Raw genomic sequence first — 268,284 nt, forward strand, 5'->3', positions numbered from 1 at the left:
AGTTCAAATACTCGTACATTCAAATTAATAACGCTTCTTCTGTAACATTATACCAAAAGTAGAGAATTCTGCCTGAAGAAAAAATCAAGTAATTTTTTAAATTGTACTTTGTCAGGACTTAGCAAAAGTTTCTGAGAGTTGGTTTCTGCCATTGTTTTCTGAGATATTTGTTCGACCATGTTTTGGTAATTGCCAAACATGAGTTTCGTAGTCTCAAACAGTACTTCGAGGAGGATTCGGAGTCCATGAGCTGTAGTATATAACTCCCGACTACGTGCATAACGCTTTCCTTTTTGCTTAATGCAAATTTCTGCATTTTTTAGTTGGCTTGCATGGATTCTGTCAATTTTTTTTTGTTTTAATGACATAAAAGAGTATTATTTTCTTATGTGATCGACACTAGGGTGTCCAGGGTTACAAAACCGGAACCGGCTTTCGTCAAAAACGTAATTTTCAGTTAACCGAAAAAACCGGTTATTTGTGTCGGTTAACCGTTTTTTTTTTTAAATAGTAATATTTTAAATATTTCATTACAATTGTATTCTTGAAAGTAAACTAAATTTAACTAACACATGGTATGGCAAAGTTCTAAACGTCAGATACCTTTAAAGTTGAAAAATATGTTGTGTAAAATGTATGAAAAAACTGTGTCACGGTGCTCTTGAAACAATTTTAAATGGAAGGTGCTTACACCTTGGACGTTTTTGCGGATTCTGAAACTGCAATGTTCATAGATGAGAAAAATCAAAAAACAAAAAAAAAATCGCCGGAGCGCTTTTTAAATAAATCGCGATTTAATTTGATATTTTTAGGGGTTGTGTAGCTTTTCACAATTTTTCTTAGAAACCGCAATTCCTATCAAAATGGAACAAAAAACTGTTGTAGCTATGAAAATTCTCTACAAGAATGACATTAATGGTATTCTCGTCGGTTTTACCGTTTTTGAGATATAGAAGTTCAAATTGGGGCAATTCAAATTCAATTCAATTCTGTATCGCCCCCTTTTAAAACAATGTCACGACTGCAAATTCCCAACTTAAACTTATATATCCAAAAAAAATGGTACAACTTAGGACAAGTTACTAAAGCCAGTCTTGTAGAGAATTTTCAGAGCTTTAAGATTTTTTCAGGTCCCATATCGGTAAGACTTACCGTATTCAAGCAAAATCGCGAAACCATAACAAAAAAACCTAAAAATGTAAACTGAGCTTCTTTATCTCAAAAATGGTACAGGCTAGGAACAAATGATAAAAGTCAATCGTGAAATCGTGAAAACCTAAAAAATGCCTAAAACTGTGAAATTTGACCATGATTTATTTAAAAATCCCTACACCGATTTTTTCTTGTTTTTGGATTTTTCTCATCTATGAACATTGCTGTTTCAGAATTCACAAAAACTTCCGCTATGTAAGCGGTTTTCATCAAAAGTTAGTTAAGGGGCACTCTTCATGACATTGTTTTATAAGGGGGCGATACAGTCAATGCATTGTCCCAATTTGAACTTCTATATATAATATGGTAAGACCTACGAAAATATCATAAACGTCTATCTGGTAGAGAATTTTCATAGCTACATTTTCTTTAGTCCTACTTTGATAGGACATGCGGTTTCTAAGCAAAATCGTGAAAACCTAAACAACCCCTAAAAATGTCAACTTAAATCGCGATTTTTTTTGTTTTTTGATTTTTCTCATCTATGAACATTGTAGTTTCAGAATCCGCAAAAACTTCAGAGGTGTAAGCACCTTCCATTTAAAATTGTTTCAAGGGCACCGTGGTGTATAAGTAATATCACACGTTAGTCTGTATGACGTTACTCATACGTTTTACAACTAGTACAAAACTAGGAACTTGATTGCCCAACTCTAGTAAAATGGTCCTAAAATCCCCGTTGTAGCTACAATTTAAAACGAATATTTAGACTAATATATTCATCATTCAACAGAACTCCTAATTTTCCTATGCTGTCTAATATTCACTATGAATGTTAGTATATAAGGGATAACGATAACACTGTGAACACAAATCTTGAGGCAGAGATAATTCCTTTAGGAGATGAAAGCCCTTGGTGAGTATGTTGAGAATCCCAAAGGACAGATCGGCCGTGAGTCGAATTTCCGCGTTATGGCGTGTTGAAATTTTTACTAGAGACCCTGTAAGGCATCAGGAATTAGCGTTATATCTTTGTTCACAGTTGTTTTAGCTTATTTTTGAGATGATATGTCTTCAGTCAAATCGAATGAGGATTATTTTCGTAGAACACTTTGACCTTCTAACTCGCTTCCTTCAATGTCCTTTTCTTCCTTTATTTTAAGAGCCGCTATAAAAGTACCACAAGATGACGTTTTTCAGCTTCGAAATGTTCTGCAAAAATGTCGCTCAGAAAATTTTAGGTATGGCCCTCATTGACAAGTAATCGGTTTTGTCGCAGAAGCGAGTTAGAAGGTCGAAGTGCTCTACGAAAATAATCCCCATTCGATTTGACTGAAGACATATCATCTCAAAAATGAGCTAAAACAACAGTGAACAAAGATATAACGCTAATTAACCCACTTAGCGCCGAGAATTTTGTTTTATTGCGAGAAAACTTAAAATTTTGTATGAAAATTATATTTTTGGGACTTTCTAAGCATTTCTTAAAAAATAACTTTTTTCTCTAAAACGAATAGTTTTCCTGCAATCGGGCCTTCTTTTAAAAGTACCGAACATTTTGAAGGGTAATATAGGTGTATTCTTACATCTCAATCCCTTGGTTTTTTATTGAGAAAATACTTTTACTACATCCCTAACAAATCCCTGAAGTTATATGAATGTAACATTTTAGATTAAATTTTTATCGCATATTTAAAATTTTCATCAAAAGTCGAAAATTGCAAAAAAGTCGATTTTTTGAGTTCCTTGCGTTTTAGGCCGATTGCGTGGAAATGCATGGACCAAATGAAACCTTTTAGGCATGGATTGACAGATAATAGACATTACTATAACCAAATGCAAAAACCCCCACAAAAATATGCGAAAAAATCCGAGTTTTATGTCAATTTTTGCAACCATTTTTGGTGACGTTTAAACGGCCAGTGGCTTTAAGTGGGTTAATGATGGCTTACAGGGTCACTAGCAAAAACTTAATCACGCCATAACGCGGAAGTTTGACTCACGGCAGATCTGTCCTTCGGGGATCTTAATATACTCACCAAGGCCTTTCTTCCCCAAGACTTTCACCTTCATTTTGTTGCACAGTGTAATAAAAGGTATGTTTGTTTCAGGTATTTCACTATAATTTGAGGTTGGTAAAGAAAGACGAAGAATCCAGACTTAATAAAATTTAAATATGATTCTTTGGTACACAATTTTATATTTGTTACGGCTTTACTTTCTTAAAGCACAATTCTGTTTCTGAATGAATGTCAAATAACAAGGATATTATGAGATAATTAAATAATAACGAAGTCGTTATACTTAATTTACCCCTTGTCGCACATTTTTAATCAAATATTTATCAATTATGAGCAATTTTTTACCTATTCAACAAAACCGGTTTAAACCGGTTAACCGATTTTGAAAAACTTCGAAGACCGTTTTGTTTGAAAAAAACCGGTTTTTTGGACACTATAATCGACACAATAGCTGGATTGGAAATATTCGTTACAAGTCCAATCTGCATACGCAGATACGAATTATCCTTCTTTTTGGAGGTATCTAATTCAAAGAAGTCGTTTAGGATGCACTATGGAATTAACGAAAACCATGATTTCATTCAAATAAATATTAAAAAGTCGTTTATAGAGAGGATAAGTAAGAAAGTATCAGTCAGCTGTGCTGACGGAGATATACCCTCAGCAATTGACCAAAAAACAAAACCAAACACAATACAAGTAATTGTGCCGTATATAAAATATATTGATTTTGTATCACGAGTTTGCTTTAAAATCTGTATGTACCGTAATGTGTAATCATTGACATATTCCAAACATGTTTAACCACCAAACTTCTTTATAAAGGACTCGAAATATCAAATTAAGTTAAACTAAGTTCGAAAGAAGTTTTTTAAAAAGTTTAAGAGTTATTTTGCACAATAGCCATTTTAGTATGAGCCGGGAGGGTTTTGGAGCTTGGGCCATTATCTGAGGAAGTATTGACTTACTCCGAAAAAAGATTGTACAGTTGTAACTGAGGCCGCTAGAACAAACTACTGAAAAAAGAATCAGTGCGAGAGGAGCTCTTAAAATTCACTTTTTCGATTTTTGTGTGGGAGGTACCGAAGGAGTGGACCGATATAGCCCATATTCTAACCTGATACATGAATGGATAAAATAATCTGTCGTGCAAAGTCTGTACCAATCTGGAACTGCCTGCGAGAATTATCTTGCGGATTTGCCATTTTAGTTGGTGCCGTCAGGGTTTCTTGGAACTTTTAGGCCAATATCTAGGGAAGTATGGACTTGCGCAAGAGAAAAATTGTACAGTCGTAAAGGGAGCCGCATGGACAACTTACTGAAACAAATTTCGAAAGGATCCAAGATCAGCTCTTAAACTTCACTTTATGCGAATTTTGTGTGGGAGGTACCGGAAGGAGTGGACCAATATAGTCCATATTGGAACCCGATCTATATCTGGAAGGAATAATACGATGTGCAAAGTTTGGACCAAATCGATTGCTCTCTTCGAGTGTTATCGTTCACACCATTTTTTTATATATAAATTTTGAACTTTTAAAATCGACTCCAAAGTGTCTGAAATGAATTTCGTCCAAACATACTTGGGGTCTAAAACCGTTATTTCGATCATGCACATTTTTGGTCTAATCAAAGTGGTCTAGCCTAAAGGCTGGGGTATAAAAATACTGAGTTAATAAAATACCATGACAGGTATACAATAATCTACCATTAAAAGGTTTATAATATGACAATTTATTCAATTGAAAACTTTTTGAAATATGGGACTGAAGTTTGAGTGTGATAACTCGATATGAACTTAAACGAAGAAGAAAAAAACGTTATGTTCCTACCGATCTTTTTATAACCTCCGCGACATTTAACCACTTTGTTTCTCTATTCGACATATTCGCGAATTGAAAAATATGGAGATTGAAAATCCATGTTCTAAAAATATGCAAAGATATTCGAAATACACAAAATCTTGCAATAGTGAAAACAATGACAGTTCTCTGCGGGAATTAGAACTTAAAATGCCTATTCAGGGGGAAAGAGGTTAAAAAATTTAGGGATATACCAAGCCGAAAACCTATATGGTTACAAATAAAAAATACGTAAAACCGGAAGTTCTTATATGGGGATATGGTTCATTTTCATTTGGTACTATGTACCAATTTCCGCAGTTGTATTTAAGACACAATTGTGTACTTTCTCTATTGAATTTATATACCTTGTGTCAAAAATTCATATAAAATCAACTAATAATACCTTAAAGTAGGTTTTCGTAACGCTAAACAACATTTAAAATTTCATGATTTTTGGTCAAGTTGGGTTAGGTTTTAATTTTTGATGAGGAGGTAACCGAAGGAGTGAACCGATGTGCCGCGTCTTTGAACCTGATCAAAGTTTGAAGCAAATATTACAATGTGCTAATTTAGACCAAATCTGTTGATCCTTTCGAAATTTTCGTGCACACTAGCCTGAAAGACTGTCCGACAGATGGAGGACATGGGATAAATCGACTACAAGTTGCCTGAAACGGATTTCGTTCAAACAACTTGGGGAGACACATTTTGGATCGAATATATAACCTCGTTAGCCTACAATAATGGGTATAATAAATTACTGTACTTTTTAGACGTGGTATACTATTACAAGTTTACTACATTTTAGGAAAATCGATATTAAGATACTATTTAATATATTAATTAATTAACAAAACAATAACTACCCACAAAAATAATTAATTTTATTACTTATTTCATCAAATCATGACCATAAAATATATAAAAAAACACATACACACATACGATTTATTAATGAATGCCAACCAAACAAATATCGTTTACCGGCCATTGTAAAATATAATTTGCCAAACCAAAAACTGTTGCCAACAAACGTACTTAGCGGTGGCTTTAACTGGTGGTGGTGTTGGCGGTGTTAGGTGAACATGTGAATAAATTTGTTGTGCACAATAATCAAAATGAATTTATCGTTTCAATATTAATAAACGCTAACCATAATACACACCTTGTTCCGTTAAATATTTAAAATGTGATACCGACCAAAGTCACACATTTATGAAACATATGCTGCGCTCGCTCATTGCTAATTAGCACAAAATTCATTTCGTTTTAATTTCTGCATTGTGGTCGCATGGAAAAAATATTAAATTTATGTAATGCCGATGTGTTACATGTGAATGTTACACCCGTTTATCCTCTTACTGTATGTATGTATGCTGTATTATGCCTCCTTGTACCAAATATGTGCGCCAAACAAATCCACTTCCATTTCCGTTTGCCTGTTGGCGCTGTCGTTGTTGTTCTTGTTGTTATTATATCCGTTTTATGTGCGAAGAGTAGGGCGCTGCCAGCATTGATGCTGGTACGTACCAGTGGCGGTTGTTGTTTCTCTATAATTATGTACTTGTTTTTTAGCTTTTCACGCTTCTACGAGCATAAGAGTGGTTTACAGATAATATGGCCTCACACTCATACCGGTTACTTTTTGGTAATTTTGTCCATTATAGAAGGGATGATGATGATGATGATATTAAAAAGGGCATAAGGGATTGGGGCCTTGAGTACATGTATAATTTGTGCTTTACCATTTCGGGAATTTGTATTGGGCTAAAAAGCTAACTTTGAGATTTGAACTCTTTAAGTATTAGATGAGAAAAAGGAATAGCAAAATCGACTTCATACTCGTAGGCGGATTTTGTGTCTGTCCATTCAAGGGTGAAAATCTTGAATCTCAGCCAAAAACCGATGATTCCTTTTCAAGCTTTAGTTTTTTAAAAAGGATTTTGTTACTACCAAAGTGTGAAATATTTAAGACCCGTCTTCCGTCCCACATTAAATTAGATGTCAACTTAGTTTGTGAGTTATTTCCGTAGGGAGTTATGTCACTTAAACATTTTTTATAGTAGTTTATTTTTCTTCATTTTATATACAATATTTACAATTTATAAATAAACCAAAAAAGTTTTGCTAATAGAAATATTTACAAATATTATATAACCCTTAAAAAGCGAACTCAAATAACATATATAATTTATCTTATTTAAATCTTTTATCGTAATATTTTTATACATTTTAATAACGTTATTTTATATTTGTATGTAATGAAAAAATTGTAATAAAAATATTACATCTTTAATAGTGAGGTCACGTAAACATTACATAACCCAAAAAGAGGCCCATAAAAATCAGTGTCCTTACTGTGTAATGTAGTTTGCCAACATGGTGTAGTGTTGGTTCACGCTGTTTGCATTTTTTCTATATTTTTGGTTAACCAAGTGCACAACATGACTCGAAAACATAAAACCATTACTGCCGCACTTTTCATTCGTATTCAGCCGTTAGCATAAAGTTAACCAATGTCGTATAAATAAATTTAGTATCCATATACCGCCAGCCAACAGCCAATCTATCCGACCCACTGTTGTTCCAAAAAACCATCGGAAGTAGAAACAAACGCATTGCATACAAAATAAGTGCATAACTATTTCACCGGATTGCCACATATTATTATTTTATTTTATTTCAAAATTTACGAGTGTAACTCATTGAAATAATAATCTGCGATCCTTAAAGTATTCTTGATAATCAGAATAAAATTCTGAGCGATTTAGCTATCCGTCTGTAGTAATCACTTTAGCGTCTACAATAATTGAGCACGAACGTTATATTTTTCCATAGACATGTGAAGTTCGTAAATGAGCTATATCAACTCACGTGTTGGTATAGACCCCATATAACGGTATCTCCCGATTTTCGAAGTTTCTCGAATTTTAAATACATTTTTCGACCGAATTACCCGTAATTTGTCATTTCAGATTACCAGTGGTCACAAAAGTTCTCCACCAAAAATTGTCCACATAAGTCCATGTTTTAATATAGCCCCCATATAACACTACCCCCGAAGTACTTCGGTACTTTCAGGATTTTATCTACATTTTTTAACCCAGTGCCAATGACAGGTTTTGGAGGCAAGAAGTCATTTTTTCAAGTCAGTGATTGAAATCAAATAAGAACGGAATTATTATACCCTCAGCATTTATGCTAACTTTCATACGGACAAGTATGTTTGGACGAAATCCGTTTCAGACAATTTGGAGTCGATTAAGCAATGTGCGTTCGTCTGTCTCTCTGTCTGGCTGATGCGCACGATAACTCTCGAACGGATGAACCGATTCGGTCCAAAATTTGGCTTTCGTACTATTTTGTCCAAACTTAGTTTAAGTTCGAAGATGGGTTATATCGGTCCACTCCTTCCGGATCTGCGAATCTGAACCAGGAACGTTCGCACTCATTATAGAGAAGGTGCAGTTTACGCATTGGCAGATGTACTTGAAAAGTACAAGACCGACATTACTGCCATACAGGAAATACGATGGAGTCTCCAGCTTCACCCCACATTGGGCCCAATGACAGTTTTTGAGGCAACAAGTCACTGGAAGCAGCTAGAGCTACCAAATTTCGTTCCAATGTTTATAATGGGCATTAAAGCACTTCTGCAAAATTTGGTAAGAATCGGTTCAGATATAGTTTTCATATATATGTTTCATCTGATTTAATTCGATTTTATATTTAAGCCCCACAAAGGTCACAATTTGCATCCAATCGCCTTAAAATTTGATATGGTAAATCCTGTTCAGTTTAGAATCATGTCCTGAAAATTTGGTTCTGATCGGTTCAGATATATATCTACATATGGCGAAAAACAAAAATCCTTTGCAATTCCATTTGAAAAAAATTAAAAAATTTTTTTGCGAGCACATCTACAATTTTTGGCATAGAGGTTAAGAAAAAAATTCTGGTTTCAAATCTGTTCGCGTTCACAAAATTGGACGATGCGCGCAAAAGTTATGGCGGTTTTTATTCTCATATAAAGAAAAAATATTTAAAAATATCTTATTTGTTGTTATGAGAAAATTTATGCACAAATCGTTAACAGCATTCCATATCTATTCGTAGATGTTTAAATAGTTATTAAATCTATTATTATTTTCGCGGAAAATCAACAAATAGTACAAAAAATTTTAAGAAAATCCAAATTATCCTGTCCCAGAGTCCGTACAAACACTTAAAAATAAATTAAAAAATATATGCGGAATCTAGACAATGCGTATAAAAATATGATACCAAATTTATAGAGATTGGGTACATAAATTGCATATTATAGCAACAACAAAAGAGAAAAACTCATTGTTGAAAAATATTGTTGCAAATATATTTTTTGGTTTGATTCGAAAAATTAAAAAAAAATATTTAGGAGTTCTCCAACTATTTCGCTAAAATCCCATACAATAATTAATGTGTACTACTAAAACTTCATCAAGAAATATGGTTTACCATCGTGAAAGCTTATTTGCTTACTGTGATAACTTATAAGGATAGGAAATTAAGAGTAATATTGAAATTACAATCATTCAAAAAATGTGTAAATTAAAAAGCCTATTATTCGCGAATAAGTTAAAATCAGTTGATGCGCATCCGTTTTTGGATACAGCGAATCAATCTCTTTCAATATTTATGCATATTTCGATGTTTCACTCTGCGGTCAAAGTGTGCCGCCAGTTGCATCACACAATGCAAAAAACATTAAAGTGGGTAAAAATCGCGCAATTTGCATACGATTTTGATGCGCATCCGGTTTCAGTAGAACCCATCAAAAATATGTTTATCTACACATATTTCAATCAGATTCTTCAAGAACCGCGGATGTGCCTCCACTTTCTATTTTTGGTAAAAATCCTATATTACTCGCGAATCTCTGTAATTTATGACACGCGTTTTCGCAAATATTGTAATCGCGTATAAAGGATTCCATTAACGTAAAAAAAATTTAAAGAAAATCGCGGTTTAGTACGCGGATTTGTCAAAATAAATTTTTGCTGATTTTCCTATTTTCAGGGTATCTATATCCGAGGTTTTAGTGGATGGATTCGATCGCGGATAGGCTCATTAGATCCGTCGCGTAAAAAAACTAAATTCATGCGGGGTACAAAGGAAATTGAATGACACTTGTAAATTTTAAACGCTAAAAATAGGTTTTTTAAAAAAAATCACACATCAAATATTGGACTTTAGACTCCAATTACTAGGATTCTGTAAGGAGCACACTCATGAGATAAGTCATAAACGACGTAAAATCACGAGTTTTATAATCCTATTATGAGTTTGGAATATTATCTTGTTGCGCGTCCGGATTATTAAAAAAATTCAAAAAACCCCGAAATTCCGGCTTCAAAATGTCAGCATCAATTTTAGGTGGATGTAGTGGATATATCGAAAAATGATACACTAGTATCATATTGCCCATGAAGTATTCTTTGAGTCTTTCTTTGGGCATATGTCTATAAAATGTAAGGTTAAGCCAGAAATCGGAATGGAGCATAAAAAAACTTGTTGGCTTCAACCCATTTTTACCTATTTTTCTACATTGATGCCAACACAGCTTCCACGTAAATTAATTTTAATGGTCGATATTATGGGATCCCTCCTAAAACACTTCATTTTAAAGAATGTTTATCATACTATATAGAATATGCTAACATTCCGCGAATTCTGAATGGGTGAAACTCAGATTCATCGATTGTAAAACATTTTTGTTTTTCGCCATATATATAGAAACTTTTTCAGGTATACCATTATGTTCGAAATATAAATCATCTGAAATGGCTGGACCGAATTTGATAAATTTTTGTTTGTAGATTCATAAGGTCTGAGAATAGATCGTAAGGTACTTTTTATACCGAAAAATGAAGGGGGTGGGGGACCTCCCCCACAACGTGTTTTAGCCAAACTCAGAGATTATAAGACGCATTGGTATACAAAACAATAGTAATTGTGACCTCTATCATTAATTTATGTTTTGGAAGTAGAAAACCGTGATCGCGTCCGTTATTTGAAAACTTTTTAATTACAGGTTAAGATCTTGGAATTTAGTAGGTGTTTGTAGTACTAGTTATTAAATTTAAAGATCTAGAATATTGAAGATTTCAATGCTTAGATTACTATAAAATTTGGCGACTTGTGTCATATTGAGCATCGTCCCAGTCTAATAAATAAAAATATCCACATTTTTAAGTGTCACGCTATTTGTAACTATTTTTCTATAAGTTGTCGGATCCATACGGACATGAACTTTTCTACACATATAGTACTCACTATTACCTTCTATCACATATATATAGTTTAGACAATATGTCGCAATACCGAGAGTTCTATTCCAAAAACCATATAAACTACAATATATAAACAACACTAAAAATACACCACAAGTCTACATCAAATATTCCTTACCATATCTAACTTCTTTTAATACTTAATCAGAATATTAATTTGCATACCTTTACACGTGTTATGCATTAAAAAAATTGTCCTGTCCATGACATTAAAATTATACTAAGCGATTTTAACGCCAAAATTGGAAAGGAGAATATCTTTGGCCCAACAGTCGGGAAATTCAGTCTCCACAGTGAAACATCTGACAATGGTATGAGGCTGATAGACTTTGTAGCTGCAAGAAACATGGTAGTTGGCAGTACCAGATTTTAGCATCTCGATATTCATAAGAGCACCTGACTGTCGCCAGATCAAAGAACAAGAAATCAAATTGATCACGATGTGATAGATGGAAAACATGCATCAAGCGTGTTGGGTGTACGATCGTTCCGAGGTGCAAACATAGACTCGGACCACCACCTTGTTGCAGCAAAGGTGCGTACCAAATTAAACGTAGGAAATAAGGTACGAAGAGACACAACTCGGAAATTGGACATCGGTAAGCTGCAATCAAAACAGATAACCGCAACATATTCCACTCAACTGGCCCAGTTGCTTAATCAAAGCACTCCTCGTTCCGATAACATATCAGCACAATCGCAAATTATTGCCCACTCCATGCAAACAGCCGCAAAATCCATACTTGGATTCCAGAGACCTCCACCAAGGAACCCATGGTATGACCAGGAGGCTACTCAACAATCAGCTGCAACGCGTAGCGCACTAGATAGGTATCGGGAGAAAAGGTGAGAGGAGAAACGTCTTTTCCGCAGGACAAAAAGAGAGATGGAAAAGTGGGAGTGTGAAGAAATGGAGATGTACAGGAGCCAAAATGAAGTCCGGTTGAAGAATAGTAAGGCAGCTCTAGCCGATGGCCTACCAGCCGAGCTGTTCAAAACCGGAGGCGACACGCTGATAAGGTGTATGCATCAGCTAGTTAGCACCATTTGGCAGAAAAGGAGATAAGATTTTATGCTCCAACTATAGGGGCATAAGTCTTCTCCCTATCGCCTACAAGATAGTGTCAAGGATATTGTCACTATGGTCAACGAAATAATTGGATCGTACCAATGCGGCTTTAGACCTGGAAAGTCCACCATTGATCAGATATTTACCCTGCGGCAAATCCTAGAGAAGATCCAAGAGATGCAGATCGACACCGACCACCTTTTTGTCGATTATAAACAGCCTTCGACAGCCCCCTACGTTCAAAGGTGTTCCAAGCCATGGCTGAATTTAGTATCCCCGCAAAGCTCATACGGCTTTGCAAAATGATTTTAACTGACATGAGATCCTCAGTTAAAATGGGAAATAACCTCTCCAAAGAGTTTTGTACAAAAAGAGGTTTTAGGCAAGGAGACAGCCCTTCGTGTGATCTCTTCAACATCCTGCTGGAAAATGTTATACGAGATGCAAACGTCAAAAGAAGTGGCACAATCTACACCAATAGTAACATGTTACTTGCTTATGCTAATGATACAGACAACATGGGACTATCGGTAAAAGAAGTAACCGATACCTTTATGAAGGTCGAAGGAGAATCTGCTAAAGTGGGTCTGGCGGTAAACGGCTAGAAGACCAAGCTGATGGTGTCGACGAGCAATGCGTCCATTGAGATCGGACCAACTGTTGAAGTCGGTTCCCATAATTTTGAGGCTTCGTATACCTCGGCATCGCCGTAAACACAACAAACGACATCAGTTGTGAAATAAAAAAAAAGAATTGTATTGGCCAACAGATGCTACGTGGGCTTAAGTAAGCACTTTAAAAACAAAGCCACAACTAGTCAAACAAAAATAACGATTTACAAAACACTGATACTACCCGTGCTCATGTATGGTTCCGAAGCCTGGGTACTTGCGCAAGCAGATAAGGCAGTGCTTGGCGTGTTTGAGAGAAAAATTCTTCGAAAGATCTACGGACCGATCTGCGTTGACGGTGAATATCGACGTCGTATGAACCACGAGCTGTATCTGCTATACAACGACATCAATATAGTTAAACGTATCGAGATGCAGCGATTGCGTTGGCTAGGCCATATAAAAAGAATGAACCCGCTAAGAAGGCGTAAAATTCGAGCCACATGGCGGTGCACGCAGAATTGGCAGGCCAAGGAATAGATGGCGCAAACATCCCCCTCAAAAGTCTAACAAAATTCACTAAAATGGTACGCACGCCTATCTTGAAATTATCTTTAAATTTAGTCTACCTTCGAAAATGGCCCATATCGGTCTAAGGAGATGAATACGGTACCACCCATGTTTTTTTAAGTTCTGTTTAGAGTCTGTTCGAAGATCCTTTCCAAATTTATACTGATGCTTCTCCATGTGGTCCTGTTTACAGAGATAATATATTTTTCGTTCAAAATACGTCCAAAAAAGGCCACAAAATTTGAAAACCTCTAACACATGATTATCTGGGAAAAGGATTTTGGCTGCGTATCCGGTATTCGATTCGATATTGTCAATAGGTGAAAGTTCCAGTTCACACAGGCTGATGGTATATCTCTGTCGGCAAAGCCGACTGATACTTCATTACTTGTATTCTTAACACTTTCAAACCTTCAAAACCAACAAATTACAACCTGGCAACGGCCTACGGCGACATGCCAAGCTGTCAAAGATGTGATAATTTTCATTCCGTTTATTTCTGGCATGTTATAGACTGGATTTCTGAAAAAGTAAATAGAGGTGTCAAAGACAACTACATGACGGGAGTTAAACAACAAATTAATAACATTTGTGCACGCCTTAACCAAATAAAAAACATCTGTTGGCAAGAAAAGACCCAAGTCGAAAAAGGGCTGACTAAGTGGTACCCTATCTTATCAACTTAACATTAAATAGGATGAAAATATATAAGGGGGCTATAGTTAACTCTGAACTGAATATAACAAAAATTGACGGACTCTACTCTTGGCAGATTTCGGCCAGAAGTACCGAATTTAATCAGGATCGGATGAAAAATTTATATGGGAGATATATTCAAATCTGAACCGATTTAGATATATGTAACTTGGCAAACTTATTCATTGTCCGAATTCCGCGACATTTCCCAATTTGCATCAAAATTAGACAGAATTTGCGTATTTGGTGCACCGAATACCTCAAATCGGGCGAATAAATATGGGAGCTATATCCAAATCTGCACCGATTTCAGTATAATTTGGCAAATCTTTTCTAGTGCAAATTCCGTCATACATTCCAAATTTCATCAAAATTGGACCGACATAGTGTGATTGGTGCACCGATTTTAAACATCTGCACGAAATTTTTAAGGCCTAGCTTGCCCCTGTGATTTTTGCCTCAAACCCCTGACTTTGGTCCCACAGTACATTCGTAAGCACGAACGCCTCGTACTCAGAAGTTTTCAGTTCAATGCCTGACCACGGTGCTCTTGAACCAAATTTAAATGGAAGATGCTTACACCTGGGAAGTGCGGATTCTGAAACTACAATGTTCATAAATGAGAAAAATCAAAAACCAAAAAAAAAAAGATCGCCTGAGCGCTTTTTTAATAAATCGCGATTCAAGTTGACAGTTTTAAGGTTTTTTTGGTTTTCACGATTTTGCTTGAAAACCGCAAGTCCTATCAAAATGGAACTAATGCAAATGTTGTAGCTATGAAAATACTCTACCAGAATGGCTTCTACGACACCTTCGTGGTTTAACCGTTATTGAGATATAGAAGTTCAAATTAGGACAATGGATTGACTGTATCGCATTCTTCTATTACAATGTTATGCACAGTGCACCTTAACTTACTTTAAATGAAAACCGCTTATACCAGGGAAGTTTTTGCGGATTCTGAAACAGCAATGTTCATAGATGAGAAAAATCCAAAATCAAGAAAAAATCGCGATCAATGTTCACATTTTTAGGTTTACACTATTTTGCTTGGAAACCGCATGTCCTATCAAAATGGGACTAAAGAAAATGTTGTAGCAGTGAAAATTCTGTACAAGAGTGACTGATTGATATTTTCCTAGGTTTTACAATTTTTATACCCTACACCACTATGTGGGGAGGGTATTATAAGTTGGTTTTGGCCAAAAAGTTTGTAGCGCATCGAAATAATGGTCATAGACCCATACTTATATATACCAAAATGAATGTCTCGACGAGCTGAGTCGATCTGGCTATGTGTGTCCGTCCGTCTGTCCATCTAAACCTTTTAATCACGCTACAGGTCGCAATTTTGACCGGATCGTCACCAAATTTTGGGTGTTGATGGGGAACCCTGGGGTTGTCGTAGGTGGTCAAACAACGAAGATATCGCAATAATCGCTAATAAAACCAAACTTTTAATTTTTGCGATTTTAATTATATTGACGAATATCACAGCTTTGGTTGGGGACTTTCTAAAAGCAAAACCTGACTATGAAAGAAGAAAATCCCACCTTTAAAATGATGCAAAGTAGGTTGGCGTAGGTGGCCAAATAACGGAGATATCGCAATAGTCGGTAATATATCCAATTTTCAACTTTTTTGAAAATCAACCTACTGGTCGCAATTTTGATTGGATCGTCACGAAATTTTTGAGGTTGATTGGGGTCTTTGGGAGTAAGAAGCCTGTTGATTTTGGTGATGGTCGGATAATATTTAGGGGTCAGAATGGCCAAAAAACTTATTTGGGGAAAAAGTCAACGTTTTATTCCAAAGCTAGTATAAGGGGTTTACCAAAAGCAAGCAATGGAAGTAGAAAATATTACCTTTCTAACGATGTACAGTAGGTTGTCGTAAGTGGTCAAACAACGAAGATATCGCAATAGTCGCTAATAAAATCCAATTTTTCATTTTTGCGATTTTAATTATAATGACGAATAGCACAGCTTTGGGTGCGGATCTTCCAAGAGCAAAACCTGAATATGCAAATAGAAGATCCTATATTTACAATGATGTAAAATGGGTTGGCGTACGTGACCAAATAACGGAGATATCGCAATAGTCGGTAATACATCCCATTTTTCCATTTTTTGTAATCACGCTAAAGGTCGCAATTTCCATCGGATCGTCACGAAATTGCGGGGGTTAATGGGAGTCCCAGAAGGGAAGAAGCCTACACGCAGAGAAAAAAATATGATTGATCCAACAATATTCGAAGAGCAAAATATGTATTGTAAAGATATTGTTAAATTCCAAATGTAGTATTGTGATTCCAACAATTGGGTTTTGTTAAATCCAAAAATAGTTTTTGTCAACTGGACAATAGTCCTCTCTTTTCTTCGAAAATTTTTTCTCTTCTCTCGCTATTCGATGCCGTGTTGAAAAAAAACAATTATGGTGAGTTTTGTGTGTATGACATTATGCCTTTATCTTTGTTTTTGTGTGTATGTATACCAACAATGAGACTCTTGTTTTTATTTGTTTCTGTTTTGTTTCATTCTTCTATCTTCATTGTGCTTTGAGGTTTGGTGTTATACCGGAGTTTGTTATGGTGTTTAATTATTCCTTATGTTGTGGTGGGTGCTTGTGGCTTTTTGTTTGTCTTTGTTGTCAGCCAATGCAGCAAACCATGTATTGTGTTCATCAATGATTGCAATATTATACGCGACATTTATATCCAAGTTATGTGAAAAGTGTATATGAGAAGTATAAACACTCAAATCAAAAATTTCTGTGCTGGTTTTCTGGGTTGACAATTCTTTTTGTTAACAAAATTAGATTATGATTGTTCCTACAATCAGTATTGTTAAAGATTTTTACAATATTGCGGATATTCGAAAGTTGTTTTAGTTTTCTATGTTTGGAACAAAAGATGGTATTTTTGGATTTGGATTACAATGTTTGAACAAAATAAATACATTTTTGGAACCAAAACAGATATTTTTTTTCTGCGTGTACTGATTTTAGTTACGAACGCTTAATAGTCATGGGTCGGAATTGGCAATAAACGTATGAGGTGAAAATTCACGGTTTTTGTTCTTATGCGAATATCTTCGCTTTTAGCGAGAGTATTTCGAAAGAGATACCGTTAATGGAAGAAGAAAGATTACCTTTACATTGGTGCAAAGTAGGTTGGTGTAGGTGGTCAAAGAATGGAGGTATCACAAAAGTCGGTAATGCATCCCATTTTTACACGAAATTTTTAGTGAGCGTCAAAAAACATTCAGGCGCCGAAATGGGCAAGAGACATATGTGGCGAAAATTCAACGATTTATTCTTATACGAATATCTCCGCTTCTACTAGGGTATTCCAATAGGAAAGCGGAGATATCAAATATTAAAAATATTAAATTTGGTTCAAATTTGGTGATCAGAACATCAACATATTCGGCGGTGGCAATTCCCCTCAGTGCAATGTTGGCTTACATTTCCTAAGTATTTCAGCCATGAAATAACAGACCAACAAGTAGTTTCGCAAGACAAGCCGTTCGGACTCCGCACTAAAAAGCAGGTCCCATATCATTGATCTAATATGAATCGGCGTGTACTCATTGATATGAGAGAAATTTCCTTGTTGGATCATATAAGAATATTTTTTTATACCCTCAGTTCTTAGGCTAGACCTAAAATGTGCATTATCGAAATATCGGTTTTAGACACCAAGTATCTGGCCGGTGCGTGCGCTCCGTTAACTCTCGAACGGATCAACCGATTCCAACCAAATTTTGGGTATGGTAATGTTTTGTTCAAACTTAGTTTAATTTCGAAGACAGGCCATATCGGTCCACTGCTTACGGTACCTCCCCCACAAAAGTTCAAAATTGTCGTGCAATATGGTGTGAACGATAACTCTCGAAGTGAACAATTGATTTTGTCCAAAATTCGCACATCGTATTATTCCTTCCAGATATATATCGGGCTCGATTATGGACTATATCGGTCCACTCCTTCGGGTACCTCCCACACAAAATTCGGGTAAAGTGAAGAGCACCCCTCGGATCGTTATGAAATTTGTTCAGTAGGTTGTTCTTGCGGCTCCCTTTACGATGGTACAATTGTTTTTCTTGCCCACAGTCCATACTTCCTGAAATATTGGCCTAAAAGCTTCAAGAAAACCAGACGTCACCAACCAAAATGTCAAAACCGCAAGATAATGCTCGCAGGGAGTTTCTGATTGGTGCAGATGTGTTACAAACGGAATGACAAATTTAATTATACACTACATATTATGGCGGAGGGTATAACAAAACGATGCGAGAGGAGATCTTAAACTTCACTTTTTCCTATGGAGGTATCCGAAGGAGTGGACCGATATAGTCCTTATTCTAACCTAATACATGACTGGATGAAATACTACGATGTGCAAAGTTTTGGAGGGTATAATTAAATTTGTCATTCCATTGGTTACACATCGAAATATTCATCGGAGACCCTATAAAGTATGTATGTATATTCTTCAAATTGTATGTCGATATAAACATGTCCGTCTGTTAAAATCAAGATACAGCTCGCAATTTTTAAGATAGAGCTTTGTAATTTGCTATAGAAGGTATTTTGAAGTTTGTGACATCAATATTCTACCGAAATTGTTGAAATTTGGTATTTAGTCTTCATTTGGGGTATAAAACATTTCATATAAAATGTGTCGGTATAGGTCTAGGTCTTCATAAAACTCCTTTAGAACAATACCTCCCGATTTTCGGTATTTGAAAGGTTGTGGCCTCAATATTCTTCTGAAATGACTGAAATTTGGTACTCAGTCTTCGTTGGGGGTATAAAACGTTTTCCTAGAATTTTGTCAGTATAGGTCCACGCCTTCATAAGGCCCCCATAGAACGGTCCCTCCGGATTTACGGTATTTTGAAGTTTGTGGCGTCAATATTCCAATTTGGTATTTAGTCTTCATTTGGGGTATAAAACTTTCCATATAAAATTTGTCGGTATCATATAGCCCCCATAGAACAATTCCTCCCGATTTTCGGTATTTTAAAGGTTGGGCCCAAAAATTCCCCCGAAATTGCTGAAATTTGGTATTTAGTCTTCGTTGGGGGTACAAAACTTTCCACCTGAATTTTTTAGGTATGGGTCTACGCCCTCATATTACCCTTAAAGAACGGTACATCCCGATTTTCGGTATTTTGAAGGTTTGTGGCTACAACCTTCAAATACCCAAAATCAGCCACCGAAATTGCTGAAATTTGGTATTTTGGCTAGGATAGAGGTAAAAACCTTTCCGACTGCAATTCGTCGATATAGGTCCACGTTTCGATATAGCCCCCATAGAACGGTACCTTCCGATTTTTTGTAATTTTGAGGGTTGTGACGCCAATATCCCACCGAAATGACTGAAATTTGTTATTTAGTCTTTTATATGGTTATAAATATTGCAGAAGATAATTATTAGTATAGGTCCACGTTTTCCTATATCCCAATAAAAGCGTTCCTCTTGATTTTCGGTATTTTTTAAGTTTTACCCACATTATCTTACCGAAATATCGGAAGTTTGGAATATAGTCTTCTTTGAGTCTAAAAACTTTCCGCCTGAAATTTGTCGCTATAGATCGAATTTTTGATATAGCTAACATAGAACAGTATCTCCCGAATTTCAGTATTTTGAAATTGCTGAAATTTGGAATTTAGTCTTCTTCATAAACGAAAGAAAACTAATTGTTCCATTTTGCTTCAATACAACTCGTGGTGGAGGGTATACCAAGTTCGGCCCGGCTGAACTTAACGCCTTCTTACTTGTTTTTCAGTAGGTTGTTCTAAAGGCCTCATTTACAACGGTACATTTGTTTGGAGTAAGTCAATACTTCCTAAGATAATGGCCCAAAATCTCCAAAACCGAGCAGGCAAATGTGAAAGATAACTCTAAAACTAATTTAGTATTTCGAGTCCTTTATGAAGAAGTTTGTTTACTAAAAATGTTTGGCATATGTACATATGTCAGTAATTTGGTATAGCCCCACATTATGGTACCTACAGATTTTAAAGCAAACTCTAGATTCAAAATCGGTATAATTTATATAAGGCATAATTATTCTGTTTTTTTTTTTTTTTTTTTGTCAGCTGCTGAGGGTATATCTCCGTCAGCACAGTTGACTGATACTTTCATACTTGTTAAAATCTAAATCTTGTGTAATTAATTCACTAATAGCTCTCTTCCACAGAAATATATATAATTTGAAGATATTCTATTTCATTTGAAATTCTCTAGAAATATATTTGTATCTAACAATAATGGCAAGCCTGCTGCTACTTATGTGTGATGAAGGTCGATGGATGTTTGGCTGGTTCGTTGGTTGCTTGGTTGGTTGGTGGTAACAGACGAGTATAAAGCACGTGTTAATATGCAAATGAGGATATTAAAACGGTGGATGTGTTTATATTTTGTGGCAAATTGTATTTATGACAATTTCATTACAATTTCCACCAACATGATTTCATCGTAGAGCCGTCCGTCCCATTCCTCTCCCACATTTGCCAGAACGGATCTTCATATGAAACATATGGTTTTAGTTGTTATATTTTAGGTATCTGATAATGAATTTATGCTAAATGAGTGCACAATATATAACTCTATTTGTAAAAATGTAAGGTTGTTGTCTGTTTGTGTGAGTGTGTTTGGGATTTGTATATGCGTATACAATTGGAGGTTTGTGTTTGTATTTATAGAAACATTCTTGGTATGACTATTTGGTTTACCTGATATTTAAGCCAGTATTTGTTATAAAACATGTGTATACAAACATATGCTGACATTGTTGTATTTCAATTGTATTGTTATAAATTTTGTCATGTAAGATATGAAAATTGGAATATGCATAGTATTTGGGAATATTATAGCACCATAATCGAGTAATATGTAAAATGGATGTATTTTGTGGGTTTAGGGCGGCCAAACTTCGTCTGAATTTACAGATATCACACGACCAACTTAAAAAAAGGAAGGACACTAGGTTACATATGTATATCTATTAATAGTGATACAATATGACATTTATCATCCCGATTACAGGGTATGGAACTTCTTTTGGGCTAAAGGTAAGCATACAGTTTGTCAGAAATGTTTATACCCTCAGCATTTATGTATGCTAACGAGGGTATGTACACTAGGGTTATGACTTTTTTACAACCTCATATTCCTGTATCATAGCGTGATGAGTTTTGCCATAAGATTACATAAAATCTTAATTATAAGGTGATTCGGTGAAAAAACCTCACTCACAAATTGATTTTAAAATTTGAATTTATCAAAATTATGGAAAATTTTTTGAAGTCACTGAAAACAGATATATAATTGAAAATAAACTTTAGAGCCCCATGAGATAATTAAAATGACATAAAATTTATTTCTCACTATTTTTCTTCAATTCTGAGAATCGTAAAAATGTCGTAAACGCTTTTATTCAAAAATATAATTTTTTAACAAAAAACAAAAAATTTAAAATTTTTTCAAAGTGACTTTTTTCGCGACTTTTTTTAATATTTGAATGAAATAAACGTTATTATAGTTATTAGTAGGCTTATATTTATTCATTCGTGCAAAATAAAATAATTTTTTGAAATTTTTTTTTTGTTTTCATTTCATATATTTTTTCAAAAAATTATTTTTTTAAAATCGATTTGTGCGTGAACTTTTTTTATATTTTAATGGAATAAACGATAGCATAGTGATTAATAGGCAAAAGTTCATTCATCCCTGCTACAGGAAATCATTTTTAAGGAAAAATGTCAAAACGTCATAACCCTATGTACACTTTCATACGGGCAAAATGTGCCTCATCAAAATAATGGTTCTAGACCCCAAGTATGTTTGGACGAAATGCGTTTCAGACAATTTGAAGTCGATTTAGCACTGTCCGTCTGTTGTTGTTGTTGTGACAGTGTTTATTATTATGTTTGTATGTTCGTTCATCTGTTCAATCTGGCTCTGGGTCTATCTCCAGTTCCAGGAAAGTGGCTGCTTCGATGAGATGTAACCACAGATCCACTGGAGTTAGATGAGTAGGATTGGCTGGGCAGTTGAAAAGGTGTTTTGTGTCTTGCGGGCACATGCCGCATACTGGGCAGGTGTCTGGCACGGCGCGGTCGGTTTCCGCCCAATAAGAATTTAGGCGACTGCAATATCCCGAGCGCAGTTGAGCCAAAACTACTCTAGTTTGTCGTGGCAGCTGACGCTCCTCAGCTGCGATAGATGGGGATGTATTTCGAGGACTTTATTCACACTATATTTCCTTATGGCCTTAGCAACTACATCCGTGTGAATACTATTTAAAGCTACTTGATATGTCCGTTGATTTAGGGGTTCTCTTCTATATTGTTGGACTTCCCGCTCTAGAGCATGAATATACTTCCTGATATGACTGAATGTGTCGGGCCTAGCCAGCTGACGGTGATTGGGATGGCATCTCATTGTGTTGCTTAACTGGAAGAATCTTTGCCTCCTCATGTAGATGGTCCACTGAAGACTTGAGGAGGCACCCTGTTGCTGTTCTCAGGAAGGCATTCTGGCAGGTTTGAATATTTTTCCCATTCGTATCATATTATCCCGGGGACCAAACTGGCGCCGCATAGCTTACCAGAGACCGACCTATAGTGTTATATGTGGTCATCAATGTTTCTTTATCTGCACCCCAAGTGCTGCCGGCTAGGGACTTGACGACCTTGTTCCTACTTTTCAGTTTGTCGCAGATAGCTTTGGAGTGCGCGCACATCTTGAAAGTAGTGTCGAATGTGACCACTGAAATTATGTGGCAGTTTTTGGTCGGAATTCTGCTACCGTCGACATTCAATTCTCTTCTAAACTGCGCTGTCCATGTGGTGAACAGAGTGGCTGTTGATTTTGTGGCGGAAATCTGCATATTCCTCGAATGGAAAAAGGTGTTAAGATCGGTTAAATAGTTGTTCAGTCTCTCACAGATGTCATCGGAATAGGTACCGGACGCCAGGATCGTGCAATCATCCGCATACCTTACGATCTCGATGCCGTCTGGAGGGGGCGGAATACAGGAGAGGTACAGGTTAAACAGTTCCGGATATATCACCCCACCTTGGGGAACTCGCTGTTTCACCCTAAGGGGTTTGGACTTCTTGTTCCTGAACGTACGACTGGCGTCCACACATATAATTGACTATCCAACGTTTCAAGCTTCGCCGGAGGGTTGTCTGCTCGATGTCCTCAAACAGCGTGGAGTGCCTGACTGTATCAAAGGCTTTTGATAAGTCAAACGCCACCATCACTGTTCTACCGTCCCTGACAAATATATATGGTAAATGCGTGCAGCGCAGTTGTCGTGCTGTGCTGCTTACGGAATCCATGCTGATGATCGGCAACTTGATAGCTATCTCTGATACTGGGGAGGACTAAGGCCTCAAGGGTCTTGGCTACGGGCGACGATTCACTTTCCGTCTGTCTGTCTTGCTGGCTGGATGACTATCGAACGGATCAAGCGATTCAGTTCAAAATTTGGCTTTCGTAATATTTTGTCCTAACTTAGTTTAAGTTCGAAGATGGGTTATATCGGTCCGCTCCTTCCGGTACCTCTCCCACAAAAGTTCAAAAATGTTCGGAAAATTTGTGTGCACGATAACTCTTGAAGGGTGTAACCGATTTGGCCCATACTTTACACGTCGTGAAATTTCTACCAGACTTAGATGAGGTTCCAATATAGACTTAATCGGTCCACTTCTTCGGCTACCTCCCACACAAAAATTCGGAAAAGTTCAGTTTAGGACCTATTCTCGAATCGCTTAGATTACACTGGTCAACAGGACTTTTGTTTCAACCGAAGTTGCAGTTGTTTCTAGATGAAATCGGCGAGTTATTTTCAAATCCGGTCCCCGTTTTTCTCCATCAGTTCTTGTTTTTGAGATATAGCTCAAAATCGGTTTTTACGAGTTTAACCCAGACTTTCGTTATTTTCGGATACAAACAAATATTTTTTGTGGGTTTTTCGACATTAATATATTAAGGATATGTTGCACGCTCGATACAAATCGTTTTTGAAATAGTTTTGGTGAGTATATATCAAAAAAATATATAAAATATACGGCGGACCTTGTATAAATTGCATATTTTGAGTACTTTAAGCTGTAATTACGTCATCGGGGAAAGTCATAGGATCTTCATATGGTACTCCGGATATGCTTAGGATGTTTACTATATAATCCAGTATTCAAATGTATAATATAAAGTTCATAGCCCCCATGATTCGGCCATAACCTAAAAATCGCCATGAAGACTGCCATTGAAAAGTAAATGGTTTATGTGTTAATGATATCACTGGTAAATTAATTTCCCTTTAGCATAAACTTATAGCTAAAAGCACTAGCGACTACGGCTATCGGCTTTAAGTAGATTTAAATTAGGAATTTAATATACAAAATCGTGATATATAAAAAAACTAGATTTTATAATGGAGATTTGAAAGACTGTGCGACATATAAACATTATGCCTGTTCCAGAACCTGCAAGAATCTACACATTTTAACTACAATAACAATTTTTTCTTTATGTTATCGAAAAATAGTAAAAATGTGTAGATTCTTGCATTTCTGCAACATACCAATTAGGTGTATTTATATATAATATAATTGTTCCACAAACATCCCATACGGGACAAGGGAGACTTCTCTCATATCGCCGAGTCCGAACGGCGTGTCTTAAGACACCACTTTTAGAGACGTTATATTTCCTGGAATACTCAGGAAATGTCGCCAACATTTCTGAGGGGTATTTTGCCACCGTTGAAAATTGTTCGATGTTGCTTGGCCGGGGAATCGAACCCACGACCTTCAGCGTGCAAGGCGGGCGTGCATACCATTGCACCACGGTGGCACCCAAATACAAAAAAATAGTTTTCCAAAGGATTGACATTTTATGTCCACAGTTTTTTTTCGTATTAATGGTATTCCTTCATTCAGTCAGCAAGTCAAAATCGCAAATATTAGCATTACATTAATTTCTTTTAATTTGAGTGCATCATATTTTCCTTATGTTGATGCTATAATTTTGATAATAACTGTACATCGATAAAATATTCCGTAGACAGCAGTTTCATGGGAACCATAACCGCATGTTTTGTATACGTTTATGATTATATGTATGGCAACTATTTCAGTTGACGGATTAGTCTTGTATTGTTGTGTAAACATAAATTTCCACCTTTAAGCTTTTGTTAAGTAGTAATCGGCATATAACCATAAAATATAAATATATGTATTACGGTGTTAGCAGATATACATTGAATTATTAAATGCAATTAATTTTCATTAGTGTAAGTTCTAAATCGATCGATTTCCAATAGATTGTGTTGTAGTAATATGGCCTGTAGTGAGATTCTCTAACTGATTTTTTGAGTTACTGACAAAAATCGGTAAAATTAAAACGCAAAGTTATGAATGAAAAGTTCAAATAAAAGTTCACAACTCTCTTGCTATCGGTAGAACTTTACGACTGCTTTTTTTATTCGTTGCTAACTTACCGAAAAACATCGGTAACTACCGAAATTATAAGTATTTTAATTTTACCGACAATTGTCGGTAACTCAAAAAATGAGTTAGAGAATCGCACTTCTTTCTGATGCTGCAATACACTCGAGTGACTACTATTTTCAAAATGTATAGCATACCTTTAGGCCTAAAAGAAAATGCCACATGTTTGTAAGGTGTTGTCAGATAAATCTTATCAAATTTACTCCGTTTTATTCAAAACTAACATGTCAACCAATTCAAGCTTGACCAAAAATCATGAAATTTTAAAATGTTGTGTAGGGTTGTTGGTTGATTTTTTTATTAATAATTATTATACAAAATCAATAGGCAGAGTTCACAATACAATTTTGAAATTTGGTAAAACGTATTAAATATATTTTATGTATTAGTTCTTGGATATTTTGAATTAAAAATGAACCACATCAGACAACGTCCGGTATAGTTTTCGGTATTTTTGAGTTATTAACGTGTAGTTATATTACACAATTTTCCAACTACATTCGCTCTTAAGTGACATTTTGATTTCTAATTTCCGCAGAGACTTGCCCTTGTTTTTGCTATCGCAAGATTTTCAGTATTAGAAGTTCTTATCTTAATTTCTAAGAATATACGGATTCCTTTTATCAACATCTTTTTAGTTGGACAAATATTTAACCCCCATACATTACATAATAACATTTTATAAACCCTTTAATGGTATTTGATATACTGTAATAAATTAAATTAGTTATCGGTATAGACACTATACGACTTCTATGAATTAAATACCTCCAAAACGAAGAATAACTCGCATCAGCGAGAGCATATTGGACTTGTATCGAATAATTACAATCGAAAATTGTCTACTGCTATTGTTTCGATAATATATTTTTATGTCATAAATCCAAAAACGTTACTTCTTTAACCGAAGTGATTGAGTCCGTGTAATCCAACTAAAAAGTACAATAACAAGTAAAAAAGTGTCAGTCGGCTTTGCCGACAGATATATACCCTCAGCCAATGTGAAGCGACACTTTCACCTCCGGACAGATCGAATTGTGTGGCCCTTTTTGGGCATTTGAACTTACCGACAAAAATGTGGATTAGTGCAGTTAATCCTTGGTATCTTGGGCTGTACCGTTCCACGGGGGTTATATCAAAACGTGAACCAATACCATCAATTCTCTGTAAAAATATTTCGCAAGACCTGGCGAAGACTAAATACCAAATATCAGCTACATTGGTTGTTTAATGTGGCTAAAACCTTGAAAATACCGAAAATCGCACGATACCGTTCTATTGGAGCTATATCAAAACGTGGACCTATGTACATAACTTTTATCAGAAAAGTTTTTTGGTCCATTGGGAACCCTCAATGCAAAATTTCGGCGTATTTGGGCGTGAAACGTATGTAAAATCTTCAAAATTTCGAAAATCGGGAGGTGCCGTTATATGGGGTCTATATCAAAACGTGGACCTATGTCCATAATTTTTATTGGAAAAGTTTTTTGTAAAGTGAAAATCCCGCATCTCGAAATTCAACCAATTTGGTTGATAAGTTTAGCTAAAATATTCAAAATACCGAAACATTAAGAAGTACCGTTGCAGGGGGACTATCCCAAAACGTGGACCGACCTTCCCAATTTTTTGCTCTCGACATTGTCAGTGAACTATAAGTATTTATACCAAAATTCATCTGCCAACGCCAACTCCTTTTATATTTGGCCACCGTTTATTTGAACTCGCGACATAGTGCAGCGTTTTTTTGAGGTTAGGCGCCATTATCTCGGGAACTATGAACTTGCCCACGAAAAAAGTACAATGACGTAACGGGGGCCGCACGAGCATCCTGTTACAAAAAATTTCATAACGATTCGTGAGGTGTCACTAATCTCCACTTGTATCAAATTTTGTGTGGGAGGTACCTGAAGGAGTGGACCGATATAATCCATATTCGAACTTGATGTATGCCTAGAGGTAGTATTACCATATGTAATGTTTGGTTCAATTCGGTTACTCCCTTCGAGAGTTATTGTGCGCACAAGTTTTGAGACAATTTTTGAACATTTGTGGGGGAGGTACCTGAAGGAGTGGACCTATATGGCCCATCTTCGAACTTAAATCCAATCTGGACAAAATATTTCGATACCCTAAATTTGAACCGAATCTATTCATCCGTTCGAGAGTTATCGTGCGCACCAGCCAGCCAGACAGACGGACAGACAGACAGACGGACGGACATTGCTAGATCTACTCAAAATTGTCTGAAACGGATATCGTACAAACATACATGGGGTCTAAAACCATTATTTCGATGAGGCACATTTTTGGTCGTATCAAAGTTTAAATACCCTCTTTAGCCTAAAGGCTGAGGGTGTAAAAATATGTAACTACGACTAACAGACTTCAAATCGTACTCGAAAAACATGTTTGGACTTGCCAAAACATGATCAAATAAATATTTCAGAAAACAATATCAGAAAATACTACATATCGAAAAAAACTACAAAATTTTTGTTCCCACTGTATTCTCTATAGTTGATATAATGTTACGGAAGAAGCGTTATTGATTAGATGTAAAAAACTTTACTGGATACTATTTTTATACCCTCAGCATATATGCTAACGAGGGTATATACACTTTCATGCTGACAAAATGTTCCTCATCGAAATAATGGTTTTAGACCCTAAGTATGTTTGGACGAAATGTGTTTCAGACAATTTGGAGTGGATTTAGCAATGTCCGTCCGTCAGTCTCGCTGGCTGTTGCGCACGATAACTCTCGAACGGATGAGCCGATTTGGTCCAAAAATTTGGCTTTCGTAACATCCAAACTTAGTTTAAGTTCGAAGATGGGTCATATCGGTCTACTCCTTCGGGTACCTCCCCCACAAAAGTTCGAAAATGTTCGGAAATTTTGTGCGCACGATAACTCTTGAAGGTCGTAACCGATTTAGTCCATACTTTGCATATCGTGAAATTTCTACCAGACATAGATGAGGTTCCAATATGGACTCTATCGGTCCACTCCTTTGGGTACCTCCCACACAAAATTTCGGAAAAGTTCAGTTTAGGACCTGTCCTAGAACGATTTGATTTTTGTTGTAGCAACTTGTATTCGTACAAGGTACAAGTTTTATCTGGGGCAAGTCCATACTTCCTGAAAAAATAGCGCAAAGTTGTAAAAACCCCCTATGGCACCAAGTGTAGTGGTTGGAGCGCACGATAACTCTCGAACGGATCTGTAGATTGGGGCCAAAATTTGGCCATCGTAATATTTTGTCAGGTACCTCCCTCTCGAATCGCTTTGATTCTTTTTGCAAACACTCGTATTGGATGTCCCAATTATGACGCTACACATTTGTTCAGAAGCAAGTCCATACTTCCTGAGAAAATTTCCCGAAAGCTGTAAAAAGCTCTACGGTGCCATGTGTGGTGTCTGAAACGGACGATAACTCTCGAAAGGATCAGGCGATTCGGTCCAAAATTTAGCCTTCTTAATATTTGTAAAAACTTAGTTTAAGTTCAAAGAAGAGCCGTATCGGTCCACTCCTTCCGGAATCTTCCCCCAAAAGTACATAAAAAGATGAAAGTTTAAATTCACACAGACTGAGGGTATATCTCTGTCGGCCAAGCCGACGGATACTTTTTTACTTGTTTATTTTATTTATTGGAACTAGAATTTCAATTTTTGTAAAAAATCAGCAAATATCACAAATCAAGAAAATCGGCTTCACAGACAAAATATATATTGGTGATCTGGGAGCTTTCAGAATTGTATTGACTTTTTGGGACATATGAAGTTACCGAGAAAAATATCGTTACGTTTTTCTAATTAAAGGGTTTAACTTTTGCAGAAAATGTTTCTGAAGGAATGTGCCGACTTAGTCCATAAAGCAAGTGGGTCTGATTTTAGTTGGTCACCGTAGGATTTAGAGCTTTCATACCATTATGTCAGGAAGCATGTCCAAATTGGATATTTGCGCACAATTTTAGCGAACATGTTTAACTTTTGTGAGGAGTGTACACGAAGGGGTGGACCAATATGACTTCAAGCTAAGCCTGTGTAGGCTATATACTTGTTCCACAAACATCCCAGATGGGACAAGGGAGACTTCTCTCATATCAATTAGTGCACCCCGATTCATGTTAGCTCACTGATATGGGACCTACAGTTTATCGCCGAGTCCGGACGGCGTGTCTTAAGACACCACTTGTAGAGAAGTTTTACACGGATTAAATACTCAGGAAATGTCGCCAACATTACTGAGGGTTATTTTGCCACCGTTGAAAATTCGAACCCAAGACCTTCAGCGTGCAAGGCGGGTGTGCATTGCACTACGGTGGCACCCAAAGTGTAGGCTATATGTTTCTAGATAAACTAAAAATAGTTAAAAGAGGTGTTTATAATAACGTCTAAAAATTTTAAATTAAATTCGCAACGAACGTTATTTTCTTGACGAAAATCGAAAATATGAAGCAATTATGAAATCATACAGTGAGAAATTTCCAATGATGACGGAAATAGAAAGGATAAGTAAGTTCATTAAGAAAGTTCATTGAAATAATTCATCAATCTGTTTTTGAAAATCTGCTGAGAAGAGGGAACGTGTTCCACAATCTAGCAATTCGGGTAGCAAATAATATCTAGAAAATACTTGAGGTAAAGAGATTTATTTGGATCTAAGAGTTTCCAGGGGAGGATGAAAACGGGGAATATGGCAACATATTAAAAGATTGTCTTCATTTGATTAAATTAAAAAAGAAACAGCATCAGATTTCAAGAAACCGATCAAATGAAGAGCCTAAAAACCGAACGGAAAACTATGAATAATAATTTCTGCTTCGTAGTAATTTTTCATAAAAAAACAGTAATGAAAGGATCAAAGTCGGGCGGGGCGGACTATACAATACCCTACACCACTGGGAATATGTAAAATATATAAGGGAGCTAAATACCAAATTCCGTTACATAGTCCAAATTTCATCAAAATTGGATTGCATCAAATACCTTAAATCGGTCGAAATATATATGTGAGCAATATCCAAATATGGACCGATTTCGATATGATTTGGCACAGTTATTTCTAGGCCAAATCCCGGCAAACATTCCAAATTTTATTGAAATCGGAAATATATAGCACGTTTCGTGCATCATGTACCTAAAATCGGCCAAGAATATAGATTGGAGCTATATCCAAATTTGCACCGATTTCTATATAATTTGGCACACTTATTTCTAGACTAAATACCGTCGCACATTCCAAATTTCATTGAAATCGGGCATAAATAGCGTGTTTCGTGCACCAAATGCCTTAAATCGGGCGAAAATGTATAAGGGGTGCTACATCCAAATATGAACCGATTTTTATCAAAATAAATAGCGTTCGTCCTTTGGCCAAAAAACTATCTTTCCCAGTTTTCATGCGAATTAGACAATAAATGCGTCCTGCACTTTGTTTATAAAAATACATGGACAGACGGACATGCGTAAATCGACTCAGAAAGTGATTCTACGTATATTCCTAAAAGGAACTATGAGTATATCTCGTTTCCTTTTGCATGTTAAAACTAATGCACAAAAAATAATATCCCTTTCCACAAGGTGGTCAGTGTATAAAAAAATAATAATAAAGTGGTTTGTGCAGAACCTTTTTTATAATAAAACTAGCTGAACCCGGTGCGCTTTGCTGCCCCGACTACGACAAAATATAATGGAATGCATAATTATATTAACCTGTTTTAATATTTTAGCGCATAAATATATGAGATAGGAAGGCTTTATATACCTATTCAGGCTTGTTACTGAGCTACTATGGTATTTTTGTATGTTTCAGTAGGTAACACTCTTCCGAAAGCCTTCCCGCCTATAAGTATTCCTAATGATTTAGATATATCATAATAAAACATAAATCTTAAGAAGTCTCTCAAAGATATGAGACTTAATAGCTGTAGCTTTGGTCAATTCCTTCCCAACTATAAGTACTTCTGTAAATAATGATGACTTTTACTGACTGCAAAGTCTTCAAAATTTCATTGAAATTGAACATACGTAACAAAAACATGAAATCGACCGAAAATATATATGGGAGCTATATTCCTATATGAACCGATCTCGATATAATTTGTCAAATTAATTTTAGACCAAAATCCGTCTCACATTCCAAATTTTATTTAAATTGAACATACATAGCGTGTTTTGTGCATAAAATACAGAAAATCAATTCAAATCTGAACCGATTGCGACATAATTTGTCCCATTTATTTCTAGAACGAATTCCGCCACGCTTTCCAAATTTCAGTGAAATTGGACATATATAGTGTGTCCAAATCTGAACCGGTCTCGATATAATTTGGCACATTTATTTCTGGAACAAATTCCGTCAGACATCCCAAATTTCAGCGACATTGGGCACATATAGCGTGTTTGGTGCATCAACTACAGAAAATCGGCCGAAAATATATATAGGAGCAATATCCAAATCTGAACCGATTTCGATATAATTTGGTACATTTATGTCAAGACTAAATCCCGTTACGCATTCCAAATTTCAGCGAAATTGGTGTATAAAATACAGGAAATCGGCCGAAAATATATACAGGAGCTATATCCAAATCTGAACCGATTTCGATATAATTTGGCACATTTATTTCTAGACCAAGTTCTGTAACACATTCCAAATTTCAGCGAAATTGGACACATATGGCGTGTTTGATGCATCAAATACAGAAAATCGGCCGAAAATATATATAGAAGCAATATCCAAATCTGAACCGATTTCGATATAATTTGGCATATTTATTTCTAGACCAAGTTTTGTAACACATTCCAAATTTCAGCGAATTTGGACATATATAGCGTGTTTGGTGCATCAAATGCGGAAAATCGGCCGAAAATATAAATATATGGGAGCTACATCCAAATCTGAACCGATTTCGATATAACTCGGCACATTTATGTCTAGACCAAATTCCGTTTCACATTCCAAATTTCAGCGAAATTGGACATATATAGCATCAAATGCGGAAAATCGGCCGAAAATATATATGGGAGCTATATCCAAATCTAAACCGATTTCGATATAATTTGGCACATTTATTTCTAGACCAAGTTCTGTAACACATTCCAAAATTTCAGTGAATTTGGACATATATAGTGTGTTTGGTGCATCAAATACATGAAATCGGCAGAAAATATATATAGGAGCTATATCCAAATCTGAACCGATTTCGATATAATTCGGCACATTTATGTCTAGACCAAATACTGTTACACATTCCAAATTTTAGCGAAATTGGACATATATAGCGTGTTTGGTGCATCAAATGCGGAAAATCGGCCGAAAATATAAATATATGGGAGCTACATCCAAATCTGAACCGATTTCGATATAACTCGGCACATTTATGTCTAGACCAAATTCCGTTACACATTCCAAATTTCAGCGAAATTGGACATATATAGCGTGTTTGGTGCATCAAATGCGGAAAATCTGCCGAAAATATATATGGGAGCTATATCCAAATCTGAACCGATTTCGATATAATTTGGCACATTTATTTCTAGACCAAGTTCTGTAACACATTCCAAAATTTCAGTGAATTTGGACATATATAGTGTGTTTGGTGCATCAAATACATGAAATCGGCAGAAAATATATATAGGAGCTATATCCAAATCTGAACCGATTTCAAAATAAATTGGCACATATATTTCTAGGCCAATATCCATCACACATTCTAAATTTCAGCGAAATTGGACATATATAGCATGCTTGGTGCATAAAATAAGGAAATCGTCCGAAAACATATGTAGATGGGAGCTATATCCAAATGTGAACCAAACTCGATATAATTTGGCACATTTATTTCTAAAACAAATTCCGCCACACATTCCAAATTTCATTGAAATTGGACATAAATAGCATGTTTGGTACATAAAATAAGGAAATCGGCCGAAAATATATGTATGTGGGAGCTATATCCAAATCTGAACCGATTTGAATATAATGTAGTAAATTTATTTCTACATCAAATTCCGTTACACATACAAAATTTGGAGATTGTATCTTTAATAGTTCTAAAGATATTTGCATATAAAATCTAAATTTTTTGGAGGTACCTCCGGTTTTGATGCTATATCTCCAGATCAACGCGAAATTTCAAAAAATTATATAGCCTATTTTCATTCCAGGCCATGTAGCAATGTATCCTAAACATTTCAGTAAGATCTGTTCAGCGGTTTTCGAGTCTATAAGGCACAAACAAACAAACAAACAGACAAACAAATTTCAATTTTATATATATAGAAGAAGATAGATAGAAGGAATATTATTTTAGGCATTAATATGCAAAAATTCTTTCATTCTTAATACAGGAAATCGTTTTTAAAAAACAAATACATTTGAAATTCCTCGGGAATCTGGAGATATAGCATCAGAATCGGTGGTACCTCCTAAAAGTGTTCATTTTATATGCGAATATCTATAGAAAGGTAACCCATAGAGTCTCCAGATTTTATCAACATAACTTAGTAAAATGTGTCAAGAGCAAAAAATAATGTTAAGAATTGGCGGGGAAAGTAACCCCATACGATCAAACTACAAAAATTAACATTTCAGCCTTATTATGGGGAAAGTCAAATGTCAACAGTCTTCATTACGTTACAGTTTATAATGTCACTAATGATAAGGCAAGAGAGTAGTGGTATGGCAGAGGTAACCTTTAATACATCAAGATAACAAATTTAAAATATCAGACTCACTTTATGTTTAAAAATATCAAGTCTTGTTTCTTGGTAAATGGAACTTGTAAATTAATATATATTTGGTATTTATTAGTCGGGTTGCGAAGCGCACCGGCTTCAGCTAATAAAATATAAAGTATAATATATAAAATGAAAAAATATAAAATATATAAAATGGCATGTTAAAAACTTTTTTAAATGATATTAACAATATTTTTACGTTTTCTATTTATCTTCATTTCAGCATCAGGGATCACGTAAAACCTGACGTTCGAGTAAGGTTCCAACTATTAATTGGCGAAGAGATGATATAAATTCATTCAGTGAAGACCAACATGAGGATCACAAAGAGAAAGAGGAGCTTGCAGATGCATTCGCTTATTTCGAGAAGTTGAAAGATACAACTGCGACAAAAATTATAGCTACGACAATGTCAAGCACAATCAAAAAGAACATTAAATCAGTATTATGTTTATATACCAACATATTTTCTGATTTTTATAACAATTTATTTCTATTGTACATTTTAGTATATCCCGAAATATAAAATAAAAAAATACAAAATTATTTTTGTTTTGTTTTTTATTGAAATTAAATAGTTGTGGAATCATGGTTCGTGTTGCTGCAACTTAAAGTACTCCTTAATCAGCAGTTAATTGTAAACCATGTTAATTTTAACTTGGTTCCACTGTAAACAAATTGATGTTTTTCTACAGTAGAAGCTAGTTGGTCATTTAGCTTTTGCGTTATGGGATCATGCGTTTCACTAGATGGCGCTATTTTGATGGGTTTGCAAGTGTTGCCAATTAATCTTCAAACAACAAAAGATGTACTTTTGCTCCTAAAGGTATGCCACAGTCAGGCGTAATTAATATATTTTCAAGGTATATAGTTGGCAACATTGGCAAATACATGAAAATAACGCCATCTATTGAATCACATGATCTATTTTGATAAACATAAAATTACCACCGAGGTTCTACTATAGGAAACTGCGAATTCTTTAACAGTGGAACCTTAATAAAACTCACTATGTTTATTTCTATATATTATTAGGTCTGCAATTTAAAACTGTCGATTTTGAAAACATTTTGCTTAACTTCCACACATGAGTTGTGTCGATAATAACAATAATGGTTTTGGCGATAATTCAATTTTTATTACTAAGATTCCAAAGTTTAAAGCAGGGCTGCGGAGTCGGAGTCGGAGTCTGGAGTCGGAGTCTAGCAAATTTTGCTGGAGTCGGAGTCGGAGTCTGGAGTCGTGAAAAAAAGCTCGACTCCGACTCCGGGCAAAATGTTTTTTTCTACATTTATCAAAAGAGTTTTTATTTTTTTATGATAGAGAGATTAACTTTATTAAAATTTTGATAAATCGTTTATTCATTTTATAGGAAATCTATGAGTAAACTTGTAAGCAAAGGATTTATTATATTTAGTAATGTTGCATGACAATAGAATTATAATTGCATCTTTCAATATGAATCGATTTCTTAATATACCATCACATTTATGACAAAACTTATATACACTCTGGAATACTAGTTTTAGATCTCACATATTTATACTTCTCAATTTAATGTGGAAAAAGTATTATAAGTTTATTTTGTCCACAATTAAGGGGTTATGGTCACTTATTGTGCACGAAAAATGAAATTTTTCATGAATTTTTACAAGTAATCTACCAATTTTTTCCAAAAGATATTGTTTTCATCTGATTTATAATACCTTGAGCTACATTCAGATTTTTTTTTTGTTGAAAAATATTGCACAGTTTCCTGACAAATGGCCACCTACGAAACACTGCTTTTACTAAAGCAGTTTGCGGTGACCACTGAAGCTCGAAAACGAATAAACCGATCAGCATATGTTTTTGTGGGATCATTAAGAATCGTGTATTTAAGCGAAACGAATTAAAAAATATGCATTTAAAAAAAAAGGGAACTGTAGAAGTCAAAATTTCGCCTTCGTAAAATCTGTAAAAAACAAATTACTGTTGGCATACCCATCTTCATATTTCGACAAAATAAAACGAAAAAGATATGTGACCCGTCCCACAGAGGGGAAATTTGTGTTAAAAGTTGATCAAAAGTCCTAGAAAGCTCATTTATACTTCGATTGATATAATATTTTGCACAAAGCATATCTTCTGCACAAGGATTAATCCTATAGAGAATAATGAAAATCGGTCCAGATTTGGATGCAGCTTCCATATATATTCGCATCTGATATGAGATAAAAATGCACCAAAATCACTGAAATTTGACACATGCAACCTTAAAAAACATTGAGCCAATTTTCAAACAAATCAGTACAGATGTATATATAGTCCCATATACATATATTTCATTCCAAATTTTATTTTTTGAAATTTACTTAAATAAAATTTTTCTCAATTAACATGAGAAAAGCCGTGAATGTTTCTGAATAATGCAAACATATTTGATAGGTGTTGGTTTAGTTTGATAAATTAGAGCCCCGGTTATAACGCGGAGCAAAATTTAGTGTGGGTAAACCTTTCAATTCCATATAAAAACATTTCAAATTTTAGTTGAGAAAAATTAGATTTTTTCGGAATGGCGCAAATATGCGCAATTTTTTATGATTGAATCTGATATTTGAGGCTCAATCGCATAAAACATTAAAATAAACTATGGTCGGAAAACGACGGGGAAATAGACTTTTTCACTATTGAAATTGTAGTAATCTTAAAAATGATCATAAACAATTTTCATAAAGAGGATATGTATTACCATTATTAAAGAGCAAAGATGTAAAATCAATCTGAAAATTTTAAATGCTAATCTTGTTCGGAGACTGTACAAAAACAATAAATCTTGAAAAATATTAGTTTTCGACTGCTGCATTGGATTGGTTAATCTTACAAAGTCGAGGATGGTTATAGCAAATGTAGAAAAGAGTCTGGTTGCCGTTTATCAACATTTTTTCATAAAAAAAACGATTTTCATATTTTGAGTTTTGAGCAACTTTATGCCTATGTTTCCCATTTGTGCGTCCGTACAAAAAAAATTTAATCAAACTCGTCAGTTCTACTTGTTTTTGTTTTAAATTGATAATCGGAGGGTATACTCGTACATATATTTCGGCAAAATCTACTGAAACTTTCTAAATTCTTTCTGTTGTTGTTGTTCTTTTTGATATAAGATACAGCAGATTCAATACGGAACATCAATTTTACATCGCATTGCATTACAAATTGTCTTAGAGAAAAGAACACATAAGCATATAGGGTCCTAGTATAGGAAAAGTTGAAAAATTTTGCAAATTTTATTAATTTTTAGTGGTATAGGAAATTACCCTCGGAGTCGACTCCGGAGTCGGAGTCGTGACAAAAAACTGGCCTGGAGTCGGAGTCGAAGGAAAAATGGCTCGACTCCGAAACCCTGGTTTAAAGACATGTTTCTGTCAATCTCTATAAATATCGACTTAACGATGGATTTATGGAGAAGAAAATTATGTCTTCCTAAAGGTAGAAACACAATGACTTTTGTTGCTTGCTTTACGCTCAATTTAATGTAAATGAATAAAGGCAAATTCAGGCTTGGATAAGCATGAATTTCTCATTGTGTTATTGTTATAGGACTACCTTGTTTAACGTGATTAAATTGGGAACCCATTTCGAAACATAATTTAACTGACTCCCTACATTGTTCAATAGTTATCGTTCCCACTAGCCATTTAATCAATAAGAGCTTTTAGCGTCATTATCTCAGGAACTATAAAATTGTCCACGAAAAATACTTAATCGTTGTAACCAAGGCCACAAGAATAAATATTTCAAAGAACCAAAAATGTTTGAACTTTTGTGTTTCTATAGACCCTTTCTTCCGTTCATCCTTTCCGACAGAAAGGGTTCTTCTGTAGACTTTTTCTGAAAGAAATTATGCTTCTACAAACCGTTTCTAAAAGAAATTGTTCTTCTTTAGACTCTTTCTGAAAGAAACTGTGTTTCTATAGACCATTTCTAAAGGAAAGAGTGCTTCTATATACCCCTTCCGAAACAAAATTTTGTTTCTATAGATCCTTTCCAAAAGAAAGGGTGCTTCAATGATCCCCTTCTGATAGAAAGGGTACTTCTATAGACCCTTTGTGAAATAAAGGGTGCTTCTATAAGCCCTTTGTGAAAGAAAGGGTGCTTCTATAGACCCTTTCTAAAAGAAAGGGTGCTTCTATAGACCCTTTCTAAAAGAAAGGGTGCTTCTATAGACCCCTTCAGAAAGAATGGGTGGTTCTATAGACCCTTTCTAAAAGAAAGGGTGATTCTATAGGCCCTTTCTAAAAGAAAGGGTGATTCTATAGACCCATTCTGAAAGAAAGGGTGCTTCTATAGACACATTCTGAAAGAAAGGGTGCTTCTATAGACCCATTCTGAAAGAAAGATTGCTTCTATAGTCCCATTCTGAAAGAAAGGGTGCTTCTATCGTCCCATTCTGAAAGAAAGGGTGCTTCTATAGACCCATTCTGAAACAAAGGGTGCTTCTATAGACCCATTCTGAAAGAAAGGGTGCTTCTATAGACCCATTCTGAAAGAAAGGGTGCTTCTATAGTCCCATTCTGAAAGAAAGGGTGCTTCTATAGTCCCTTTCTGAAAGAAAGGGTGCTTCTATAGTCCCTTTCTGAAAGAAAGGGTGCTTCTATAGACCCATTCTGAAAGAAAGGGTGCTTCTATAGACCCATTCTGAAACAAAGGGTGCTTCTATAGACCCATTCTGAAACAAAGGGTGCTTCTATAGACCCATTCTGAAACAAAGGGTGCTTCTATAGACCCATTCTGAAACAAAGGGTGCTTCTATAGACCCATTCTGAAAGAAAGGGTGCTTCTATAGACCCATTCTGAAACAAAGTGTGCTTCTATAGACCCATTCTGAAAGAAAGGGTGCTTCTATAGACCCATTCTGAAACAAAGGGTGCTTCTATAGACCCATTCTGAAACAAAGGGTGCTTCTATAGACCCATTCTGAAACAAAGGGTGCTTCTATAGACCCATTCTGAAAGAAAGGGTGCTTCTATAGACCCATTCTGAAACAAAGGGTGCTTCTATAAGCCCTTTGTGAAAGAAAGGGTGCTTCTATAGACCCTTTCTAAAAGAAAGGGTGCTTCTATAGACCCTTTCTAAAAGAAAGGGTGCTTCTATAGACCCTTTCTAAAAGAAAGGGTGCTTCTATAGACCCCTTCTGAAAGAATGGGTGATTCTATAGACCATTTCTAAAAGAAAGGGTGATTCTATAGGCCCTTTCTAAAAGAAAGGGTGATTCTATAGACCCATTCTGAAAGAAAGGGTGCTTCTATAGACCCATTCTGAAAGAAAGGGTGCTTCTATAGACCCATTCTGAAAGAAAGGGTGCTTCTATAGACCCATTCTGAAAGAAAGGGTGCTTCTATAGACCCATTCTGCAAGAAAGGGTGCTTCTATAGACCCATTCTGAAAGAAAGGGTGCTTCTATAGACCCATTCTGAAAGAAAGGGTGCTTCTATAGACCCATTCTGAAAGAAAGGGTGCTTCTATAGACCCATTCTGAAAGAAAGGGTGCTTCTATAGACCCATTCTGAAAGAAAGGGTGCTTCTATAGACCCATTCTGAAATAAAGTGTGCTTCTTTAGTCCCTTTCGGAAAGAAAGGGTGCTTCTATAGACCCATTCTGAAAGAAAGGGTGCTTCTATAGACCCATTCTGAAAGAAAGGGTGCTTCTATAGACCCATTCTGAAATAAAGTGTGCTTCTTTAGTCCCTTTCGGAAAGAAAGGGTGCTTCTATAGACCCATTCTGAAAGAAAGGGTGCTTCTATAGACCCATTCTGAAAGAAAGATTGCTTCTATAGTCCCATTCTGAAAGAAAGGGTGCTTGTATCGTCCCATTCTGAAAGAAAGGGTGCTTCTATAGACCCATTCTGAAACAAAGGGTGCTTCTATAAACCCATTCTGAAAGAAAGGGTGCTTCTATAGACCCATTCTGAAATAAAGGGTGCTTCTATAGTCCCATTCTGAAAGAAAGGGTGCTTCTATAGTCCCTTTCTGAAAGAAAGGGTGCTTCTATAGTCCCTTTCTGAAAGAAAGGGTGCTTCTATAGACCCATTCTGAAAGAAAGGGTGCTTCTATAGACCCATTCTGAAACAAAGGGTGCTTCTATAGACCCATTCTGAAACAAAGGGTGCTTCTATAGACCCATTCTGAAACAAAGGGTGCTTCTATAGACCCATTCTGAAACAAAGGGTGCTTCTATAGACCCATTCTGAAAGAAAGGGTGCTTCTATAGACCCATTCTGAAACAAAGTGTGCTTCTATAGACCCATTCTGAAAGAAAGGGTGCTTCTATAGACCCATTCTGAAACAAAGGGTGCTTCTATAGACCCATTCTGAAACAAAGGGTGCTTCTATAGACCCATTCTGAAACAAAGGGTGCTTCTATAGACCCATTCTGAAACAAAGGGTGCTTCTATAGACCCATTCTGAAACAAAGGGTGCTTCTATAGACCCATTCTGAAACAAAGGGTGCTTCTATAGACCCATTCTGAAACAAAGGGTGCTTCTTTAGACCCATTCTGAAACAACGGGTGCTTCTATAGACCCATTCTGTAACAAAGGGTGCTTCTATAGACCCATTCTGAAACAACGGGTGCTTCTATAGACCCATTCTGTAACAAAGGGTGCTTCTATAGACCCATTCTGAAACAAAGGGTGCTTCTATAGACCCATTCTGAAAGAAAGGGTGCTTCTATAGACCCATTCTGAAAGAAAGGGTGCTTCCATAGACCCATTCTGAAAGAAAGGGTGCTTCTATAGACCCATTCTGAAAGAAAGGGTGCTTCTATAGACCCATTCTGAAAGAGAGGGTGCTTCTATAGACCCATTCTGAAAGAAAGAGTGCTTCTTTAGTCCCTTTCTGAAAGAAAGGGTGCTTCTATAGTCCCTTTCTGAAAGAAATGGTGCTTCTATAGTCCCTTTCTGAAAAAAGGGTGCTTCTATAAACCTTTTCTGAGAGAAAGGGTGCTTCTATAGACCCATTTTGAAAGAAAGGGTGCTTCTATAGACCCATTCTGAAAGAAAGGGTGCTTCTATAGACCCATTCTGAAAGAAAGGGTGCTTCTATAGACCCATTCTGAAAGAAAGGGTGCTTCTATAGACCCATTCTGAAAGAAAGGGTGCTTCTATAGACCCATTCTGAAAGAAAGGGTGCTTCTATAGACCCATTCTGAAAGAAAGGGTGCTTCTATACACCCATTCTGAAAGAAAGGGTGCTTCTAAAGACCCATTCTGAAAGAAAGGGTGCTTCTATAGACCCATTCTGAAAGAAAGGGTGCTTCTATAGAACCATTCTGAAAGAAAGGGTGCTTCTATAGACACATTCTGAAAGAAAGGGTGCTTCTATAGACCCATTCTGAAAGAAAGGGTGCTTCTATAGACCCATTCTGAAAGAAAGGGTGCTTCTATAGACCCATTCTGAAAGAAAGGGTGCTTCTATAGACCCATTCTGAAAGAAAGGGTGCTTCTATAGGCCCATTCTGAAAGAAAGGGTGCTTCTATAGACCCATTCTGAAAGAAAGGGTACTTCTATAGACCCATTCTGAAAGAAAGGGTGCTTCTATAGACCCATTCTGAAAGAAAGGGTGCTTCTATAGACACATTCTGAAAGAAAGGGTGCTTCTATAGACCTATTCTGAAAGAAAGGGTTCTTCTATAGACCCATTCTGAAAGAAAGGGTGCTTCTATAGACCCATTCTGGAAGAAAGGGTGCTTCTATAGACCCATTCTGAAAGAAAGGGTGCTTCTATAGACCCATTCTGAAAGAAAGGGTGCTTCTATAGACCCATTCTGAAAGAAAGGGTGCTTCTTTAGACCCTTTCTGAAAGAAAGGGTGCTTCTTTAGACCCATTCTGAAACAAAGGGTGCTTCTATAGACCCATTCTGAAAGAAAGGGTGCTTCTATAGACCCATTCTGAAAGAAAGGGTGCTTCTATAGACCCATTCTGAAAGAAAGGGTGCTTCTATAGACCCATTCTGAAAGAAAGGGTGCTTCTATAGGCCCATTCTGAAAGAAAGGGTGCTTCTATAGACCCATTCTGAAAGAAAGGGTACTTCTATAGACCCATTCTGAAAGAAAGGGTGCTTCTATAGACCCATTCTGAAAGAAAGGGTGCTTCTATAGACACATTCTGAAAGAAAGGGTGCTTCTATAGACCTATTCTGAAAGAAAGGGTTCTTCTATAGACCCATTCTGAAAGAAAGGGTGCTTCTATAGACCCATTCTGGAAGAAAGGGTGCTTCTATAGACCCATTCTGAAAGAAAGGGTGCTTCTATAGACCCATTCTGAAAGAAAGGGTGCTTCTATAGACCCATTCTGAAAGAAAGGGTGCTTCTTTAGACCCTTTCTGAAAGAAATGGTGCTTCTTTAGACCCATTCTGAAACAAAGGGTGCTTCTATAGACCCATTCTGAAAGAAAGGGTGCTTCTATAGACCCATTCTGAAAGAAAGGGTGCTTCTATAGACCCATTCTGAAACAAAGGGTGCTACATTGTTCAATAGTTATCGTTCCCACTAGCCATTTTAGTCAATAAGAGCTTTTAGCGTCATTATCTCAGGAACTATAAAATTGTCCACGAAAAATACTTAATCGTTGTAACCAAGGCCACAAGAATAAATATTTCAAAGAACCAAAAATGTTTGAACTTTTGTGTTTCTATAGACCCTTTCTTCCGTTCATCCTTTCCGAAAGAAAGGGTTCTTCTGTAGACTTTTTCTGAAAGAAATTATGCTTCTATAAACCGTTTCTAAAAGAAATTGTTCTTCTTTAGACTCTTTCTGAAAGAAACTGTGTTTCTATAGACCATTTCTAAAGGAAAGAGTGCTTCTATATACCCCTTCCGAAACAAAATTTTGTTTCTATAGATCCTTTCCAAAAGAAAGGGTGCTTCAATGATCCCCTTCTGATAGAAAGGGTACTTCTATAGACCCTTTGTGAAATAAAGGGTGCTTCTATAAGCCCTTTGTGAAAGAAAGGGTGCTTCTATAGACCCTTTCTAAAAGAAAGGGTGCTTCTATAGACCCTTTCTAAAAGAAAGGGTGCCTCTATAGACCCCTTCTGAAAGAATGGGTGATTCTATAGACCCTTTCTAAAAGAAAGGGTGATTCTATAGGCCCTTTCTAAAAGAAAGGGTGATTCTATAGACCCATTCTGAAAGAAAGGGTGCTTCTATAGACCCATTCTGAAAGAAAGGGTGCTTCTATAGACCCATTCTGAAAGAAAGGGTGCTTCTATAGACCCATTCTGAAAGAAAGGGTGCTTCTATAGACCCATTCTGAAAGAAAGGGTGCTTCTATAGACCCATTCTGAAAGAAAGGGTGCTTCTATAGACCCATTCTGAAAGAAAGGGTGCTTCTATAGACCCATTCTGAAAGAAAGGGTGCTTCTATAGACCCATTCTGAAAGAAAGGGTGCTTCTATAGACCCATTCTGAAATAAAGAGTGCTTCTTTAGTCCCTTTCGGAAAGAAAGGGTGCTTCTATAGACACATTTTGAAAGAAAGGGTGCTTCTATAGACCCATTCTGAAAGAAAGATTGCTTCTAGAGTCCCATTCTGAAAGAAAGGGTGCTTCTATCGTCCCATTCTGAAAGAAAGGGTGCTTCTATAGACCCATTCTGAAACAAAGGGTGCTTCTATAGACCCATTCTGAAAGAAAGGGTGCTTCTATAGACCCATTCTGAAAGAAAGGGTGCTTCTATAGTCCCATTCTGAAAGAAAGGGTGCTTCTATAGTCCCTTTCTGAAAGAAGGATGCTTCTATAGTCCCTTTCTGAAAGAAAGGGTGCTTCTATAGACCCATTCTGAAAGAAAGGGTGCTTCTATAGACCCATTCTGAAACAAAGGGTGCTTCTATAGACCCATTCTGAAACAAAGGGTGCTTCTATAGACCCATTCTGAAACAAAGGGTGCTTCTATAGACCCATTCTGAAACAAAGGGTGCTTCTATAGACCCATTCTGAAAGAAAGGGTGCTTCTATAGACCCATTCTGAAACAAAGGGTGCTTCTATAGACCCATTCTGAAACAAAGGGTGCTTCTATAGACCCATTCTGAAACAAAGGGTGCTTCTATAGACCCATTCTGAAACAAAGGGTGCTTCTATAGACCCATTCTGAAACAAAGGGTGCTTCTATAGACCCATTCTGAAACAAAGGGTGCTTCTATAGACCCATTCTGAAACAAAGGGTGCTTCTATAGACCCATTCTGAAACAAAGGGTGCTTCTATAGACCCATTCTGAAACAAAGGGTGCTTCTTTAGACCCATTCTGAAACAACGGGTGCTTCTATAGACCCATTCTGAAACAAAGGGTGCTTCTATAGACCCATTCTGAAACAAAGGGTGCTTCTATAGACCCATTCTGAAACAAAGGGTGCTTCTATAGACCCATTCTGTAACAAAGGGTGCTTCTATAGACCCATTCTGAAACAAAGGGTGCTTCTATAGACCCATTCTGAAAGAAAGGGTGCTTCCATAGACCCATTCTGAAAGAAAGGGTGCTTCCATAGACCCATTCTGAAAGAAAGGGTGCTTCTATAGACCCATTCTGAAAGAAAGGGTGCTTCTATAGACCCATTCTGAAAGAGAGGGTGCTTCTATAGACCCATTCTGAAAGAAAGAGTGCTTCTTTAGTCCCTTTCTGAAAGAAAGGGTGCTTCTTTAGTCCCTTTCTGAAAGAAATGGTGCTTCTATAGTCCCTTTCTGAAAAAAGGGTGCTTCTATAAACCTTTTCTGAGAGAAAGGGTGCTTCTATAGACCCATTTTGAAAGAAAGGGTGCTTCTATAGACCCATTCTGAAAGAAAGGGTGCTTCTATAGACCCATTCTGAAAGAAAGGGTGCTTCTATAGACCCATTCTGAAAGAAAGGGTGCTTCTATAGACCCATTCTGAAAGAAAGGGTGCTTCTATAGACCCATTCTGAAAGAAAGGGTGCTTCTATACACCCATTCTGAAAGAAAGGGTGCTTCTAAAGACCCATTCTGAAAGAAAGGGTGCTTCTATAGACCCATTCTGAAAGAAAGGGTGCTTCTATAGAACCATTCTGAAAGAAAGGGTGCTTCTATAGACACATTCTGAAAGAAAGGGTGCTTCTATAGACCCATTCTGAGAGAAAGGGTGCTTCTACAGACCCATTCTGAAAGAAAGGGTGCTTCTATAGACCCATTCTGAAAGAAAGGGTGCTTCTATAGACCCATTCTGAAAGAAAGGGTGCTTCTATAGGCCCATTCTGAAAGAAAGGGTGCTTCTATAGACCCATTCTGAAAGAAAGGGTACTTCTACAGACCCATTCTGAAAGAAAGGGTGCTTCTATAGACCCATTCTGAAAGAAAGGGTGCTTCTATAGACACATTCTGAAAGAAAGGGTGCTTCTATAGACCTATTCTGAAAGAAAGAGTGCTTCTTTAGTCCCTTTCTGAAAGAAAGGGTGCTTCTATAGACCCATTCTGGAAGAAAGGGTGCTTCTATAGACCCATTCTGAAAGAAAGGGTGCTTCTATAGACCCATTCTGAAAGAAAGGGTGCTTCTATAGACCCATTCTGAAAGAAAGGGTGCTTCTTTAGACCCTTTCTGAAAGAAATGGTGCTTCTTTAGACGCTTTCTTAAAAAAAAGACACAAACTTCGTTCTTAAGACCATAATAGGTCGAAGTTTTTTAAAGTCAAAGGCCACTAATACTTACTTCCATTAAAAAGTTAGCAAATAACTTCCATAAAAAAGGAGCAGCTTTTTTGTTTAAATAATTATTTCTTTATTTTCTTTTCTTCTTTAATTAAACTATACCTTAAATCTAATTCTTTTTGTTTTTGTTCTTTATTATAATCATGATCTTACATTATTACAATCATTCACTAAGTTGTATATATTTTATATATTTGCATCTGTATATGTATTTATATCTAGTATAATGATAGGGTTAGGCTAACTAATTTACAATACTGTAAATAATTTTGTAAATAATCTTGTAAAAATATATTCTTAAAATAGATAAAAATAAATAGTAGTATATATGTATGCACAAATAAAGTAAACTAGAACAATAATAAAGAACATAAATTAGGCAATATATATTATTTATTGATATAACAAACTACTACATACATAAATACAAATATTTATATGTATATAATTGCACATATAGCAAAGTTTGTAACATTTGCTATGGATTACATATTTAACGCATGGCATGAAATGTAAAGGAACCAACAATTTTAATAAAATGTTCATTCTGTATTAAAGTTTCAATTGAAGTATATTTGCCTCATTTTGATATTTGGTGATAATAAAGAAGTGTTCTCATTCGAAATGAAGTTTGTTTTCTCAAAATAGAATAATAATAAAACCTCAACATTTCAGTCCATGTATTAATTTTTATGGTTTATTTGTGTGTGTATGTATTCGTTATATGCTTATTCGTTTAATTGCAGTTTTCCATTTATCCATCCAATCCAACCAATATTATTATCGATTTTCTTTTTCTAAATTTCGTAATTAAATATTCATTGCTGGTTGGCTGCTGGCAGATGGACAAGAATGACTGACAGACAAGCTGGCTGGCTGGCTAGCTGACTTGACTAACTGACTGCCTGACCAAACCTTTTTCTGTCGCAATCCTAAAAATTTCATAGTTAATTGAAATGCTAAGCGTTTATTACAAACTTATTTTAATTGGAAAATATTTTACAAATACATTTAAGGATTAAATAGATTTTCTCTATAAATATAAATATATTTATATATTTTATGTTTGCATGTGCATATATTATTGTTGTTATATGTATATTTTTAGTATGCACATATCAAATATTTGCTTTTTTGTTTAATCTATACACGCACTCACATTAGTTTACTAAACTTAATGCTCTTAAATGTAAAACATTTTACCTTCTAGGTATGTTGTTGATATTTATGTACAATATTTGTTTATTGTTTTCTTTACATTATTACACATTTATATATAAAATTTACAAAAAAAGTTTATCATAGTTTATAGCAATTACCTATGTTTTACTAATATTGGATTAATAACATTTGAAGCTTAAGCTTTGATATTATTATTATTATTTAATATTAAATACAATTATAGTTTTTTTCTATTGTTGCTTACAATTTATTTTATGTATTAATTTATTTTTTGTTAAAATGTTTTTCTGCTAAACGGTACTTAAATATAATTAATATACAATGTTTTATATTTTGTTTTTTTTTTTTTTTGTAGTTCTCGTATGTTTAGTTTCAATTTACAACATATAGATTACAGTTAATGTACAAAAAAAAAATATTTTTTTTTCTTTATTTTCATATGCATTATAAAAAGTTTATATTTACATGTTTTGTTGTTTTATGTTACTAATAATACAATTAGTTTAAAATATTGGTTTAATAATTTAATATAGATGTAGAAAATAATACTTTTGGTACAAGTTCAAATTCATAAAATGGTTTTTGCATGTTGTCCTTTTTATCTAAACGACATATTAATAACCTCTAATGTTTGTGTTGAAAAAAACAAATTATAATTATCCCATTGCAAGATGTAGAACACCTTACGTTCTCCATGTGACATTTTTAAACGAGATAACAAAAGAGTTCTGTTCAGTGGAATTCAATAATAATAAATCAAAATAAACAACATTTACCGTCGAACGACAATAAATATAATTTCTGAGAGAACGATCAAGGGGTGTGGTTAGTTGTAGAAAATTATAAAACATTTTTTTATAAATGGGAGAAATTCCCAATGCCAAGTTTTGGACGCCGATAGATCTTCATTAAACTCATAATTTTCTCTTTGACAATTTTGTATGTACTTTTCAAGAAAATCGGAGCTGTGTCCCTCGGTCGAGAAATTCACGCTCAAATATCAAAGATATGGCAAATTGCATTGTAATTTGGAATATTTGTAGAGGCTTGTTTTTATTAGGAATATTCCAAAAAATAATGATGCAGCAGAAGGGTCTAAATAATCTCAATTTTCCAATATTAGAATATTTATTGTATGTGTCATAACAATAATATATGCGTACGAAAAAAAATTACATATCAAAATTGCCCGAAGACGAAACTCACACGCAAATCGAAATTCGTTTTTTGATGGGATCTGATACATAAAAACAACGATCCTATTCAAGAGATGGAATTTCGGAAAATGGGATAATATTGCAGATTTTATTGTAATGACGGATCCCAAAACCAAGCGTTTTCGCTGTTTTGGTTTCATTTATTACTCCCATTCGTATAGGATTGATAATACCCGAATACTCGCCCCCATAAGAATTATATTCCATAACAGTTTTTCATTTTATAATGTTTTTTGTTTTTCCTGTTAAGTTTCGATTTTGTGGGTTACGTCTTTGGGCATTTCAGGTGACGATATGTTCATTTCTAATATTAAGCCTTTGAGTTTGGAACTATACTTCAATTTTTCATGGTGCTAACGGGTGATCCAACCAGAGGTACTTTTTTCAACAGCCTTTTTTGACAGATTACGCATGAGTCGTGTCACGTGTTCATGTTATTTTTGTTTAGTACTGTTTGAAATTTTATCATGGAAAAGCTTACGCATCTACAACGTTTACAAATCGTTCAAATTTATTACGAAAATTCGCGGTGTGTGTGGTGTGTGTTTCGAGCCTAATTTTGTTCAGTGATGAGGCAACTTTCCGGCTTTATAGGTATGTAAAGAAGCAAAATTGGCACATTTAGGAAGAAGAGCAAGGGATGCCACTTCATCCAGAAAAAATAACGGTTTGTGGGTCGGTGGAATCGTCGGACCCTATTTCTTCAAAATGATTCCGGTTAGGACTTCATCGTCAATGGCGATAACCGACTATTTGATGTTTGAAATTGAAGCTCGTAATCTTGGCGACATTTGGTTTCAACAAAAACTGCGCCACATCCCACACATCGCATCAATCAATGTATTTATTGAAAGAACTCTTCGGTGAGCACGTTTTACACCATTGGATTAGTCACCAAGATCGTCTCATATCACTCCGTTAGACTTTTTCCTGTTATACCCTAGACAGACGGCAGCGTTAATTTGCATTAACTGCCTTAATTCAAATTAATTCGTGCATTATCCACATTCTTAATGCACAAAATCAAAGGAAATTTAAACTGAATTTAGCAATTTCAATATGGCAATGCTGTTGAAAATCAATTGTCTTTTGTCAAATTTCCATGTTTAAGAAAATAAAAATTGAAAGCAAATCAGCAATTTTCGAGTTTCTTCAAAATAAGTAGTGGTCTTTCGCGAGTAGAATAGCAGCTAATCGTTTTCACGCCTTCTAACAAATCTCTTTTTCAAATTTTTATTTTCACAAAAAATTTCATTACCCACCATACCAATTCTATCGAAAATTATGTCTTCCTCAAATGTTTTTTAAAGTTTTGCATTATTTTTATAATATTAAAAAGACTCAAAAATATCGCGAATAAATTAAATTTATTTTTGCTTCATCGTGGTGAAAATAATTCAAATTAGGAAATTTTTAATGCAAATTAACTCTGCCGTCTGTCTAGGGTATTAGAATATGTAAAAACAAATTTGTATGCGAATAAAGCTGCTTCGATTCCGGTCTTGGGGGAAAACATAAGCCGTGCCATTCGCCAGTAACCAGTCGAAAAGCTTGAACGAGTCATTGAAAATTGGACTCAACGAATGGACCGTCTGAGACATAGCCTTGGCCAATATTTTTTTGGACATGTAAAATATACATGTATGGGAAATATATATAAATCTGAACTGATTTCAATATAATATGTGACATTTATTACTAGACCAAATTCCGTCACACATTCCAAATTTCATCAAAATTGGACAGATATTAGGTGTTTGGTGCAGCAAATACGTGTAATCGGCCGAAAATATATATGGGAGCTATATCCAAATTTGGCACATTTATTTCTAGACCGAATTCAGTCACACACTACAAATTTTATCCAAATCGGACATATATAGCGTGTTTGATGCAGCAAATACGTGAAATCGGCCGCAAAAATATATATGGGAGCTATATCCAAATCTGAACCGATTATCACCAAAAGCAATAGCGTTCTTCCTAAGGCTAAAAATGATATTCCCCAATCTTCAGCTGAATCGGACAATAAATGCGACCTGTACACAGAAAAAAATCCGGCGATAAAAAAAATTATCATATTGACGAAATTCGATAAAATTATTTGATCACAAAGTAAAAATACAACTGATAAAATTTTTCACATATTGACAAAAATATTTATCAATTTTTTATTTTGAACTGATAAAATGGAATATGTGGAATATTTTGATAAATATGTGAAATATTTTATCAGTTGTATTTTTGTCATATGACATTTTTTATCGCCGGAAAATCGATAAATTTTTGATTGAATCTTTGAATTTTTTATCAAATGGCTAAAATTTTTTCTGCGTACGTTGCGAACGGACGGACATGCGTAAATCGAGTAAGAAAGTGATCCTTACCAAAATAGACTACGCTGATATAAATAATTTGAGGGTATTTGAAAAGAGTTCCTACTCGGATCATAGGATGATACTCCTCCAAATCGATATGCTTAGAGTTATATGCAGTCCCCATAGAAATCGCAAGATAACAATACACCGAAGAGGAAGTAAAGGGAGCTATGGATACCGTAACCAATACTCTCCTGACTTGCGGCAACTGTCCAATCACCCATCCGGTGAAGAAATATCAACCGGTTTGGTTAAATATAGTATTAGCTAATAATCGTATCCTATAACACTGTGCAATAAAATGGAGGTGAAAGTCTGTGGCACGGAAAATTCCTCTTGGGATAGGAAGGCCTTGGTGAGTATATTAAGAACCCCGAAGGACAGATCCATCGTGAGTCGAACTTCCGCGTTATTGAGTGATGAAGTTTTTGCTAGAAACCCTGTAAGCCATCGGGAATTAGCGTTATATCTTTGTTCACTGTTGTTTTAGATTATTTTTGAGATGACAATCAAATCGAATGAGGATTATTTTCGTAGAGCATTTCGACATTCTAACTCGCTTCCTTCAATGTCCTTTTCGTCCTTTATTTTAACAGCCGCTATAAAAGTACTACAAGATGACGTTTTTCAGCTTAGAAATGTTCTGCAAAAATGTCGCTTAAAAAATTTTACGTACGGCTCTCATCGACAACTAATTGATTTTGTCGCCTTTTCATAGTCATTTTTGACATTTACCCCTGTTTGCTTAGAAAAAAAAACTGTGTTTGAGGTCTTCAAGAGACAACAGAAGACCAGTCGAGGCATTCTTTATACAACAAGAGACCTCTTAAGGTCTTCTATAGACAACAGAAGACCTCTTGTCTTCTGTATACAACAGGAAAAAATCTGAAGGTCGTATATAGATAACAGAGGACCTTTTATAGACAGTAGAATATCCCTTTATGTCTTCTATAGTCAGCAGAAGACCCCTTTAGGTATTTTATAGACAATAGAAGACCTCTTGAGGTCTTCTATACACAAAAGGAGACTTCTTGAAGTCTTCCATAAACAAAAGAAGATCTCATGAGGTCTCCTATAGACAATATCTTCTATAGACAACGGAAGGCCACTTGAGGACTTCTATAGACCACAGAATACCTCTTAAAGTCTTCTGTATACAGTAGGAAACATCTTGAGGTCGTCTACATACAACAGAAGACCTCTTGAGATCTTCTATATATGACAGAGGCCTTTTAAAGACAACAGAACACATTTTGAGGTCTTCTGAAGACAACAGAAGACCTCTTGAGGTGTTCTATGAAAAACAGAAGACATCTTGAGTTGTTCTATGAACAACAGGAAACGTCTTGTCGTCTCCTATCAACAACAGGAGATCTCTTAAGGTCTCCTATAGACAACAGAGGACTTCTTGAGGTCTGCTGTATACAAAGGTCCTTAAGAAGGTCTTCTAAAGCCAACATAGGACGTTTAGAGGTTGTCTTAGGATCTTCAATAGACAACAGATCACCTTTTCGTGTCTTCTTATATCATTTTCTATACCAAATTGGTTAACGTTCTACGGAAAGGATAGAGAGGTTACGGAGGAAAAGTCTCGGAGAAAATTTTCCAGTTACAATTATCCCTGGTTCGACCATGCTATTTTATGATGTACTGGATTATAACTATTATGAGCTGAGGTCTTTAAGCTAGCCGAAGCCTACATGTCTTTTCCTTGCAATCGAAACAAAAAGCAGCAGTTTGCCTAACTCAACTTACAAAATTGCTTAATCAGGGCCCTCCTTGTCTCCATAAGGCATTGCCGTAATGGGAACATAGTACGAACAGATAAAACCCCAACGCTGGAGCTAAAATAAGGTAAAAACTAAAATCCTCAAAACATCAAATGTCGAAAATCTGTTGGTACCGTTCTATGGAGACTTTAGCAAACCGTGGACCTGTACTGACAAGTTTCCGGGGAAAAGTTTTGTAGACCCATGGGAGACTAAATACCAAAGTTAATCAATTTCGGTGTGAAAATTAAATTCCGAAAATCGAGCGGTACCGTACTATGGAGGTTAGATCAAATCGTTGACCTGTACTGACAAATTACTGAGGTAAAGTTGTGTAACCCTAAGGACGACTATATAGTTAAGTGCAGCCTTTATCAAAAAGTTTACCTGTATTACCAACAATTCTGGTGACAAGTTTTGTAGCCCCAAAGAAATCGAAATACAAAATTTCAGTCATTCCAGTATGATATTGAGGCTGCAACCTTACAAATGCTAAAAAATCGGGAGGTATCCTATCCTGACACATTTCCGGGGAAAAGTTTTGTAGCACCAAAGAATTCTGAATACCAATTTACAGCCATTTCGGTGTGATAATGCGGTTAACACTTTTAAAATAGGGAGGTACCCTTCCATAGCCCTCACGGAAGGGCACCTCTCTAGACCCATATATCCCATTTTCAATCATTGTTGTATTATAAACTTTTGTACCAAATTATAAAGCTCTATCTTAAATATTGCAATCGGTATCTTGATTTCAACATCAAATCTTCAACGGTGGCAAAATATCCCTCAGTAATGTTGGCGAAAATTCCTGAGTATTTCAGCCATGTAAAACTTCTGTACAAATGGTGTCTTAGGACACGCCGTTCGAACTCGGCGATAAACGGTAGTTTCCATATGATTGAGCTAATATGGGTCGGGTGCACTAATTGGTATGAGAGAAGTCTCCTTTGTCCATTCTGGGATGTTTGATGAACAACATTTTTATTAGAGACTGAGGATTTGCTTTCAAATGTTCGCTATCCCGGTTGCGCAGACGTTGATGTTGTCTTGAGGACTGTAGAGGATGAACAGATGATAGACAAATAAAGCGGGTTCCGAAGATAATGTTTCAGGCTGTAGCGGAACAGGTACTATCGACCAATTAGTCTTTCATACTTTCCAATTCATATGATGGAATGGTTAATGGATCTTGGTTCAATTAGGGGACAATTAAAGCTCTTAGCAAAATAGGAATTTCCTCCATCCTATTGGAATGGATCGATGAGATGCTGAAAAGCTGGATTATCAATTCGTCCATAAGTGAGATTTCCGTGAGGAAACTGTCAACACAGGCACACCGCAGGTAACGTCCAGGATTGACGAGCTGCTACCGAATAGCAGAAATAGCAAGTAAATTGTCGTTAAGTTTTACCGCCCAAATTGGATAAAACAATTTTAGGTGGAGAGGGTTTTTGAAAACTGAAAACAACTAATTACAGCCCATTTAGGCCGATCATTTATGAAAAATTTCAATTTACTTAAAAGCGGCCGGTACCGTAATATTACGTGGAGCTATGTTCAGAATTTTAGATGGGGAAGTTTCTTGAACACTGGGAACCCAATGTGTCACTGAACAATAAATTTTGTCGGAAAATTCACTTTCTCACCGAATAATTGAGTATCAAACAAATTTTTAGAGAACTCAAAGAAAGGCCTAGGCTGCGGTGAAGTAAATAAGTGAAAGACGAAATAGAAGAACATGATATTTCAAACTGAGAATAAAAAATATTAAAGAGTTCTGAGTTCGCCTTATATGACAAATGTTCTGTAGAGAGAGTAAAGGTAAGGTCACATTAGGCAAATATTTGCTCCAGCGACCGGCATTGTGCGCTTACTGAGATCAAGTGGTGTTAATAATACATTGAATTTATGCTAACTTGCTCTCAGTAAGCGCACAATGCCGGTCGCTGGAGCAAATATTTGCCTAATGTAACTCTACCTTAAGAAAAGAAGAAAAAATAATAAAGAAATTCTTATAATAAAGAGGTCTTTAACGTCAATTTTTATTCATATGTTTTGCGTTTAATTTTTACTTACTTTTGTGGGTAAGCAAAAAAAAAGTTACTAAATTCCACGACTGATATTTGATATTAAAAATAATTCTTCAGCTAAAATGTCAGTTGATGGCCGAACTTGCAAAATGAGCTTAATTTGGCAGTATATGTTCTTTAACGACTTGCAATGGGTAAATTCTATTTTTTTTTTGTAATTTCAAAAACATATTAATTATGTTTTGTAATTAACATAACATTATTAAAGTCAACAAATTGGTATAAACAGTTTAATGTAATTTTCAAGTTATTTTTGTGAGTAAAAAAAAGAAAAAAATTATAAATGGGATTCCTGTACACTAGTTCTGTGTGTAAAATAATATGGTTCCTGTTTTGAAAAGAGATAAAATATACAAAATTAAATAAAATAATTTATAAATATTTTGAAATTAAAATTAGTTAAAACAATAATCCACAAATAAAAAAGCAACAATAATCAAGGCAATATGTAAATATTAAATGTTTATGTTAAACAGCTGTTTGTTGTTATTACAGTTTAAGGTTGTCATCAACACTTATACACACATACTCCACACATACTATTAATGAAATCATATCATATGGTATGGATAATGATTTCATTAATAATAATTTTTAAAAATTGTTTGTTTACATACTGAAAATAATATACACATTTTTCGCATAATCTCTTTATTATTATAAATGATATAAGAGGAACGACGTCAGTATGTTTTTGTTATTACAACTGATATGGGAGCAATGATATGTTTATATTTGTTTGACTGAGTTAGTTTTTGTTTTGTTAATAGAAATGAAAATATAAATTTTAATTAAATATCAGTAAAATTAATAGGAAAATATATAAATATGGAGGGTTTTAGATTGTAGGAGATTAGAAAAAGAAAATATTTAAGGAAGAAATTGAAAGTCATTTAGAATTGGTGTGACGATGGTGATGGAATTCTCTTGCTGTCAAAATACATTCTTGAAGAGGGTTGGCGGTTCTAACAAATGAATAACAAAAGTATTTGCTCTGGCAAAAATATATATGTACAACATTTATATCATGGTCCAATATCAGATTCCTCAACTTCCATAAATTGAAAGTTGTCAAAATATAAATTTTTTGATTTGAGATTGAACCCTCGGATCTAAAGAAAAGAAGTAAATAATACATCTGACGTCTATAGGTGTTGTTTGAGTTTTTGGGCAAATTTCTTAGAAGTGTGGACTTGCCCCCGAAAAAGTGTACCATCGGCTCTAGAAGACTGCACAACATGTTGCAAAAAATTAAAAAAAAAAAAAAAACATCCCAGACGAGGAGGTACCCGAAAAGTGGTCCGATGTAGTCAATATTCCGACATAATCCAAGTCTGATAGAAATAATACGATGTACAACATTTGGACCAAAATCGATTTCTCCCTTCGATGGTTATCTAACGTACTACCCCGTTCAGTTGGTGCCGGCAGGCTTTTTGGGCTTTTGGGATGTATGGATCTCTCAGGATGAGTGGACTTGTCCCCGAAAACAAAAAATTGTGCCATCATAACAAGACTCGCAAATAAGAAATTGTTGCAAAAAATTTCAAAACGATCTGAGGCGGATTGTTTAACTGCACTTTTTCCAAATTGTGTAATTTTGTGTAGATGGTACACAAAGGAGTATACCGATGTAGTCCATATTTAAACCTGATCAATGCCAGGAAGGAATATTATTATATGCAATGTTATGACCAGTTCGGATACTATCTTCAAGAGCTAACTTGTAAACTATTATAGCCAAAATTTTTGAACTTTTGTGGGAGAGTAGTGGTTCGATAAACTAAGTTTGTAAAAAATATTACGATACCCAAAATTTGAACTCTCCAGCCAGGAAGACATATGGACAGACATGGGTAAGTCAACTAAAAATTATCTGAAACGGATTACGCCTAAACATACTTGGGGCCTAAAGCCATTCTTTCTATGAGACACAATTTTGGTTGTATCAAAGTGAATACACTTTTTAGCCTAAAGACTGAGGGTATAAAAATAAGAAATTGTGATTGATTCATTATAATTCGAACATTTTCTTGCTCACAATTTAAGATGGGGGCTATTTTACAGTGTGGATCTACGTTGACAAATTTTGGAGGAAAAGTTTTATGACCACTTTGAAGCTCAAATGTTAAATTACCTTAAAACACCTTAAATCGTGAGGCAACGTTATACAGGGGCTAAATCAAAACATGGACGCATGTTGACAACTTGTGGTGGAGAACTTTCGTGGCTGCCGGGAACCTCAAACGACAAATTACCGGTAGATCAGTCAAAAACTGTAGGCAATACTCACAAAATATGGAAAACCCGATGGTACTGTTGTATGGTGGCTATACCAACGCATGAAACTATGATGACAATTTTTATTGAAGAAGTTTTGTGACCTCTAAGAACTTCAAAGGATGTACCGTTCCGGATGTACCGTTCCGGATCTATACCAACGCATGGACCTACATTAAACTGGTTTTAACTCATAGGGAAAGTATCGATGTCGGATTTTTTTATGACGCACCCCCCGTAAAGTGTTTAGTTTTGTTCGATTTTAAGATTGCCAAATTTTGAGTACAATCGGAATGTGCCACTGGGGCCTCAAAGTTTCCTTAGTAATTTCTATGAAGCCAATTTTCACGAATCGCTCTACAGACCAAATTTATTGTCCAATCGATGAAAAATTTTTACCAGTTAATTTCTGTGGCTAAATAAGTAGTCCTATAAACATTTTGAAAATCGGTTCAGATTTTGGTATTAGCTATACATAGAGCCCTTGGAAACTTTGAGGCACCAATGGCACGTATTAACATATTCCGATTGTACTCAAACTTTGGCAATCTTAAAAGCTAACAAAACTAAACACTTTAGGGCGGCGCCGCATAAAAAATCCTACGTCGTTTTTTCAAAACCACCCTAACCTACATATTTTTACAATTTTTATTGAAGAAGTTTAGTGACCGGTAAAAACTTCAAAGGTCAAATTACCGCTATTTCGGTAAAAAAAATTTAGATAAAATTCTGAAAATACCGAAATTCGGTAGGTACCGTTATAAGGGACCTATACCAAAACGTGAACCTATGCTGAAAATTTTTGGTGGACAAATATTGTGAGCACTAAGAATTTCAAATGTCAACTTACAGCCAGGTCGGTTAAACATTTTAGCTAAAATGCTCAAGGTAGGTAAACCCGGGAGATACCGTTATATGCGGGTTATACGAAAACATGGACGTATGCTCAACATTTTTTGTGGAGATTGCTCGGAATCTTAAATATCAAATTACAGCTAGTTTGAAAAAAATTCAGCTAACATAATCGAAATACCTAATACCTGTGGAGGAACCTTTACATGGACCGATATAGCCGAAGTTCGTACTTGGCCTGCTTATGACAAAAAAATACTAAATGCAAAAATATAGCATTTTAATTCAATTATTGCGGACTCTAGGGTGATTACAACAGCCGTGCAGACAGGCGGACATGGCTAGATCAACTCAGATCACCCTGACCAAGAATGTATATACTTTACGGGACTTCATACGATTATTTCGATGAGTTACAAGGAGAAAAACAAACTCAGTGTGGCCTCCTGATGGAGGGTATAAAAACAACAAATTAAGGGGTTATCCCTAGTTGTGCAGGCCAAAAATAGTCTTGTGGTAAATGGCTACCTCCGAAAACTTTTTTTGGTAAACGCGTTTTGCGGTGCCAACGATAGCTCGAAAACGGATGGGCCGATCTTGGTTTATTTCTGTGGGCGTTTTAAGAACTTAACGATATTGTCTTTAAGCAAAACAGAATTTAAAAAAAAAATGATTTAAAAAAATTTTGGGCTGGCAAAGTCAAAATTTCGATTTTAACGAAAAAAATTGACCATTTTATGTTTAAAAAAATTTGTCTCGCTTAAAGACAAGCTTTTTATGCATATAATAGGCTCACCAAACCATATGAAGATCGGTCAATTCGCTATCGTTGGCACCGACTTCAAAAATGCCATTTCGAGAAACACGCGTTTAATGTTTCCACGCTACATACAAATCACAATAAATTGTTCCCTTCCAATGTTCATATCTCAGGCAATTTGCTCCGATCAAGTTCAAATTTTTTGCGGCATACTCTATAGTACCTGTACTTCAAAATAAGTCAATAATATTTTTTTTTCGATTTTCTGAAAGTGACAAGAAGAGGTAACACCTTAACGAGTTTCTGTTTCGGAGATATAAGGTACGTTGTATGCCCTAAAACTGTGGAAGAAGCCTATCAACATATTTCCAAATTTAAAACGAATTGTATTTAGTAGATTGTAAATGTTTTGGATTATACAAAATAAAAGAAAAATAAAAAAATTAACTTTCCCTACTTATAATTGCTTCCTACACCTTTTTCAGATGTAATTCGAATTATTTTAATTGTAATTCGAGAATTCCATTTGTAATTCGTAACATTTCATTTGTAATTCGAGAATTCCATTTGTAATTCGAATTATTCCATTTGTAATTCGAATTATTCCACTTGTAATTCGAATTATTCCATTTGTAATTCGAATTATTCCATTTGTAATTCGAATTATTCCATTTGAAATTCGAATTATTCCATTTGTAATTCGAATTATTCTATTTGAAATTCGAATTATTCCATCTGTAATTCGAATTATTCCATTTGTAATTCGAATTATTCCATTTGTAATTCGAATGATTTCCTTTGTAATTTCAAATAAAATAATTCGAATTACAAATGGAATAATTCGAATTACAAATGGAATAATACAAATTTCAAATGGAATAATTCGAATTACAAATGGAATAATTCGAATTTCAAATGGAATAATTCGAATTACAAATGGAATAATTCGAATTACAAATGGAATAATTCGAATTACAAATGGAATAATTCGAATTGCAACTGGAATATTACGAATTACAAATGGAATGTTACGAATTACAAATAGAATTCTCGAATTACAAATGAAATGTTACGAATTACAACTAAAATGTTTCGAATTACATCTGAAAAAGGTGTAGTGTACATCAAGTGTGTATGTGTGTGTATATTTGTATTTCATTGTTCAAATTTGTTCTTATTTTTTTTCCTATATAAAGTCTTTTGGAATTTGTTTAAATCATCGACCTATTTATTACCTAATAACTTAAGAACTATTTAAAATATTTATTTCAACAGACTATTAGATCACTTCATTTTGAACTTGAAGATACATAGATATGAAGCAATAACAAGATTTTTTATACACATACTAGCTGACCCGGTCCGCGTTGCTGGCCCGTTGTTTGGGTTCTCCGTGTAAACTTTAGTTATCTATACAGTACTGATACACCCATAATTAGGCATCCCTCTAGAAACTTCATAATATAAATCAATGTTTTGACATAAATTCCATGTAATGGTATCCCCCAAATTTAAGATATAAAATCTCTTTTATTATACCCTTCACCATAAATCGACAGTTTAAAGCACTTTGTTACCCACATATAATGGTCGGTGCACGTCAATTAACATTGCTATATATTGGATTGTTGGTCTCGGTTGGGGTCGTAATTATTACTGCAGAGAATTGTTAGTATAGGTCCACGTTTTGATATAGCTCCCATAGAACGGTACCGGCTGATTTTCGCTTTTTTTGAGGATTTAACAACATTATCACACCAAAATGGCTGAAATCTGGTTTTAATATATTTTAAAGAGGAGAGCATAAATATTCGGATCGACCGAAAGACACGCCTTTTTATTTGCGCTCGGTATGTAACAGTTATAGGTTCAAGTTTTGATATAGCTCCCATAAAACAGTACCTCCAGATTTTCAATAGTTCAGAGATATAGCCACTGTTGGGGGTCGTAAACAGTCTTGCAGAGAATTTTCAGTATTCGTCCTCGTTTTGATATAGCTCCCATAGAACGGTGGCGCCTGATTTTCGCTATTTTTGGTGGATTTAACCTCATTCAGCCAGAATGAACGTAACGCCTTTTTTCTTCGCGCTCTATATGCAATAGTGGTAAAATACCCCTTAGCGAAATGTATGTTCCTTCGGGATATGTATGGCAACATTTATATAATTCACAAAAAAATTACTTCTATAAATTGTAGTCGTTATTATCGAGATTTTGCTGTATTTAAAAAATGTATCTTTATCTAGCTATTCCAAGGATTGAAATCAATGCTCATGAAGTTCCACTTCCCATATTTTGAGATTTTATCCGTAATTATAATATTTTCAAAAATCGAACACGATCGCGGTATTCTGATTCCAATGATGATATTGTATTGTATATCAATAACTTTGTCTGATTTCCAATCGATCTTTCTGGAATTTCGATCTTGTGACATCTCAAGTTATAGGGATTTTACTGTATTCCAAAATGTGGAGTTGATCGCGCTATCCTACGTATTGTTTAGTGTTCAGCGTTTATAGCGTTTTTTAGGCACGCTTATAAAATTATGTATATTATCTGAAATAATAAATGTTTGCAAATTTTGTGATAACCGCGTTATTTCACTTCCGCGAAGACCATTCAGGGTCAAGACAGTAATTACAGTAGTATTGCAAACAATCTGTAAACAATACGTTCAAAAATATAAATATTAAAAAAAAATTGAAGGAGAACCTCCGGTCACTACACTTAGCCGTATTAAAATAGCTCACGACCGCGCTATCCCACTTGTTCAAGCTAGTGTTTATATCATTTTTGTGTCACGCTTACTAAAATTATGTATATATGTTAATTGAAATAATACATTTTTGAAAACTTTGTGATGACCGCGATCATTCAGGGAAAACAATCTGTAAACAATACGTTCAAAAATATCAAAGATTTCAGATTTTCTTAAAAACATTGTGGGGGAGCACCACCTGTCACTACTCTTAGCCGTATAAAAACAGCTTACGACAGTTCTAATTAATATAAATAATACATTTTTGAAAATTTTGGGATGACCGCGATATTTCACTTCCGCGACGACCATTCAGGGTCAAGACTGTAAGTACCATAGCATTGCAAACAATTTGTAAACAATATATTAAAACGTATCTTGAATTTCGCGGTTTTCTTAAAAAAGTTGTGGGGAGGACCACTACACTTAGCGGTATAAAAAAGTAGATTATGACCTACTCTCAGACCTAAAAACTCCACATACAAAATTTCATAAGATTTCCCAATCGATTTTTCGGAATTTCTATATAGTGACATCTCAAGTTATCGGGATTTTACAGTATTCCAGAATATGGCGTTGACCGCGTTATCCCACATATTGAAGACAGTGTTATAGCGGTCACGCTTACTAAAATTAGGTATGACATAATACATTTTTGAATAATTTGGGATGACCGCGATATTTCAATTCCGCGACGACCATTCAAAAAACTATATAGCCTATTTTCACCACCGGTGTTCCCAGTACATTATCTGAAATTTTCAAGAAAATCTATTCAGCCGTTTTTGAGTCTATTCGGAACATACAAACATACAAACATACAAACATACTAACATACACACATTGCCTTTTATATATTAGATTTCAACAGGCATTTTAAAGAGGGTGATGGAAGTAAGTACATGGACAGTATGCTTAAAATAATGCCCACACTGACCTTCCACCTTTACCATATTTAAAGAGCAGCAACAATAGAAAGTTTAACATTATTATTTACACATTAATAAAGAAGATATTTTAAATGATATTTATATACATTTGTAAATAAGACATATAACATTTACAGCAGCTGTACACATCAAAACAATAAAATTAAATAATAATAATAAACATCAAATAATAGTTATGTTAGACAATTATGGCTTTGTTTTGTTTTCACAAAATTTTTCGTTTTCTTTTTTTTTTTTAATTTTTTGGTAGGTTTTGTTCGTATTGTTGTTATTTAGTTGGTTGGTTAGACGGCAGTCAGGCAGGAAGGTTGTTGGTTCGTGTTCGGTTGACAAGCGCGCAGCACCTTCGTTCGTTCGTTAAATGATAATACATTATATGTATTTCATACATATATATACATGCATACATATACATATGTGCGTATCTGAAATTTATATACAACTTTCCTGGATGCGATTTGAGGTGGTGACCACTTCCGGTCGAAACCGGTATTCACTGATGGATGATGTTACCGATGGATTATTTGGACTTAGCAGACTTACTTCCATTGGCTGAGTGGTGGGATGATAGGATGACAGTGATGATGATGTTGTAGTTGTACTACTAAAGGGCAAACCAACACCCAACGGTGGACTACATGTGGTAATACCTTTTTTGTTCAAAGTGGCATAACTCTGTAATGGAAAAAGAGAGAGAGAGAGGGAAAAGAAAGAAAGAAAACCATGATGAAGAACAATGTGATGTAGAATGTAATTCGAAATGCAGGAAATGATAAAACCAAAGCCACTAGCACAGCAAATGACAATAGTCATGGTGACATTTCTTGATGGCATTGACCATTTTCTTTTGTTTTGTGTGTTAAAGAGAAAATATATAAAATGTAGGTATGTTTGTTTATTTTTAAATAATATATTGTGTCTTAAATCTTTTAAGGGCATTTTAATCAAGAGTATAGTTATTTTGTTCTTGATTTCGGTTTCTGTTTTCTTTTGCACAACAAGGTATTTATGTGTATGTTTGTGTGATTGCGGTTTGTCCTATTTCTGTTCAGTTTTTTTTATTTTTTTATAAAAAAGAAAAAAGTAGAACTCAAAACTTCTAGCAGAAGAAGAAAAATATGTTTCATGTTGTTTTTTAATTCCCTGAAGCTATTATGTGTCACATGAAATGTGACCATGAGTTTTGTTATTTTCTCTTGGATTTTCATTCTCGTTTAAATCATCTTTGTTGCTTTAGCTGTGCCTTGTTGTTATTTAGATTTGTAATATACATACATACACATTTTAAAAGGAAAGTGAAAACAAACAAAACATTAAATGGAATGTGATTTTTTTAATACAAATCTTTAAATATTTTATTTGCCAATTTGGAATTAAACAAGGATGTAAAATGTTTTAAAACTTGACTCAACTACAGTGGGATATAAGGAACAGAATTTAATTAAAACAAGTAAAAAAGTATCAGTCGGCTTTGGCGACAGAGATATACCGTCAGCCTGTGTGGATTGAAATACTTTTTTCCCAAGAAAGTATGTATTTGGAGGGGTCTCAAAATGTATGAGCCGACAAAAATAGATAGGGCTTTTTTTACCATAATAACCTACGAAAAAATGATATCACTGTAAAAATGGTCACTAGGAAAACCCTTGGTAAAAATGTTCAAAGGATCTTCGGACAGACCCTTAACCAAACAAAAATTTTGAACATTTGTGTGGGTGGTACCCCAAGGATTGGACAGATAGGGCCCAATTTGAAAATAAAATAAGTTCGACAGGGACCAGAAGGAGTGGACCTATAAGCATCATCTTCGAATTACATCTTCTTTTCGAAGAAATATTACAATATCCAAAGTGTGGGCGAACGCGGTATTCGGTTCGAGCTCTCCAGCCACTACATATGGTGCCACAGGTTTTTTTTCAACTTTCGGGCTGTTTTCTCAAGAAGTATGGACTTGCACCTGAAAAACTTTTATTGTCGTAATTGAGGCAGCGAATGTAAGATGCTTCAATAAAAATCAAAGTGATTCGAGGGCAGGTCTTAAAGTGAATTTACTCGAAGAAGTGGCCACGTATAGTCCATATTCGAACCTGATCTATATCTGGTAGATATATTAGGATGACTTTACACATCCTGGACCAAATCGGTCAATCCAACAATTTTGAACTTTTGTGGGGGAGGTACCTGAAGGAGTGGACGGATATGGCTTATCTTCGAACTTAAACTAAGTTTGCACAAAATATGACGAAGGCTACATTTTGGTCCGAGTCAGCAGATCCGTTCGAGAGTTTTCTTACGCTCCAACCATTACACACGGCGTCATAGGGGCTTTTTTGCACCTTTCAGTCTATTTTCTCTGGAAGTATGGACTTGGCTCTGATGAAACTTTTAACGTCGTAAGTGGGCAGTGAATATAAGTTGCTACAACAAAAATCAAAGCGATTCAAAAGCAGGCCCTAAACTGAACTTTTGCGAAATTTTGTGTGGGACGGGTACCTCCCACACAAAATTTCGGAAAATGAGTGGAACGATTGAGTCCATATTGGAACCTCATCTAAGTCTGGTAGAAATTTCATGATTTGCAATGTATGGACCAAGTCGGTTACTCCCTTCAAGAGTTATCGTGCGCACAAATTTTTCGAACATTTTCGAATTTTGTGGGGGAGGTACCGGAAGGAATAGACCGATAAAACCCATCTTTGAACTTAAACTAAGTTTGGACAAAATATTACGAAAGCCAAATTTTGGACCGAATCGGTTGATCCGTTCTAGAGTTATCGTGCGCTCCAGCCGGACAGACAGACGGACGGACATGGCTAAATCAACTCCAAATTGTCTGAAACACATTTCGTCCAAACATACGTGGGGTCTAAAACCATTATTTCGATTAAGCACATTTTGCCCGTATGAAAGTGTATATATCCTCGTTAGCATAAATGCTGAGGGTATAAAAATATATATGTATATATGAAGTGGTCCTAAGGTCTTATATAGACAACAGAAGACCTTTTGAGGTCTTCTTCAGACAACAGAAGGCCCCTCGGGATATTCTTTATGCAACAAGAGATCTCTTGAGGTGTTCTATAGACAACAGAAAACCTCTTAAGGTCTTCTGTATCAAGAGAAATAAATCCTAATGTCGTCTATAGACAACAAAAGACCTCTTGAGGTCTTCTATATATAAAAGAAGACTTCTTGAAATCTTCCATAGACAAAAGAAGATCTCATGAGGTCTCCTACAGACGAGATCTTCTATAGACAACAGAAGACCTCTTGAGATCTTCTATATATAACAGAGGCCTTTTAAAGACAACAGAAGACCTCTTGAGGTGTTCTATGAACAACAGGAGACGTCTTGTCCTCTCCTATCAACAACAGGAGATCTCTTAAGGTCTCCTATAGACAACAGAAGACTTCTTGAGGTCTTCTATATACCAAGGTCCTTAAGAAGGTCTTCTAAAGCCAACATAGGACGTTAAGAGGTTGTATTAGGATCTTCAATAGACAACAGACCGCCTCTTCGTGTCTTCTTATATTATTTTCTATACCAAATTGTTTAACGCCCTCCGGGATAGAGAGGTTACGGAGAAAAAGTCTCGGAGAAAAATATCCAGTAACAATTATCCCTGGTTCGACCATGCTATTTTATCATGTAATGGATTATAACTATTATGAGCTGAGGTCATACATGTCTTCTTCGGTTTCGGGAAGCTGAACAACGGAAAGTTTTAATCAAAACAAAAAGCAGCAGTTTGCCTAACTCAACTTACAAAATTACTTGAACAGTGCCCTCCTTGTCTCCATAAGGTATTGCCGTAATGGGAATTTCTTGCCTTCTATACGTAAACTATCCGCTTAAACGTGGTGAACATAGTACGAGCTGATAAAACCCAAACGCTGGAGCTAAAAAAGGTATAAAACTAAAATCCTCAAAACATCAAATGCCGAAAATCGGTTGGTACCGTTCTATGGAGGCTATAGCAAATCAAAGACCTGCACTGACAACTTTGCGGGGAAAAGTTTCGTAGCCCTACCAAAGACTAAATACCAAAGTTCATTCATTTCGGTGTGAAAATTAAATACCGAAAATCGAGTGGTACCGTACTATGGAGGTTAAATCAAATCGTTGCCCTGTACTGACAAATTACTGGGGTAAAGTTGTGTAACCCTAAGGAAGACTATATACTAAACTGCAGCCTATATCAAAACGTTTACCTGTATTAATAAAAATTCTGGTGATAAGTTTTGTAGCCCCAAAGAAATCTAAATACAAAATTTCGGCCATTCCAGGGTGATATTGAGACTGCAAACTTACAAATGCCGAAAATCGGGAGGTACTATAACGTGGACCTGTACTGACAAATTCGCGGGGAAAAGTTTTGTAGCACCAAAGAATCCTGAATACCAATTTACAGCCAGTTCGGTGTGAAATGCGGTTAACACTTTTAAAATAGGGAAGTACCCTTCCATAGCACTCATGGAATGTACTGCCTATGCTAGAGTATGAATACAAGCATGGGTGCTTGTATAAACCTATAGGTATGAGCAAAGTTATAGGGGGCAAAAACTCCAGTGGAAAAATAAGCGATCGATCATATCAAAAGACATGATACTCCAAATTGGTATAACAAAGAATGGGTGGGAAATGTATTCCTTGTTAGGCTTATGTCCAGACAACTGAAATAATCTAAAATCATGATTATTTATCATCATGGCTATTTATATTTTAATTACATCAATGCTGAATCAATTGCTGTCCTTATTTTCTATCATTGAATTCATGGTCTATACCAAATCGGCCAATAATTTCAGCTAATTAATAAATTTGCTGTGAAATGGATTATTGTGGTTTGAAATTCAACAACAAACTGAAATTTTTAATTGAAATTGTTGATTGAATTTTTTCTTTCTTTGTAATTTTTTAATAATTACTTTTAATGACAAATTCAAAACAGTTACTGGGTATTTGTCAAATGTATAAATGGATTGGTGATAAGGGTTTGCATCGTTGCTATTGTCTGCTCAAAATTAGTTTTTTCTAAATGCCAGGTCAAAACAAATTAGTGCAAAAATAATAAATATTTCCATTAATTTATTTAGAGAAATATTTAACTTTCTTTCAAAAGAAATTATTTATAAGGCAAAAAAAAAATGTCAAGATGTCTGAAACATTTTGTTGACATTTCTCCAAATAACAATTTAAAATAGTCCATTTATTTTCAATGTTTTGTTTGTTTTTCACCATCATTCTATTGAACTTCAACAGACAAATTTTTAGCTCATCTATCTTGACAAGCCCAACAACATTACTCTATTTATGTTAACATCATAGCTCATTTATTTTTTATTGTCATTTATTTCATTTCATTTCATTTCATTTCACTTTATTTTTTGTTTTTGTTTTTTTTTTTTTGTTCTATACTTACAATTTGTTTGCTCGGCCTAAATGTGTAATGCAGCACCTCATTGCCAATGCCAAGGCTGCCATTATTACTTTTTAATGAACCTAAACTGGATACACCATCGCCACTACTTAAGGCTGAACCATTTGTAATGCCAATAACACTCCCACTGCCACCCAGTGTGCTGCCGCCACCGGTGCCATCTGTAGCATCTGGTGTGCAATAATCACGTTGCAGTAATCTCGCTGATGGGCTACGGAATATAGGTGAAGCCATCATTGACTTTAGTGGACGTTTTTCTATAATTCCAGCAGCAATGAAAAGAGAGTAAAAGAAAGAAAAAAATGATAGAGAGAAATTATAAGAACAAAGTACAACAATATTAATTAACAGCTTGTTAGATAGTTTGCAGCATATTATGGACACAACACAACTAAAATGTTATAATAATTGTGAAAACACATTTTTAACAAAGTTTTTAATTATACCCTGCCGTTTGTCGGCAATCAAAAGGAGGAGTCAGATAACAAAGGCTTTCCATAAATTGCAGAAAATAGATATTTAATTAAAACACAAATATAATTTTATGTCGAGAGAAAATGTAGGCGAACTAAATGTGTGGGATATTCTATGAAGAAGGATACTAGTGAAAATGGTTCAATTAAAGAGCACCAGAACTAGTTCAGTCAATGTTGTTGTGACAGTTATAACACTTAAAATTGTCATTATTTTTATTAGTCAGGTTGTGTTTCTAACTCCGTGTTAAAAAATTATGCAGAATTTGTCCATATCAAAATGGGAGCTGCGTGAGTTGCTTTGGCTGGACAGTTGAGCAGGTACAGCGTACAGCGGTCCATTATTGCATGTTGGTCGGATGTTCTGTGTTACGCCATCAATCCTAGCCCAATAGGAATTTAGGTGGCAGCAACAACCGCACTGCAATAGCGACTCTCGTTTGTCGAGACAGATGTTGTTCATCCGCCAACACGGATGGAGGATTATCTCCGAGGACGGTATTTATACGATTCGCTCTTGTAGCCCCCAGCCTCAGAATGAATACTATTCCAAATGCATGACATATCTGTTGATCTAAAACTTCTCTTTTATATTTTTGCCCTTGCAGGGTAGGGGGAGGGTATATATCCTCAAAAAATTATTTGAATGGTTTTCCCTAACGCTTCAAACAAAGGTATGCATCTTCAAATTATTGTTGTGCCGACGAACCGGCCTCATTTTTGCCTCCTCATGTAAGTGTTCCACCGAAGGCATGAGGCAATCTCTTGCGGTTCTCAGGGCTGCCATTAATATAGTGGTTGTTATTGATATTTTAAACCCAGCGGATTTTATAAGTCTAAACGTATTTTTGGAATCAGGGACTTACCCACGATCAAATTGTATCGCTGTAATCATAATCACAAGGTCTATCTTCGATGAAAATTTCAAAACAATCCTCGAACAGCCCTTAAACTGAACATATACGAAAAATTTTTAATTTTTGTGTGGGAGGTACCGGTTGGAGTTATCCAAAATAAACTTTTTTTTTGAACTTGTTGTAATTTTGAAAGAAATTTTACAATTTTTAATATTTCAGCCACACCCGATATTCAATTCGTAAATAATTGTGTTCATCAGTTATTTTCTTTTGTTCCGGTGGAGGTTTTTATAAAGATTAAGGCCATTATATGAGGAAGTATGGACTTGCCCACGAAAAGATTTGTAGCGTTTTAAAAAAGTTGCAAGCACAACCTTCTACAAAAAATTTCGAAACGATCCGAGTGCCAGTCTTAAACTGTAGTTTTGTAAAAGGTTGTATGGGAGTTACCCGAAGGTGCCCTCATTCGAGTCTGATTTATGTTTTGATGAAATATTACGAGTAACAAATTGTATACCAAATGGGTTGATCCGCTCAAAAGTTATTGTGCGCACCATTTTAGCGAAAAAGTATGAACTTTTGTGACGGAGGTAGCGGAAAGAGTAAGCTGATATGGTCAATCTTGGAAATTTATTTGGTCAACATATCGACGCCTCCAAACAATAGTATGCTAAGTCGACTTAGCATGTTTTCAAGTTCTTTACATTTTTATATTTAACGTCCTTTAACTTAAATTCTGTCAAATTTTGGTAATGATCGGACAATCCGAACAGAAGTTATAAACAAATATTTCCTTAGCATAGTACTGAAGGTCCAAGAAATGTCCAAACTTTTAGAGCTTGTCCTGCAAAACTCGCTTTTCAGAATTAGCAAACCATTATTTGGAGGTGTCGAATGTCCTTTAGCTTAAATTCTGTATAATTTTGGTAATGATCGGTAAATCCGAACAGAAGTTATAAACAAATATAGGCTAAGCATAGTACTGAAATTCAAAAAAATTTCGAAATTTTGAAAGCTTCTCCTGCAAAACTCACTTTTTAGACTTAGCATACTATTATTTGGAGCTGTCGATATTAGAAGCGCCAAATCTCAGACAAAATCTGGTGATCGGTCCGGGAGTTATCGTTGGCTCCAGCGGGACGAACGGACATGGCTAAATCGACTCCAAATTTACTAAAATGAATATTATCCGACCATACATTACTTAAAGGCTGAGGGTCTAAAAAGGTTATCTGCTCCCCATGTACTTCCGCTTAGGGATTTGAAGACCCTCTTTTACTACTCATATTATCGCAGGTACCTGTTGCATGCGCGTGCGATTTATAGATGCTATCGAGTTCCAAACAACTGGTTCTTTGGGGTAATTATAGGTGAAGATTTCCTTATGTGGTCCCCAAGTGCTGCGACCATTGATTGAAGACCCTGTTTCTACTTCTCATCTTATGGCAGATATCTGTTGTATGTGCGGACGACTTATATAAGCTATCGAATGTCAAAAGTCCTGGGGCTTTGGAGTAACTGGTTGTCGGATTTCTCATTCAGTGGGAACCCGACCTTCGCACTCCATGTGGTGAGCAATAACGCTGTTGACTTTGTGTTTGATGTTTTCATATTCCTCTCCAGACTCAAATGTTATCACCGGTACTTGACACTATGCTGTCGGGAGGGCGTAAAATTGCACAAACATAAAGTTTTAAGAGTCCCGGAGATAAAGCCCCTCCTTGGGGAACTCCCTGCATAACTCTGGGGTTTTTGGTGAAGGTAATGTCGTGAGCAATGAGGTTGTTGACTCTGTGCATGTGGGGGGTTATCGTCTTGTGTATCTGCACTAGTTGTGACAAAAGTGAGATCGGCCAAGTATGATTTACCTTTGCTGGCATCCTCGCCTGGCGTCAGTAGAGCGAACAACCTGTCCATGTCAATCCCACGACGGCCGGTTCTATGTACCGGATTGACCCGAGGAATAATCTTCTCGGCCAAGGGCCGTCACCTCAGCAACTACTTGTTTGCGTTCGTCTTTATTTTTATTTTGGGAGCGGCATGTCCCAGAATGCCCGCTTCGGATTCTTGCATTCCTACTGCACCAGTCTGTCCAGCACAGACCTATCTCGCCTGAGGTAGACTCTAGGACCCATACTTGGAGTGTATGGGGTAGCGGTAAGGTGTGGAACCGCCGAGATAGAAGTGCTGAATGTGTATATCCCGCCGGTCAATAGCTGTGCTCCGCGTTATTTGAATAACATCAGATCAGGGGACTTCAATGCGCATCATGATTTATGGCATTCAGCTCTAGGAAATGACCAGATAGGTACAGATCTGGCTGGGCAAATAGATAGCTCCACATTCTGCACTGCTAACGAGGACGCACCCACCAGGATTAGAGGAGACTGCCACAGTTCGCCTGGCATATCCATCGTGTCACCCGGTCTGACGAATGACGTGACATGGCAACTCGTGATTGGGTCGTACCATCTCCTAATCCTCATCACCATAAACAGACCGCCAGACTTCATAACCTCTGAACGCCGCACTTTCATTAATCATGGGAAAGCGGATTGGCAAGGTTTCAGAGAGTTCACTAATCAACGCTTCAGAGAACTGCCCAATCCCTCTGATGTTCGGGTAGCAGAGAGCAAATTCAAAGATATCATCACTAATGCAACCGCTCGCTTTATTCCTGCTGGTCAAATACCTGAAATAAGAACCAATTTCCCAGAAGTGGCGTCGGGATTAGCTAATGAGCGTGATGAGCTTCGCCGCACGAACCCTAACGACCCCAGAGTCAGGGAACTGACAATGGAAGTCAATAGATTAGTCGGTGAACACAAGCGGAAAAATTGGCTAGAACATCTGAAGTGCCGCAACATTGGAGCCGGCTGTAATAAATTGTGGACTACCGCCCCAATTTACGATGGATGATGTTGCAGATGTTATCCGAGGCGCAAAGTCATCCAAAGCGCTTGGACCTGACGGAATTTCTATGGTGACGCTAAAACAGCTGGATGACCCAGGAGTCGAGTATTTACCAAAGGTCCTCAACTTATCGCTAGCCACCCTAATAGTTCCCGATGCCTGGAAGATGGGCAGGGTGGTACCGCTGCTGAAATCTGGCAAAGATGCCAGTAGAGGTGAGTCATACAGGCCAATTTCACTTCTATCGCCAGTAGCTAAGATACTCGAGGCATTACTCGTCCCCAGCATCAGAACGTGTTATCCAGTTGCGGATCATCAACACGGATTCCGGAAGCAGCATAGTACCACAACAGCACTGCACGCCATTTCCACATATATTAGACGAGGACTCAACCAGGACAAACCGTGTCACAGAACAGAGGCAGAGCCGAATCAATAAAATAAGGATTTACATGAACTTGTAGAAGCTGCTACAACAACAACAACCTGTACATGTTACAGACTTCGAGACCTATTAGAGTGGCTAGCTATAAATCAAGGACTTTCAGGTCCAAGCTCTTTGGTTGAATTTGCACCTCGGATAACGTATTCAACATCACCCATCTAAAATTATGGTGGTTCTTTCTTGGCTGGAAGAAATCGCAAATGACGCAAATACTTTTCTTTGTAAAGAATGTCGGCTTCAAATTTACAACAGTGACAAAATACAGCACACCCTAATTTTAGTGACATTTCCTGAGTATATCAGTCGTGTAAAACAGCGGTGTTATGAGATACGCCGTTCGGCCTCGGCGATAAACAATAGATCCCATATCATTGAGCTTATATGCATCGGGGTGCACTCATTGATATGAGAGATGTCGCCCTTGTTCTTTCAGTAGTGCGATTTTTTAACTCATTTTTTTGAGCTACCCAGAAAAATTGGTAAAATTCAAATGCTATAATTTTGGTAATTAACAATATCTTTCGGCAAGTAAGAAAAAAATGTGTCGTAAATTTCTACCGATTGCAAGAGTGCTGTTAACGTTTATTAAAACTTTTCATTCATTTCAAAAAAACTAGGTTGAAAAGCGCACTACAGGGATGGTTGTGGAACAATTATATAAAACAACCTACGCACCTCTTCGGATCTGTTACAAAAGGCCATTAAACATGACATAAGTTCCTAATTTAATATTATCGGTTCTAAAGCTCCTGCCTTTTTCCCGTTATACCCCGGTTACATCTAACCGGATTTACCCAGTGGTCCGTCAAATAAATCCTCATGAAGTGGGTTAACCTGGCAAAAAACTATAGTGTAACCGTGCTATTAGTTTTATCGATTAACCTATCGACTTTCAATGTCAGCTCTGTGGCTGGGCTCTTACGAGGTAACTAATCACTCTCATTTGTAAAACTCCGTTCCCCTAATCTGGCTAATTAGGTCTTACGCCATTCTATGTAGTCTATAAATGTTATGTCTTTTTTGTTAAATTTTTTATTTCTTTTTCCTTATATATACATACACTCAAACAACGAATTTTCATTGCCTTAAAAAAAGAAAAGCAAATACCACCACTCTACTCTTAATTCATACCATAATTGTCCAATTGCGGTTAATACAAAAGCTTCTTAACTAACTAATACGGCTGGCTAATGGCTGCACTACTGCTAAATACTCACCATATTGATTTGGTATAACATCTGGATCTGTGTCATCGCCTTCAGGCGGTTCGCCCATCATTTGTGGTGATTGGCGATGATGATGATGGTGGGTAGTTGACCTTAATGCCGATGAATCCATAATGCCACCAATAACACCTCCAACACCACCCATACTTAAGGCTGATGGCGATGAAGCACCACCTCCACTGCTTCCAATTGTACCTCCACCACCACCACCACTGCTAATAACAGCCTGAAGTTTGCCATCACCATTCGATTGCAATAGACTGTGATGAGCCTGATGATTGTTTTGTTCGTAATGATTGTGATGATGATTCGGTTGTAATGGATCCAGTTGACAATCGGCGGGTATTGAGAGTTGAGTATGTTTTGTTGGTTTTAAATTGTTGTCATTTTGTCTGGAAAATTGGAAAAAGAGAAACGAAAATGAAAAGCAATCAAAAAAAATCATAAGTTTTTGTTCTGTTTCTATTAGAAGGATAAGCAGTGAAAATATTTAAATATTATTTAGATTTAATGGTAGGCATATAACAATTTATTTGTTTGAGATAGTATTTAGAAATATAACCAAGTTTTGAAACAGCTATTATATCATTGAGGGAACACCTTGATCCCATTTATCTTAGAGGTTTCTAAAATTTGCAGGTTTTGAGAGAGTTTAAAAGAAACGAAGTGTGTTGTATTGTTCTATGTGGATATGAAACCGCTCTTCAGTACATAAATCGTTTCCTTGATATATTAGGCCCTCCTTCACTCTTTTACATTCCAGTACATCATAGACACCCATAGAAACCATCGCATTGGCAATATTTAATAATATTTATATAGTAAAATCCATTTAGCTCAAATTTCATTACATTGGCCCACAAACAAATACACATATAACATGAAAAGATACAATGACTTATATCTCCTTCTTCTCTTGTTTGCTCATTTTTTTGTTACAACACCCTTAACCAATGACTGTCACAACTTAAATCCAACATGACGCCTACACATCAAAGTGTGTAATATTAAATAAATTAACCCAATATATAAGTGTGGGTGGGTGGGTGTATGGTGGTCAAACCCAAACAAGCTAATGTTACAAACCTAGCCCTCCTATACGTAACACAAAAATAAACGTCATGTCGTTGACAGGATATACCAGGCAAATCCACCTCTAGACATTAATACACTGGACAACTAAAGCAGCATTGATCCTTTTTGTTTATCATCAACTAAAAGCAGACATTGAGCTGCTATAGTGGAGCTGACACTTTTTTGTTTTGGGGCGGATGAAGGCTAAAACCATTTATTTCTATTTTTCATTTAATGCGCCCCAACTAGTGACCAAATATTGCTGTTGTTGCTTTTATTCGTGTGGATGACTGTTGGTTAGTTGGTTCGTTGGTTTCAAAAAAAAAAAACACAAACACTGTTTTTGTGTGTTTCTGTCCATCATAAATATTAAAGGTTTCCTTGTCCACAGCACACACACACAAAAACCACTCTCACTCTGTGTGACTATTAGAAATGTTGTTTCCGTGTCCGTTGTTTTGCAACACACACGCATGGGGTCAAATTTAGTGTTACTGCTGAGTATTCGATTACATTTAATTAAATAAAATTACCCTAACAAAATGTTCTTTGTAGGCATTGTTGTGGCTCTTAGATGTTATTATAACCGATATAAGTTTACATGGGGTGTTGATGAAATGTCCATAGAAAATTTTGCTGAAATTTAATTATGAAAGGTTTTGACAGATGCGGTTACATTGACATTTTTTACAATACTTGGTTTCCTTTGGGGGAATATGGATTTCGCATTCATGACGGCAAACGTCAAAGTTAAAAATTAATTTTGTTGTGGTTAATGTTTAGGAAATCTATACTTTTTGCTAAATCAATTATGAAGAGTAGACGGAAAATATATAACTAATTTATGTCATCTGAAATTACACACCTGTTTTGGGAATGTCTAAAATGCAAAATTATTTTCGTTTACTGTATTTTAAACTGAACACCAAGCAAACATTTATAAACATATTTTGAATAGAACGAACATTTCTTCTATCCTTTAAATAAAAAATATTTGAAATATTTAACCATTTAACTTACCGATTAGAAAATCTTCGATATATTGCTGCCAAAATAATGCATGATATGGCAAAGAGTAATGCACAGAATAATGTAAGACCAGCTAGGAAAGGCGACAAAGGAACGGTTAAGCCATTGGAAGCACCTGTAAAGAAAACAAAAATAAAATTTTGATATAAAAATATATAAATTAAGGCAATTAATTTTCTACTTGTTTTGTCAAAAATATTTTGGGGTAGCAGGAATAGAAATAGGACGAAGCACAAAGTACTTTGTATTTTATGACAATTTTTTTTGTCTTTTTTACGAAAAGCCACATCAGCTATGAACAAAATGAGACATTGATCATAGAAATCGATGAACATTTTTCGTTTTTATACCCTCAGTCTTTAGGCTAATGAGGCATATCGTCACCATAAATGCCCAAAGACGTAACCCACAAAACCAAAACTTTACAGGAGAAGCAAAAAACGTTATAATAGGAAAAACTGTTTTATGGAATATTAATCTTCTGAGGGCGAGTATTTGGGATATTATCAATCCTACTCGATTGGTAGTAATTAATGAAACCAAACCCGCGGAAACGCTTGGATGTACACTTTCATACAATAAAAATGTGAGTAGTTTGGAGTCGATTTAGCCATGGCCGTCCGTCCGGTTGGCTGGCTGGAGTGGATGAACCTGTTTGGTCCTCGTAATATTTTTATAAATTTGTCCAAACTTAGTTCAAAAAAGTTCAATTTTTTCGATAAAGTGATGCACATGTTACATCTCGAAGGTAACCGATTTGATCCAAACTTTATACCTTGTATATTTCCATACGACATAGATGAGCTACGAATATGTGATATAAAGGTCCTCTCCTTCAAATTTTAAACATTTTTTGCACAAGTGCAGTTTACGGACTCTTCTCTGATCGGTATGCAATTTTTTGCAGCAGACTGGTCCTGCGGCCTCTTTCATGACGGTTCAATCTTCTTCGGGGGTAAGCCAATTTTTCCTATGATTATCTCCCAAAAGCTCTAAATTACCGTGTCGGCAATAACTAAAATGACTGATGTCCCTTTTCTTCCAGATGGACATCAAATTGCAGGATGGTCTATATTAGAAAACATCGTAGGGTACCTCCCTCACAAAAAACTTTTTTGCGTAAGTCCCGTTTAGAGGCTGTTGGAGGATCCTTATCAAATGTTTACCTGTTTACCTAGCAAATTTTCACCTAATTTACCTTATTGTGGGCCTGTTTACAGCGATATAATGTTTTTTGTGAGCACGGCCATGTCTCCTGACATAATGGTCTAAAAGCGATAAAAAAAGTGCCGATAGAACGATGACTATCGAAAAGACCAATAGACATTGGTCCAACCTTTGCGCATCGTTATGTTTCGGTCCACTTCTTCGGGTACCTCTCATACAAACTTTCAAAATTTTTCGGAAATAAGCAGTTGGGACATGGACAAGGATAGTTTTGAAATTTTTTACAGCATGTTATCTTCACCGCTCGCTACATTTTAATTTTTATCGGAGGTAAGTCCATACAGACTGAGATAATTACACTAAAGCTGTAAAAAAACCCTACGGCCACCAACTATGGTTCTGAAAGGTAGTCCTGGATTTGCTCTATACCTTTCAACTTCTTCAGTAGTGCGATTCTCTAACTCATTTTTTGAGTTACGAACAATTGTCGGTAAAATTAAAATGCTTATAATTTCGGTAATTACCGATGTTTTTCGGTAAGTTAGCGACGAATAAAAAACCCTCGTAAAGTTCTACCGATAGCAAGGGTGTTGTCAACTTTTATTTTAACTTTTCATTCAAAATTTTGCGTTTTAATTTTACCGATTTTTGTCGGTAGCTCAAAAAATGTGTTAGAGAATCGCACTACAGGTATCTCTCCCAGAGAAGTTCAAATATTTAGGCTTAAGAACAGGTTGGTACCTGTTGGCGGATAAATTTTAAACTTTAATTTTAACTTTAATGTTTTGGAAAACTACTCATACAGGGTTTCATTATGTCACAGGCTGAGGACAAATCTCGGTCGGCAAAGCCGACTGATACTTTTTATTTATTTTTTCTTTACAATTAAGCACGGTGCTCTTGAAGCAACTTTAAATGGAAGGTGCTTACACCTGGGATTCTAAAACTACAATGTTTATAGATGAGAAAAATCAAAAAACAAAAAAAAAATCGCCGGAGCGCTTTTTAAATAAATGACGATTCAAGTCGGCATTTTTAGGGGTTTTTTAGATTTTATCGATTTTTAGTGGAAACCGCAAGTCCTACCGAAATGGGACAAAAGATAATGTTGAAGCTTTGAATATGTTCTATAAGATTGACTTTTATGACAATCGTAGGTATTACCGTTATTGAGTTATAGAAGTTCAAATTGGGACAATGCATTGACTGTAATGCCTCCTTATAAAACAATTTCCTCACTTGAAATTATATATCTCGAAAATGTTACAACCTAGGAAAAGGTTGCGAAGGCCAATCTTATAGAGAATTTTTACAGCTAAAAGATTCTTTGTAGTCCCATTTCGATAAGATTTACCGTTTTTAAGCAAATCGTGAAAACCTAACAAAAAAGCTAAAAATGTAACTTGAACATCTATATATCTCAAAAATGGTAAAACCTAGGAACAAATCATAAAGGTCAATTCTCTAGAGAATTTTCACAGCTAGAACATTTTCTTTAGCTCCACTTCGATAGGACTTGCGGTTTCCAAGCAAAATCTAAATTAAACCTAAAAATGTGAATTTTGACTGCGATTTATTTAAAAATTCCTCTAGCGATTTTTTCTTGTTTTTCGATTTTTCTAACCTACGAACATAATTGTTTCAAAATCCGCAAAAATATCCCAGGTGTAAGCGGTTTTCACTAACAGTTAGTTAAGGTGCACCATGTATGACATTGTTTTATAAGGTAGCGATACAATCAATGTATTGTCCCAATTTGAACTTCTATATCTCATGAACGGTAAAACCTACGAAATTATCATAAAGGTCAGTCTTGTAGAGAATTTTCATAGCTACAATATTTCCTTTAGTGTCATTTTGATAGGACTTTCGGTTTAGAAACAAAATCGTGATAATCTAAAAAAACACTAAAAATGTCAACTTCAATCGCGATTTATTTAAAAAGCGCTTCGGCGATTTTTTTTTGTTTTTTGATTTTTCTCATCTATAAACATTGTAGTTTCAGAATCCGAAAAAACTTCCCAGGTGTAAGCATCTTCCTTTCAAAGTTGCTTCAAGAGGACCGTGTAAGTGAAGGTATACCACCAGCTTTCCTCTGAGTGCATTGAAATCCCAATCACATGCCAGTAGGGAATTCACAAGCTATCTACAAGGAAGCTGCTCGGGTGAATCAGAACTGCACTTTGACGACAAACACCTTGAAATATTATATTATAAAACCATGACCTTCAAGAATTAATATATAGAAACTAAGTTGTCTGCGCTCAAATTAAATGATGAAAGAGCTCAAACAATCGCAGTACGACTCCAGAATGTGTTAATGTGTCCAACCTGGGGGGATCAATTATGATGATTGTTGCTATACAACATGATGCCAGCAAAGGTGAATCGTACACACTTCGCTTTTGTGACATGCAGCAAAGACTCTTCATAGTTTTCTGGTTTTTAGGTTTTCACAATTTTGCTTGGAAACCGCAAGTCCTATCGAAATGGGATTAGAGGTAATGTTGCAGCTGTGAAAATTCTCTACAAGATTGACCCTTATGACATTTTGGTATGTTTTACTATTTTTGAGATAAAGAAGTTAAAATTGGGATGCATTAGCTGTATCGCCTCCTTATAAAACAATGTCATGCACGGTGAGCCTTAACTAACTTTAAATGAAAACCGCTTATACCAGGAAAGTTTTTGAATATTCTGGAGTAGGAATGTTCATAGATGAGAAAAATCCAAAAACAAGAAAAATCGCTGAAGAAATTTTTAAATAAATCGCGGTCAAAGTTCACATTTTTAGGTTTCCAGAATTTTGCTTGGATACGCAAGTCCTAACAAACCGGGACTAATGAAAATGTTGTAGAGAATTTTCACTGGTACAACATTTTTTTGCAGTCCCAAGCAAAATCCTGGAAACCTAAAAAGAACCTACAAATGTGAACATTGACCGCGATTTATTTAAAAATCCCTCCAGCGATTTTTTCTTGTTTAACCGAACACACTGTACATATTCACACATATTCACATTTGTTTAAATCTTAATCGTAGGAAATCTATGGTACACCTTAACATATTCATGGCTTGTTGGTCATGAATCTATTTATCTATGTATGTGTGCATACAGAAGCAATAAATGCAGTTTGTGTAATGGTGTTTGAGGTTATGCCATAACTAACCGCCCTTTTAAACTTTTATGAGACACAAAAGCACAATGAAAATAGTGGTTTTAGACAACATCATGTTTATTAGATTATGGGTTATATAAGCAGGGGCGGATAAGGGCATAGGATACAATTTTCTTTCTAAACAATGTGGATGCCATTTTCAAATAGACTTCAACACTTTATGTATTGACAGTTTCTCTTCATTAATAAGAAGACTTAGAATAGTCCTCTTCACCTCTTGCATTTTATTTTTCTCCTATCTACACACGTCTCTGCTAATATTTTTGTTTTGTTTTTCCCATACAAATCCCATTACCTATAGTTTACCGAATTATACTCCAAAAAAACTTTCTCTTGGAAAGAAACACCAAAAGACTTTGGCAAAAAGTTAGCCCCTTTAGCCAACACAAAGAACAACAGCAACAACAGTTTGAAGATGGATATAAATACAAGTTAGAAAACAAAAATCCAACAAAAAATCCCTCCAATGATCCAAAAGAGGAAAAGGCACAAATACAGGAAACTACTTGAAGAATGCACCAAACAAAAGACAATAAACAAAAGTCAATTGCATTTGAGCCAGAAAAAAAAAACGAAAGAAAGCGTATGTGTTGCTTCACTTCGTTCTTTTTCACCTTCTGTTCCAGGTGGATACACATGGATGGAGTGCTTTTAAATGATGGCATTGGAATCTTCCTTTTAACATAGCTATACGTTAAGGAGTATACATTGGATGATGATGATCATAGTAGTTGTCGAGGTGGTGGTCGGTCGGTCGGTCGGTGGTCGTTTGGCAATAATCATGACGTTACAAATGCCGCATGTTTTCATTGCAAGTGAACTACTCACCAGCAGCAACAAATCTAATGGAAAATAAATAGTGTACGAGGAAAATAAGAAAGAAAAACGAAATTCCTAGGAAAAACTTCCGTACAACGCATTCTGTTGGCAGTTGCTTGCAAAGAAAAAAACAAACACATTGTGATGCTAAAGTTTGTTGTTATTTAGAAATATGTAGTGCAAGTTTTATCCTACGAATGGATGAACGAATCGTAGTGTAAATGAAAACAAGCAAACTAAGTCAAGAATGAAAAAAAAACGTGAACTAGAAATCAAACAACAACAATGAATAATGCAGTTGTTATCAATCGTTGTTAGCTGTGGCTGTTAGTCGACATTAACAAAGTTTAGAATGGACAGTTGACTGAATACATTAAATCTTTAAATTTTGGAATTAATTTTGGGTCTATTAAAAAAATATAACTAAATTGATTACTAAAAATAATAAAAAATCTATTTCACTGAACCTCCCAGAGAGGCAGAGAAAGTTAGCGCAGACCGATCATATTTTATGCTCAATGATATGGGATCCACTGTGCAAAGAGGTTGAAATATCCTGAAAAAGTCTTTGTCTGTCTAATATATAATTGTTCCTACTAACATCCCCAAAGGGTCAAGAATGTTGCATTTTCGGAATATTACGAATATTACAAAAGTGCAGTTGTACTATGTTCGACACATGAACGATGAATTATGTAACATATTAGTGATCGGCACTCATTGATACGATGAAGTTGCTCCCCTCTGACATAACTTTGGATTTCTTCTACAAAATCAATAGCGAATCTTTTTTTAACGATTTTACCTTCTCTATTTTTTATTTCCATATTCAGACGTTGCTGGCATACCATAGAATTTTGCTTAGTGCATTCGTGTGAGTCCTGAACTTTATGCCATTCACTTCTTCTTTTCATACGGGTAATCTCTGCGTTAGATGCATTCAAAACTCACATATAAAATTGAAAATTTTTAAATGGATACGTGCTTCAATAACAGAAATCCTTACAAAAGGGACAACAAAAAAAGAGATCATTGCTAAGGTGAAGCGATTTGTATGGGGGTTTTTCTCGATTATTTGTCTACAGAAAATTGGAAAATTGTATATTTTCGTAAAAGGAAAATTTAAAATAAGAAAATGCAAATTTAAAAAAAATTAATATCATTATAGAAAATATAACTAAAAAGAAAAAATTAAAAACAAATACAAATCGCTCAGTTCCACAATAAAGTCCATATTTATATTAGGCTATTTTCCTTGCGGCAAATGGCAGTTTGATGGAGAGAGAGGCGTGGCATATTGTAACCCTTTGCCTCTCAACACCCTCTTTCACCGACAAACTGACAATTGCTGCAAGGAAAATTGCCTAATGTAACTATGGACAAACTATCCTGGGGCTGGATTCTCGTTCTATGAAAATTTGAAATGAAAAATATTTACCTTATAAAATTTTTCATTTGAATTTATGTATTTTCTTTATAAAACTTTTCATTTCAAATTTTCATAGAACAAACCCCTGAACATAAATGGAATAATTAGTTCTCTTTCCAGTCCACAGTTTTGGCTGGATAAGTTTTTCTTCCAATGGTACCTCAAACGCCTAAATTAGGCCAAACAATGCATCCTAAAATGTCTTCAATCGAGCGCTACTTTTATATGGGGGGCTATATCAAAGTGTGGACCTGTGTTGACAATTTTTGGTGTAGAATTTTTGGGACCACTGGGTTGTTTAAAAAATGTAGGTAAAATTTTCAAAATACCGAAAATCGGGAGGTACCGTTACATGGGGGCTATAAAAAACATGGACCTATATTGGCAAAGAGATTTCTTGTGACCACTGGGTACCTCAAATATCAAATTACAGGTAGTTCGGTATAAAAATGTAGCTAAAATTCTCAAAATACAAAAAATCGGGAGGTATCGTCCAATGAGGGCTATACCAAAACTTGTACCTATGTTGACAGGTTTTGGTGGAGAAGGTTTTTAACCACTGGGAACCTCAAATGTCAAATTACAGAAAGTTCGGGCAAGAAATGCAACTAAAAGTCCCAAAATGCCGAAATTCGGGAGGTGCCGTTATATGGGGGCTATACCAAAACATGGACCTATGTTGATAACTTCTGGTGGAGACGTTTTGTGACCACTGGGTACCTCAAATGTCAAATTACAGCTAGTTCGGTTAAAAATTGTATATAAATCCTGAAAATACCAAAAATCGGGAGGTACCATTATATTGGGCGTATACCAAAGCATGGGACTATGTTGACAGTTTTTATTGAAAAGTTTTCTGACCACTGGGAACACCATATGTCAAATTATAGCTAGTTTGTTGAAAAATTTTACCTCAAACCTTCAAAATGTCGAAAATCGGGAGGTACCGTTGTACAGTTTTGTAGAACTGTTTTTCTGTGTAAATGGAGTCAGATAGATTTGTAATCACGTCGGGGTCACCAAATGATGAAACCGACTCCTAATCTCATCACTAAATTTAGCCTAAGAAACCTAAGGAGTCTCTCTTAAACAACGAAGAGAACAATATCGTTCTCGCGCGTTTTCTTTTCTTCGGTTTCCTTAGGTTTCTTAGGCTAAATTTAGTGATGAGATTAGGAGTCGGTTTCATCAAGCGTCATATGAGGGCTATAGCAAACGTGGACCTATGTTGAAATTTTTGGTAGATAAGATATTTTCACCTCTTCGATTCAAATTATTGCTAATTCGGTTTGAGAATGTAGTCGAAAACGTAAAAATACCGGAAATCGGATGGGAGCTATACCAAAACGTGGACCGATATAGCCCATTTTTGAACTTGATCTGCCTGTAAACAGAATACACATCTTTCCAAATGTCATTCAAAATGGATTCTAAAGTGACGGACGGGAATAATGCCCTTCTTATTTATCGCGCCCACCACCCATTTAGTTGGTCACCCTAGGATATAGATATATGTCAGGAAGCATGGAGCTGTCCACCGAAAACATAATATCGCTGAAAACAGTATCACCAGGAGTACATTCGGTATAATTTTTCAGGGGATCTTCGAACAGATCCAAAACTGCACTTAAACAAAATTGTTGAACTTTTGCGGCGGAGGTACCCTAAGGAGAAGATAAACTAAATTTGGACAAAATATTCGTAGATCCAATGTTTGGATCTTTAGCAGCCCTTAAACTGCCGGTAAGCGAAGTGTTGAACATTGTGAGAGAGGTATACGAATATGTACGAAGCTTACGATGTGCAAAGTTTCGGTAAAATCGTAAATTTTGTGTGAGAGGTTCCTGAAATAGTGGACCGATATAGTCCATACTAATATATTTTTTTAAGATATATAGCGATGTGCAAACATTCGTCCAAATCGGAGATTTACGCTAATATTAATTTTTACTTTTGCGGTGAATGTCTCCGTTTGTGTTGGCCGATATGGCCTATTTTCGAAAATATTAGCATGTACAAAATTTGGACCCAATTGTTCCAACCAACAGCAACAACATGGTGGCCGTAGGTGGTTTTTACAGTTTCAGGCCATTTTCTCAGGAAATATAGACTTGCCCCTGAAAATACTTGTATCCTCTTAATGGGGGCAGGGAATACAACTTATACAAAAAAAAAAATCGAAGCAATTCGAAAGCTGCACTTTTCCAAGGAGTGAACCGATATAGTCAATATTCGTACCTGATATAGGTCTAATAGAAATATTACGATGTGCAAGGTATGGACCGATTCGGTTACTGCCTTCGAGAGTAATCATGTGCACCATTTTAGCGAAAAGTTTTGAACTTTTGTGGGGGAGGTACCGTTACATGGGGGCTATAAAAACTTTTTTGGGGGAGGTACCCGAGGGATTGGACCGATGTGGCCCATCTTCGAACTTAAACTAAGTTTGGATGATTCTTTTTTATTTCTCGTGACAACATTTTACTTTTTTAAGATACGAGGTTCAAAAACTAATGCATCTATATTTACCATTTTGGTGTTGTCCCATATGGAGGGTATAATTAAATTTATCATTCCGTTTGTAACATTGAAATATTCATCGGAGACCCTATAAAGTATGCATATTCTTGATCGGGGTAAAATTCTAAGTCGATATAAGCATGTCCGTCTGTCCGTCCGTCTGTTGAAATCAAGATACAGCTCACAATTTTTAAGACGGAGCTTTGTTATTTGGTATATAAATTTATATTACTCCTAGGATGTTTGGTATTATAAATGGGCTATATCGGTCCACGTTTTTATATAGCCCCCATAGAACGGTACTACCTGATTTTCGGTTTTTAAGGTTTTAGCCTCATTATCACACCGAAATGGCTGAAATTTGGTATTTAGTTTTCGTTGGGGGTATAAAAATTTGCTGAAAATTGGTCTGAATAGGTCCACGCCTTCATATAGCCCCCATAGAACGATTTTACGTATTTGAAGGTTGTGGCCACAATAATCCACAGAAATGGTTGAAATTTGGTATTTGGTCTCCATTAGGGGTATTAAACTTTCCACCTTTAATTTGTCGGTATAAGTCCACGCCTTCATATAGCTCCCGTAGAACTGTACCTCCTGATTTTCCGCACCTGAAGGTTGTGGCCACAATAATTCACCGAATTGGCTGAAATTTGGTATTTATTCTACGTTGGTGGTATACAACTTTCCCCCAGAAACTTGTCGGTACAGGTCTATACCTAAGAATAGCCCCCATAGAACGGTACCTCCCTATTTCAGGTATTTTAAAAGTTGTGGACTCAATGGAAATGGCTGGAATTTGGCTGGAAATGGCTGGAATTTGGTATTTGGTCTCCATTTGGGGCATTAAACGTTCCACATGAAATTTGTCGATACATGCCCACGCTTTCATATACCCCCCGTAGAACGGTACCACCTGATTTTTTGTTTTTTGAAGGTTTTAGCCTCATTATCACACCGAAATGGCTGAAATTTGGTACTTAGACTTCGTTGGTGGTATAAAACTTTCCCCCAGAAACTTGTCGGTACAGGTATATGCCTCAGAATAGCCTCCATAAAACGGTACCTCCGTATTTCAGGTATTTTGAAGGTTGTGGCCTCAATATTCCACCGCAATGACTGGAATTTGGGTTTTTAAACGGTACCTACCGATTTTCGGTATTACCCTCCGAAATGGCTGAATTGTGGTATTTGACTTTGTTGGAGGTAAAAGCCCTCCTTACTGAAATTCATCTGTATAGGTCCACGTTTCGATATAGCCCCCATAAAACGGTACCTCCAGATTTTCGTAATTCTGAAGGTTGTGACGCCAATATCCCACCGAAAGACTGAAATGGGGTTATAAAATATTCCAGAAGAGAATTATCAGTATAGTTTCTGGGGGTCTTATATCCCCCATAGAAGCGTATCTCTTGATTTAAAGTATTTTGAAGGTTTTAATGAAATATCGGAAATTTGGTATTTAGCCTTCTTTGGTTATAAAAACTTTCCGCCACAACCAGCTCAAAGGGCGCCCTTCTGATGTCGGTGTGTGTTAATGTGCTTACTCACACAATAAAAAGAGAGAGCTTTTATTTTTGAAATGAAGATTTTCAATACACAATTTTTTCCATTATACAAGACAACCCAACAAACCAACATTACTCGAAAAAACATATTTGAACGAAACTTGATTATGTTGAAAATAATGAATGTTTATGCTAATTATTAGCTTTTTATATGAATTATTATATTTATTATGTTTATATTTATACGAATTATTTTCCGTAAATTTTATAAAGTAAGCCTGAACAGTATTTTGGGAAACTATCAAAATGTTTGTCTTTCAAAACCAACACAATAAAAAAAAAATATGTTTGTAGTTGTATGAGCAGCCCTAGTATAGAGCTATGATTTGATATAGCCCCATGGAACGATACAACCCGAATTTCGGTATTTTATAGGTTAGCCACCTTGTTTTACAGAACTTGCTGAAATTTGGTATTTAGTCTTCTTCATAAACGAAAAGAAACTAATTGTTCCATTTTACCTCAATACAACTCGTGGTGGAGGGTATAACAATTTGCCCTGGCCGAACTAAACGCCATTCTCACTTGTTTTGATTTGATTTATTTTGAAGGTTTTGTAAATCAGTGATATGCAGACTGAAAATTTATTTTCAAAAAATTTTCATTATTGGTCCCTGTTTTTGTATAACCGGCTATATAACCGTATCTAGCAGTTTTAGTTACTAACAGATTTTTAAAAACATATTCCAGCAAAATTACCTTTTATTTGTTACTAGAGTTGTGCCAAAGGAACTATATGGAACTATTTAGTTCACTTCGCAGTTCCAATGGCCCACATTTTTTCTTTGAACAAACTGCGTATACTTACTATCATACGTTATATTTCATCATGTTACTCATACGTTTTGGAACTAGTACAAGGAACTAGGAACTAGATTACCCAACTCTATTTGTTACAGCAAGTTCACAATGGGTGCCACCGTGGTGCAATAGTATGCACACCCGTCTTGCACGCTGAAGGTCGTTGGTTCGATTCCCCGGCCAGTCAACATCAAACACTTTTCAACGGTGGCAAAATACCCATCAGTAATGTTGGCGACATTTTCTGAGTATTTCAGCCTTGTACAACTTCTCTACAAGTGGTGTCTTAGACACGCCGTTCGCACTCGGCGATAAACAGTAGGTCCCATATCATTGAGCTAATATGAATCGGGGTGCACTCATTGATATGAGAGAAGTCTCCCCTGTCCCGCCTGGGATGTTTGTGGAACAATTATATATGTATATAAGTTCACAATGGACAAGAAATATCCATATTAAATTTATTTTTAGATTTTAGAAAAAAACTTAATTTAAATTGTTTTTTGTTCTTTCAGAATTTCTAAAGCACATAACCGGCTATATAACCGTATCTAACGGTTTTAGTTACTAACAGATTTTAAGAACATATTCCAGCAAAATTACCTTTTATTTGTTACAACGAATATAGACAAAATATATCCATATTAAACTTATTTTTAGATTTTAGAAAAAAACTTGATTTAAATTGTTTTGTTTTTTCTTTCAGAATTTCTAAATCACATCGTTGGCAATTACTTAAGAAAATTTGATATACATATGTAACGTCCAGTTCGAAGTAACGATGCACTAGCTTCACTACACAAACATACTGTAATTCAAAATTATGTGAACAAACGTTATAACAAACTAAACAAGAAAATAATAGAAACAACACAATGTTATCAATAATCGATAGAATTTATTTATCAGTGTAAACATAAATTTCCACTGATGTTGTCCTTTTACCAAAAAAAAAAAAAAAATAAATAAATAAAAGGAAGGAAGAACGTATAACCATGAAAAAATGTGCAATTTTTTGCTGCTCTTGGAAATTTTTTGTTGAAGTAAAAATTCATGAGATTTACACAATGTTTTTTCCACTTAACAACGGATAGTTGGTATATTGCAACAGCAGCAATTGTTGGCTGCTTATAGTTCTTTCAGATTTTGGCGTGTGTGTGTGTGTGTTCGTGGGTATGTAAGAAATACCAAAAAAAGTGAGAATATTGCTTTTTATTGCTTCCACAGCTAACGAAACGAAAGCGAAACAAAATAGTGCAAGCAATGTCTGCGTTATAGTAGATATTCGCATACAATGCAGAGGATATATGCATGCAAACATGGTGTTGGAATATGAGAAAATGTTGGATAGATATGCCATTTACTTAACATAAAATATTCAATAGCGTAGAAAAGAAGTGAGAAGTTCCACAAAATGTGGGAAATCGTTCATGATGGGAAAACCTTAAAGTTTAAAGTGTAAATTTTAGTTTTACAGCAGAGGCACTTCTTAATGAAATAATATGATTTTTAAGGAATGGCAAGGAAGTGTAACAGTTAAACATTACCCACGTTTTTTCATGTACATTTTACAAACTAGTTCTTTAAAGTCTCTTGAGAAATAATTGCTCATATGTCATTTTATTCTCTATCTCTCTGATGCTTTTTATACCTCCATCCTCTTTCCATTTGGAATTGCTCTATCCACATTTATACTCTTCTCTCATTCCATATGCTAAATACACAATGATCTTTTACAAATAAGGCCATAAGTGGAAATTTGTGTGTGCATTTATATTGGTTTCAACGGAAGCATTAACAGCAACAAAAACCAAGAATTGATGTTGAAAAAAAAAAAATCTGAAAGTCAATATCCTGTTTTGCATAATGCAATTTTTATTGATAGTTTTTTTGTTGCTGTTTTATTTTAGTTGCATCCGCCCCAAGGTAACATTTACACACAGTCTCTCTCTCACACACGAACACACGCTGTATGCACAACAATTGGAAACGATTTCCTCACATATCCAGGACAAATTGTCTACTAGAAAATGGTAAATAATGGGGGGTAATATTTTTTTGTTTCAATCTTTGCAGACAAATTGTATATTTGAGTAGAGTAAATGTGTGCATGCAAAAAGGCATGTCATATATGTTGAAATATATCGTTCCATAAAAAATATGAATATGCTATATAATTTTTATTTTAAAAGCATTCATATCATTTTAGAGATTAATACCATGTCAATGCAATGAAATTGAACTCTTTTTCTATTTGTAAACTATTTTTGCTCAAAAGAGATATGTCTATTCAATTTGCATAGCTCAACTTCAGGTATAATGTTAAATGAAGAGTAATGTATGTGTGGTCTTTGGGAAAGATTAAAATATGGAATTTTCCTAAAAAATAAAATACTAAACAAAAATTTCCTTTGACCCAGTTAGTTATTGGGAAATTGGAAATTAAGCCTGTTACAATTGAAACAAAAGAATCCTTATAAAATATATACCAACAATGCTATTAACTATTGTTACTGAGAATGAAAGAAAAATTGGGAATCTTTATAAAGTACATACTAACATTGTTATTTAGTATTATTACTGAGAAATAAAAAAGTGGTCAGTTTTTGTCAACATTATTGCAATGTATGTTTTAATACCAATATGTTCAAACGAATCTAAATTTAAATGTAAGTACAATGCTATCGAAGGTATTCCATTAAATTGAAAACATTCCCCTTTTTATACCCTCCAACATACCTTAGCATTTATGCTAACGAGGTTATAATGGTTTTAGACCCCAAGTATGTTTGGATGAAATCCGTGTCAGTTCATATTTTGCACAATGTGGTATTTCTACGAGACATAGGTCAGTTTAGAATATGGACTTTATATGTCAACGCCTTCGGGTACCTCATACACAAAATTTTGGAAAAGTGCAGTTTAGGACCTCCTCTTTTTTTTGGTGGCAAGTTCATACTTCTTGAGAAAATGACCCGAAAGCCCTACGGGCTAGCCAAATATAAGTGCTAAATTTCTGTGCAAGATCAAGCATGATTTAAAGTGTTTTAGTGCTTCAGAAACTTACTTACTTAGCTGGCCCATTACAAAACATTTGTTCCATAGACCAAACTAAGAAAAGATCTCCAATTCTCTCAGTTTAGTGCTTCGCTTTTTGGAATACCGAGCCTTGTCAACCCTTCATACACTTGTTTATGCCATCTATTCTTTGGCCTGCCAATTCTGCGTGCACCGCCATGTGGCTCGAATTTATACGCCTTTTTAGCGGGTTCATCATCGTTAATTCTTATTATATGGCCTAGCCAACACAATAGCTGCATCTCGATACGTTTAACTATATTGATGTCGTTGTATAGCAGATACAGCTCGTGGTTCATACGACGTCGATATTCACCGTCAACGCAGATTGGTCCGTAGATCTTTCGAAGAATTTTTCTCTCAAACACACCAAGCACTGCCATGTCTGCTTGCGCAAGTACCCAGGCTTCGAAGCCATACATCAGCACGGGTAGTATCAGTGTTTTGTAGAGCGTTATTTTTGTTTGACGAGATGTGGCTTTGTTTTTAAACTGCTTACTTAAACCAAAGTAGCATCTGTTGGCCAATACAATTCTTCTTTTTATTTCACAACAGATGTCGTTTGTTGTGTTTACGGCGGTGCTGAGGTATACAAAGTCTTTTACTACCTCAAAATTATAGGAACCAACTTCAACAGTTGGTCCAATCTCAATGGACGCATTGCGCGTCGACACCATCAGCTTGGTCTTCTCGCCGTTTACCGCCAGACCCACTTTAGCAGATTCTCCTTCGACCTTCATAAAGGTATCGGTTACTTCTATTACTGATCGTCCCATGATGTCTATATCATCAGCATATTGCTGTAGATTGTGCCTCTCGTATAACCTTTTCTAGAAGGATGTTGAAAAGATCACACGAAAGGCTGTTTCCTTGCCTGAAACCTCTTTTGGTACAAAACTCTTCGGAGAGGTTCTTTCCTATTTTAACTTAAGAACTTGTGTCAGTTAGAGTCATTTTACAAAGCCGAATGAGCTTTGCGGGGACACCAAATTCAGATATTGCTTGGAATACCTTTGAAAGTAGCGAACTGTCGAAGGCTGCTTTATAATCGACAAAAAGGTGGTAGGTGTCGATCTGCATCTCTTGGGTCTTCTCCAGGATTTGGTGCAGGGTAAATATCTGGTCAATGGTGGACTTGCCAGGTCTAAAGCCGCATTGGTTCGGTCCAGTTATTTCGTTGACCATGGGCACTAGTCGTTCGCACAATATCCCTGACACTATCTTGTAGGCGATAGGGAGAAGACTTATGCCCGAATAGTTGGAGCATAAAGTCTTATCTCCTTTCTTATGGACGGGACACAGGATGCTCAGGTTCCAATCGTCGGGTACGCGTTCTTCCTGCCAGATGGAGCTAAGTAGCTGATGCATACACCTTATCAACGTGTCGCCTCCGGTTTTAAACTGCTCGGCTGGTAGGCCATCAGCTCCTGCTGCGTTATTATTCTTCAGCCGGTTTATTGTTGTCTTTACCTCATCTTGGCTGGGCGGTATATGTACATTCAATACCATCTTCTGGGATTGGATCTGTGGTATCTTCGTCGACTTCGCTACTATTGGATACCAACAGTTTGGAAAAATGCTCTTTCCTTATCCTTAGCACACTATCTGTATTGGTTGCCAGATTACCTTGCTGGTCTCTACAGGAGGATGTGCCAGTTCCAAAGTCATCAGTTTGATGTTTCACTCTTTCGTAGAATTTTCGGACTTCATTCTGTCTCCTATACCTCTCGATTTGTTCACACTTCCGCTTTTCCATCTCTCTCTTTTTGCTGCGGAAAAGACGTTTCTCCTCTCTTCTTTTCTCCCAATACCTCTCTCGTGCGCTACGCGTTGCTACTGATTGTAAAGTAGACCTATATGCCGAATTTTTCTCTTCGGTAACAGCAAGACACTCCTGGTCATACCATAGATTCCATGGTGGAGGTCTCTGGTATCCAAGTACTAATTTTGCGGCTGCTTGCATGGAGTGGGCAATGTTTTGCCATTGTCCTGTTATGTTATCGGGACAAGGAGTGCTTTGATTAAACAGTTGGGCCAGTTGAGTGGAATATGCTGTGGCTATCTGTTGTGATTGCAGCTTAGCGATGTGCAACTTCCGTGTTGTGTCTGTTCGCCCTTTGTTTGCTACGTTTTATCTGTTACGTACCTTTGCTGCAACAAGGTAGTGGTGTTTGCACCTCGGAACGATCGTACATCCAACACGCTTGATGCATGTCTTGCATAAACTAAAACAACTTTTTTTGGTGATTTATGCCGAACTCCCACAAAATAAGCTGTAACTCGTTGAGTTTTAGAGATATCATCTTGAACAGTTGACACAGGATAAAAGAGAAGTTCTAGAAGAAATAAAAATTGCCAACTCCAAAACCCCTTTCTTGAGTTCTGCCACTCTTTCCGTAAATGAGCAAAATGATCAATGTTTTTATTTAAGAGCGGTTAAGGGTCTGTTTAAGGATCCTTTAGAAATTCTTACCGAAGGTATTTTTAGTATCCCTGTTTATAGCGTTAATATGTGTTTCATGGGCAGATCCATGTTTTCTGATATAATGGTCCAAAGGTCTAAATTATATGGTGACTAACTAAAATGACTGGTAGTCCAAAATGGACAATGTCGGACAATTTCTTTAGGTACCTTCCTAGCAAAACTTTTGAGCTTTAATCTATCTCCGACAGCACGATAGCTCTCAAACGGATCAACCGGATCAACGGATCAAGTTCGAAGATGGGCCATATCGGTCCACTCCTTGGCTAAATCTCGAAGGGAGCAATCGATTTGGCCCAAACGTTGCACATCGTATTATTTCTTCCGGTCCACTCTTTCAGGTACCGCCCAGACAAAATTCGGATAAAGTGAAGTTTAAGAGCTCCTCTCGGATTGTTTTGAATTTTGTTCAGTATGTTGTACTGGCGGCTTCCTTTGCGGCGGTATAATTTTTTTCTAGCGCAATTCCATACTCCCTGAGATATTGGCCAAAACGCTCCAAGAAACCTTGACGACACCAATCAAAATTGCAAATCCGCAAGATAATTTCTCAGGATGTTTCTGATTGGTGCAGACTTTGCACATCTTATTTTTTCATCCAGTCATGTATCAGGTTGGAATATGGACTTTATCGGTCCACTCCTTCGGGTTACTCCCACACTAATTTTATTCTGTTTGGTTTGGATTTGTTGTTGTTTTTTTGACAGTAACTGAGGGTATATCTCCGTCAGCACAGCTGACTGATACTTTCATAATTGTTTTTCTTTTTTGTTCGTCATGTAAATATTGTTTTGAATTAGAGTTTTTGGAATTGTCTTGCTGTTAACATTTAATAGATTTTCAATAGGAAGTTTGTCTATGTGTGTGTTGTCTTCCGACCATACCGACTTTTTAATTGTTTTTTTTTTAATTTCTCTCATTTCCATTTAAAAAAAAATCACCTTACTCACCTGTGTATTTAGCAACACCTTTAAAATTTATATCATCAATTATAATTGGCTCCGAACGTCCTTTGGCATTAACAGCAAATATGATCATACGATAGGTGGCCAAGGGATCCAAATTATCAATGAAAAATGTAACCGGACTTGTTGTGTGCTAAAAGAAAATAAAAGAAAAACCAGAAAAAATAGACACAAAAAACATTGTTAACAAAAAATTCAATAATAAAGTTTTATTCTTTAGCTAGAAAATTTATTTATTTATATTTTATGACTTCCATCAAAAAAGAAATGAAAGAAAAATTAAAAAGAAACGACGAGCGCCAGCTGAACAACCTATGTCAAGAAAAGAAAGAAATGGGACACTTTTCTTTTACAAGACATGACTAATAGAGGCACGTTTCTCTAATTTCATTTCATGTTGGAAGGCATGATAGAAACACATCGACACACGCACACACCTACAACACTCAACACAAAGTAACAAAAAGAATGAAACTTTGTTACAGTCATTTTTTCCAGGCAGTTTAAAAGAAATTATAAACAATAAAACTTTACTTTCTTTCTGCCACCCAGTCTTCCTTTTCCTCTTGTTTTTTACTAACTTATTATTACTGCAACAATCTCTTTTCTATATTTTGCAAATTTTTTGCAAGGGATCCTTTTAGAAGAAAATAGAAACAACAATACTAACAACATTAAAGGAAACGAAACCTAAAAACAATGACTACATCATTTCCAGGACATAAAGTTTAAAGTCAATTTCTTTAGGGTAGATAGCTCAAGTTATTATTTTAAATTGAAGATGAGTGCCTTGTCTTGTCTTGAGAAAGGTTTGTTAGTTGTGGCTGTTGTTGTTGTTGCCTTATTCATATGTTACTGGGATCCTGTTGAACAGGAAAAGTTTCTTCAACTTTGTTGACATTGTAACATTTCACGTTTATATACACACATACATACATATATGCAAGATAAGGAACTGGCAGCAGATATGTGTATGAACATAGGAAAGATAGATACATACATATGCACAGCATCTACCCACCCGTATACCTATACACGTACATAGTCATTATTTGAATCTAGTATAACATTATTCATTTGTCTTCCTCGCACATTATACTAGACTACGTGAAGGTTTATAACTGCTGTTAGACTCCATATATCCTGGAATATTTTTAGCATAAAATGACTAAAAGTGTTGCCACTTAATTTGGCACTTCAAGGGTACGAATGTCCCTATCAAGGCTAAGGAAGCTATATCGATTCCGATTTCTTAGATTTTATCTAAAGACCAAGTAATGGAATTTTTAAAAACTCTTTCTAAAAACGTTGAAATTTCGTCTTTAAATTGCAGTTTTTCTTATGATGGTGAAGGGTATAAAAAGCCCTATAAACATTAATTCCTTTTTTTTGAACCACAATTTCTAAGCAAGTAATTTTAGTTCTTCAATTCGATAGGTTCCAAATTTATCGATGACTTGCCATATCTTCGAAATTTTAAGATTTCGTCACGTTAAAATGTTTGATTTCAAAATCTTTATTTTCTTTTGAATTCCTTAAAAATTTCTGCAACATATTTTAATGTTGAATTTCGTTTGGCAACTCTATCTGTGCTAACTTTGTGTTCACTTCTAAACTCAATGTAAATTTGTCACAATAGATAAATATGGATTTTTGAGTGTGTATGTGTGTGTGTGTGCGAGCGAGTTTGTAAGTTAGGAAAACTTATCATGTGTTGACTTTTCCTGTAAGTCTACATGTCAGATTCACGGGATATTTTCCAGGATGTCCTTAGATTCATCATTCACTGAACGCTACTTGAAGATATGACAATTTTGTGTTGACTAGACTTAGTTGTCTCATACGATTTTGCCAAGGAAAACATACAGACAAATGAGTGTGTGTCAATCAAAGCTATGCTAAGTAATTATGGGATAAATTTTAACAATTTTGAAAATTTTTTCCAAATTTGTTTTATTGAAGACAATATTTTGTACTTTCATATATAGTTTTATGGTGATTTCAAGAGCTCAAAATTTCTGAATTAATTTGGAGTTTTGGAGTGGGTTCATTTTAGAGGTTCTTAATTCGAAATCGAATATATTGTGGAGTGAATCACTGAAATCGATTAAGCCATTGTGGTTTTCGATTTGTGAAACATCATCGAAATCAACAATAACATTATCAATCCCACGGCGGCAGGTTCTTCGACACCGCATTTATCCATAACCACACAACATTCGAGTTCCGGCCAGCGGCTGTTGGAGCATCATATCTCGGAATGTCTGCTTCGGATTCGTTTGGTCCCTGCTGAGGCGGAGGACGAACGGACGAAGTTTCGTTGAGATGCTATAGACGACGGGAGTGGATGCATCACAGGGATTGCTATGGACTCATCATGTGAGGGACTTTGACAGGTACTATGCTGCATGCTACGTAAACACAGTCCCTTGTAAGTCGACGTCATCAGAATTCGAAACTCACCCACAGTCCCCCCAACAGCAACTGCACACGCAGCATTTAACGGCAGCAGTTGTGTTACCAATCCCCGAAAAATGCACCCTTTTTAAATTTTATTGAAATGGACTCCGATCTAAGATCAAGGAAATAGTGGATTTCAACGCTCGGAAGAATATTATGGTGGCGGCGGTACAGGAAACCAAGCTCAACAACAACTGCGGCTTACAGCGTTGTGAAGGTTACAATGTACTGAGGTAGTATCGCACCAGAAGTGAAGGTGGGGGTTTGCTTTCCTATTGCACCAGTCTGTTAATTAAAGGCCTATCTTGATTGGGCCCTGCACTTATGATCCGTACATGGATTATATGTAAGTAGCAGTCAGGTGTGGAACTTCCGAGGTAGAGTTACTAAAACTATACATACCGCCGATAAATAGCGGTACTCCAGTTTATAGGTCCGCTTTTGAAAGGCCATAACTATCTGGTCTTGTGCGATTTTAGTGCTCATCATTAGTTGCGGCATTCGTCCTCGAAAATGACCACAGGGGTAAAGTGCTGACCAAGCAGATTCACAGCTCTACGATATGCATGGCCAACGAAGACGCCCTACCAGAATTAGCGGAGTGTGTCACAGTTCGCCAGTTATAACCATCGTGTCACCTGATCTGGCAAATGACGTTACCTGGCAATACGTTTTTTCACTTCGTTCGGAACATCTCCCAATAATTGTCTTCAGAAAGGACGTTCAGAGACATCATTACCGCTTCGGCCACTTGTCATATACCCGCTGATCGAATACCCGTAGTGAGACCAAGTTTTTCAGCAGAGGCGATGAGATTAGCAAATGAGCGTGATGATGTTAAGAAATGCCAGAGCGCAAGTTATTTTAATCGATAGTTCTTCGAGCACCACGAGAGTCACAGGGCAAAGAGAAGAATACTACGTCGCGTTAGATCTACACCTGCCGTGAGGTAACCACCACAATTTATAATGGATGATGTCGTGAATGTAATCAGGAACGCTGAATCATCCAGAGCGTTGGACCCTTTTCGAATCCATATCGTAATGCTGAAAAAGCTGAATGCGCCGGGAGTCGAGTATCTCCCCAAAGTTCTGAACATGTCGCTGGCCAACCACATCGTTCCCGAAGTCTGGAAAATGGGCAGGGTGGTCCCGCTACTGAAGTCAGGCAAGGATACCAGAAAAAGTGAATCCCATAGACCGGTTTCGCTTTTGTTGCCGGTAGCGAAGACTCTTGACGCGTCGGAAATAGCAATCCACTTGCCGATCATCGGTATGGGTTCCTTAAGCAGAACAGCACGACAACAGTGTTGCACGCCATCTCCACACATATTAGTCGAGGACTCACCCAAAGGCAAACCGTGCTATTGAATAGTGATTGTGGCACTCGACTTATCACAATCCTTTGATACTCTCAAGCACTCCACGCTGTTTGAGGACATTGAGCCAAATGAACTATATGGAACTATCTAGTTCACTAGGCAGTTGCAAAAGCCCACATCATTTGCATGAACAAAATGCGTATACGTAATATCACATGTTAGATTTTATGACGTTTGAAACTAGTACAGTGAACTAGGAACTAGGTTTCCAAACTCTAGAGACCACCCCTCGGACTAGTTTGAAACGTTGGATATTGAAACGTGGAATTCAGGAACAAGAAGTCTAAGCCCTTAAGAGTGAAACAGGTAGTTCGTAAAGGTAAGGTGATAACTCTGTTCACCACATGGACTGCAGAGGAGAGTACTGAGTTGAATGTAATGGTCGATGGTAGGAGAATTCCAATCGCCAACTACCCTAAGATTCTGGGTCTTACATGCGACGGCATGCTCACGTCATCCGCTCATGCCGCAGCTATTAGCAATAAACTGAGATACAGAAACAAGGTTCTCAAGAAGCGTATCATGCAGGTTTAAATAGCATTCACACGGATGCAGTCGCACATGCCACAAACAGCTATCGTGTGAATACGGTCTTCGGAGAACATCCCTCATCCATCTCATTGTAGTTGCAGCCCATCGTATTAAAATGCTTGTTATTGAGTAGCTATTCGCCGCTCCTTAATTGCATCGTTATGAAGAAAGTAGAGTTGAGCACACTAGTTCCTGGAGCGGATCGATCTTTCTAGTTCCTTTTACCAAAATGAACTAGTTTCTTAATATAGTCCCATAATTCCAAATAGCTCCGAGAGCGATATAGTTCAATGAATCTACCTGTTTCATCGTTCTTTCTGTTTCCAAATAGTTCCGAGACCGATATATTTCAATGAATCTTTTTCTTCCCTCGTTCTTTTTATTTCTAATTTTTAACGATTTTTTCTTTCTTTTTTTTCATTTTATGGTGGATTAATTTACATACAAATAAATAAATTGCGGCGATGTAACGAGGATGTGCTTTACGTTAATTTTACAATGTGACCGCATCTGAATGATGAACGAACCGAACAAGAAATATGGAAGTGAGTGTGGAATTAAAGGAAGAAAATCAACTATACAAATGAAAGGAATGATAGGAACTATCTGAACCAAAGGAACTGTATAAATGCAAGGATCGGATAAAGTTCCAATAGTTCCTTGTCCTGAATAGTGCATTGGAACTACTTCGTTCTGGAACTACACAACTCTAGAGGAAAGTCATACAGTCGAAGTTAAACCACAATTTACTGTGGCGAGTTATGGACATTTTTCGTAGTACAAAGCCTTTAAGGTGGTAGACAGAGCCACCATCGTGATCAAGGTTATATATAGACAATCGTCTCCAATTTCCGGAAGATTGAAAAAAAATATACTTTAAGTGTATCAAATGTCAAATGCAGCATATCATAACCACTATGTTAGTTCACAACCTTTTCCAACAATGTGGCGCTTAAGTTTAAACTAGATATGTATTTGGGTCTTTTCTAGGTTCAAATTTGACCCTGGAAGCTCTAATAGATACACATTTTTCGTTTCTTTGACAGTGTCGAACAAAATAAAACAATATACCTCCTTATTGCTCAATTTTTAATTACGGACCATCAACACCGATTCCGATTATCAGCCTCTCCCTAAACCCGAATTGTTGTGTCTTTGCCATGCTAGTAAAGATTTTTAATTTTAGGTCATCATTTTGTCTAATTTGTAGAATCTAAGATAAGTCTGCAAAAGAGTTAAGTGATTCAATGGAAATATATAAGTATGGGCAAATTATAAAGGTCATTTTTTACTACTGACACTGAAAAAGAGACAATGGTACCATCCATTCCCTTGCTCCATACTATCAAATTGGTTTTCGTAAGTTGTTGTTGTTGTATTGTCCTCTGTGGAAACCACACACATTTTATATAACTAAAAAATTCCTAGAAGTTTATCTTTTTATGATTTCTTCCAAATATTTGTTGTCTTGAAAAAATTGCAAATATATATATTTTTTAATTTAACTAAAAGTTTATTAAAGCCATTAAACAAAGACTTCATCTTGGACAAATGCATACATCTTGGAAACAAAAAAAGTTTCTGTTGTTCCTTGAAATGGAAAACTTTACCAAAATACAAATTACCACAAAAATCAAGCATTATATGCATTACTCATATACATGCATATGAACATGGGATCTGTTCTCACCTAGATCTTTGTGTGTATGTATGTGTTTGACTTTTCATGTTATTGCAATGGTAACGGAAGAAAGAAAGAAAAAAATCAACAAACTTTTCATAAAAACTTTTTTAATTTCGGCAATTGATATTTTCTCTACTAACCACATATGCAACAAAAACAATGAAAGAAATGAACAGAAGCAGGATATATACCACCCACACCCACCCACAAGGCAGAACTAATGATGTGAAAGTTATTGCAATTGAAAATGAAGAAGAAACAAAACTTCATAGTCAAGGACTAGCATTAATTTCTTTAGAAGTCTTCTTAAACCACATACACATCTTAAACCACATACACCAATGTTTGTACAACAAATAATTATCTAAAACTGTATATAATTGTTGCTTCAAAAAGTTTTTCTTTACATGGTTTTTGTTTTTGTTTTGGTTTCTTTTTTCTTTAATTCAATTGAAAACCATATGTATGCTTGATTTGAACTTTTTCTAAATTTTTATTTAATGCCAACAACTTACCTGCAATGTTATGTTTCGTGCCAAACGCAAATTGTTTAATTCCACCAACTCCAACATGAAACTTTGTGGTAAACCACCATCAAAACCCTCAATGCAATCCACTTGTATTGAATCTGCTGATTGGTTGGTTATCGAACAGTTTTGTAATGGAAATGGACGACCTGATGATGTTTAAACAAAAAAGAAGAAAAAATCCAGAATAAAACATACAAAAATTGCCAAAGTTTTATGTTGTCAACGGTTTTAGTTTGTTGGTCTCAAATGACAGTTAAGTAAATTAAATGAATAGTTCGTACACAGCGTTTCCATATATACCCACCGATACACTATCGTCATCATCATAGTGAGTGAGCCAGTGCAATGTGAGTGAATGACAGGCTCTTACCACACATACATACAAAGAGTGAGTGTATGATGCGTATGTATGGATAAATGTTGTGTGGGAGATTGTACTTACCCGCCGCCACCACTTGAAAAACACATGGAGATTTTTGCACACCAATGGAATTTCGGGCCCAACACGATATTGTACCATAATCCAAATCCGTTGTGGGTGTATAGTTCAAACGTGACATGCCAGTCTAAAATGAAAAATAAACAAAAGCCGAGGGAAACAAACGATGAGTGTGTTATTCAATATTCAAGTGTACCAAAAAATAATATAAAAAACTATTAAATGAAAGATAGCGAGAAAAATATATACCTGACAATTTTTTTTTGGAATTATAGAATTCGTGCATATTTTTTGAATAGGATAACAAATTCAATTGAATTTTTAATATTTCCTTAAAAACTTAATACACATACACACTCAATAAAGGTAGAGTACTTGTTATTGTTTGTTACTTCGGTTTTCTGCTTAATCTGGCTCTGGGAATATCTTCAGTTCTACTACCAATCTGATTTAAGGGATTGTGGAGTTAGTTGTGTAGGTTTAACAGGACAGTTGAAAAGATGCTGTGCAGATGTTTTGCACAGTGTCATCAATCCTTCACCTATACGAATTTGGACGGCTGCAGCATTCCGAGCATAGTTGTGCCGAAATTACTTTGGATTTACATGGAAGCCGACGTGCATCAGCTGCGACAGATGGGGGATGTTCTGCAAGGACCACATTTACACAATAGTTGTTTATCGCAGCTGCGACTGCATCTGTGTGAATGATATTCAAACCTGTTTGATAGGCTTCCGGATCTAGGGGTTCTCTCTCGTAAAGTTGGAACTCTCTTTCTAGATAATGAAGATCTCTCCCGACTTGCCTGGCTCTCACGCTAACACCCGAACAAAAACTGCAACCAAAGCATGTCAATGTGTTGCTGTACTGGAAGAATCTTTGTCTCCTCATGCAGGATGCGCTGGACACATGGGAAGGCACTCTGTTGCAGTTCTCTAGGCGGCAATTTGAAATACAACATTCCTAAAGCGAAAAGGAAGATTTTTCGCACATCAATGCCTACAGGCCGATTTATATTGGCCGAGTTCATACGGCGTGTTTTTCGACACCACTTGTAGAGAAGTACTCAGGAAATTTAAGCCACTGAGGGAATTTGCCACAGTCGAAAATATTGGTGTTCTCATCAGGGATTGAACAGCAGACCTTCTGAGTGCAACCGTACGTGGCTTCCTCCATTGCGTTGACTTATACTTGCGGACCACACTGGCGCCGTAAGCTTACCACAGATAGACTCATCGCATTATATGTGGTTAAAAAGGTTTCTATATCTGTACCCCAAGTGCTGCCGGCTAGGGACTTGAGAACCTTGTTCCAACATCTCTGCTTGTCGCAGAAAGCTGTGGCATGAATGGACAACGTAAAAATACGAAAATCCGCTACCATCGTTTATGGCATTCAGCTCAGTGGTCACCTCTGCAGACCATGTGGTGAACAGAGTGACCTTAGAATTAGTGGAGGATATTTGCATATTCCCCGCGTGAAAAAGGTGTTAAGATCAGTCAAATAGGAGTTCAGAATTTCAGAAATGACATCAGGGACGGTATCTGACTCCATCATCGCTTAATTATCCGCATACTTTACCCATCTCAATGTCGTTTGGAGGGGTGCCAAACAGGAGAGATATCACCCCACCCTGGGGAAATGTTTGTTTCACTCTACGGTACTTGGACTGCTTGTTCCTGAATTCCACGTACGACTGGCGTCCACACATATAATTGATTATCCAACGTTTCAGACTTGGGCAGAGGGTTGTTTGCTGATTGTCCTTAAGCAGCAGAGGGTGCTTCACAGTATCAAATGCTTTTGATAAGTTTAGCGTCACCAACACTGTCCTATCGCATGGTTTGCTCTAGTTGAATCCTTGACCAATATCTGTGGAGATGGTGTGCAGGTCTGTTGAGTTGCTATGCTGCTTATGGAACCCATGCTGATGATCGGCAACTGGATAGCTATTTCTGACGACGAAGGAGTAAAGCCTCAAGAGTCTTTGCTACGAAATCGGTCTTTTCGATTCAGCTTTGGCATCCTTGTCTAGCTTCGGTAGCAGGACCACCCTGCACATATTCCAGATTTCGGTAACGATGTGGGAGGCTAGCGACAGGTTGAGAACTTTGCTGAGGTACTCGTCTCCCGGCTCATCCAGCTGTTTCAGCATTAACATCGAAATTTCATCAGGGCCCAAAGCTTTGGATGATTTGGCGGAGTGACTTAACTGTTGTCCGCAATTCATCTATTCTGGCTCCATTGTTGCAACTCTTCAGAAGATTTAGCCACTTGTTCCGCTTATTTTCACCGTGGCACTGGGGTTGGCGCTACTATGCTTAACACGCTTTTTTTTGCTAATCCCCTCACTCTACTGGCAAATGTAATTTCACTTCGGGTATTTGACCAGTCGGTATATGGCGAGCCGCTGCTGCAGCGTTGACGTCTTAAAACGTATTTCTGCTATCCGAACATCATAATGGTCGAGCCGATCTCTGAAGCGGTGATTAGTGAACTTTATAAAATTAAGCCTTCCCATGATTGATGAAAGTGTGGCGTTCAGAGATGATGAAATCAGGGGAGTCTATTGATGAAGACAATTATGAGGACATGTTCTGACCGAAGAGAAACGACATGTTGCCAGGTGACGTCATTTGCCAGACCAGGTGACACGATGGTTATATCTGGCGAACTGTGACACACTCCGCTAATTCTGGTAGAGCGTCTTAGTTGACCGTGCAAAACGAAGAGATGTGAATCTGCTTGGTGGGCACTTTACCCTTCCGGTCATTTCCGAGGACCGAATGCCACAACTAATGATGGGCATTAAAGTCACCTAAGATCCATCGGTTATGACCTTCCAAAAGCGGGCTAATGGTGGGCCTATAACCTGAAGTACAGCTATATCGGCGGTATGTATACGTTAAGCAACTCTACCTTGGTAGTTACACACCTGACCCCTATACATTCTTCTGGTGCGATCCTTCCTCAGTACGTTGTAACCATCAAAACTCTGTAAGCTGGAGTTGTTGTTGAGATTGATTTCCTGCACCGTCGTGACCATGATATTCTTCAGACTCATAAAATCCGCTATTTCTTCCATCTAACCTCGGAGTCCATTGCAAGCAAATTGCAAAAAAAAACACATATCAGGAAATGGAACAACAACGGCTGGCGTTAAGTGCTGCGGGGAAATCACTGGGGTTGAATTCAAGCAGCACACAGCAGCATAGTCTCTGACGTAGTCCCTCACATGGACCAGTCCAGAGCAACCCCTGAGATACACCCACTCCCGGCATCTATTGCATCTCACCGAAGTTTGAGTGTGGTGGAAACGGGACGGACAAACCGAACACAACTACAATAGACCTGGATTTGGAATCAGTTTTTGTTTTACTGGGATACTCTCTTACATTATCCGGTAAATTGCAATTAAAATTAATTTCCAAAATTTATAAAATATCTAAAAAAACTCTATACATATAACAGAAAATTTACCAACATTACTTATGTGTATGTTTGTTGTTAAATAAATTCCGTAATTGTGTGCTTTGTAAATTGCCCTATTTAGCTAAACCGCAATTTTTTCTAATTTATTCCCAATATGACTATTTGTTGTCAATAAACTTTAGATACGCCCGTTTTTTGTAGTTAGTTTTAATGGTGAATTTTTCATAAATGTTGGTTAACAGTTACGCATATCTCCAGTCTGCTTCATTCGCTTTATATTAATCCACTCTCCAATTGCACTTTGGGGAAATTTCAACACACAAATTTGCCATAGGTACGAGAGTTTTTGTCGATGTTATTTTATTTCAAAAAATTGTAATATGCCATTTTTTGTTCCTTTGCTGTTCCCTTGAATCTATAATCTATGTATCGATATATAGATGAAATGGCATAGATATGTTACATTGTGTATGTTTTTGTAGCTGTATATATTTAACGATAATTTCCATTTGGGTATTGTTGGCCCATTTTGCAAAAAAATATCTATCTATCTATGTGTGTATATTATCAGGGGAAATAATGATGGTTTTGTGTTTTCATTTTTAAGCTTTTATTTGTTGCTGTTGTTGTTTTTGGCTTCGTTAGTTGTTGCCATTAAAACTAAATGCCCCAAAACAATTTCGTGGTATTAGAAATTGGAAAAGTATTTTTTGCAGCTTTTCTTTGTTTATATATCCAGGATTTTAATATCAATATTTGTTGCTGTTGATGTGTCTAATGTTTTGGTTTCCTATGTCGGTGTTGTTGTTGTTGTTGTTGTTGCCTTTTTATGGTTTACCACAAAAACAGGAAGAAATCGATGATGACAAAATATTAGACAAATATTTGTACAAACAAATATCACAAAACCTACCAATATCAATAAAAATATGCCAAAGCATTATGCAATTGTTTTATATAAAATGAAATGCATAGGCAATCGATTAAAAATTTAACTCCCTCAATGTTTAAAAATGAATGTTGTACAATATTAAGCAATATTTTAAGTTCAAATTGAAACATAGATTGAAAGAAATTTAGAGGGTAAAAAATCAGATATACAGCAAATGGTATTGCACTTATGAATGAAAAAATGAATGAAAAAATTTTAGGCTTTTCGAATGCAATTATACCTCAATCAAAAAACTCTTAAATGATCTAAATTGTGGAACAATAATTAATAATTTGCACCTATTTTTTTTTTCTTTTTATACTCTCAACCTTTAAGCTAACACTTGAATACGACAAAAATTTTGTCTCAAAGAAATAATAATTTTGAACCCACGTATAGTTTAATTTCAGAGAATTTGGAGTCGATTTATCACTGTCCTTCCGTCTGGATGAGGTGCTCGATAACTCCCAAACGGGTGAACTCAAAAATGGTTCACATCATAACATTTCTTCTTGACATATCCCTGTATGTTACTTTGATGAGTTTTTATTTATGATTAGATACAATCTTACAAAAAAACCTTAGGCACAAAATGATTTTAAAATGTTTATTTTTGGTAAACATTTTGAAGTACTGTAAGAAGGTGTATATGGGGATTTCTGAGTGAAATCAGACACTTTTTCAAAATGAGGTTTTTGATTTCCTTAATTTTTTCTGTGGTGATGCTGCTCACCAGCAAAACATTTTAGTATATTTTCAGATTTTTTTGACTGAAGGTTCCAGAGCTATCGGGCCTTGAAAAAGTCGAATTCTGTAAAAACTATATGCAAAGAAATACTCATAACTTCTTTAATATTGGTCCAAATACAAAAAATATTTTTTTTTGTATTTTTTATTTTTTATCAGCTATCGATTTTGGTTGGAAACCGCAAGTCCTATCGAAATGGGACTACAGAAAATGTTGTTCCAAGCAAAATCGCGAAAACCTAAAAATGTGAATTTTGACCGCGATTTATTAAAATATCAGTCCAGCGATTTTTTCTTGTTTTTGGATTTTTCTCAACTATGAACATTGCGGTTTCAAAATTCGCAAAAACTTCCCAGGTGTAAGCGGTTTTCATATTTCATTTCATTTATAAGGTAGCGATAAAGTCAATGCATTGTCCCAATTTATATCTCAATAACGGTAAACCCTAAGAAAATGTCATAAAGGCCAATCTTTTCATAGCTACAACATTTTCTATAGTCCCATTCCGATTGGACTTGCGGTTTCTAAGCAGAATCGTGAAAATCTAAAAAACCCCTAAAAATGTCAACTTGAATCAAAAAGCGCTCCGTCGATTTTTTTTTTTTTTTTTTGTATATAGATATTGTTGACCTTTGATCAGTATTTTTTTTTTTTTTTGATTTTTCTCATCTGTGAACATTGCAGTTTCCGAATCCGCAAAAACTTCCCAGGTGTGAGCACCTTCCACTTAAAGTTGCTTCAAGAGCACAGTGAATAGTAAATATTCTAATCCCACTACCACATAGGACTTAAAATTTTTGTAATTATTCGTAGTTTAATAAAAAAAATTCCGGAATACACTCGATACCAATACCTTATATCGACGCCTCCAAACAATAGTATGCTAAGTCGACTTAGCATGTTTTCAAGTTCTTTACATTTTTATATTTAACGTCCTTTAACTTAAATTCTGTCAAATTTTGGTAATGATCGGACAATCCGAACAGAAGTTATAAACAAATATTTACTTAGCATAGTACTGAAGGTCATAGAAATTTCCAAACTTTTAGAGCTTGTCCTGCAAAACTCGCTTTTCAGAATTAGCAAACTATAATTTGGAGGTGTCGATCGTCCTTTAACTTAAATTCTGTCTAATTTTGGTAATGATAGGTCAATCCGAACAGAAGTTATAAACAAATATTGACTTAGCATAGTACCGAAGTTCAAAAAAATGTCCAAACTTTGAGAGCTTCTCCTGCAAAACTCACTTTTTAGACTTAGCATACTATTATTTGGAGGTGTCGATATATAAAATGTATTTCATAAAAACCTTTAAATATCAGGTGTGAATTCGAGTAAAATATTAAAAAAAATTTAGTGTCCTTAATTATTTGATCTTCACTGTATATATAACACTGCACAGGATCTTCAAATCATCAGTTAAATATTAACGTTTTCATTAGAGAGGATAAATCTCAGTGAGAAGTTGTCCTTCTTGCTGCATAAGTCTTGTATAACTTTGATTGCACCCTCACAGCACTGGTTGCTTCGGGCAGTGCTGATTGGAGTTTCATTGGATTTTTATACCCTCAGCAGTTATGATTAACGAGGGTATATACACTTTCATACGGGCAAAATGTGCCTCATCGAAATAATGGTTTTAGAACCCAAGTATGTTTGGACGAAATGTGTTTCAGACAATTTGGAGTTGATTTAGCCATGTTCGTCCGTCCGTCTGTCTGTCTGGCTGGCTGGAGCGCACGATAACTCTCGAATGGATCAACCGATTCGGTCCCAAATTTGTCGTTCGTAATATTTTGCCCAAACTTAGTTTAAGTTCGAAGATGGGTCATATCGGTCCACTTCTTCGTTTACCTCCCCCACAAAAGTTCGAAAATGTTCGGAAAATTTGTGCGCACAATAACTCTTGAAGGGAGTAATCGATTTAGGCCATACTTTACACATCGTAAAATATCTACCAGACTTAGCTGATGTTCCAATATGGACTCAATCAATAAACTTCTTCGGGTACCTCCCACACAAAATTTGGGATAAGTTCATATTAGGACCTGCTTTCGAATCGCTTTGATTTTTGTTGTAGCAACTTGTATTCACTGCCCCCCATACCACGGTACTAGTTTCATCAGGGGCAAGTCCATACTTCCTGACAAATTAGCCTGAAAGTTGCAAAAAGCCCCTATGACACCGTGTGTTGTGGTTGGAGTTCAAGATAACTCCCCAACGGATCTGACAAATCGGTACAAAATTTGGCCTTCGTAATGTTTTGTCCAAACATAGTTTATTCGAAGATACGCCATATCGGTTCACTCCTTCAGGTACAAAAGTTCAACATATTTCGGAAAAATTGTGCGCACGATAACTTTTGAAGGGACTGATATAATCCATACTTTGCACTTCCTAATATATCTACCAGATATAGATCAGGTTCGAATATGGCCTTTATTTGTCTACTCCCTCTGGTGCCTCTCACACAAAATTTCGGATAAGTTCACTTTAAGACCTTCTCTCGAATTACTTTGATTTTTGTTGAAGCGATTTACATTCGCTACCTGCATTACGACGGAAAAATTTTTTCAGGGGCAAGTCCATATTTCTTGGGAAAACAGCCCGAAAGGTGTAAAAAACCGCAATGTCACCATATGTGGCGGACCGAGAGCACGATAACCCTCGAAGTGTTCAACCGATTTGGTCCAACATTTGGTCTTCGTCATATTATATCCAAACTTAATTGCATGAGCAATATAGGTCCACAACTTCCGGTACTTCTCCCCAATATTTAAAAAATTTCACTAAAATGCTAGGAATGGGGCAACCAATTTGGTCCAAACTTTGAATCTCCTAACATTTTGTAAAAATTTAGTTAAAATGGCTCATATCGGTCCTTCCTAAGGGTTACACCACCATGACAACGAGAAGAACGCGATCCAGTACATGACGCTAAAATTCGATTGACCTTTTTCTTCGAACTTTTGATGTATCGGAACAATTAAATTCTGGAGTACTTCTGTGATTGAGCTTTCCTATCTCTCTGTTTGTGCACAGCGAACCTAATTTCTTTAAACTCTTGATTGAAAACAACGATCTGATATTGAAACGATCAGTCTGGTAGTCAAAGTGCGTGCTCCTCTTCTCCAGACAAAGTGTACTTACCTAGTACTCCTTCACCAAAACTGCTTTCTTGGATATAGCCTTGTGTATTTCTGACTGACATGGATTGGGGATTTCATATCCCCATCAGCTGGTTGCACACCGATGCTGCTTTATGGGACAACAGGTTTGTGCTTATAACAAAGCGCCTGCAATGCCTGTTGGGTTATCCCTCCTTTTACTCGTGGATAATGCATTGCCATCCTCCAAAGTACTATCTGTACTGCTGTCGAATGAGTCCATGCTATTTTCGGAACAATCATACATAGCCGAGTTGGTTAGCGTGTATTATTGTCCTCTTTCGGTTGGATGGTATTTGTACCAGCAGTTTTGCGCTGGAATTGGCAATGCCGCATAATTTTAACTGTTGATATTTGTCAGATTGTAATGTTAGCTTGCATCGTATGTATTATTCAGGAATATCATGCACAGACACGGCTAGTTACACATTTGCTCTTACTGGAGTTTTGAAGGCGAAATTATAGATGACGAATAGGTGAGATGTATCGATTTGTTTTTTCGTGGATCTTCTCTAGGATTTTGTGAAAGGCGATGATCCTGCCTATGGTGAATTAGTCGGCGCTAAAACCCCATTGAAGTTATTATTTTGTTATCCCCTTATTAGGACAGTTTAATGTTTTTTTGAGGGCAATTCCTCATTTTCTGAGATAATGGTCCAAAGCTCTAAAAAGCCTGCTAACATCAATTAAATTGACTGATAATTCCCATAAGTACTACTTAAGTATACTTTACATATGATAAAGTTCTTCTAAGCTTACATCAAGTTCCAAAAAGATCTATATTGAACCAGTAGTTTTTACACACCCTCACAAAAGGATGTTTGAGGATCTTTGTGAATTTTTACACAAGGTACTTCTTGTGGTCAGAAAAAAGACTTCAAAATACTACACAACTACAAATTTTCAATAAGCTTCGCATAAATAGGAGTTATCAAACTCAACCTTTGTCTGGCATCGCATCTGATGTGCCTGAATAACTACCAGCGAAACGATCGCAGCATATGGGTTGGATGTATTTGGACTTAGCTAGATATAACTTTTTTAATACAGACTCCTAAGGTCATGATAGCTCAATTAATTCATTTAAAATTATATTAGCCTTAGTTGCTAGTGCTTTTTTATAATTTTTTATTATGATTTTTAATTGTAATAAATGTTTCGAAAATAAAAAAATAAAATCAATAAATATATTTTTAATAGTAATTTTAAAAATTATTTTTATTTGTTACAAAATTGTCCATAATGACTACATTTAGAAATATGGCTTATTTTCTCGTAAGATAAGACGCAGTCATTTCCTTTTTCTTTTCTTTCATAATTAAACATTATTCCCCTAAAATTCCTATGAAATTATGGCAGAAAAGTTTATTTCCTTTATTCACAAACAATACTTGTTGAAACATTCTTTTGAAAACCAATTATCAAAACACATTGACAGAACATTAATATTCTTCAGATAAAATTATTAACAACAGAATACCAACAGACGACATACATAGAATGACAATATTTCGAATTTCATTTCAACATTTGCCAGTAAACAAAACAAAAAGAAAAGTTTAAACAAAATTATGTACGAACAAAAAATATTATTATTAAAAAATTTATGAATAAATTAATTTCTTTTTTTGTTCAAAAAGCTTTCCGGTTTCTTTTTAATTAACAAGAAGAAGAAAAAAGATTTGATTTCAATAGATAAAGAAAAGAAAATGCAAAAAAAATAGGAAATACCAAAAACTCTGTCTCTGTTATGAAAAGAGTGCAAAGGGAAGTTGTAATGAACAGATTATATAATGAAATTAGTATATTCTTAATTAAATTTTCCAATTAATAGCAAAGACAGCAAAGTAAAACTCAGCTGACTTGAAGGTTAAAATATACCACCCACTCACAAAACACCCAAACAACAACTATGAGAAAATTAACAACAAAACAAAATGACAACAGAGAAATAAAAATCTAAAATTAAAACAAATAGAGAAAAAAACGAAATTCAAATAACCATTAATTCTGGGAATTTCCACAACGAAAAGAGTTTTCAGAACTGTCCTTGTTAGCACAACATAGCATTTCCTTTTCCGATTTCTGTTTTTGGATAAATTTTGTCTTTCCCTCGATTTTTTTTTGTTCTTGTTGTATATTTAAAACCACGCACAACCACAAGTTCTTTGAAAAGAAATGAATTTAATTCCCAGCAAGAGAAAAAGAGTGGGCGAAGAAGAAGCAAAAAAGGAGGAAATCCCTTTAAAACAAAATTCAAACAAACACGCGATTTATTCATTAACTACAAAATGAAACAAACCCGGTCAAATATTAAGTTTTGTTGTATTTTTTAGATTCTGTTGAATGTTTGAGGTGTTGTTGCTGTTGCTGCTGAGTGAATGAATGACGTTATGCTACCACAACTCCTGCTACCATTACCACTGTTGCATTGCATAACAGGACGTGAAGTTTAAAACAAAGTAAAACAAAATTAACAATGTAAAGGGTGGTGCAAATGCAAGTTAATTGATGGATCGTTATAAATGCTAAAAGGATATATGTATTTTAGGGGATAGTTAAAATTTTCTTTTGATTCTTTAGCCCATTGATACGGCAAATACGTATTTTTAATGAGTGAGAAAGGAGTGCTGAGCATAGCAGTATACAAGTTATAGAAGAATTGTACCAAACCCTATTACACAAGTTGTATCAACTGTAAGGCCTGATATTTACTTCAGAGTGGGTTTTGCCATGGGAAAGTAAGTCCGAAGTAATGCCTCTATTATTTATAAAAAAAAACAACTTCAGTTACATTGCTAGTTGTCTCCTTTTAATAAGTAAAACCAACCCCTGCAGATATCGAAAATAGATATTGTTTCCGAACGGAGAGATTTTTTTTTTTTGGCAATTAATACAAAAATGGTGGACCAAGGTGAGGGTAGACCAAAAACAGTAGCTCCAAATTGTCATATGACAGATATCTTCATTTTTTGTATGTTCTTGAAATAGTTTGTTCTACACTACGTTTAGCATACATGTATTTTGCCACACCCTGTTAGTTCTTGTGCTTATTTCACTTGACTGTATTTTCTCAATGAGGAAATGAAAGCAAATGAATTAACATAAAATTGTAGCGACAAGTTGCCACATATCCTTGTTTTGGATTTTTTTTATTCTTCTGAATTGTGGAGTTTAGACTAACCAAAGAAAAAAATGTTAAAATGGAATAACAGCACATAAAAACCACAAAATATTGTACTTGTTAGAATAACTGGAAATTTAGAGCATTATGCTTTTTTCCACGAATATACAAAAATATATTATAAAAACGTGTATAATCATTGTTCCACAAACATTCCATAAGGGACAATGGAGACTTCTCTCATATGAATGAGTGCACCCCGATTTATATTAGATCAATGATGTGTGACCAACAGTTTATAGCCGAGTCCGAACGGCGTGTCTAAGATACCACTTTTGTAGAGACGTTTTACTGAGGGGTATTTTGCCACCGTTGGAAAGTGTTTTGAAGTTGCCTGGCCGGGGAATCGAACCCACGACCTTATGTGTGCAAGGCGGGAGTGCATATCATAGAACCACGGTGGCACCCAAAAAAAATTGTATTTATTAAATTTTCATAATCAATTCTATCGTGAATTATATACGATTTTCAATAAACCTTTATTTATTTTATTAATATAGAAATAATTCTTTAAAAATTTAGTTTTAAAAAAATTTTAATTTAATGAATACTAAAATACTAAGAATGAAATAAGTTGTTACTAGAATTTTGTATGGATAAGAGTGTGTTCAATAGGGTTTTGACTTTTTTACAACCTCGTATCCCTGTATGATATTTTGATGTGTTTTAATAAGATTACATAAAATCTTAATTATAAAGTGATTCAATAAAAAGCTTACGTACAAAAAGTCTTTAAAGTTTTTATTTTTCAAAAATGTTGCCAATTTTTTTGAGTCACTGCAATCAGATATTTAACTGAAAACAAGTTATAGAGGCACACGACATAACAAAATGACCTAACCGTTTGTTATACCCTCCGCCATAATATGGAGGGTATAATTAAATTTGTCATTCCGTTTGTAACACATCGAAATATTCGTCGGAGACCCTATGAAGTACCTATATTCTTGATCAGGGTAAAATTCTAAGTCGATATAACCATGTCCGACTTTCCGTCCGTCTGTCGAAATCAAGATACAGCTCGCAATTTTAATATAGAGCTTTGTAATTTGGTTCAGAGGTTTCTATTACTTCTAGGATGTTTGGTATTGCAAGTAGGCTATATCGGTCCACGTTTTAATATAGCCCCCATAGAACGATACCTCCCGATGTTCGGTATTTTGAAGGCTATGACCACAATAATCCATTGAAATGGCTGAAATTTAGTATTTAGTCTTCGTTGGAGGTATAGAACATTCCCCCAGAAATTTGTCGGTACAGGTCCACGCCTTAATATAGCCCCCATAGAACGGTACCTCCCGATTTTCGGTATTTTAAAGGTTGTGGCCTCAAAATTCCACCGAAATGGCTGAAATTTGGTATTTAGTCTTCGTTAGGGGTTTTCAACTTTCCACTCTAAATTTGTCGATATAGGTCCACGCCTCCATATAGCCCCCTTTAGAACGGTACCTTCCGATTTGCGGTATTTTGAAGGTTGTGACCTCAATATTCATCGAATGTGGCTGAAATTTGGTATTTAGTCTTCGTTTGGGTAACATAACTTTCCCACAGAAATTGGTTGGTACAGGCCCACGCCTTAATATAGCCCCCATAGAACGGTACCACCTGATTTTCGGTATTTTGAAGTTTTTAGGTTCGTTATCACACCGAAATGGCTGAAATTTGGTACTTAGCCTTCGTTGGGAATATAAAGTTTTCCCCCCGAATTGTGTTGGTATGGGTCCACGCCTACTCAAAGAACGGTACTTCCAGATTTCCGGTATTTTGAAGGTTGTAACCTCAATTTTTCTCCGATATTGCTGAAATTTGGTATTTAGTCCTAATTTGAGTTATAAAACTTTCCATATGAAATTTGTCGGTATATGTCCACGCCTTCATATAACCCCCATAGAACGATACCTCCCGATTTTCATAATTGTGAAGGATGTGACGTTAATATTTGTTATTTAGTCTTTCATGAAGTTATAAAATGTTCCAGAAAAGAATTATCAGTATAAGTCCACGTCTTCCTATATCCCCCACAGAAGCGTACCTCGTGATTTACGGTATTTTTTAGGTTTTAACTACAGTCTTCTTTGGGTCTAAAAACTTTACGCCAGAATTTTGATATAGTCCCCATAGAACGGTACCTCTCGAATTTCCATATTTTGAATTTTCTTCCAATTGTTTTACCGAAATTGCTGAAAATTGGTATTAAGTCTTTTTAATAAACGAAAGGAAACTAATTGTTGAATTTAACCTTAAGGGCCACAAAGACAAAAAAAGCAAAAAAAAAAAAAATGAAACAATCCGAGACGAGTCCTTAAACGGCATTCTTTCCAAAATTTGTGTAGGAGACACCTGAAGGAGTGTTCTTATGTAGTAAATATTCGGACGCAATCCAAGTCTCTAAGAAACCTTTGAGGTTTATCTTAGGCACTAGTCAGTTTAGTTGACGTCGTCTCAGAAAATATGGACTTGCCCAAAAAAAAAAAAAAAAATTACACCGTCGTAAAAAGGCCGCAAGGCGAACATGTTCCGAACAAATTCAAAAAGTTTCGAGGACTCCCCAAGGCTTTGTAGGGACAGTACTGACAACCGTAATATATATTACATATTTTTCCCAATGGAGTGTGCCGATATATTCCATATTCGAACTTGATATATGCTAGGAAGTAATATTTTCACATCCCTAGTTTGGAACAATACGGTTAGCCCTATCTGGAACTATCGGGCAAATAATCTAAGCGAAAAAATTTTAACTATCCTGGTATGATCCATCTTCGAACTTAAACTAAGTTTGGACAAAATTTACGAGACCTAAAATTTAAACCAAATAGGTTAATTGTTCGAGAATTATTGTGCGCACCGGTCACCCAGACGGACGGACATTGCTAAATCAACTCCAAATTGTCTGAAATGGATTTCGTCCAAACATACTTGGTGTCTAAAATCTTTATTTCGATAATCTCTTTGGCCTAAATAATGAGGGTATAATCAGATATTAAAAGAGTTTTGGAAATAGTTTTGGGTGATTTTTATGGAATATATCGAATACATTACACTACTTTTTACCAAAGGTATCACAAAAACTTCAAAACCCCGTACAGTATTGCAATTTGTATCATTCTTTCATGATTTGAAAGAGTTGTATTGAAGTAAAATTTAACAATTAGTTTCCATTCATTTACAATAAAGGCTACATATCAAATTCCAGCCATTTCGATGGATTATTGTTTCCATAACCTTCAAAATACCGAAAATCGGGAGGTACCGTTCTATGGGAGCTATACCGTTCTACAAGGCGTCAACCTGTACCGACAAATTCCTGGGGGAAAGTTTTATACACCAACCGAAGACTAAATACCAAATTTCAGCCATTTTGGAAGAATATTGAGGCCACAACCTTCAAAATATCGAAAGGTACCGTTCTATGGGGGCTATATGAAGGCGTGGACCTTGACCGATAGAATCATGGGGGAAAGTTTTATACCCCCAACGAAGACTAAGTACCAAATTTCAGCTATTTCGACGTGATTATGAAGCTAAAACCTTCAAAATAACGAAAACCGGGTGGTACAGTTCTATGGGGGCTACAACGATATCGGGAGGTGTCGTTCTATGGGGGCTATGTGAAAGCGTTGAGATATTCCGACAAATTTCTGGGGGACAGTGTTATACATCCAAGGCTATTTTGGTGTGATAATGAGACTAAAACCTTCAAAATACCGAAAATCGGGTGGTACCGTTCTATGGAGGCTATATCAAAACATGTACCGAAATAGCCCATTTGCAATAACAAACATCCTAGGAGTAATAGAAACTTCTATACCAAATCACAAAGCTCTATCTTAAAAATTGCGAGTTGAATCTTGATTTCAACAGACGGACGGACAGACGAATTCGAGAAGAGTTTCACTCCCGAGTGGAATTCGAGCGAGTATTCGGAGCTCTGCTTATGTGTTAGGTAGTAGTTCAGTTATCTAACCTCTATATATTGATGTTGGGTTTAGAAATAAAATATAGACCAAAAGTCCCACATAATTTCACCCGCTAAGAACTATGCTCTCATTATCCAAAATTCTTGGCATCTTCCTTGAGCAAAGTTCTTAATTCGGATAAAAATTTTGTTTTTGGTCCATTTCACCCCCTAAATAATTTACGATCATCACCGATCTATTCTGATGTGAAACCTACCTCCTTACCAAATTTCGTGACAATAGGTTAATAATTGCGGCCTGGCGTTTGATTACAATTTATAATGGAAAGACAGACATACGGATGGGCGGACGGACACACATCACTATATTGCATTTTGCGGTGCTACATAAATTTTTAGCAAAACAAACTTATAATACCCTTCCCACATTGCACAGTGGATCCACTTGTATGCAGAAAGTGGCCAAAAATATTTAGAGTGTAAGAATCAAGTCAATGCGCCGGTTACAGCTTTGTGCTGCGGCGAAGAGTGTTTAGAGAAACCACGAGCGTAACATTATGCTGTTAATACAAAATGGCATGAACAAAGGTCCCGATTATCTCATGATGCAAAAATAGGCTTGAGGAAACAAACCATCTCCAAAACAACATAAAATCCAACCAATTTTGCGGATTAAAAAAAGCTTAAAGCTGATGGCCTCTGCAGCCAATGCTTTTCTTTTTCCATATTACTATTATATTTACTATAATATTAATATAAATAAATAAATCAATATTTTTGTCTGAAAATTGGTAAAATTTTTAATATAGATCTTATAGCGTTCTTCCTGGAAGGCACGTAACGCCAACGTAAGAAAAATTTGGAGGAAGATTACTTCATCATGCCACTGATACCAATTATGTTAATGTACGTGGTCAAATAACAGAGTTATACGCTAAAATATCCATAGTAAAATGTTAGTCAAATGTTCCTACTTTTGAAGCTATACTTAAGAAGATCGCGTTCGAATGAAACAAAAACTAATATATTTTTAAAAAGGGTCTAGTTCATTTGCTGAACAATTGAATCTCTCGGTTATTTTACAAAGAAAGAAAAATTGGTTTTTATTCTAGCTAACAAAGAGCCTTTCGTTAAATGTGTTTATGATTTTTTTTCTAAAATCATTAAATTCAATGAAACATTTCCGTTCACAAATGCCACAAAAATATTGTTTCCTCAAGTAGTTGTCCTTTCTGTTTATTTGATTATGCCCTAAAAATGACAATAATAACTACCCTGGAATCCATATATTATAGCACACAAATAGAATTGAAAGAATACCAAAAGAACAGGACTTGCATTTATATTGAATAATACGATACTTACTTCGCTTGAATGCAATCGTGCTGGTAATTCAGTTTGTTCGCCGGATGAGTTAAATGTCCAATGAAATGAATCCGCAGGCGGTGATGCATCCACTTCACATTTTAACGCCAACGTTTCATGCTTGAGGGCACCCAACAGTTCATCGTGATCTGTGGCACAAATGGGTGCATCTGTAAATGAAGAGAAGAGAAACGAAAAAGCAAGAGCATGAGATAAATGTTACTAGCATTATCAGTTGTAAAAAAATGAAGAAGAAGTAGAAATTTTAATGCTTGGGAAAACAGTTGATTCCTTCTAAAAAAAACAACCAAACCCAAAAATATGGCCACAGTATAAAAACCAACTTATATTTTGTTGAAAATGGCCCCAAAGAAGTGACCAAAAGCAAGGCAAAATGAAAAAAATAAAAAGTGCCGGAAATATATGGTACAAAAAACGGGTATATGTAAACATACAAATAAATTGTATGTATGTGAATATGTTTGGTCGTGGGAAGTTTTTGTTTAATGTTTTATACAAAAACAAGAAAGAACATTGTAGATTTCTTGTCTCCGACATAAATTTATATTTTTCTTTGTGATACTTTTTTTCAATGTCGGCCCTTTCCTTTATTTATTTACTTTTTTCTTTTCCACAATTTTTATCATTTATAATTCCAATTTACCCACTGCTGGAGTTCTTTTAGAACTCTGAGATTGCATTATGTTTTTTTTTGTGTTCTGTTTCTTTTCAGCTACTTTGTTTTTAGTTTCCCAAGTTGTATTCAAAGTTTTTAATTTTCAAGTGTAATTAGCCAGAAAGATGATGCAGATTAAGGATGGGTGTTTTTATACCCTACACCACTATGTGGGGAGGGTATTATAAGTTGGTTTTGGCCAAAAAGTTTGTAACGCATCGAAATAGTGGTCGTAGACCCATACTTATATATACCAAAATGAATGTCTCGACGAGCTGAGTCGATCTGGCTATGTGTGTCCGTCCGTCAGTCCGTCCGTCCGTCCGTCTGTCCGTCTGTCCATCTAAACTTTGTAATCACGCTACAGGTCGCAATTTTGATCGGATCGTCACGAAATTTTGGATGTTGATGGGGGTCCCGGAGGGGAAGAAGCCTATTGATTTGGGTGATGATCGGATAATATTTAGGGGCCGGAAAGGGCAAAAAACTTAGGTGGATAAAAAGACAACGTTTTTTTCCAAAGCGAATATCTCAGCTTCTATATGGGGTATACCAAAAGCAAAACCTGACAATTAAAGTAGAAAATATCACCTTTCTAATGATGTAAAGTAGGTGCTCGTAGGTGATCAAACAACGAAGATATCACAATAGTAGCAAATAAAACACCAATTTTCATTTTTGCGATTTCAATTATATTGACGAATATCACAGCTTTAGTTGTAAACTTTCCAAAAGCAAAGCCTGACAATGAAAGTAGAAGATCCCTTCTTAACAATGATGCAAACTAGGTCGGCGTAGGTAACCAAATGACGGAGATATCGCAATAGTCGGTAATACATCCCATTTTTCTATTTTTTTGGAAATCACGCTACAGGTCGCAATTTTGATCGGATCGTCACGAAAATTTGAGGGTTAATGGGGGTCTCACAGATGAAGAAGCCTATTGATTTTGGTGATGGTCGGATAATATTTAGGGGTCGGAATGGGCAAACACTTATTTGGAGAAAAGTCAACATTTTATTTCAAAGCCAATATCTCTGTTTCTTTAAGAGGTATATCAAAAGCATAACTAGGCAAGGAAACTACAAAATATCACCTTTACAACGAAGTAAAGTAGGTTGACGTAGGTGGTCAAATAGCAGAGATATGGCAATAGTCGATAATACATCCCATTTTCCGGTTTTTTTGTAATCACGCTACAGGTCGCAATTTTGATCGGATCGTCACGAAATTTTGGGGGTTAATGGGGGTCCCAAAGAGAAAGAAGCCTATTGATTTTGATGACGGTCGGATAATATTCAGGGGTCGGAATGGGCAAACACTTATTTGGAGAAAGGTCAACGTTTTAGTACAAAGCCAATATCTCTGTTCTTTTAGAGGTATATCTAAAGCAAAACCTAGCAAGGAAAGTAGAAAATATCACCTTTACAACGATGTAAAGTAGGTTGTCGTTGGTGGTCAAATAGCAGAGATATGGCAATAGTCGATAATGCATTCCATTTTCCGATTTTTTTGTAATCACGCTACAGGTTGCAATTTTGATCGGATCGTCACGAAATTTTGGGGGTTAATGGGAGTCCCACAGAGGAAGAAGCCTACTGATATTAATGATGGTCGGATAATATTTAGGGGTCGGAATGGGCAAAAACTTATTTAGAGAAAAGGTCTACGTTTTATTTCAAAGCCAATATCTCTGTTTTTAAGAGGTATATCAAAAGCAAAACCTGGCAAGGAAAGTAGAAAATATCACCTTTACAACGATGTAAAGCAGGTTGTCGTAGGTGGTCAAATAGCAGAGATATGGCAATAGTCGATAATGTACCCCATTTTCCGATTTTTTTGTAATCACGCTACAGGTCGCAATTTTGATCGGATCGTCACGAAATTTTGGGGGTTAATGAGAGTCCCAAAGAGAAAGAAGCCTATTGTTTTTGATGATGGTCGGATAATATTCAGGGGTCGGAATGGGCAAACACTTATTTGCCTTATTTTTATTTCAAAGCCAATATCTCTGTTTCTTTTAGAGGTATGTCTAAAGCAAAACCTAGCTAGGAAAGTAGAAAATATCACCTTTACAACGATGTAAAGTAGGTTGTCGTAGCTGCTCAAACAACAGAGATATCGCAATAGTCGGTAATACATCCTATTTTCTGATTTGCTTGTAGTCACGCTACAGGTCGCAATTTTGATCGGATCGTCACGAATTTTTTGGGAGTGGATGCGGGTCCCACAGAGGAAGAATCCTATTTAGTTTGGTAATGGTCGGATAATATTCAGGAGTCGGAATAAACGAAAAGCTTATGTGGAGGAAAGTCAACGTTTTTTTCATACGTGAATATCTCCGCTTCTGGTTGGAGTATTTCAAAAGGAATACCCGTCAATGGAAGAAGAAAAGATCTCGTTTATATTGATGCGAAGTATGTTGGCGTAAGTGAGCAAACCGAGATATTGCAAAATTCAGTAATAAACCCAATTTTTCCATTTTTTGTAATCACGCTACAAGTTGGAATTTTGATCGGATGGTGACGAAATTTATATATCGGCTTCTAGTAGCGGTATTCCAACGGCAAAGCCTCTAAATGGAAGAAGAAAATATTACCTTTACATTGGTGTAAAGCAGGTTGGCGAAGGTGGTCAAACAAGGGAGATACCACAATAGTCGATAATGCATCGAATTCTTCCATTTTTTGCAATCAAGCTACAGGTCGTAATTTTAATCGGATGGTCACGAAATTTTGGTTGCTTATGGGGGTCCAAGAGAGAAAAAGGCATATTATTTTTGGTGGTAGTCGGATTATATTCCCTAAAAGAAATGTTTAGCAGTGAAAAGCTTATGCACAGGGGTAGTGGTGTAGGGTATCACATGGTCGGCCCCATCCCGACTATAGCCTTTGCTCACTTGTTTTGGTGTGGTTTGGTTTGTGCAAACACTCAAAAGCCAATTAAAGTACAAAATCTGGTCATTATTTAGTGGATGTTACTTCTTTGTTTTTATGCCCTACGCCACACTGTGGTAAGGGGTATTATGTCTTGGTGCATTTGTATGTAACATGAATAAGGAAACGGGATAGACCCATAGTTCCCTTAGGGAATATACATCGAATCACTTTCTGAGCCGATTTATACATGTCCGTCCGTCCGTTTGCAACGTACAGTTCGCATTTATCGATTCTGCTGAAAATTGGGAAATATAATTTTTTAGTCACAGGAACTACGCTGTTTCTTTTTGGTGAAAATCGGTTCAAATTTGGATATAGCTCACATGCATATTTTCGGCCGATTTCAGGTATTTGCTGCACCAAACACGCTATATATGTCCGATTTTGATGAAATTTGATATGTGTGACTGAATTTGGTCTAGAAATAAATGTGCTAAATTTTATCGAAATTGGTTTAGATTTCCCATATATATTTTCGGCCGATTTCACGTATTTGCTGCACCAAACTCGCTATATACCTCCGATTTTAATGAAATTTGGAATGTGTGACTGAATTCGGTCTAGAAATAAATGTGCCAAATTATGTCGAAATCAGTTCAGATTTGGATATAGCTCCCATATATATTTTAGGCCGATTTCAGGTATTTGCTGCACCAAACACCCTATATCTGTCCAATTTTTATGAAATTCGAAATGTGGGACTAAATTGGGCCTAGAAATAAATGCGCCAAATTTGATCGAAATTGGTTTAGATTTGGATATAGCTCCCATATACATTTTCGGTCGATTTCACGTATTTGCAGCACCAAACACACTATAAATGTCCGATTTAGATGAATTTTGGAATGTGTTACTGAATTCGGTCTAAAAATAAATGTGCCAAATTTTGTCGAAATCGGTTCAGATTTGGATATAACTCCCATATATATTTTAGGCCGATTTCACGTATTTGATGTACCAAACAGCCTATATCTGTCCAATTTTGATGAAATTTAAAATGTGTGACTGAATTTAGAGCCAAATTATATTGAAATTGGTCTAGTTTTGAATATATGTATTTCGTACATATTCACAGTGGTGTAGGGTATCATATAGTCGGCCCCGCTTGACTTTGAACCTTTCCATACTGGTTTTTTTATGTAAAAGAATTTATTGTGCGAAGCTTAATGAATCGAAATAATGTATTTTTCACAATTTTGAAAAAGTTATAAAAATGATATGGATGCAATGGATTCTTATGAGAAAGCTATCAGCTCCTGGGTTTCAATATAAATATGGTAACATTTTACAGGTTGCAATATAATGGCTTACATTTCGATATGTCAGAAATTGAAAAATCACCGATAAGACAAAGACACTTGACTACTGCATTAATTTTCCCAAAACAGACACATATTTATTAAAGTAATTCTTATTGTTTTTTTTTCAAAGTTGCCATATTTTGATACATTTTAATTAAATAATAAAATTTAATAGGTTTACATCACATTGATACACAATAATCATAATTACTTAATCCCATATTTTCAGCAATTAACAAAAAATCTTCATTAAAACTTTATATTTAAATTTAAGAATTTAATCCAATTGGCCTCTTGTATTGAAAGAAAACACAAAACAAGCAAACAGAGGGAAGTGGGAATGGGAGGTAATCTCAATAGAAAACACAACACCAACATTGCATAAATGTATTCAACCCTTTTTGCCAATTTGTAGACTTTTCATTAAAAATAAATGAAATGCACAAACAGAAGCAGACCAGATACAAATCCAAGAAGAAATGAACAAAGTAAAAAACAAACACATAATAATCCTGCTACCTATTACTACCACTTATGCAGAAGTTTGCCTCAGCAAATCGAAAAGAAAAGAAACATAAAATGACGTTACTTGCAACTTCATAGTCAAGTAGTGAAAATAAAATATTAAAAACCAAACATTGCTTAAGAAACAAAAACAAAAACCAAAACAAAAAAAACGATGACAGGCCAAGAATAAAATGGCTATATGCTCCACAGCTAGAACGAGCTAGCGAGAAATAACCCAAACAAAAAAAAAAAAACAAAGAAATAGGAATAAATAATCTAATGAATATTTTTCAAACGACTTAAGTTGCCATAGACAAGAGACACCACAAAAAACGAGCCACTTGAAGAATGTCTGGATATTCCTCTTAGTCTCATACTTTTTGTCGCTGTTTGTTTTTCTACTTCTGTGTTTATATTATATTTTCTTGGCTTCCGTAGTAACAGCACAGAAGAACAACAGCGGATTAACAAATGCACAACACCAAATAATAAAAACGAACAACGTGCAGAAGAAAACATTTTTATTTATTTATTTCAAGAAAGTAAGGCACAAAAATAAGGATGCATTTCGGGAAACAGGAACAATAGTCACAGGCCAGGAAGAAAATTAAATGAACAGCAGTCATCTTGAGAATACTCTTAAGCTAGCCTGCAATGATGATCCTCTCCTTTCCGACCAAGCAAAAAAATTATAAATATAGAAAATAGAAAATATGCACCAAATTCAGCAGATTATGCTAAACGTTGAATGTTTTTTTTTTTTTTTGTTTGCTTTGGTCCTTTTCACATTTTAGTGTCATTGACGTTGAGGTTTTTCTGGGATTTTCTTCGAATAATAAAGGGATTTCATTTATTATTCAAGAACAACAAAACAACAGAAATAATATATTTTAATTTAAATGAATGAATCTGTGGAAATAATAAAATGAAAATATGTAAGAACGGCATAAAGTTCGGCGGGGACAAACAGTTTATACCCTCCACCACAAGTTGTATTAAAGTAAAACGGAAAGACTTAGTTTCTTATCGTTTATGAAAGTCCTAAGCTTTTCCGCCACGTCAAGGCTTACTTCTTAGAGAAGTGGAATATTCTAACTGAAGAATATAATTACTTTTAAGCAAGCTTTAATACCAATCGATATTTTCTAACCAATGAAAATCCCAAATACCAAGTTACAGCCACTTCAGTAAAAACAACCTTAAACGACTTCACATCGAGTACAATCGTTCACTTTTAATCTGAGAATCTGCTTTCAAAACCTAAACATAAAGTTTCTGTCATTTTGGTTAAATAATATGGGGCACCGCAGACCTTCTGAGGGCAAGGCGTGTACTCAGCAGGTCTGCGGTTCGATTCCCAGGGCAGGAAGCATCACATTTTCAACGGTGGCAAAATGCCCCTTAGTAATGTTGGGGACTTTTCCTGAGTATTTCAGCCATGTAAAACTTTTCTACAAGTGGTGTCGTTGGACTGGCCATTCGATAAATGTAGGTCGCATATCATTGAGCCACTTTGAATCGGGTGCACTAATTGATATAAAAAAAGACTCCCTTGTCTCTTCCGGTATGTTTGTGGAACAAGTATTTATATTAAAGATAAAACCGTCGAAATATTGAAAAGAGGGAGAAAGGTTCTTAGGGGGCTGTGTCAAAACGTGGATCTGTACCGATAATTCTCTGCAGGAATGTTTTTTTAACTAAGACTATACATGGAATTTTACCCATTTCTGGATAATGCAGCAAAAACCCTGAAAAAATGAAATTAGGCGTACTAGAGAGAGATCAGTTCGTAGGGCTGTACTAGCAAACTTCTGGGGGAGAGTTTTCTAGCTCCAAGAAAGAATAACTACCAAATTTCAGTCATTTCGGTATGTAATGAAGCTAAAACGTTCAAAATACAGAAAATCGGGAGGCACAGTTCTATGCAGGCTATATCAAAACGTGGAAATATAATGCCGAAAATCCAGAGATACCGTTCTATCAAAACGTGGACCGATACCGAATTTTTTTTTTAGTTCCAAGGAAGCCTAAATTCCAAATTTCAGTCATTTCGGTGTGATGTTGAGGCTAAAACCTCCAAAATACAGAAAATCGGGAGGTATAGTTCTATGGGGGTTATACCAAAACGTGGAACTGTACTAACAAATTTCTGGGGAATATTTTGTGGTGGAAAATTGCAGGATAATACGGATAAAACCATGAAATTTTGTTAAGCCCCAAAGAAGATTAAATTCCAAATGTCAGCAATTTCGGAGTTATAATTAGATTAAAACCATGAAAATAGCGAAAAACGTGGACCTGTACTGATAAATTTCTGGGAAAACTTTTGTAATCCCAAAAAATACCAAATACTAATTTTCAGGCACTTCGGTGTGATAGTGAGGCTAATACCTTGAAAATATCGAAAATCAGGAGGTACCGTGGTCAAAACGTGGACCGGTAAAGTCCATTCTCAATACTAAACATCCTAGGAGTATGATAAACTTCCGTACCTCCATTGCGAGCTTGAGTTCCATAGACGAACCGCAGATATGATTGATTATATCGACTTAGAATTTTACCCTGATCAAGAATATATTCAATATTTCGCATTGTTATAATTGGAATGACAAGGATAAACATTCATAATAAAGCTATTAATTGCACCCTCAGCCTTTGGACTAAAGATAGTATATGGGTATTTCAGAGTGACATCGGAGACTTTTTAAAAAAGGTTTTTGATTTCCTTTATTTGTTGCTGTGTTGATTTTTCAGATATTTTCGCGCCTTGAAAAGGTCGAATTCTGTAAAAACTATATGTTAAGAAATACTCATAACTTCTTTAATATTAGATTTTTTTTGCTATTTTATCAGCCGTTTAATAAAAAAATAGAAAAAAAATTACACAGTGGGCATGGATGTAATTTTCGCGATTTAATATTTAAAATCAATTTTTAACAATGATTGTACTCTTCGATTTTCTTGAAATTTTTTATTGTATTAAACTACAATCAATTAAAAATTTTAAGTCCTTTTGGTAGTGGAAATCGAATTATCAATATTTTTTCTTGTTTTTTTTTTTTTTTTGAATTTGTCAATATAATTTTTCCTTTATACCAGTGTGAAACATTTCTTTTTTACCTTCTCTGTTATTTTACTTAGGTTCATTCTATAATAATAACCAGTAAGGAAAGGATCAAAGTCGGGCGGGGCCGATTATAAGATACCCTACACCACTGTGAATATGTAAAACGTATATATGGGAGATATATGTATGTAAATCTGAACTGAATTCGATATAATATGGTACACTTATTTTTAGACCAAATTCCCTCACACACTCCAAATTTCAAAATTGGACAGAAATAGGATGTTTGGTGCACCAAATATGGTTGCTATATCCAAATCTGAACCGATTTCGATATAATTTGGCATATTTATTTTTAGACCGAATTCAGTCACATTTTCCAAATTTCATCAAATAAGTGAAATCGGTCGAAAATATATATATGGAGGCTATATCGAAATCTAAATCGATTTCGATGTAATTTTGCATATTTATTTCTAGAACGAATTCAGTCCCACATTCCAAATTTCATTAATATGCTACGTATATAGCGGTTTGGTGCAGCAAATACCTGGAATCGGGCGAAAATATATATGGGAGCTATATCCAAATCTGAACCTATTTCGATACATTTTGGAACATTTATTTCTAGACCAAATTTAGTCACACATTCCAAATTTCATAAAAATTGGACAGATATAGGATGTTTGGTGCAGCAAATACGTGAAATCGATCGAAAATATATATGGGAGCTACATATATCCAAATCTGAACCGATTTTCACCAAAAGCAATAGCGTTCTTCCTATGGCTAAAAAATTGTTATTTCCCAATTTTCAGCTGAATCAAAAAATAAATGTGACCTGTACGTTGCGATCAGACGAATGGATGGATAGACATACATAAATCGAATCAGAAAGTGATTCTATGTTAATACCCAAAAGGAACTTTGGATCTATTTCGTTTCCTTTTGCATGTTACATAAAAATTCACAAAGACATAATAAATAAAAGAATTAAAGAATAAAGAACGCCGAAAGAATTTCAAACTAGGTTGCCATTTTCTTATGTTCTAAAACGTTAAAGTTTTAGATCCCAAGTCTGGACGTCTGTCTGTCTGTCCGGTTGAACGGATCAACCAATTCGGTCTTACACGATATATTACGATATGCAAATTACCTCGGTTACTTCGTGCGCATCATCTTGTGAAAAAAAAAACAAGTGAAAAAGTATGTACCCTCAGCCTGTGTATATTGAAACAATTTATTCATAAAATACGTATGTATTTAGGAGGTTTTAAAAATTTTGGGCGTTTGAACCGACAAAAATGTTGATTAGGATTAAAGATCAAAAGTTTTCCGGAGGAGATACTAAAAGGAATGGATCGACATTGACCGTTATGGAAGACCAAATTTTCGACCGTATCGGCAGGTCCGTTCGAGAGTTACCTTGCGCTCCAACCACCTGACACGGTGTCTTAGGGGTTTTTTTGCAACTTTCAGACTATTTTCCAAGGAATTTTGGACTTGCCCCTGATGAAACTTGTACCGTCGTATGAAGGGCGGTGAATACAAGTTGCTAAAACAAAAATCAAAGCGATCCGAGAGATGGTCCTAAACTGAACTTTTTCGAAATTTTGTGTGGGAGGTACCCGAAGGAGTGGACTGATTGAGTCGATATTGAAACCTTATTTAAGTCTGGTGCACATTTCACTATGGGCAAAGTTTGGACCAAATCGGTTATTCCCTTCAAGAGTTATCGTGCGCACAAGTTTTCCGAACATTTTCGAACTTTTGTGGGGGAGGTACCGGAAGGAGTGGACCGATATAGCCCATCTTCGAACTTAAACTAAGTTTGGGTAAAATATTACGAAAGCCAAAATTTGAACCGAATCGGTTTATCCGTTCGAGAGTTATCGTGCGCTCCAGCCAGACAGACAGACAGACGGACGGACATTGCTCAATCGACTCCAAATTGTCTGAAACACATTTCGTCAAAACATACTTGGGGTCTAAAACCATTATTTCGATGAAGCACATTTTGCCCGTATGAAAGTGTATACATATACCCTCGTTAGCATAAATGCTGAAGGTATAATGAACTTTTGTGGGGAAGATACCCAAGGGAGTTTGACGATATGGCCCATCTTCGAATTAAAATTAATGAGCGACTTAGGCTTCAATTTACTTCAGCCCAAATGCGCACGACAACTAACAAAGGCGATCTAAAACAGCCGTTTCTAGTAGTGAGCAGCATTTTCGGATGTCCGGAGTGGATTTGATAAACTTTTGTACACTTCGAGTCGTCAAAGCTTAAAATTTTCAGAAGAAATGCGGATATCCTGAAGGGGCAGCCATATTATACAGTGGTAAATATTATCTAAAATATATGGGAATGACTCATGCGTAAAATATACGACTCTAGGAGATAGTACGCTTCCAAAAAATAAAGATATTGGAAAAAAAGAGGCAAGCCTTTTTAGACATTACACTTGATTATAACAAGAATCCTTGGCTCCTTGAGCAGGAGCTATATACTTTTAATGAATATTGCTGAAAGTACTTCGTTTTCAATATAGAGTGAATATGCATCGATATTCTAATACTGTCTTTCTGTATACCCAAGTTTTAAAGGGGGGTTCTATTCAAATAAGCCAAATTTTTTACTTCAATTTTTGTTTTTTTTTGTTTTGCTTTCGTTGTAGAATTCTTATATAAAATAGATTTGAATACGAATGAATAGCTAAGTTTACCCAAAACACATGAAACAAAATACAATAAAACTTCAACACTTCATATCTTGCATAAAAAAATAAAATATACCCCGAAAATAAATTATGTTTGAGGTGAATGCACTCATAAATATGAAGGGAATTGTCCCTTTGCCTTTTAAGGATTTTCGACGGAATTTTTATTAAGTAAATACATTTCAGAAATTCCACAAAATAAGGAATCATTTTTATGCTTCATTTCATTGCACAGGCAATTTTCATCTAAGGCGTATCACCAATGAAAAACTTCCTACGAAATCCATCTTTAAAAGGTTCAGTTGGTCATTGAATTAAAAAAAGTTACGATTATAGCCCTGATATTTCCCAAAAGAAAATTATATATGTGATAAATTACTCATAAATATGAAAGGAATTGTCCCTTAGATCTTTAAGGATTTTCACGGGAATCATTCTGCAGTAATTACATTTCTGAAATTTCACAAATTGGATAATCGTTTATTTTCTTTGTGCATTTAATTTTCTTCGAAAACAGCAACTCTATAATTACAAAAAACGAAGGAAAATTGCAAAAACACAATAGCTGCATATCGAAATTTACACTTCTTGCGTTCTTGTATTTGCACAATCCAATTTTTATATAAATGTTGCTGCAGCATCAGCAAAACAAAAATATAAAAGGAAAAACACAAAAGAAATTAATTACAACATTGCTTTAACAACGAAAGAAAAACACCTGAGCAAAGCAGATTTTTTCTTTCTACATTTCTTTATATTGAAAATTAAAACAATGTTTGATCAATTTTTGGTTCCGGCCACCACAAATAAACAATGACCCAACCCGGTAGTAACTTGCAATAACAAATTGCAACATTTTCTTGTGTTAATAAAACAAAAGGCGAATCGAATTCATTGTTAATGCACTATTGTTAGGTAAAAGATTTCGTGTCATTTTAGTTTGTGTGTATGTGTGTTTTTGAACATTCGTTCAACATCTACGTGCCAAAGATGCAAGACATAGGGAGATTTTCTAGTCGATTCACTTTGGCAAAAGGTAAAGCGAGCCCTAACTTTAGCTTACTTGGTTAAGTGAAAAATCTAATCAAGAAAATACACATGAAACTCAATTTATTTTTTTAGCCTTTGATACTGTGATTTTTTAAACAAGGGGAATAAACAAAAGAAAATTATTGGATCTGGTTGGAAATGTTCTTTTGTGTTAGGAATTTTTATAGAATATATAAGGAGAAAATTATATTACAGTATCAATACAGACGATATAGAGGGTTTTCGACATAAATTAATTCTAAGTGTAGATAATCTGGTTTTGGTAGACAATATTGTTGTTGCCGACAAATGCAATTGTTTAGGCTTTCCAAATTCTCCCTTAAACTTTTTTAGTTATAATAATGCTATTTAGAAGAAATCCATTTTAAAAATCAAAACATCACTACCAAATACAATAAAACAACCTAAAGTTTTCCCCTATAAACATACATACATAAACACTGTGGCGTATGATTATTATGGACAAAAAAATTATATCTATCATACGCCATAGTCACCATTTTAAGTTTCTTCTTATAATCCAATTTTTTCGAACTTATTGCCATTTATTTATTTATATTATTACAATTGTTCTCCCCCTCCATTTGCGAATAAAACAATTTATCACCAACCCTATTTTACAACAATTGAAAGCAATTTATTGGCTGTTGTGAAACTTCAATCTTTGTTGTCGAATAAATCGATTACCATGACTGGTAGGAAAAACGAACAAACATACATACATATCATTCTATCTTCGACAATGCAATGCAGCGAGTGAGCAAAGAGCGAGAAAACCAAGATAATACAATCGGTATGTAATGTCGGAAATGATGTTACATTAATAATATGATAACATCGTTAAATAAATTGATATGTGCTCAGATCGGGAACAAAAAAGGTTAATGACATTGCAACAATCTCCGCCCAACACTATTATTTGTAAGCCATTTAGGGAATTGCAAGCACTTTGTTAAAATGCTACTCGAAAATAATGTTTTGCTAAAAAAGGGGGGATTTAGTGTATCAGAATGATATATTAGATCAGGAAGAGATATTATTTTTAATAAAAAAAAAAAAACAAGTTGGAGAGGGCTATAGACGGACAGGGCCGACCATGTGATACCCTTCACCACTTCCTCTGGGCACTGTTTTCCATGGAATTTATTTTATATGATTGCTATATATTGATATAATAAATTTATATTTTTGCATCATTTATTATTGATATAATTTACATCAAAGGAGAGGTCAAGTGTTGGTTTTAAAGTTTCGTGTTCGTAATTTGTCGGAATATGTCACCAGAATTTAAAATTTGGACCAACAAATAAATTTGGATGTTTTTCCCCGCAGTGATCCCACTTGTATGGAAAGGAGTGACAAAAATAGTTCTAATCGAGCTACCGCCTAGGAATTTTAAATATAGTTTTATAACGAGCCCAAATTGTATAAAAAATTTTAGTGGATGTAGGTCCTCATTTGGGTATAGCCCCCATATAAATGTACTTCCCGATTTTTTGTATTTTGACGATTTTAGCCAAATTTTCCAATAGATTTGGCTGTAATTTTGCATTTTCTGTTCTGAGGGAACAACAGACCTCATTGAAAAAAAAAATGTTCAATAGGTTAGGTATAGTTCCCATATAAAAGTACCTCCCGATATTCGGTATTTTGAATATTTTTTCCAGATTTTCCAACCGAGTTGGCGTGTAATTTTGAATTTTGTCTTCGAAGGGAACACCATACCTACTTGAAAAAAAAATTAAATATAGGTCCACGTAAAGTATAGCTTCCATATAAACGCACCTCCCGATTTTCGGAACTTTGACTATTTTACAGGCGTGGTATAAGAGGAATAACTTTCCGGGTAGCGGATCTTAAAATAGAGATTTTCCCCTGCATTAAAAAAATGTCGCGTTGCACAAATGGGGCCAACATTAGTAAAACTCCCCATAAATTACTAGTAATGATATTCAATATACCAGAAAAAAAGTCGTTTACTAAAATTTAATTTTTAATTAAGTTGGAAAACTAATTATGAATATGCTTTTTCGTATAAATATTGTCAATGTCATCAACTTTAAGTTTTATTTTGGAAATTGTTCATTTACCTCTTCAATTTCTTATAATTTCACTTATAACACTGTGCGACACGAAAAAAATTAACCACATTTTGACACCGCAGCGTGATTGAAGACGAAAAATAAGAAGACACGTGTCTCGGCGTTTTTCCCTGTTACTTCGAATTTCGCGGTTATGGGCCCCCAAAGACCTGAGGCCTCAAAAAGGACCATTTTGTCAGGATCATATCTTCTAAAGCGCTAAGAATTTTGGTTTACTCGTGGAGGCAAAGTTGTAGCTCTCATCTTAAAGAATAATAATTGTGAAGACATAAAATCCATTCAACCTTATCTTCAAGGTCAAAATCGTTAAGGTCAGGTTTCCGTTATAATTTTTTCTCAGATTTTGGCCTACAGATATCAAACCGATCAAAATTGAATCAAACAACCAACTACAAAAATGTACCATAGATCTCAATAAACAACTTTCTAGAACATACGAATCCTGTAGAAATGGTTCTTAAAGGTCAAAATAGCAAAACAAATGCAATTTTTATTTTCTTTTTTCGGTTTCTGCTCCATAGAAATTAAACCATTCAAAATTCAAGAAAACATTCAACCACAATAATGTAGCGAATATATCAGTATACAACTTTGTGGAACATCAGAGCTCTCTGTGAACTGTTCTTAAAGGTCAAAATAGCAAAAAACTTTAGAAAATATTCGATTTTTATACTTTTTTCTCCAATTCTGGTCCATAGATACCGAACCGTTCAAAATTCAAGAATAAAATGAACTACAAAAATGTACCTAAGACCTCAGTTAACAACTTCCTAGAACATATGAACATTCTAGGAACGGTCCTTCATGTGCAAAATTCACTAACAATTTTATTATGGTTAATGCTCAGGTCTGGAAATAACAAACTGTTCAACACTCTAGAAAATTTGAAAGGTTTGTTATTTACGGACCTGACCAGGAAATAATGGGTTAAACCAATGGAATTTTCATGGTGCAAGAAAGAAGGTGATACAATAATACCAACTGATATCTTCATTTGCTGTCAAAACAAAATTTTAATTAAAAATAAATAACAAATATTACGCTTCCATAAAGAATATCTGTATACCACATCTTTATTTAAGCTACGCGAAGAATATTTTACCGTTTTCTTCCTACTTTTGTGGATAATTCGCGCAAAAAATTTTAACAGCAAATGAAGATTTCGGTCTGAATTCGCCTCAATTCGTCTTTTATATCACCTTGTTAAATTCGCCTTGGGAATTTTGAGCTTAAAGGGCCGCTCCTAGAATGTTCATATGTTCTAGAAAGTTGTTAACTGAGATCTTAGGTACATTTTTGTAGTTGCTTGTACTCTTGAATTTTGAACGGTTCGGTATCTATGGACCAAAATCGTAGAAAAAAGTATAAAAATAGAATATTTTGTAAAGTTTTTTGCTATTTTGACCTTTAAGAACAGTTCGTAGTGGGCTCCGATGTTCCACAAAGTTGTATACTGATATATTCGCTACATTATTGTGCATGAATGTTTTCTTGAATTTTGAATGGTTTAATTTCTATGGAGCAGAAACCGAAAAAAGAAAATAAAAATTGCATTTGTTTTGCTATTTTGGCTTTTAAGAACCATTTCTACAGGATTCGTATGTTCTAGAAAGTTGTTTATTGAGATCTATGGTACATTTTTGTAGTTGGTTGTTTGATTCAATTTTGATCGGTTTGATATCTGTAGGCCGAAATCTGAGAAAAAATTATAACGGAAACTTGACCTTAACGATTTTGACCTTGAAGATAAGGTTGAATGGATTTTATGTCTTCACAATTATTATTCTTTAAGATGAGAGCTACAACTTTGCCTCCACGAGTAAACCAAAATTCTTAGCGGTTTAGAAGATATGAGCCTGACAAAATGGTCCTTTTTGACATCAAGGCCTCAGGTCTTTGGGGGCCCATAACCGCGAAATTCGAAGTAACAGGGAAAAACGCCGAGACACGTGTCTTCTTATTTTTCGTCTTCTATCACGCTGCGGTGTCAGAATGTGGTTCATTTTCCATGACACAAAAAATTACACACAGTGTAACTTTCAAATGATTAGCATATGCATTTTTCGACGTAACTTGGCATGTTACCGCTGTAAATTGTCAAAGATAATAATGAAAGCTAAAAATTTGATGAGTTTAGAGAATATTTATTTCAGTTACAATCAAATTTGTCGGCATATATTTTTCGACTTTTTTCTACGAGCGGAACCACTGTGCTGTGGTCAATTTCACCCATTGAATACCCAGCAAAATGTTCGATGCCAAAGATGCCATTCAATCATGGGTGCAAGTTATCTGGAATGCCATCTTTTTAGCATCTTCATCGATTATATGAGCGTGGACCCCAAAAGATGCTATTCATTTTTGGATCCAAAACATGCCATTTACACCAATGCTTTGACATGTCATTTTCACCAATGCTTTGGCTTGTCATTTCTACCAATGCTTTGGTATGTCACTTTCACCAACCCTTTGCAATGACATTACCATTACGACGAGAGTTTTAACAACGTTGGTTGTGATTTTGAGTGTCCGACAACATCAAGCGTATTGTAAATAATTAATGTTATATATTTAGAAAAATATGTATAAATAAAAACCCAAAATTCATCTCTATTGGGTGTTCAAATGCTGATGAAAAGATCGGATCTTTCACGACTTCCTTTGCATTGGTTCAAAGGCTAATAAAAAGATCGGATCTTTCACGACTTCGATTGAACCAATGCAAAAGATGCCATGAAATCACGTCTTCGCATGGAACCCCCTCCTTCAAATTTTGCTGGGTACTATCCGATAATTTTTTTTAAATTATTTGCATTTTCCCTAGCCAAACTTTTTATTTCGTACAAAAAATTGTCAGTATTAAAATATAACTGTGATCTCTAGCGTGTTCATGGTTATACTACACACAATTAAAACTGTGGTATCCCTGTATATACTAGACTGTAATGTAATATTTATTGACCACTTACATCAGCGTAATTGGTCCCAATGGAAAGGTTAAGAGTTCCTCTTCTATATATATGTAACTTAAGGGGATGGAGCTTATCTTCCAGGAATAAAGATATGGTCATTATACTTAAAATTTTACCAATTTTCATGCAAAAGTTTTGGTCCGTTTCACCCGCTAAATATTAACTGATCATCATGTTAGATTGCAAGCATCTTCTTTGTTGTAAATTCAACACTTGCTTAAAATTTCGCGTCGACCAGACCCTCATCGCGACCTACAGAGCCGCTGCAAAATCGGATAAATTTTCTTCGGTCCAAAAAGAAACAAAGCGATTCGAGAGTAGCTGTTAAGCTTCAATTTTGTGTGGGAGGCACACGAAGGAGCAGACCGAATATTTTCCATATTCGAAACTGATCTGTCTGGAAGAATAGTACGATGTGCAACGTATGGGCCATATCGGTTACTGCAATCTAGAGTTATTGTGCGCACCATTTTAGCAATAGATATTGTACTTTTGTTGGCAAGATGCCTGAAGGAGTGGACCGATTTGGCCAATCGTGGAACTTGATCTAAGTTTGGACAAAATATTACAAAAGCCATAATTGGACAGAATCGGTTGATCCGTTCGAGAGTTATCGTGCGCTCCAGCCAGGCAAACAGACGGACGGACATGGTTTAATGTACTCCAAATTATCTGAAACGGATTCGTCCAAACTTGGGGTCTATAACCATTATTTCGATGAGACACTTTTTTGTCACATAAAAGTATATGGGGGTATAGTCAATGGCTTTGAGTGGGAGTTTGCACCCCCCACCATATTATGGAGGGTATAATTAACTTTGTCATTCCGTTTGTAACGCAGCCAAATATTAGTCGGAGACATCATAAAATATATTTAATTTTAATCAGTATAAACTTCTATGTCGATATAACCACATCCGCCAGTCCGTCCGTCTGTTGCAATCAAGATACAGCTCGCAATATATATGATAGAGCTTTGTAATACACAGGATATATGGTATTGAAAATGGGTCATGTCGGTCAACGCTTTTACCACGGTACCGCCCAACCTTCGGTATTTTCAAGGTCCTGGCTTCATTATCACACCGATATGGCTGAGATTTGACATCTAATCTTTTTTCCAGAATTTTGTCAGTGCAGGTCCAAGTTTTAATAGAGCTGTACCTCACGATTTTCGGTATTTCAAAGGTTTTTGTCTCATTATCACCACGAAACGACTAAAAATTGGTATTAAGTCTTCATTGGGGTTACAAATCTTTTATCCAGAAAGTTGTCGGTGTAATTCCACTTTTTGATATAGCCCTATAGAGCAGTGTCTCTTGAATTTCGATATTTTAAAGGTTTTAGCCTCATTATCACACCGAAATGGCTGAAATTTTGTAGTTAATCTTCTTTGGAGCTATAAAACATTTTTCCAGAAATGTGTTAGTACAGGCTCCCATAGTATCGCACCGAGCGATTTTCGGTATGTGCAGAATTTTGTCCATATTATTCTACAGAAATGGCTGCAATTTAGTATATAGTCTTCTTTGTTGCTACAAAACTTCCCACCCGAAATATTTCAGTACAGGTCCATAGAACGGTAGCCCCCATAGAACGGTATTGCCCGATGTTCGGTATTTTCAAAGGTTTTAGCCTCATTATCACACGGAAACTGCTGAAATTTTGGTATTTACTCTACGTTGGGCTACAAAACTTTCTCCCAAAAAGTCCTGTAGGTCCTTTTTTCCTCACAATTTTAGGTATTTTTAATGTTTTAGCTTATTATTTCTACAAAATGACTAAAATTTGTTATTTAGCCTTCTCAATACCTTTATGTGAGGTACCAATAAAACTCTAGGTCTTTGCCATGATAAACTTAATCAATACCTAGGAGGGTTGGCGTTTTTTGTTTGGGATGACGACTTCTATTTTGTTTTTCAAAATAGTCAGGCTTAATCCCATAGTCGTTGTTTTAATATTTTATTAAAACAACTTTAATTTATTAGTGGGAAAAAATTGGCGATGTTTACCAAGGGGTAAGGCAGGGAATACTATAGTTTCAGATCTCGCCACAGATCTTCATCAGTTCCCTTATTTCTTGTTTTTCAACAAGAAATTTTTATACCCAAGTGTCAATTGCTAGCTCAAATAGATACGTGCGCAAAGAAACACTCTGATCGAGAATTTCTTTGGTGCTACCTAAACTCTAGCAACTTCACTTGCAAACAAAACCAAATTTTTCCCACTGCTATGCGTTCGTCGATTCTCGACGAAAAAGTACATAACTAATTTGTTGGTATTGCATACTACAGCAATAAACAACATTTTGACGGTGCCCGGTCTCACAATTAGGAGGGTTGGCGTTTTTTGTTTGGGATGATAAAAAGTTTCTTGTTGAAAAACAAGAAATAAGGGAACTGATGAAGATCTGTGGCGAGATCTGAAACTATAGTATTCCCTGCCTTACCCCTTGGTAAACATCGCCAATTTTTTCCCACTAATAAATTAAAGTTGTTTTAATAAAATATTAAAACAACGACTATGGGATTAAGCCTGACTATTTTGAAAAACAAAATAGAAGTCGTCATCCCAAACAAAAAACGCCAACCCTCCTAATTGTGAGACCGGGCACCGTCAAAATGTTGTTTTTTGCTGTAGTATGCAATACCAACAAATTAGTTATGTGCTTTTTCGTCGAGAATCGACGAACGCATAGCAGTGGGAAAAATTTGGTTTTGTTTGCAATTGAAGTTGCTAGAGTTTAGGTAGTGCCAAAAAAATTCTCGATCAGAGTGTTTCTTTGCGCACGTATCTATTTGAGCTAGCAATTGACACTTGGGTAAAAAAGTTTCTTGTTAAAAACAAGAAATAAGGGAACTGATGAAGATCTGTGGCGAGATCTGAAACTATAGTATTCCCTGCCTTACCCCTTGGTAAACATCGTCAATTTTTTCCCACTAATAAATTAAGGTTGTTTTAATAAAATATTAAAACAACGACTATGGGATTAAGCCTGACTATTTTGAAAAATTTAATCAATACCTTTTCCTGTTTTAAGTCACTTCCTACTCCAACCTTCTTTAATCGTAAATATAATAGGCCACTCAATTAATTTGCATTCATATCATTTTTCGTAATCCTTCAATTCAAAGAAAATTGACAAAATAATCCCCCATAACCTAAATAAAATAAACCAATTCATATATTCCGATCAAAAGAAATCCATAATTGTAATCTATAACACTCACACAAAAAAATTATCGTTTTTTGAGATATGACACAACAACATAACAGATTGAAGAAAAATAAAGAGCACAAACAAAAAAAAAATCAGAACAAAATCTAAAATGGATTTCATATATCTGACTATACGTTGCCATCAATGTTGTTAACGTTCTTGTATTTGTTTGTATATACATATGTATATGTGTGGATGTACATATATATTGTATGTTTGTACTTACAGCGTATACGTAATGTCACCGGATTACTGGTGCCTTTGCCTTCAGAATTCACAGCCAGACAAGTGTAATCACCGGCAGATGCACGCGAAACGCTTTGCAGGACAAGTGATTGATCTGATAGGATAACGCCAGCTGATACATTGTGATGTAATTCTTTGCCCTGTGTTAATGGAAGAGAGAGAGAAAAAGAGGAAAAAAACATTGGTGAGTATATACGTTAATAATAAAACAACACGCATGTTAGTGTGTGTGAGTAGCATACAAGAAATCGTCATTGTTTAAATATTTGCTAGAAAGATGAAAACCAGAAGTAGTAAGAACAACAACGTCATGTCAACAGGGACCAAACGTGGAGAGAAGAATGCAATTATAACAAGTTTTCAATTCCCTGCAAGTGTGCCAATGCAAGTAAAGAGCTTAACCCCCCAGCACCAATGGCAGCGACGAACATTGAAAATGACATTGGAAATGAAAACAAAATGAAAAGAGGGATCAACCTGTATAGAAAAATCAGTCATGTGAAATGAAGAAAAACAAAAAAAAAAAATCAAGCACCAACAACAATAACAAAGTAAAACTATGACACGTAAAATAAATAAAAGTATATAAGAGGAATAAGTAATGTCGGATCATTTGTAAATAAAAAGAAATAAGGGGATAATAAATAACAATGTATTTAATTGTAAGTAGTGTTTACAATGAAAGCCAGATGCTGAGGTTCATTTAAGGCGATTACGGTTAATGAAGCACAGTTTATTCGAAAATTGAATATAATACAAAGATCTCAGAGATTTAACAGAAGTCACATCACTGATCTTAAAAGTGCATACCCTAATATACACACATGCAAATATTTTATATGTGTATAAAATATTTCAAGCATAAAACAAGTTATGAAGGTGGTGGCTCCATGACCTTGTATAGTCAAATGCCATAAACAAAACAGCCAACAACAATGTGTGTTCTTTGTGTTGTTTTTTTTTTTCTTTCGAATGAATCCTTGTGCTGGTGAAACAATTCACTTTGAGGTTTATTACTCAATGAAAAATGAGAGTGAGTTGAAAGTGCATACATGAAAGAAATGTAATATATAACATTGAAGAAAGTAATTTTACACTTTAATAATGAATTTTCAAAATTAAATCAAGAATGAAGATATGTGTATAAGAAAAATTAATTTGTTTCAGAATTGAATATTTTCTCCCAGATCTTATCTAAACTACAAAATGAACATCTTTCCTATCATACTTATGATAATTATTATGCCTTATTGGAAATATAAATCTCTTCGAAATTTTCAATTACATATGGGGGTTCCTGATTGAAACCGGACACTTTTTCAGGATGAGGTTTTTGATTTCCCTTACTTTTTGCTGTGGCTCATCAGCTGACTAACGGTTCCAGAGATATCGCGCCTTGAAAATGTAAAATTCTGTAAAAACTATGTGCAAAGAAATACTAATAACTTCTTTAATAATGGTACAAAAAGAAAAAATCTTTTTTTTTTGTATTTTTTGTTGTTTTACCAGGAAAATAAAGGAAAACCTCATCTTGAAAAATTGTCCGATTTCACTCAGAAATCCCCATATGTATTATATATACATATCCATGTTTCGCCCAGAAACATAACCAATTTCAATAAAATTAAATAAATATTTTCCAATGCTTATTTTGTGTAGATTTGTAGATGTCTTTGATTGAATTGTATCTGCAGAACTCGTTAAGAAAATGTAACTGAAGCTCTACTGAAGACATTTAGAGTTAAGTAACGGATTACTACATCTCTTGACATTGCTGGCAACACATGAAAGAGAAAAAAGAAAAGCCATGAAAACGACAAACGTGCAGGCAACGTAAAGCAAAAGAGAGACAGACAGACTTATGTCTTATTAAGCAACAGACAGATGAGAAACATTCATTTACGTTTTGTTGGTTCTGTTTTCTGGCAATAGCAAATTGTGTGTAATAAACGAAATTCTAAGAACTCTGAAAAACAAAATGCCAATTCCAATATTGTTGGCTTAGATATTTTGTTCAGTAATAAATACCAAACAAGAGTATCATTTCAGAAATGTAAGGACTTCTATTGCTTAGTTTGTTGTAAGGTTTCTAAAAATGTTTAACATTTTTAGGGGTTAAGTGTTAGCAATGGTTTTACATAGTTATGAACGGACAAAGCTATTCATTTGTGTTATGTTTACACTACACCTTTATATTTGTTGTAAAGCACATATAATAAGTTGTCCAACACATATTTCTGCCACGATTCTTATTTGGAACATTGATGTTATTATAACTTCGTTTGCAACCAATAGATTGTTAAGCATTAAAGAAAAAAACAACAAGTAAGAAAGACAATACCCAGGACGGACTCGACTACCTAATACCCTTAATCACATAATATTTACACGGATCAACATTTCTTTTAGGGTGATCTTAAAGTCATTTATCAACTGCCAAATCAAGGTATTTTCAGAAGTCTACATCTACTGCTTGATCTGTGCAATATAAAAGATTCGAAGAATCTTTTGAGCTTGTCGGAGGTTAAAATTTCTAGTCACCCTTTTCACCAAGGTGGATAAAAGACTTGTTACAACTCGGATAAGGAGCTAAATTCTTCAACATCAGTCTTATCTGCGCACATGCCACCACTGAAGGGACCAGCAGATCAAATACATATACGTTTTACAAGCCCGTAGAAAAAAAAACATATGTATGAACATAAAAAGCTACAAACCGAGATGTAGAATAGGTCTAAAAATTCCATCAAGGGGTTAAACACAAATCCAATGCCAGAAGATGGCGTTGGGGTAAAGAGGTAAAGATAACAATAAACCGTATAATGGTTTACTAGCTGAGCTGTTCAAGACGACACGCTAAAAGCGAGAACACAATGGATTTTTGTTGCTTATTTTTTCCGCCTCGCTTTGAAGCGCAAAAGTGAAATTGTACTGTTTTCAATAGAACAAACCACAAGGAAGCGAGGCTTCAGGCCACAAAGTTGAAAAATGTTGAACTTTTGAATTCTTCGCCTGGCTTCATTTTTGACATTTCGTTTCAACATTTAATTTGATATAAACACGTGTTCAATCTGAAAAATATAATTTGGCTATAATTTTTATGTTCTTCACTAATTATTTACGAACCATTCATATTAAAAATTAAATTTTATTTTATATATTGAAATAATTGTGTTTATAGCGCCCATGAATTTTACGCTTCGATGTGTGATACCAAGAAATAAGCGGCCTAGTGAAGAAATAAGCTAAGCAGGAATATTTAGCTAAGAGCTGACTGTGTCTCACCTTAATTATGTACATATACCATCTGTCAGAAGAAAGTCGTAACCGATAATTGGAACGTGAGCGTCATATGTCCCGTTCACAAGAAAATTAATAATAAACGTTAAGTTCGGCCGTGCCACTTTTTACACCCTCTACCATAAAATATTCTGAAGAAAAATAGAAAAATCAGTTTTCTTTCCTGTCCACAATTTTAAGATATTGTATGACCACAAAATGTCTAAAATAGGTCAGAAAATTTACCTAAAATGGCTTTAGTCGGGCGACACCTTTATATGGGATTTATATCAAAGTGCAGCCATATGTTGAAAATGTTTGGTAGTGAGGTTTTGTGAACACTGGAAACTTCAAATGTCAAATTACATATAGTTCGTTCAGCAAACGTAGCCAAACTCCTCAGAATACCGAAAATCGGGAGGTACGATTATTGGGGGTCATTCCAAAACATAGACAAATTTTAGTTGAAAAGTTGCGTACTGCAGGGAACCTCAAATAGCAAATTACAGTTAGTTCAATTAAAATTTGTATCTAAAATCTTAAAAGTACGGAAAATCATGCGGTACCGTTATATGGGGGGATATAAGAAACATGGACCTCTGTTGCAAATTTTTGGTAGAGAAGGTTTGTGACCACTGGCAATGTCAAATTACAAATAGTTCGGTTAAAAATTGTAGCTAAAATCAAAAAATATGGCAAATCGGGAGGTATCGTTATATGGGGACTATACCTAAACATGGACCTATGTTGACAATTTTTTGTTGGAGTAGTGTTGTGAATCCTAAGAACCATAAATTTCAAGTTACAGCTAGTTCGGTAAGAATACCGAAAATCAGGAGGTACCGTTATTTGCAGGCTATACCTACACATGGACCTACATATGTTGACAGTTTTTGGTGGAGTAGTGTTGTTACCCCTGAGAACATTTAACGTCAAATTACAGATATCACGGCCAACAAATGTGGCTAAAATCCTCAAAATACTGAAAATCGGGAGGTACCGTTATATGGGGACTATACCTAAACATGGATCTATGAATGCTGTTTTTGGTGGAATGGTGTTGTGTACCCTAAGAACCATAAAAGTCAAGTTAGTGCTAGTTCGTTTAAAAATTTTAGCTAAAACCCTTAAAATACCGAAAATCGGGAGGTACCGTTATATGGAGGCTATACCTAAACATGGACCTATGTTGGCAATTTTTGGTGGAGAAGTTTTCTGACCACTGGGAACGTCGAATACAACTAGTTCGGTTAACATTTTTTAGCTAAAACTCTCAAAATACCGAAAATCGGGAGGTACTGTTATATGGAGGCTATACCAAAACATGGAAATATGTTGACAGTTTTAGGTGGAGAGGTTTTGTGACCACTGGGAACTTCAAATGTCAAATTACAGATAGTACGGTCAACAAATGTAGCTAAAATCCTCAAAATACAAAAAATCGGGAGTACCGTTATATGGGGGCTATAACAAAACATGGACCTATGTTGACAATTTTGGTGTAAAAGTTTTGCGAACACTGGAAACTTCAAATATCAAACAACAGTTAGATCGGGTAAACATTTTAGATAAAATGCTCAAAATACCAAATATCAGGTAGTACCGTTATACCAAAACATGAACCTATGTTGACAATTCAGTGTGGAGAAATTTTGTGACCAAATATCAAATGACAGCCACGTTGCTCAAAAAATGTAGCTTTAATTTTCAAAATACAGAAGATAGGGAAGGTACATGGACCTACATATATCAACAATTTTTGATGCAGACGTATTGTGACCCATGATAACATAAAATTTCAAATTACAGCTAGTTCGGTTAATAATTGCAGCTAAAATCCAAAAATACGAAAAATCGGGAGGTACCGTTATGAAGGCTATACCAACACATGGATCTTTGTTGACAATATTTGGTGCAAAATTTTTGCAATCCCTGGGAGCGTCAAGTGTCAAATAACACCTATTTTTGTCAAAACTTTCAGCTATAATCTTTAAAATACTGAAAATCGGGTTATATCTTTAATGGGAGCTATACCAAAACATGGACGACCTGTGCTGACAATTTTTGTGGCGAAGTTTTTTGACTACTAATAATCTCAAATGTCAAATTACAGCAATTTTGGTCAAAAATATGTAGCTAACATTTTCAAAATATCGAAAATTGGATGGACCCGGGAGCTAACGAGAAGGTACATGGACCTACATTGACAATTATTGATGGAGAAGTCTTGTGAGTCCCAAGAACTTGAAATGCCAAATTACAGCTAGTAGTTCGGTTAAAACTTGTAACTAAAATTCTCAAAATACCGAAAATCTAGAGGTACCGTTATACGTGGGCCGACATTGCCCATCTTCGCACTTGACCTGGTTATGGAAAAAATGCACCGGGTGCAAAATTATAGAGGTCTAGCTCAATTATAGAGTGATTTACAAGATATATATAAACCAGACTATTTTGAAAAAGCAAAATTGCAAAAGCTATCCCAAAAAAACGCCACTAATACTCAAATTGAAGACACTGGCACGGTTATATTGTTGCTCTATTGAACAGACCAACAACATTTTGTTATGTTGCCTTCGTTGTAGTTCAACGACACATAACAGTGGAGAAGTTTGTTTTGTTTTGCAAACACTTTCGGTTGTGTGAGGTTTTGAAGTTTTTCCTTTGGTCACGCTTATACTTAGAGCTGACGATTGATGTTTGGGTATAACAAGTTTTTTGTTGAAGAATTTATTGACAAAATAACTTCAGTGGAAAATATCCACAAACAAGAAACAAAGGAACTGATGAGATTCTGTGGCGAGAATCGAAATTATTGTCTTCACTGCGTTACCCCTAGGCGAACAATGCCAAATTTTCTTCGCTAACAAAGTAGTTGTTTTAAAATGTTAAAACGGGATTAACAGACCAACAAAATTTTGTTATCTTGCCTTCGTTGTAATTCATTCGACACATAACAGTGGAGAAGATTTGACTTGTTGGCAAACATTTTCGTTAGGGTTGTGTGAGGTTGCCAAGAAAAAAAGATTTCTCATTGAAGTTTTTTCTTTGGTCACGCTTATACTTCGAGCTGACGATTGATGTTTGGGCATAAAAAGTTTTTTGTTGATGACGTTTTTGAAAAATAACTTCAGTGGAGAATATCCAAAAACAAGAAACAAGGGAACTAATGAGATTCTGTGGCGAGAATCGGAAATATAGTCTTCCCTGCGCTACCCCTTGGCGAACAAATTTTCTCCACTAATAAATTATTAGTTTTGAAAAAGAAAAACTACATATATATACTTTACAGTGACCTAAGTGATTATTTCAATGCGTTACTATGGTGGAGGATATAAAAACAAATCTACACCACGTAAAATTAGAATCAAAGTTTACAACCTGTACTAATGTATGGCTCCGAAGCCTGGGTACCTGCATAGGCAGATAATGCTGGTGTGTTTGATAGAAAAATCCTCCGAATCATCCACTATGTGTTTGTTATGAGGCCGACAAGTAGTTGCGCAAAACACACAAAGTGGTGAGAATTAAAAGTAAAGTCACCACTCGCCAAAAAAAATCACACCCTACCGTACACTGCGTATAAAAGCCACCTTGCTCAAAGAAGTTCCCAGTCATCAACATTTTCGGCTGTGGCAAGTCCCCTTAGCGTAATGCTGGCTTAATTTTGCGGGTATTTCAGCCATGAAAAACGTCTCTTTAAGTGGTGTTGTAAGGCACGACATACGGACTCGGCTATAAAAATTTCATTCAGCCAATATTAATCGACGTGCACTCATTGATGTAAGAGAAGTCTCAAGCAATGTATGCAAGTAAATAATTAAGCAACGTGTAGAATCTTACATAGTCGACCGTAATCCATGTTGTGCCTTTTCTTACAATTTACTATTTGTTACTTAAATGAAATTGATACTTGTCTTCCCATTATTCCTTCATATGCTTTCCTCTTCCCCTTCGAGCCATGACTGTTTCCTTATACATGGCAAAGAAAAATCCTTTAAATACTTTCTTTTTGTTGTAGTTTTTAATTTCTTTAGAAGAAAATGGCACATACATACATAAAGTGTTAAGTGCATCTTAAGCAAGATAAACTGTCAAATAGTTCATTTGTTTTGTTTTTTGCTTTCTACTCTTTCTCTTTTCTTTATGTACACACACATATGAAAACAGTTTGTCGTAATATTCTTACTTGACAGGAATAGTAAACCTTCTTGTTATTTGGTAATCAATCTTTTCAGGGATTTTGTTTTCATGCCATTTTCCTGTAGTACCACCACCAACAACAACATCAGTAACACCCCACTGCATTGCGATTTCAAAATGATGTCTGTCGTAAAGTAATTTGTAAATGGTGCCAGGTTTTATGTTGCATGAGTGGAGGAGTTAACTTCAACATTTTCGAATTCAATATATAAATGAATTTTCAGTATTTCCAAACAGTTGCTGTTTTACAGTAATTAAGCACACACGTGTAAATGTTGTATTGAAAAAATATTTCCTCAAGGATAATTTTGGGTTTTCGTGGCTTCTGTTGGTGTCTTGTATTTTTAAAGTACACATTAAATTGCTCACTCACTCACTCAGTCATTCATTCATTCATCCATCCATCCATTCACCCAATGAGTGAGTCTATTAATTAAGTAAATGTAAACATCATTTTGTTGTAAAACACACAAACAAACAGCAAAACAGAAAAATTAAATAAAGAATGTTAAATGAGCCGGAAATTGTGGCTAAATGTTTGTGTAAACTTTGTATGTGTGTGTGTTTGTCCTTTTTCAACGTTTATCTAGCCATGGACATTAATCCATTTAAGTTTTTGTGGTGGAACTGGAGTTTTTGTGGTTAAAACCGGCTAGTACTTACATTATGAAACCATGACATTTTATAGGGCTTTGGATTCGACTGGATGACACACTCAAAATAGACATCGTCTCCCTCTTTAATGTCATCTGGATTAAGTGATGATCCCATTTTCAAATGAGCTGTGGGTTGATCTGAAAGAGAAAAAAATGGAAAGAATGGATAAAGAAAAACATTAGAGGTGGGTTAGGCATAGCTGTCTATTTCTTAATTATTTTAATTGCCAGAGGCTGTTAGTATACCATGGTAAATTTATGTTGCACTAAGTGATGTTGAGAACAATGTTTTTAAAGTTGGAAACAAAACAAATTCAGGCCAACGGGAATTAGGTGTAAAATATGGCATGAATTTGGTTTTCCGGGGATTCTAATAAATTTCCTTAATTTCCTCCTTTGAAAAAGATTTTCACTAAATAATCCAATCTTCCCAATCTTTCCCATTTCGACTTCTATTGGTAACTAACTTCGTAGATAATTTATGAAATAAATGACACCCAATAAAAATGTCTTCCTTTTAATTCCACAAGGACAGCAAGAAAGGAAATCCCATTTAATCAGTGCCAGCCTCTATCTACTAAGTTACCACTTCACTTAAGATTAAGTTATTTTCTTTCAATTTCTCTTATTTCCCCATTTCTTGTTAGAGAGCATATCCAATTATTTAAGGACAATCCATCTTCATCTTTATCCTCTAAGTGTTGGATGAAGGGCTAGTTACATTTTATGACCCAAGCCAATGAAATCTTGATTGGTGTCTATCATGTCAATTGTTTAGCACTTTAAATGTTTTATTATCTATCTCCGTTCGGAGGGTTTCATTGTTTAGTGAAAAACCATTGTAAGTAGATTTTCATTCGTATTGTTTGTTCCTGGTCAAATTCAAATATTGGTCAACAATGTTGGAACTCTTGTTTATTTCACATACAATAAACATGTGCTCAAGTTTTTTATGGCATATTTATGGTCAAGCAAAGCATAAAAGGAAGACGAAAAAAGGGTTCCACCATACGAGGGAGTGTGTATTGTAAATAGTGTGTAATATACCACAACGGCAATCTAATGTCATTGATATCTACCCAAAAAGTGAACGAATGAAACAAATGAAAAGCGCCAAAGAAAAAACGGAGATTTTTTGTAACCCTTTGGGGAACCATGGCCAATTACATTGTCTATTGGTTTATAGGTTTTTTATGGTTTGACTTTTTTTTAAAAAAAAAGAAGTGTTTTCCATTTCCTTTTCATTTTTTTTTCCATTTTGTGAAGACAAAAAGGACAAACATTTTATTTAGTTTTTTTTTCTTTTGTTGTCATATTTCTATTTTTTGTATTTCATATAAATGCCAGCTTGTGAAATATAAGACTCTTTGAAGGTGGTCCATAAGTACGAAGCTGTTGTCAATATTTGGCATTTTAACTGGTCATATACTTTTTATAGTGTCATAAAATATCATTGCAAAATTTGCAGACAGATTAGTTACTAGTTGGGGGTTTTTTGCGTGACAATAATTTGAGAAGAAAGATGGGTATTTTTCATAACCACCACAATCAAATAACATTGGAGAAGCATATAGGTTTTTTATCAAGAGAATAATTAAAGAAGTTAGAAAGTATAAGTCAGCTGTGCCGATAGAGATATACTCTCAGCCTGTGAGTTTTTGGACCAATTTCTGAGGAAGTATGTATTAGCCCCCGAAAAAATATATACTTTTAACTAGGGCCACATACAAAACATGTTGCAAAAAATTTAAAAACTCCAGAGGAGTCTTTAAACCGCACTCTATCTTAATTTTGAATTTTGAAAAAAAATCAAATAGATCCTGGACGAAGGACGGGACCGATATAGTATATCCAACAAATACATGATTGAATGAAATAATACACCCTGCTAGAGCTATCTTGCGGATTTGGCATTTTAGTTGGTGCCATGAGGGTTTGTTGGAGCTTTCAGACCATTATCTTAGAAAGTATGGACTTGCCGCCGAAAAAAATCCGTCGTAAGGAGGAACGTAAGGACAACGTGCTGGAATAAATTTCAAAACAATCCGAAAGAAGCTCTTAATCTTAACTGTTTCCGAATTTTGTGTAGGAGGTACCCAGAGAAGTGGACCGATATAGTCCATATTCCAAACCGATCTATATCTGCAATGTTTGGACCAAATCGATTGCTCCCTTCGAGAGTTATCGTTCACACCATGTTGCAGAAAAATTTTGAAATTTTGTGGTGGAGGTACCCGTAGGGTTGGCCCGAAAAGGTCCATCTTTGAACATAAACTTAGTTTGAACAAAATATTACGAATGCCAAATTTTGGAACGAATTGGTTGATCCATTAGAGAATTATCGTGCGCACCAGCCAGACAGACCGACGGACTGACATGGCAAAATTAACTCCAAATTGTCTGAAACAGATTTCGTCCAAACATATTTGGGGTCTAAAACCAGTATTTCGTTGAGCCTAAAGACTCTTTAACCTAAAGGCTGAGGGTATAAAAGAATACATTTTAAATTTTCAGAATCATTTTGAAGGAATATCATGATTATGTTTGAACCTACGAAATCATGGACTTATACATCTTCTGTACGACAGCTGACTAAGTTGATCGTATACGATACGATAGATTACTAACTTAGCCATCTGTTTTACGATAGTTTTCTAACGATAGATGACTGAATTTGTTTTCTACTTTGTGATAGGTGACAAAATTGTACTCTACGTTAGATAAAAAACTTGGTCATGTACTCTAAATAAGATGACTAACTCTACGATATATCAATATCTTGGACATATACTCTACTATAGGTGACTAACTTGATCGTATTCTTCACGATAGGTGACTAACTTTGTCTTCTGATATACGATAGATGACTAACTAGGCCATCTACTCTACGATAGATGACTAACCTTGTCTTTTACTTTACGATAGATGACTAACTTGGTCATCTACTCTGCGACAGATGACCAACTTTGTTTTCTACTGTACGACAGATGACTAACTTGACAATCTACTCTACGATAGATGGCTAACTTTGTCTTTCCTTTACTATAGATTACTAAATTTGTCTTCTATTTTAAGATAGATGAGTAACTTGGTTATGTATTATACGACAGATAACTAATTTAGTCAACTACTCTACGTTATTTGACTAACTTGGTCATATACTTTAGATGACTAAATTTGTCATCTACTCTACGATAGAGGAATAACATTGTCTTCTACATTAAGATAGGTGTATAACAAGGCCATGTATTCTACGATAGATAACTTACTTGGTCATGTACTCCACGTTATTTGACTACCTTACATAAATGTTCTACGTTATTTGAATAAGTTGGTCTTCTACTTTACGATAGGTGACTGACTTGGTCAAAATCTCAACGAAAGTTGACTATCTTGGTCAGATAGATGACGACAGATGACAAAGTTTGTTTTCTATTGTACGATATAAGACTAACTTGGCAATCTACTCTACGATAGATGGCTTACTTTGTTTTCTCCTTTACTATAGATAATAAATTGGTCATCTACTCGACGAAAGAGGGACAAGATTGTCTTCTACTTTACGACAGATGACCAACTTGGTCATCTACCCTACGATAGATGACTAATTTGGTCATGTTCTCTACGTTAGTTGACTAACTTGGTCATGTGTTCTACATTATTTGACTAACTTGGTCAAATACTCTACGTTATTTAATTAACTTTGTCTTCTTCCCTACGACAGATGACTAATTTGGTCATTTTCTCTACGTTAGTTGACTAACTTGGTCATGTACTCTACGTTATTTGACTAATTTGGTCATATACTCTACGTTATTTGATTAACTTTGTTTTCTACCTTACGATAGATGACTAACTTGGTCCTATACTCTACGTTATTTGACTAACTTGGTCATCTACCCTATGATAGATCACAATTTTGGTCATGTTCTCTACGTTAGTTGACTAAATTGGTCACATACTCTACGTTATTTGAATAACTTTGTCTTCTACCTTACCATAGATGATTAACTTGGTCCTGTACTCTACGTTATTTGACTAACATGTTCATCTACCCTAAGATAGATAACTAATTCGGTCATGTTCTCAACGTTAGTTGACTAACTTGGTCATTGGCCCTACGACAGATAACTGGCTTCTTCATTGATGACTAACTTGCTCCCGAATAGAAGTTCAGTTGTGTTATGTATGTGATAGTTCCATACTTAGATGACATTCTAATATGGACTCAATCGGTCAACTCCTTCTGGTACCTCACCTCCCACACAAAATTTCGGATAAGTGCAGTTTAAGACCAGTTCCCGAATCACTTTGATTTTTGCTGAAGCAACTTGCATTCGCCGCCTCCATTACGACGGTACAAGATTCATCAGGGGCAAGTCCATACTTCTTGAGAAAATAGTCTGAAAGTTGCAAAAAAGCCCTATGACACCGTCTTTATTGGTTGGAGCGCAAGACATCACTCGAACGGATCTGCTGATTTCGTCCAAAATTTGGTTTCAGTTCGAAGATGGGTAATACCGGTCCACAACTTCCGGTACTTCCTCCAGTATTTAAAAAATATCACTGAAATTGTATGCACGATATCTCTTGAACCGGGAAACCAATTTGTTTCAAATTTAGGATCTCCAAGTATTTTGTTCAAATTTAGTTTAACTTCTAAAATGATCCATATCGGTTCTCTCCTTCGGGTACCTCCCCCACAAAAGTTCAACATTTGTGTCTAAGAGCAGTTTACGGTCTGTTTGAAGATCCTTTGGAAATGTATGACCCACTGAAGTGACTAGTGGGCGCGATATCTATCGAAAAGATATGACTCCCAAAATAAGATCCACGTCCATAATGGACTATGTCTGTCCATTCCTTCATATACCTCCTCCGCAACACTTTTGAATTTTAATCCTAATCCATATTTTTGTCGGCAGGTTCAAATATCTAAAAAGGGCCACAAAATTCTGAAAAGACCCTAAATATATTCGTGTCCGTAGATGAAAGTTTCAATTCACATAGGCTGAGGGTACATCACATAGGCTGAGGGTACTGATATTTTTTACTTGTTTTTCTTTTTTAATAGTAGAACAATTAATTGCTTTACTTTTGTCACAAATTACTTAAATCTTATTTTCCCACCTTCAAAACCCTCACTATTATTGTCGATTCGAAAAAAAGGAAAATCGAAATTAAGTCATTACAATATTCAGTGTTTCACTGCTACCCACAAACAAGCAAATAACTTTTGGCCAATTAACTATACCCATGCGGTTGTAGTTAATTTTTATGACTTGCCGCCTCCCCCGAAAAAAAAGAAAACGAAGAGTAAATGACTATAAAAGAACAACAACAAATTATTACCAAGGATTAGTTTCAATATTAAACAAATCCGCAACTTTGCAATTCAAGTGATCCATTGGGATTTGAATACAAGTGGTTAAAGAAATGTTTTTTTTTTCGTTTTTTTAGTGGTCGTTTTGCCTTTTAGTTTTTTATGGCCCAATGTATATTTACAGTTAAATCAGCGAGCGTATATAATGGTGTGTTTTTACTCTCTTTCCTCGTTTTTTTATAAAGAGTTTGTTTAATTTAATAGCAAAAAAATCCGGTATGCGGCCAACGATAAAGTGTTCTTTGGCAGTAGCCAGAACTACCAGGAAAGTGTGTCTGTTTGTAGGTATATTGCGAATTGTAATTGGGCCAATGTTTATTTTATGGACTCTGCTTTGGGTTTTGTTACTGCTATTACAACTACCAAAAACAACATTAACTAACAATATAAACTTTACGATTGACTTAAGTTAGTTTGTGTGTTTTTTTTTTGCAACGCACACACACACACACTCAAATACAGACAAAAAGGAAGTTTTATGTAGCTAGACATATAGGCACTATAGCATTGCAAAAAAAATGTAAATGATACTCAGGTGAGCTACAATGTTGTTGTACTTGTTATATTCACACAGTATATTCTGCCATTTCTTAACTGCGAACTTTTCATTTTCCACTTTTCTTTCGGCTATTGTTGTTGTTACTTTTGCAATCTTTGTAGTTTTCTTAACTTGGCATTTTTGATCACTTTTAACAATGTTGCTTAGTTTTTCGATGATGGCTCGTAAATGCAAGAAACACAGATGTGCGCTATGTGTCATAACAGAGGCAATGAAGAAAAGGGTTTATACTAAAACTAAAGTAGAATTTCATGGTTGCCACTTTGAAATACATACAAAAAGTTTCATGTAAGCGAAAAAAATTAAGTGTACATTTTGTTGTTGTTGTTTTTTTTTTTTTAATTTAATGGCAATGTTGATGAATGTAATGAGGGAGATATTTCAAAATTGTTGTCTTACAATTGATGCTGACAAATATTCGAATTAATTTTCTGTATATAAACCCTTTTTTGTTGTCTACTTGCCGTCTATAAAGACTCCATTTATTAAACCACCTTATATGGAGATACACTTTCGGTCTGATACTCCTTGGATTTTGGACACACATAAGCGATAATTGGTTTTACTGCAATTCTCTAAGGACAGGTATAACATACACAACATTTCGTAGCAATATGTTTTTATATATGTTGGTATTTGGTAAATTATTAAAAATATTTTAAATCACTTATCAATGTACAAATTGATCCCAATTGAATTGTGGTCATAACATTTTTTTTATTTGCAGTTATGAAATATTTAGAACTAAAAATAAGATATCAAAGGCACAGACTGCATCTGGGTTTGCAGATGTTAGACTCATATATGTACATTTGATATTATTGTTTCAATTGTATTTAAAATCACTATGCGAGAGATATACATACAAAGCTGGCATCCCACAACAGTGAACAAAAAATATATATTGTTACAAAGATTTTATAAATTCTATTCCAAGAGTATAGTTATTATGTTATCATTGCCTATTTTTGCTGAAATTAAAATTTTGATTTACTATATTTAAATCTTTACTGACTTTTTTTAGTGTCCCTCTCCTTCTAACATTTAGCACCACTGTACTAAAATACATTACAACTTCAACGGTACAGTGTACAATGTACACATTTATAGTTTTGTTCTGTTGTTTTCATATATACAATTTTACTATAACAATAAACCCACACAATGCAACAATTCTAAAATTACCATTTAAAAACATTAAAATGAGAATCTGTTTGTGTTTGTTTTGTTGTGATCACTTATACATATTACAAATGGTGTTGTTGTTATTGTTTTAAATAGCCATGTTTTTGTTTTACTCGCAGCTTATTGTAAACTTTGGTGTTGAAATGTTTCTGTTAACTGTTCTCAATGTTATGACAGGCAGGCAGGCGACAGGCGGCTGGCCGGCAGTCAAAGTCTGAACCAGTAAACCCTGGTGTTTTAGTAACGCGTGTTTTGTCATCCATTGTTGTTGTTGTCCTCTGTTGACAATTTATTTTAATATCACCTCTAAAATATACACGCGCCCTCAAATGCACATATACAGGCACACAAACCGCTATACAAATTTACCCACACATTAAATGCAGACTGAATGTGGCTTTAGAATTTCAAATATGATTAGAAACTAGGGTGTAATGAAATTATCAAGGACTTTAGTTGCCTTCCATCAGACTTGCAGTAAGAAGACTTTTCGGTGCTCTTTAAGAAAACTTTGTGGAAGACCTCATGGCCTTCTACAAGCAGACCTAGTGGTCTTCTGCAAGAAGACCTTGTGTTTTTCTACAAGAAGACCTTGTGTTCTTCTACAAGAAGTCTTTGTGCTCTTCTATAAGAAGACCTTGTGGTCTTCTATAAGAACCCCTTGTTGTCTTCTATAAGAAGACCTTGTGGTCTTCTATAAGAAGACCTTGTGGTCTTCTATAAGAAGACCTTGTGGTCTTCTATAAGAAGACCTTGTGCTCTTCTATGAGAAGACCTTGTGCTCTTCGATAAGAAGACCTTGTGGTCTTCTATAAGAAGACCTTGTGGTCTTCTATAAGAGGACCTTGTGGTCTTCTATAAGAAGACCTTGTGGTCTTCTATAAGAAGACCTTGTGGTCTTCTATAAGAAGACCTTGTGGTCTTCTATAAGAAGAATTTCTGGTCTTCTATAGAAATACCTTGTGGTCTTCTATAAGAAGAACTTGTGGACTTCAGAAGACTTTGTAGTCTTCTAAAAGAAGACCTTGTGGTCTTCTATAAAAGCAACTTGTTATATAAGAACAATTTATGGTCTTCTATAAGAAGACCTTGTGGTCTTCTATAAGAAGAGATTGTGGTCTTCTATAAGAAGAGATTGTGGTCTTCTATAAGAAGACTTTCTTGTCTTCCATAAGAAAACCTTGTGGTCTTCTATAAGAGGAGCTTGTGGTCTTCGATAAGAAGACTTTGTGGTCTTCCATAAGAAGACGTTGTGGTCTTCTATAGGAAGACCTTGTTGCATTTTACAGGAAGACTTTGTGGTCTTCTATAAGAAGACTTTGTGGTCTTCCATAAGAAGACCTTGTGGTCTTCTATAAGAGGACCTTGTGGTCTTTTATAAGAGGACCTTGAGGTCTTCTATAAGAAGACTCTGTGGCCTTCCATAAGAAGACCTTGTGGTCTTCTATAGGAAGACCTTGTGGTCTTCTGTAGGAAGACCTTGTTGTCTTCTACAGAAAGACCTTGTGGTCTTCTATAGGAAGACCTTTTTGTCTTATATAAGAAGACCTTGCCGTTTTCTTTAACAAGACTTTTGCTCTTCAAAAAGAAGACTTAGTCCTCTGTTATAAGAACACTCTGCGTTTTTCTACAGTTTTCTTATAGTATTTAGAAGAAGACTCTTTGGGGTTTTTTAAGAAGACCTTATGGTCTTCTATAAGAAGGCCTTGTGGTTTTGTTTAACAAGACCTTGTGCTCTTCTAGAAGAAGACTTAGTCCTCTTCTATAAGAACACTTTGCGGTCTTCTATAGGAACGCTATGAAGTTTTTTAGAAGAAGACCCTGTGGAGTTCTATAAGATGACTTTGTATTCTTCTTTAAGAAGACCGTCTGTCATCTATAAGAAGACTTTCTGATCTTCTATGGAAATATCTTGTGGTCTTCTATAAGAAGACCTTGTGGTATTTTATAAGAAGACCTTGTTTTCTTCTATAAGAAGACCTTGTGGAGTTCTATAAGAAGATTTTGTGCTCTTCTAAAAGAATACCTAGTCCTCTTCTATAACATGACCTTGCGGTCTTCTATAGGAAAACTTTGAAATCTTTTAGAAGAAGACCCTGTGGTGTTCTTTTAGATGACTTTGTGGTCTTCTATATGAAGACTCTGTGGTTTTCCATAAAAAGTCCTCTAGGTTTTCTATAAGAATACCTTCTGACCCTCTTTAGAAAACCTTGCTTTCTTCTATAATAAGAATATTTGAACTTATGTAAGAGGACATTGTATTCTTCTTTAGAAAAGACCTTGTGGTCTTCGTCAAGAAAACTTCGTGATCTTCAATAAAATTAATGAAAGTGTTTTTGGTTTTTTTATAAAAACACTTTCGGATCTTTTCTAAGAAGACCTTGTGGTGTTCTATTAGGAGACCTTCTGGGTTTTTTATGAAAAAAAAATCAGATCAGCTTTAGTAAGAACTTCTGGCTCTCTTTAGGAGAACCATGTTATCTTCTATAAGAATAACGTTTGGTCTTCTGTAAGGGGACATTGTATTCTTCTATAGAAAAATATCTTGTGGTCTTCGTCAATAAAACTTCGTGATCTTTAATGAAAGGGCATGAATAAAAATACCATATATCTTTAATGACGAAGACCTCTTGATTTTGTATATATTCTTCTGGTCCTCTTTAAGAAGGCATTCTAGTCGCCTTTAAGGAGATCTTGTGGTCGTCTATAAGGAAAAAATTGCAGTCTTCTAAAAGAAGATTTGTTGGTCTTCTATAAGAAGGTCCAGTGGTCTTCTATAAGAACACTTCGTTCTCCTCTATAAGAACACCTAGTGCTCATTTACAAGAAGAACTCAAGCTCCTCTGATTCCAAATAATCTTGCCCTCTTTCTTCTTATCAAACAAAGTTTTTGTCGTACTCCTGAGAAGTCTTTTAGGTTGGCCTTAGCCCTATTTTATAACGGAAAGATAATGTATGGGGTTTCATTCAAAGTAGGGCATAAGGGAAAAAGTTTGTGGATTGGTGGAAACTTGAATTGCGACTTTCTTTCACACATGTCATGGGTGACGTCATCAGACACTATGACGTTTGGTTAGCATCGTATCGCATTCATTTGTTGTTTTATCAAAGTCCGTGTATTTAATTTTCAGGTAATCTGCAAGTGAGCAGGACGTTAAGCTGCCCACGGTACTAGAAGTAGAACTTACAGCCGTGAAGGGGAAATTTCATTATTCTACCCCAATGTCACCCTAATAACCATAAATGCTAGGATATTGAACAATTTATTTACCCAGTCTATGACAACAACAACAACAAAAATCTAATTTTACATTGTGGCCTGGCACAATTTAACACCATTTTACATATTTTTTGGCTAACTTACCCCTTGTGGATGACACGTCGGGTTTCATGCCGTTGTTGTGTGTTTTTGTATTAAAACTTTTTATTGGTTTCTGTGGACAAATATTACTGAATTATTTATATACTAGTTACATAGCAGACAAAAGTACACGTACACACACACCAAAATACACCCAATCACCCAGATAGTCAGTCATTTCGAACAATGAAACAACGTCACTCATGGACTCTATTGTTTCAGTGTCAAGTGCCACCAAAAATTGTAAATTTTATTATTATTTGTTTTGTTTTTCTTCATGCATCCCTCTCCGCTCCCCTCAAAGTTCAATAAACCTCTTTGGTCCATCGACACGCAGAGCAATTTCATAGGTTTAGACTTTATTGTTGCTTTTCGTTGCTTTTCATCGACTAACAATTTATTCTAATTAAACATAAAATTCCATTTTCCTGTTGTGTACCATTTACAATTACTATGCGGTCACTGGGGCTGGACCTTTTGTTTTTTTTTTCAATATTTATTGTTGCCTTTAGTGAAGGCTGGTGGCTGTGTGCTGTGTGCAGTGTGGTATTTGTGTGAGGCTTTCTGTGTTATTATGGAGTTTCGTTGATTTGGCTATTTTAAGGATTAGTTAGAAAATTCATTAAAATTAAGTGGCATTTTGAATGCTGTCTCCGCCATGGTGGCTGTGCTTTTGTTCAATGTATTTACCATTCATTGGCAGGCGTTAGGTATTAGTGGTATTAGAGATTGTTGTTGTTTAATTTTGGTGTTCAATGGAAAGTAGAACGAGAAGCATTTGCATTAATTTTGTCATTTCTAAATGAACTTCTGGTGTTCGTCAAATAGAAAATCGCTCACGCTCTATCTCTCTAATGCAATGAATGGGAGTTGTTAGGATAAAAGAAGAAATATTTTCTTTTTTTAATTAATGAGAGCGAAGTGGGTTGTTTGAACACTATATTTCTGAGACATTTTTCACTTCCCTATAGAAGGGAACCTCCCGATTTTCGGTATTTGAAGGTTTCGGGGTCATTGTCACACTGAATTAAATGAAATTTGCTATTTATTCTTCGGTGGGAGTACAAACCTTTCCACCAGAAAATTTTCGGTGTAGGTCCACGTTTTTATATAGCCCCCATAAAACCGTACCTCCCGATTTTCGATAATTTGACGGTTGTAGTCTGAATGCCCAATGAAATGACTGAAATTTGGCATTTAGTCTTCAATGGGGGTACAAATTTTTCCGCCAGAAAATTGTCGGTTTAGGTCCACGTTTGTATTCAAATGGCTAACATGTCTTATATAGGGGGTATGTAACTTTTCCCTACGAATTTGTCAATATACAGAGGTCAACGCCTTCATTTCGCCCCCATATAACGGTACCTCACGATTTCGGCACTTTGAAGGTTTTAGCGCCATTATAAAACGGAAATACCTGAAATTTTGTATTTAGTCTACGATGGGGGCATAAAACATTCTAGAAGAGAATTATCAGTATGGCCCGCACAGAACGGTACCTCCAGATTTTCGGAATTTTAAAGATTGTGACCTCAATATCGCACCGAAATGGCAGAAATTTTGTATTTAGTCTTTGAAGGAGTATGAAACAATGCAGAAGAGAAGTATCAGTACCATAGAACGATACCTACCGATTTTACACTGCCGCTCACTTGAATAGAACCCACCTCCAAAATTTTTTTCAACCTCTATTTTTTCCGAATTATACAAGATATGAAGTTTTTAAGTTTTATTATATTTTGCTTCAAGTGTTTGGAGTAAACTTAGTCATTCATTTGCTTTCAAATCCAATTTATATAAGAATTATGAAAGGAAAACAAAATAATGTCAAAAATTTAAGTAAAAAATTTGAATAGAACCCCCCTTTAAAACTTCGGAATTCAGAAATACTCTATTAGAATATCGATGCATATTCACTCTATATTGAAAACGAAGTACTATCAGTAATATTCAGTAAAAGTATATCCCTTCTGATTAAGGATACACCCGTATATCCTGCTTTGGCAAGGATTGTTTAAATAATCAGGTGTAATGCCCAACAAAGCTTGCTTTTTTCATTCAACAAGTTTATTTTTGGAAGCGTGATGTCTCCTTTAGTCGTATATTTTACGCATAAGTCATTCCCATACTTTTTAGAGAATATTTACGACTGTAGAATAAGGCGGCCCTTCCAGGATATCCGCATTTCTTTTCAAAAATTGAAGTTTTTATGACTCCAAGTGTACAAAAGTTTATAAAATCGTGATGAAATTTCCACTCGGGATATCCGAAAATGCTTCTCACTGTTTGAAATGCCTGTTTTAGAACCTCTTTGTAAATTGTCGTGCGCATTTAGGGAGAAAGAAATTGACGCCCATCTCCTTAATAATTAGTAATGCGTTCCAGCACCATAAAAGCACATTCATCGCTACAGAAACAATTTAGAAGATGATCTTCCATTCAACAGACGCGAAAAAAACAGTTATATAGTTATGCAATTGTTTACTTAATGAGGAGAGTCCTCACTAATTATGAAGGACTTGGACGTCAATTTCTTTCTCCCTAAATGCGCACGACAATTTACAAAGGAGTTCTAAAACAGGCATTTCAAACAGTGAGAAGCATTTTCGGATATCCCGAGTGGAAATTTCATCACGATTTTATAAACTTTTGTACACTTGGAGTCATAAAAACTTCAATTTTTGAAAAGAAATGCGGATATCCTGGAAGGGCCGCCTTATTCTACAGTCGTAAATATTCTCTAAAAAGTATGGGAATGACTTATGCGTAAAATATACGACTAAAGGAGACATCACGCTTCCAAAAATAAACTTGTTGAATGAAAAAAGCAAGCTTTGTTGGGCATTACACCTGACTATTTAAACAATCCTTGCCAAAGCAGGATATACGGGTGTATCCTTAATCAGGAGGGATATACTTTTACTGAATATTACTGAAAGTACTTCGTTTTCAATATAGAGTGAACATGCATCGATATTCTGATACAGTCTTTCTGTATTCCCAAGTTTTAAAGGGGGGTTCTATTCAAATGAGCCAAATTTTTTACTTCAATTTTTGACATTATTTTGTTTTCCTTTCATAATTCTTATATAAATTGGATTTGAAAGCAAATGAATGACAAAGTTTACTCCAAACACTTGAAGCAACATATAATAAAACTTAAAAACTTCATATCTTGTATAATTCGGAAAAAAATGGAGGTTGAAAAAAATTTTGGAGGGGGTTCAATTCAAGTGAGCGGCAGTGTATATATTTTGAAGGTTGTGGCCTCTACCGAAATGGCTGAAATTTGGCATGTAGTCTTCGCTGGGGGTACAAAACTTTGCTCGGTTTAGGCTCACCTTTTCATACAGCCCCATAAAAGGATACCTCCCGATTTTCGGTATTTTGAAGTTTTTAACGTCACTATCAAACCGAAATGGCTGAAATTTTGTATTTCGTCTTCGCTGGGGGTACAAAACTTTTCACCAGAAATATCTCGGTATAGGGTCACTTTTTCATAAAGCCCCCGTAGAAGGTTACCTCGGTTATTTTGAAGGTGGTGGCCTCAACATCCAACTGAAATGGCTGAAATTCAACATTTAGAGCTTTACATAGGAGCTTTACATAGGAAATTTGTCGGTATAGGTCAACGGTTTTCATATAGCCTCAATACTTTAAAGATTTCAGCGTAAATATCAACCGACATAAATGAAATTTGGTATTTAGTCTTCGATGGGGGTACAAACAAATCTAGAAGAGAATTATCAGTATAGGTTCACGTTTTCAAATTGCCTCCATATAAGGTAAGGTTATATAATGTGTAACGTGACAATACTATTACGTACATACATAGTACAACAATACAATATCGGCTACCACCCAATACACTACAGACATACTGAACAGCCATTCAATATGCAGCAGCCACTATATTACATCTGTCTACCTGTTGGATATTAACATGTAACGCAACGGAGAATTCAATTCCAGTGCAACTTCGCCGTAACCATTATTACGGGCACTGCGAATAATTCTCATTCAATCTGTACTCCAGGCCACTTATGTATTCCAGAATTGCTTGAGAATCGCGAGCTTACTACTGCAGGGGGTTAGCTACACGGGTTGGAACAAAAGACTGTTCTAAATCCAACTTACACTTCGGTGCTAAAGCGTTGGGAATACTTTTTGAGTACTACCCATTAAGTTGTGGTGGCTGATACATACACAGGGCTTTCGAGTCAGCTGTTCCACAGGGCTGCCAAATCCCAGCGAGTCTGCATAATCCTACGCCAACTATTAATCCAAATATATACGCATTGAATTCATTCTTATCGCATTTAAACACAAGTAGATTGTAAATTAGTATTTAATCAATAAATCCCCGATTTAGCCCCCAGGAAAGGGAGAATACTAGTCTTCTCATTTCGTAAGGTTTAGTCGATCTTTATGGAGACCCTGGACGCGACTGAACTTACCCTAGCTGACGAGAAAACCACGTTACAAATGGTGCTCCCGATTTTCGGTATTTTAAAAATTTTACACACATTAATTAACCGAAATTATTGATTTAATTTGGTATTTAGCCTTCGCTAGATGTACAGAACATTATAACTGGTTCAAAATATCCCTTGCAAGAATCAGACAGTCCACGTTTTGGTAGAACCACAAGATTGAAGGTTTTTTGAAGCTCCTACTCAAAGGTATAATATTCTACTTCTCCAAGGAATAAGCCTTGACATGAACGAAGTGCTTAGTACTTTCATAAACGAAATGAAACTAATTAATTAACTAATTAGTTTTTTTTTTTTTGAATTACCAAAAAATCATTGATAATACCTTTCAGACATACGAATTTCTCAATTTTTCGACAAAAGCTTTTTGAGATTTTAATTGCAGAAGAAAGAAAAAAAGCAGTATGCTGTCACTGCTATCATTAGAATCCTTTCAATGTGCCTGTCAACGAAAAATGAAGCATGATTTGCCTAATGTTTGGTCGGTCGTCCACTCTGAATATTCTGTGACCCCATTATTAACATTTTTGTTTTGTTTTAGTTGATTTTTTTTTTCAATATGACAATAGCAGAAAACAATTCAAATTTGCCATATCAAAATTGCTGCTGCTGATGTTGTTATTATTATTGTCTTTTCTGTTTTTGCTGTTGTTCTCTATATAAATGCAAAAACGTTGTAATTTATTTTTATTACAAACTTGGCCAATTTCAATTCTAATCACAGCACTCAATGTTTGTCCCTCGATTGTTGTGTTGTGTCCTGTGTTTTGTACGACATGTTTTGGTATTTCTATTGTGTCGATGGACCTCACAGGACAACGGCACAACACACAACTGTATGTTTGTAGGAAGATAGCGAGCGAGAAAAAAAATAATATCATTAAGGGGCATTTACAAAGCTTTGCAATTGAATTAAATTGAATATGGGACCACTATCAACGCCACCATACACACACTCACACAGAGTGGAGACACGGCGGTCGAGTCCATTGTCAAGTAAATACAGACAGTCAAATGAGGGTAGTCTGTTGTGGCTTTGATGGTCCTATGCAAAGAATCTGCAAGGGTATAAGGAAGGAAATAGCAGCAACACCAACAAGTATTTAACCTCAAATAGCGTGCCTGTCCAGCCAGGCTTTTTGTTTTGTTATATTTTTATTTTGTTTTTGTTTGTGGTGAGCAAAAAAAAAACAGAAAGCTTTCTTCTTGCTGGCTTTGCCTTGCCTTTGTCCCAGATTTCCCATTGCCCGGTAATTTGTTGTCTCTGGGGTCATATGAGAGTGAGACAGTTTTTTTTTCTGCATTTATCTGTGTGTTTGTGACGAGTGGCTTTCCAAGTGTATGTTTGTGTGTGAGAAAGCAAAAGCCTCTTTCAAAGTGTAAATTTATTTATGTTAATTTATATTCCTCTTTATGCTTTTTCCTGCTTCTTATTCTTCTTCTACCGCTTTGTATTGCTACAGACTATATCGTTTGGTGCAATTTGCACCCCGTATTCATTTACCATGTCTGTGTGTCTATCCGCTAAATAAATTAAGTAAAATGTCTTTTCTATATATGTATGTATGTTTGTATGTTAATGTGTAATTTCCACTAAGACAAAGAATTTGTTGTTTTTTTTTCTTTCGTGCCATGTACAGTGGGATAGTGCAGATTTGAAGGATAATAGTGAAATTTTAATCGGGGAAAATTTATGGGGAAAATTAAAAAAAATAATTATTTAAAATTCCCAATTTTTGGGGGAGCATGCTGATGGTAGAATATCCTAAATGTTTTAAGAGACTGTAAATTAAATAAGAATCAGCACAAAACTCAACGATAACGAACGAATAAACAGCAGTGTATATTAGGGTGATGAATTTCGACTTTTTTCTCAAAAAAGATTTTCCTGTAGCAGGAATGAATGAAATCTTGCTTATTACTGACGAAAAGTAACGTTCCATTCCATTTAGATATTGAAGAACATCGACGTTTTCGTTTCAATATAGGTGTAATTTGGCATCGAGTGTTCCCAGTGGCTATAAAATTTCCCATTCAAAGATTTGTCCAAGTTATGGAATAGGACACACTTTTTGCGGTTGAATAATGTGGCTTAAACGGTCAATATAACGATAATCGGTAATACCGTTCTATGTCGGCTGTATAAAACATTGATCTGCACCGAGAAATTTCTGGAGGAAAGTTTTGTAACTATAACGAAGAAAGTTTTATAGCCACAACGAAGACCAAATCCAAAATTTCAGCCATTTCGATGGAATATTGGAACCAAAACCTTTAAAACCCCGAAATTAGGAGGGACCGTTCTATGAGGGCTATATGAAGGCTTGGGCCTATAACGACAAATTTAATTTGGAGAGTTTTATACCCCGAATGAAGAATAAATACCAACTTTCAGCCGTTTCAGTGGGATATTGAGGCCAAAACCTTTACAATATCGAAAATTAGGAGGTAAGCTTCTATGAGGGCTACATAAAAACGTGGACCAATACTGATAATTCTCTTTTGCAATACTTTATACCCCTATGGAATACTAAATACCAAATTTCATTTATTTCGGTGGGATATTAAGGTCACAACCTTTAAAATACCGTAAATCTGGAGGTATCGTTCTTTGGTGGATACATGAAGACGGTGACCTATACCGACAAGTTCCAGGTGGAAAGTTTTATACCCATTTTGGTGGAATATCGTGGACACAACCTTAAAAATACCAAAAATCTGAAGGTTCTATGTGGACTATATGAGGTCGTTGATATGTGCCCCCGTTCTATGGGGGCTATATGAAGACGTGGATATATACCGCGACTTTTCAGGTGGAAAGTTGTATACCCCCATGACGAGTAAATACGAAATTTCACCCATTTCGGTGGGATATTGTTGCCGCAACCTTTAAAATACCGAATATCAGAAGGTACCCTTCTATGGTCACAGTGCTCTTGAAGCAATTTTAAATGGAAGGTGCTTACACCTGTGAAGTTTTTGCGTATTCTGAAACTACAATGTTCATAGATGAGGAAAATCAAAAACAAAATAAATCGCCGGAGCGCATTTCAAACAAATCACGATTCATGTTGACACTTTTAGGTTTTTTTTTTGAATTTTCACGATTTTGCTATGAAACTGCCAGTCATACAGAAATGACACTAAAGAAAATAATGTAGCTATGAAAATACTCTACAAGATTGACCTTTATGATAATTTCAATACCAAACATCCTAGGAGTAATATAAACATCTATCTTAAAAATTGCGAGCTGTATCTTGATTTCAACAGACAAACGGACGGACATGGTTATATCGACGTAGAAACTCAAATGGCAAATAACTGGTAGTTCGGTTAAAGAATTATTTAAGCTCCGCAAAATACCGAAATCGGAAGGTACCATTATATGGGTTGTATACCAAAACATGTACCTATGTTTAAATTTTAGTTGCAGAAATTTTGCAACGATTCCGTAAATCCGGAGGTTCCATTACGAGTATATGGGGGATATACAATTTTGTTGACAATTTTTTGTGTTGAAGTTTTGCGAATTTAGGGAACCTTAAATGTCAAATTACGGGTAGATCAGTCAAAAAATGTAGATAAACTCCAAAACCAAAAATTGGGAGGTACCGTTATATGGGGGATATACCAAAACATGGACCTATGTTGATCATTTTTTGTGGAGATTTTTTGTGACCATTATGAACCTCAACTGTCAAATTACAGGTAGTCCGTTAAAAAAATGTAGCTAAAATCCTGCAAGTAGAGAAAGTAGGAAGGTACCGCTATACGGGGGCCTTAGCAAAACATTGACTTATGTTAAAATTTTAGTTGTCGAAGTTTTGCCACCACTGGGAACTTCAAATGTCAAATTACCGCTACTTCGGTAAAAAATTATATAAAAGTATCAAAATACCGAAAATCGGGAGATACCTTTATATGGGGGCTATACCAAAACATGGACCAATATTTTTAAAAGGTAGCCAAAATCGTCAAAATATCGTAAATCGTTAGATTGGGGATATACCAAAACATGGGCCTACCTTGACAATTTTTGGTGGAGATGTTTTGTGGCTACTGGGAACCTCAAATGTTAAATTACTGGGAACCTCAAATGTTGGTCCAAAGATGTATTTAAAATCCGAAAAATATCGAAAATCGGAAGGTACCGTTATATGAGGGCTATACCAAAACATGGACCCATCTTTAAAATTGTTTGTGGAGATAGTTTGTGACCACTGGGAACCTAAACTGTCAAATAATAGATAGCTCAGTGTAGATGTTCTGTGACTGTAAGGGCTGTACCAAAACGTGTTGACTATTTTTTGTGAAGACCACTTAAAACCCCAAGATTTAAATTACGGTTAACAAGTAAAAAAGTATCAGTCGGCTTTGCCAACAGAGATAAACCCTCAGCCAATTTGAATAGATACTTTCATCTACGGACAGATCGACACAATTGCTGAACTTTTGTGGGGGAGGTACCATAAGGAGGATATCGGCCATTTTAGAAGTTAAACTAAATTTTGACAAAATATTAGGAGAACCAACATTTGGACCAATTGGGTTGCCCCGTTCAAGGGATATCGTGCATGCCATTTTAGTGACATTTTTTAAATATTGAAGGGAAGTACAGGAAGTTGTTGCCAATCTTTGAACTGAAACTATTTTCTCAAGAAGTATGGACTTGCCCCTGGAAAAGCATTTAGCGTCGTAATTGAAGCAGCGAATGCAAGTTGCTTCAACAGAAATCAAAGTTATCCGAGAGCAGGTCTTAAAGTGAATTTATCCAAAATTTGGTGTGGGAGGTACCTGAATGAGTGGACAAATATAGTCCATATTCAAACCTGATATACATATGGCAGATATATTAGGATGTGTAAAGTATGGACCAAATCGGCCACTCCCTTCAGGAGATATCGTGCGCACAATTTCTCCGAACATTTCTGTGCTTTAGTGGGGGAGGTACATGAAGGAGTGGACCGATATGGCTTATTTTCAAACTTATACTAAGTTTGGACAAAATATAACGAAGGCCAAATTTTGGACCTAATCGGCAGATCCGTTCAAGAGTTATCTTGCGATCCAACCACTGCACACGGTGTCATAGGGGTTTTTTGCACCTTTCAGGCTATTTGTATGGACTTGTCCCAGATGAAACTTTTACAGTGAATACATGTTGTTACAACAAAAATCAAAGCGATTCGAGAGCAGGTCTTAAACTGAATTTTTTCTAACTTTTGTGTGGGAGGTACCCGAAGGAGTGGACTGATTGAGTCCAGATTGGAACCCCATCTAAGTCTGATAGAAATTTAACGATGTGCAAAGTATGGACCAAATCGGTTATCCCTTCAAGAGTTATTGTGCGCACAAATTTTCCGAACATTTTTCAACTTTTGTGGGAGTGGACCGATACAACCTATCTTCGAACTTAAACTAAGTTTGGATATAACATTACGAAAGCCAAATATTGGACCGATTCGGTTAATCCGTTCGAGAGTTATCGTGCGCTCCAGCCAGACAGACAGACATGGCTAAATCAACTCCAAATTGTCTAAAACGGATTTCGTCCAAACATACTTTGGGTCTAAAACCATTATTTCGATGAGTCACATTTTGCCCGTATGGAAGTGTATATAACCTCATTAGTATAAATACTGAGGGTAAAAAATGTTACCTAAAATCTTACAAATACCGAAAAATAAGAATAATAGGTATACTTTTTTTAATATTGTTTAAAAAAACTTTGTTTAATATTAAAATATATATTTTTTCCAATGTTCCATTCATACTTACAGTGTACAACTAGACGCCATTTATCCTCAATAGCACTGCCCTCAATAAATTGATTTTCTGCTCGACATGTTAAATATTTGCCGTCGTCTTCTCGGGTAGGCGTGAATGTTAATATACTTAAGGATTGATTGTCGGGTTCATTAAACTGGAAACACGAATGTGTGTGTGTGTGGTATTGTTAACGAAATCATTTGGTGTGGGATCATTGTGATGGCGCAGTAGTGGTAGTGGTGGACGACGTCATGAAGATATAAAAAGAAATTAAGAACAGAAACAATAGCAAATTAACAACATATTTCACATTTCATGAATATTGTTCAAAAGAGTAGTTATTGACACAGTAAAATTTTTGAAGAATTGCCACTGACTGCTATTAAATGGTAAGTGCAGACATTAACAAAGAGCGAAGCATTTTATCAATTAAGGTCTATGAACAGCAGCTATGTGACAAGGGTGTGCAAATATATAAATAAACACGTATATATGTGGGAGTGTGTATGTGACTATTATTAGTCACAAAGAACCAACATATGTCACACTATGATTTTGTGCTGTGCTGTATATCTGTGTTAGTGGGTTGTCCTTAATGTGGGTCACTTTGATTTTGTGAGCATGCATTTAATGACTGTTTTCCCTTTTCCTTTCTCTCACATATCTATCTTTTTTTTTCGTTTTTGCATCAATGACCCGTTTAATAGCGTCAGCTGTTTAATGAGAAACAACTTGATGGTGGCCACTTACTATGCAGCAAAAAAATATGGTAATAACTTAAACACAAAACAACATGTAGCAAGTGTTAAGAGATAAATTTTACAAGATAATAATTAATTTCATTTAAATTAACATAATTATTGTGTTATCATTAATTTTACATTAATATTCTAACATTGCTTTTTTAGGTTTTGATTTATAATTGTTGTTTTTTGTGTTTAGTTAAGTTGGTAAAGTATGTTGTAAAGTTGTAATGTATAATCTGTCTCTGTGAGCGTATGTGTTAATTGGCGTCATTGTTTATAAAACATTATTTTGTTGGTTTTTTGCACTAGCACATTCATTACATGTCACATTTATTAATATTTGCTGTTGTTGTTTTTGTTGCTGGTAGTGGTGTTGTTTACTTACGTTTTTTGTTAGCTTTTTCAATTGTTTATTGCCCTTCCACCATGTAATGACGGCTTGTGGTTTTGAACCGGATGACTTGCATTCGATGTCATATGTGCGATCGGCCGAAACAAATCGGTCTTTTGTCATTATGTGTACAGCAATTGGTTTCACTAGAATAAAACAAAGATAGAAACATACAAACAAAAAATGGAAAAACATTAATATTAATTATCTTAGTGGTTGAACTTGCTTTTAAAATGTTAAAATCAATATGTTTGTTGTTTTTTGAGTGTGTGTGGGAATTATTTTGAGCTCACGATTTTGTCTGCCTAAAGAGGCCATCAGCACAACAAAATTGATCACATAAAAATGAGAAAAGAACTAATATATGTATGTTTGTATGTATGTACTTGGACTCTGCAGAATATAAATCTAAGAAAACACGCTGACTATAAAAAGGTTTTTTTCTTTGTGGAATGATGATATAAACTATTTGCATGATTCGCAATCCCTATGAAAACTAATTACACGGTGCTCTTGAACCAAATTTAAATGCAATTTGCTGACACCTGGGAAGTTTTGCCGGATTCTGAAACTACAATGTACATAGATGAGAAAAAAATCGCCGGAGCGCTTTATAAATAAATCGCGATTAAAGTTGACATTTTTAAAGGTTGTTTAGGTTTTCACGATTTTGCTTGGAAAACGCAAGTATCGAAATAGGACTAAAAAAATGTTGTAGCTATGAAAATTCTCTACAAGATTTACTTTTGTGATATCTCCGTAGTTTTTACCGTTATTGAGATATAGAAGTTCAAATTAGGACAATGGATTGACTGTATCGCCTCCTTATAGAACAATGTCATGACTACAATTCCCAAACTTAAACTTATATATGTATCTCAAAAATGATACAATCTAGAAAAAAAATATGCAGAGAATTTTCACAGCTACAACATTTTCCTTAGTCCCATTTCGGAAGGATTTACAGTTTTCAAGCTACATCCTGAAGACCTAAGAAAAAAATCTGAAAGTTTGATCTGAACCTCCATATCTCAAAAATGGTAAAATCTTTTAAAATATCAATTAGCCAGTCTTGTAGAGAATTTTCACTGCTACAAGATTTTCTTTAGTCACAATTCGATAGGACTTGCGGATTCCAAACAAAATCGCGAAAACCTAAAAAAAGCTAAACATTTAAACTTTGATCGGGATTTATTAAAAAAACCTATCAAGCGATTTTTTGTGGTTTTTGGATTTTTTCGTCTATAAACATTGCTGTTTCAGAATCCGCAAAAACTTCCCTGGTGTAAGCGGTTTTTATTTAAAGTTAGTTAAGGTACACTGTGCATTAGGGATATAACTTTTTGCACTTTTTTGCAAATATCAAAAATACCACCACATAGCCGTGTAGAGCATGAAAAACTATTATGAAAAAAGGTGTAATTTTTTCTCTATCGCGAAAAAAGTTTCCGCACCAAATGCATTAAAGTTCAGTAATGCATTTTTTAATTTTAGCTGTTATGACAACATATTTGCTTTTAATTACATTTTTTATTTTTTTGTAATCTAATTTAAAATCATTACCAAAGCGTTCTGGACCAATTTGTTCTCAAATCGCGCCATTTCGGAGCATTTTAGGAATTTTTGACACTATTGCAATTTTTGGTTTTTCTTTATAAACTCGTGAATTTTATGATTGTATTTTTTGTACCTATCGGACGAGAGAATTTGGGGTCATTTGCAAAGAATTCGCGAAAGTTACAGACCGTTTTAATGACTTTGCCTGTAAAGAGAAGCTGCAGTTTACGGAAAGGCTATTGATGAGACTGGTGAGACACTTTGTTGTAGTTGAAATGAGTTGGACAGTGGGTTTGCTGGTAGGCGGAGGCTAAAAATACAACTTGTTTGCTGATTCACCCTACCGGAAAAAAGATTTGCGACAATTCGCAAAAAAGTTAAACTCTTCAAAATCAGTGTTGTGTCACTACCGAAGATAAGGGTGTGAACCAGTCTGTTCAATACTTATGCCTATATCAGAATCGGCAGTGAGTATCATAGTTCGTCAGGCATAACCATCTTATCACCTAGTCTAACTGGCAACCAGTAATTTCTCTTGGGTCAGACCATCCATTTCTATAATCGTCTCCATAAGAAGACGCCTCGAACGCAGAACGCAGCACTTTCATCAATTACGGGAAAGCTTATTGAGTTTCCCAATTGCCGATTCAGATAACTACACAACCCTTCTGATATTCCGGTAGCAACAAGAATGTTCCGCGACATCATCACAGCTGCAGCCGCTCGCTATGTAGCCGCTGTTCGAATATGCAACGTGAGACCAAATTTTCCAGAAAAAATTTTCTAGCAAATGAGCCAAACCTTGCGACCCCACAGTTATGGAGGTGACACTGAAAGTTAATAGGAGGGTTTGTGAGCACAAGCGATCATCTAAAAACATACAACAGTTGAGCCGGAATAAGTAGAGTGTTGTCAGTAATTAAGTCTCTGTCGATCTCTTAAAAAGGAAGAACGGACCTCTGTCAAGCTTGACAACTTTAAGAGTACGACATGGCGTTCGATCTCTTCCTGTTGAGGAGGAATCACCACAATTTAGAATGATGATGTTGCAAGTGTTATTAGGAATGCTAAATTATCCAATGCAATATGACCTGACGGTATGTCTATGGTAATGATGAAACAGCTTGATTAGCCAAGAGTTGAGTACCTAACGAAAGTCCTCAACTTGTGGCTAGCCCGTCACATGGTGCCCGAAGTCCGGAAAATGTAAATACTGAATATATGTCGATTTCGCTTTTGTCGCCGGTAAGAAAGACTTTTGAGGATTTACTCTTCGCCAGCATCAGAAAAAGCTGTGCAGTTTCCGATGATCAGCGTGGGTCTCGTTAGCAGCACGTCATTACAACAGGGCTGCACATGGCGTTTATTTAATATTTTGTATTTGTGTCTTAACCTTTCAATGACAGATATAAGATCTTTGAAAAAAAATGGTTGTACCCTTACAGATTTTAGGTAGGATGCAAGTCCATTGCAACACATCAAGAGGTCTTCTGTTGCCTAACAACGACCTCAAGAAGTAATTTCTTGTCTATAAAGGACCCAAAAAGGCTTCCTGTTATCAATAGAAGGTATCAAGAGGCCTTTGGTTACCCGTAAAAAACTTCAAAATATTTTCTGGTGCGTATGGAAAATCTCAAAATATCTTCTGTTGCCATAGAAAACCTTAAGAAGTCTTTTGCTGTCTTCTGAATATAGTATGTATTGCCTATAGAATACCTTAAGAGGTTCTCTATTACATAAAAAAATCTCAAGAGGTCTTCTGCTGGTTATAGAGCACCTCAAACTGCAGTCTTTTGCATATGACACGGAAAATTCCTCTTGGGGAAGAAAGGCCTTGGTGAGTATATTAAGAACCCCGAAGGACAGATCCCCCGTGAGTCGAACTTCCGCGTTATGGCGTGATGAAGTTTTTGCTAGAGACCCTGTAAGCCCTCAGGAATACGCGTTATATCGTTGTTCACTGTTGCTTTAGCTTATTTTTAAATGGCATTTCTGCTGTCAAATCGAATTAGGATTATTTTCGCAGAGCACTTCGACCTTCTAACTCGCTTCCTTCAACGTCCTTTTTGCCCTTTATTTTATGAGCCGCTATAAAAGTACCACATGATGACATTTTTCAGCATCGAAATGTTCTGCAAAAATGTCGCTCAGACAATTTTAGGTTCAGCTTTCATTGACAACTAGTCGATTTTGTCGCGTTTTCATGGTCATTTTTGACATTTACCCTGTTTTGGCTTAGAAAAAACTATATTATGTGTTTTTGTATATTCGAACAACCAATAAATGACGAATATACAAACAAGTGAGCAAAGGCTATAGTCGGGCCGGGGCCGACCATGTGATACCCTACACCACTACCCCTGTACATTTCTTTTAGGGAATATAATCCGACTACCACCAAACATAATATGCCTCTTTCTCTCTGGGACCCCCCATAAGCAACCAAAATTTCGTGACCATCCGATCAAAATTACGACCTGTAGCTTGATTGCAACAAATGGAAGAATTGTATGCATTACCGACTATTGTGGTATCTCCCTTGTTTGACCACCTTCGCCAATCTGCTTTACACCAATGTAAAGGTAATATTTTCTTATTCCATTGACAGGCTTTGCCGTTGGTATACGCCTACTAGAAGCCGATATATTCACAAAGAATAAAACTTTGAATTTGTCTCCAAATAAGTTTTTCCCCATTCCGACCCCTAAAATTTATCAGACTATCGCAAAATCAATAGGCTTCTCCATATGTAGGGCCCCCATCTACCCCCAAAAATGTCGTCACCATCCGATCAAAATTCCAACTTCTAGCGTGATTACAAAAAATGGAAAATTTGGGTATATTACTGAATTTTGCAATATCTCGGTTTGCTCACTTACGCCAACATACTTTGCATCAATATAAACGAGATATTTTCTTCTTCCACTGACGGGTATTCCTTTTGGAATACTCCAACCAGAAGCGGAAATATTCGCATAAGAAAAAAAACGTTGACTTTTCTCCACATAAGCTTTTCGCTTATTCCGATTCCTGAATATTATCCGACCATCACCAAACTAAATAGGCTTCTTCCTCTGTGAGACCCGCATCAACTCCCAAAAAATTCGTGACGATCCGATCAAAATTGCGATCTGTAGCGTGATTACAAAAAAAAAAATCGGAAAATGGGATGCATTACCGAGTATTGCGATATCTCTGTTGTTTGAGCAGCTACGACAACCTACTTTACATCGGTGTAAAGGTGATATTTTATACTTTCCTTGCTTCTGTGGGACCCCCATTAACCACCAAAATTTCGTGACGATCCGATAAAAATTGCGATCTGTAGCGTGATTGCAAAAAAATCGGAAAATGGGGTGCATTATCGACTACTGCCACATCTTTGTTATTTGACCACCTACGACAACCCACTTTACATCGTTGTAAAGGTGATATTTTCTACTTTCCTTGCCAGGTTTTGCTTTTGATATACCTCTTAAAGAATCAGAGATATTGGCTTTGAAATAAAATGTTGACTTTTCTCCAAATAAGTGTTTGCCCATTCCGACCCCTAAATATTATCCGACCATCACCAAAATCAATAGGCTTCTTCCCCTCCGGGACCCCCATCAGCGTCTAAAATTTCGTGACGATCCGATCAAAATTGCGACCTGTAGCGTGATTACAAGGTTTAGATGGACAGACGGACGGACGGACTGACGGACGGACACACATAGCCAGATCGACTCAGCTCGTCGAGACATTAATTTTGGTATATATAAGTATGGGTCTACGGCCATTATTTCGATGCGTTACAAACTTTTTGGCCAAAACCAACTTATAATACCCTCCCCACATAGTGGTGAAGGGTATAAAAACAAAATATTTTCTTTTGTCTGCACAAAAACCGGGTAAATGCACAAAAGGACTATTAAAACGCGACAATGTCGATAAGCTGTCAATGAGCGACATTTTTGCAGAACATTTTAAAGCTGGAAAACGTCATCTTGTGGTACTTTTATAGCGGTTCTTAAAATAAAGGACGAAAAGGATATTGAAGAAAGCAAGTTAGAAGGTCGAAATTCCCTACGAAAATAATCCTCATTCGATTTGACTGAAGACATGTGATCTCATAAATAAGCTAAAACAACAGGTAACAAAGATATTACGCTAATTTCAGATGCCTCACAGGGTCCCCAAAAGGAATTACCTCGGCCCCAAAATTTGTGTTCACAGTGTATACTGTTGCCTACAGAAAACCTCAAGAGGTTTTTTGTTGCCTATAGAAGACCCCAACTGGTATTCTGTTGCCTATGGAAGATATCAAGAGATTTTCTGTTGCCTTCGGAAACCCGCAAGAAGTCTTATGTTGCCCCTACAGGACCTCTAGTAGTCTTATATGGTCCATAAGAGACCTACAAATGTCTTCTTTTGCCAATAGAAGACCTCAATAGGTCTTCTGTTGCCTATAAAATACCTCAAGTGGGCATTTGTTGCCTTTAGAAGACCTCAAATGGTTTTCTGATGCCTAGAAGATCTCTCAAGTTCTTTGGTTGACTGTGGGAAATTTCAAGAGGACTTCCACAGCCCGCAGAAGACCGGGCCATCCGGGCCTCCCTCTGGCTACGTCGGCGTCTTACCTAGAAAACCTGAGGAAGAAGAACACCTCAAGAGGCCATTTGTTGCCTTTAGAAAACCTCTAGAGCTCACCTGTTACCTATAGAAATCTAAGGAGCTCATATGTTGCCTATAGAAGACCCCAATTGGTCCTCTATAAATCCTCTATAATATATTTTGTGGAGTATTTTGTAACTTAAAAACATTCTAATATCACATAACTATCTTGCTAGAGGTCACTGAGGTCTTGCGCCCACCAACCTGCACCCACTATAAATTTATAGAATTTTTAATATCTTCTAAAAAATGCTTACAAAAATTCTTCAGAAAAAATTCCACTTTAAATCTTCAAGTAATTAATTAATTTCTGTTTACATATTTACCTACTTTTTGGTATTTAATGTCTGTCTATTGACCTCTGAACCACTTTAGAAAACCTATTTACAATACAATTACAGTTGCTGTTGTTAGTCGCCGTTAGTTTTGTTGTTGCTGTTGTTTTTTTGCAAATGATAAATAAATTCTGCAGAAATCGCGTGACATTTAAACTTATTTTGCAATTTTGTTGTATTTGTTTTGCACTCCGTCACTATGTCAAAATGTGTGTGGGGTGAAATCATTCAAACCAAAACCAAAGCATTGTAAGATCTTACTCGCTTTGTATCTAACAGATGTCTACGTACGCCTGTATTAATGTGTGTGTTTTTCTGTCGCTATGCGTGTTGATGTTAAAGTTTAAGTGTCAACATTCAGACATTTCGTGTTCACATAAAATTTATTATTTCATCTGCAACAAAACTACAATAGCAATGAGCAATGAACATTCCGCTTTTGTCATGATGTGGCACGATGTATAGCGTGACGTTTTAGTTTACAGTTAGTGGATTTAGTTTAGCTTTCAATAATAACAGCGATAACTTTGTTCAAAGAAGAGGTTAATCGTTTTGTATTTAAGTTTTTTGTTTTGTTTTTTACACAAAAACAAACAAAACTATTTTAAATGTAAAACAATTGTTGTACTACATGGGATTAATGCTTACTCGCAAGAGTTTTAATCTTCAATATATGTACTTCCATAATTAAAAACGTACTCTCCTTATCACCATTTCTTATAGGTTTTTTCTTTAAAGATGACCTTTCAAACCATAACTTAAATTGTTCACAATTTACTCCATGTTTAAACCCTCAAAACACACGATACCGCATGAATTGACTAACTAAAAATCAACATATTATGTGAATGCTCTCTCTTTCAACAATGAAAGCAATCAGATAAAGGGAAATAGAGGATTAAACGAGGACATAACAAGCATAGCCTCGTTACATCACAACACAATATGAACTGCTTGTTCGTTCGTGCATTCATTCATTCATTCATACATTGCAGTTCCACTGAACTGGCAAAGCGAATGCTTAAATACCCGCACAGAACCCACCCATTGGTCCACACAGCCAGACCCACACACATACACACACCCATAAAACATAAATACCACAAAATCGATACTTACAGTTGACATCCAGTATGACCACTTTGTTGTTTGGTGGAGTTAAATTCGTATTGCTGGCCACACAAACTAATCTGGCATTCAAATGTTGTCGTCCAACATTGGGATATGACAAGTGGTTAACAGTCTTACCGTCCGGACGATGTTCAAACGATTCATCAATCACCGTATTATCCAAATACCATGTAACATTGGGCAATGGACGTCCTGTGGAAAAAAACAACGACAGATAGAGAGTAAGTAAACATTAGCAAAAAAAGATAAACAAGACAATGATGGAAAAAATTTGTACATGGTCATATAACAATAAATAAACATACACACATACATATATACAAAAAGACACAAATACATAAATGCACAAATAAATTTGATAAAAATTTGATGTCCTTTTGCTTGCTGTGCTGTGTTGTGTGTCTGTCTCTACTACTACTCCTCCACTGGTTGTAGACATTCACTAAATTAAGATAACAACAGTTGAAAGAGATGAACAAACAAAAAATAAAATTGCAATAAACAAAAGATATCCTTCAAATACCATGCCAGCTGTTTGGATCAATGAATTTGAGTTGAATAAGAAGAAGGATAGAAAACACAAAAACACACGAAGACTATGGTACGTGGGAAGTAAGATTGTCCATTTCACATTGTAACTACTAACATCATTTACCAGAATTGTTATTTTGTTGTTATTGTTATTTGTTATTCATTCTACTGAACTATGCTCTAACGTTCGTTCATTCGTTTGGTCACATGACAAGATTGACAACTGTTTGTTTCCAGTTCATCTGGGTTAGTTAAGTTCAAACAGTTCATTTGTTTTCGTTTTTATCCTGCCTGACAGCCTCCAACCATCTTCTCTTCTTCTTTATAGAATTCGTGGTTATTGTTAGTTATTTGCCAAATGATGTTACAGCAAAATTGATGTCATTCAACACTCTGTGATCTACTAACTAATTGCCTTTGTATTGTAAACGTAATGTACGTACATACAAACGTATGTAGGAAGGAAACTAGTTCAGGCATTCATTAGATTATCACATCAGGGTTTAAATGTTCAAAGTAGATTTTTGGTTATTAAACCGTAGTCTAATAAAAATTCTTAAGGAAGATGTTGTATGTCTAAAATATTTAGGAATTGCTACGAATATCATGGAACGAAGGAATTATTAATCATTGAAGAAATAAACGCCCAGCATAGAAATGATGCTACTTATATTATGATAAGCTAATCAATCCAATACGAAAGATTCGTGGAACGAAGCAAGGCAAGTATGAGGTGCAATCAGCAGTGTGTTACAACAGTATATTGTATATTGTACAAACGATGTAATTGTTACTGGGGTAGGATTGATGTAACGCAGTAACGCAGAACATCTGTTGTGGGCCTCAAGTGGTACGAGGGCTGCATGAAAACTACCTGGCCTAGGCAACACCGCGTATTGCCAGGCACCATTTGAATTTTTTGTAGGAAAGTTTGACAGTTTTTAGCCTGGACTTACTCAGGACGGTTGTCACTTTGCAAAAAAAAATGAATTTACTTGTGAACATTTTTGTCCAAGAATTTTTCACAATTTGCGACGTGGATAATCACAGCAAGAGTGTATCGATCAAATTAAATCTTTGTATGTCGATAAAGGACCATCCTATAGGACTATGAAAAACTGGATCAATGAATTCAACCGTGGTCGACACTCGCCAAAAAAAACGAAAGTTGTGAGGGTCGCCCAAAATCGGTCGTTGTGCCAGAAAAAAAATATGCCGTGCATGAACGGATAATGCGAGATCGCCATTTTAAATACCGTGAGATAGAGGCATCCTCGGGCATTCTTCCACCAACTAACATTTGATATTGCATAAACACGTGGCCGCAAAAATTTTTCATTTAAGATAAACTTCGATGCAAAAGGTTGTCAGATTCTTCAGATAAACTGACCGTGTGGCGACTATATGGCTTGAGAAATATAGGACAATTAATTCTGAGTGGTACACTATAATATGCTTTCCTGAAGTCTCCTGAGAAATTGGAAAAACAAACAAGAAACGACAAATTATTCTGCATCATGACAATGTGGGCTTTCACACATCGATTCAAGCCAGCGCCCGTTTGACCAAAAAAAAGTGGAATTGATGGCTCATCCGCCGTACAGCCTTGACTGGGGATCCAGTGACTTCATTTGATGACAGCACATCAAGAAAAAAGGCGTGGTCAACGATTTTTGTTGCCTTAAGATGCTGTTAAACGTTCAAAAACCATGTTTTGGAGGTGTCTCATTCGGAGTGGAAAAAGTGCTTCACCAATACATAGGTTTGAGCACACAAAAAATTTATAAATCATGCTGGAGACTACTTAAGAAAACAATAAAAACGTGTTTAATGGTAAATATTCGCGTTTTCATTGTTAGGCTGATAGTTATCGTTCTGAGTATTTGTTGGACAGAGACAGGTTTTTTGTTGTTCATTGAAGATTTAATGAGGACTGTTTTACATCTAAACGACCCCTAAAATGTCTTCTTTTGCCCATAGAAGACACCTAAAATGCTTTCTGTTGCCCATAGAAGACCTCAGGAGGACATCTATAGACCAAATTAAACCTCAAAATGTCTCTTGTTGCTTATAGAAGACCTCAGAAGGTATTCTGTTGCCTATAGAAAACCTTAAGAGGTCATTTGTACCCTATAAAAGGTCTTTACTGGTCTTCTGTTGCAAAAAGAAGACCACAAGAGGACTTCTATAGCTCATAGAAAACCTCAAAATGCCTTCTGTTGCTTCTAGAAGAGATCAAGAGGTTTCCAGTGGCACATATAAGACCTGAAAATGTTTTGCTTTGCCCATAGAGAATCGTAAGAAGTCTACTGTTGTCTTCTCAAGAGGACTAGTTTTGTCTAAAGAAGAATTTAAGCGATCTCACCTTGCCTGTAGAATACCTCAAGAGGACATTTGTTGACTAAGCAAGAACTGAAGAGGGCCTCAATTGCCTATAAAAGACCCCAAGAAAACCTCAAAATCATCTTCTGGTGCCTATTGAAGACCACGAAATATTCTGTTGCCTATAAAAAACCTCAGTAGGTAATTTGTTGCATATAGAAGACATCATGTCATAAAGAGGTTATAGGAAACTTTAAGAGGTATTCTGTTGCTCAAATAATGCCTTTATGGTCTTCTATTGCCATTACTGGTCCTCTATTACCAAAGGAAGACCTCAAAGGTTTTCTGTGGTCCATAGAAAACATATTGTTTTCTTTTGCCTATAGAAGGCATCGAGTGTCCGTATTCTGTTGCCATTGGTCTACTGTTGTCGTCTTAAAAGATCTAGTGTTGCCTATAGAAGACTTTAAGAAGTCTCCTGTTGCATTTACAACATGTTGCCCGTAGAAGATCTCAAAATATCTTTAGATGTCTATGGAAGATCTCAAAATATTCTGTTGCCTACAGAAAATGGAAGACATCAAGAGGTCTCCTGTGGCCTGTAGAAAACATTAGGAGGTATTCTGTTGCCTATAGAAAGCCTTAAGAGGTCATTTCTTGCCAATAAAAGAACTCATAAAAGGCATCAGGAGGTCTTCAGATATTTTCTTTTGCCTATAGAAGTCTTCGGTTGACCGTAAAATATCTACAGATGCCCTTTTCAGTCATAGAAAACCTTAAGAAGTCTACTAGGTCCTCAAGAGGCCTAGTTTTGTCAATAGAAGACTGTAATAGGTCTTCTGTCGCATGTAGAAGAGTTCAAGAGACCATTTGTTGACTATGCACGACCTAAAGAAATCATTTGCTGCCTATAGAAACATCAAGAGGTCTTCGGTTGTTCGTGGGAGACCTCAAAATATCTACAGATGCCTATGAAAGATCTCAAAATATTCTGTCGCCGATAGAAAACCTCAAGAGGTCATTTGTTGTCTATAGAAGACATCAAGAGGACTCATGTAGGTAACCGAAACTGCTACAGGCAAACGAAAAAAACGGGTCTTCTCTGGTCCACAGAAAACCTCTTGAGCTATTTTATGGGCAACATAGCACCTCTGGAGGTCTTCTATAGCCAACAGAATACCTACATGAGACCTCTTGATGTCTTCTATAGACAACAAATGACCTCTTGAGATTTTCTATCGGCAACGGAATATTTTGAGATATTCTTAGTCTTAAAAGATTTAGTGTTGCCTATAGAAGACTTTAAGTGGTCTCCTATTGCATATAGAAGATTTCAAGGGGTCTTCTGTTGTCCATAGAAAACGTCAAAATATCTTCTTTGCCTACATAAGATTTCAAGAGGTATTCTGTTGCCTATGGAAAACCTCAAGAGGTCATTTGTTGTCTATAAAATACCCCATAAAAGACATGAAGAGGTCTTCAGATACCCGTAGAAGACATTAAAATATCTTCTAAAGCCTATGGATTATCTCAAAATATCTTCTGTTGCCTACAGAAGACCTCCAGAGGATTTCTGTTGTCCATAGAAAACCGTAAGAACTCTATTGTTGTCTTCTCAAGAGGTCTAGAGTTGCCTACAGAAGGCCTCTTGTCTATAGAAAACTTCAAGAGGTCATTTGTGTCCTACAGAAAACTTCAAGAGGTTTCCTGTTGCCCATAGACAACTTCTTGAGAGGCCATCTGTTACCTACAGAAATCTCAAGAGGTCATATCGCTCATTTACTCAAAGAGTGACACATCTCAAAAAATCGAGTTTCGAGAAAAACGCGTTTTTAATTGGCGATTGAAATTTGACTTCTCAACCTAAAAATGTTGTTACCCAAAAAATAAAAAAACTACTTGGACTATCTTTTGTAAAGAGCTTAACAGATATCAGTGCTAAATTTCTGTGCAAGATCAAGCATGATTTAAAGTGTTTTGGTGGTTCATAAACTCAAAAAACTTTTTTGTTGAATTATGTCAAACCCGTAGTAAATGAGCTGTATCTCGTTGAGTTTTAGAGATATCAACATGAAAATTTGACACAAGATAAAATAGAGGTCTGAGAAAAAATAGAAATTGTTAACTCAGAAAACGCATTTTTTGAGTTATGTCACTCTTTGATTAAATGAGCGATATGTTGTCTATACATGACCTCAAGGGTTGTTATGTTGCCTATTGAACACTTCAAGAGGTCACATGTTGCCTATAGAAGACCTCAACTGTTCCTCTGTTGTCTATGGATGACTTCAATAGAAAACCCCCCAAGATGTCTTATGTTGCCCTCAGAAGACTTCAAGAGTTCTTCTGGGCCCATAGAAACCCTAAAACTGTCTTCTTTTCTTTTGCCTAAGAATTCCTCAAGAGGTCTTCTGTTGCCTATGGAAAAAGAGGTAATTTATTGCCCTGGACGACTTCAAAATGTCTTCATTTGCCTACATAAGTCCTCAAGAGGTCTTCTTGGCCCCTCAAGTTGTATTCTGTTTCCTATAAAAAGTTCAAAAGGTAATTTGTTGCCCATAGAAGTCCTCCAAATGGCTTACTTTGCCTACAGAAGACATGAACAGGCCTTCTGTTCCCTATAGAAAACATCAGCAAGGTATTTTGATGCCTATGGAAGATATCACGAGGTCTTCTGGTATCAATACAACACCTCAAGAGGTCTTCTGTTGTCCATAGAAGTCCTCAAAATACTTCCTGTTATCTGTACAATACCTCAAGAGGCAATTTCTTGCCTACGGAAAACCTCACGAGGTAATTTCTTGCGTATAGAAAGCCTAACGAGGTCATTTCTTTTTCAAGAGGTCTTCTGTTGCCCTTAGAAAATCACAAAAAAGGTTTCTGTTGTCCATAGAAGACTTCAAAATGACTGCTGTTGCCCATAAAAACCTCAAAGACGTCATTTGTTGCCTATAGCAGACCTCAAACGGACTTCTGTAGCTTAAAGAAGACCTTCAGAGGTCTTCTGTTGTCCATAGAAGAGCTCAGGGAGTCTTCCGTAGCCCATAGAAGATCTCTGGAGGTCATTTGTTGTATATAGCAGACCCCCAGAGGCGTCAAGAGATCTTCCGTTACCTATAGAAGATTTCAAGAGGTCTTCCGTTGCCCTTAGAAGATCACAAAAGGTTTCTGTTGTCCATAGGACACTTCAAAATGACTGTTGTTGTTCATAAAAACCTCCAAGAAGTCATTCGTTGACCACAGGGGACCTCTAAAATATCTTCTAAAGCCTATTGAAGATCTCAAAATATCTTCTGTTGCTTAAAGTAAACCTCCAGAGCACTTCTGTTGTTCATACTCAAACGGACTTCTGTAGGTTGAAGAAGACCTATAGAAGATTTCAAGAGGTCATTTGTTGCCTATAGCAGACCTCCGGAGGACTTCAGTAGCTTCAAGAAACCTTGAAACCCAACGAAGACCTCTGGAAGTCTTCAGTATCCCGTAGAAAACCACAAAAGATCTTATTTTGCCCATAGAAGTTCTCAAGAAGTTTCTGTTGTCCATATGAGACCTTAAAAGGGCTTCAAGAGGTTTGTTTGTTGCCTATAGCAGACCTCCGGAGGACTTTTGTAGCTATCGAAGATCTCAAACACCCAGCAAAAATACCCATTACAAAACCCCTTATTAACCCATTATTTTAACAAGGGCATGTCGCGTGAAATAAGTAATTATTTTTTGGTCACTTATGTAATAAGTAGTTAAATAAGTAGTCACGACTTTTAGTAACTACCTTTTAAAGTACTTATTTAAGTGGCTAAAATCAACATGCCCTTTTAAAAATAATGGGATAATAGGGGGTTTTGTAGTGAGTATTTTTGCTGGGCAATGTTGTCCATAGATAACCTCAAAATGTCTTTTGTTGCCTATAGCAGACCGCAGGGGAACCGTTCAATATTTTTGCGCTGGAATATATTTAACATGATAATTTTGGAATAGGCGGGCACACATTTTAATAGTTCTTACATGAAGTTAGAAGACGGATGGGTTATAAATGCTATATTTTGGACCAACCGTTTAATTTTATTTTTTTGTCGATGGCAGCGATGTATTTTTCCTAAAAAATATTTTTAACAACGTAAAACTTAGGCAGATGCTTGTTATTTAAACTCACAACACGAGAAAGCGTTCTAATGCAATCTGATATTCTGTAGCGTAAATATTTAAATTTTTTTATAATAACTAACTAATGTGGTTCTCTTTAACAAATAATTTATTGCAATTTGTTCTAATTATTTTATTGAAATTTCTCAATTATGGCTTTACAAATCAACATGACCGAAACGGGATAAAAGTCAGGTAATTACATTTGGTTTAGAATTAGAAGCATTTAAAAAAAGAAGAAACCTTCATACAATTGTGGTTGAGGTCAATTTTTTTATTTATTTATTTTTTTGTTTAAAAATAAAATTTCGACTGCACATAAATGATAAATTTTTGAACAAAACATAATTTGTTTTAGCAAATAATAAACTATTTTTGTTTTGTACAGAAGTCGAGTTAACCAAAAATCATTTGGGCGTTTTATACTACAATTGGAAACATAACAATACATACATTTTAAAAATTTGTTGTTTTATATACAAAAAAACAACAAGCAACTAATTCATTCCATGTATGACCGATGTTCTTTGTTTTTGGCACTTTTAACTGGATTTTTAATTAATTTCAAATTCCAAGCGAATATATGTTTTGCGGGTTTTTTAGCATGCAAAACTAACACTATACTTGCAACTAACCAACATGGATGGTTATTATGCGGTTAAATTTCTGGTAAATTAAATTTTTAAAAATTGTTTTGTAAAAACAAAACAAAAAAAACAACACAATATTTTGTATACCAAATAAAATAACATTTACATTTCTAATCAATTTTTATGCACACATGCTGCAGCACTACAATGAAAAACCAAACCAAAAATTAATTTGTTATCGGGGGAAAAAAGTGATAAATACATTTTGTTAAAGAGCATAAACAAAAAAGTGTTTGCATTTTAAATTTAAATTTAACAATTTAATTAGAAATTAATTTTCAACTTACCGCCGGCCACTTCACATATCAGCACAATATCATTGCCTTCATTAAACGATTCCACATTGCTGACCTTTTCATGACGTATGGGTTTGTAAATGGCTGGTTTCTCCGGTGGCACTAGAAGTAGAAAAAGGAAGAAAAGAACATGAGTTTAATCAACCACATATTAAGTAGCTGCCTGCCTGGTTGGCTGGCAAAAGAAAACATTTCGAAATAGAAAAGTGCCAACATCAATTCGTTTAACTAATTGACATGATTTCATTGTTAAATGTTGGTTGTGCGTGCCAAAGTCATTGTTCTATTTTAGCTATTTTATATTCAAATTTTATTCAGAAAAAAAGTTTGTTTCTTTTTTGTGATTTTGTGATATATTTAAGACATGGGCTGGCGCATTTTTTTACCATCAGTTGAAAATTTCATTAAGTTTACTGTTCGAATCCCTGGTCCTTTAAATGTGCGTGTCTGCGACATATTAAAATATCATGTTTTTGTTCCTTGCAAACTTGCTGTTTAGCTCTCTAACAACTTGAAATATTTCAGAGTGTTGAACAAACATTCTCATTAAATGTCATGGCTTAGCGTATAGCAGAATACGTAAAAAATCAATGAATCCAATTACATCTGCAACATTTGTATGGTAATTAAAATGAAACACTTCTTGTATGAGGTTAATTTTAATATAAGAAAACAAGTCAAAACAAGTAATTAAGGGCTACACAGGTAAACAAAATAATGGCACAGTGATCAATTTTACGAAAAACTGACAAAAACACTTTAAAAATTGGCCACTGTGCATGGTAACAATTTTTGGTTATGGATTGGACGATAAAAGAAATCTGTCAACATAAATCATAAGATGTACACGCAGAAAAATATATGTTAGAAATATGTTTGGGTCCAAAAAAATTATGTTTGGGACTGGTTGCAAACAAATATATGTTTGGATTCAAATATAATAGCTCTGTTCCGGAACTAAAAACTTTATATGAAAATCGTTTACGACTTTTACAACTTTTACCACTTTATTAAGTACGGGGACAGGCCAAATATGTTTTTTTGCGAAAGAGAGTAACAGCAGGGCTGTCGCTTATTTGATAATAAGGGTCTGTGTGTATGGTGTAATAAAAGACGTAGAAGCGAAGACGGGAGGGTAAAAAGAGTTTTTTTTTTTTTGTATACCATTTGCGATATACCCTCAGCCTGTTTATATTGAAACAATTTTTTCCCCAAAACACGTATGTATTTAGGGGGTTTTAAAAAATTTGGGCTTTAAACCGACAAAAATGTTGATTAGAATGAAAGATGAAAAGTTTTGCGGAGGAGATACTAAAAGGAATGGATCGACATTGACCATTATGGAAGTGGATCTCCAGCCACTACATATGCTGCCATAGGGGGTTTTTACACCCTTCGGACTGTTTGCTCAAGAAGTATGGACTTGCCCCTTAAAAAACTTTTACCATCGTAATTGAGGCAGCGAATGCAAGTTGCTTCAACAAAAATCAAAGTGATTCGATATCAGGTCTTGAAGTGAACTTATCCGAAATTTTGTGTGGGAGGTACCGGATGGAGTAGACAAATATAGTCCATATTTTAACCTGATCTATATCTGGTAGATATATTAGGATGTGTAAGGTATGGACCAATTCGGCCACTCCCTTCAAGTGTTACCGTACAAACAATTTTTGCGAAAATTTTTGAACTTTTGTGGGGGAGTGGATCGATATGGCTTATCTAAACTATGTTTGGACAAAATATTACTAAGGCCAAATTTTGGACAGAGTCGGCAGATCCGTTCTAGAGTTATCTTGCGCTCCAACCACCTCACACGGTGTCATAAGGGTGTTTTGCAACTTTCGTGCTATTTTCTCAGGAAGTATGGACTTACCGCTAATGAAACTTGTACCGTCGTATAGTTGGCAGTCAATACAAGTTGCTAAAACAAAAATCAAAGCGATTCGAGAGATGGCCCTAAACTGAACTTTTCCGAAATTTTGTGTGGGAGGTACCCGAAGGAGTGGACCGATTGAGTCCATATTGATGCCTTATCTAAGTCTGGTACAAATTTCACTTTGTGCAAAGTATGGACCAAATCGGTTACTCCTTTCAAGAGTTATCGTGCGCACAAATTTTCCGAACATTTTCGAATTTTGTGTGGGAGGTACCGGAAGAAGTGGACCGACATAGCCCATCTTCGAGCTTAAACTAAGTTTGGGCAAAATATTACGAAAGCCAAAATTTGAACCGAATCGGTTCATCCCTTCGAGAGTTATCGTGCGCTCCAGCCAGCCAGACGGACGGACATTGCTCAATCGACTCCAAATTATCTGAAACACATTTCGTCCAAACACACTTGGGGTCTAATACCATTATTTCGATGAGGCACATTTTGCCCGTATGAAAGTGTATATACCCTCGTTAGCATAAATGCTGAGGGTATAAAAAATTGTATGAATTATTTTTTTCTTTTTTCTCCAGTTTTTAAAGACAATCGTTTAGTAAAGGCTATAATAAAGTGAGGGAATAAATCAGTATTTTCTTAAAGCAAATGTGCTTTTTAGTAAACTAAAAACCAATTTATTTTATAATTGGAAGTTTCATAACACTGTGAGCACAAATTTTGGGGCAGTGATCATTTGTTTTGGAGATGAAAGCCCTTGGTGAGTATATTAAGAAATCCGCCGTGAGTCGAACTTCCGCGTTATGGCGTGATGAAATTTTTTCCAGAGACCCTGTAAGGCATCAGGAATTAGCGTTATATCCTTGTTCACTGTTGTTTTAGTTTATTTTTGAGGTGACATGTCTTCAGTCAAATCGAATGGGGATTATTTTCGTAGAGCACTTCGACCTTCTAACTCGCTTCCTTCAATGCCCTTTTCGTCCTTTATTTTAAGAGCCGCTATAAAAATACCACAAGATGACGTTTTTCAGCTTCGAAATTTTCTGCAAAAATGTCACTCAGAAAATTTTAGGTACGGCTATCATTGACAACTAATCGATTTTGTCGCGTTTTCATAGCCATTTTTGACATTTACTCCTGTTTGCTCACAAAAAACTGTGTTTTGTGTTTTTGTATGTTCTGTAACGAATATACAAAAAAACAAAATATAGTATTTTCTGAACAAAAACTGGGTAAATGAACAAAACGACCACGAAAACGTGACAAAATCGATTATTTGTCAATCAGAGCAGTACCTAAAATTTTCTGAGCGACATTTTTGCAGAACATTTCCAAGCTGAAAAACGTCATCTTGTGGTACTTTTATAGCGGCTATGCGTCTGTTGTTGCTTTTGTGTTTGGCATTTCTAATAAAAAAACCACCACAATTTATAAACATGTGTGTATGTTTTTTGTGGCTTTTCGGTTTGTATTTATATTTCAGCCAAACAAATATTTGTTTGCACCTACAATATATATTTTTTCCTCCGTGTACATTTCTGAGAGTTCATATCAGAAAAAGGGACTAAACTAAGTTGGACTGATACATAAAATGTCTATCTGCCTCTCTTGAGTCTTCTTCAGAATCTGCCTTATGTTTACGATTTGTTCAATGGCGAATTTACAGAGGTCCCATATGGCCGTATTATTTATAGATTGTATACGATTTTATCAGTGGTGGAAGGAGGTTAATGTTTTTGGAGCGAAGCTAACTTTTAGATGCATATTCATTATGAAAGTATCACCTTTGATATTGAACTGGTCACTCATCGGCTACCCTATCAAAACATAGACCTATATTAACAATTTTCCAAATTGAACTTTTTACCCCTTAAGACCTGCAATACCAAAATACAGCAATTTCGCTCCAACAATGTAACAAAGAACCTTCGGGTGGACTGTTACATAGCGCCAATATTTTATACCTCAAAGAAGACTATACTTATAAAATTGATCCACAAACATCCCATACGGGGCAAGGGTCACTTAATTTCACGTATATCGGTTTGTAAAGAGGTACCATTCTATAAGGCCATATCAAACATGGACCTGTACCAACTAATTTATGGGTGATAGTTTTGCAGCCCCACTTGGACCTCGTGAGATTTCTACAGGCAACAGAACCTCCATAAATGTTCTATAGGCAATAGAAAACTTCCTGGTGTGTTTTATAGGCAACAGAAGCCCTCTTAAGGTCTCTACAGGCAACAAAGGACATTAAGAACTTCTATAGGCAAAAGAAGACATTTTCAGTTATTCTATGGACCACAGAAAACTTTTTGACTTCTTCTAGGGGTAAAGTAAAATTTCTTGGGGTTTTCTATAGGCAACAGGCTACATTTTGATGTCTTCAGTAGCCAAAAGGACTCATTTTAGGGTCTTCTATGGACAACGTAAGACCTTTTGGGGTCCTTTGAAGTGTTCTATGGGCAACAGAAGACCTCTTGAAGTCTTCTACAGGCAACAAACGACATCTTGAGGTATTGTAAATACAATAAACAACTTCTTGAGGTTTTCTATAAACAACAAATGACCTCTTGTGGTCTTCTATAGGCAAAAGAAAACTTCCTTCCTAGGCAAGAGAAGACTTCCTGAGGTCTTCTATAGGCAAGAGAAAACTTCCTGAGGGAACAGAATACCTCTTGAAGTCTTCTATAGGAATTTCCGTCTTCTAGAATTGGTTTGTAGCATGTTTTGAACCTCTCTACAGGAAATGTGTATGCATGACTCTGGTAAGGTTGGTGGTTCACTCTTTGGTTGTTGTTGTTGCAACACAAATATTTTCTTTCGTACATATTTTTCAGGTATCTGCCTCCGGTTCTTCTGTGTCCAGAAGAATGGATGGGGGTGTACTTAGAGTACGGCAACTGCATAGATGCGAATGCTATTCAAACCTGCCTGACATACTCGTTGATCTAGAGGTTCTAGTTTGTACCTTTGCATCACTCTCTCCAGATCATAAAGATCCCCACTGACGGGCCACTAGATCGTGGCAGGAATGCTCATGGCGGTTTGTGTCCATTCTTTGGTGGAATTTTTGGATTTCAACCTGATCCTCTTACATTTCAATTTTTATATATCCTTCATCTAATGGTGGAGGATTTGATTAAGGATATATAAACTTTGTAATTTCGTTTGTAGCACATCGAAATATTTTTCGGAGACCCTACAAAGTACATATATTACTGATCAGCATAAAATTCTAATTCAATTTACCGATTTCCGTTCGTTCGTCTGTTGAAATCAAGATACAGCCCGCAATATTTAAAGATAGAGCTTTGTAATTTAGTGCAGAGGTTCCTACTACTCCTAGGATCTTTTCTGTTGAAAATCGGTTATATCGGTAAACATTTTGATATATCCCCCACAGAATGGACTATCCCAATTTTCGGTATTTTAAAGATTATAGTCGCAGTATCGTACCGAAATGGCATATATTTTGTATGTGGCCTTTGTTGGGGTTAGAAAACATACGAGGGGAACTAGAAAACTTGCTGTCGCCAGGCAACACGCTGTGTCTCCAGGCGTCATTTGACATTGCTTTTGGAAAGTTTGACAGTTTTTAGCATAAGCATACTCAGGACAGTTTGACATACGACCATGTGTTGGATTGTTTACAGTGACTTAAAAAAATGTAATTTACCAAAAAAAAAAAAAATGGAATTTACTTGTGAACATTTTCATCCTATAATTTTTCACAATTTTCGACGTGGATAATCACGGCAAAAGTGCATCGATCAAATTAAAACTTTGTATGTCGATAACTGACCATCCTAAAGCACTTGAAAAACTGGTTTATTGAATTCAATCGTGACCGACACTTGCCAAAAAAACGAAGGTCGTGAGGATCGCCCAAAATCGAACGTTGTGCCAGAAAAAATTAAGCCTTGCGTGAACGGATAATGCAAGATCGCCATGTTACATACCATGAGATAGAGGCATCCTTAGGCATTTCTTCCACTAACTAAAATTTGATATTGCATGAACACCTGGCGGCAAAAATAGATATTTTTCGCTGAATCCAGCAAAATTGGTCAATCGCTCAAAAAAGGCTATTGTGGATTGGTGCAAAGAAATTGTGAATAAAAACAATCGAGGTGCTTCAAAACTACATTTATAAGATCGTCACAGACGACGAGTCGTGGATCTATGCTTAGGAGCCCGAAACAAAACAGGAATCGACCATTTGGGTCTTCAAATGCAAACCAAATCCAACGAAAGTTGTTCGTGGAAGAAAACCTTCAAAGCAAATGGTCGCCTATTTCTTTGGCAAAATTGACCGTGTGGCGACTATACGGCTTAAAAATGTAGGGCGGGTATTTCCGAAGGTTACACTACAATTTGTTTGCCTGAAGTCTCCTGAGCAATTCGAGAAACAAGAGAAACGAATCCTTTTGTACCATGACAATGTGAGCTCTCACAAATCGATGCAAACCAGCACCTGTTTGTCCGGACAAAACGTGGAATTGATGGGTCATGCGCCGTACAGCTCTGACAGGTGTTCCAATGACATCAAGAAAAAAAGACGCGGTCAACGATTTTCGTCGCCTGTAGATGCTGTAAAAGCTTTCAAAAACCATGTTTCGGAAGTGTCTCAATCAAGGCACTCTAAACAAACCAACACATGGTCGTATGTCAAACTGTCTGGAGTACGCGAAGGCTGAAAACTGTCAAACTTTAAAAAAAAAAATGTCCAATGACTCCTAGCGACACTGCGTGTTGCCTGGGCCAGAATGTTTTAATAGGTTGATATTTAAGACTTCCTGCGCTCTTTAGGTCGAGGCAGCATAGGACTAGTTACCTCGACAGTCAAGGATTGTACACATGGCTATGACAAGCCACAAAGGATATTGTTCCTTCTGTTGGTGTCCCTTACTAATTTACCTCTAACACCCCCTATAAATATTTACAACATGTACCGCATAACATATTCACATATGAAGATTTTAGACTGAACCCTTCTGGGCCGCGACTTCGTTCCAAACGTAATATTTCAATTTATTGAAGTATTTATTGCCAAGTGTAGAAATTCGATAATAGCTATTTTGGGATATTCAAAAATATTAGCACTATTTGCATATTTAAGATGTTCGCGTGTCACATCACCCACCCTACGATATAAATATATATCACTCTTTTTTCCATATCTTTCAACAAAAAGCAAAAGAAGTTCTCCCCCCTTTTTCAGTGTTTGTCCCCACATGATAGTATCAACGTTAAAGATGCCAACAAACGTGAACACCAGAGACCACAATTTCCAAACGTTATACATTCGTAATCGTTTGGAATATGGGTATTTAAATATTTAGCCAATGCGAGAATGGAGATCCTGTATAACCAACCAAAAGTGCGGGTGCGTGTGTAAAAATTCATGCACACACACACCACTTGGTTTGAGGGTATACCAAATGCTTGTGATTTCATGGACATTTGTGAATGATGTGAATGATTTCTCCTGTACTCGAAAACCACCACGACATCACTATGGTGTATTGCAAAACATACATACACATATTCATACATATATACATATAGCCTTGGCCGAGTATTTTACCAGCTTATCAGATATTCGCCACATGTGGTGGCCGTATTATCAAGTGTGCGGCATCACTGTAGAACGAAGGCCGTTTTTTTTGTTACGCTACCCATTTTTGATATTTTTCCGTCTGCCCCACTGACTGGTTCATTGTTTGAATGTGTATGTGTATGCAGAGTATTGACTATCTTTTAAAATCCATTTTTATAGCACTCAACATTCTTCAAAGCTTTTATTTCAGATCGCAATGTTTCCGTTGATACGCCTCGCCCGGCTATGGTTTGCCGAAAGAGACGAAGAGGTTCTTATTTTAATCTTCTCACATTAAAAGCTTTTTTTTTCGGTGGGAGAAAAAACGCACGCAAACACACAAACGAGCTCAACAACAGCAACACCAGTAATATTTAAAAACATTCCGGATTGTTGTAGCCTTGCAGCAGGATAATATTCTTTGTTAATATGAGTGCGGGTTTGTGTGTGCATGTGTGGCTGTATATGCTTGTATGTAAGCGTATTCTGTGTAAGGTATGCTGTTGATGAGTATAGCGACAACGTTGAAGACCACGACAATGTTGATGTAGTTTTTATTGTTAACCGTAAACCGCATTTATATTTCCGTTCACGTTTCCGCAACATACTGACACATGTACAATAATAACAACACAGTGATGCATACATACACAAACATACGCAATGCTTTTTTTGTATATGCAGTTATTACTCACGCGTTGTGGTACGGTGTGATGCAAAATGGAAAAAGTATAACAATAAAATAAAGGGTTATTGCATTTAAAAATAAATGTTGATGAGCACCCTGAGATATTTGACATTAAAAAAATCGACATGTGTTGAAAGGTGATAACAGAATTTGTTTACCATAAACAATAATTATTAAAATTATGCTCACTTTTGAATCAGATGCCCATTTCAACTCTATTATATGTATACCATATAATTACTTTCATTTTCTAACAGGTCGCAAAGAGAACCCCTTTTATTATTTCTATAAAAAATTTTAATTCAGCCAGGCTGAATAAAAGTTTTCTATAAAAAATGTTATTCAGCCAGGCTGAATAAACATTTTTCTATAAAAAATGTTATTCAGCCAGGCTGAATAAACATTTTTCTATAAAAAATGTTATTCAGCCAGGCTGAATAAACATTTTTCTATAAAAAATGTTATTCAGCCAGGCTGAATAAACATTTTTCTATAAAAAATGTTATTCAGCCAGGCTGAATAAACATTTTTCTATAAAAAATGTTATTCAGCCAGGCTGAATAAACATTTTTCTATAAAAAATGTTATTCAGCCAGGCTGAATAAACATTTTTCTATAAAAAAAGTTATTCAGCCAGGCTGAATAAACATTTTTCTATAAAAAATGTTATTCAGCCAGGCTGAATAAACATTTTTCTATAAAAAATGTTATTCAGCCAGGCTGAATAAACATTTTTCTATAAAAAATGTTATTCAGCCAGGCTGAATAAACATTTTTCTATAAAAAATGTTATTCAGCCAGGCTGAATAAACATTTTTCTATAAAAAATGTTATTCAGCCAGGCTGAATAAACATTTTTCTATAAAAAATGTTATTCAGCCAGGCTGAATAAACATTTTTCTATAAAAAATGTTATTCAGCCAGGCTGAATAAACATTTTTCTATAAAAAATGTTATTCAGCCAGGCTGAATAAAAATTTTTCTATAAAAAATGTTAATTCAGCCAGTCTGAAAAACATTTTCCTATAAAAAATGTTATTCAGCCAGGCTGAATAAACATTTTCCTATAAAAAATGTTATTCAGCCAGGCTGAATAATCATTTTCCTATAAAAAATGTTATTCAGCCAGGCTGAATAAACATTTTCCTATAAAAAATGTTATTCAGCCAGGCTGAATAAACATTTTCCTATAAAAAATGTTATTCAGCCAGGCTGAATAAACATTTTCCTATAAAAAATGTTATTCAGCCAGGCTGAATAAACATTTTCCTATAAAAAATGTTATTCAGCCAGGCTGAATAAACATTTTTCTATAAAAATGTTATTCCGCCAGACTGAATAAACATTTTCCTATAAAAATGTTATTCAGCCAGACTGAATAAACTCTTTTCTATAAAAAATGTTAATTCAGCCAGGCTGAATAAACATTTTTCTATAAAAAATGTTAAGTCATACATGCTGAATAAACATTTTTCTATAAAAAATTTTATTCAGCCATGCTGCTATAAAAAATGTTATTCAGCCATGCTGAATAAACATTTTTCTTTAAAAAATGTTAATTCAGATAGGTTGAATAAACATTTTCCTATAAAAAATGTTATTCAGCCAGGCTGACTAAAAATTTTTCTATAAAAAAAAATAATAAACATTTTGCTATAAAAAATTTAATTCAGCCAGGCTGAATTTTTTTTTTTAATTTGGCTCAAAAGAAAGAAATTTTACACAAATTTATAGTTTCCCTTTTCTTTAAATTTTCCTCCAAAAACTATATTTTTCTCTTTAAGAACGCAAGTAAATCCCTCCACCCAAAAATAAAGACATCAATTTCTTACCCTCAATTTTGAGAATCAAATCAAGTGAAATAAGTTTGCTCATGAAATGTCATTTATCCAGAATAAAGTCATTAATTATACTTTATATAGCGATAAAAACGTGCATTTATTTCTTCGTGCTCACACCTTAAGTGTATTTTTTCCATTTCAAATCAAAACGAAAAAATCTCCAATTGGAATCAACCATGCAAGCAAAATTGACTCAAATGGCACCCAAATGCACTTTTTTCTGGGTGTTCAAATGACCAAACAAAGTTTGTATGTAACAGAAGGTGGTGAAGAGGGAGGAGAAGTCAGTTAGTTTGTTTAGGTAGCTAAGGAACAAAACCACAAGAAAAACACATACATACAATGTAATGCCACAACATTCGTCACGATGGCTAGAGAAAACGTCACAAAAGAAACCAGAAAACTTATGGCAGACTTTGTTTTTTTTTTTGTGCTGGAACTGTTCGTTGGCTGCTTGGTTTACTGGTTCACTATTTGGTGGGGTTGGTTGGTAGTTATTTTGTTCTGCATTCATGTGACAGCCAAGCAGTTGGCAATGTCATAATGTTGCCTCCATGGGGATACAATCGAATGCCACAGTTCTCAGATCACACACACACAGAAAAGGAGCCAACTATTGCTATTCGTATTGAATTGTCAACAAAAGAAGTACACCAACAGAACCAGAAAAAATTGAAAAGAACTCTAAAACAATTTAGGTTAAAGTAACGACCTGATGGATTAGAGTACGTGCTATAAAACCAACAAAAGAAACGTGAACTATTTCGTTTGGACATGGCGGATATGTCATTACCATTTTTAAAGAGATTCACTTGGTCGGTTGGCCATAGTTAGAGGTTTTTTTTGCAAAGACTAAATTTGTATACATTCTTCAAATACTTTCCAACAAATGATTTTATGGATATTGATTAAAATTAATTTTTGGTCAAATATTGGTTTTACTTTTAAACTTAAAGTCCCCAACTAAGATGTGATTTCTCAAACTCATAACTGACGGAAAATTTTCATTTCAATTTCTTTCCACAAAAATATAATTGGATGTAAATATTGTGACATGATTGTGTTGTTCGCGTTAAATATTTCGTCTGGAACTCCTTAATGAGGGGTGTTTATATTTTTTGTTTGTTTGTGAAACAAAACAAAAGCCAGAATATCTAACATTTTTGTAATTATAGGGCCAGTCTACTTAAAGTAGGGTTACTTGTTTTACGAAAGGCTTAATAACCACCCAATTGTTCAGAAATATACATTCATTTATTCTAAGGCATATAATTATCAAGCGGTAACGATGTTGGTATGAGAAATAAAATTAAATTAAATGACCCAACCTTATGAATATTCTTCTCTTTCGGACAACCTTGTCAAAGGTATTAATTTTCTTGTTAACAATATCCTTTGTGGAGACAAAAATTATAAACAACTCTAATTAATTCTTTGTCAAATAAAAAGAGGGGAAGGTGGTGAGGGTTATTTCAAAGGACGAAAGGCAGTCTGTTTGTTATAATAGGGTTTAAAAGGTCAGGAATAGTATATTATTTTGTTTACATTTTTAAGACATACTCGTAGAAAAATTTGGGAGAAAGCATGTTTCGACAAAAACAAAGGTGCTTTCGAAATGGTACATGGGGTAACTGGGGATTTTTTTACTGGATTAGATTTAGATTTAGATTTTTATTTATTATCCAAGAAAAATTTTTTACATCTTTAAAATACAGATATGTTACAATTTTATGAGATTTTATCAATATGATATTTCAGCATTTGTGACTATTTTCTTAACATATATTTGAAGAAAAACAATTACATTTAATTTTGATTTTGGTTTAAGGCAAAAAGGATAAAAAAAACCTTATTTGAAAATTATAATTTAGAATTTCAAACATTATAGAAAAAAAATGAACATAGATTTGTTATTCTTGTGAATAATAGTCTATAAGACATTTTTTTTGGTTTGGTGAATTTCTTTGTATGTATTAAGTTATTTCGACACATTCTCTTAGTATTTCATAAGAGGAGTCTGCAATTTTTCTGAAGTAGTTATCATTTAATCGGCAAATGAAATCCTTAATGTATTCATAACCCGCCTCCGAGTGTAGTAATCTTGTAGGGTAACGCCAATGTTTTTTGTTTATCATCTTTAAACATTTGTTCTGGACTATTTGTAACTTTTTTAGGTGGGTTTTAGCCGCTTTGTACCAAATTGGAGAAGCAAACGTGAGTACAGGTCTTATCACACATTTGTAGATTAGATTTTTATTTTGGTGAGAAAGTAATGGTCGTATATTTAACAGCGGCCAGAGTGATCTGAATGATTTTATGGCCTTTTCACATGAAAGTGTAATATGGTTGCGGAAAGTCAGATTTTTGTCTAGAGTGACACCAAGGTATTTGACTTCATCTCTGATTTCGAGTGAGGTGTTATCAAACATTACCATTCTATTTGGGATTCTCTTTGGTGATTTGTTCCAGGGGAAGATTATTGTTTGAGTTTTTAAGTGATTGATCTTTATTTTCCACTTCCGAAAATATTTATCGCAAGCAGAAAGACTATTTTCCATCTTTTTAATTAAAGCACTTGTAAGTTTGCTGGATGATATAAGAACCGTGTCATCAGCATAGTATGCCACATCAATGCCCGTGGGGGGTTTGAAGTCGGATATATATATAGTATATAGGATTGGAGATAAAATAGATCCTTGTGGTAATCCTGCAGGTATATTTTTGAACGATGAAGTACTATTGCCCAATGAAACGGCAAATGTTCTGTTTTCAAGATAATCCCATATTATATTGCGAATATATTTTGGTGTATTGACAGAAACAAGTTTATAGAGAAGACCGTCGTGCCAGACAGTATCGAACGCTTTTTCAATGTCTAGCAACACCAAACCAGTGGATTTACGAGTGTGTTTATTCCTATTAATAATGTTCTTGATTCTGCTGACATGAAGGACTGTGTTGTGTTCTTTTTTAAAACCAAACTGTTTTTCGGATATTACATGATGATGCGAAGTGAATACATTTAGCCTTGTGTAAATGAGTTTTTCAAATATTTTGCCAATGTTACTCAGCAAACTAATAGGCCTGTAACTGTGGGGATCATTGACTGGTTTGTTTGGTTTTAATATCGGTATTACTTTAGCTTTTTTGAATATTTTCGGAAAGTAATTTAAATAAATGCAGCTATTAAAGATCGCACATATTAACTTTATTGCTTTCATAGACAAGTTTTTTAAAAGTACGTTTGAAATCCCATCAAATCCTGGTGCTTTGGATGTTTTTAATTTGAGTAATATTGCAGTGATTTCAGAATCAGTAACAAAAACTGCCTCATCTGTGTTAGGAAGTTCAATTTTTACACTTCTTGTTTTAGATTCTACTATAGAATCTATCGGATGAGTGTAATCTGACGTCAGAACATGCGATTTCGCAAAAGTGTTGGCAAGTAATTCTGCCTTTTCGATGTCTGTTATTAACTTGCAGTTATTATGCATCAAATGGGATATACTATTTTTACCTTTCCCTCGTAAAGAACGGCTTAATTTCCAAAACTTTTTATCGCCGGGTCTCAAACTCTGCAAAAGATTGGTCCATTTTTCATTTCTGGTCTCTTTAATTCTGATGTCAATAGCTCGAGTTAAGAAATTAACGCAGTTTTTGTAAAATAGCTTTTGTTGCAAGCAACTCGCACGTTGTTCTTTTCGTATATACATTTTCCTTTGGCTTATAAGATGAACGATGTTTTGAGGGAGGCTGCATCGTTTTTTCTTCATTGAGAGTGTAGGCGTGGCGGAATCGCGGGCCAAAATAATAAGATTTTTAAATTCTTCTATCTCATTATCAATCGCTTGTTTGGTGGTATATCTTTCAGTTGAGATAGTGATTCTACTGTCTAAAATTCTTCGGAAGGTGTCCCAGTTTGTATTACTATATGAAAAGTATCGTCGATCGGTGTTGTGGACAGTGGAACATTGTACAGAACACAATAGAGGTAGGTGATCAGATGGAATTTCATTCTCTAATGTCATTAATCTGATGGGCATTGTAATATTACTAAGTACAATGTCGACTGTAGATGGCCTCCTATTTGCTTGGTGCGGGTATAATGTATAGTTGGGTGGGTAATATATAAAAAAGTTACCTGATTGATTTAAATCATTCAGAGCTACACCTGAAGAGTTTCTACTGTGACAATTCCATGACTGGTGTTTAGCATTAAAATCACCAAGAAGTATAAAATCTTTGTTGCATGGTGTTAACATTTTCATATCTCTGGTAAATTGCGGAGTGTACTTAGGAGAGTATGCTGTTGTCACAGTTACACTTGCTCTGTTGAGATAAATTTCAACGGAGAGGTTTTCAATGTATGATGTTTTAGAAATCGGTAGTAATTTATGTTTAAGAGATTTGTGAACAAGAAGAGCGACCCCGCCACCTCTGCTACTGATTCGATCGTTACGGTAGAGAATATAATTCTCGAAGAAAGGGTTATGGGTTTCTTTAAGAAAGGTTTCGTTCAAACTAGCAATGCTGATATTATTTGTGGTTAAAATATGTTCTAGTTGAATCTGATGAGAGCGAGTAGTAGTGCCATTGGCATTCCAGTGAAACAAATTGAATGATGAATTATCGGATGTCATGTGCATATTTTAAGAGAGACATAACAACACGAATCTGCTGTTCTTTGGACGTACACTGACTCAATTCATCAAGCGCAGAAGAGAAAATATTAAAGAGCTCGTCAATGTTGAAAAGACCACTACTCTCATTTCTTATCATTCCAGAATATGATTGGTTATTATTTTGTCTATGCATTGATCTGTTTTCTACTGTTCTAAAGGTGGGGGTGAACGTAGTTGCATTGTTGTTGTTAGTGCGAGCACGTGGTCTTACATGTCTCGATGATGCTGTGGCAGTGGCCTTAGCTCTGATCTCTAGGTAGTGAGAGCGCATGGGACAGTTTACGTCATTGGCAGAATGATCTATTCTCTCTAGTCCATTCTCTCTGCAGTTAAAATAGGTGAATGCGGCTGGTTTTTTGTTGTTTTGCGTAAATGGACAGTCTTTTGTTGGATGGCAATTAGCACATGTCATACATGCTGGTTTACGTTTGCAATGCTGTCCGCCGTGTCCAAACATAAGACAATTCCAGCATTGCGTGGGCTTATTATTTTTCTTCGGTTTCTGTTTCCTCCATGTTATGAGGATACCACATAACGATTTTACACTTTTTAGTGAACTTGGTGTAAATGATTTTCGTAAGAATTGAGCTTTATATATAGCGTCACTCTTTGAACTATATTTAGTAATAACTTCAGTTACGGACACTGGAGGTAAATTATAGGCATTGAGTTCTTCAATGATATCATCAGTTGAGACCCTCGGTAAACCATAAATGAAAGCTGTGTACAGTTTATTTTCCTTAGAGTTGAACGTGTGAAAAGCAATATTTGCTGTATTCAACGAATTTATGCAAAAATCATATTTTTCCTTGTTTAGGGGAAATATTTTGGTTCCAATTGACGTACGTTTATATAGGCAATCCTTTCCTAATAAATGTTTTATTTCAAGTAGTGGAACACTGTTGTCCGCAACAATTGGCGGAGGTTTTGATGGAACCTCGGCAGAATTGATGTTTGATTCTGGAGCATCGTCCATATCATCATCACTGGATAGATCGCTGAATCTATTGAATCTTGTTGTAGTCGCTCCAGTTGATGACCCCATGGTAAATGAGGTTGAGTGGAGCTTGGGTTTTTTGAAAGTTGTTCGCCCCTTTTGGCGTGCCAAAGATTTGGCAGCGCGGGGCATTTTTACTTTTCACTTGTTTGGTAGGGTATGTGCGAAATTACTATTATTGAAATAGAATAGGCACTTTTTTTTGTACAAAAATTAGTGCACTTGTACAGACTACGACTTTGAACGTTTGAATACACAACCGACCAGAGCGAGAGCTACAAGTAAACTGATTTTTTTACTGGAATTTTTAGGTAAACGTGAGAATATTCATTGAATACGAATTAAGTAAAAAATTTAGTAAAGTTCCGCCAGCCGAACTTTTTTACACTCCACCAAAAAATACTATGAACTAAAATGGAATAATTAATTTCTTTTCCTCTCAATAATTTGAGATGGATAAATGTTTTCGACCACGGATACTCTAAATCCTTAATTAGGTGAGAAAATGTGTCTAAAAATGTCTTCAATCGGGTGGTACCTTTAAACGACACAATTTTTGGTGAAGAAGTTTTGTGACTTCTGGGAACCGCAAATGCCAATGTCAAATTACAGATAGTTTGGGCAACAAATGTAGATTAAATGCTCTAAAATCCTGAAGTATCGTTACATGCGGGCTAAAACCAACTATTGACCTATGTTGATAATTATAGATGAAGAAGTTTTATGACTGCAGGGAACATCAAATGTCAAATTACGGACAAAAGGCAGTTAAAAAACCCCAAAAATACCGAAAATCGGGAGGTACGGTTATATGGTATCTATACGAAACAAGTAGAAAAGTATCAGTCGGCTTTGCCGACAGAGATATACCCTCAGCCTGTGTGGATTGAAATACTTTTTTTCCCAAAAAAAAACTTATGGACTTATCAAAAACTTATGAACTTATCAAAATTTTGGGCGTATGAACCGGCAAAAGTATGGATGGGATTAAAGCTCAAATATTTGCGGGGATATCGATGGATAGGGCTTTTTTATCACACTAGCCTACGAAAAACATAATATCGCTGTAAACAAGGCCACTAGGAAAACCTGCGTTAAAAATGCATAAAGGAATCTCGAACAGACACTTAACCACACAAAAATGTTGAACATTTTTCTGGGTGGCACCACAAGGATTGGACAGATAGGGCCCGAATGTGAACATAAACTAAGTTTAGACAATATTTAAAGATCCATACTTTGGACCAAATCGGTTGCTACGTCTTTGAGAAATCGCGCGTACTATTTTAGCGAATATTTTCGAATTATTGTGGGGGAGGTACCGGAAGGAGTGGACCTATAAGCACCACCTTCGAATTTCATCTTATATTCGAAGAAATATTACAATATCCAAAGTGTGGACGAACGCAGTATTCGGTTCGAGCTCTCCAGCCACTACATATGGTGCCATAGGGTTTTTTTACAACCTTTGGGCTGTTTTCTCAAGAAGTATGGATTTGCCCCTGAAAAAAACTTTTACTGTCGTAATTGGGGCAGCGAATACAAGTTGGTTCAAAAAAATCGAAGTGATTCGGGAGCAGGTCTTAAAGTGAATTTATCCAACATTTTGTGTGGGAGGTACCCGAAGGAGGGGACAAATATAGTTTATATTCAAACCTGATCTATATCTGGTAGACATATTAGGATGTGTACAGTATGGACTAAGTCGGTCACTCCATTCAAGAGTTATTGTGCGCACAATTTTCCTGAACTTTTGTTTGAGAGGTACCTGAAGGAGTGGACCGATATAGCTTATCATGGAATTTAAATTAAGTTTGGACAAAATATTACGAAGGCCAAATGTTGGACTGAATCGCCAGATCCGTTAGAGATTTACCTTGCATTCCAACCACTGCACACGGTGTCATAGGGGTTCTTTTTTGCACCTTTTAAGCTATTTTCTCAGTAAGTATGGGCTTGTTCCTAATAAAGACTTATAACGTCGTATGGGCGGCAGTGAATACAAGTTGCTACAACTAAAATCAAAGCGATTCGAGAGCAGGTCCTAAACTGAACTTTTCCGAAATTTTGTGTGGGAGATACCCGAAGGAGTGGGCCGATTGAGTCCATATTGGAACCTCATCTAAGTCTGGTAAAAGTTTCATAATGTGCAAAGTATGGACCAAATCGGTTACTCCCTTCAAGAGTTATTATGCGCCCAAAATTTTCCGAACATTTTCGAACTTTTGTGGGGGAGGTACTCGAAGGATTGGACCGATATGGTCCATCTTTGAACTTAAACTAATTTTGGACAAAATATTACGAATGCTAAATTTTGGACCCGATCGGTTGCTTCGCTCGAGAGTTATCGTGCGCACCAGCCAGACAGACGGACGGACATTGCTAAATCGACTCCAAATTGTCTGAAACGGATTTTGTCCAAACATACTTGGGGTCTAAAACCATAATTTCGATGAGGCATATTTTGCATAAATACTGAGGGTATAAAAAGTACGGGAATTTCAGCAAAGAACTCAAAAAGCACCGAAAATTGGAAGGTGGGGGCTATACCTATACCTATGGACCTATGTTGAAAATTTTAGTGAACGTCAAATGTCAAATTAAGGGTAGTTCAGTCAAAAAATTCAGCTAAATGTGGGGACTATACCTAACTATGGACCTATGTTGAAAATTTTTGGTGAATAAGTTTCGTGACTACAGGGAACCTTAAATGTCAAATTAAGGGTAGTTCAGTTGAAAAATTCAGCTAGAACCCTCAAAATACCGAAAATCGGGATGAACCATTATATGGGAGCTATACTAAAGCATGGCAGGGCGTGAATGCTATTCGAGCTTGCTTGATAGGCTTGCTGATCTAGGTGTTCTCTCTTATAGATCATGAAGATCTCTAGATATTGAAAATCTCTCTTGGAATGCCTGGGTATCCCTCATATGGTGATTATTATGGCTGCACGGTAACACCCATACTGAAAGAATCGTTGTCTCCTTATGTAGAAGATCCCCCGAAGACATGAGGAAACAGCCGGTTGCAGTTCTCACGGTGGCATTCTAAAAAGTTTGAATATTTCTCCATCGCGTTGCACTTATATTCGAGAATAACATTGGCGCATCATATTTTACCATACAAACATTTCGGCGAGATGTAAAAGATGTCCGGAGTGGTTGCAACTCAGGGGTTACCCTGGACTCATGCATGTAAGGGACTACTTTAATAACCCGCACGTGGAATATATGGGAGTAACAATCGTCTCCATCTGCAGACTAGATCATCTGAAGAATTGCAACATTGGAGTGTGAATTAAGGATATTTGGGCAACGTCACGGAGCCCAGTCACATTTGGCAACAGTCTTGCCAACATGCCATCGGATTGTGAGTCTATTCTTTGAATCCAACTCTTAGTAATAAAATTTTGCAACTCTTACTTTCTTCGAGCGGGGTTCCGGCGCAGATGAGACAGGTGCTAAATACATAATTTATATTTTGTTCAATTGTTGCTAGCCTTTCAGCCGACATAGTAAATTAGAGACAAGATATTTTAGCCTAAAACCACCAGTCACAAAGTCCATCACCTTCAGTGTTGTTGTGGCGCGTTTTCCGGTTCCATAACAATTCATGTAAAGTGAGATTATAGTTATTATAGTTTGGAAATGCATCCGTAGGGCAATAACTACAACTTTTTTTATGAAGAGGACGCATATACCCAGTGTAGATTCATTGATAATGGTTCTAGTTTGCGGGTGTTAAGGTGATAGTGGATGATTTTGGGGTAGCCAAAACTCACTCTATCGATCCGGGGATTATCGACATCGACATTTTATCAATGAAAATAGAATTCCAAATCTGTTGTCATGATGTGTAGTGCAGTCAAATTTCTATTTAATATGCCTTCCATAAACTGACGTACACCGAAATACATTCTGGCACAACATAGAGGTAACCTAATGAACAAAATTTAAAATATGTCTAGCATATTTGGGAGAAAAAAGTGAGTCTACCTCGGTGCTTTCATGTTATGGTGGAGAATGTACAATTTATTGAGCAATCTACCTGACGAAAGAACCTTGTCATCATATGAACCCTTAGCTTTGTTAACTATTTCAAATAGCCACATGTAAAAGGAAATCCCCAAAGCACCGAGGGTGCTTTATTCACACAACAAAAAATATGACTCATGAAAATATTCATACATACCTTTTGGTTTTATATTGATTATAAAATTCCTTCTGTTATAACAAGCGGGTTAAAAGGTTTGCATAAAAATATACCATCGTATGAACGAACTCATACGTATTTATGAAATCCACTTTGCACATTATTCTCGTACATAAAAAAGCGGCGCATATTGTCGTTTTAAGTGTTGACTGTCAGCAACAGAAGTAACAACAGCATCATCGTCATCGTTATCATCATCAACAACACTTTCACAGCGACAACAAATGCCAACCACTCACAGCCAAAGCAATTGTAGATGTGTCACTTTTTTAGCGTGAACATAAAGAGGCAAAATGTAGCAAGAGCGTGAAAAAAATATGAGCATACATACATATTGAAAATGATTTGCATGTTTTCTTTGAAAGAACGAAGAAAAAACACGCATTGCAGAAAAATTTTTTTTTCGTTTTTTTAGCGATGTTTGTTAAGGCAATGACAAGCACAGCTCTATTATAAAAAATGCCTTCAATTTTTTATTATTATTTAAAATTGCATTGCATTAAAATTAAACATGGATTGTAGGCACTTTAATGAAATATCTGATCTTAACAATGTCACTCTATGCCCAGAGGATAATACAAATTTTTTCCGGGAAAAAAATAAATGTGATTGCTTAAGATTGGAGTATTCCCCCAATGGCTCAACTTCATTATTACTCTCTATTACAGAGAGTAATGTTATTCAGAACGAACTGACATTTTTGCAAAACTTTACTGATCGCTACCAATATCATGATTTCATCCCGGCGAAGGAAATTATCAATTGGCTTTTCAGTTTTTGAAATGAGTGAAAAACCGAACTCTTTAAGTATCAAGTATTCTCATGTTAATGAGAATAATACTCACTTTTCGGCTTTCCCAAAAAACACCAAAACAAAATATTTTGCAACGTGCCAGTACATATCAACTAAGAATCATCGAATTCTATAAGTTGAAATAACATCAACACAGTTGTCTGTGAATGATTGTTGTAAGAATTTTGTTGAAAATTCCCCTGCGCGTGCCATCCGCTTTTTTTTTTGTTTGTTCTGTTTATTGTTTGAAGATTCAATCTTATGTAATTGCTTAAGCCTGAAGTATAAATAGTCGATGCAGCTTATGTATCCAGGCCTTCTTATGCAAAGAAATGGCCACCGGTTAAAAAAGGCTACAAATTTTGTTGAATTTCTTTGAAAATGCTATATTTGCAATAATTTCGAATATATCGGTTTGGAAATTTAGGTTTTTATGGAAAGAAAATTTTACGGCGCCCATTTTTTATACCCTCAGCATTTATGCTAACGAGGGTATAGACACTTTTATGCGGGCAAAATGTGCCTCATCGAAATAATGGTTTTGATACCAAGTATGTTTGGAAGAAATCCGTTTCAAACAATTTGGAGTCGATTTAGCAATGTATGTCCGTCTGGCTGGTGCGAACGATAACTCTCGAACGGATCAACCGATTCGGCCTTCGTAATATTTTGTCCAAACTTAGTTTAAGTTTGAAGATGGGTTATATCGGTTCACTCCTTCAGGTACCTCCCCCACAAAAGTTTGAAAATGTTCGGAAAAATTGGGTGAACCATAATTCTTAAAGGTAGTAACCGATTTGGTCCATACTTTACACATCGTGAAAATACTACCAGACGTAGATGAGATTCCACTACTTCGGGTACCTCCCACACAAAATTTCGGAAAAGTTCAGTTTATAACCTGCTCTTGAATCGCTGTAATTTTTGTTGTAGCAACTTCTGTTCACTGCCCTTCATACGACGGTACAAGTTTCATCGAGTGCAAGTCCATACTTCCTGAGAAAGTAGTCTGAAAGTTGCAAAAAATCCCTAAGACACCGTCTGCAGTGGTTGGAGTGCAATATAACTCTCCAATGTAACTGCCGATTCAGTCCAAAATTTGGCCTTCGTAATATTTTGTCCAAACTTAGTTTAAGTTCGAAGATGGGTTATATCGGTTTACTCCTTCAGGTACCTCCCCCACAAAAGTTTGAAATTGTTCGGAAAAATTGGGCGAACGATAACTCTGAAAGGTAGTAACCGATTTGGTCCATACTTTACACATCGTGAAAATGCTACCAGATATAGATGAGATTCCAATATGGACTATATCGGTCCACTATTTCGGGTACCTCCCACACAAAATATCGGAAAAGTTCAGTTTAAAACCTGCTCTCGATTCGCTGTGATTTTTGTTGTAGCAACTTCTATTCACTGCACTTCATACCACGGTACAAGTTTCATCGAGTGCAAGTCCATACTTCCTGACAAAGTAGTCTGAAAGTTGCAAAAAATCCGTATGACACCGTCTGCAGTGGTTGGAGTGCAAGATAAGTCTCGAACGTAACTGCCGATTCGGTCCAAAATTTGGCCTTCGTAATATTTTGTCCAAACTTAGTTTAAGTTCGAAGATAAGCCATATCGGTCAACTCCTTCAAGTACCTCCGCCACAAAACTTCAAAATGTTCGGAGAAATTGTGCACACGATAACTCTTGATGGGAGCGACCGATTTGATCCATAGTACTTCACACATCTTAATATATCTACCAGATATAGATCAGGTTCGAATATGGAAAACATTTGTCCACTCCTTCGGGTACCTCCACACAAGACTTCGGGTAAGTTCACTTTAAGACCTGCTCTCGAATCACTTTGATTTTTGTTGAGGCAAATTGCATTCGCTGCCTCAAATACGACTGTTAAGGTTTTTACAGGAGCAAGTCCATACTTCTTGGGAAAACAACTCGATTCTGTTAGTTGTGGTCCTGTTTACAAGGATATTATGTTTCCGTGGACAAGTCCATGCTTCCTGGTATACTGGCCCAAAAGTTATACGATGAGCCACTGAAATGAAAGATATGACTCCCAAAATAAGATCCACTTCCATAATGGACTATATTGGTCCTAATCCACATTTTTGTAGGCAAGTTCCAATGTGCAAAAAGGGCCACAAAATTCTAAAAGACCCTAAATACATTCGTTCTATCCGTAGATGTAAGGCTGAGGGTATATCTCTGTCGGCAAAGCCGTCTGATACTTTTTTACTTGTTCAATTTTCATTTCAATTTAAATTTTAAATTTTCAATTTAAAATTTTTCTGCAAAAACTATTGAACGGATTTTCCAAAAATTGTCAAGGAATGTATAGGAATGGCCCTCGAAAACATATTTTACATATATTATATACATTTTATTGAATTCCAGAGGGGGCGGAAAAGTGTCTTTTTTCATAGGCCGGTCAAGTTCGAAGATGGGCTATATCGGACCACTTTCTGGTATAGCCTCCATATAACAGTACCTCCCGATTTTCGTTATTTTGGGGATTGTAGCTACATTTTTTGACCGAACTAAATGTAATTTCACGTATGGGGTTCCCAGTGGTCACAAAATATCTGCACTAAAAACCGTGAACATAGGTCCATGTTTCGGTATAGCCCTCATATAACGGTACCTCCCCATTTTCGGTATTTTGAGGATTTTAGCTAAATTTTTTCACCAAACTATCTGTAATTTGACAGTAGAGGTTCCTAGTGATCACAAAAAATCTCCACCTAAAACTGTCAACATAGGTCCATGTTTTGGTATAGCCCCCATATAACGGTACCTCCCGATTTTCGGTATTTTGAGGATGTTAGCTACAATTTTTGACCGAACTGTCAAATTACATTTGACAGTTGAGGTTCCATATTATCACAAAACATCTCCACTAAAAACTGTCAACATAGGTACATATTTGGTATAGTCTCCATATAACGGTACCTCCTGATTTTCGGTATTTTGAGGATTTTAGCTAAAATTGTTCACCGAACTACCGGTAATTTGACAGTTGAGGTTCCTAGTGATCACAAAATATCTCCACTAAAAACTGTCAACATAGGTCTATGTTGTGGTATAGCCCCCATATAACCGTACCTCCCGATTTTCGGTATTTTGAGGTTTTTAGCTAAAATTTTTGACGGAACTGTCAAACTACATTTGACAGTTGATGTTCCACATTATCACACAACGTCTCCAATAAAAACTGTAAGCATAGGTCCATGATTCTGTATAGACCCGATAGCGGTACCTCCCGATTTTCGGTTTTTTTTGGATTTCAGCTACAATTTTTGGTCCAAGTATCTACAATTCGACATTTGAGGTTCCCAGTGGTCACAAAACTTCTCCACCAAAAAAAAGAAGGTCCACACTTTGATATAGCCCCATATAAAGTTCCCGACCGATTGAATAAATTTGTAATTCTTTTTTACCTTATTTAGGTATCAATGTAATATCTGCAATACTACTGAACCGATTTCCATAAAATTTGCAGCAATTTCTCAATGTTTGCCGTTGTCATGTATATTTTATGAATTTCGGAGGGGGTGGAGTACCTTCCCAACGCCTTTCTTTTAAGCGCTATATGTATAAGCCAAACTTATGATTATATCGATTTCAGCTTACATTTTGGGAGGCAATGGGGTTGTGCATACCCTAGGTACATATTTGGAGCCGAACCACGCCCTTTTTTTAAATATGTTATATCTTGAAAACTGATGACCACGCCTCTTTTCAATACATTTTGTTCCAAAACTACAATTGTCAGAAAATGTTCAGGAATATCCCGTGGTCCAAAATGCTATATATTTTTAGACGAATTTCGGGAGCCTACTGTTTTATAATCGCTATATTTGCTTAACTTATGAGTGCATCGGCTTGCAGATTATTTGTCGAGACAACGATGGTTGCGACCCCGATCATGAAAAGCAATAAACTTACAAATTTCCTTAAATGGTGAGGTTTAAAGGTCCATCAGTCATGAAAAACAAACATGTCTCAATAAGCGGGAGAATTCGACTTAACCCTTTTTTATACCCTCCACCATAGGATGGGGGTATATTAAGTTTGTCACTACGTTTGTAACTACTCGAAATAATCATTGTAGACCCCACAAAGTATATATATTATTGATCAGCGTGCAATTCTACATCGATATAGCCATGTCCGTCCGTCTGTCCGTCTGTGGAAATCACTCTAGCGTCCGAACGGATTGACGTAGGTTGATGAAATTTTGGGAAAATATGTTATATTTACGTAGGACTTTTGGTATTGAAAACGGGCTATGTAGGTCCACGCTTTCGTATAGCCCCCATACAAAATGACGCGTGACGCGTCGTCGTTTTAAGGATTTTTTAAGATATTTGGCCCATTTTACCACCGAATTGATTGTAATTTGGTACTTTGTGTCTCCAGAGGCCAAAAAATATTCCTACCAAAGTTGGGTTATATAGGTCCACGTTTTGGTATAGCCCCCATATAAGGCCCCATATAAAGTACGCGTCATTTTAATATATTTTGAATGTATTAGACCCATTTGACCACAGAATTGGTTGTAATTTGGTATTTTGTGTCTTCAGAGGCCAGAAAACATTCCTACCAAAGTTGGGTTATATAGGTCCTCGTTTTGGTATAGCCCCCACATAAGGCCCCTTATAAAGTACGCGTCATTTTAATATATTTTGAATATATTAGACCCACTTAACCAAATAATCGGTTGTAACTTTGTATTTTGTGTTTCTAGAGGCTAAGAAACATTTCTACCATAAAATGTTTATATAGGTCCACGTGTTGATATAGCCCCCATAATACAATATCTCCCGATTTTCGATATTTTGAACGTTTAAGCCTCATTATCACACCGATATGGCTGAAATTTGGTATTTTGTCTTCCTTAGGCGTATAAAACTTTCCCCCAGAAATTTGTAGGTATAGGTCCACGCCATCATATAGCCCCCATAGAACGGTACCTTCCGAATTTCGGTATTTTGAAGGTTGTGGCCACATTAATCCACTGAAATGGCTGAAATTTGTGGTGGAGGGTATAAAAAGTTCGGTCCGACCGAATTTAACGCTTTTCTTACTTGTTAACTTTTATAATTAGAACGCTTTAGAATAAATACAGGGGACATGGACGATAATAAATCCTAAACAGCATCAATTGGCGAAAAAATCGGACAGTCCATAAGAGAAAAGAAAGGTTATAGACAAAATTTTTTGGTTATAGACAAATTTCTGAATTTTGAAGCATAAAGTCCATAAAAAGTTGACATTACGACTCATTACGAGGTTCAATGCGACCAGGGTATGCTAGTTTAAAATATTTCTGTTTTTATAGATATAAAAATACTTTAAAAAACGGCGGTGGTATAATGTGTTACCCTTAAATTGCGTTGACCTCAAAATGCGAATGTATTGTAAAAATTGGCAACTTTGAAAGTGTATCAGTGAATTAATAGACACGCAACTTGTCCTCTGCCATCGCATTTTGGGTGTATACATTGTCCATAATAACCACACCAATTTTGTTATACCAGCTATAACAACACACAAGTTTTTGTTTATTATTTCCTATATTACTTACACTTCTCTCTTATAAGTACACGATCAGTTTCTTTGATTGTCTTCACACTAAAATACCTTTGTGCTTGTTTGTAGTTCTTCTTTTCAAATATAAATCCTTATTTTAACTTCCAAATATTGTTAGCATAAAATGCCACAATCCAAAATTCCGAAAAGAAGAAGAAGAAATAGTTGTATCAATTGTTGGATTTAATAGTAAAAATTGCATTGTATTGCTATTGGAGGGAAAATTGTGTGATAACTTTATTGTCGACTGGGGTGGGGAGAAAACAACAGTAGCTGTGTTGTAGACCAAAAACCGAAATGCCTTAAATACTTGTAAAAATTCAACAATTTCCATCTTATTGTGGGAGATTGCATGTGTGTGTCCTTGTGAGGCCCTTGTTATTTTGCTACAATTCGAAGAAACACACCGAAAAATATATGTGTATATGTATGTTTTATATGCATAAAACAGTATAAAAATTCTCGCAAAACATATATAGGGCCTCAACAATGTTTTTGTATGCAGATCCATTACAAAACAACGCAACACTACATGGTATTCCCTATACATATGTAACCCTTGGTTGTTTTCCTCATCGTCACAACAATGTTTTGACTATGCATAAAATACATTTCCCACCAATAGCATATTTTTGTTGGCATATACTCGTACATGCAGATATTTAGATGCATTCACCACAACTTGAAAAATACTGAAAGAAATAAACGACCAAACTATGCAAAATAGACAAAAGCAAAACAACGAAATATAACCACCGTTTGTTTCTTAGTATTATCCTTTTTCTTTGAATTCAACAATATTGGAAATTTCAAATTGAAATATAAAATAGTTGTTTAACAACAGAGGGGAGTGAAATGGAAAGTTATTATTTGTATTTTTAAGTCATTATGTTTATATAAATGGATTTATTAGCAATGCAATGGGATTCTGCAACCATTCTGTAACCGCCATCCCCAACAAAGCTCGGTGAACTATCATTCGTGTTGTTAAAGCGGGCTAAGCACGATCAGATATGACTGTCAGTTTTTATTAAATAATCGGTTGCTTGCCAGTGTGGCAATTAATTTTTGCCAGTCAGCAGACAACCACAAAATGGGCTGATGTTGCCGGTTAGTTTGACAGTGATCGATATTTCCGAAAAGTCGACATTCAAAATTGATGGTGTGTGTAGGACATAAAAAATACCTAGTAACGACATTAAATTCCATTAACATACAAAGCACAAAACTTATTTTGCTCCCTCTTTCATCTCAAGTAGATAGGGACCTCTCCGTGGTGACGCCCGTTAAAAATAATGGGGTAACATGTGCCGCGCGTAGACTCATAAAAAAGATAAAAGCTTGAGTTGGGCGGTAAGCTTCAATCAAAATACATAGCTCAGAATATGAAAAGGAAGGTAAAGACAGCCTGCTGAAGAGTAAAAAATCGTTTAGTTCGGTTGGGCAGAACATTTTATACCATGAAATATTCTGTCGGAGGTATTTTATGACCATGGATTCCCCAAATTCCTAAGTCATGTCAGAAACTGTTCCGAAAATGTCTTCGATCAGGCGGCACCGAACTTTTTATACCATCCACCACAAAATATTCACAACTAATATTGAATCATTTGTTTTCTTTCTTGTCCATAATTTTAGGTGGCGATATTTTATGACCAAGGATACCCCAAATGCTAAATTAGATCAGAGAAGTAAAAAAGGATCAGTATATATTTAAATAGATTTGAAAATTTGGGCGTATGAACTGACAAAAATATGGATTTGGATAGAATCTTAAAAAGTTTTGCGGGGAAGGTATCGAAAAGAATGGACCGACATATTCAATTTGGGAAGTGGGTCTTATTTTGGGTGTCATTCCCCTCGATAGATATCGCGACCACCTGTCGTTTTAGTTAGTCACCATATAATTCACAGGTTTTGAACCATTATATCAGGAAGCATGTACATACTTGCCTACGAAAAACATGACATCGCTGTGAGTAGGACCACTGGGTAAAAATTTTCAAGGGATCCTCGCACAGACCTTTAACCGGGTTGCTCTGTTTATGAGATATCGCGCGTACCGGAAGGAGTGGATCTACAAGCACCACCTTCAAATTTCATCTAATATTCGAAGAAATATTACGATATAAAAAGTGTGGATCAACTCAGTATTTGGTTCGAGAGTTGTCCAACCACTACATGGTGCCATAGAGGGTGTTTCCACTTTTCGGGCTGTTTTCTTAAGAAATAAGGACTTGCCCCTGAAAAAACTTTTACCGTCGTAATTAAGGCAGAGAATGAAAGTTGTTTCAACAAAAATCAAACTGATTCCAGAGCAGTTCTTAAAATGAACTTATCCAAAATTTTATGTGGCAGGTATCCGAAGGAGTGGACAAATATAGTCCATATTCGAACCTGATATATATTTGGTAGATATATTGGGATGTGTAAAGTATGGACCAAATCGGTCACTACAATCAAGAGTTATCATGCGCACAATTCTTCCAAACATTCCGCTCGAGAGTTATCTTGCGCTCCAAGCACTACACACAGTGTCATATGGTTTCTTTGCACATTTTAGGCTATTTTCTCAGCAAGTATGGACTTGCCCCTGATGAAACTTGTACCGTCGTATGGAAGACAGTGAATACAAGTTGTCAAAGCGATTCGAGAGCAGGTCCTAAACTGAACTTTTCCGAAATTTTGTGTGGGAGGTACTCGAAGGAGTGGACCGATTGAGTCCATATTGAAACATCGTCTAAGTCCGGTAGAAATTTCACGATGTACAAAGTATGAGCCAAATCGGTTACTCCCTTCAAGAGTTCCCGTGCGCAAAAATTTTCCGAACATTTTCGAACTTATGTGGGGGAGGTACCGGAAGGAGTGGGCCGATATAACCCATCTCCGAACTTAAACTAAGTTTGGGCAAATTATTACGAAAGCCAAATTTTGGACCGAATCGGTTGATCGTGCGCACCAGCCAGCCAGACAGACAGAAGGACGGACATGGCTAAAACAACTCCAAATTGTCTGAAACACATTTCGACATACTTGGGGTCTAAAACCATTATTTCGATGAGGCACATTTTGCCCGTATGAGAGTGTATATACCCTCGTTAGCATAAATGCTGAGGGTATAAATATCATGAATCGGGTGGCACCTTTACATAGGGCCCATATCCCAGTTGCGGACCTATATTGACTATTTTTGGTGAAGAAGTGTTGTGCCGGTTAAAATTTGTAGTTAAAATTTTCAAAATACCGAAAATCGGGGGGTACCGTCATATGGGAGTTCTACCTAAACATGGATCTATGTTGACAACTTTTATTGGAGAAGTTTGCTGACTGCCGAGAACCTTAAGTGGTGAATTACAGCTAGTTCGGTTGAAAATTATAGTTAAAATTCTGAAGATCAGGAGGTACCGTTATATAGGGCCTATACCAAAACATGGACCTATGTTGACGATTTTTAGTAAAGAAGTTTCGTGACCACTGAGAACCTAAAAGGACAAATTAGAGCTAGTTCGGTAAAAAATTTATCTAAAATCGACAAAATACCGAAAATCTGGAGGTAGCGTTATATGTGGAATAAATCATTATTATTATACCAAAACATGGACCTTTGTTGACTATTTTTGGTGGAGAAGTGTTGTAACCACTAAGAACCTTACATGCTGGTCTGGTTAAAAATTGTTGCAAAAACCCTCAAAATACCAAAAATGGAGAGGTACCGTTGTATAGGGGCTATACCAAACCGTACACCAATATAGCCCATATTCGAACTTGATTTGCCTATGGAACAAGTAAAAAAGTATCAGTCGGCTTTGCCGACAGAGATATACCCTTAGCCTATGTGAATTTAAACTTTGTTTCTTATTTTGGGAGCCATATCTTTTGGACCAATATGCCAGGAAGCAAGGACTTGTCCACGGAAAACATAATATCGCTGTTAACAGAACCACAACGAACAGCATCGGTAGGAACAGAGGATCTTCGAACAGAATCCAAACAGCACATAGACACAAATGTTGACCCTTTGTGGGGGAGGTACCATAAGGAGAGGACCGATATGGGCCATTTTATAAGTTAAACTAAATTTGGACAAAATATTATGGGATCCAAAGTTTGGACCAAATTGGTTGCCCCGTTCCGGAGATATCGTGCATACCATTATAGTGAATTTTTTTTAAATATTGGGGAAAGTACCGGCGGTTGTGGACCGGTATTGTCCATCTCCGAACAGAAACTAAGTTTGGACAAAATATGACGAAGGCCAAATTTTTGTCTAAATCGGTTGATCACTTCGAGAGCTATCGTGCTCTCCAGCCACTACCTATGGGAGTTTTTTTACACCTTTCGGGCTGTGTTCTCAAGAAGTATGGACTTGCCTCTAAAAATCCTTTACAGTCGTAACTAAGACAGCGTATGCAAGTTGCTGGGATTTGAACCCACGTCCTTGAAAAAGAAGAAAATACATTATCCGCGTAAATGTATAAAACACATTTGCATTTGAAAAACGAAAAGTTCTAGGACAGAGAAGCCATTACATAGACGATACGTCTGAAGATCTGCTTTACCACCAGTTAAACCAGGTAACGTAATTTGGTGACTATGTGGGTTCGAGTCCTTGGCTTTCCTTTTTCACTTGCGAATAATTTCCGATCATCAAGCTTAACTCTAAACAAGAAAATTAATAAAAAATCATTAAAAATGATCTTCGCCCTAACAGGCAAAATTTCAAAAAAAAAAAAAATCAAAGTGATTCGAGAGCAGGTCTTAAAGTGAACATATCCGAAACTTTGTGTGGGAGGTACCGGAAGGACCGGAAAAATATAGTCTGTATTCGAACCTGATCTATATCTGGTAGATATATTAGTAAGTGTAAAGTATGGACTAAATCGGTCACTCATTTCTAAAGTTATCGTGCGCACAATTTTTCCGAACATTTTTGAACTTTTTTGTGGGAGGTACCTGAATGATTGGGCCGATATGGCTTATCTTCGAACTTAAATTAAGTTTGAACAGTATATTAAGAAGGTCAAATTTTGGACCGAATCGGTTAATCCATTCGAGAGTTATCTTGCGCACCAACACTACACACGGTATCATAGGGGTTTTTTACAACTTTCAGGCTACTTTCTCAGGAAGTATGGACTTGACCCTGATGAAGCTTGTACCATCATATGGGAAGTTGTGAATAGTATCTGTTGCAACAAAAATCAAGGCGATTTGAGAGCAGGCCCTAAACTGAACTTTTCCGAAATTTTGTGTGGAAGGTACCCGAAGCAGTGGGCCGATTGAGCCTATATTAAAACCATATATAAGTCTGGTAGAAATTTCACTATGTACAAAGTATGGACCAAATCGGTTACTCCCTTCAAGAGTTATGGTTCGCACAAATTTTCAGAACATTTTCGAACTTTTGTGGGGTTGGTACCGGAAGGAGTGGACCGATATAACCCATTTTCGAACTTAAACTAAGTTTGGACAAAACATTACGAAATTTTGGACCTAATCAGTATATCCATTCCAGACTTATCGTGCGCTCCAGCCAGCCAGACAAACGGACTGACAGGGCTAAATCAACTCCAAATTGTCTGAAACGGATTTCATCCAAACATACTTGGGGCCTAAAACCAATAATCGTTAGCATAAATGCTGAGGGTATAAAAAAGACACTCGTGTGCAAAAATATAGCGTTGCAAACGGAGTGACAAACTTATTATACCCGTCAATGCATGATGGATGTTATAAAAAGGGTATTGCAAACATGTTAAAACATATATTGTTGAAGCTGTCAAATATTTTGTGTCAATATGGTGTTTGCAATCAATGTATGGTTGCCCCAACAATATAAATATTTACATATTTACAATACTTTATTTTCCCTCAGAATATTTTTGCTTCAACAGTTTCGAACAAAAACGTTGGTTTTCATTTTTTTTTAATTTCTGGTCAATAGCCTTATACCATAGCTGTAATATGTCAGTGTCCATTAGTCATCTGACAGATTATCATAGAAATTTATGGTACATAAGCTTCGGCTGCGGTAAGGTTGCAATAGTATGTAATCGTCATCAAATGACTCTTAATCTCAACACTGTTTACTGCGTCAAATAACTTCTGCAGAGGCATTTTTTAAAATTGCAGAAAAAAATACAAAACTACCCCTTTAAAAACGGCCCTTGAATGCTCTTTAGTAGTTTCTAACTGACATAATTCCAAGGAAGGACTAATACCCATTTGTGATATTTTCCACTACTGTCTTCGCCATTTGACACTCTTAACTTTTGGTCAAACCACTTTGTTCAACCATTCGATACAGATTTCAATGCCACGTTTTTTTTTTCTTGATATGAGAGATTGTAAGTAAAACCTCAACCAACAACCTTTTTGCGCCATCAAACAACAATCTCAGTATTCTTATGCATTCCAAATGACCCTTCACCCGCTAAATCAACAAAAGAGGTAAGAAAAAAAGTCCCAACAGTTAACAAACTTCACACAAAGCTTCAAATAAAAAAGGGGCTTATTGCCTGCCTCTTAATATTGACATTGCTATGGTCACTCAGTTTGCATGCTTTTTTCTTCTTCCCCTTTTTTTTTGTTTTTTGATCATCAGTTCGTCGCGTACATCTCACTTGAGTGGGGCTTTTATTTGGTGTGGTTGTTATTACAACCCCATTTTGGATACGGAAATAAAGCTACAGTAGAACCATTAAAATGGCGGAATTTATTACTTGAACACTGTTCGTAGGAGCAAAAGTAGTTTTGCGTATGTCGTATTGTTTTTGGTTTGTTTTCTCCATTGCAATTTCCATTTCAATAGTTGGCGTTGTGCAGCATTGAATTTGTAAACAACATTTTCGGTGGAAAGTGTAGGCGTGCAAGGGAGTGGGGTGATATACATATTGTTTGTTTGTATTCTCTTTTTCTTCTTGGTAGTGAAATCCACAATATGTGTTTTAGAGTGTGTGTGTGTGTGTGTGTGGCAAATGGGTTATGGGGTGTTGGTGGCTAACATACATTTAAAGTTTATGTGACGGCTGTTTTCCCAGCAATTGGCTTTTGCAATAAACACACATACATATGTAAATACATATGTGTGGAAACGTAGAAAGGAGAGTAGAATGGGTGATAGGGTATTTGTTTTCATTTTTAGTGTACGCCTTACACAACACATCAGCTAAAGAGAATATTTTTCCTGCTGCTCCAGCAATTGTTATATGTCGGACGGCAGTGCAATAAAACTTTTGAATTGCCTTGGCAATTCAACGCTTTTTCCCATTGTATTTTACCCCGGCACATGTGAATGCAGTTGCGCTATTTACCAAACAGCCTTTGGGCATTGCATTAAAATTTAACCCCCACAAGCAATTAAGAAAGTCCTAGACCTTGTTTAATTTGGTTTTTATGTTTGGTTATTAGGAAGATGGTAACAATACTATATGCCATGGTATGTCCATTGACAGACACACCGCCCTCTGCATATGGAGAAGACCCACATGTATGGCAATAACAACCAAGCAACCAGCCATCGTATTCCAATGAATACGATGTAACTCCCCCCTCCCACCATATTGTGTAACTTATTGTCCAATTTTTATTTGTCCTTCGCCCTGCTGCTGCAGTAGCAGCATCTAGTGTTGTGATGCATCTTGTGTTTCGCCTGCTTGTAGTTGCGGGTATTATTACCACTTTTTAATCCATCCATGTTGTCGTTTGAATGTCAGCTGCATTGGTTTGCGTGCAATAGGTTGACACAATATTTGTTGTGTTGTGGATACGTAAAATGAAGGGATGAGGGTACCTTTTCTTGCTTTTGAATGTGGGGTGCACATTTCCACCTCAAAAAAAGGAATAAAAAACGAAAAAATAGAGTTTTTTGTCTTTGGTATATCCTTGTTATTTTCTTCTTTTATATTCTCGGCATGGTGTTATTCTTATTTGTTCGCCTTAATATCGGCCGTATTTCTCGTTCTATAGATATGTAATTACGGATATTGCCAATGTTGGTGCAATTGTTGCTGTTGTAGATTGTGAATTTAACGAACCAACCAAACAGTCATCCAAGCAACTTTATCTTTGGCCACATTGCTTGCGCACGAAACAGACCACGCAAAACCCACATTATGTTGAATTTTCATTACTTTGCAGCTCCTTCGTTATTGTGTGGTTTCCAATTTTCTCGTTTTTTTCTTTTTTTCTTTTTTCTCGCAGATAAACACATGTTGTCGTACAATGAAATGGGGTTAAAGTTTATGGAAAATTTTATTTTATTTTAAATGTTTGAATACTTTGTAGGGATCAATCGGGAATAATTTTATATTTTCAGCTCTATTAATTTAAGCCCTTTGAATTGCTTTTAGATAAATTTTGAGGATACCCGTTTCTCGAGAAAGAAAAAGCTCCTTCCCCACATCGACAGCTGATATTTTAATTTCACTGATCGTCAAAGTATTCGGATCTTATACATGTGAATTCGAAACTCTGCAAGGCAACAACACGTTTGGCAGGGATGCTTTACCTCTTTGCTAAGTATTTCATCGAAGTAAAATATCTTTCAATGGACTCGGCACACTGCACACTGGTCGAAACCACTGATCTAGCAGCGCGAAAGTGAAAAAATCAAACTATAAAATTGAGAAATATTTTCCATAACATCAGTTAGAGAAATTTTGCCGACAAAAATTTTGTTTTTTCATTTTTGTTGCTGTAAATAAACATTCAGTTATTCACTACCAAATAAAGAAAGTTTGCAGCATTAGATTTAAAAAATTAAATTGTTGCTGAAAAATTAACTTCATATTCGTTTAAATGTTAAATAAATTCGTAATAAAACTGTACAACATTTATTTAATTCTCTTTCGAGTTTAGGTGTTTAGACCTAAGAGAAACATTGAAAAACAAAGAGTCTACCGAAATCCCACACATCCAACCATTATGCTACGTTTCACGGGTGGTTAGGCCGATCTTCAGGCATATTAGGATGTTGTTTTTGTGGCAGACAAAACAGCTCAACTCGAAAGAGATTTTATTAAATAAATATCACTATAAATGACCTTCGCCTTAATAAATCAAAAATAAAAACCATTTATTTTTAATTGATAACGGAGGGTATGATTTAAATTATAAAAAATAGTTTGGGATCTGTAGTTACATAGTTATATAGCAATACATTTAAAAACAATTCAATTTTTAAGTGTTTTTATGGGTTATAGCGCTTGTTCCATGGAGTGCATCTTGTAAACTTGGCTGAACTTAGGCTCGATTTTTTTTTTTGGGAAAGGGGGCTACATCAAAACATAAATCCGTATTGAAAATTTTTTGAGAAAATTTTACACACAGTGGGAACACGGAATGCAAAATTACAGCTAAGTGGGTTGAAAAATGTGGTCATGATATTTAAAATACCTTAAATCGGGAGGTACGGTTACATGGGGACTATATGAAAACGAGTCCATAATTTTTGGTGGAAATGTTTTGCGGCCACTAGGAACACTAAGTACCAAATAACATCTAATTTGCAACGAAAATGTGGCTTAAATCGTCAACATACCGAAAGTCAGAAGGTACCGTTATATCGACACTATACGATACAAGTAAGAACGGCGTGGTCGGTCTTATACCCTCAACCACGAGGTGTATTGAAGTAAAATGGAACAATTAATTTCCTTTCGTTTATGAAGAAGACTAAATATCAATTTTCAGCAATTTCAAAATACCGAAATTCGTGAGGTACCGTTCCACGGGGGATATATCAAAACTTCGATCTATACTGACAATTTTTTGGCGGAAAGTTTTTAGACTCAAAGAAAACTAACTATCAAACTTCCGATATTTCGCTAAAACCTTCAAAATGCCGAAAATCAATGGGGGATATAGGAAACCGCGGACCTATACTGATAATTCTCTTCTGGAATATTTTATAACCTAACGGAAGACTAAATAACAAATTTCAGTCCTTCTGTGGGATATTGACGTCACAAACGTTAGAATTACGAAAATCGGGGGCTATATCGAAACATGAACCTAAACCGACGAATTTCAGTCAGAAAGGCTTTTACTTCTAACAAAGACTAAATACCAAATTTCAGCCATTTCGGTGGGTTGCTGTGGCCACAACCTTCAAAATCCCGAAAAATCGGGAGGTACCGTTCTGTGTGGGCTATATGAAGGCGTGGACCTATAACGACAAATTTCATATGCAAAGTTTAATATCTTAAACGAAGACCAAATACCAATTTCAGCCATTTTGGTGGAATATTGAGGCCACAACCTTCAAAATACCGAAAAGAGGGAGGTACCGTTCTATGGGGGCTATACTAAGGTGTGGACCTGTATCGACAAGTTTCTGGGAGAAAGGTTTATACACCCAATGAAGACTAAATTCCAAATTTCAGCCATTTCTGAGGAATATTGAGGCCAAATTCTTCAAAATACCGAAAATCGGGTGGTACGTTTCTATGGGGTCTCCATGAAGGCTTGGACCTATAAGGACAAATTTCATATGGAATATTTAATACCACAAGTGAAGAACAAATACCAAATTTCAGCCATTTCGGTGGATTATTGTGGTCACAACGTTCAAAATACCGAAAATCGGGAGGTACCTTTGGGGTATATGAAGGCGTGGACCTATACCGAAAAATTTCTGGGGGAAAGTTTTATAACCCCACCGAAGACTAAGTACCAAATTTCAGCCCTTTTGGTGGGATAATGAGGCTAAGACCTTCAAAATACCTAAAATCGGGTGGTACCACGCTATGGGGGCTATATCGAAACGTGGACCGATATAGCCCATTTGCAATACCAAACATCATAGGAGAAATAGAACTTACATACCAAATTACAAAGCTCTATCTTAAAAATTGCGAGCTGTATCTTGATTTCAACAGGTGGACGGACAGACGGACATGACTATATCGACTTTGAATTTTACTCTGATCAAGAATATATATATTTTATAGGGTCTGCGATTAATATTTCGATGTGTTACAAAGGAATTATGGTGGAGGGTATAACAATTAGCCGAATTGTTCACATTTGGCCCATTATTACCCACAGACACAGGCTGGGTTTGTGCAAAATTTCAGTAACATATCTCAATTTGTTTGCAGGTTATTAATTTCGCTAGATCAGTGGTTTCGACCACTGTGCACCGCTCTGATGCGGCTCATCATTGAGCTAAAAAGGATAAAAACAATTGTTTACCTCTTTATCTTTAAGATAAATACCGGAGAAGTATCTATATTTCTGTCGAAAGGTTCTTTCGGCCACAAAATTCGGAAAACTACCTAAATATACAATTTATTGGAAAAAGGGTTGCAGGCTTTAGCTTTCCACCTTATTGTCTATCGCCTGAAAGACTTTCTTTAAGCAGCAGGTTCTCAAGGTTGTGGCTGATATGTTTATACCACCGACTGGTACTATTGTACGATATTACTCTTCCCAATGAAGATGGTCAGCCAATACGATGAGAGTGACAAAGTGAGTTCTGTCAAAATATTGCCTTGTTAAAGAACTCCATGTACTGCGGGCCAACGGCTGGATCACTTTGTTCCCAACAGGGGGCCCACTTGTGTAGATGACTTAAATTTATTTTTAATTTTTATTAATTTATCGTTGGAGTTGACTTGAATTATCGAAGATTTTCTTTTCTCTCTTTCTAAACAAAAACCAAACTATGCCACCATTTCGCTCATCAGGCATATCGGTTGTGGTAGGTAGTGGCTTCTCTTGGTAATGCTTCCAATCTTATACTTATATCGAAATTATTTTATTACCTAGGTAGAGCTTAAGAGACAAGATTCCTTACTCACATGAGCGACATAACCAATTCAAGTGTGTAGCTTTATGCACACACGTATGTATGTATGTGAACCAAGTTTCTCACTAACGGCTTCTTTCACTAAGACGATTCGAATACCAATTCGTTCGAACTACTGCCAAACTTTTGACTTTTAAAAAAATATTTTATTTATTTTCGTTTTCAATCAAACAAATATTTTCTACAACTGCAGAGTTTGGCAACAATTCAAACGAATTTCATTTCGAATCGTCTTACAGATACTGGCAATATAGCAAAAATTAAAACTTCTTTTCCCAAATCCCCAAAGAAAATCAATACCCCATTGAATGTACAACATTGCTATCGTCCTCATCGTCATCATGGGTATCATCTTGGTATCTATATTTAAATATGCAATTTCATTTTATTATTTACCATCTGCGTATTTCTTTGTGAATTTTTACACACACACAATATTCTGTTTATCTCCACCTTCCCTCCTCTCATTCCCCTTTACCCATATTCACCCTCTGCATTTCATGATTTTCTTCATCTCCGTTTTAATTAGGCAAATATTCATTGTAATATTTTCATATGATAATTGAGAGAGCATATTAAGGTTATCCTCTTGATGTCGCTGTCATTGCATTCAGCTGATACTTACCAATTACAGTGAGATTAATTTTAAGATTACGTGTTGGAGAGTTGCGAAAATCAACTCTACACCGATATACACCTTCATCTTCCAAACGTACACTATCGATTTTTAATTGGGCTGGATGTGAGGTACTGCTGAAATAGGCTCGTGTACCAAATGCTGTTGGTGATGACCATAGGCGGGCTTGGCCAAATTGTCTCCCTCGTACATCGAAACTGTAATAAAGAAGAGAGCGGAATAAATGTTAAATAATGTTGAATAAACTGCCAAAGAACAATTTGACTTGCAATTCATCCTTTGTATTAAAATAAATGAATTACCCTTTTGAATGAAACTCAAACTCAATTCACCTTGTGAAATATTACTAGTATCCTTATGACTTTCCATTTATTACAATTATTTAACTGTGTTCCATGAACTTGTTCACATTTACTTAATGAACATATTTTCGAAATGCTTTAGATTTATTATCTTTATCAGTATCTTTACATTTCATTTAATATTTAAGTAGCAAAACTACTTATTCAATTAAATCAATGGTATTAAGAGTTTAGCAAAATTCCTTTTACCAACCCAAATCTACCTACAAAGAGCGGTTAGGAATTAGCAACACTTTGGCCCAAAGCCATTTGCCAGACACACATAAATGATTTTTCAAGATAAATTATTCCACTTAAGAGGAAATAAGGAAGTACTTTATAACATCATGATGATAAGAAGAAATAAGAACAAGAAGAAGAAAAACCAGAAACGAGTTCTGACATGCGTGTGTGGTTGGTTGGAATATAAGATAGCTTATCGGACACATACCTACAAACATAGATATTATTCACATATTAAAGAGAGAAAAATATGACAAAAAATTGGTTGCTAGGATGTTCTACTCACCCAGGAAAATAAGTTATAGGTAAAGGTTACACATACATGTGTCTAAATTCCCTGTTTTTTAAATAAACCTCACTTCAACAATATGAAACATTTGTATTGTCAAACAACAATACCACCCATCAACCCACCCATTGTTAAATGATAATACTAATAACAATAATAATATTTCCTACATTGTTGTTGTCGTTACTTACTTGTAAATAGGTTCACCATCACCCTCACGAAACCACAGTACCATATAAACAGCATCGTCACGTTCCATTGGCGTTATATCACACGGTAGCATAGCCTGTCGTCAATACACCCTGAACGGATGTAAGTGGTACTGTAAAGAAAGACGAAAAAAAAAAAGAAACGGCAATGAGAAGACATGTTGAGCAGCGCAATGCATAATAAGAGCACAATTTGAATATTCACAGGAAATCTATAAGAAAATGAACTGCCAATTTGAGCTGTGGTACAGATAAATAAATGCAAATTGGCAGTTGTTTATTTAAGAAATGGGGAAAAATAATTTTTTTATTCTTTTCTTCGGGATTTTTTGGCTTCAGTTTTTGTTGCTGCTTCTTTGCATTTAAAGCAAAATAAATTGAAAATTAGAGTATTTAAAATTGTCTATAAAGAAGTAAAAGAATTCTATTAAGGGCTATGGGGTTCTAAGGGGGTAAGTTTGTAGTAGAATTGACCATCAACCTTAAGGCTAACAACGCTATATACACTTTAATGCGATGAGAAATGTGCCTTATCTATATAATAATTTTGACCCCAAGTATGTTTGGACGAAATCCGTTTCAGATACTTTGAAGTCTATTTAGCCATGTCTGCACGGATCGAATGCACGGATCGAATGCACGGTAACCCACGAACGGATTAACTGATTTGGTCTAAAATTTTTTCTTCGTAATAGTTTGTCTCAGCTTAGATCACGTTTGAAGAAGAACCATTTTGGAGCACTCCTTTGTGTACCTCCCCCACAAAAGTTTAAAATGTCTCGCAAAATGGTGCTCACAATAGCTCTCCAAGCGGGTCGTAATGCTTCTAGACATATATTAAATTTTAAGTACACCATACGCGGACCTAAACTCTTCGGGTAACTGTCATACAAAATAACAGAATTTTTCGCAGACGACACTAGGGGCCATCTACCCTACAGTAGACGATCATAGAGGCCATCCACTCTACAGTAGCAACCACATGGGCCATCTACTCTGCAGTAGACGACTCTAGGGGCCATCTACTCTACAGTTGACGACCCTACGGACCATCTACTCTACAGTAGACGATCCTAGGGGCCATCAACTCTACAGTAGACGACCCAAGGGGATATCTACTCTACAGTAGAGGATCCTAGGGGCCATCTACTCTACAGTAGAGGACCCTAGGGGCCATCTACTCTACAGTAGACGACCCTACGTGCCATCCGCTCTACAGTAGACGACCCTAGGGACCATCTACTCTACAGTAGACGACCCTAGGGGCCATCTGCTCTACAGTAGACGACCCTAGGGGCCATCTACTTTACAGTAGACGACTCTAGGGGCCATCTATTTTACAGTAGACGACCCTAGGGACCATCTACCCTAAAGTAGGCGATCATAGGGGCCATCTACTCTACAGTAGCAACCATATGGGCCATCTAATCTGCAGTAGACGACTCTAGGGGCCATCTACTCTGCAGTAGACAACTCTAGGGGTCATCTACTCTACAGTAGACGACACTAGGGAACATCTACTCTACAGTAGACGATCCTAGGGGCTATCAACTCTACAGTAGACGAACCTAGGGGACATCTACTCTACAGTAGAGGACCCTAGGGGCCATTTACTCTACAGTAGAGGACCCTAGGGGCCATCTACTCTACGGTAGAGGACCCTAGGGGCCATCTACTCTACAGTAGAGGACCCTAGGGGCCATCTACTCTACAGTAGAGGACCCTAGGGGCCATCTACTCTACAGTAGAGGACCCTAGGGGCCATCTACTCTACAGTAGACGACCCTAGGGACCATCTACTCAACAGTGGACTACCATAAGTGTCATCTACTCAACAGTAGACGACCCTCAGGGCCATCTACTCAACTGTAGACGACCCTAAGTGCCATCTACTCAACAGTAGACGACCCTCAGGGCCATCTACTCAACTGTAGACGACCATAAGGGGCACCTAATAAACATCTATTCTACAGTAGACGACCCTAAATATGAACACCATCTACTCTACGTAGACGACCGTTGGGTCCATCTACTCTACAGTAGAGGACCCTAGGGGCCATCTACTCTACAGTAGGCGACCCTACGGGCCATCTGTTCTACAGTAGACGACCCTAGGGGCCATCTACTCTACAGTAGATGATCCTAGGGGCCATCTCCTCTACAGTAGATGACCCCATGGGCCATATACTCTACAGTAGACGACCCCAGGGACCATATTCTCTAAAGAAGACGACCCTAGGGACCCTACTCTACAGCAGAGGACCCTAGGGGTCATCTAATCTAGAGTAGACGACCCTAGGGTTCATCTACTCTACAGTAGACGATACTAGGGGCCATCTATTCTACAGTAGACGACCCTAGGGGCCATCTACTCTACACAAGACGACCCGAGGGGCCATCTACTGTACAGTAGACGACCCTAGGGGCCATATACTCTACCGTAGACGATACTAGGGGCCATCTATTATACAGTAGACGATCCTAGGGGCCATCTACTCTACAGGAGACGACCCGAGGGGCCATCTACTCTACAGTAGACGACCCTAGGGGCCATGTACTCTACAGTAGACGACCCTAGGGGCCATCTACTCTACAGTAGACGACCCTAGGGGCCATCAACTCTACAGTAGACGACCCTAAGGACCATCTACTCCACAGTAGACGTCCCTAAGGGCCATCTACTCCACAGTAGACGTCCCTAAGGGCCATCTACTCCACAGTAGATGACCCTAAGGGCCATTTACTCCACAGTAGACGACCCTAAGGGCCATCTACTCTACAGTAAACGACACTTAGGACCATCTACTCTACAACAGACGTCCCTAGGGGCCATCTACTCAAGAATAGACGAACCTAAGGACCATCTTCTCAAGAGTAGACGACCCTAAGGATCATCTACTCAACAATAGATAATCCTAGGGGCCAACTACTCTACAGTAGACGACCCTAGGGGCCAACTACTCTACAGTGGACGACCCTAGGGGGCATCTACTTTACAGTAGACGACCCTAGGAGGCATCTACTCTACAGTAGACGACCCTAGGGGGCATCTACTCTACATTATGCACTCTACTCTACATTATGCATTATGTACTCTACTCTATAATTTGGTACGGAAGTTTCTATTACTCCTAGGATATTTCATGTTGAAAATGGACCTTTTGATATAAGCTCCTTCCCAGTTTCGATATGTTTAAGGGTTTAATGAGGCTTGAATTTCCTATTCAGTCTGCTATGGGTGTATTAAAACTTCTCCAAGAAATTTGTTGCCATAGCTTTAGATTTTGATATAGCGGTATATATAGAACGGTTTCTCCCAATTTTCGATATTTCAAGCTATTAACCACATAGAGATCTGTTCAAAATACATTTACGTCCACCACTATTGACATTCGTTTTTCTGATTGCAAAACCGTCTTATTATTAGTTACTTCTAAAATTTCTCACTCCTATAAAATTCAACATGATTTCGGAAAAACTATATTTCGTATTATAACGAAACATTCAATATCATAACAAAACATTCAATATTATAATGGAACTTATAAAGATTTACACCCAGTACATACATATAACAATACCCAGTTCAAAATTGTTCAACCCCATTATCACATCATGTATTATTTACTACTAAACAATGAAAAATAGGTTGATTATCGAAGGATAAAAATGATTGAAAAATACGAAGTAGAAAAAGATGAATAAAGAGAAACGAATTTCAAATAGCATCTGATTTATTTTTAATAAATGTCTCCCACCCTACCCTCAACCTGGTGCTCATAATCCACCATCAGCATCAGAGCAACAACATCAATACCACAAACCATTGCCATTGTAAAATAAACAGTAGTCGTTGTAACAGTGGCATGAATGAGCAAATATTTGAAAAATGCTAATGATAATTCCACACAACGGACAACGGACGTTTGAATGATTGGTGGGTTGTTTGGTCGATCGGTTGCCCAGTTGACGGTTGGTGTGCGGACGTTTGTTTGCTTGCTTGCTGTTGCAATTTCCAACAATTTTCGTTTGTATTTATTATTGTTATTATTTTTTGCTTGATTTTCATTAATTTTGTTCTTTCTCTCAATATTCTTTTCTTTGTAATGACGATGACGTTTCCCCCCGCATTCTCACCGCCAATGGCAATTGTATATTTACACTTTAATGAAAGCGAAAAAATAAATCCTGGATTTCTTTTCAATCTATAGTAGTATCCGTGGTGTTGAGATGCCCTACTACTATAAGAAGAAATTCGTGACAACTGTTAATGAGTTTCGTCAAACAAATAATAATTTCAAGTGAGGAAGCGTAGAAGAGTACATACACATTGAACAGCTTAAGTGGATTGAGGCAAAAATGTTTGTGAAATTCGTCGTCAATTTCTTTTTTTGGGGTAGCATTTGTAGGTGATTGTAGCCTGATTACAAAGACATAAATACAACTAAGACATGACAAAATGCATGCAACAAAAAAAATGTTTACGAAACTTTGTATAGAAACATTACCCTTAACAGGTTGCAGTTAATTCAAAATCGCAACCAAGGAGGAACATTTTATGTAATGGTATCAGAAACGAAATTTATGAATTCATGGATCTATTCAAGAATAATTCTATGTCAATTCGATCGGTAAATTCGGTTTAATACGTAAAAATGTATAAAAGAAAAAAATGTTATATCACCATATCGTGATATAACATTATGTTAAATTCAAAAGCCATTCACTGAAGAATGATAGCAAAAAAAATGTCTTATCTTGTTGTATTTATGTCTTTGCTGATTAACAAAATACACATAATGTATTGTTTCTTTATCACGGTGCTCTTGAACCAAATTTAAATGGAAGGTGGGAAGTTTCAGAAATGAAAAAAAATTGCGGGAGCGCCTTTTAGGTTTTCACGATTTTGCTTGGAAACTTTAAGTCTTATCGAAATAAGATTAATAAAAATGTTGTAGCTATGAAAATTTTCTACAAGACTTACTTTTATTATATCTTTGTAGTTTTTACCGTTAATGAGATAAAGAAATTCAAATTAGGACAATGGATTACAGCCTCCATATATTACAATATTATGCAGAGTGCACCTTTACTAACTTTAAATGATAACCGTTTACACCAGAGAAGTTTTTGTGGATTCTGAAACAGCAATGTTTATATATGAGAAAAATCCAAAAACAAGAAAAAATCGCTGAACGGATTTTTTTAATAAATCGCGATCAAAGTTCACATTTTTAGGTTTTCACGATTTTGCTTGGAAACCACAAGTCCAATCGAAATAGGATTAAAAAAAAATGTTGTAGCAGTGAAAATTCTGTACAAGATTGACTGAATATTATTTACCTAGGTTTTACCATTTTTTTGCGATATAGAGGTTCAGATCAAACTTTCAGATTTTTTTCTTAGGTCATCAGTATTTAGCTTGAAAACTGCAAATTTTTTCGAAATGTGACTAAAGAATATGCTGTTGCTGTAAAAATTATCTACAGATTGTACCGTTTTTGAGATATATAAGTTTAAGTAGGGGAATTGCAGTCATGACATTGTTTTATAAGGAGGCGATACAGTCAATCCATTGTCCTAATTTGAACTTCTATATCTCATTAACGGTAAAAACAACGAAGATATCATGAAAGTCAACCTTGCAGAGAATTTTCATAGCTACAACATTTTCTTTAGTCCCATTTCGATGGGACTTGCGTTTTCCAAACAAAATCGTTTTCCAAACAAAAACCCTTAAAAATGTCAACTTAAATCGCGATATATTTAAAAAGCGCTCCGGCGAATTTTTTTGTTTTTTTTTATTGTTCTCATCTATGAACATTGTAGTTTCAGAATCCGCAAAATCTTCTCAGGTGTAAACACCTGCCACTTAAATTTGGTTCAAGAGCACCGTGTTATTACGTTTGGATTTACTTTGTTGTGAAAATGATTGTTTGGTCGAATTTTTGATGAGCAATCCAAAAAATCTTTTAAATCCCTGTTTAATGTCTTTATTGAGTCCTTGAAAAAAATCGTTTAAAAATTCGGGTTTATTATCTTTGATGAGCCCTCCAAAAATCTTTTAAAAATCCACTTTTACTGTCTTTATTGAGTCCTTGAAAAAATCTTTTAAAAATCCCGGCCTTCGGCGAGTCTCCAAAAAATCTTTTAAAAATCTACGTTAAATGTCTCTATTGATTCCTTGAAAAAAATTTGTTAAAAATCTGCGTTAACTGTCTTTATTTAGTCCTTTATAAAATCTTTTAAAAATCCCGGTTTATTGTCTTCGATGAGTCCTCCAATAAATCTTTTAAAAATTCACGTTTATTGTCTTTGATGAGTCATCCAATAAATCTTTTAAAAATCCACGCTTGTTGTCTTTGATGAGTCACCCAAATATTTTAAAGATAGTCGACTGTTGTATTTTATGAGGCCTCAATACAAATCCACGTTTATTGTCTCTGATAAGTCCTGCAAAAATCTTTTAGACATTCAAGTTTATAATCCTTGATGAGTCCTTCAAAAAGTCAGGTAAAAAACCACCTTTATAATAGCGTATGATCCCTTTAAAAATCCTTTAAAAATCAACGTTATTGTTTTTCATGAATCCTCAAAAAAAAGTTTTGAATAGTCCACGTTTATTTTCTTTGGTGAGTCCTCCAAAAAATCTGTTAAAAATTGACCTTTATAATACTTGAGGAGCCCTCTAAAAATATTTTAAAAATCCACGCTTATTGTCTCTGATGAGTCCTCCAAAAATCTTTTGAAATTCCACGTTTATTGTCTTTGGTGTGTCCTCCAAAAAATCGGTTAAAAATCCACCTTTCTAATACCTGATGAGCCCTCCAAAAAATCTGTTAAAAATCCACCTTTCTAATACCTGATGAGCCCTATAAAATCTTTTAAAATCCACGTTTATTGTCTTTGATGAGTCCTCCAAAAAATCTTTTAAAAATACACGTTTATTGTCTTTGATTAGTCCTACAAAAATCCTTTAAAAATCCACGTTTATTGTCTTTTATGAGTTCTACAAAAAATTCTTTAAAAATACACGCTTATTGTCTTTGGTGACTTCTAGTAAAGTTTAATATCCCCTTTAAAAAAATCCACGTTTATTGTGCTTATTGAGGCCTCATAAAATTTTTTAAAAAATCCACGTTTATTGTGCTTATTGAGCACTCATAAAATTTTTAAAAAATCCACGTTTATTGTCTTCCATGAGCCCTCATAAAAATCTTTAAAAAACCCACGTTTATTGTCTTCCATGAGCCCTCATAAAAATCTTTAAAAAATCCACGTTTATTGTCTTCCATGAGCCCTCATAAAAATCTTTAAAAATCCACGTTTATTGTCTTCCATGAGCCCTCATAAAAATCTTTAAAAATCCACGTTTATTGTCTTCCATGAGCCCTTAGAAAAATCTTTAAAAAATCCACGTTTATTACGCTTATTGAGCCCTCACAAAAAGTTTTTAAAAATCCACGTTTATTGTCTTCCATGAGCCCTCATAAAAAGTCTTTAAAAATCCACGTTTATTGTCTTCCATGAGTCCTCATAAAAATTCTTTAAAAATCCATGTTTATTGTCTTCCATGAGCCCTCATAAAAAGTCTATAAAAATCCACGTTTATTGTCTTCCATGAGCCCTCATAAAAAGTCTTTAAAAATCCACGTTTATTGTCTTCATGAGCCCTCATAAAAAATCTTTAAAAAATCCTCGTTTATTGTCTTCCATGAGCCCTCATAAAAAATCTTTAAAAAATCCACGTTTATTGTTCTTATTGAGCCCTCATAAAAATCTTTAAAAAATCCACGCTTATTGAGACATCATAAAAATCTTTAAAAAATCTACGTTTATTGTTCTTATTGAGCCCTCATAAAAATCTTTAAAAAATCCACGCTTATTGCGCTTATTGAGCCCTTATAAAAATTCTTAAAAATCTACGTTTATTGTCTTCCATGAGCCCACATAAAAATCTTTAAAAAAATCACGTTTATTGCGCTTATTGAGACCTCATAAAAACTTTAAGACATCTACGTCCATTGTCTTCCATGAGCCCTCATAAAAAATCTTTAAAAAAATCACGTTTATTGTGCTCATTGGGCCCTCACAATTTTTTTTAAATCCATGCCTATTGTCCTCGATGATTCTTCCTAAAATTCTTTTAAAAATCGAAGTTTATGGTCTTCTATGAGTCGTCAAAAATCTTGTAGAAATCCACGTTTAGTATCCTCTATTGCGGATTGTGCTTTATCTATGCAAACAGACATAAAGATATCTACAACCTTCAATCCCAAGATTTTAAATATCAGTAAAAAATCCTTTAAAACACCAAATTTAATATTTCTTAGAAATCATATTTTACTTATTTCATTGCAGTTCCAAAGGTTTTTGTTTTTAGTTTTTGGTGTCCTACAGCAAAGTAGGAAAAAATTATAGAGGAAGAATGAAGAAAAAGGATCATAAGTATACTTAAACTTCATCATAAGTTAATAGTTATTATGCACATGTGGTCAGAAAAGCAAAGCCATTAGAGACAGATGGTGCAAATGTTCGCACACCTACGGACATTCAAACCACATTCAAAGACACAGAAATTTCATAGAAATTTCCCAGGAAAACTGTAAGAAAAACTCAAAACTGCACCATTAGTAGTGTTGGTTGGTTGGTTGGTGATGCGGCGGCATAAGAAAATGAAATGTTGTCGAAAAAGAAGGAGTGTAATTTATATCAAAATTACCTAACCACAGCTGCATGTAACTAAGAATCTATTGAAGTTTTCCATCTTATTCAGTATGCAGCAGCAGCAAGAGGTGTGGAATGAACCTATGCCTTAGTTGGGTATTTCTTTGCTTGTTTTGGTGGACGTGAACTGGCACATAATGTATAGTTTGGTGAATTTTTAAGGGCTTTTTTTGGTGTAGCCTAGGCAAAAATGGAATACTAAGTATGGCAGTTAAGTATGCCATGGTATGGAGTTTTATATTTCCCACCGTATTCCCCAAAAGCAATGAACAGTTTATGTGTTGTTGCATTTCTTTATGGTAGGTTCTCAAAAATAGTTTATGCCCAGAAGTTGGTTGGCTGCAACGAACGAAATCGACGTCATCATACGTCTAGCTATTCGCCTTGATTTTTTGTACCTTCTTTCTTGTTCTTTATCAGTTACAACATCAACTCCTGCTGGTGGTGGTGCAACACCGGCTGCATTATGTTATGGAAAAATTCCTGTATTGCATGTTAAACATGCTAAGGGACTTAATACCATGCTAGCTGTACCATATTTTATAACTATGGGGAAAACTCACACACCATTTTGCATGCTAGAGACAAATACACTGGCATACGGCAAAAGATGGACGAAGGAAAACAGCAACACTAACAACGACAAAGAAATTGAAAGAAAAACGTAGCATAAGAAAATTTATGTGCCAACAGATAATTGCCTGCATCCGCAGTCAAAATACTGCATATTCTCTTTTACGGTTGTACATTGTGGCCAATTCCAAAAGATACAGATCCCGAAATTGTTCATAAACTAAAACTGCAATCTCTTGAAAGACATGCTATGCCATGCCATCATAATATTATACAGTTTAAGGATGATGCCTTAAAGTGTCTTCTAATGAGCGAAGTAAATAATCTTGCAGTTATGAGTTGTTGCCATTGCCATTTCTTGGACTTATTATTAAGAAAGGTAAGCAGAGGTGGCATGTTAGTGTGTTAATATCAAGATGACCATAAAAAAAAACAAAAACAAAAAAACATGCAAAATATGACCACACCTTCAGTCTAATGATTGGTTATGAAACTGTGATGACAGTGGGAACAAGGCGGAACTTATTTTATGCGACCTAATTTTTATCTCGAGGATATGGGACTTCCGTCCTAATGTCAAGTCCGAATGTGGGTTGAGCATCACATTCAGGGAGATTTTATCGACTAACACTCAAAAATGTAATCAAAAAGGCTGAAATCTTCGCAAGTGCTTTTGCCTAGTAAAAGGTTCGAATCTCTAACGTATATCCTTCATTGTCACTTCGTAGAAAGAGTAAGCATATGGGATAGAGAGTCGAAAATATATTTTAAAAAACCATGGTTATTGCATGCATAGAGTCCCCAATTTGTTCTGAATCCACTTTATAGAGTCCACCTAGAAGTCTTTAAAAATCCACGTTTATTTTTCTTCTTGACCCTACATAAAAATTTTTACGTTTATTTTTCTTACTGACCACTCCTAACAATCTTTAAAAATCTACGTTTCTTGTTTTATAGAGTCCTTGAAAAAACCCTTAAAAATCTACGTTTCTTGTATTATTGAGTCTTTGAAAAATGCCTTTGAAAATCCACATTTATTGTCTTTATTAAGTCCTTGAAAGAGTCTTCAAAAAAATCCAAATTTATTGCCTTCATTGAGTCCTTGAAAAACTCCTTTAGGGACCCACTTTTCTTGTATTTATTGAGTCCCTGAAACACCCCTTTAAAAAGCCACGTTTCTTGTTTTTATTGAGTCCTTGACAAATCCTTTGAAAATCCACATTTATTGTCTTTTTTGAGTACTTGAAAAATTCTTTAAAAAATCCACATTTATTGCCTTCATTGAGTCCTTGAAAAACTCCTTTAGGGACCCACTTTTCTTGTATTTATTGAGTCCCTGAAACACCCCTTTAAAAAGCCACGTTTCTTGTTTTTATTGAGTCCTTGACAAATCCTTTGAAAATCCACATTTATTGTCTTTTTTGAGTACTTTAAAAACCCCTTTAAAAATCTACGTTTCTTGTTTTTATTGAACCCTTGAAAACATCCTTTGAAAATTCAGGTTTATTGTCCTTATTGAGTCCTTGAAAAAGTCTTTAAAAATCCACATTTATTAAAAAATCCACTATATTGTCCTTGGTGAGTCCTTGAAGAAATATACTTTTATTGTCTTGATTGATTCGTTTTAAAATCTGGAAAATGCAAGTTTATTGAATTTATTGAGTCCTTGAAAATCTTTAAAAAATCCACATTTATTGTCTTTATTGAGTCTTTGAAAAATTCGTTAAAAAAATCCACGTTTAATGTCTTTATTGAGTCCTTGAAAAATTCGTTAAAACTCCACGTTTATTGTATTTATTGGGTCCTTGAAAAGATCTGTGAAAAAGACCAAGTTTATTGTCTTTATTGAGTCCCAGAAAAAATCTTTAAAAAAATTCTCGTTTATTGTAAGTATTGAGTCCTTGAAAATTCTTTAAAAAATCCAGGTTTATTGTCTTTATTGAGCCCTTGGAAAAATCTTTAAAAAATTCACGTTTCTTGTTTTATTGAGTCTTTTAAAACCCCTTTAAGAATACACGTTTCTTGTTTTATTGAGTCCTTTAAAAACCTCTTTAAAAATACACGTTTCTTGTTTTTATTGAGCCCTTGAAAAAGTCCTTTGAAAATTCGTGATTATTGTCCTTATTGAGTGCTTGAAAAATTCTTTAAAAAATCCACGTATATACTTTTATTGTGATGATTGAGTCCTTTTAAAATCTGTAAAAATTCAAGTTTATTGAATTTATTGATTCCTTGAAAATCGTTCAAAAGTCCACATTTATTGTCTTTATTGAGCCCTTGAAAAATTCTTTAAAAAAATCCGCGTTCATTGTCTTTATTGAGCCCTTGAAAAATTCTTTAAAAAATCCGCGTTCATTGTCTTTATTGAGCCCTTGAAAAAATTTTTAAAAAAACCCACGTTTATTGTCTTTTATGAGCCCTTGAACAAATCTTGAAAAATCCAGGTTCATTGTCCTTGAAAAATCTTTAAAAAATCCACGTTTATTAACCTTATTGAGTCCTCCTAAAAATCTTTAAAAATATCCACGTTTATTGTCCTTATTGAATTCTCCTAAAAATCTTTTAAAATCCACATTTACTACCCCCATTGAATCCTTCTAAAATCGTTAAAAAATCCACATTTATTACCCTTATCGAATCTTCCTAAAAATCTTTAAAAAATCCACGTTTATTACCCTTATTGAGTCCTCCTAAAAATCTTTAAAAAATCCACGTTTATTACCCTTATTGAGTCCTCCTAAAAATCTTAAAAAAATCCACGTTAATTACCCTTATTGAGTGCTTCCAAAATCTTTAAAAATTCCACGTTAATTACCCTTATTGAGTGCTCCTAAAAATCTTAAAAACTTCACGTTTATTACCCTTATTGAGTCCTCCTAAAAATCTTTAAAAAAAATCCCCGTTTATTTACCTTAATGAGTCCTCCTAAAAAATTCCTTATTGAGATCTCCTAAAAATCTTTTAAAAATTCACGACTTTATTGAACCCTTCAAAAAATCTTTAGAAATCGCCGTTTATTATCATTATTGATTCCTCCTTAAAATCTTTAAAAAATCCTCGTTTATTATTCTTATTGTGTCCTCCTGAAAATCTTTAAAAAATCCTCCTCCTTAAAATCTCTTAAAATCCACGTTTATTAACCATATTGTTTATTATCCTTATTGTTTATTATCCTTATTGAATTCTCCTAAAACTCGTTTAAAAATTCACGTTTATTGCCCTCGGTGAGGCCCCCTAAAAATCTTTTAAAAAATTAAATCGCATTGAGTTCTCCTAAAAATTTTTAAAAATCCAGTTTTATTCCACGAAACCATTTTCGTTCCTCCTAAAATCTTAAAAAAGTGCACCTACAGCGTCCCTATTGAGTCCTCTTAAAAAATTTTAAAATAATTCCTACGGAAAATCTTTAATAAACCTCGTTTATTGTTTTCTATAACTCATAGTGTATATCTGTAAAAATTCCACGTATATTGTCCTCCATTTGGACTCCTAAAAGTCCTCCTGAAAGTATCTTAAAAATTAACGTTTATTGTCCTCTATGAATTGTCCTAAAATCTTTTAAAAATCCACGTTTATTGTCTTTGATAAGTCCTCCCAAAAATCTCTTAAATTTTCTTGATGATTCCTCCTAAAATCGTCTCTTACTGTCTTCGATGAGTCCTCCTAAAAATCTCTTAAAAATCCAAGCTTCTTGAGGCCATCAAAAATTTTATAAAAATCTACTTTATCATCCTCACTGAGTCGTCCGAAAATATTTTCATACGTTTTTAAATTTATGAATTTATTTTCCAAAATAAATCCACTGTCCACAATCAGGAAGTAACCAAAACTATAACAAGTGCGTGTTTGTTATCTCATCCGAAAGGAAAAAAAAAACCAATCAGAACGTTTTCAAAATTGTTATCAGATTTCGTTGCAAAATAAAACTTACCTCTGTTTGGTTTTGAGGTAAAACATGGAGAAGAATAAGAAGAAAAATTCAACTTCTTCTCTCAAAAATATCTTCAAAGAAAGACCTGCAACTAATGGTGATGTTGAGTGGTGGACACAGCCACCTAGTATTTTTTTCTTATTTGAAGGTTTCTAGGCAATGTAATTTAACAAATGTTCCTATAAATCTTGGCTAATGTCTGCTCGGTGTGTGTGTGGGGTATGTGTGCGTGTGTACCAAGACAATTTGCTACAACATGAGACGACCATAACAGCCTTAAGTACTTGCACAAGCAATATTTATGTCTGTTTGTAGAACGAACATTCCGCTACACTTACGACTTAAGATATGATAGCAACAGCACGAGCCTGCACAAAGAAAAAACAAGAACAAAATCATCAGTTTTCTGCCTTTAGGCCTAGAATTTACTTTTAATCTCAAAACTGAGATATTAGGTGGCAAACATACTTGCTAAGATACCATAATTGCTGTTGATTATAAATGAAGATACCTAATGTGCCATGGTGGCATTACAACACACAAAGACACACGAATAGTCGCAGAGAGTTCTATTCATCTACCAGACATACCCTTCATCATATCCATAGATATCTAAATAAAATATGTTGCCTCTGTTTTTACTCGCTTTTTTATTATGTTGTGATTTTCTATTACAAACATACTACAACAACAGTGTAGTAGTGTTTTATTTCATTCAGAGGTTAATTCATCTTTTGTCTATTCTCGACACCAGATCACTGCAATCCATCCATCCGTCCATCCCCACCACACAAATGAACCATTCTATGCTAACAACAAAAAGAAAATACCGAAGAAAACACAAAATGAGGCAGCAAGAGATAGGGGGTCGAAATGAAACTGAAGAAAATTCTTGGCCTATAATGTGTGGCCTATGGTTTTGGTCTGGCCTATTGTGGCATGTCTAATGTTTGGCATGAGTTTATTTTGTTTAATTTAGAACAAGTGTCATAAATGACATGTGGGTAAACAAATGCAGAATAAGAAGGGGGACTTTTGAAAGGGATTATGTGAAGATATTACAAAGCCCGTAAGAATTAATAAAAATAAAATTCATGATTAGTTGAAATTAAATTTTGTGGATTTTTGTTTAATGTGAAACTTGCTATGGAAAGCCCCATTTGCCTAGTTGTTGTTTGTGTGTATGAATATGTGTGTATTTTTCTCTCTATCTGCCTTATCCATTGTTTGTTAGTTAACTATAACAACATTGCCGAGAAAGTAACATTGTTTATTTAATGATGATGATCGCAATAGATAAATAGTTTTAAAGCCAAAATAAATTAATTATGCGGGATTTGTCTAACAATAATAATGTGTTAAATGATTTATATGTTACGAGGTGTGAACAGATCAGCCCGCCATCATACACTCTCTGACTGATACATTAATGAGACATAAAGAAAACAATTAATTTGTTTAAATTTTGTGGTGTAAAAACTGAAAACATTAACAGCTAATATAAGTGAAAGATATTTTAATAGATTATGACAGCTCAAATGGCTTTTTGGCAACGTCGAGTGGTTGTAAAGGCAACTAAAGTAAAGTACGCACTAAATAACATGAATTATAGTCAACGTTAATATCATAATCTAGCTTATTGATTATAGTTTTTTTTATATATATTTGGGTAAGATCTATTCTTAATGTTCTAAATAAGCCCACAAAAATATATGAGATTGGAGAATTAGATTTTGAGCTACAGTTGTCACCGCTTTTACAAATAAAGGGACAATAGGGATAAAAGCAAAATTCTTTAACATCAGCTTTATTTGCGCTCGTGCTCCACTGAAGACAAGAACTAGCAGACCAAAAATATAGTTTACGAACGCTAAGAGAAAACATATGACCGATGTCTTGCCCATGATATTAATATTATTCTAGGCGATTTCAATGCCAAAATTGGAAAGTAGAACATTTGTGGCCAAAGAGTCGGGAAATTTAGACTCCACAGTCAAATATCCTACAATAGAATGAGGCTAATAGACTTCGCAGCTGCAAAAAACATGACAGTTAGTAATTAAGCATCTCTACAATCATAACGGCTCCTGGCTTTCACCGTTGTGATAGATGGAAGACAGTCATAGAACGTGTTCGGAACCACCAGCTTATTGCTGTAAAGGTACGTACCCTATAGAATGTAGCAAATAAAGTACGAAAAGACAAAACACAGAAGATGGTCATCGATAACACTGTGACACAAAATGGAACTCAAAGTCTGGGGGGTGGAAAATTTCTTTTGAATATGGAAGCCCTTGATGAGTATACTAAGAACCCAAAAGGAAATTTTCGCCATAGGTCAAGTTTCTGAGATATCGCGCGATGAAGTTTTTGATTTTTTCCCTATAATGCTTAGGAAAATAGCTCCATATCTCTGTTTGGCGTTGTTGTAGCTTCATTTTGAGGTGACATGTCTTCAGTCAAATCGATTGGCGAATCTTTTTGTAGAACATTTCATTCTTCTAACTCAATGCCCTTCATGTCCTTTTCGTCCTTTATTTCTTGAACCGTAGTGAAAGTACCACAAGATGAGATTTTTCAGCATCCAAATATTCTACAAAAATGTTGCTCAGAAGATTTTAGGTACGGTTCTCTTTGACAGCTAATCGATTTTGTCCCGTTTTCATTGTCCTTTTTGACATTTAATCGGTTTTGGTTCAGAAATAAACTATGTTTTGTTTTTCTGTATATTCGTCATTGGTTATTTATTGGTATGTAGACATAACAATTGGTTATTGCTTATGTAGACATCTGGGGTGCTTCTGAAATATTTACCACAAATAGCTCTTGTAATGGTGAACACGTTAATAACAAATTTTCTTGGAGGATAGATCCGGTTATCTCAATTTTTGAACCGGATATTCCGACATTAAAACGGATTTTTGAACCGGTTTTAAGTAACCGATTAAACTTATATGTATACCGTTAAAAAGCATATAGAGTTGTCAATCAAATTAAATTAATTCGCTTCTGAAAACTTTGTTAGTTGCAGTTCTAGAACGAAAAACCGATTTCTTAAACCGGTTTTAAGGAAAAATATCAGTACGCGCAAATATGGAGATCAAAGGCTGGGGGTCGAACAATTCTTTTTGGCGATGAAAGTCGATGAAGATAATATTACGAACCCGGAAGGACAGTCATGCCGTAGGTCAAACTTCTGAGTTATAGCGAAATCAAATCTTTCTAGACAAACTATACGTACCTACATGACAAAAACCTAACGAAATTTTATCGCGCCATAACTCAGAAGTTTGACCTACGGCATGACTGTCCTTCCGGGTTCGTAATATTATCTTCATCGACTTTCATCGCCAAAAAGAATTGTTCGCCCCACAGCTTTTGATCTCCATATTTGCGCGTACTGATATTTTTCCTTAAAACCGGTTTAAGAAATCGGTTTTTCGTTCTAGAACTGCAACTAACAAAGTTTTCAGAAGCGAATTAATTTAATTTGATTGACAACTCTATATGCTTTTTAACGGTATACATATAAGTTTAATCGGTTACTTAAAACCGGTTCAAAAATCCGTTTTAATGTCGGAATATCCGGATCAAAAATTGAGATAACCGGATCTATCCTCCAAGAAAATTTGTTATTAACGTGTTCACCATAACAAGAGCTATTTGTGGTAAATATTTCAGAAGCACCCCAGATGTCTACATAAGCAATAACCAATTGTTATGTCTACATACCAATAAATAACCAATGACGAATATACAGAAAAACAAAACATAGTTTATTTCTGAACCAAAACCGATTAAATGTCAAAAAGGACAATGAAAACGGGACAAAATCGATTAGCTGTCAAAGAGAACCGTACCTAAAATCTTCTGAGCAACATTTTTGTAGAATATTTGGATGCTGTAAAATCTCATCTTGTGGTACTTTCACTACGGTTCAAGAAATAAAGGACGAAAAGGACATGAAGGGCATTGAGTTAGAAGAATGAAATGTTCTACAAAAAGATTCGCCAATCGATTTGACTGAAGACATGTCACCTCAAAATGAAGCTACAACAACGCCAAACAGAGATATTGAGCTATTTTCCCAAGCATTATAGGGAAAAAATCAAAAACTTCATCGCGCGATATCTCAGAAAGTTGACCTATGGCGAAAATTTCCTTTTGGATTCTTAGTATACCCATCAAGAGCTGTCATCTCGAAAAGAAATTTTCCACCCCCCAAAAATGCTGCTGCACAGTGTAAGCTGCAATCACAACATATAGCCCCAGCATATTCCACTCAACAGGCCCAAATGCTTAGTCAAAGTAATCCTCGTACCGATAACATAAAAAAGGTGATGTCGCAGGAAAAGAGAGAAATGAGCAGCAGCCAGAATGAAGTCCGAAAATTCTACCAAAGAGTGAAACATCAAACCGACGACTTTGGTGCAGGCACAAAGATGAGCAAGGTCATCTAGTGACAGATTCAGATAGTGAGCATTTTTCCAAAGTGTTGGTATCCAATACTAGCGAAGACGACGACGATGCATTAGAGCCAATCCCAGAATATTGTGTAACGCCCGGTTAAGCAATAAACCGGCAGAAGAATAATAAAAAAACAGGTACCGATGCACATAGGTTTCAATCAGGAAATTTGTGGTCAAAACCCTATTTTTGAAGTTTCGACATTTTATTTTTTTTTTGCACAGAATAATAAAAAACACATCAAGTCATCTGAAAATAATTAGTTTTTGTAAATAACGTTAGTATTCGTTGATTGGCGCAGTACCAAAGTTGACACTTTTTTATGTAAAAAAAAAGATTTTGTGCTGTAAAATATACAATTTTTGTAGTATTGCGTCGCTGCACAAATATACAGAAGTGAGACCAAAGTTATTATGAATCGGGAAGCTGTTAATGAGTACTTTCATAATATTTACAAAAAGAACGATGAAATTTGTAAAATTAGCGTAATAAAATCAATGTTTTTATATATATTGAAAATTATTTTTTACAAATAATTTTTAAATATATTTAAACTTTTAAAAAAATGTCCAAATTTGTCCACCTCCAAATCGAATTTGGAAGATAGCAGGGGGTCTGTACTAATAAATTCAGAAGTCAAATCGTGCTCAAATTTGCCACAGTTAAAATAAAGTGGATTTTTCTATTTTAAGATGGGAGAATTTTTTGTAAATACCTGTAGTGATTGTACGTAGTTTCCAATTGAAATAGAACGGTAATACGCACATCTATCAACCGAGTTCCGTTAAAATTCATAGTTAAGGGTTTCAGAGTGAGAAAACAAGTACGTATAATTTTTTTTGAAAATAGGTCAATTTTTTGTCGTAGCCCCCACATAAAAGTACTGTCCGATTTTAGATATTTTTGTGTATTTTAGCGACACTTTATGACCGATTCGGCTGAAATTTGGTATTTTGACCTCTTGAAAGATATGAATCCTTCGTACCAAAAATTATTAACATAGGTCAATGTTTTGGTTTAAACCCCACACAACGGGACCACCCTGTTCAACAAATTTTGGCAGTTTTTGGTCATTTTCTCTTCCACAAGAAATGTCATAACACTCTTCCCTATTGTTTATATGATAGGAATATTGTCAATCCTACCTTCCCGAAAGCCTACCCCTACCCATTCGTTTGAATGTTAAGCTGATTACAACAGTCGGACGGACTTACAGCACTTCATCATAATAAAATTTTATCCTCATTAATAATATAAATAATTATTTCCTTCAGTTAATAAGAGAAATCGGTAGTACCGATCTATGGAGGCTATGTTTAACGTTTACTTGTATCGAGTAATTTCTGGATGAGTGTTTTGTAATTCCAACGAATACTAAATCCAAATTTCATGGAGGCTAAATGAAGGCGTTGATTATACCGACAAAGTTCAGGTGGAAAGTTGTATACCCCCAATGAAGACTAAATACCAAATATCAGCCGTTTCGTTTGGATACTGAGGGTACAACCTCCAAAATACTAATAATTTGGGAGGTACTGCTCTATGGGGACTATAGATGTGGACCCGTACCGACGAATTTCATGCGGATATTTTTTACCCTCAACGTATACTAAATACCAAATATCAGCCACTTCTGTGGAATATTGGTATAATCTTCAAAATACCGAAGATTGGAACTTACCGTCCTATGGGGGCTATATAAAAGCATGGACCTATTACGGTAAATTTCGTGTGGAAAGTTTTATACCCCCAAACGAAGACTAAATATCAAATTTCAGCCATTTGGGTAGGATGTTGATGCCACAACCTTCGAAATACTGAAAATCGGGAGGTACGGTTCTGTGGGGCCTATGTGAGGACGTGGACCTATACCGATAAATTTCAGGTGGAAAGTTGTATCCCCCAACGAAGAATTAATACTAAAATTTAGCCATTTCAATGGGAGATTGAGGCCACAAACTTCAAAATACCGAAAATAGGGCTATACGAAGGCATGGATCTGTTCCGACAAATTTTAAGTGGAAAGTTTTGTATTCCCAGCGAAGACTAAATACCAAATTTTAGTCATTTCGGTACGATGTTGGGAGGTACCGTACTATTGGGGCTATATGAAGGCGTGGACCTGTGCCGACAAATTTCAAGTAGAAAGTTGTATACCCTCAACGAAGACTAAATACCAAATTTCAGCCTTTGGGTGGAATATTGAGAACACAATCTTCGAAATACCGAAAATCGGGAGGTACCGTTCTATGGGGGCTATATGAAGCCAGATATGGCCCATTTTTTTAATACCAAACATCCTAGGATTGACAGAATTTCTATACCAAATTATAAAGGTCTAAGTAAAAATCTGTATCTTGATTTCTACAGACAGACAGACATATTATGGTGGATTGTTTAAAAATGAGAGGTGTTAAATTGTAGAAGAATGAATGATGAAAACTTAAAAAACATTATAGATATTGATAAGGGGATATACAAAACATTTATTATACCCTCAACCTTTAGGCTAGAAAGGGTGAATACGCCTTGATACAACCAAAAATGTGCCTCATCGAAATAACGGTTTTAGATCCCAAGTATGTTTTGATGAAATTCGTTCCAGACAATTTGGAGTCGATTTAGCCATGTCCGTCTGTCTGTTTGGCTGGTTGGTGCGATCGATAACTCTCCAACGGATCAACCGATTCGAACCAAATATTTTGTCCAAACTTAGTTTAAGTTTAAAGATGGGCCATATCGGTCTACTACTTCCGAGATATTGGCCTTAAAGCTCCAAGAAACCCTGACGGCACCAATCAAATTGGCAAATCCGCAAGATAATTCTCACAGGCAGTCTCTGATTGGTACAGACTTTGCACATCGTAGTATTTCATCCAGTCATGTATTAGGTTGGAATATGGACTAAATCGGTCCACTCCTTCGGGTACCTCCCCTTGGATCCTATTTTCTATATATAAGAGGAAAAAGTGAAGTTTAAAATCTCCTCACGATATGCTTTGACTTTTTTTCTGTAGGTTTTTCTAGTGGCCTCTTTTACAACGGTACAATTTTTTCTTGGAGTAAGTCAATACTTCCTGAGATAATGGTCCAAAAGCTCCACAACCGGCACATACTAAAATGGCTATTGTGCAAGATAACTCTAAAACTAATTTAATATTTCGAGAACTTTATGAAGATGTTTGGTTACTAAAAATGTTTGGTATATGTCAGTGATTTGGTATAGCCCCACATTACGGTACCTACAGATCTTAAAGCAAACTCTTGATTCAAAATTTATATATTTTATATACGGGATAATTATTGTGTTTGGTTTTTTTTTTTTGTATTTTTGTCAGCGGTTGAGGGTTTATCTCCGTCAGCACAGTTGACTGATACTTTGTCTTTTGTTTTATTATCGTTAAGACCTTTTAAACATCTATTTACGATGAAAAGCGAAAGCATGAACGATATTCACATGAAATTGATAGTCTGAAATGTAATATTGAATGACAATGAACCAACAAACGCAATGATCTGCACAATGAACAATATTGCCCAACACTTCAAATAACAATCTACAAAACAGTGATACTACCAGTGCTAATGTATGGTTCCGAAGCATGGGTATTTGCTCAAGTAGATATGGCAGTACTTGGTGTATTCGAGAGAATAATTCTTTGAAAGATCTACACCACGAATGAACCACGAATTGTACCGACTATACAACGACGACAGTATAGTTAACGTACCGAGTTACAACGACTGGATATGTCTAGAGCATGAGAGATGGTGAAACCACTAAAAAGAGGGGAATACCAAGACTACTATGGAATATATAAGTAGATAAAAACATTTGGAAAATTGGGAAAGCAAAGCAACAAATAGAGGGGGGTGAAAATATATTCCTAGTTCGGCTCATATGACAAATGTGCATGTAGAGGCCCACCTAAGTAAGTAAGTACTTATTGTGTTCCAACACAGGGCCTCAGCTTTGGCTACGTCATTGAGCTGAACAATTTTGTTATGCTCTATAACTTTATCTTAAATCATCCATGCGATTAAAATGTTTTTAATCCTCCACACTTCATCCATAACTCACTTTGAATTTATCTAGATTAGCAGAAAAAGAAGAGAAAAAAGAACTATTTTGTAGCAGAAGTAATTTTCCATCAACTTTGAAAATCATAATCTTTTTCCAATCTGCTAAGTAATTTTCCAATGAAAAGAGAAACTTTTTTATAAGCCACATTACAAAAACACAACACAACTACCTTTTTTCTTCTTATAGTAATTCTTTGCGTTTTTGTTGTTTTTTGTTACTATTCAAATGCGAAAAAATACTAGCCCCCAACAATGATGCAAAAAGAGAAGGGCGAAAGAGCAAACCGGTAGTTGTCCCATAATTTACATGTACCAACACCCAACTTACTTTACACCAACATTATAAGAAGTGTAAACGTGCCATCAACTCAAGGATAAGCGAAGTTTTGTAGATGCCGCCACCACCAGCAAGCAGCAAAATCAGCATCAGCCACCCGCCTCCACAAAACTAGACATTGAACTATAAAACTAATAAAAAATATGAATACCGTTTTTGCAACTTTGCCGCATTGTGGAGGGTACATCCATACACTCACCCGTACACCCCATATATACATACATATATAGGGCGATCATGAAGAAGTTTACGTCTGAGTACATGATGAAAAAAAAACTATATATTGTAACTTTGTCTTAGTGTTTGTTTTTGTTGTTTGTGTTTTAAACAAATACTACATTTTGATAGAGGGCAAAGGAAACAAATAATTCTACAACAAAGTTCCTTACAATAACTTTGTTTTTGCCTTTAGATCTCTTCTGTATGCAACGATGAGGATTGGCGTAATCCTTCTTTAGATTTATCTCGTTTTTTCTCTCTCCATCTCACAATTACAATAAGGACGACGATGACGACAGCGGCGGCGATGACTAAAAAGTGCTATTTTATGTAAATGGACCTTTTATGAGTTTAAGTTAATGCCGGTTGAGAGGAAAGGAAACGACCAAAACAACAACACAACTTTAAATTGCGGTAACGAAATTTTTGGCAATGACATACTCCTCAATAGCTAGAGAGAAAGATCAAGGAAGAGAGGGTAAATTATTTGTGCATAACTTTGAATTTATTTGACAATTTTACGCCACAAAAAAAAATCCCTTAACCATTTCCCAAGCTTATTATACCATATTGTATTATATTTGCCGCCGATAATAGGGTGCTTATAGACTTCGAAAAAAAAAAACCAAAAATATTCAAATACGTGTGAAGTGGCTGATTGTGGTTATAGGCAAGAGTTTGTTTGTTTGTTTGCGCTGTTTCTTATTCAATGTCGAATTTACTATGCCAATGTAAAGTTACAATTTATTTTTATGATGTGGTTGGTGGTTGTGGTGGTGGCAGAGCAACAACAACAATTACGTTTCCATAGACCAAACTCCACCAAATAGTAAATAAAATAAAAACGGAATAGGCCTCAGTTTTTTGTTAACCAGCAAAGAAATGTTGCTGCTGTTGTCCTCTTCAACTTCTTGAGAAATTTTTGATGGTTTGTCATTATAATAAAGATTATTTGATTATGACCCACCCGCCATCTCCTCCCCCTTCTAGGCCTCTATCGTTACTAAATACCAACAATGATAATCAAATTTTATGGAAAATATAAAATTATTGATTTTTGTTTGACATTCCATGGAGAGGCTGCTGCTGCTGCTATCTCTACGTGAGTGGCCATATTAATTTCTTAGTTAATCTTTTGATCAAATTGGGAAGTGATAACTACGAAATTTTTATGACAGTTTTTTCGTTTGGCTAGATATGAAAACTTAACAAGAGCATAAACATGAATTTTCATAATTTCATAAAATTTAAGTTACATGGATTATTTTCAAGTTTTTTTTTTCTTTTTCCACAAATTGCTATAGCCATGGTGTTAGCCGAAGCTGTTGAAACTTCGTTGATGCAGAACAATTTATATTGATTTTCAAGTAATCATCAACTTGTTTTGCACTTTTGCATTAAGGTTTGCATGAAATCTCAAAAAGCAAAGTTTGTTATCCAAAGTCATCTTGACCATACCACCACCAGTGGCAATGGGGCAGGAGGTTTGTGGTGAAGCTATTATGAAAACTAAAATTAAAAGTACATAGAAAAAAATTGTATATAGTCGAAGAATTGGATTGATTTCAATTTTCCAGACATATTTTATATATCTTGAATACATACCTAGTATAGGGCAATGTGACACAACACACGGTGCGCCTTAACTAACTTTAAATGAAAGGTACACCTGGAAAGTTTTTGCGGATTCTGAAACTACAATGTTCATACATGAGAAAAAACAAAAAAAAATCGCTGAAGGGATTTTTAAATAAATCGCGGTCAAAGTTCACATTTTTAGGTTTATTTTAGGTTTTCATGATTTTGCTTAAAAACCGCAAGACTTATCAAAATGGTATTAGAGAAATGATGTAGCAGTTAAAATTTTCTACAAGATTGATTTTTATGACTTTTTCGTTGGTTTTACCGTTTTTGAGATATAGAAGTTCAAATTGGAACAATATGACAATGACTGTATCGCCTCCTTATGGACAAATTGTCATAAAGGGCGCACCTTAACTATCTTTAAATGAAAACCGCGTACACCTGTGAAGTTTTTGCAGATTCTGAAACAGCAATGTTCAAAGATGAGAAAAATCCAAAACCAAGAAAAAAATCGCTGGAGGGATTTTTAAATAAATCGCGGTAAAAGTTCACATTTTTAGGTTTATTTTTGGTTTTTCATGATTTTGCTTAAAAATGGCAAGTCCTATCAAAATGGGCCTAAAGAAAATATTATACCCGTGAATATTCCCTAGAGGATTGACCTTTATAATTTGTTCGTAAGTTTTACCATTTTTGAGATATAGAAATTTAGGTCACATTTTTAGGTTTTTCTGTAAAGGTTTTTTGATTGGAAACGTAAATTCCTATCGAAATGGTACTAGAGAAAATCATATAGCTGTTAAAATTCTCTACAAGATTGAATTCCGTAATTTTTTCCCAGGTTTTACCATTTGTTAGATATATAAGTTTAAGTTAGGAAATTGCAGTCATGACATTGTTTTATAATGAGGCGATACAGTGAATCCATTGTCCTAATTTGAAGTTCTATGTCGCAATAACGGTAAAAACTACGAAGGTGTCATAATAGTCAATCTTGTAGAGAATTTCCATTGCTACAACATTTTCTTTAGCCCCATTTCTATAGAACTTGCGGTTTCCCAGTAAAATCGTGAAAACCTAAAAAACCGCTAATAGTGTGAATTTTGACCGCGATTTATTCAAAAAACGATTTTTTAGTGATTCTTCTCATCTATAAACATTGAACATTCAGAATCCGCAAAACTTTCCAGGTGTAAGCTCTTTCCATTTAAATTTGGTTAAGGCGAACTGTGAACATAAAAGCAAATGCTGAATGTATCAGTGCCTTATAAATTCTTGACTTAAAATTTCCCACTGTGTATTTTTCATATTTTTCAATAACCAGCACTTAGATAATCTCTGCAGTGGATTCAATTGTTGGTAGGTTTTCATTCGTTTGTTGAAATAGAAATAATGTAGTGATTTTAACGCCTCTCTGTTAATGTAATTTACATTACAGCAGCGGCTAGCGGTCTGGTGGCTCACTGCTAGCTGACTTACTAGTTAGGTGGACGATTGTTAGTTTTTGATTGTTGGCCTCAACTCTTCTACTAAACAGGTTATTGTTCACATGAATCAGTCATAAAATCGAACGTTTTATGATGTTCATGTCATTAATGTGTAAATGTTTTTTTTCGTATGTCTATTTGGTGCAGCCGCAACAGCAACAACCAATTAACTTCTGGCATGGGTTTGTTGGAGGTAAATAACAAACCGACTGACGTAAACAGCGTTAAAATTCATAAATGTTAATTATGAACAAAAATAGATATTTTTTTATGAGTTTTTAATAAATATTTTTAATATTAGATGGACAGCTTGCATTTTGTTTTGCAAAGAATTCTAGGCAAAACAAATTATCTAGTTGAAAATATTTAATTGACTGGAATTCCAATAAAAATGACTCAGCAGTAAGTTCACAGCAGGCAGTAGACAAAATGCATTATTGGAATTATCAAAAATATTAGCAGACATTTTTTGTTTTAATAAGCAATATTTTAATTTAGTGGGAAATGGATGTTTGAATTCAACAAAAATATCATTGAGCAAAATTACTTAGAAATAAATATTGAGGGAGATTTTGTTCTTAAAAAGTTATCGTTACAATTTTTCCTTAACAAAACCTAGACCTGTGTGTTCACCACTGTGTTCACCACATGGACGACATAGTTGGCTATTGAATTGAATACCTGTCCACAAATTTGGGAGGAGAAGTTTTCCGACCACGTGCACCCCAGTTGCCTATGATCAGAAAATGTATCCAAAAATGTATTCAATTTGGCGGTACATTCATATGGGGGCTATATAAAGTGTGGACCTGCATATCTTGACAATTCAAATGTCAAAATACAAATAGTTAATTCAAGAAATGGAAGTAGAATCCTCAAAGTACTTATATGGGGATAATACAAAACATGTTATGTTGACAATTTTTGGTAGAGAAGTTTCGTGACTGCAAACGTCAAATGTAAAATCACCACTATTTTGGTCAAAAAATTAATTAAATTTTTAAAATACCTAAAATCGGGAGATACCATTAATTGTATGGGGGCTTGACCTGCCTATGGAAAAAGACATTCGGGTGCACACAGACGGACAGATGGACATATATAGCTAGATCAACTCAGAATTTTATCGCAAATGGAAAAAGCAAACTTACTATGTGTACTTTCCATACTACGTTACCTATTACAAAGTAATGTAACTTTACCACTTACTAAGTAATGAATACGGTAGCAAAATTCCAAGGTTAAATATATAAAAAAAATTGCTGGTGCACATGTAAGCGTTTGAACAACCCTTAATGTTCGTACGAGTGGCACAGTAGATAGTGTGTGTCGGCTAAAAGAAGTTCGCATGATCAAATTCAGCAGAGAGCTAAATACAAACAAAATATTAAGTGTGTTGAAATTGAAAATAAATTCCAAATTCTGTCCAAAAAAATAGAACATTTATTTTTTGTGGTTATACAATACGAGGGAAACTAGAAAGGTTTCTGAACTAGGCGCCATTTTACATTTTTTGGAAAGTTTGACAGTTTTTAACCTAAGCGTACTCAGGACAGTTGGATATACAACCAGGTGTTGTATTGTTTACAGCGACTTTGACACTTTGGATCATTTTCCGCAACTTTCGACGTGAATAATTACAGCATATTTGTTTACAACTTTCGACGTGTATAATCAGTACCATACTATAGTGGCCGACACTAGCCAAAAAATGAACTTCGTGAGAATGGTACAAAAAGGCCGTTGTGCCAGAAAAAATTAAGCCGTGCGTTATCCGTTCACGACTTAATCGACATTTCATCCATCAACAAACATGGGATATTGCATGAGCACCTGTAGGCCTATTCTGTAACTTTTATCGATTGAAAAGTTGTTAAAATTTCTTTTGTTTTTGTAACAACTACAAAACAAACAAATGAAATTATTGTAAAATAAACAGGAACAAGTGTCGTTTAGGGGCACCTCTCGGATCGGTCCGAAATTTACCATAGGTAGCCCTTGCGACCCTGATTCCAACGATATATAATTTTCCGGGGGGAAGTCCATACTTCCCGAGATATGGATCTTGACTTTTTTTAAAGCTCAAGACTTTCTCCTGTGGACAGGGTCAAAAGTGGGCTACGCGATGAAAACTCTCTTTTAAATTGAAAGTGTTCTTAAGTAGCCGGCCTTCGGCTGGGGATTTAAGGCTTTCTCTTATGGACAGGGACAAAAGTGGGCTACGCGATTAAAACTCTCTTTCAAATTGAAAGTGTTCTTAAGTAGCAGGCCAAGGGCTATCTACTGTAAAAATTTCAGCCCGATCCGAGAGGTGCCCCTAAACGACATTTAAGCCAATAAACAATGAGTAAAGTTTTAAAAAGGTAATGAATAGCGGCTGGCCTCAAAAATGGGGTTTTTTGATTAGATCCAATTTGACAATCGCTCAAAAAGCAGGTCTTGCCGATGTTGTGCAAAGAAATAGTGAATAAATACGATCGATGTGCTTCAAACCACATTTATGAGATAGTCACAAATGACGAATCTTGGATCTATGCGTATGAACCCGAAACAAAATAGCAGTCGAGCGTGGGATTCTTCGAAGGCGAGCCAAATCCAACGAAAGTTTTTCATGGAAGAAGCACTTCGAAGCACAAATGGTCGCCTGTTTCTTCGGCTAAACTGACCATGTGTGTACTATATGGCTTGATTGATAAAGCGCGCTTAATTATGAGAGGTACATTATAAATTTATTTGCCTGATGTCTCCAAAGAAATTTGAAACACGAACAAGGGAAGACGAATCATTGTGCACCATGACAATGTAAGCTCCCACACATCGATTCAAACCAGCGCCTTTTCGACCGACAAAACGTGGAATTGATGGGTCATCCGCCATAAAGCTCTGACATGGAACCAACGAATTCGAATCCTGCACATCAAGAATAAACAAGTGAGCAAAGACTATAGTCGGGACGGGGCCGACCATGTGATACCCTACACCATATCTCCCTTGTTTGACCACCTTCGCCAACCTACTTTACACCAATGTAAAGGTAATATTTTTTTCTTCCATTGATAGGCTTTGCCGTTGGAATACCCCTACTAGAAGCCGATATATTCACAAAGAGTAAAACTTTGAATTTGTCTCCAAATGAGTTTTCCCCATTCCGACCCCTAAATATTATCCGACTATCACCTAAATCAATAGGCTTTTTCCTCTGTGGGGCCTCCATCTACCAAAATTTCGTGAAATTCAAAATTCTAGCCTGTAGCGTGATTACAAAAAATGGAAGAATTGGATATATTACTGACTTTTGCGATATCTCGGTTGTTTACCCACTTACGCCAACATACTTTGCATCAATATAAAGGAGACCCTTTCTTCTTCCATTGACGGGTTTTCCTTTTGGAATACTCCTACCAGAAGCGGAGATATTCGCATAAGAAAAAAACGTTGACTTTTCTCCACATAAGCTTTTTGCTTATTCCGACTCCTGAATATTATCCGAATATCACAAAACTTAACTCTGTGGGACCCCCATTAACCCCCAAAATTTCGTGACGATCCGATCAAAATTGCGACCAGTAGCGCGATTTCAAAAAAAAAAAAAAAATAAATTGAAAAATGGGATGTATTGCCGACTATTGCTATATCTCCGTTATTTGGCCACCTACGCCAACCTACTTTGCATCTTTGTAAAGATGGGATATTTCACTTTCATAATCAGGCTTTGCTTTTGGAAGCTCCCCATCCAAAGCTGTGATATTCGTCATTATAAATAAAATCGCAAAAATAAAAATTTGGGTTGTATTAGCGACTATTGTGATAACTTCGTTGTTTGACCACCTACATACGACAACAAGTTTTGCTTTTGATATACCCCTTATAGATGCGGACATATGCGCTTTAAAATAAAACCTTGACTTTTACCCCAAATAAGTTTTTTGCCCATTCTGACCCCTGAATACTCGTATTATCCGACCATCACCAAAATCAATAGGCTTCTTCCCCTCCGGGACCTTCATCAACACCCAAAATTTGGTGACGATTCGATCAAAATTGCGACCTTTAGCGTGCTTACAAGGTTTAGATGGACAGACGGCGGACACACATAGCCAGATCGACTCGTCGAGACATTCATTTTGGTATATAAAAGTATGGTTCTGCGACCATTATTTCGGTGCGTTACAAACTTTTTGGCCAAAACCAACTTATAATACCCTCCCCACATAGTGGTGTAGGGTATAAAAAAAACAAAACCACCTAAATTCCGGCTTCAAAATGTCAGCAGCCATAAAAGGTGGTTGCAGTGGAAATTTTGAAAAGTGATACATTAGAAGTGTAATCTTCATTTTGTATTCTTCTACTTTTACTTTGGACAGATGTGCGTCGTTTGAATGGTTTAACCAGCAATCGAATAGCAACGTAAAAATCCTCGCTAGCTTCAACGTATTTTGCCTATGTTTATTCATTTACGCGGTCATAACTTCCACGCAAATTCTTTTTTTTTTTTTGCAAAATTTTTGAGCTTTGTTCAAAAACGCTTAATTTGATCTAGAAATAGTTATAGTTACTGGTAAACTACAATAGTTCGCTTAATTTAATAGTACAAATCTTGGCTTCATGGAAACTAAATTTTTTAAAATTTTTTTGTCCTTTACTCATATGCATTTTAACATAAACTACCTTTTTTGAACACCATTCATAATATATGTATATGGAATTTTATATTCAATATTTTTAATTTTAACACAATATTTACATTAAGCTTCCATTATCACATTACTTATGCACCAAACTGAATGCGAGATAATAACGTGTGATCCGAATTAAATATTTTGTTGACTTTTTTGTTTGTAATTAATGTATTGCATAATAGTATTAAACCTAATAATTAACCATTAAATTTGTTATATAATTGTATTAAACATAATCACAACCAGTTGTTTTTTTACGATTTCTTTCGAATTACAGTCAAACTTCTCAATAATGAATTTCCCTGTAAGGAATACTTCTCTATAACGAAGTTGTTTTTTAAGGCCAAGTGGAAATTCTCACACAAAATAATCTCTCCATAACAAATTTTCTCTATAAGGTAGTCATTCGTCGGTCCTCAAGTGCTACGTTATAGAGATGTTCGACTGTGTATTACATTAAAGCTTTTTTGGCTTTTCTTTATACATTACTGATTCAGCTAATTAAAGAGAGTGAATGCATGAGAACAAAAAGAAAGGTAAGTAATCAGTTGAAAATGTTACAAAATAAAATAATGATTGCCATTACTAAACATAGAAGGATAGCAGCAGAACAAAATATATATTAATTTGCAGATGTTTGCTCTTTTTTGGTTTGTTCTGCCAAAATATTAATTATAAAAAGAAAAAAATGAATTAATTAGTAACAAATTACTAAGCAAAAATTGACAAACATTTAAAATATTTTTAGGTAATATTGTTCTAGAAATTTGGGTTAAATTTACAACATTTTTTTTATTGCTATTTAATTTATATTGTCAGTGTCAATACCTTTAAATTAATTCCATGACAGTTGAAATGAATCATTGGCATCCTCAGCTAAGATTGAGCTTTAAAGTGAAATCCATTATTGAAGAATGAACCTGGGGTGGGTAACAAACAAACACTGCCATGGATACAATGAAAATCACTTTATCTTAACTCTTAGAAAAGTAAACCATTATAATATCTAAGAAATTGCTATAATTACTTAAGTTCGAATAAAACAATTGAGAAAAATTAACTTTCATTGCCAAGCACAAACACACATACACAGATGGGTAAATACATCATTGGCCAATTGAAATTATCTTGATATGAAATGGAAATTCATACTCTGCACTTAAGGATATTTTTCTCTCACTCTCCCTCTCTGTCTTGCTCTTCCTCCCATTCGTTCATCTTTACCTTTATTCATGATATTTTGTTTGATTATTCCATAGCAATTCCATTACTTCTTCTTTGTGTTACAGCCAGCATTTTGGCCAAAAGTAAAACAAAACAATGTTAGAAGTACAAAGACAACAGAAACAACAACAACAACAATGTTACTAAGTAAAAGTCAATTTAAAGAAACAATCATTATTCATAGCCAAACTTCTATAAGAAGAAGAAGAACAAGAAGAAGTTGCTAAAAACCAAGCCAAAGTAAAAGAAGAGACGTACAAAAGCCATTTATTGTACAAATAAGCCAAAGGCAATCTCTGGATGTTACGAATCTTTAATACCTTCCCCTTTCTGAACTTTTCTTTCAGTTCTACTACACTAAACCCTTTCCTTCCTTTGTGATTTTGTCCAATTTATAAACATCGATTGTAAGCATGGCATTACACACCCTCCACAACCCATTTCTTTGTTCCGCGATTTGAGTTTTTTTTAGCGAACAAAGAAAACCACGCATTTCCTGCGTAACTAATATTGTGGACAAGCAAGGGAAATCTTTCTATATTCTTGCTTAGATTATTAAGGGGTTTCCAAGGATTCCACTTGATACCATCTTCAGTTTCCCTTTACGCATATTTTGTGGCGAAGTTCAAGCTTTCTTTATTTACATTGAAAGTACTTTTGCCATGAAACGTAATGAAATTTAATGCCATTACATACCTTGGGCAATGTTTTAGGGCAAAATCGAAGGGATATTAAAATGAAATTGAATATATTGGAAATTTAAATATTTCCGCTAAAGAATGTTGAAATCAGTAATTTACATGGAAAATTTTGCGGGTTATTATTGAAGGCGGAAACTTATAAATGTTGGCGTCCTGCCCAATGACATCAAATTATTCTACGCGCTTTTATTATCAATATTGACAAGGAGCATATCTCTGATCCATCAGTCGGGAAATTCAGTCTCCACAATGAAATATCTGACACCGGAATGAGGCTGCAAAAAGCTTTCAGCAGATCAAGAAACGGGTTGTTATAAATGAAAGACATGTATCGAGCGTGTTGGATAAACGATCGTTCCGAGAAGAATACATCGACACGGATCACTACCTTATTACATCAAAGGTGTTGGATAAACGATCGTTCCGAGGAGAATACATCGACTCGGATCACTACCTTATAGGATCAAAGTTTTTTAACCGATTTAACATAGCAAATAAAATACAAACAGATCCAACGTGGATTGTGGATATCTATAAGCTGCAATCGCAGCGGATAGTCTGAGCGTATTCCGCTCAACATGTCCAATTACTGAACGAAAATACCATTCCGCCAACTGATTAGCACATGGAACCTGTGGTATGACCAAGAGTTTAATGCAGCTTCATAAGAAAAGAATGCGGAGATCAAATTTCAGAAGATGGCATTAAGTGCAATCCGCCCGCCCAAGGTAAGGTAAAGACAGAAATAACCAAGAGATGCAGAAAAACAACCTATTGTCGATTATATAACGTAACATTTGGCAGCCCTATACCTTCAAAAATATTCAACGTTATGACTTTGGGGTTTCCGCATTGCTGCAAGATGACACTGGAAATGAACAAAAAAATCGAAAGAGAATCTGCTACAGTGGTTTCTAAAGGGTTCTTCTAAAGATAGGAGATATTATAAATGTGCGTGAAGATAAAAACGTTTTTGAAAAGCCACCACCACTAACACCACTACACTTAGCAAAGACACATTTCTCATGTATAACAGTTATATGACAGTTTTATTCGAGGCTAAAAACGTTTTTGACAAAATGATTTTGAAGGATAGTTGTTTTAGACTATTGCTCAGGAGCTAGAAAAGATACGCGCACACGGAAAGTAGCGTTGGACAGCTAAAGGTGCCGAAATTAAACAAATTAAATGGCCTGAGCATTTCATTGTAGAAAATTTGAGAAAAATTTATTTTTTTGAGAAAAAATATATTTTCAAGGATGTTTTGGGCTATAGCCCAGGATCTAAAAATGATACGCGTATACAGAAGGTACCGTTAGAGTCCTGACAGTCCCTGCTCTTCATAAATGCACAGAATTGGGCATTTCATTGTAGAAAATTTGAGAAAAATGTATTTTTTTGAGAAAAAATGTATTTTCAAGGATGTTTTGAGCTATAGCCCAGGATCTAAAAATGATACGCGTATACAGAAGGTACCGTTAGAATCCTGACAGTCCCTTCTCTTCATAAAAGCACAGAATTGAGCATTTCATTGTAGAAAATTTGAGAAAAATTTATTTTTTTTTTGAGAAAAAATTTATTTTCAAGGATGTTTTGGGCTATAGCCCAGGATCTAAAAATGATACGCGTATACAGAAGGTACCGTTAGAATCCTGACAGTCCCTGCTCTTCACAAATGCAAAGAATTGAGCATTTCATTGTAGAAAATTTAAGAAAAATTTATTTTTTTGAGAAAAAATGTATTTTCAAGGATGTTTTGGGCTATAGCCCAGGATCTAAAAATGATACGCGTATACAGAAGGTACCGTTAGAATCCTGACAGTCCCTGCTCTTCATAAATGCACAGAATTGATCATTTCATTGTAGAAAATTTGAGAAAAATTTATTTTTTGAGAAAAAATGTATTTTCAAGGATGTTTTGGGCTATAGCCCAGGATCTAAAAATGATACGCGTATACAGAAGGTACCGTTAGAATCCTGACAGTCCCTTCTCTTCATAAAAGCACAGAATTGAGCATTTCATTGTAGAAAATTTGAGAAAAATTTATTTTTTTTTTGAGAAAAAATTTATTTTCAAGGATGTTTTGGGCTATAGCCCAGGATCTAAAAATGATACGCGTATACAGAAGGTACCGTTAGAATCCTGACAGTCCCTGCTCTTCACAAATGCAAAGAATTGAGCATTTCATTGTAGAAAATTTAAGAAAAATTTATTTTTTTGAGAAAAAATGTATTTTCAAGGATGTTTTGGGCTATAGCCCAGGATCTAAAAATGATACGCGTATACAGAAGGTACCGTTAGAATCCTGACAGTCCCTGCTCTTCATAAATGCACAGAATTGATCATTTCATTGTAGAAAATTTGAGAAAAATTTATTTTTTGAGAAAAAATGTATTTTCAAGGATGTTTTGGGCTATAGCCCAGGATCTAAAAATGATACGCGTATACAGAAGGTACCGTTAGAATCCTGACAGTCCCTGCTCTTCATAAATGCACAGAATTGAGCATTTGATTGTAGAAAATTTGAGAAAAATTTATTTTTTTGAGAAAAAATGTATTTTCAAGGATGTTTTGGGCTATAGCCCAGGATCTAAAAATGATACGCATATACAGAAGGTACCGTTAGAGTCCTGACAGTCCCTGCTCTTCATAAATGCACAGAATTGGGCATTTCATTGTAGAAAATTTGAGAAAAATTTATTTTTTTGAGAAAAAATGTATTTTCAAGGATGTTTTGGGCTATAGCCCAGGATCTAAAAATGATACGCGTATACAGAAGGTACCGTTAGAATCCTGACAGTCCCTGCTCTTCATAAATGCACAGAATTGAGCATTTGATTGTAGAAAATTTGAGAAAAATTTATTTTTTGAGAAAAAATGTATTTTCAAGGATGTTTTGGGCTATAGCCCAGGATCTAAAAATGATACGCGTATACAGAAGGTACCGTTAGAGTCCTGACAGTCCCTGCTCTTCATAAATGCACAGAATTGGGCATTTCATTGTAGAAAATTTGAGAAAAATGTATTTTTTTGAGAAAAAATGTATTTTCAAGGATGTTTTGAGCTATAGCCCAGGATCTAAAAATGATACGCGTATACAGAAGGTACCGTTAGAATCCTGACAGTCCCTTCTCTTCATAAAAGCACAGAATTGAGCATTTCATTGTAGAAAATTTGAGAAAAATTTATTTTTTTTTTGAGAAAAAATTTATTTTCAAGGATGTTTTGGGCTATAGCCCAGGATCTAAAAATGATACGCGTATACAGAAGGTACCGTTAGAATCCTGACAGTCCCTGCTCTTCACAAATGCAAAGAATTGAGCATTTCATTGTAGAAAATTTAAGAAAAATTTATTTTTTTGAGAAAAAATGTATTTTCAAGGATGTTTTGGGCTATAGCCCAGGATCTAAAAATGATACGCGTATACAGAAGGTACCGTTAGAATCCTGACAGTCCCTGCTCTTCATAAATGCACAGAATTGATCATTTCATTGTAGAAAATTTGAGAAAAATTTATTTTTTGAGAAAAAATGTATTTTCAAGGATGTTTTGGGCTATAGCCCAGGATCTAAAAATGATACGCGTATACAGAAGGTACCGTTAGAATCCTGACAGTCCCTGCTCTTCATAAATGCACAGAATTGAGCATTTGATTGTAGAAAATTTGAGAAAAATTTATTTTTTTGAGAAAAAATGTATTTTCAAGGATGTTTTGGGCTATAGCCCAGGATCTAAAAATGATACGCATATACAGAAGGTACCGTTAGAGTCCTGACAGTCCCTGCTCTTCATAAATGCACAGAATTGGGCATTTCATTGTAGAAAATTTGAGAAAAATTTATTTTTTTGAGAAAAAATGTATTTTCAAGGATGTTTTGGGCTATAGCCCAGGATCTAAAAATGATACGCGTATACAGAAGGTACCGTTAGAATCCTGACAGTCCCTGCTCTTCATAAATGCACAGAATTGAGCATTTGATTGTAGAAAATTTGAGAAAAATTTATTTTTTGAGAAAAAATGTATTTTCAAGGATGTTTTGGGCTATAGCCCAGGATCTAAAAATGATACGCGTATACAGAAGGTACCGTTAGAATCCTGACAGTCCCTGCTCTTCATAAATGCACAGAATTGAGCATTTCATTGTAGAAAATTTGAGAAAAATTTATTTTTTTGAGAAAAAATGTATTTTCAAGGATGTTTTGGGCTATAGCCCAGGATCTAAAAATGATACGCATATACAGAAGGTACCGTTAGAGTCCTGACAGTCCCTGCTCTTCATAAATGCACAGAATTGGGCATTTCATTGTAGAAAATTTGAGAAAAATTTATTTTTTTGAGAAAAAATGTATTTTCAAGGATGTTTTGGGCTATAGCCCAGGATCTAAAAATGATACGCGTATACAGAAGGTACCGTTAGAATCCTGACAGTCCCTGCTCTTCATAAATGCACAGAATTGATCATTTCATTGTAGAAAATTTGAGAAAAATTTATTTTTTTGAGAAAAAATGTATTTTCAAGGATGTTTTGGGCTATATCCCAGGATCTAAAAATGATACGCGTATACAGAAGGTACCGTTTGGGCTATAGCCCAGGATCTAAAAATGATACGCGTATACAGAAGGTACCGTTAGAGTCCTGACAGTCCCTGCTCTTCATAAAAGCACAGAATTGAGCATTTCATTGTAGAAAATTTGAGAAAAATTTATTTTTTTGAGAAAAAATGTATTTTCAAGGATGTTTTGGGCTATAGCCCAGGATCTAAAAATGATACGCGTATACAGAAGGTACCGTTAGAATCCTGACAGTCCCTGCTCTTTACAAAAGCACAGAATTGAGCATTTCATTGTAGAAAATTTGAGAAAAATTTAATTTTTTGAGAAAAAATTTATAAAAAAAAAAAATTTATAAATTTATAAAGGGTCTACTATAGTTATACGATTTCCTAAAAAGGTCTTTTATATGCATAAGGCTAGAAAGGGCTTCTTAAGGGGTTTTATATGGATAGAAAACTCCTTACAGGATTATTGTATAAATAGAAGATTATATAAAGAGGTATTTAATAGATGTAACACTAACTTAAAGGGTCTTCTATAGTTGGAAGACATTCTACAAAGGTTCTGTTTTAGATAGAATACCTCATTAAATGTTCTTATATGATAGAATGTATCTTAAAATGCATCTATAGATAGAGACAGAAAAAACAGGGATCTACTATAGACATAAGACTTCCTAAAGGGTTATTTTATAGATATAAAACTTCCTATCTATATAAGACACCTGCAGGGGGTCTTGTATGTATAAAAGACCTCATAGAGGGGGTTTATATAGATAGTACACCTACTAGATGGATTTTCTTTAGGTAGAATGCCTCCTAGAGGGGTCTTTTGGAGATAGAAGACTTCGTAAGAGGTTTTTCTATAGGTAGAACACCTGGCAGAGGGTTCTTCGATATATAGGACACCTACTAGAGGGGTCTTCTATAGATGGACCACCTAGAAGGGTCTTCCCTAGATAGAACACCTCCTGGGAGGGTCTTCTGTAGATAGAAGACACCTTAGAGGAGTCTTCTACAGATAGAAGACATCTTAGAGGAATCTTCTAGAGATAGAAGACATCTCAGAGAGGTCTTCTATAGATAGGAGACCTCCTAGAGTGGTCTTATATATATATATATATATAGAAGACCTCCTATAGTTGTTTTCTGTAGACAGAATACCTATAGATAGACGACTTCCTACAAGGGGTTTATATAGTGAAGACCTCCTATAGGGGTCTTCTATAGATAGAGGACCTTCTAGAGGGGTCTTCTATAGAGGGAATAACCCATAGAGATGTCTTCTTTAGATAGAAGGCCTCCTAGAGTTTTCTTCTATAGGTAGAAGGGGTCTCCTCCTAGGGGGTCTTCTATAGATAGATAGAAGAAGGGGCCTCTTATAGTAGTTTTCTGTGGATAGAAGTCCTCATCGAGTAATTTTCTGTAGATAGAAGACCTCCTACAGGGGTCTTCTATAGATAGAGGACCTTCTAGAGTTTTCTCCTATAGATAGAAGGAGTTTTCTGTAGAAAGAAAAATAACTTCTGTACATAGAAGACCTCCTAGAGTTTTCTTCTATACACAGAAGACCTCCTACAAGGGTTTATGTATAGAAGACCTTCTAGAATGGTTTTCTATAGATAGAAGACCTCCTAAAGGGGAAAGGGTCTTTTATAGATAGAAGATATTCTAAAGAGACTTTCTGTACATAGAAGACCACCTAGAGGATTCTTCTAGAGATAGAATACCTCCTAGAGGGGTTTTCTATATATAGAAGATCTCCTAGTGGGTTCTTCTATACATATAAAACCTTCTTCTATAGCTAGAAGACCTCATAGAAGTGTTTCTATAGAGAAAAGACATCCTAGCGTAGTCTTTCATAGATAGAATATTTCCTCATAGAGGGATCTGCTATTGATAGAAGATCTCCTAGATAGGTCTTCTTTATAATGAGGACCTCCTAGAGGTTTCTTCTTTTTATAGAAGACCTCCTAGAGGTTTCTTCTATAGATGGAAGGTATTTCAGAGGGGTCTTCTATAGATAGAAGACCCCCTAGAGGGGTCCTCTATAGATGGAAGACCTCCTAAGGGGGTCTTCTATAGATAGAAGACCTTCTAGAGGGGTCTTCTGTAGATAGAAGACCTTTTAAAACATGGATTTTGATACAATAAAACATTTAATATATTCCGTTTAATGTGTGTGTATTCAATCATCTAAATTTTTAAGTGTTCGAGGCATGGTAACTTTGCAACCAAGGTCTTACCAAGATACATTAGGCTCATTTTAAGTCAGCTGCTTATAATTTTATTTAATCGAATTAATTGAGCTATCATGACCTAAGGAGTTTCGATGTTCGATGCCAAAGATGCTATTCAAACATGGGTGAAAGTGATCTGGCATGTCATCTTTTTGGCATCTTCATCGATGAATTTTATATGAGCGTGGAACCCAAAAGATGCCATTCATTTTTGGATCCAAAGCATGTCATTTACACCAATGCTTTGGCATGCCATTTTCACCAATGCACGATGGGGCCAATGACAGGTTTGCGAGGCAACAAATCACTGGGGCAAGCTAGACCTTCCAAATTTTGTACAGATGTTTATAATGGGCTTAGAAACTAATATGCCAAATTTGGTTCATATCGGTTCATATATACATATAGCTGCCGTATATATGTTCGCCCGATTTCAAGCAATTGATGGACCAAACACGCAAATTCTGCCCAATTTTTATGCGATTTGGAAAATACTACGGAATTAGTTATATTGCCAAGTTATATTGAAATCGGTTCAGATTTTGATATTGCTCCCATATATATTTTCGCCCGATTTTAGGTATTTGGTGCACCAATCCCGCTATGTATGTCCAATCTTGATGAAATTTGAAATGGGTGACGGATTTTAGTCTAGAAACATTTTTGGAAAATCATATTGACAACGGTTCCAATAAAATTTGGAAAATGTTACGGAATTCGGACTACAAATAAGTTTGTCAAGTTATATTGAAATCGGTTCAGATATAGAAATAGCTCCCCTATATACATATGTTCAAATTTCATGGTTTTGTCTGTGGTTTGTTATAAGTTAATAAAAAAAGGTTCCAAATTTGGTAAAAATCGGCTAAGATTCCGCCACAAAAGCCAAAGTTTGTGATATCTTTGAAATTATACATATATTATTATTATTATTATTATATACGTCTATTAAATTTTTCCGAAATCCAATTGGTAACATTAATAGGTTTCCGATTATTCGCCAACCAAAACATAAAAATTTCCATATTTTTAAGTATTACGACATCTGAAATCAAATTTTTATGAAAAGGCGCAGATAGGCGCAGCTAATTTCTTCACAAAATGATAGTACACATTAATACCTTTCACCACATATATATAATATCCTAGATCTACCTAGATCTCAAAAGTTATACTCCAGAGAACACATGGATAACAAAGCAAAATACTCCAAAAAAGACATAACATCTTAACTCAAAAATACATTTACCACACATAACATTTTTATTATTTGTTAACACTATCTTATTTTACATACCCATTGAAGAGCTTTCCATGTTTAAAAAATATAAAAATTTTGAAATGTTCTTTTTGGCGCCTAAAATGCTTTCACTACTTATTTATAATGAATGTCGGAAAATGATGCATAACAAAATATGTCACCATTGCCAGATCAGTATGTCGCTATGTGATGTTAACAGATTGATTTATTTTTTTATTTTTAGTGACCCAGCAAACCAAATGTCGGATGTCCGACACTTCTGAACAATTTCGTAAGCAACGTCGTTAAGATTTCGTTCTGATTTCTAAACGATTTTTCGGAGCGGAAATAGTTCAGATTTTGTTCCGAGAAATTTCCTATCCGAATTTCCCAAGGATTTTCTTCAGATTTCGTTACGAAATCGGACCGAAATCGATACGATGTCGCTCCGACATTTCGTTCCGAAATTATGTCAACCACTTCATACAACTTTCGTTAAGATATCGTTACGATTTCGGATCAGACATCGGACGTATCGTCCGAATTTTGTTCCGATTTCGTTAAGATGTCGGTACGAATGGTTTGCTGGGGATTCAGAGCGTTGGCAATCGAAATCCGTTATTATTTTTTTCAAATTGTTCACTTCAAAAATTGACTTTTTGCCTCGAAAACCTGCTATTGGCCCCATCGTGCAATGCTTTGGCATGTCATTTCCACCAATGCTTTGGCATGTCATTTCACCAAGTTTTGCAATGACATTATGATTACGACGAGAGTTCTAACAACGTTGTGATTTCGACATCAAGCCTATTGTAAATAATTTATCTTATATATTTAGAAAAATGTGTAAAAATAACGACTTTCACGACTTCCTTTGCATGTGTTCAAATGCTGATAAAAAGATCGGCTCTTTCACGATTTCCTTTACATGGGTTCAATTGCTAATGAAAAGATCGGATCTTTCACGACTTCATTTGAACCAAGGCAAAAGATGCCATGAAACACGTCATCGCAAAGAACCCCTTCCTTAAAACTTTGCTGGGTTGTGTTGAAAAATTTATATCTAGCGAAGTCCAGACACATCCAAACAATATGCTACGACCGTTTCGCTGGTGGTTTAATTTAGCTCATCAGGCATATTTAGATGTGGTGCTAGACAAGTGCTGAGTTTGAAAACTTGTATATATACTAAACTGATTGCAAATTTGTAGTTGTGAAGTATTTTTTGAAGCCTTTTTACTATCAAGTCAGCCTAGTGTTGCTGGTCTTCATAGAATCCTTCTTCAATACACACACATATACAATCGAAGATGGTTTTTCTTCATGAATTGTAATGCCTTCCAGGTGGGAAGTTTTGATTTATTGGCAGTGGCTTAGAAAGCTAAGACCTCGACAACATTGTATGTTTGTTGGAGAAGACCGATGTTCAAACCTCAGCCGTGGCAGCCGGACTCACGCTTTGTCTATGTTTGCAATCTCAAAGTTCATTTTAGATTTCTCAACATATTCCTTTACATATATTTTATCGGTATTAATTACAATAACCCTGTGAACATAGCAAAAACTCAGTATTGTTACTATTGCCTTGTGTAAATCCACTGAATATCTAAATATATCTATGTTCAAATCTATATCTGTGCTCGTAAAATTACTTAGTCTTAGGGCAAAATCAATTTATTTCCTTGTCACTGCTAAATTCATTTGAGTAAATGAGTAAATGTGTGTTTGTGTTCTTTTTATTAGAAATGAAACTGGAATAATTTCCAAGCTTCTTTATCCCAACCATGAACTCTCAGCATAGTCATTATTGTTTTGTATTCCGATTGTGTAGCTGCTGCTGCATTTGGTTTTGCTAGATGCCTTGATTAGCCGTAATTAATCACATTGGTTCTGTATCAACAACACAAACAGGAAACCAAAAAAAGCGAATATCCTTGGACTTGACTTGAAATAATGATGGAAGAATTGAAAAATATTTTGCCAATAGACAAAACATACACTGATGATCGGGTTATCATCAACTGTTTCTTTATTATTAGCAACATTGAGCGTTCGTTCAGTCATTCTAGCATTGTTTTCAAAGGCATCATTGTTTATTTTCACTTCTATCCTTGTTATGTTCGGGGGTCATTTTTTGCTGTGCCATTTGTTAGAGTTTGGCTAATGAACAGGAAGATATTGTCAGGATAATGATGGCACATGAAAAACAATAGTAATAAATCTATTTTTTTAAACCTTTATCTTTCAACATCGCTCGGGCTTTGTTGTCCTTATCACTTCATTCATTTCTGGATAAAATGAGATGGTTTTTTGCTATAACACCTTATGTTGTTTGACCTTAATTTTGTAATAAATGACTCAGTTGCTGTCATCAATCAGTTTCATTTGATCATTTATAATGATTTGTCCACAAATAACATGTGTATATTTGCAGATTTTATCCATAGAAATGTATGTGTGGAATAAGTAAGTAAAAATATGTATTTAATTTGCGGTTGTTTGTGTTAAAGGTATTTCAGAATATAATATATTACTAATCACTACAAAATAAAAATAAAATATATTAAAAATATTTTTGCGTATAGATTTTCTTCATATTTACATACATATATATTAAGACATATAAAGTCTATATTATTTTCTAACCACAAAATTTTTTTCTGTGCAATTCTTATTTAAAATCAGTTCTTTATTAGAAAAACATTGCTGTCTATTCAAGTTTACTTATACAATAGATTTTCTTATGGTTACTAAGAAACAAAAAAAAGTTGGTGGGTTAGGGAAAGGAAATTTCAACAGACATCCACTTGTAATGCTCAGTGGTGCGTTAGTTTTGGCAAATTTTACTTTAATTAAAAATCGTAAATCATGTGAATACTGCTGCTGATCTGTTGCTGAACACTCAAAGGACGAAAATTTCTGGCAATGAGATTTGTATGTGTACGTGAGTGTGTATGCTGTATGTAAGCCTGTGTTGGTTTTCATTTTAATAGCAGTAGAATATTTTAAAATAAATAATCTTAGCTTGGCTCTGGCACTGTTGCTGTACAAAGAACACCAGTAGCAACAAATAACGGTAATAAGACCACCACTGTTGTTAACAATAAAGAGGCCAAATAAGAAAATGAAACAAAAATATTAAAAGCCATTAACAAAATATGTTGATATACTAAGTATGTAGGTTGTGGTCAAGCAGAGTAATGCTTGGCGGTTTTGGCTCCTTGGCTTTTAGCTAATATTATCATTTATTTAATTTTCTTAACTAATAACCATAAATTCATAATGATTTGGCTGTATTTCATTTACAAGAAATTGGCAAACATTCAACGCAAGGAAATTATTATGAACGAATTTTGCATTAGTGAGTGACGTAATAAGTTGTTTAAATTTTAAGGTGTGTTCTACATGTTATCGTGGAAAACCGGTACCAGTGAACGGCCGTAATGGGGTTTACAGCATTGGTGCTCGCTTCCTTACGGTAGCGTAAAAACACACCACACGTATTCTCTCTTTATTTCTGATTTACCATTGCTTTGCAATGGGGAGAGTGTCCTACCACTACTGATACACAAACTATTCTGAGCACCCCTGGTTTAGAGCAGTGTTCACCAACAACTACAAATGCAACCGCTCCGTTTGTGTTGGGCACACACACGAGATTATCCCCTGCAAGCAAAAACTATCGCGGAAGTGACTTAGGCGTGTCGCCCAGGGCGATGAAAACAGTCGCGGCGATAGGCGCAGAAGTCACCCTGAAGTGACCTCCGTTGTGAAGAAATGAACTACGCCGGCGTGTCGTCTTGGAAGTCACTCCAGCGATACTTCTAGAAGATCATTTCCGCGTTAGTTCTAGAAATTTAAAAAATATTTTTTTTTCTATTTATTTTTATTTAAATTTTTTTATTTTCATTTTTGTATTTTTTTTATTTATATTTATTTTTTATTCTTCTTCTCCTTTAGAGAAATTATTCTTTGCAATTTCCGCCTACATTAATTTTGTCATTTTAAAATTGTGATGTTTTGTTGCCTGACTAGGGAAGCGAACCCGGACCTTCAGAGTGCAAAGCGAGTGTGCTCACCACTACACCATCGCCTCATATAATCATCAGATAGAAAATGTTCTATATTTGTTCAAATGTGTTGAATCATTAAATAAATATAAACAATCACCTTGGAAGTCACTCAGAAGTCACTCCGAAGTGTCGGC

The 268,284-nt window shown here is 35.6% G+C and overlaps 1 protein-coding gene across 1 annotated transcript; it reads right to left on the reverse strand.

The window, feature by feature from the left end:
• Positions 1 to 60,736: 60,736 nt before the first annotated feature.
• side-IV (sidestep IV transmembrane protein) lies at positions 60,737 to 227,862 on the reverse strand. The gene is given in 18 exon segments (XM_073963866.1): positions 60,737 to 63,185; positions 67,934 to 68,208; positions 73,857 to 74,257; positions 75,960 to 76,083; positions 93,962 to 94,109; positions 100,548 to 100,708; positions 101,005 to 101,128; positions 117,748 to 117,917; positions 138,531 to 138,690; positions 146,696 to 146,826; positions 167,451 to 167,595; positions 168,573 to 168,724; positions 176,243 to 176,446; positions 184,185 to 184,295; positions 222,936 to 223,144; positions 224,012 to 224,113; positions 224,115 to 224,142; positions 227,793 to 227,862. Coding segments are annotated over 18 exon segments (2,958 nt in total). The 3' UTR covers positions 60,737 to 62,942.
• Positions 227,863 to 268,284: the final 40,422 nt, after the last annotated feature.

This window comes from Musca autumnalis, unplaced genomic scaffold (assembly GCF_047663935.1).
Source record: "Musca autumnalis isolate F117 unplaced genomic scaffold, ASM4766393v1 scaffold_1, whole genome shotgun sequence".
In the NCBI taxonomy this organism is placed as follows: domain Eukaryota; kingdom Metazoa; phylum Arthropoda; class Insecta; order Diptera; family Muscidae; genus Musca; species Musca autumnalis.